Consider the following 256133-nt stretch of genomic DNA (forward strand, 5'->3'; position numbering starts at 1 on the left):
CTCGAACTCTCTCAATCTAACTCTCTCGATCTCGTTTGCCATGGAAGTAGCAGACACCGGCAGAGGACTCGATTGAGTTTGTTGTAACAGACGCCGCTGAGTTTGGGGGAGCCGAGGAGGGGAAGAGAGGGGCGAGGGGCGGACAGATGGAGGTCCACTCTCACACCCTGTGCAACGGACGGGGTACCCCGCCCTCGCATGGACAGAGGCGGATTACGGAGAAAAAACCTTACGGGTAGCACCCCTACTTGAAGCAACACATTAACTTTTTAACTCAACTTTTGGAAACAAAAGTTAGCCAAAAAATTCGAATCTTACGCTTACGGAATTTTAAGACTTTGTTTGTTTTTACAACTCATCTCATATAATTATTATAATTTTTTTAAATTCTCATATAAATTAAAATAAATAATTTAATTTTTTCAAATTTTTAAAAAAATAATATTAAAAAAATATATTCTAACGATATTTATTCAAATTTTAACTTTTAACTAAAAGAAAAACTTCAGGATGAGTGTGAAGAAGATATTTACACCCTCCAATAATATTGTGACAAGTATGCTATTTTTATAAAAGACAAGTAGAACTGATTGTATGCAAGTTTCTCCCTTTCTCTCCCCTCTCTCTGTGCTTAGCACGGTGTATTTTGGTCCCTCTCCTATTCTACCACAGGAATTCTTCATTCATGAAACTTTTAATCTTATGAAAGTTGCGTTTTTATTTATTTTTATAAATAAGACAAAAAATCTAATCAATACAGATCAATTCACAACAAAAATTACAAAAAATAAAAATAAAATAATGTCAAAATGAAAACTTTTTGTGTAAATAGAAAAGGATGGAAAAGATATACCAGCCAGGGACAAACCCAGATTAGTTGTAAAAAGGAACTAGTGCAAGAAGGAAGAGAAGCTGCAATCGCCATGGGGGACTAGTGCAAGAAGGAAGATTTTTCTACTTCTTCGAAGATAAAGAGAGAGGAGGTTTGCGGAAATTGTTGAGTCTCTCGGGCGACGACGGAGAGCAGTCTTAAGATTAGCCAAATGCCAAAAGAATAGATGTTGAGAGTTATGGGAATAAAATTCAACCTAGATTAGTTGCTACAGTAACTTTCAAATTTATTTCTAAACTTAAAAGTGACTGTAGATACATTACATCTATATTTTTTTTCTTTTTTTTCTTTCTCACAACTGCCACTTACATCTCAATAAACTAGAAAAAAAATGTGGAGCTGCAACATTACCATAGGTTTTATTAATATCAGAAAATAAACTATGATAAAATAAAATAAATTAATAATTAAAATAAATAAATATTTTTGTAATTATTAATTACTCATTACTATATAATAAATAAATAGATAATCTAATGTAGATATTTGATGTAAATAGTCAAAACTAAATTTATCTTATATTATTTTATTATTATATAATAAAAAATAGTTATTTCAATGTGAAAACTTATTTGAATGAAATAGTTAAAATTTAAATTCATCTTACATTCATCAAAAGTGTCATTTAGACTTGACTAATCTATTGAGAATGCTTTATATAACTGTTTACAATCGAAAAATAATATTTATAATCTTACAGCAAGACTAACACACATTTTTTTTTAAGAATATGGTAGATATATCTAGAATCTACATGCTAAAAAAAATTATATTTTTCATAATGGATAATATTTTTTTCAAAATAAATGCGTAAAAATTATACAACTTAATACTATATCTAACATTACTTAGAGTAATTATGGCGGGATTAGAAATATCCTAATTCACTCGCTCATCTCGTTGGCGTGGCCTAGATTTTTTCCACGAATATTTTCAATCCCATGTATATCATGTAGCATCAACCTAAATTCAGAAGCTGCACATTCAGAAAATACCAAGCTACACAATCCACATCAGCTCTAGAAGATTCCTTATTTTTGTCTTTTACTAGATCAGTTGTAACAAAATTTTATTCCTTTTTTATGCATTTCTTCATTACACACTTACGGTATTTGTGCCTATATAAGCTGTGCAAAGGTTGTGTGTAAAATACAATGAAATACAATTGAATTCATGAATATTTAGGAAACATTATTTCTCTTTTTATCATGGTATCAGAGCTGTTAGACTAGCAATCTCTCTGATCCTTCTCTTCTTTTCTTTTTTTCTACATTATTTTTTCAAAAACCTCACAGGAACTAAGTTTCTCTAGATTCCATGTTCAACTCTCATTCACAGGCCAAAGAATTTCAAATCCACTTCCAGCTTACAAATCTGAGCCGTAGTGATCAATCCATCTCTGACTATTTTAGCAAAGTTAAATTGCTAATTGATACTCTTACTGCCACAGGAACTCCTCTCTCAGACAAAAAGTTTGTCACATATTTCCTAAATGGCTTAGGTCCCAACTATGATAGTTATGTAACCTCGATCACCACCAGAACAGATCCCATTACCTCCCATCAACTATACCATCTTTTGCTTATTCATGAAAGTCATTTAAACCATCCATCCTGTAGCCCAAGTCTTCAACACTCTTTTGAACCAACTGTTAATTTTAGCTCTAGCAACCAAAGAGGTCGGGGTGCCTATCATGGAGGTCGAACACGAGGCAGGTTCCCGTCAAACAGAGGAAGATCCTATCCAAATAACCTGTTCAATTTCTCTTCACCCAACCAATCAAATCGCCCTATCTGGCAGGTTTGCAATAAACCAGGCCATGTAGCTCTTCAATGCCATTTCAAATTCAACCATGCATACCAATATGACCTTCCCCAATCCTTCTCTGCCAACTACTCCTCTCCTTCTGCCATTCATGATTGCACATGGTACCTAGACAATGCAGCCACACACCACATAACACATGACCTATCCCATCTCAACCTTTCATCTGAACCAAACACAAGTAATGAGCAAATGCGAGTTGGAAATGGAATTGGCCTCCAAATTGAAAACATCGGTGACTCCTCCCTCTCAATTAATTATTCTTCTTTTTCTCTACATAATCTACTTCATGTACCTTCAATAACCAAAAATCTTGTTTCGATCATACAATTTTGTATTGACAATTCTTTTTTTTTTTGAATTCCATGCAACCCATTTTTTGGTGAAGGACAATCGGACAAAGCAGCTCCTCATCAACGGTCCAAAACATAATGGCCTCTACTGTTTTTCGTCACCTCCATAACCTTCCTCTCCGTCTGCCCATCTTAGTGAAAAGGCCTCTATGCACTGTTGGCATCAAAGGCTTGGACACCCGTCTCTCCAAATCGTCTCCAGAGCTCTGCGTTCCACCTGTTTGCCGTATTCCCCCAATACTTATTTCGTTTGTCCTCACTTCCCTTTAGCTAAAGCCCATCAACTTCCCTTTCCGCCGGGCTCCACACAATTTGTTAAGCCTTTAAACATGTTATGGGCTGATGTTTGGGGTCCGACCCCTTTTGTTTTCAGAAGAGGATTTAATTATTATCTTTCTATTATTGATCACTTCACCATATTTACTTGGCTCTTTCGCATAAAAAATAAATCAGATGTGCTAGCTGTTTTTACGTCTTTTATAACATTTGCTGAACGTTTCTTCAATACCAAAATCATCACTATACAAACAGATGCCGGAGGTGAATTTTGACCTCTCACAAATCTTTGCAAAACTCTTGGCATCACACACCGTTTTTCTTGTCCTCACACACATCAACAAAATGGCCTTGTTGAAAGAAAACATCGTCATATTGTTGAAACCGGTCTCACCCTTCTAGCTCAAGCCTCTCTTCCTTTTTCTTTTTGGGATGATACTTTTGAAACCACTACATATCTTATAAATTTGCTTCCCATACCTATCTTGCAAAATTGTTCTCCTTACTTCATGGTGTATCATAAACCTCCCAATTATTCTTTTTTAAAGTTTTTTTGTTGTGAATGTTGGCCCAACCTACGTCCTTATAATCATCATAAACTAAGTTTTCGTTCCACGTCATGTATTTTTTTAGGGTATAGTCCCCCTCACAAAGGTTACAAATGCCTTGATCAAAGCACAAATAGAATGTATATTTCTCGAGATGTGATTTTTAATGCAATTTTCCCTACAAAAAAACCACCACTGTTCATAGTCCCATTTCACAAAATGTCTCCCTACCTTGCTTTCGAGCCTCTATTCTTGGTCTGCACCCTTTAATTCCCGTGGGCCTTCTCAACCCACTCCTTCTTCTAAATCCTCTCAGCCCATTCCCTCCTCTCAAATCACTCCTATTCACTCACAAACCCAGCCCATTCACTCCCCACTCTTCCCTCAGGCTCCCTCGACTTCTTCCCCTAATTTCATTCTAGAAAACCTTAATTCCATTCTTCCTTCTCCCATTGAATCAGAGTCTCTACAACCTTCTCATCTTACGCAGTTAACTACCCCTCGATCACCCATCATCACCAGGTCAAAAACGAACTCTTCCAAACCTCGTATCCCTATAGACGGCCCAGTTTCATACCCAACTTGTCACTGCTTCATGTCCATTGTCATGGTACTAGATGAACCCTCATCTTTTTTTCATTTGCATCCAAATTCCCTGAATGGCAAGCTACCATGTCCAAAGAGTTCGAAGCCCTAGTCAAAACAAAAACCTGGACTCTTGTTCCTTTTTCCTCTGTTTCTAATGTCGTTGGATGCAGGTGGGTGTTTTGGACTAAGCTGGGACCAGATGGATCCATTGAACGTCAAAAAGCCAGGCTCATGGCTAAAGGCTTTCACTTGCAACTCGATATTGACTATACCGAGTCTTTCATTCCTGTGGTAAAATCCTCAACTATTATATTATTTTTGTCTATTGTTGTTGCTAGAGGTTGGTGTCTTAGGCAAATTGACATACAAAATGCCTTTCTTCATGGCAATCTTACTGAGACAGTATTCATGTAACATCTGCAAGGATTCATTGATCCTCTGCGACCTGATTTTGTGTGTAAATTGCATAAGGCCATTTATGGCCTTAAACAAACTCCAAGAGCTTGGTTCTCAGAGTTAGTCACATGGCTCATTGACTATGGTTTTTCGGCTTCAAAAGGGGATCCTTCTCTGTTTGTTTCACACAAACATGATCTCTGCATTTATATTCTAGTATATATTGATGACATGATCATCACATCCTCATCCTCAAGTATTGTTAAAGAATTAATTGTCTCTCTAGATCAAGCCTTTCCTGTGACTGATTTGGGACCCTCATCATATTTTCTTGGAATAGAACTTGACTATCTTTCTAATGGTCTCTTTATATCACAAAGAAAATACATCTCTGACTTGTTAAAGAAAGCCAATATGCTTGGTTCTAAACCAATTTCCTTTCCAATGTCTGCCTCTACCAAGCTTTCTAATTTAATGCACCCTCCTTTGAAAATGTCACTTTGCTCTGCAACATAGTTGGCAATTTACAATATCTATCTTTAACTCGACCTGATGTGTCATTTTCTGTCAACAAGGTCTGCCAATTCATGCATGACCCAAAAAATTCCCACTGGATATCAGTCAAAAGAATATTTCGAAATCTGAAATCCAAAATTATTCATAGGTTATTTTTATCAAAAAAATATGGTTTCACTCTTCATGCATATTTAGATGCTGATTGGGCAAGGTGCCCTAATGATAGGAGGTCTACAGGAAGATGGATGTGGATTTTCACTTTGTCAGAGATAGAGTAGAAGCTAAGACTCTACAAGTTCAATTCTGTAGCAGCAAAGATCAACTTGCTGATGTCTTCACAAAACCTTTAGTTGCTAATCGATTCTCCTTTCTTCGATCGAGTCTTAATGTGATTGACACCTCATTAGACTCGAGGGGGCGTATCAACCTAAATTCAGAAGCTGCACATTCAGAAAATACCAAGCTACACAATCCACATCAGCAGCTCTAGAAGATTCTTTATTTTTGTCTTTTACTAAATCACTAATTATAACAAACTTTTATTCCTTTTTATGCATTTCTTCATTACACACTCACGGCACTTGTGCCTATATAAGCTGTGCAAAGGCTGTGTAAAATACAATGAAATATAATGGAATTCGTGAATATTCAAGAAACATTCTTTTTCCTTTTATCATGAAGTATAGAGCACGTTAAGTATTTACGTGATATAATCTATATAACTATAATATTTTGAAAAAACTCATGATGGATCAAATTATGATGTAAAATCTAATTTATTGACATGGTATCTATATTTTTAATAATAATGCTTATTTTTCTGTTTATTAAAAAATACAGATGAGAATTGCGATTACTTGGTTTTAGAATTGGAGAATTTCACATCGTTAAAAAAATGGATTGGAGAATTGCTGGTTTGACACCTAGTAATATCTTTATTACGACATTCTCACCCAAATGAAGATATGTAAATAAATAAATTTAGAATATTATCCTCTCTGCATGACAATTATCTTTTCCATTAATTCGTAATACAAGTCAAGCCACACAAATCTAATCCCTTTTTTTTTTTTTTACTTTTGAAAGGGATAGAAATGGGTTCCCCACACAGCTGGATGCCATTCCCTCATGCCAACGTACTACCACTAGGGGTGTAATCGGTCCGGTCCGATCCGGTTTTGGATAAAATCTAGGACCGAACTGGTATGTACCGATTTTGTATTTTTCAAAACCGATTACGCACCGGTTACCCTCCTAAACCGATATTTCCGGTTTTACCGGTTTTCGGTCCGGTCCGGTCCGGTTTTTCGATTTTTTTAAAATGTAAATTTCACAATTTGTCATTAAAAATTTGTTTATAAAAAAAAATGATTTAAAAAAAACTGTTTTATACTTTTATTAATATATTAGACTATATAATAGTATTAATATTAGACTATTGGTATAGTTATAAGTTATATATTAGTATTAGTTATAAACTTTTAGTGATTTAGTATTAACATTTTATGTAATAATTTATAAATTAATAAGAAATTATTTCATATATGAATATATATATATGTTATATATAAAATTTCGCATAAAAATTTATAATTATACATTATATATAAAACTTATATATATTAATATTTAATATATAAAAAATATTTTGTATAAAACTTATATATAAAAATATTATTTTTTATTATTTTTAATCAACCGGTCCGGTCCGGTCCAAAAAATCCCGAAACCGGAACCGGCTGGTTTTTACATTTTAAAAACTGGTTCCGGACAGGACCGGTTCAAAACCGGTAAAACCGGTCCGGTTTTCTGGTTTGAATTTACACCCCTAACTACCACTATCACGAGACGGAAGCTGGATGTATCATTAGAGAACTCTTATTGGATTAATCAAAATTAAAAGATAGTTTTGATAAATATAAGAAAATTTTAATTTTTAATTATTCTATTTACATAAATTTCTATATTATAATAGCTATTTTTTTATTATATAATAATAAAATAATATAAGATGAATTTAGTTTTAATTATTCATATTAAATCTCCACATTAGATTATACATTTATTCATTATCATATAATGAATAACTATTAATTTAAAAAATATTTAATTTTTTTAATTATTAATTTATTTAATTTTATCATATTTTACTATTCTACTTATTATATGTTAATTAATAATCATATTCTTATTAAATTGATATATTACTAAGTGAAATTAATATATTAATTGTGATAAAATATGTAATAGAAAGAAAGAGAAAGAAATTATAATTAATAAAATATGTATTTGATGTATGTACAGTAACTTTCAAATTTGAAAAAACTTTTGAAAGTTACTGTAGCTAAATTCTAAATATTTGGAATTTGACTAATCCAATGTGAGCATATTTTACTCTTTAATAGCTAAATACTCATTGGATTTAACTTTTAACTAATCCAATGAAAGTGCTAAGAACATCCTCGTTGACTTGATCCAAAAATCACCACATTAAATTGAACATTTTTATAAAATTTTAAACTTCTACTACAGTGATTCTCTAAATTTATAGATAAACAATAGGTTAGCCAAATATTAAAATATTTAATTCTCACTTATCTCACAAAATATGTAGGTATTTTTTGTAATTACAAAGTTTGGTTCGATTTATTATTATTAAATATAAAATGTGATGAAAATAAATTAATTAATTAATATTAATTAGAATATTAATTATTAAGTTAATTATAATGATAAGTTATTTATAATATAATTATTATTAATATTAATATTAATTTAATATTTAATAAATTTGATAAATACTAATATTAAATTAGAATATAGTAATAATTATTATTAATATTTAATGTTAATTTAATATTTAATAAATGTAATAAATATTAATTTAATTTAATTAGAATATAATTATTATTAATATTAAATTGGTAGAATTTTAAAATGTGATACAAATAAATTAAATAAAAAATTATTAAATTAATAATATTTTATTATTATATAAAAAATAAATAGTTAATCCAATGTAGAGATTGAATTTAAATAGAATAGACAAATGTAAAAAAGTATGATATTGGTTAAATTTTGAAGATGGACTTGACCAAGCCAATGAGAATGCTCTTAGAGCATCTTGGCTGGCCAAGTTTAAAGGAGGAATAAAATTTAGATAATTTAAATTAAAAAGACTTCATATTGGATTGGGTATTTCTAAAATAATTTAAATTTTAGCTACACTACTTCATTAAATATAGCTAATTATAGATACTTTATCAAATATTAAAATATTAATTTCTCACTTTAAGCAAATAAATTAAATTAAATTAATTAGAATATAATTAACATTTAACATTTAGAATATAATTATTATTATCGTATAATTGGTAGAACTACAAAATGTGATAAAAATAAATAAATTAATAATATTTTATTATTATATAGATAGTAAATGGATAATCAAATGTGATGATTGAATTTAAATAGAATAGGTAAATATAAATTCATATGATATTAGTTAAAGTTTGAAAAAGCATTTATTCAATCAAATGAGAATGCTCTAAAACAACACTTGAATCTTATATTTAAAGTTAAGTTCGAACAAACTATATTTTATTTAATATAAAATTAATATGTTCAAACGTAAACTACCACAAATGAAGATACATAAATAAATAAAATTAGAATATTAGGCTTTCCAACGCAAGAATCTTTCCCATTAATTCATAATCAGCCACAAATCTTATCTTTTTTATTCCTATGTAGTTTTGAAAGGGACAAAAATGGTCCCCACACTTCCTATTCACTGCAAACGTGTGTATTTATATATATAATGTCTTGGAGAGTAGGTTCGATCCACAAGGCCCGCGGACAAGGGATGGGCTGGGTCAGGCCAAGTCGACCCAAGGGGTCCTCGAAGAGGAGCAATCAAGCAATACGTGCAGACTATAGCACGAAGAGTAGGACTGTCTAACACTAGCTGACATTACTGGACACCCCTTGTCCTTGAACCCTAATGTCCGGACAGGTCGGAGGGATGGACATATTTGACAGAGAACTAAGATGCATTTAATGGGATGGAGACGGACACACCATGACAGGGAGTCACATTGCATTTAATGCATCACAGGGCTCGGCACGCCATGATGTGTCTCATGGGGTGTCAGTGACAGCCGCAATCTGGTCTGGCAAGTCTATAGCACAACATGGAGTTGGCAGGGACACCCGACTCTAATATGGAGTTGCTCATCCAGCACCTCTACCTCTAGGATCCTCCAGTCAGGTATAAATACTCCCTCCTCTAGCCAGGAGATCAGAGGTTCAGACTCTTTCTTATTTCAGCTCACATTCTCTCTGATTGAATACGTCTCTCTTTCACTCTATCTCAACAATTGACTTAGACATCGGAGATACCACGGCACTCCGAGCCCCCATTCTCTATCTCAATAAGATCTAGACCGAATTCAACAGCATAGAATTGACCAGATTGTGAAACATGATATTAACAAAATATATATATATATTATATCACATTCACATTCATCGACCATTCTAATTTTCTACAGTTGGTAGGGTCACGTATTGTACTACGTTGGCAGTGAATAGGAAGTGTGGGGAACATTTATTTCCCTTTCAAAAAGGGTTTCGCTAAATACAAGCAAGTTCGTGTATTATATCACATACCAATAAATTTTTTTATTTAAAAAAAATGAAAAAAAAGATTTGAAAGAAGAAGAAAATCTCCTATATCATAAAAAAAATTTTATCTTTAATTCACATCGTTTCGTTAAACATATGTATTACATATTAATATTGGTACATGAATTGGTGTACAAACTTTCGTTAAACATATGTATTACATATTAATATTGGTACATGAATTGGTGTACAAACTTACTTGCAATAAGATTTTTTCTAATTGTAAAATACGTAAATATTATAAATATTATAAGAGTAAAATTTATTATTAAAAAATTATTAATATCATCGACCGTTCATCAAAATATATATATATATATATATATTATATCACATACAGATTCATCGACCGTTCATCAATTAATTTCTGTAATTGGTAGGGTCACGTACTGGTACTACGTTGGCAGTGAAAATGAAGTGTGGGGATTATTTCTGTCCCCACACTTCTGAATATACAATACTGTCCACACAAATCTATTATATATTTGTGTGGCTTGACATGTATATATTCTGAATTATTGGGAAAGATTCTTGCGTTGGATAGCCAACAAATTATTGCCGATATGAGGGGCAGATGAGTTTTCATTACACTCCACGTGAAAAAACAGTCCCAGCTTCCGTCACGTGGTAGTACGTTGGCATGAGTGAATGGGAAAGCTGTGTGGGGACTGGGAGTCCATTTCTGTCCCTTTCAAAAGTAGAAAAAATAAATTAGATTTATGTGGCAAGCTTGACTTGTATTGACTTGAATTAATGGAAAAGAATCTTGTCATGCAGAAAGGATAATCTGCTAATTTTATTTATATATCTTCGTTTGTTGGGTGAGGATATTCAAATAATTAAGATATTAGTAGGTGTCAAACCAGCAATTCTCAAATCCTAAAACTCAGTAATCCCAACCCTGATCATTTGTATTTTTTAATAAACAGACAAATAAGCATTAATATTAAAAATATAAATATTATATATCGTTCTGAAAAATAATAACCTTATAATTATATATTTTATAATTCTATATGAAATCGAGAATAGTATTAAAATATTAACATTTATTTTTAATAGAGTAGCATGATTTTATTAATTACTTGAAAATGATCGTAAAATAGGTGTAAATCGAATTATAGGTCATAATTTGATCCATTACAATGATTACATGAGTTGTTTGAAATACTACATTTTACATAAATTATAATGATTTATTATATTTTCAAATTAGTATGCAAACACAATTACTTAAATGTTAGATAAAATTTAATTTGTATGTAAGAAGATTAGGTGTGGTTGACGTACGGAGGAGTGATACACAACACAACTTTGTTATATATAGGAGTTCATGCTAGGCGTTTGATTGCACTACTCGAAAACCTATATACCCGTTTGTCTCAACCCATTGCTTGTGAGTCGAGACAATATGGGCGGTGACGCACAACCTGAACCTAATTCCGGTACTAAGAGTTGGAAAATCTTCCTCAAAAACTTTATTATACCAACCTCCCTGCCATGGCGCAGGGATGAGAGCAATAAGGAGCTGACAAATGACGCAAATACCCGAAATATTATCTTGGTGGCGGCTGCTTTGATTGCTGCGGTGACCTTTCAAGCTGGAGTCACTCCACCTGGTGGAGTTTGGCAAGATGCAGATGACAAAGATCCAGGACACGTCCCGGGAGTTTCTATATTCTCTTCTCGAAGGTTACCCTATTATTTTTTCTTGATATGTAATACCCTGGCCTTTTCCTCCTCAACCTTTCTCTTACTATCCCTTACTTTTGGGTACCCTTTCTTCTTAGAAGTTTTAGTTGCCACTTTTGCAATGGCTGGGACTTATGCAGCTGCTATTTTTTGCGTTACACCTTATGAACCCAAGTGGTTTCGTCTCATCTCTATGGTAGCAGCTGTGCCTTACATTCTAAGGGGGCTAGTCTATTACTTCTACTTCGGGACCAGCGCCGAGGCCGAGGCCGAAGCTGAGGCCAGGAGGGAGCAACGAGGGGCCTAGGACCCCAAATTGGCTCTGAACAAATAATAATAATAATAATAATTTTTATATTTCTCTTAGTTTTTTTATACTTTTATTCTTATTCTTGTCCACAATTCATAGTTGGCTGCCCATGCAACCCGTTTAACCTTTCTAAGTAGAACCAGTTTTATTTTCGTTCATTTTTTTCTTTTACTGCTTTGTTGTAGTATATATATAGATTTTGTTGGTGTCCTCGCCCTCCTCATTTACCGTTGATTAATATTAATATCTAGTTTGTTTATAAAGAAGATGGAAGAAAAAAAACCTCAGCCTCTACGTACTTCGATTCATATACACTATATTGCGCCTGTTATTCGTGCAGGTTCATGTACTGAGTAAGATGTTTGATTGACAACTCCGGCCAATCGATCGACATGGTGATCATGCATAGACATGATAATTAGTTTAATAACGTTGAGAGAACCTGGAAGTAGATCTAATTTATTTTCCTAACCTTAATTTATTTTCCATGCACGATGATGATATATTTATCTTCGAAAAATTATATTTATCATTTTCATACAATATATTCTATTTTTTTCTTTTTTTCTTTTTATTTTTTTCTCTTATCAAATGTGTGATAGATGGATGATGAGTAGAAGAATTCAATAAATTTAAGAAGAATAAAATTAAAAAAATGTGATGTATAGTGTGGGAAGATGATAAGTAGCAAAGCTGACACACGAGCTTTATCCATATCACTATTTCACGAGCTTATCCAACTAATTAACTAGGACGAAATGTCCCCAAGTTAGTATTCCTGCAAGCAGCCTAAGTCTTGGTTAAAAAAAAACAAAAGAAAAACACAACTCAAACTGACCATCAGCAGGAACTGGTAAAAAAAAAAAAGGTTCATACGATGCCACACCGATTGCTTTCATCTAACCTAGTTTCAACAATATTGGCGTAAGTCAAATTTTTTGAGGGAGGGCTCTGGTGATTGTGTGCTCTTCAGTACGTATCCTTCTCCTTTTTTAATTTTTGGATTATTAGTTTTCGACTGATTGCTTCACTAATCAATTGTGAACACCCGGCCAGTACATTTGGCATATATATTAACCCGATACATCACTAATCAATTGATATCATCATTGTAGATTGACCCTGCATATGCGTAGCCAGTCAATCAGAAACACTAGTTATCAGTATCAGTTATTTGCATGGTCTTAATGATTTTAATTTTGGTTGATTAAGGTAATGACATGAATTACGTTGGTTGACATGCACACAACTGACCTATTTATTAGTTAGATCAACATGGTTTGACACGATTATTAGTTTTCTATAGAATTCAGACAAACTTTAAGAAAAAAACTGGGCTGAGAAGGAAAGCCTTCAGATTTCTTTTCTCGTCCCTTTCCACCATGTTCATTTGGCTAGACTTTGTTGCTCCGATTTATGCATGTTGGCTTTTCTCCCACCACCTCCACTAGCCTGCCTGCTACAACCTCCAGCCACCACCCATTCTGCCTAGCATGCGAGCTGACCCCCCCTCCTCGCAGCCCCACGGATGGCTGCAGTGCAGTCACCCACGATGGTAGGGAAATCGCTGGTCTCCCCGGCCCTTTCTGTAAAGCTTCTTTTTTTTTTTAACCTTTTTCAGCTAATTTTCGAATTATTCAATTTTTTTGACATTTTAAAATCTATTTAAAGTTTATTACATAATTTTTTTAAAAAAAAAATTGCTAACATGTCAGGTTTTTGTTGACCCCAACCAACTCAACCGGTAGAGTAGACAATAATGAATGAAAGTAGTTAATTGCAAGATTTTAAAATATCAAATATAAATGTTGAGTACTAAAAACTTAGATGGCCTTTTGCAAACTAGGGTAAACCGAAACAGTGAGTTTGCAATTAACCCTTAAATTAATATATAACCATTTCCGAAGAAAATAAAAGATATTGGGCTGAGGGTTGTCGTTGTAATATTCTTTGGATGTACATGGGGATTTCGAGTAATGATTTTCAGCCTAAATTATTTTATATGGAAGAAACTTTTAGCTCATGTTTTATCTGAAAATAGCCTTTTCTTCATCATCTTAACATTTTGTACTAGGATCCAAAGATACATGAGAAATGAAACCAAAGTTCATTGGACAACTACTCATTCAGAGCACCATATAATTAGGTACAACACATTCAGATGTCTTATAAACAGAAACTGGTGTGTAAAAAGAAGGGGCTTCCATTCCTAGCATCTCACAGTTTGGCCTTTAGAACAGATCAGGTGCACACTTTTTTTTATTAGTACAACAGATCAGATTCACACTTAATTTAATTAAGACTTCAGCCAAAACATTAAAAATTTGATTGACCATCAAGAAATAAATCTAAATTTCCGTTTATATTTCATGGATAATCATTTCAGCCAAGCCTGTTATTGATATTACACGGTTATAGGATAACTTGCATGTCACTGTTGATAGCAGGTTTACCACTCCATTGAATGAACAAAGAAATACTAAACTCCTAGAACATGATGATGATAATGCCAAAATCCATGATATGATAAAAGTTACCATCCACAAATTGATTGTTGAAAGCAATGATATTACATGCTATAGAATATCCTCACAAATACCTTGAACTCGGGTCATGGCCCCCATCTATGGAGTGCAATAATCACCCAGTCTCTACTTTCACCGTTGGACTGATTCTATATCTCTGAAAATCTACTAGGAAATGCAGATTGGTTGTCCCGAGATTGGAGAATCACGAAGAAAGGTCACCTCCCTTTTCAGAAAGGATGGCAAGGCAAATGCGGCTGAATGCATCTGTTACAAAAACAATGCCATTTAGTCCCGGGTACTTGGGTTCTTAGCTATCCTCATGATCAATAAAGTCTAGTTTACCGATCAAAAAACAAAAATAGTGCCATTTAGTTTCAAGCCATAATGTGGCATGTGTTCAATTGAGCAAATAGGGTTTCATTCTTCTTCTTTCCCTTAGCTTTCAGTGACTGCAAATAAGGATTTCAATCACAAGAAAATGTACAACTTTGTGATTCTAGTATGAAGCGATTTTGTTCCATTTATAATGATTATAGATTAGAATGCAGAAAATTTAGAATGATTCACCAAAGACCTATCAGAATCGGTTTTTATGTACTCCGGTTAAGTGCAGTTTACCCCCAAAACTTGATCGCAGTCGCAACCTTCCTATGTCTAAGGTTAAAAATAAATATAGCTCTAACTAGCGATATGGGGTCAACATTTTTCTATGAAAGGAAAGAATAAGTTGCAGAGTAGGCTGTACAAGAGATGTCAATTGAAGCAGAGTTATCTTACCTCTGAGTTGTAGAACCTTAGTTCTCTTTTATGCTTGAGAGCTCCTTCTAACTTCTCAATAGGATTGATAGGATTTATAAAATCAACAGGTGGCCCATCAGTTGAGCATATAAGAAATCCTATCACGCCACTGCATGACACAGAAGCAGTTCACAAGAATATGGTGATGAGATGTAACCATAGCAATTCAAAATAGGAATACTGAGTTGGAAGAATACAGTTGTGCAAACGGTGCAAACCTATTTGTAGTTGATTGTTTACTAAAATGCCAAAATGTCCAACTGAATGACAATAAAAGATTTTCCATACTATGAAAAATATTCATTAGGAGAAGCAACAAACACAAAAGTTCAGAATAGTGCCAGGCCAACAAGGAGACAAGCTAACCTTCAGCAACCCCCTACCAGTTTGACCACATACAAAGCAGAAAAAGGCAATACGCTGGCAGTAAAATGCAAAATGATAATCAAGAATGTTGGAATGCCAAGTATGAAATTAAGACAAAAAAAAGTACATCAATACCTTGGATATGTTGGAACGCTAGCCCAGGCATAATGGACAGAACCCTTGAATGTTTGACGGCAAGTGTAGATCATATCTTGAATAAGATGAGTATGGAGCCACATGCTTTCTGCCATGTTACAGAGGACACCGCCAGGCCTTAATGCTCTAGCTACTGTCTCAAAAAAAGGCTTCCCTACAAGCTCCTGAGCAGGACCTATATCAGAAAAAAGAACCCCATGAGCAAGGTTTTGGGTGGTTAAGAGTAATGTTAGATACAGTCATGGATTGTGCAAGCGCAAGGAATGTGCGACGATTGCATAACCCATGACTGTATCTAGCATTACTCTAGTAGTAAGATGGTTTGTGAATACTAGTGAGATAATTTGAGTTAAGTGTTTATTGGGTTTTGGGAAATGAGAGAAAAAGTTGAATAAAAAATATTATAAAGTTAAAATATTGTTAAAATATTATTTTTTAATATTATTTTGTTTTAGGTTCCTTTTGATATATATATATATATATAATATTTTTACTTATAAAAAAAATGTTTTAGGATTTGAAAAAGTTGAATTGTTTTTTGTTTGAAAGTTTAGGAAAGTTGTAATGATTAGTCTGAAAGTGTTTGTGTTTGAATGATATTTGGGAAGGAAATGAGATGAGATGAAATGAGATAAGAATATATGGAAGTTGTTCCCAAATATCCCCTAAGAGAAAGGACACGGAGTATGGGGGAAAGAAAATCACAGCTTTTAGCATCTCCTAAACAATCAGACCGCATATTTCAGATTTCAAGAAAACCAACATTTATTGGCAAATTTGAAAAATTTTAAAAAAAAAAATAGAAATCAACTTCAGAAAATAATCTGCAGCAGTAATCCATTATGAATATTATTTATTTATACGTATATCCATTATGAATATTTTAAATGGATCATAACAGAGAAAGAAACTACAACATACCCACAGGGTCCGATGAATCAACAATGACAGCATCATACTTCCCCTTGGGTGCACACCGGAGAAAATCGACAGCTGTCAGGGTAACAAAGTAGGATCAACTAGAGGCATATAGCCTTTTATACTCACAAATTCAAAAGGAACCAATTAAAATGGAAACGAACCAATGACACTATTTTAAGCATACCATCAGCAATATAAAGGTGGACACGAGGGTCCTCAAATCCAACAGCCAACTCAGGAAAAAACCTTTTAGAGACCTAAAAGAAAAGAAAACAACCCAATAAGTTGATTAACTAGAAGCAATCTCAACTAGCAATAACGAAGAATGCACGGTACATCATCCACTTACATCAATGACCATCTTATCTATCTCGCATATGTCAATTTGCTCCACAGAGCTATGTCGAGAAATCTCTCTTAGAACACCACCATCACCACCGCCAACAACCAGAACCTGTAAATTTGACTTTAGTAACACAGAGCAAAATACCAATACAGAGAGGAAAAACCAAAATGCAAATCAAGCAGAAGTAAAAGGTGCCTGATGCTCCTTAGAGCTCTTTCAGTTTATATCAAGTAATATTCAATCAACCAAAAACCTTTCCTTGAACATATTTTAAGAACACAAAAAGCACCAAGAATTACCTCAAAGAACCAGTTTTCCAAATGAAAGAAGCAAAACTAATTATGAAAAAAATAACCCACAAAACTACTCATTGCAGATGTAGCGCCCAAGCAATTTTTTTTTTTTTTTAAATGTCGGGGAACCTCTCCAAGGCAGCTTCAGGCTCACCCCTGCAGAGTAAACCCCGGTCCCTTGCACCGCACTCTCGGAAGTTTCCCTACACGGAACTGGTTAAATCGCTAGTTTTTCACCAGAGGGTGTAGCCCCAAAGGATTGTTTGCACCCATGACTCATAAGGTGTTGAACCTTGACCTTGAAGGGAATGATACCCCAAGACCAAGGCCTTCACCACTTGGGCCAACCCCTTGGGGTTCCCAAGCAATATTTATACCGTACTGTATTGAACTAAATGTTCTTGGTGTCTACTATAGTTGAATAATCCCATACAAGGCTCTTCATATACAGTCTCTTCTCCATATGACTAGAAACTGCACTTTGTAACCAAACTAGTTTATGACCAACGGAATGGCCACAATAATTCAGTGAAATGCACCCCAACCAAATTTATTACTGGGGCAAAGTAAAACTACCATTCTACAGCAACACATGCTCCTAGAACACTGGCAACTATAAGCATTCCACCACAGCAACCACTGTAACAGAAAATACATCACCATGCCAAACTTATCATGCAACGACCAAATCACCATTACAACTACCACAGTCAATGCATTTCAGCACCAACTAGCATCACCCACATTGCTAACACCACAGTTGTGACAACATAAAGGATTTGCACTACGTTGTCAAGAATAGACAGAACAGAACTTAGAGATTTTCCTCTTATTTCCCGCTTCAGAGAGAAACTCTCTCCTGCACGCAAACAGGGTACCAATATCTTTTTAAAAAAAAATTAAAAGGCTACCAATATCTGTTGTTTTTCTTAAAAAAGAAAGGGGTACCAATATCATTTCTTAAAAGAAAAACAGGCTACCAATATCATCTGGTCAAAATGGAAGAATTATCAGATTGAAAAAAATAAATTCAAAGCTGTGTATTTCGAAGCAAAGCAAAATGAAAAGATGAAAAGATCACTTAGCAGCATGGCAAATGAAATGTCTACCCATTCCTGCCTAATACAGATTGACGGAACAACCTTTCCCACCTGTCTAAAGGGTTTCAAAGTTCCATTCCACTCTTCCTATCACCACTGTTTGCTGTTCTAATTTCAAAAAGAGAATGATGATCAATTGGCTTAAGTAGAAGGAAAAAAATCATATTTATTATCAATACTTTCTCTTAAAGTGTCCGGAGGCGGTACAGTTTTATAGTAATATATTTCTAAATGATACAGGCGCATGAAAGTATAAACTTCAATAATCACAATGCATTGATGCTGTAGTTTTTTGTTCTAATAATTTACTTCTCTTTGATATAAAAGGGAGTTAAAGATTAACAGCATCATCTAATAGTATCAAATACCCTACATCTAGGAACTTTGTACACCCAATACTAAATAAAAAATCAAAAACAAAGAATATGAAAGAGAAAATAGTGCACAGAAAATGCATACTATCATCAGAAAAGACAACAAACCAAGATTTTCAGATAGAAATTACAGTTTTGGGCGATGGAATAGAACAAAGAGGAAGATGAGCAATCATCTCCTGGTAGGCGCATTCATCTTTCTCTGTCAGTTGAACAATGCCATCAAGTACAAGTACTTTCCCATATGTTGAGGACTGCAAACAAAAGAAATGATCTGTAGCAACTCAAATGAAAGAATTATAAGAATCCCATGTAAGAATGCCAAACCTCAAAAACCAGGACCTCTTGAAACTCTGAATTTCCCTTGTACAAAACCTTTTCCACTGCTAGTGAATGGGCTTCTCCTAAATATGATCAAAGAAATATCAGCTTGGTTATTTGTATGACTGGATGATGCATATCCCCTAAATTAAGTTAAACATTAACGAATTACATATAAATTAATAGAGAGAAACAATAAAGATGAAAGCTTCCTAGGATAAGGAGAGTGCGACTGGCTAGTCTACCACAAAACATCCCACATTTGTGCTCAAAGAGAAAAAGGCAATCTAAATATATCAGAACAATAACATAGGTCACATAACTCAAGATATCAAAATCATGTAATAAAACCCTGTCATTTAAAAATGCACACATTCACATAAGAAAAAATGCTTTAATCCTTCTGCAAGAATACAATCTCAAAATGTATGAAATGGATACAATAATGAGTAACATGCAGTGCATGACATATATGAAGGCAATGCCTACCAGGCCACATCGGGTTGTTAAAATAAACTTTTTTTCCAGCTTTCCCTATACAAGGAAGAGAAGAATAGGTTTATATCATTTAGCCCAGTCAATGAGCATAGGCGTATGAGCAAACATAAATGAAATGTTTAAAAACCCATAGATAATGACCAGAGCAAGAGTGAGTTTCCGAAAACCACCCAGAAACAACAGTTGAATGGCATTTTGCCTCAAGCTCAGGGTCTGAAGAGCTAGCCTTCAAACAACAAGAAGGGAGAACCTTCTCTGAGCCATTCCGGTTATTCACCTTCCCATCCATAGTCTTCCGGCATTCCAAACCTCTTCCTGCGCCGCCCTCCATATATTATCTTTTTCTTTTCCAGCTCCAGTCTCTAAATACCAAAATATATCCATAAAATATAAATTTTAAAACAAGAACTTATAATGGGATTAATCCTTCATACGCACAGACAAAAACAAAGAGAAGCATGTACCTTGAAGTTCAAGAATTCATCTCCATTAAAACAGTTCATAAATTAAAGCATCAAAAGAAAATCTATATAATATACATTATGTATGTATATATGTATAAAAAGAATATGGCATTCCAGAGAATAGCACCAGGCAAAATATCAAATATACAATTCCAAGCTAAAGCGTGCAAGCTATAAAGAATCCATTAGCAAAAATGGAAATACATCTTGCAATCATAAATTAAATGAGTAGCAAATGCATATGATTTACAAATACATAAGATTAACAACAAAATCAATCACAACACTTCCCAAAGTACATTTTATGTAGCAAAAAAAGAACCAACAATCATCATGAAATCATGCAATCGTATATCCCAAACTTAAGAAAATATCACAAGCTCCATTCCCAAAATGAAAATCTCCTACACCTCTTAAAAAATTCTCAGGTAATTTTGCTCGGTTTCAACTTTCTTGGTTTCTGTTTTGACTCTTGTAATTTTATACTGTAAGCAAACGTGGGAATAAATTATGGAATGGAAAGAAATATGGAACCCGTGCGGGAGGAGATGAAATGCTAAGGTAATTTCATAAATTGGATTTTCGAGGGACCCAAAACCTCCAAGATCAGAGATCTGACAATTTTCCAGGTTCAGAATTAATCCCCTCGTCTTCTTCCTCAAGACTTAGCATGCATGACGCTAACAGAATTTCAAGTAAAATGACTAAACAACCCCACTAATGACTGCTGTTAAACACAGCGTTTTAATGGAAAGCAATAAACTAAGGCCCCGTTTGGATAGTGAAAGTGTTTCATCTCATCTCATTATTACAACTTTTCCAAATTTCCACACTAAATATAATAAACAATTCAACTTTTTCAAATCCCAAAATAAAATAATATTCTAACAACATTTTATTCAACTTTCATCTCAACTCATCTCATCTCAACTTACCATCTAAACCACACCTAAAACTACACTGTTTACATCAATGAACCCTGCCTTATAGGCTTACAATGACACCATATGCCCCTTTTCCAAACCGCACCGTTTTATACCCAACAAGCCATCCTCACTCTCGTAGACTTCCATTTGCCCTAGTCTCCATCCTTTTCGTATTCTCTTTCTTCAGAGCCAAGATCTCAGCTTTAGCTGCTTCCTTGCACACGATCTTCTCACTGGAACCCATAACAATCTCCCCTCTTATAAAACCTTGCCCAAAGGTGTGGGTACAAAGTCCTGAGCTTCCCCAAGTTTTCCCTAGTGCTATCCACCAAGGGGGCTCCAACCCATTTAATCAGAGCTTCAGTCACAGCACGGTGGCCTTGCTACCTCATGCGGCTTTCCAAAATAGCCTCAGCCTCAGGTATGATCTCTCCCATGTCATCTGTGGGCAGAAGAGTAGGAAGGGGCTGAACTCGTTCTCCAACTTTCATCTTTTAAGCAAAACACGTGAAAAATAGGGTAGATCTTGGAAGTGGATGGAAGATCAAGGCAGTAGGCCACCGATCCGAGACGTTGGACCACCTTGAAGGGGCCATAGAAGCGGGGAGCGAGCTTCAAGTTGTCGCGCACGGCCACTGACGTTTGTTGGTACGGTTGAAGCCATAGGTAAACCCAGCCTCCTTCCTTCTATTCCCTTTCTATTCTCTTCATATCTACATACAATATCATTCAGTCCTGAGCTGCCTTGATGTTGTTCTTCAAAAGTTTCAAAATTTGACTCCTGTTTCTCATCAACTGGTTGACTGAATCATTATTTGAAGTTCCTGGAATGCAAGTCATTAATTTTGGGGGTGGGTACTCGTATAGAGCCTCGAAAGGCAACAGCTTGGTGGAACTGTGAAAAAGTTTTGAACACCGTTTCGGTTAAGGCACTAAAATGAAATATTTCGATACCGGTACCATTTCGGGATAGTCTATATATAATAAATTAATTATATATGTATAAATTATATTTCAAAATAACATAAATGCAAGCCTTAAAAAATTAAAACATATATTTATAAAACTCAATAATACTTCTAAGTTCTCAATCCAACTATTTAAAAAAATAATTACTCATCTTCATCGTGAAAAGAGAAGTAGGGATTTGATGTTAAGTCCTCGAGAAAAAGAAATTAAAAAAAGTTAAGAAAATAGTTTTCAGATGTAAGAATTGGAATGAAAATTATGAAAAAGTCAGAATTTTTACATTAATTACAAAAAAAAAAATTCAGCTAGTACACCGAAAATCAGCCGGTATTGACCGAAACACATTGGTACAGCCAATATTTGACCCGGTACAAAACATATACATTTCATGTACTGGTCACTACTCCGATACGCTAAATACTGGCCATACCAACCGGTACAGTACAAAATTCAAAACTTTGATTATACCACCACTCTACTAGTGGTAGTCATTGTCCCTAAGTCTTAGGCATCGTTCACTTTCACAAAATTTTTTATCTCATCTCATCTAATTATTACAATTTTTTCAAATTTGCACACAAAATATAAAAAACAATTCAACTTATTCAAATCTCAAAACAAAAATAATATTAAAAATATATATTCTAATAATATTTTATTCAACTTTCAACTTTTACCTCAATTTATCTCATCTCATCTGCGAAAACAAACAAAGCCTTAGGTTTTTGACCCACGTAACACCTTAGGTACCCCTCCAAGCTTTTATTCAAAGCTTATGTATGTCCTTCACTCTGGGGGTGATAGGCAAAACTAAAATTTAGGGTAGTGCCTTGGAGAGCAAACAGATTTTTCCAAAAAGAGCTAAGAAACACAGAATCATGGTCTGACACAATGGTCCTTGGAAACCGATGTAACTTAAACACTAAAGTCAAGAACACCTGAGCCACATCCTGGGCTGCTAGGGATGGGAAAGTGCCATAAAATAGCCATATTTAGTAAATTTGTCCACAACCACATAGATAACAGTAGCTCCTTTGGAACTGGGCGGACCCTCTATGAAATCCATAGAGATGTCGGTCCATGCTTGTTGTAGTATGGCCAGGGGTTGGAGTAGATCAGTTGGAGGATTGCTTCATATTTAACAGCCTAACACACCACATTCCTGCACCCACTTCTTTATGTCCTTTTTCATGTCGGCCCAGTAAAAATTCATTTTTGCTCTATGGTATGTTTTAAGATATCCAAATGCCCAATCATAGGATCAGTATGAACGTAATGAAGCACCTTTTCAATAAAAGGGGACCCGGCACTAACATCAGCCTTTCTTTAAAATGAGCCTTGCACTATAAAGATTCCTTTAGGAATCTCATGTTGTTCCCTTGCCTTATCAATCAGATCTGTGAAATCCTTAGACAGCTAGTAGCTCCGCTTCAACTCTTCCACCCAATCTGGGTTTTGGAAACGTTATCTGAGCCAAAACCCCTTCTGTGGAGTAGCCATCCTCCCTTTTTAGAGAAAGAAGGTCGACAACTCTATTCTCCTGGCCCCTCTTATATTCGATCTTAAACTCATACCCCATCAGTTTAGTGAGCCACTTTTACTATGCTTCCATGCCAATCCTTTGTTCTAATAAAAACTTCAAGGCTTGCTGGTCTGTTTCCACTATGAAGGACTATCCCAATAGGTAGGGGGTGCCATTTTTGAACAGCCGTCACCAAGGCCAGTAGCTTCCTCTCATACGTGGAGAGGGGAAGAGCCTTTCCCTTCAACATCTTGCTTAGAAAAGATATAGGTTGTCCGGACTGCATTAGTAGAGCTCTAATTCCTTTCCCACTAGCATCGCATTCGATAGTGAATGGATGCGTAAATCAGGGAGTTTCAATATAGGGGGCTGGGTAACTACTTCTTTCGATTTAATAAAAGCTTGCTCGGCTTCTGTGTTCCATATAAAGCCATTTTTTTTCAAGAGGACTGTTAGGGGGGGCTGCCAGCATTCCATACCCTTTAATGAATTTCCTATAGTAGCCTGTTAGGCTTAGGAACCCTCTCAAGGCCTTAGGGTTCTTGGAAGTGGGCCACTCAAACATAGAAATTACCTTGGCAGGGTCTGCCCTTCCAACTTAGGCAGAAAAAATGTGACCGAGATAATCAACTTTCTCCACCCCGAACCTGCACTTGGACAGCTTTGCATAAAGCTTGTAGTATTGCAGTAATTCCAGCACCTATCTTAGGTGATCTAAGTGCTCCTTCCAGCTTCAGCTGTACACTAAAATAAAATATCATCGAAAAAACACCAAAACAAACGTCACAATAGCAGCTTAAAATACATGGTTCATTAGCCCCTGAATAGTGGAAGGGGCATTAGTGAGCCTAAAGAGCATCACTAAGAACTCCTAATGTCTTTCATGAGTTCTAAACATGGTCTTAGCAATATCCTCAAGTACCCCTCTTATCTGATGGTACCCCGATCTTGGATCCAGTTTTGAAAACACTGTCGCCCCACTCAGCTCATCCAGTAACTCATCTATTACTGAAATGGGAAACTTATCTTTTACTATTTGTTAGTTCAGCACGCGGTAATCAACACACATTTGCCAACACCCATCCGCCTTGTGCACTAGCAGCATCGAGGAGGAAAAGGGGCTGGAACAGGGTCTGATCACAGTAAATCAGCCACTATTTTTTCAATCTCCGATTTCTGGTAGTAGGGGTAACTATAGGGTTGGTTAGAGATGGGTGGTGAACCCTCTTTTAGCACTATTCTGTGGTCATGGCTTCTTGGAGGGGGTAACCCCTGAGGCTCCTCAAAAACCCTTTTGAACTACTAAAATAATTCCCTAATTTCTGCACTATCCACAACATTGTTCTCCTCCTTTTCTTCCGTCTAAATTTGTAACAAGAACCCCTTCCCTTTGGTTATAAAAGCTATCATTATCTTACTACTCCCCTCAAGGGACAGTGGCTAGAGTCCCAGCCCTCTAAGCTCAATATTCCTGCCATCTTTCATAATCTGCTTTGATAGTTTGGAGAAGTCCCAAACAATGGGGCCAAGAGTCTCTAACCAATTCACCCCCAATACAACATCACACCTGCCCAACTCAAGAATATAAAGAGAAGGGAAAAACTGAGTACCTTGCATTTTAAGGACTGAGTCACAATAACCTTCACTCTAAATTATTGCCCCATTCGCCACCCTTATAGCTAATTTTGTGGACTAGTTTACATTCAGTCTAGCCCTTCTTGCTACAACAGGGTCTAGGAAGCTATGGGTGCTTCCTGAGTCCACTAGAATCACCACTTGTTCCACACTAATCCTTCCCATCAACCTTATAATACTCAGGCTAGGAGTTCCCGTTATCGCATTCAAAGAAATTCCAGGTGCCACCTCCACCATTGGGCCCATTACTATGTCATCCTTCAACTGATTTTCCTCCCTTTCATTTCTAGTTGGCTCATCTTTAGCCTCATCATACCTTTGCGACAAGTAGATTTTTGGAGATTTACACACATGCAATGGGTGCCACTTTTCATCACAATGGTAACATAACCCTTTTCTTCGTTTTTCATCCATCTGAGTTGATAATATTTTCTTTGCAGGTGCAAATGGTTTGGACCACTTACTGCCCCCTTCAGTGGACTGTCCCCCGTATGATGTATTACTGGCAGTAGGTAAGATACCCTTCTCACTCCCTGTTTTAAGGCTTTTTTGTGTGCTCATAAGATATTCTTCCTGTATTTTGGTCAACCCAAAGGCCGCATTTAAGCTCACTGGGTTTAGCATTCTTGATGGTGGGCGAATTTCGTCTTTCAACACGCTAAGAAAACAGCTAAGTTTGTGCACATCTAAAAGGCCTTTAAGCCTGTTAGATAGTGCTTCAAACTGTATTTTGTAAGCTGCCACAATAGAGGTTTGTTTCAACCTCGTGAAGGCCTCCATAGGGTCATCGTAAGCAGTGGGACCAAATCTAATTTGGAGAGCTTGGGTAAAGTCTCCCAATTGAAAAAATGGCCACTATCCCATGCATCCTGACACCAAATAAGTGCCTCCCCATGCATTTGTTTGTGATATGAAGCCATTAATAAACAATGTGATGGATGAATTTGATGAAATTCAAAATAATGGTTTGCTTTAAATACCCAACCTGCTGGGTTGTCCCCATCAAATTGTGGAAAATCTAATTTAACACCCCTTGTTAATGCTCTTTTAGGGTCATTTACCTCATGGTCTTGGTCTGGTTTGTGTTCTAGAGTTGGTACCTGGTTTTGGTTTTCAAACAGCGTGCGTAGCATGTCAGTGAGCTGATCTACACACTCCCTAAGATCCTGGATGGCGTTCTCCTAATCCTCCGATTTGCGTTGCCTGGCCTCTTTTTTTTTTTTTCTTTATGTTGGGGAACCTCTTTTTTTTTTCTTTATTCTACATGGGTGGGTTCGAAACCCACCCATGCAGAATAAACTCCGGTCTTATGCACCGCACCCTCAGAAGTTTCCATACACAGAACTGGTTAAATCAATGGCTTTTCACCAGGAGATATGGCCCCAAATGATTGTTTGCACCCATGAGGTATTGAACCTTGGACCTTGAAGGAAGTAATACCCCAAGACCAAGGCATTCACCACTTGGGCCAACCCGTTGGAGTTTGGCCTCTTGTTTAGATCTGGCGCTTTCTGCCATTTGGATCAATAGGCTCTAAGATACCACATGTTATGACTCTTGTAATTTTATATTGTAAGCAAACGTGAGAATAAATGATGGAATGGAAGGAAAATATGGAACCCGTGGGGGAGAAGATGAAATGCTATGGTAATTTCATAAATTGGATTTTCGAGGAATCCAAACCCTCTAAGATTAGAGATCTGACAACTTTCCAGGTTCATAATTAATTCCCTCGTCTTCTTCCTCAAGACTCAACCAGCATGACCCTAACAGAATTTCAAGTAAAATGACTAAACAACCCCACTAGTGACTGCTGTTAAACACAACGTTTTAATGGAAAGCAATAAACTAAAACTACACCCTTTACATCAATGAACCCTGCCTTAATAGCCTTACAACGACACCGTATGCCCCCTTTCCAAACCGCACCGTTTTATACCCAATAAGCCATCCTCACTCTCACGGACTTCCATTTGCCCTAGCCTCCATCCCTTTCGTATTCTCTTTCTTCAAAGCCAACATCCCAGCTTTACCTCCTTCCTTGCACACGATCTTCTCACTGAAATCCGTAACAGTTTCAAATAATGTTAAAAAGATTCAGAATAAAATCATAGCTCGTCTTATTTCATTTCCAACGTTTTCTTATCAACCAAGGAAATCCACTGTCGCGAAGAAAACAACGAAACCATCCTCCTTTACAGTCAAAGCCATATCAAACCACGTACGAACCAAGAAAAAAATTCATCACGGAAAGCATCAGATTTTCCAGCTCAGATTCCACATGCCTATCGCATTAAATTAGCACAAGCCCTAAGAACCCGTTTGGGTTGGAACAAACTTTCGGTTGAGAAAAATAAGAAGGGCATCAACTGGCATCGACGATAATTCAAACGAACATCGTATACCATTTCCAAACGGCAACAACTTCAAAAAATTCTCTCGATATTTTCCCAGGAGCCAAACAGAGGCACTAGGGTTTAACACAAGATGATCCAATTAACAAAACCCGAAGCGCCACACTATAACCTCTGCTTCTATAATTAGAAGGTTAAATAAAATAGATCAAAATACAAAAGAAAATAAAGGAAAAGAATTCATTTTTCAGTCAGAACCTGAAACAGAGTAAGGGAGATTATATTATTTAAAAAAAAGAGAGATATTATACTGCAAACCTTCAGATATGGAGACAGAGAGAAGGAACCTCGATATATACATATATATGTATATATATATATAGAGAGAGAGAGAGAGAGAGAGAGAGAGAGATCTTGCCTGGCGTTAATGGTAGTGATCTCTTTTCTTCTTCCTTTTGTCTCCCTACTTCTCTCTCCTGGGGGCAAAGGGTGAGCGGGAAAGAGATCACAGAAGGTCTGCTTGTTTCTCTGTCTCTCTCTCAAGCCCTTCGTTTGGATGGAAATGGAGGTAGCCAATATTATAAGATTGGTGCTAGAGTCACCGAGGATGCGGCGATGCCCACCGAAGTTTTCTACCCGAGTAGTGTAAATTGTTTTTTAAAATAATATTTTTAAATTCTTTTAAATATTTTAAAAATTAAAAAAAAATATATTTTCTTAACCAAGTAAAAATAAAAAACAAAAACAAAAATCAATTTCATGCAAAAATTCGGTGAGTATTGGGAGCAGAGTTTTCCATATTATAAACAGAGATTGATAGTGAATTTTGTTTATAAAATTTAAAACATACGTTGTATTGCGATATTTTTTAATTTTAAATTTTTTTCGTAAATCAAGTTTTATTGGCCTCGTTTATTTTTGTAGATGAGATGAGATTAGTTGATATTAAAATTAAAAAATTAAATAAAATATTATTAAAATATATTTTTTAATATTATTTTTATTTTAAAATTTAAAAAAATTAAATTATTTATTTTATTTTGTATTGAAAATTGAAAAAATTATAATGATTAAATGAGATATTTTTTAAAAATAAACGAAATAAAATGTGTAAATGAATTTTCAAATAGAATTTTTCATTTCGACGTGACAACCAAACTAATGCATATATGAATACACAATCCATTCCAAATACCTCCATTTTTAGTAATTACTATTCCTTTTCTAAGGTGTCAATTATAATATTCAAACCTTAGGTTGATCTGGTCCAAGCAAATTAAATAAATAAATAAAATGCATGAGTTATGTTTGATGTTGAAGACAGATCGAGGAAAGAAAAAAAGAAAATGATCATCGATCTTTTGCTTTCAAATTGCGCAAAAATGTCAAAGAAAATACGGCTAAGTGTCTATGATTAAGGGGATAATGTATGTCTGTTCCACTTTAGACCATTCTATTCAAAGACTACTTTTGTTTTCGTTTTTTTTTCTTCATGCTTATTTAGAAGATTTTAGTGTAATTATGTCTTAGGTCTTCAAAGATGATCTTTTTTCTCATATGGTTGGTAAGAAAATCAACCACTAGCATTGATTTAATAAAAGAAAAATATTAGTTGACTGATTGAATTTTTAATTTTTAATTATTTTAACTTAACGATTAAAAAAGTGAATATTAATAAATTAATATTTTTTATTTTTAAAAATATTTAAAACTATGTACGAAAATAATTAAAAGAAAAGAGGAAAAAAATAATAAAAAAAAAAAAAGTATTTACACTTATCGATCTACTTCTTCGATTAAATCATCGGTCCTAATAACACCGTCCTTAATAAAATGATGACAACTTAGTCATTCATGTGTATTTCAACTACCAATTACTAGATGGGTAATGCTGAGCATCAGCCGGAAGCCGCAGCACACCTTTTAGAGATTTTTTTTTTTTCTTCAACTCAACACGGTGTGTTGAGGATGTAGGCTGATGTTTTTCATTTCTCTTACTAGATATTCAACACTTGAGTGGTTTTTGTTAGCCATAGTAGATGCGAGGTTTTCACGCAGTCTTTTCCATGTCAACAGATGAATGCTCTACTCTTTATTCACATCTACACATTATAGAAAGAAAAATTCTATTCCTAAGACTCATACACCACACACCAACCTTTTTATGATTTCATTAATTTTATTTTCTTATTAAATGTGTAGTATATGGATTATGAGTAGAATAATTTAATTATTTTAAGAATAATAAAAAAAAAAAAAAACTTTAAAAAAATTTTGATGTGTGGTATATGGTCTTATGAATAGCAATGCTCTTATAGAAATGGTACATCATCTTATTCTTGGACAATGCTAGGGAATCGATAATGGTGCTCTGCATTTTAGTGTAAATTTATTTTTTTATTCTTTTTCCAACTATTTTTTATACATGTTAAAATATTTTTTTTTAAAAAAAAAAATCAATTCACTAATAATCAAATCATTAATTATTAACTTAAAAAAACCAAACAAACAATCGGTCATATTTCTCGATCCATTAAGCATTTTCTTTTACTTTGGCTATCCATTTAACTTCTTGTCTGCCGCACCAACAACTCCAAGACAATAGGGATGCGAGTCATGCGACAAGGCTTTTATCTAATATAGATCTTTTGATTGGGCTTTTTAGTGTTGGGCTTCGAGCCCATTATATCCTGCCATGGTGATGAACGATTCGAGCCCACCTTGTGCAATCATTGTTTGATGGAGCAATGAACAATGAGCATTGCTTTAATCGTTAAATTAATGAGCCTTCTTAGGTACAAGGTGTTTGGCACACTAAATCACGTATTAATTTTTATATAATTTTTTTTTTTAGAGAAGTAAAAGGTCTATATCTCACAAAAAATATTCGATGCTCAAGCACCTTACGAGCTCACAGCAGCCCTTCGGCTCAAGTAACATCGAGGTGCAGAGCACCCTTAGCTATGGTACGCACTCAAGCGTGCAACACTTCAAAGTACACGGGCCTCCATGTCGCTTTACATGTTGCCACAACTGCTACATGTGTAGCAGTCCACTAGCTGCATTAATGATGGTTGACAGCCACTAGGTGGTAAACACTACATCAACCACCTCTTTAGCATTGGTAGGGATCAAAACTTGTTGCCTTTAGAAGTGCAGGACACCCTCAAGTGGTTGACGCATTAAGCTGGTAGTTGCGCCTGAGGCGCAACACCCACATTTGCGATACTGAGGTGCTTTGTTACATCCACTTGAACTAGGCGCAACGGCAGCACAATGCTAAATCAGTGCTGCACCCTGATGGTTTTTCACGGTGCCATGACAGAATGACGTTGCCCTCATTTCTCAACTGGTGCTACCTTTTATGGCAATGCTTTAGCTTTCGGAGATGAAATGGTAGGAAAATTATTTTCCAACATATACAAAGCATCTAAAAAAAATGGCAAAAATTTACAAATCAATTTCAATCGTGAGCAACCGACTTAAGCTCTGATACCAATATTAGAAAATCTAGATCAGAGTGTACAGTATAAGAGTTTACCTTGAGCGGCGAATTTTGGATCCAATGTTGTTGTTCCATAAAATTTTCCATCATTATTGTCTGTCCAAGTTCATCAGCTTTGATATTGGAGTATGTCACATGATAAAGACTACACAATTCTCATATATTCTATAGCCTAGCCTAAATAACGAAACTGGAGAGACGCATTTGAGAGATAACTATTTTTGTTTAATCCATAACATGGAGAATAGGGCTAATTATATAGCCACCTCCATTTAACCTATAGTTGGACATTTAAGCCCAGCTAGGGGTGGGTAGCGAGGGGCGGGCAACCCCGCCTGCATCTGGCACCCATAGCGGGGGAGAGGGTGGGATGGGGTGCACCCCCGCCTTTTATTATATTCTTAATATATAAATATATATTGGAAATAAATAAATAAACACCCACATATATCAAAACAACGTTATTTTGTCATTATGCAAAATGACATCGTTTTATGTATGGGGGTATTTTTAAACACCCTTCATCAAAAGGTGTCTTTTTGCATTGTGCAAAACAATGTCGTTTGATGAAAGGTGTTTAACCTAAGGGGAATCCCCTTTCGGCCTTCTTCTCTCTTGATCTCTCTCCCAGTCCTTCTGCTCCAAAGCTTGAAAGCTTGAGCCTTACTCCGTGAAGTCTCTGTCTTTGTTGCCGTCGCCCGTCGTGGTTCTTGTCGAAGGTAAGTTTCCCGATTGGGTTTTTCCAAAATCTTTTGCATTTTTTTTTATGCAATAGAGAATGAGATTAAAATTTAAATGGAGGATGAGATTGTAAATTGTGTGTTGTGGAGGATGAATGTGCATGTGAATTATTTGAACTTTGAAATTTTTAGAGTTTCTATTCAGTATGCATAGAGACCATTTATATACGAGTTGTGTGTTAATGTCATGAAACATCCTATTTTTCCTTGGGGGCCAGGGGCAAACAAATGGAGATCTACCCCAGCATCTTGTGCAATGGACAGGATACCCCGCCTCCGCATGGACAGAGGTGGATTGTGGGGAAAAAATCCCCACCCCCGCCCATGCAGGGCAGGGGGCAAGTAGCACCCCTAAGCCCAGCCCTAAGTGGTCATTATGCCACTTTTATTGATAAGGCATTACATTTGACATGAAGAGCTTGTTTGGGAACACAACTGCTCTCATATATTCTCAAACTACTTTACTACGATTCAAATACTATTAACTATTATTCATAAATTATTTCACTACTATTCACAAATTATTTCATTACTATTCACAAATAAAAACGAGCACAAAGATAGAAGTAACATGCCTAGTTAGCAAGTAAAGGGGAGGGTTGCGGCCACTGTGGGCGCTCCCTTTTATTACATCTGACATGAAGAGCCTGTTTGGGAACACAATTGCTCTCATATATTCTCAAGCTACTTTACTACGATTCAAATACTATTAACTACTATTCATAAATTATTTCATTACTATTGACAAATAAAAACGAGCACAAAGATAGAAGTAACATGCCTAGTTAGCAAGTAAAGGGGAGGGTTGCGGCCACTATGGGCGTTCCCTTTTATTACACCCACAGTTTTGTTACTCACAATTCACTGTATTGAACTCATACAGGTTTATGGCCTTAATTGTTGTAAGTACTATACTCTCTTCGATCTTAATATACATATGTACATATATATATATATATATATATATATTTCTTGCTAGCAGAAAGAAAAAACAGTGATAAGGACCACATGATAATCACGTCAATTTAAGGCGGAGATACGAGAACATGTTAATTTCAACATGGAAGGTACTAGTAATAGTTTCTTCATCGTGATCTATTATACCATTATCGTCATGAATCCGAAGTTCTATTATATATATATATATATGTATATATATACATGTGCGCATGCATGCATGTATGTATAAACAAAGCGTTTGCAAACACTCTTAATTTGTATTTTGTACTATGATAAACTAATGCAAATCCCAAAGGTGTGGAAAATTATTAATTGAATTCAAGCATACCTATCTACTATGTATCAATGCATGGATGACATATTATAACTTGGAATGAAAGGTATAATTTGGTGAAGACAAAGTGAAAAATATGACCACTTGCTTAATACAGAGTAAATTTAAAATATTTAAAAAGAAATCATCCTCATGAAACTTCCTAGCTACTAGTTGCTCTCGACTGGTGGCCTATTCACTCTTCCACAATTCAAGCGTACGTAAGTCAATAATGAATTCTGACCAATATTGGTCTCTCTAAATGGCGCCATGGAATACTGATTTAATCCAATATAGATGCAAAATTCAAGAAGCTGGTAGACAATGACAAGTGTAATTTGAATAATAATACAATGCATGCTTCCTCAAATTGAAGCTCATTTCATATCATTTTTCGTTAGTACTAGCACTTAAGCATTAATATATAGTAAATAGAATTTAGAGGCAAAAAGATGATGGGAATAAAGAAAATTATCACAAACCAAGGAAGTACTTTATCTGTTACATTATTGAAATAAGATGCATGCAGTTTGTGTTGTCAAATATAAGTAGACTTATGGCCCTGCATGAGAAACACTAGCTTTCCGGTGTAAATAGGCATATACTAGCTACCAGCATACCAATTAATTTGCATCTATGATTATGTAGGTTGACTAACTTCACCTGATTGAGTTGATGACCAAGTTTGGTTTGAACTTTATCCGATATCCTCTATTTGTCTCTCCGAAGATGATGATAGGAAAGGTTTGTTGGGATTTGTAAGCATTCAACTTCTCCTTCAAGCATTTCCACAACTTTGTTCATTGAAAGACGATCACTAGGCTTCATCTGTATACACCATAGTGCGACCATGATCATTTTCTTACTTATTTGTTTTTCCTCCACGGTTGCATCCTCTATTTCAAGGTCTTTTCCATTGTGCAGTTGATCATAGACCCAAGTGGGGAAGTAAATTTGGCTTGAATGTTCTGCGGAGGCATTTGTGTTCCTTCTTCTAACTACCATTTCCGTTAATAACATTCCAAAACTATAAACATCGGCTTTGTACGAGATGCCTCCAATGTTTTTGTAAAATAATTCGGAAGCCATGTATCCTAATGTCCAACTTACAGCAGTCAAAGAAACAATGCTATCATCTATCGGATATAGTTTTGCTAGGCCGAAATCAGAAACCTTGCGAGTAAAAGTCTCATCGAGAAGAATGTTATGAGGCTTGATGTCAAAATGTAAAATTTGCATGTCACAACCTCGATGTAAATATTCAATTCCATGAGCAACTCCTAGAGCAATGTTATGCATTGTATCGTAGTTGAGTAGGATACTTTCTTCTTGTGAGAAAATATATTTATTGAGAGAACCTTTGGACATAAATTCGTATACAAGAGCACACTTCGATCCTTCAACGCAAAAGCCAATGAGCTGCACTACATTAACATGGTGAATCCTTCCAATAGATGCAACTTCATTGATAAATTCTTGTCCGTTAGCTCTAAATTTACCTAACATTTTTACTGCTACAAGTCGGCCACTTCGAAGTGTTCCTTTAAAGACAGTGCCGTAGCCGCCTTAACCTAATTTCTCTTTGAAACTTTTGGTCATATGCCTAATTTCTGAGTACGAATACCTTATCAGCATAAGGTTATTGTGACTTTGTAAAAATTCTTCGACACCGTCATACATTGACAAATGCCTCATTTGCCATTTATATATCAAGAACGCAATCACAAATGGAATCCCCAATATAATTGTTCCTCTGTGAAAAGAGCCTACAAAAAGTATTGACTATAAGAAACAAATATGCTGATGCAATAGGGTCAAATGTTTTTTTAAGTAAACATTTCACAACACAATTAATTTCCTTGCTTGATCCTAGTAATTAAGCACAGTTTCTCATCTTTTTTCTTGTAGATGTAATTGATACTTTCTTCTTGTCCGTGCGTCCGCACGTTTAAACTATCTTACATGCTTTACAAACCAAAGGAGAGATATAGGTTCTTACCCGCGTAGATGCCCAGTACCCTCAGTAGTCCGATCGGCGGATCTGCAGGAAATAGGAAAAGATAAATTAATTGAATTGCATAACATTTTCCCCTTTGGCCATACCTAAGAAAGAATTAAATAGAAACAACCGTATAGGCCTCTCTAAACTTTCAATGCCCTCTTAACCAGTAGCTTGGTTAATGAATTGCTTTTTTGAGACTTGTAAATATATGCCCTTGGAGAATACTGATCCATCTCATCACAAAGACAGAGGCAACGGAAAAGAAAATATTTTTATTCAAGAGAGCTTGCTAATTTTGTACGAAATTTGGTTTTTACTTTTCATCCATTTTTCTCAGTATCGACTAGGGAACAAACAAAGCCCAAAGTTTGAGATCAACCATTGCCCAAGCACATGGCTATGTCTCTACTTTGTGTTAACTGCTATAATCAAGTACAACTCATCGAATTCTTGTCATTGTGTGAGTCTACACCCAATTCCCTGCAAACAACCATTTGAGAGTGAAACCTCACCTTTATCATATACCTCAAATCGTTTCTCTGTTGTACAAAAACCATCCAGAAACACACTCAAACACAAGATAGAGACAATATGTAAGTGGTTCGGCAACTTGCCTACATCCACTGTAACGGAAACAATATATTTCGAAATTTCTTCAAAATATACAAACTCTAACAAAACTATCTCTACACTGCATTCTTTGGATTTCCACACACTCATTTCGTTTACAACTGATCTCCTTTTATAGGAGAAATCTCAGGGGACAAACTAATCTACAGCCACCACTATTGACAATTTGAGACACTTGTTGGGAGATATTTCTGATATTTTGGAGACACCATAAATGCTTGAGGACAAGCTTAATTTATGGTGCAGCTTTACAAGACAATTTCACATTCATATTCACACATTGGGTTGATATTTAACAATCACCCCCTCCACCCATGTGTGTCATATTTAAGCTGCTGCAAACTGATGCTTCCTTCAAATGATTTCACCCCCTCGTTGAAATACTCATTATATCTGCCATGAGAGATTTCCGCTATCAAATGCGCCCTAAGGCACCAATGCACCTGAAGGTGCTCAGCAGTGTGAGATATTGATTAATTCCAAACAGTGTTGGAATTTGATCCCTGTGACGACTTTCGTCAACATATCTGCTGGATTGTCTTCAGTGCCAATCTTCTGAAGTAGAATGTCCCCTTCATCTAATATCTCACGTATGAAGTGAAAGCGGACATCTATATGCTTTGTTCGAGAATGATACACTTGGTTCTTGGCCAGATGAATTGCACTCTGACTGTCACAGTAAACGGTAACCTCTTGCTGTTTAAAGCCCAAATCTGTTACCAGTCCTTGTAACCAAATGGCTTCTTTCACGGCTTCTGTTACAGCCATGTATTCAGCCTCTGTTGAGGATAGTGCAATTGTAGACTGCAAGATAGATCGCCAACTAACTGGTCCTCCAGCCATAGTGAACACATATCCAGTTGTCGATCGTCGTTTGTCAAGATCACCAGCATAGTCTGAGTCAACATATCCAGTTACTAGACTATCTTCATTCTTCTCAAACTTTAAACCAAGATCTACGGTCCCTAGAATGTACCGTAGAATCCATTTAGCCGCATGCCAATGTGTCTTTCCAGGATTATGCATATATCGGCTAACTAAACTGACGGCCTGAGAGATATCAGGTCGTGTACACACCATGGCATACATTAAGCTTCCTACAACACTTGCATACGGGACATTCTTCATATAGTCCCGCTCTTCATCACTTTTAGGAGACTGCAATGCACTAAGTTTAAAATATGGGGCCATTGGAGTACTTACAGGTTTCGTCTTCAAGTTCATGTTGAAACGTTGTAGTACTCTCTCAAGATACTGCTTCTGAGTGAGGTGAACTGTGCTTTTCACCCTATCTCTATTAATCTCCATCCCCAATATTCTTCGTGCTTCTCCTAGATCTTTCATTTCAAATTCTTGACTCAATTGAGTTTTCAATCGATCTATCTCCACATTGCTTTTACATGCAATCAACATGTCATCTACATATAAAAGCAAATATATGAAAGATCCATTTGCAAGTTGTTTGAAATACACACAGTGATCGTATTGGCAACGAGTGTATTTCAAGTCAATCATGAAGTGGTCGAAGCGTTTGTACCACTGCCGAGGTGACTGCTTCAACCCATAGAGAGATTTCATCAGTTTGCAAACTCATTTTTCTTTACCAGCTTCTTTAAAACCTTCTGGTTGGGACATATAAATCTCCTCCTCCAGATCACCATGTAAGAAAGCTGTCTTTACGTCAAGCTGGGCTAACTCAAGATCATGTTGTGCAACCAAAGCTAGCAATATCCGAATGGATGAGTGTTTTACAACAGGAGAGAATACTTCACTATAGTCAATTCCCTCTATCTGAGCGTAGCCCTTGGCTACCAATCTAGCTTTGAATCGCACACCACTTTTAGCAGCTTGATCATCTTTCTGATTAAAAACCCACTTGCAACCAATTGACTTCTTTCCATTTGGAAGCGGCACAAGCTCCCATGTCTGGTTCTTATGAAGAGACTGCATCTCCTCGCTCATTGCACTTTTCCATTCAGCCTGTTCACTAGACTGTATGGATTCTTTGTAAGTGGTTGGGATTTGATCTCCTTCAGCTGGCAGTGCATACGTCACAAAGTCTGCAAAACGTGCTGGTAAACGTGTCTCTCTTCTCGGCCTGTTTGTTGCAATCGATTCAGGTTGGCTTGGAGATATAGTGACTGGGCTATCAACTTCAAGTTGTCCATGCTCTCCATTAGCGACTCCTGATTCTTTTGGCGTAATAAACTTCACCTTCTGTGACTCACAAGATACTTCGCTATCATGGCTGCCTTCATGGGAGTCTTTATGCTCATGTGACTTGAGCATCTCAGACTCGTTGAATGTAACATCTCTACTGATTATTACCTTCTTTGACTCTATGCACCAGAGTCTATACCCTTTTACACCAATACTAAAGCCTAAGAATTTTGCTTTCTTAGCTCTAGGATCAAGCTTACTTTCTTTAGCATGATAGTAAGCTGGGCATCCAAAAATATGTAAAGAATCATAATCAGTAGCATGTGTACCTTTCCACATTTCAATGGGTGTCTTCCCGCCATTGGCAGCTGTGGGTAATCAGTTGATGAGGTGGCATGCATACGTCACAGCTTCAGCCCAAAATTGTTTACTGAATCCAGCATCCAGTAACATGCACCGTACTTTCTCTAGTAAAGTACGATTCATTCGTTCTGCCACACCGTTTTGTTGCGGTGTTCCTCGTACAGTGAAGTGTCTTACAATTCCCTCTTTTCGGCATACTTCCATGAAGGGGTCTAGAGTGTATTCACCTCCATTATCAGATCTAAGCCTTTTGATCTTCCTCCCGGTTTGAGTCTCGATCATTTTCTTCCAATCAAGGAAGATCTTCAACACTTCATCTTTATGCTTCATCGTGTACACCCATACACGACGAGAATAATCATCAACAAATGTTACAAACCAATGTTTACCTCCCAAAGATGCATTTTTGGTAGGTCCCCAAACATCGGAGTGCACATAGTCAAGTATCCCCTGTGTACTATGAACTGCGGTTCCGAACTTGATCTGCGTCTGCTTCCCTAATACACAGTTTTCACAGAAAGACAATTTTCCAGTCTTGGCACCTTTGAGTAATCCTTGCTTTACAAGTGTTTGCAAAGCTTTTTTTCCGGCGTGTCCCATACGTATGTGCCAAAGTCTGGTGGTGTCATCATCAGTCTCATCTAGCTTCTCACAGACTGTGGAAGCTCTTCCACTAACAGTACTTCCTTGCAAGAAGTACAGATTTCCTCGCTTTAAGCCCTTCATAGTCACCTGAATTCCCATTACCACCTTGAGAATTCCATCTTCTATGGTGATTCTGAATCCCTTTGAATCCAGAGTTCCAAGTGAGATAAGATTCTTCCGCAAGTCTGGAACGTATCGAACTTCTGTTAATGTCCTGACAGTTCCATCATGCAGCTTCAGGCGGATGCTACCTATTCCCTGAGTCTTACAAGCATTATTGTTGCCCATAAGTACTGCTCCATCACTCTTTGTGAAGTCAGTAAACCAGTCCCGATTGGGACACATGTGATAGGTACACCCAGAATCCATTATCCATTCATCAGAATGACAAATGAATGATAGACCTGTCAAGGCAAGATCTGCATCTTCATCTCTGTTGGCGACATTGGCTGTGGAGGGTTGGATCTTCTGTTGCCCCTTTAGCTTGGGACAATCCTTCTTCCAATGCCCCTTTTTGTGACAGAAGGCACATTCATCTTTGGCGAGTCCTTTTCCGACTGATGAATCACGTGATGTGGCCCGTGTTCTCGATTGAGAATCCTTCTTCTTTCCTGGATACTTCGACTTTGGTCTCCCTCTTGCTATAAAGGCTTCATTTGATGTATTTAGCTGTACCTCCTTATCTTTTCTACGGTACTCATTATTTATCAAAACACTAGATACATCGTTAAAACTAATCTTTTCCTTCCCATACAAAAGTGTTGTAATCAAATGCTCATATGTATCAGGCAAGGAATTTAATAAAAGTAAAGCCTTGTCTTCATCTTGGATTTCTACATCCAAGTTTTGCAAATCAGCAAGTATATGATTGAAACTATTGAAGTGATCTGACATAGACATACCTTCTCGAAATTGGAACCTGAAGAGCTTCTTCTTCAAGTATAAGCGACTCTCAATACTTTTTGTCAAGTATTTTTCTTCCAATTTCCGCCAAAGTTCACTTGCTTTTGTCTCTCTCATGACAAAATACTTTTGATCTTTGGCAAGGCACAAACGGATTGTACCACAAGCTTGTCGGTTAAGCTTGTCCCAATCCCTTTCCGTCATGTCCTCCGATTTATCCTCTAGCGTAATATCCAACTCTTGTTGGATCAAAACGTCCATGACTTCACATTGCCACATACCAAAGTTATTAGTTCCATCGAACTTCTCAACTTCAAATTTGGCATTTGACACCATGGATCTACGTCCAGAGCTACTAGCATTTCCAGAGTTCCTATCACCTGTAATTTCTCCTTCTGATTCCATCTGAAAAATTACTTACTTTTGTAAAATGAATTTCAAAATTTCAACCGTACGGATGAGTCCGGAATGATCCAAATAGTTGGAAACCACTATTGGATCGTTGAAATCGGACTCCGAATGGCTTAAAACAAGCCAAAAACAGATCTGAAATTTTGAACGGTCCAGATCGAACCGGAACAGCAGGTGGAGCGCGTGGAGCGCGTGGCGAGAGTGGGGGCGCGTGTGGAGCGTGTAACTCACGCGTCGTCTTCCTCTGGAGCGCGTGAGAGAGTGTAACTCACGCGTCTTCAACCTCTGGCGCGAGTGGAGGCGCGTGGGCGCGTGTGATTCACTCGTCTTCAACCTCTGGCGCGAGTGGGGGCGCGTGGGCGCGTGTGATGCACTCGTCTTCAACCTCTGGACGACCGTTGGCGCGTGAATCGCACCTTCCGACCTTCTAGGAGCGCGTGTAAGCTTCTCCGGCCTCCGTTTTTTATTCCGTTTGCGGCAGCGTGTTCGTCTTCTCAAGACGAACCTCCTGGTGTAATCAAAAGTTGATTTGGATCAACTTAAATTTTCTGGATAGCACAAAACCGAAGCTCTGATACCAATTGTTGTACAAAAACCATCCAGAAACACACTCAAACACAAGATAGAGACAATATGTAAGTGGTTCGGCAACTTGCCTACATCCACTGTAACGGAAACAATATATTTCAAAATTTCTTCAAAATATACAAACTCTAACAAAACTATCTCTACACTGCATTCTTTGGATTTCCACACACTCATTTCGTTTACAACTGATCTCCTTTTATAGGAGAAATCTCAGGGGACAAACTAATCTACAGCCACCACTATTGACAATTTGAGACACTTGTTGGGAGATATTTCTGATATTTTGGAGACACCATAAATGCTTGAGGACAAGCTTAATTTATGGTGCAGCTTTACAAGACAATTTCACATTCATATTCACACATTGGGTTGATATTTAACATTCTCCCGGAATCTTGGTGCTGCAGTTGCAAAGAAAAGAATAATATCAGTGCCTGGAAACCAGGAACTAAAACTCAGCCGGTTTAAATTATAGTTACAATTTGACATATTTTTCAATGTAAATGTCATTAGTATTCATCTTGCCTACATAGCGAAACTATTTCATACTCCAGTCCATGAAATTATTAATAATCCTGTAAAAAAAATCAAAGTTAGATACAGGTTCTTACTCAAGCGTCTTGGTGCTATTGTATGGGTAATATCTACAAAATAAAAGAAACAGATACATTAATTAATCAATTGAAAAAATGATGGAAACAATAGTGGCAATGGAAAGAAAATTTTTATTCAAGGCTAACTTATTAGGAAATTTTATTTTTTCCCCTTTCATTCCGAGACCCAAACAAAGCCTACAGAAGTTTGAGATCAACCAATGCAGAACAAGGTTATATTCCTTTACTTGTATAAAGAATCATGATCATCAGACTCAGGCACAACTCATCCGTTTCTATTACATTGTGACATTATCTCATATACCCTTCAAACAATATTTTGAGAAAGAATTCTAACCTCTGATTATTCCCTCTAGTCTTGCAAGGAATCCGAATCCCGGTGCTGCTCTGACAAAGAAAATAATAGTATCAAAATTTGGAAACCAAGAACTAAATCAAGTCATTACACTAAGCATTGACATCCTGAGAAAGATCAAATTAAACATTGAAATCCTTACGCACCATTTAATGGTAAGATAAATATTCAAAGTGTAATGTCTCTGCTCTCGCATCGATCTTTACGCACCTTTATTACTTTGGCAACTTGCATTGTTCGCGTCATCGAGGTAGCAATAGTCGTAACGCCTACCACAGCTTCCACAATGAAATATGTGCCATGAAAGCTTAAAACCATACCGCAATACATTGTGGACGTATGTACAGGAAATATTTTTTATTGAGTATTGAGGTTGCCCCGATGTAAGAGACATTTGGTCTACTTGGCACAAATCTTCCAAATAGTCTACCGTAGCTAACTCAAACAAATATTTCTCTGGGGAAATAGACATGTATCTGATATGGGGATGGGATAAAAAGGAGTTGGCAGAATACACTCCATGCTTAAAGCAAGTAGAAATGTCCCAATAATATGAATTTACTGGCTTTTCACAGCTCACGAAAACGACAATATCTGATAACAATCGTGGATGGTCGGTCTCCCCCTCACGAGTTGATTTATATTCAGTGTGTTTAGAATATGTGACATATGGGAGATTGTTTGAACTGAAATTAGCATAGTCTAGAAAATAACGAGGGATGGAAAAATAACGATCCTCTTGAATACCCGAGTCTAAAAGTCGAATCGTGTAGTCACTATAATTGATTTCCTGTACGTAGTATTTTCCATCAAATAAGTATAGCACTGTTTGGTTGTTCTCACAGGACAGGCCATACCTTGGATCACCGCAGTCTTTTGGATCACCTTCCAATCGAAATGGATTGCTTATGTCGCGGATATTGCCGCAGGAAGAAGGAGCACATCCATGGCTGTCCTTAGCACTGCAAGTTTGATGGACTAATAGCATCAGTACAACAAGGACCCTGAGTCCTGCAAGGAAGGGAATTCGGTATCTTTCCATTGAGAGAGAGAGAGAGAGAGCTCTTATGGAGAAACACAATTTAACAAGTGCAGAAGAAGTTCAGTACCCGAAATTGCAATTAGCCGTAGACAGACTTCAATATATATTTCGAGTGTGAAAAGGGTAACATCATCATGTGTTTCCAACCCAGACCACAACCCATCGATGGCTACGAATTATCGTTGAAAAGACATAATATTGACAGTCCTGATCCTTCTTTTGTTTCATTAACACTTTTATTTCAGCAACAGATTTGAGCCTATTTGTCCTGTATCTCTGAATCCCAAATACATTCAACAGGCTGATCAGAAAAACCTTATAGCAAAAGGCATACCTAAATTCTTGCCTAGAAATGCCCATCTTATACCTGTTGTTTGTGGTGTTCATCATAGCCCACGGAGAAGGCCAAGATGAGTGCCCTGAACTACGGTGTAGAGAAGATGGCCCACCCATCCGATTTCCTTTCAAAATTGAAGGCCGCCACCCACACCGCCGTGGCTCTCCTGGGTTTCATATATCCTGCACTCGCACAAACGATACGGTGCTCCAGTTGCCAACTTCCATTAAGCTTTTTGTCAAAAAGATTGACTACATATCTCAGGTAATTAAAGTATTTGACCCAGCTCGTTGCTTTCCAGCATCGCTTCGGGGACTCAATTTATCTTCCTCGCCTATCCAAATCAAAAGAGTTGACAACCGGTTTTTCCTTTATAACTATGCCTTATTCAAATGCTCCCCAACAAAAGGAAAAAAGAAAGGTCGGATCTCTTGTTTAAGTGGCCCTAGCCACCATGTTTTTGCCTTGTTGAGTTCTGAGCCCATCAGAGATTTGCCCTTGTTATCCTGTACAAAGATGTATAGTCTTGAAGACATTCCAGATTTTATAGTGGGCGGTCGTGGCGATATTCTTCACAAGAAGTGAGACAGTCCAGTGTGCAGACACTGTGAAGAGGAAGGCAATAATCGTGGATTGAAAAATAACAATAGCACTCAATCACAACTTCAGTGCTTCCCCAGACCAATTACTGAAAACAGCCAAAGGTATTATTATCTCCAATCCATGTTGCACCATTTGAGACTCAAATAATAGTCTTTTTTGTTCAATGATAAGTACTATAACGAGAAGCTAATAAGTAAAGTTCTAATCTTTTTACAGGACCACCGACTAAAGTTGGGGCTACAGGAAATAAGTTGTTCGTTGGCCTTTTGTACTTTCATGGTTGGGGCTACAGGTAACTGGTTGTTCGTTGGCCGTTTGTGTTAAGTTCTTGACCCAAGATTGTTTACGGCCTTTGCAGTTGCAGGTGCCATCTTTGCGTCATTTCTTTCGCTCGGAGCAATATTTGCACTCTACCGTGCCTATAGCAATGACAAAGTGAGAAAGAATACCGAATGAGGATTGAAAATTTTTTGGAGGATTACAGAAATTGCAAGCCCACAAGATATTCGTACGCTGATATTAAAAGAATTACAAACCAGTTTAGTGAGAAGTTAGGCCAAGGAGCCTTTGGAATAGTATTCAAAGGAAAGCTTTCCGATGAAATCTATGTTGCGGTGAAGATCTTGAATACTACTTCCAATGGAAATGGGGAAGAGTTCATAAATGAAGTGGGAACAATGGGTACAATCCACCATGTTAATCTGGTGCGCTTGGTTGGCTTCTGTGCCGATGGATTTAGACGAGCTCTAGTTTATGAATTCTTGCCAAATGATTCTCTAGATAAGCATATATCTTCAGCAGACAACAAGAGCCGTTTCCTTGGTTGGGATAAGCTGCAAGATATTGTTATTGGCATTGCGAAAGGAATTGAATATCTTCACCAAGGATGTGACCAACGAATCCTTCATTTTGATATCAAACCGCAAAATATTCTACCAGATCATAACTTCAATCCAAAAATTTCTGACTTTGGTCTTGTTAAGTTGTGTTCTAAGGATCAGAGTGCAGTGTCCATGACCACCGCTAGAGGGACCATAGGTTACATTGCACCTGAAGTGTTCTCTAAGAACTATGGGAATGTGTCTTATAAAGCAGATGTTTACAGTTTCGGAATGCTGCTGCTTGAAATAGTCGGAGGGAGGAATAATGTTGACTTTACATTGGAAAAGACTGGTCAAATTTATTTTCCAGAATGGATCTATAATCTCGAGCAAAAAGAAGAGTTAAGAGTTTCTATTGAGGACGATGAGGAAGCTCAAATTGCAAAGAAACTTGCTATTGTGGGACTGTGGTGCATCCAATGGCACCCAATAGATCGGCCTTCCATGAAATTTGTTGTTCAAATGTTGGAAAGAGAAGGAAGTAAATTAACAATGCCTCCTAATCCCTTTGGTCCTACAAGTCTTGCAAGGGCCAATGTCGCAACTGTGCCTGTGAGAGGTCTAGATCAAGAATTAGAAATCATCCCAGAATCAGAATTATTATAAGCATGCATGCATTATTTGGGAGTATACTATACAGGATGATGATATGGGTGACAATCATGTTGTACTCAGAAGACGATTAGCACTATTAATTACTAAATGTGCAGCCAATGCAGATGCCTCTACTTACTTGTATACTGAGTATTGACAATATCCTATTGATTGGTGTCGGTCCTGGTGTAGTTTTTTCTTCAATCAACTTTTAGCGTGTTGGACTTCTCAACTCTCAAGTACATCCATTCATATGCATATGGACATAGGCCTAGAGACAATCCTATATCCCTCCCTTTCTGCCTTTTCTTTTCTCTTCTTTTTTAATTTCTTAGAATGTCAATAAAATGAGAAAATTGTAAAACATAAGATTTTTGTCTTCAAAACCAATATCATTGTTAAAAATAAGACGTACGAATTAGTTGCAGACTAGTTTGAAAGCTCACTGACTTTGAAAAGAAAGCATTTTGCAACTGATTACGTTCACGGAATTATAAATCTTACCATCGGCGACCCCTCTAGAATAAGCCAGCTCAGTTTCTATTCAACAAAGGAAAAGATGAAGAGATGTAGAAATGAAGAATAAAAATTTTATGTATAGTTATTTTTGTGTATTTTTATGTATATTATTAATGTGATTGGTTGTGTAATTTTTTTTAATATAAAATAATTATTTTTATCAATCACATCAGTAGAATATATAAAGAATACGTAAAAGTTACTGCATATTGCAGAAATCATATCCACCTTACACAAATATACATTATCATTAATATAATCACCCACCAATGAAAATTATGTATCATGCTCACGTAATTAATTGGATATCAACAAGTATGAAAGGAATATTTAGCTGTATCATGAAACATCCACCGATATTAATGCAGGTAATGGTTGAGGAGGAGGGTTTCGACAAATGGGGCATGTAGCATTCAACTTAAGCCATTCATCAATACATGCAGCATGGAAGCAATGTTGGCATTTGGGTATGGGCTTTAGCGTCTCCTTGGGCCGGTACTCGGATAAGCATATCGGACACGTGTGGTCATCGGGCTTTGGCAGGCGCCGGCTCTCGCCGAGGACTATTTTTGGGTAGGACTCTATCGTTGGCCCATCAAGGCCTAGAACCAATGTGGATTGTGGAGCAACTGAGGGGTTCAATTCTGGGATTGGGTCGCGTCTCCTAACAAATGACTTGACCCTGCCACAAAGGAAACTTAGTAGCCCTAAGAAGCACAGGCTTGCTGGTACTCCTACACCTATGGTAATCGCATAGCGTGCCCCCCTTGGAAGTCCTGAGAATAATTAAGCAAATTCATCATCATCCCATCATCATGTCTTTAGGATATTTATTATTTCACAAATTAAACTGTTTTAGGTCAGATAAAAAAAAAAAAAATTGATGTACAAACAATTTAAACTCCATTAATAATAATGAAATAGTTTATAAATAATAATAAAATAGTTTGAGAATATCTAAAACAATTATATTCCGACCAAACAAACCTTTAAACTCGTTAAAATCATTGTGAGCATTGTGTCTCAGCTTTATGAGACGCAATGCTTAACACTGACAGTAGATCTTCATTATCTATCTTAAGAGTACTGCCATTAACAAGTACTTAGTGAGTAAACATACCATTTTTTTACACAATATGCAAGTTTGTAAATAGATTTTTTGTTTCCCTAGTGAATCCCAACCTGATACCTCTAGCTAAAATCATTACTTAATATATCTAAATGAATTGGGTTTGTGAAATCACTATTTGTTCTAAAAATTTAAACTAGTGGGAAGAAGTAAATTCTGTTATTTGTTCTATATCATAACAATCTCCTTCACGTGTGGATCGGAGTACTCCTCAATGAATGGGCTTAATTCATGAAAAATTTAATTAAATGTAATAAAATATAAAATCAATGTTCGAATTTAGGACATCTATAAAAACACCACTTATTCTAAAAGATTACTAATGAAAATAGATAAATTTTATTATTTATTTTATATTTTAAAAGTCGAAGAAAATTTAATAGTAATGCTGCTGTCCAAACCAAAATTAGGTTTGAAGGTGAAGGCTGAATCATCCAGCCCCAGCATGAATGGGAATTCATGTACCTGTAAAGCCCATTGCTAATTAATTGATACAAAAACCTACTAATTTCCAAACTAGTTTGAGTGGGCTTGGCTTGATTAAAAAAGAACTCATAGAATTACAATTTTCAAGTGGGACCGATCTACCATAGGCCGGGGTATAAGCTTGGACCCGAGTAATTCTACATACAACCGTGAAGTGCGTAACCGTCGCGTAATCGCTTTGAAAAAGAGTGGGGTCCATTATTAAAAAATTATTTTTTTTTTCATGTAGGTCCCATGTTTTATTCATTTTTTTCAAAGTGATTACGCGGCGGTTACGCAATTCACGGTTATAAGTATCTTTTCTCGCTTGGACCTACCTAAGTGGCCAGTCGTGTGTTTTGTGACTTGGTCTTGATGCAACTTATATTAATTAGTACTTCACTTGGCCAATGGCAGGAGACCAAGTCATGTTGGTTGATTATAAAATATAGGCTGCTACTTATCTATATATATATATATAATACAATCATTATTACTGGCCAACGATCGAGATCAGTAATGGATCAGGAACAACGACTATTGTTAATAATTAGTACATTATCTGGTTTTTTTACTAAATTATTGATGGGAATAATTAATTTGATTATAATTATAAAAAGATGATCATGATTAGTATGGATATAAAAATAATTATATATTTGTATTCCATATATATATATATATTAATATTTTGTAGCCAACCATGCATATATACTGAAAGGTATGGTTGCAGTGTGATAAGAGTGCTGATCATGGCATCTCAAATGATAAAGGGTGGAGCAATTCAAATATCTGATTACTTCAAGACTTTGGAGTGTGATCAGTTATAATAATTAATTCGTCGACACTTATCTTGAAGGTCGTTTCTAATCACAATCAAGCTTAATTTATAATAAAACCAAAATTATTGACCATATGATAATATTAAAATTAATACAAAAAACTTTAGCTCAAAGTCGATGATCATTAATATAGATAAGTCTAATTAATTGCCATCAAACACCAATATTATCTGATGATCACTCTTTCTTCACTTGATCATCATCTTCTTTTAAAGCTAGCTAATGGGTAAGTAATGATTAAAGTATTATTAATTTGGATATTAAAAACTAATTCTGAAGATGTACCGGCTAATTAATTAAACAAAATCAATCACTACAAGAAATCAGGTTTTTTCCAGTGATTTTAAGATCGTCACAAAAAAAAATCGCTCAAATAATACTTATTTGCAGTGATTTCCAAGCCACCGCTGAATTCCAGCATGAAGTTGATTAAATCAATTAAGCTGAATATATCAAAGTCGTATATTTTCTAAGCTGGGAGAAATAATTAGGTAATTAATTAATTAATGAAGTTGGTTGCATCACTAGGGAATGAAGTTGGCAGGCCAGGAAGAAATTCCTCCTATACAGGATATTGATAAGTAATACCTTATGATCAAATCACCTGATCACCATATTATATATTTATCTTGCCTGCTAGCTAGTTTATCATGGCCTATTTGTAAAATGTATTGTAAAAATCTATATAATATAGTTATCCGGGTGAATTTTTGGAGCAGAATTAAATGTTCAGCAGTTCGTATATCTATCTCTTTTCTACTCTAAATTACTCTTTGTATTTCAAATAATAGGCAAGATCATCTAGAGATCATATCAAATTATAGAAACTTACGGCCACTTTGAGGAATGTGTGAACACACAATGTTATGGCTGGAGTTGCTCTTAAATCCGCACTGCCCACCTTGTGACTCACACTTTCCACATCCAGGTTCATCCCATGTTAGCCTCAGATCATCACTCAGGTCCGATGACAATATCTGCTCGTCAAATGGGGATTGAACTGGAACCGACACAGTTTTGAATAACTTGCACGTTGTTGATAAGATTTCAATAACTCTTGCAGAGGAGGTAGCAAAAACTGTGTAGTTAGAATCACTGAGACAAACAATCGGAGTTAATCGACTAACTCCCAAATCAAAACTCTCTGAGCAATTAAAGAACGTAAAATCTTGATAATTTACGCCCTTGAAAGGAGAACCAGCAGAGAGATTATGGAAAAGAATTAGTTTAGGGAGACAACTCTTTGGATCGTTGAGCCATATTTCCTGTTTGTGATACTCTATCCCTTCAACCATGAATTCTCCGGAATAAAGGCCAGGCAACTTCATAAGTGTTTGGCCTGCTTCGTTGCAGAACAAATCAAAACCTGGATAGCCACATGATTCCGGCTGCCGGCTTTTTATTCGAAACGGGAAGTGAATCTTCGGTTCGTTGCGTCGGCAAACGGATTTTAAGCATAACTCCTTGCTTGTTGCTAGGTATGGCATGGAGAAGAAGAAGAGGAGGAAGAAGAAGAAGAAGGAGGTGGTGGTGGTGGTGACGACTTTGAGAATATGCATTACTTGGTGGAAGGTATTGGTCTTTGAGGGGTCATTAAGAAGTATTGCTCCTGCACTAACTAGTAGCTAGCTAGCAATATATATAAATACAATTGTTATAATACTTTTTTAATATTCTAAAGTCTTGGACCTCAAATTTTTAATAGAAAATATATTTGTAACTGTAAATTATGAAATTTTTATTTAATCGTTTTGAAAAAATTGAATAAAATATGAGACATATATAAAAAAAAAAAATAATTTTTTAATAATAGTCCTATTATTTTTTAAAGCGATTATACAACATTTACGTATTTCAAAGATGTATATAGAATTACTCAATTTTTAATATATGAACTCATAAGAGTGATCATAATTTGTAAATCAAAGTCAAACCAAAAACAAAAAACAAAAGGCTATATGGGGGGGGGTGTTCCATTAATTGAGGTCAGGCTAGGTCATGCGCATTCAAACTGATCAAGAAGCTGAAATTAAGTGCATGCGTGTTATTGTCTTTGAAGAATTTAACTTTATCACTTCTGAAAATACCGATCGAGGTACGTGGCACATATGTCATACGACTAAGAAGTGTAAAATAGTTTTATAAGTCCAAAATCCTAGGGAAATTATACGGCCACCGATCATACAATACTCCATCGATAAAGTTTACCAATTCTGTCTTCTTTTTTTTTTTTTAAAAAAAAAACAAATTGTGTTTGTTTATATTTTAATATTGTATTTTTTTTAATATATATATATATAAATGAAAAAAAATTACACTATCGGTACTCAATTTAACTGGTAACGTCTATTGGTGGTGGTCCTAGCATCACCCAAGAACTGAAAACTAGAAATATTTAAAAATATATAACAATGTTAGGGACAAGTCCCAAATGAAGCCTTGCGCAGATCTTTTGTTAAAAAGTAGATTCCATAAAAAAAATTTTGAGTTTTTCATATTTTTATAGATCAGTTTTGCTACTCATAATCATCTCACACACTACACTTATTTTTATTTTTATTTTTTCTTGTATTCCTTCATTTTGAGTTTTTCTACTCGTCAATCTTATACTATATACTTGTTAAGAGAAAATAAAAATAAAAAAATAAAAATTTAAGTGTGATGTGTGGTATAAAAATAATGAATAGAATCTTTCTTTTTCATAATAGGATCTACCTTTTTATAAAAGGTTTGTACGAGTTTTGTATGATTGTATATATCGAAATCATTTAACAAAATAAATAAAAATTAAAGTAAAACCAAATATCCAAGAAAATAAAGTAAAAAAATTAAAAATTAAAACCCAAAACACAAAACACAAAATAATATAAACAAAATTACCATTATAAAGGCATCTGGCCCGGCCTAGTAACTAAGTTCGTATATAGGTTGAGACATCTTTATATTTTCATATATATATTTTTTCTTGTTTATCTTTTCGTATACGTTTTTTTAGAAGTGTAATTATATAGAATTTAATTTTTTCAAATTTTAAAATAATAATAATATTAAAAAATAATATTCTAATAATATTTTATTCAACTTTCATATCATCTCAACTCACTATTCAAACGGCACCTTAATGTTTTGGTGATTTGATTTTTCAATTTTGTGTGTTTTGATTAGTATTTACTCTATACTTCTTCAACTTGATTTTGTTTTAAAAAAATTATTTGATAATGTTTTAAGTTATTTAGAGCTTTTATCTTTATATTTGTATTCTTTTTAGCCATGCGGTATGCCGATTTTCCAGTATTGATGTACAGTACACGACCAGACATGTTAGAATTTTCGTTTATATATTAGTGAAGTCAAGAAGTACTCTACTTGTTCATAATGCTCCATCAAATACCATGTCTTGTCCACTGGGAATTGTTGAGGTCAAAACGTAGATACAACGTTAACGAATTTAAGGTAACAAGCAGATCATGGCTTGAGTCACTGACCTTTCGTGCATATTTTTCCATCTTGGAAGGAAAACGGGTACAGACTTCTTCCTTAATTTACGAGATCAATTGATGATTTGAAAATGAGATCTATCCGAAATATTTGTTGCTTGTCAAGTGACATGACGAAAGGTATACGTTTAGCATAAAGATCGACAGATAAATTAAGTTTTAAATTAGGATAAAAGAGAGTGTCTCACAATGACAAGTCTTGATCAAACATAAAGGAAAGATGAGACATAAAACTAGAGAACAGATATAAAGCTAAAAGGAAGGGACTTGAAGGAGGGGGAGGGAGGAAACATAGAAGAGGATCTGCTTGGAGGGACTACCAGAGAGAATGAGAGAATCAAGAGTTTTGAGGCTACTTTTCTAGAGTTGTGTGATTGTAGAATGGAGAACTTGTATTCTACTATATTTATGGTGGATTTTACACCAAAAACTGGTGGATGTAACCTTGAGGAACCACATAAATACTTGCATCATTTACTTTTTAATCGAATCATATCATCAACATGATTATAATCTACCACATGAGAAAGAAAGAAACATCAGATCATACTATTAAAGTCGAGAAATGCATCAACAACCGTAATTATATCATCAAGTATTTAATATTGTTTAAAAAATATATCTTCACAAAAATAAATATTATAAAATTATAATCTTTCAAACGATAATTCAAGGCGTCTAGTAGGTCAAAATCGAGTTCTAGAACACCCATAATTGCAATTTGCACCTTGCAACACATTGTAAGGGGATTGAGCCATATACTGGCTGCTACAGATACGTGACATGTCACATTTAATATTGGCTCGATCCACTGCTAATTTTAAAATAAAAAGCAGGCTATTCAAACTCCCATGATCGACATGGAAAAAGAACCATATCTTTTGATCTGATTTGTTTGGTCTCAAAACTTATTTCGTGTACCACGGCTATAATGCTCCCCACTATTTACAGTATCTTCTTCAAATTCGCATGACCGACATCTGAAAAGAACGCTATCTTTTGACTTATTTGGTCTCCAACTTTCTCATGTACCACACAAGGAAGAAAATGTTCAATAAGAAATGTGTGCGCTTCATGCACCACGCACATCATTTTTTTTTTTTTGGTAAGAATTGTGTACGCTTCATGCACTACGATCATATCATTTTTTTTTAATAAGGATATTTACTGATGTGATACGTTAAATTATAAATCTACTTTTATTGTAAAGTTAATCTTTTCTAAAAAAATAAAAAATAAAACCTCTGTGTTCTCTGAAAATGCTTGAACTCTTCAAGAACTTCCTTTGTTATTTTTAATAAACTTCTTGGGCAAGTGAATCTCTTTTCAAACACATCATTCCTTCTAAGCCAAACTTTTCTAAATAGCACTGTCATCTCCTCAAACTGGTTCTTGTTCAATCTTTCCGTAAGCTTCTCCCACAAATGCATGAAGTCAGCATCTGTACTACTCCATTTCTAGACAATACTTTGAACATCTTCCCATATATCATTAGTTGTTGAGCATTTCCAAAGAACATGCATAACTGACTCCTATTCTGAATGACAGATTGGGCAACTTTGATCTTTAAAATTTTTTCTCTTGAACAGGTTCTGTTTTGTAGGTAGCAATTCATTTCCAGCCTTCCACATGAAAAGCTTTACCACACCTCGCACTTCAAGATCTCATATGTTTCTCCACCTTTTATCTTCCTTCTCCTCCTTTGAACATACAGCTCTACTATTTTTTAATCTTTCAAGTTGTAGATAATAAGCACTACTTACAGTGAACACACATTTCTTCGATGGACCCCAAATAATCCTATCTTGTGCATTACCTTTACTCAAAGGTATACTTAGAACCTATTCAGCCTATTCACTTAAAAAATGGCTTTAATCATTTCCTCATCTCATTTCCTTTTATGCTTTACAATAAGCTCTTCCACCTTGGAATCTTCCCCTAAGATAGAGATAGGTGATTACACAAAAAAGGATATTGGAGTTGGCAGCCATTTGGAACCTCAAATCTGAATCTTGTTTCCATCTTCCACTCTCCACCTTAAACCCTCTTTCCACAGCTCTCTAGCTAACCATATACTCCTCCATATTAATGATGGTTGTGAGCTAAGCTTTGCCTCCATTAGACTAGAATGCCTAAAGTACTTTTCTTTGAAAACCATAGCTGCTAAGGATTCAGGATTCTTGATAAACCTCCACCCTTGTTTTGCTAGGAGTTCTAGGTTAAAGCTCTCCAAGTCCCTAAACCCCAATCCCCTCTTCCATTTTTGCATTCACATCTTCTCCCATTTTTTCCACTATATTTCCCCTCTTCCTGCTGCTTACTCCACCAAAATTTCGAAAACATACCATTTATGTCATTACACAGTTTTTTGAGACGTTAGAATACACTCATGGTGTATGTAGGAATAGCCTATAAAACTGCCTTTATCAACTCTTCTTTGCCAACTTGTGATAAAAAAAATTGTTCTTCCAACCGGTGATCTTTTGCCACACTCTTATCTTTTAAAACTCTAAAACTCTTATACTTGGATCTTTCTACAATAACAGGAAGATCTAAGTATTTCTCATAGCTTCCACATGCAATTGAATCTCCAACTTCCATGATCCTCCTCGTCCTGTGATATCCCATATGATATGGATAAGAGTGGATGGTGTATGGGATCCCACATTGTTTGGGAATGAGAAGTTCTTGCTCTTTATAAGGTTCCAATGGGACTCCAATTGTATCAACCTTAATATTGCTATTGAAAAATACAGAGGTCTTTTCCTTATTAAGAAACTGACCTGAAGCCTTTTCATATTTTTTCAGTAGCTCTTGAAGCCTGTCTTACTCTTCTATGTTATCTCTTCCAAACAAGATGCAATCATCTACAAAAAAATGATGATTGATACTTTTTCCCCTTAAATCACTTGCACACCTTTTGTAATTTGTTGCTTCTCATAGGTATTTTAACAGTGAACTAAGCCCTTCAGCACAAAGAATGAAAAGATAGGGTGACAATGGGTCACCCTGTCTTAATCCCCTTGAAGGACAGAATTTATAGCCTGTCTTCTCATTTATCAACACTGAATAGGTCACAAATTTAACACAAATCATAATAAGATTCACCCACTTCTAACAGAAACCCAATCTTATCATCACTGCATCCAAATACACCCACTCAACACGATCATATGCCTTAGACATGTCAAGTTTTATGGTCATACTCCCCACCTTCCCCCTCTTTCTTGTTTTCATAGAATGTAACATTTCATAAGCAACCATGATATTGTCATTGATTATTCTCCCTAGTAGAAAGGCACTTTGGGTAGGGGCAATAATTTTATAGAGCACTTTTTTAAATCTATTTGTGATTATTTTTTAGACTATTTTGTAAAAAACATTACACAGATTGATAGGTCTGTAGTCACTAACCATTTTAGGGTCTTTTATTTTAAGAATCAAAGCTAGATAAGTGTAATTGAGAGAATGATCCATAGAATTACCATTAAGAACAAATAAGATAGCTTGGCAAACTTCATCTAAAACAACACTCCAGTAGTTCTGATAAAAACACGCTTCAAACCCATCTGAACCAAGAGATTTTAAAGGTGTCATTTGCTTCAAAGCCTCTTCCACCTCCACTCTAGCGAAGCTCCTCGAGATTCTTTCATTCATATCTGTTGTGACCCTTGTTTAAGTCCCATAACACACTCCTCAATATCTTATCTACTTGGGTTTGTTGTCAAAAACAGCTTTTCAATATAACTTCTAAAAGTTTTCTCAATTTCTTTATGCCCACTGACCATTCTATTGCTTTCATTTTTCACTTCTTTTATTAGGTTCCTTCTTCTCCTTTGATTAGCACAAGCATGGATAGAACCATCTTGCCCCCTGTAACTTCAAAGTGGATAGAACCATCTTGCCCCTCTTTTTGATTTTTCCCCTCCCCCTCACACATAATCACTTCCACACTATTTTTTTGTAAATTGTTTTCCTCTACTCTTCCATTTATTGACAACTCACTTTTTGAACATCCCCCTTCCCTTTCTTCCCCACCCCTATTGTTTTTAACCTCACCCACGTCTCTCCCTCTCACCCCGACTCCTCCTTTTTCTTCATTACTCCCCCCACTGTGTGGCAATTTTACCCCCTCCTTCTTCCACCTACTTCCCTCCTCTTCCCTTCTAGGACTGTTGCTATAGTTCTTAGCCATTTGAACCTAAGTTGCCCTCAACCATATTCCATATTGATCTTCCTTACCCCCTGAGTTTCCCAACAAACTACAGTAGCCATTAACTCCATGGACAATGCACTCACAGTAGCCAACTTCTCATAACTAAATGGAATCCAGAGGCTATTACCCTTCACCTTTAGTGTTCTTCCTCTTGCTAAGGGCTGCGTCAAGTCCAGATAAATTTGAACTCTCAAGAAGCTACCCCATCCACTCTCATCCTTCTGCACATCCACCTCCTCTACCTTCCCCATCGTTCCTCCAATTTGTTTCCCTCTTTCTTTTATCATGCAAGATAAGGGCAAATTGAACATCCTCACCCAGAATCTCTCGTAATCAAAATTCACCTGTTGTGATGGAGTATACCTCTCAAATTCCTTTAAAACTAGCAACTGATTATTAAAAAGTCAGGGTCTCCTTGCCCGTACCCTTTGCTTATCAACTTGATTCTCGAATATTATAACAAAAACATTCAGACTTACCTCCGTAAATTTAGCTGCCTTGCTTATCCTACATATTTTTGCCGTTGGTGACCCCAGAACCTCCCTGCTTATAGTTTCTTGTCAAGCACACATTCCCCACCAAGCTTCTTTGTCCTTTGTTCTTTGTTCTTTGTTCTTCAGAGGCATTATTTTTGATAAAAATATCTAATATCTCCTCTTCCAGCAGCATGAACCTCTTCCATTTTTCTTCCAGGTCATCCATTCTTCCTCTTAACTTCACTGTACTCTGGCTCTCTTCCGCTACAGCTACATCACTAGAACCTTCTACAACCCCCTGACGTCGAGCCCTACCCCGAAATCTACCTCTCACTTGACGCCTTGGACCACCACGAAATTCTCCTCAACGCCTTAGACCACCCTTTTTCTGTTATAACTCTCACCACGTGCCCCTACTCACACTCCCACTCCACCCCTTTTTCCGGAGAGAAAAAGAGAGGAGACTAAGATTTTTAGAGAATTATATTATAAAGTAAATCTAAGATATCATATGAACCACTTAAATACATCATATGATATGGTATGATTGAAAATGATAAAACACTAAGACTGAAAAATATAATTTTCCATTGTATAATTATTGCATCTTAAGAAACTGAGGGGGCCAAGAGGATTGATATTAAGCAAGTAGGATCACAAATTCTTGGTCTATTGAAAAAGCTGATCACAGGGCACTGCTCTTGTGATAAAAAGCAGTCAATATGAATTGCAGCAGAGTATGTGAACTTGGCTTTACCTGCATTCACATGCACATCTTGAAGAAGCAAAAGACCATAAAGGTCCATTCCTCCACAGAGTCGTACAAAGCTTGTTTGAATGTTCATTCCCTTGTCATTGGCTTAGTTTCCCTCTATGTTTTCATGGCTACCAAGCCAACGTCTTGTTCATGCGGTTTAATTTCATCCATTTATTCAGAATTTTTGTTTACAACCAAAACAAAAATACAACCAAATAACTAAGCAAAAGCAGAATGCAAAGTACAAGGAAATTTGATTTTATTTCGCTATCAAAACGGCACGAACTGATCTCATATATATGAAAATTTAGTTAGAAATCAGAGCACCGACCATTTCGCTCCCAATCGCCGAATCGGGTGGGCTCGGGCCCGCGAGGCCCACCGACTTCACCGGTAGCTTTGTTCACAAAATCGTCATCGTCTTCGTCTTCTTCCTCTTCTTGATGATCGTCTTCGCTTTCCTTCTGGATATCATTTTTGGTGGTCTCATCTGCTTGTTGCTTATTGGTGTTTTCGTTGAGTGGTTGCGGCTGCTGAGTAGCTGAGCAGATGAGTCTACTCGCCGAATCGGACACGGACCAAGCCAACGGGTAGGATTTACTGTTGGATAGGCTCAGTTTGGGAGCGGAGAGAGTAGATATGGATGAGAACAGACGGCCCAGCTTGCTCGCCATTCTTCCTTCTTTGGTCCTCCGCTTTGTACAGAAAGAAAAAGCCCGCTGACGGCTGAACCTAAGGAGGGGAGAGAGAGAGAGCCGCGTCAGGGTTTAAGCTTTCGAAATAAACGGTGCCGTTTAATGCATCGTGGTGCTATATCCACCTGCAACGTGGACGACCGAGACTTTTTTTAGGTGGGAGAAGAATAATATCCCCTAAAATTTCTTCTCTCTAAAGAAGAAAACTTCTACAGATAAACAGAGCACACAAAATCCTACATATTACGTTACTCAGCACCACGTCATTGATTTTTTTTCCCAATCTCTCCCCCCAGCCCCACGTTCCCCCTGTTCCCAACAGATCCCCCTGCTCCCCGCGTCACCCTGCATTCCGGAATCCCAAACCCCAACCCCCATCGGCGCTGTACCATCTCGCCGCCAGTTCGCAACAATGACGCTGTCGCCAGTTGCCATAATATATTGAGATTCTTTGATCCGCTGTTTGGCTATTCAGAAAGCTGTGGGTAAGTAAGACAAATAAGCTAAAAGAGTTGATTGGGTTTTGCCAAGCTGAGGACTTTTTTTGCTTTCTTGGGTCCTCAATCAATCAAATATCGTAGGTTTGGAATAGTAAACAATTTTCCTGCTTTGTCTCTGCAACCATATGTTTCTAATTCAATATTACTGATTGTGGAGCTACCATTATCAAAGCCAGTTTTCCAACAACGAAGCTCGTAATTTTACTCGATACATTCTGGATCCGAAGCAAATTCACCCACCCTCCAAAAATCACTTTCTTTTTCATTAAAAAAACAAACAAAACAAAAATCTGGTAAAGAAAAAGACTCACCTTTTAGGAACTGGTGATGAGCTCAGAGGCAAGTAGATCAGATGGGTTTGGGAATTAGGAGTGGTGGAATCGGGAGAGAGAGAGTTGAGGAAGAGATGAAAGGGAAGAAGAGATGGGTATGTATCAATACAATACCTGGCGGTGCGGATGTGGGTTGGCAGCGACGTCGGTGTAGACGCCGTCGACGGGAACTGGCGGCGACGATGCCGTGAGCTCAGATCTGGGGGGTTGGGAAAGGAGGGGGGGAGGGGACTCGGGGGGCCGGGGCACGGTGGAATGCCAGGGGTATAAATGAAAAACAACCCTCAAAATACCTTGGATTTAAGTTATAAGCTTTTATGGGAGAGATATCGACATGGGTCTGGGCTAATGCTGGGCCTAACACTTGGAGCATTAGTATTGATATAATATATATATATATATCTATATGCATATATAAAATTATTTTTTTTATTATTATTTTGTTATTCAAGTAAAATTTTTACATTAATTTATGCATATTTGATATAAAATAATAATATTTTTTTATTATTAATTTTTTGCTAAAATCAATTTTTTTATATATATTTTACAATTAACATCTACTACATACATTTAACATTAATAATACAAATACAATAATAAAAAATATAGTTTTTTTTATATATTATATTAAAAATATAATAAAATGAAAAAAATATATATAATATATTATACTAATAAAATGAATGTGTATGTGAAGATTTGTTGTGCTGTTGAAAGAGGGAGAAAAAGAAGATATTGTGAGAGAGAGAGTGGGAGGAGAGATAAATAATGATTAAAATATGTTTTGTGGAGCGAATAGGAGTTATCCAAATTTAGATAAACATTGTTCATAGATAGCTAAATATTTGGATATATACATAAGTCAATGTAGAAAATTTTATGATTATATTATGAAAATATGACTTTGCATATACATTTTTTTTTTAATAAATGACTTTGCATATACATATGCATAGACTAGTAGGGGTGTAGAACCGGGCTAGATTTTTTTCCAATCTGGGCCCGGTTATCTAGGCGGGTAGAAAAAATATTTTATCCGCTCGAATCCAGTTACGGATCCGGTTTTTAAACCGGATATCCATAACCGGTTTCTCTTTTGAAAACATTGTTAATATTTTAAAACGCCAACGTTTTGCTAGCACCAATGACCTTTCAATTTGGTCTTCTGCTCCTCTCTTTCATTTCAACTTTTGATATTTCACTCGACACTCGACAGACAACTCTATCTCTCAAGTTCCAACTTCTGAAAATCAGAAACCCTAGTCGTCATCGCGAGGATTGTCGTTCACCCATCTCTCTCTCAACATCATTTGCCTACGGTATATTCTTCTCTCTCTCAACCTGAGCTCTCCATTTTTATCCATATGTGTAGCTTTGTTCCTTCCTGAAAAACACTACGAAAATCCTACTTCCCCTAAGCCCAAAAACCTAACTTTGCCTCTCTCTATCTTCTCTTTCTTTCTCTCAATCTCTCCCCGAAAATCCTAGCATCCCTCAACAAAACCCATCACTCACTCTCTCACAGTGCAGTTTCTCTCAGATCTGAGTTTATATTTTTGTTTGAGTTCATATCCATATAAGTATCTCTCGCTTTTTAAAGGTAGATATGGATAGATTAGATCTAGGTTTTTGCTTTTTTTTTTTAGTCCATATCCATTTGATTTGTGAATCTTGGTTGCCATTCCATATTTGAACGTTTTATGGGATTTTTGAAATTTCGTAGTATAGATTTGGTTTAGATTAGATCTAGGTTTACATTTTTGTTTGAGTCCATATCCATGTGAGCATCTCTCGCTTTTTAAAGGTAGATATGGATAGATTAGATCTGGGTTTTTGTTTTTGTTTAAGTTCATATCCATTTGGTTTGTGTGGGACTTGAAAAAACTACCATACCTGCAATTAAAAAACATCCAAAAAAAAGAATTGTAATAATCATTAGTGATGAAGTCAAAAAGGATTAGAACACCTTACTCGACTATTAATCACTAAAATCTTTGAGAAGGTTCCTTTAGTCATGTAGGTATGCTTGTAGTTTCTCACAGGGAAACACTAGTATGGATTGATTGTTATACAAGCTCTTTAGACCATCTTTTAGGCAAAAGAAAGCAAGGAATCCCTTGTGTTTCTTAATGATATTTGCAAGGCTATTCTACAAAAATAACTTCAAACCAAAAGCTCAATTCTACAAATAAATAAGGAGGGCATGCAGATGTCCAGAGGATAAACCAAACAACTTAAATCTTAAAACCACTTGAATAGAAGCAGCAGTAACCGTCCAAAAAAACAACCCAAGATAGAAAGTACAGAAATAAAGTAAACTAAAAGCTTCCTATCCACTAATGCAATATGAAACAGAGATACCTAGTAACAACCACCAAAGAAAAAAACCCCAATTGAAGAAGAAGAATCACCTTGCTTGCTAGTTTTTCATGAAGTTCAGACCTTGTTTAAGAAAATCTGTAGTCTCTCCGAATATCGGCCAGCCCATTATACCTGGAGGCAATCATTTCTTCCTGTACCTCACCTTATTCCATCTCAGAAAGCAAAGCAGATACAGAGCACCAACACCACCCTAAGAACTACCATACTAATAGATTTGGTTTGTGCTAAATGTTTATGTCTTGGTTTTGAAGTTCTTGTAGATCTCTTGCATATCGGACTCGTTCAGATAGCGAATGATTTGAATCTCTTCTTGGTTGTTTGTTATGTCTTTTTTATTTCTCGATAATCTTCTGGTTTGGATCTGGGTTTGGGATTTTTTCTCATTTTTTCTCTATATAATATGCATATCAGTTGGGATATGATTTTTGTACTAATTTCTTGATTTCCAGTTCTTTGTTTCCCATAGCTCACAATGAAAATGATAGGGGGCTAGACTTCAAATGTTCTCCCACAGTTCTTTGCTGCTGTTTTGAATTTTTCACTATTTGTTCCTTGTAAAGTTGATGTTTTGTAGTACGATGCAAACAACAATATACAGTATAAAGTATGCAGTGAATAGGCAATAAAAAAGTTTAAAAAATGCCTATAAAAATATTCATTATATAAAAAAATGACTATAAAAAATAATAAACATAAAAGCTTTTTAAAAAGTGTTAGAAAATTTTTCTTAAAATAGGCATTTTAAAATTTGTAAAAACATATATTTTTTGGTATAAATCTGAATATTGTCGATAAAAAAAAAAGCCTTTTAAAAAGAGTTGAAAAGTTTTTTTTTTTTTAAAAACATTTTAAAAATGGTAAAAACTTATTTAAAAAAAAAAACAAAAACAATATAAGAGTAAAAAATCCAGATATCTGGGTTGAAATCTAGATATCCGCCTGCTTTTAAAAAGTCGGATCCGGATCTTGATCCGGATGCATAGCCCTATAGACTAATCTGGATGCTTATCATGTATAAGTAAGATCTGTAAGTTAGGCAAGGCCCACTACTTATATTAGCTTAAAAAGTGTCTTTGAAAAAAATAGTAATTAGCGGAATTTTTAGTTTTTCTCACTTCTGTATAGAAAAACAATAGAGATCTCTAATTTTTTTTTTTTTTTAGTTTGGTAGTTTTATTATGGCAACAAGAAACAAGAAGAATTAATTAATCATAATGCTATATAGAGTCTTAGAGTATACAAGTTTCGCATTCCCTTTAAAAAAAATTAGAATTCACTATTAAAAAAATTTATTTTTTCACATAGATCTTATATTTACCAAATTTTTTTAAAAGAGCGTGCAAGATTTATACAGCATAAAACTATAAATATCATTTCTTATCATAAAATGAAAGGCGATAAGAAGATTCTAATTCAAACTCATATAAGGCAATGAGTTTAGATTACTAATTAATTAAATAAAAGTAGAGTTATCGAGTTTGCTTATATCAAATTAATTTGATAAATGTAGAGTTACTAATTAAATTTTTAAATTCATACTTTTCTAATATATTTTATCTAGAAGTGAAAAGAATACTATCTATAATGTAAAACTTTGTTATACCTATGAATATCATAAATAAAATAAATATTAGCAAAGAGCAATAGAACCTGAATTTGCAAAGCAAGTTGCCGCCGGACATGCTTTACTTTATAATTAGTTGATATAAAACTTTTAACTTGCAAAGAAAAAAAGTGTCTCAATATTAATATTTGGCATCAGGAAATAAGTTATAAAGCATAGTAATTGAAAGAAAACAAGCAAAGTAACAACAAAGAGTAATGCTATGGCTCCCGAAGTTTTGTCCCGAAAAAATGTCCCAAACGGTATATTTTACTTTTTTTTATTTTTTTCATGTATTTTTTTAATCATCATAAATATTTTTTTAAAAATAAAAATTTACAACATCATTAAAAAACACTTCTTTAATCACTAAGAAAAAAAAAATCATTCGGGACACTTGTTCGGGACCCAAATTCAGGTCCCAAAGTATTTCTGAACAACAAACAATTCAAAGAAATTGTAAGGATATAGAAAATGAAGAGTGCCAAAAGTGGATTGCACAAATGGAAAATTGGATATGATATGTATTTAATTTGGTTGTGTGACGCTTAAATCAGTGATTTGAAACGTTTATATCAATCTTAAGTACAGATCATTTTGTTTATTGCTTTGATAATTTGCTTCTTAGTTTGTGTTTACAAATATATCTATTGAAGAGTGCCATAATTTTCCATGAACAGATCCTACGACTCAGGCTCAACGTGCATCCAACAGCAGGGACACTCGAAACATTACCGTTTCAGGATTAGATGTTCCAGCAGCTAGCACCCACAAACGCTGCCATGGATGGAAAAGCTTCTCTTCAGCCAAAACGGACACCGGTCTCAGTCAAGGAGATAAGAGGCTATTCTTTTGAGCGAAATATCGACTGCAATTTGTCAAAACTCAAACAGTTGGATTTGGGATAGATCAGAAATGAACCTGACCTCTAAGCTATAGAATTTTTCTAAAGGTGTTTCCCACATACACAGAGAGAGAGAGAGAGAGAGAGAGAGAGAGAGAGAGAGAGAGAGAGAGAGAGAGAGAGAGAGAGAGAGAGAGAGAGGGGCTGAAGATTTCAATCATTTTTTGTTGAAAAACATCATGCCTAGTAATTGACCCTTAGATATAATACTTTTTTTTTTTTAATAAGAGAACGATATCTCAATTTTATTGAAAGCCCTCACTTGTGACGAAAGAAAACCGTGGTTACAACCAGACATTTGGGAGATACAAATAAACATAAAATCCAAAATCCAGACATAAAAAATAACCAAACACAATGTACAAAACTAAAAGACGTACAAGGTAAAAACAGTACAAGACAGAGAGAACCAACCCTAAACAATATATAAAAACCTGCAAAAAAGACATGCAAATGAGAATAACAAAACAAATAAATTACAAACAACTTACCAGGAACGACATTAAGAGATCCGCAAATAAAAAAGAACAATTATGTCCATGCGAAGAAGACATCTTAAATTGGTAGATAACATGCAACTATCACCAAACCAATCCGAATTTAAGCCCCCAGCTACCTGTTTGGATATAATACATTTGCCGGAAATCATATGAATGAAACAATCTGTTATGACAACCTGATTTTACGCAATTCATCAAAAGGAGGTACAGACAATTGTATTTCAACTAGATAGATCCTTACATTGATTTTGTTATCTTCCTATCACCTTTCACAGTTGGGTGAATGCTTCTGATGAATTAGCACCATGGAGGTGCAATTGATCAACATTTTGGATCTAATGCATATCAATTACTCTCAAGTATTCTGTTATGGTATTACTTAAAAAAGTTGGAATGTAAAAGAGTTTCGAGGGAAGGATGACAGGAGCAAGTGACTTGGAAGGGATGACTTCCGATCATTTGGGAATGGAAGAACAGTCCTAGTAATGGTTGTAATGGAGCGTTGGAGTCCCTACTTCTATTTGTACAAGTCGAACACTTGGTCTATAAACATATTCTATAAAATTAAACTCACAAATTAATATAACTTGACGTGATACGTTAAATTGTAAGTTTAATTTTATAAAATCCTTTTATAGATGTAATAATTATACATTGTTTCCATTGTAAAAGGTAATTGTCAATTTGAACAAACCAAAACACGTGATAACTTGACACATCAATTAAAATTGAATTTTGACTTTTTATAAAACCATATATGATGGATCCAGTTCCACAATTCGCAAAAATCTCTCAAAAAAAAAAATATATTATAATTTATTCAACTCAAAAAAAGGTCGGAGCTAGAATACAGATTCAAGCATGCTGAAATTGAACATAAACAAACTGTACATTATTTCTTAGTAACAACCACATGAACTTAACTTCTAAACAACTATAAATAAAGAAATTGAACATAATATATGAAAACCTATCCCGGGCCCCTACTACTATTGAAGCTACTTCCTGCTTTCTGCAAAACCTTGCCACCTCAAGCAAACGTACTTCTTCTTCCTGCTCAAAAGTCCCTGGCCTTGTGTCTAGAACTGGGAGTTGAGCATCACTTGTGGGCAACCATGAGAAAGATCAATTTACAAATAATTTCTCTCTACACATCGTCTTTCAAATGGTGAGGTGGAAAATTTGAGGTCAGCTATTTCATTACAGTGTATTTGCTGCTGTCTTGCTGCCTCCTGGGAAGATCATGATGCCTCTTAGTAAGATCATCCCGGATCAAAGGGCTAGCAGCAGGGCCTTTTTCTTCTCTTACAAGATATTTGTCAACCTGTGCAGCGGCTTGCCGGCCTTCAGATATTGCCCATACCACCAAGGACTGGCCACGCCGGCAATCCCCTGCTGCAAACACCCCATCCACACTGGTTGAGAAACGGCCATACTCAGCCTTGAAGTTTGATCGAATGTCTGTCTCCAATCCCAACTTTTCTGCTATTATCTGGAAAAGCAAAGAGCAGAATACCACTGAGCAACTGTGTTTAAAAAACATCCAAATCCAGTTCTAAATATCAGCCCAAGATAACTTGGATCAACATTTCCTTGATTCTTATCTAATATTACTAGCCAAAAGTTGCTTGTCCTCGAAGACTTTTACTCCAGGAAAGGAACTCAACTTGGTCACTTGTTTCATTCTACAGAGGAATTTTAGGGCATAGCAAAGTAAAGAAACTAACCGACTCAGGGCCAAGGAATCCCATGGCTAGCAGGACAAGGTCAGCCTCGATAGTCTCCTTAGAGCCCTCAACTTCCTTGAATTGAAACTTTCCACTAGCATCCTTCTCCCAGTGGACACGTACAACTTCAACTCCTTTAACTGCACCATTCTCATCTCCCACAAACCGCTTGGTCAATACCTCATAAGATCTTGGGTCTTTTCCAAACTTGGAAGCAGCTTCCTGATGACCATAGTCTACACGGAATATACGAGGCCACTGCAATCACAAAATGAAAGGACTAATTACACGAGCATCAACAAGTATAACTACCTCATTTTCTGCCTTCTTTGTATTTACACTAAAAACAGAATATCTCAACATATATGATAATACTTTCAAATAGTCATTATCTCATTTGATAATCATACTTAGGTATCGCTCTTGTATATGTCCCAAATTGGGTTATGCCTACTATCATCAATAAAATTCTTATTTATTGATAAAAAAAAGTTAGGTCATTATCTCATTCAAAATTCATTGACGTTGATGTAAACAATATGCACATAACTGAGATGGTTGAGCAAATATTAATGATGAGAGGACCATCAACAAAATTCGATTTCTAGAAGCAAAGCAAGAAATAAGCATACCACAGTTAATGGTTGCAATCAGTATTAATAGAAACTCAAAGAAAAAATTATCTGCTTTGACACTGGCCATAAACTAAACATTGGGAAAAATTAAGTCAAAACCTGTGGCCAAGGGTTGCCTGGCGCCCTGGTTTGTGGTGGTTCAGGGAGAAGCTCTAAGTTTATGATGCTACTACAGCCATGCCGAATAGATGTCCCTATGCAATCTGTGCCAGTGTCACCTCCACCAATGACCACTACCTTCTTTCCCATGGCAGAAATGTAATTGCCATCCTGTAAATTGCTGTCAAGCAAGCTTTTGGTGTTTGCATGAAGAAACTCCATAGCAAAATGGACTCCTGATAGCTCCAATCCTGGTACGGGAAGGTCCCTGCATAAAAAATAACTAGAAACTCTGAAAAGGTTCTACAAGTATCAGTTTAGCTAAACAAAACTTAACGATTATGCACGACAAGAATACAAATCAATAATCTCTATCTTTCCACCTACTATTAATTACCTTGGTTTTGTGGCTCCAACAGCCAAAACAACAGCATCATTTTCCTTTCGAAAACGTTCAAGAGAGTACAATGGATCAGTTCCAACATTAGCATTAACCAAAAAATTGACACCTTCTTCAGCCATAAGGTTCACTCGCCGTTGAATTATATCCACTTTGTCAGCCTTCATATTCGGAACACCATACATCATAAGCCCGCCAATTCTGTCGGCACGTTCATACACCTTCACTGTGTGACCCATTCTGTTTAGCTGATCTGCAGCAGCTAAGCCAGCTGGTCCACTTCCAACAACAGCCACTCTTTTCCTGCAGTCATACACATTTAATTATTTTCATGCGGTGGAAGTAAGGCACTTATCCATACAGAATCTCTATACAAAAAGTTGACTATTCTAACTGGCTAATACAACAAAAACTATCTGTCAGCATACGATTTAATCAAGGAGAAATCATTTCAAAGAGCACCACCAGTCAAGGAAAAAGAATCTCCTCATTTAACAAGATAGAAAACTTGAAAGAAAATACCACTTCTTGTCAATAGATTTTGAAAAGGCACACCTAGTTCTCTTGAGGGGAGGCCGTGGTACCATCCATCCCTCCTCAAATGCCTTGTCTATAATCGCACACTCAATACTCTTGATAGATACGGGATTCTCAATAATGCCCAGTACACAAGAACCTTCACAAGGTGCTGGACACACTCTGCCAGTAAACTCAGGGAAATTATTTGTCTCAAGGAGCCGGTCTAATGCTTCACGCCACCGATTTTGGTACACTAACTCATTGAACTCAGGTATTTTGTTTCCAAGAGGACATCCGGAATTCTCCTGCAAATGAAAAGGGAGTTTAAAGTGATCAATAAGTATATGTGAAAATTTTTTTTTTATTGGCACCTTGTGTCCGGGAACAGAGTCCCGACAAATCCCGAGGGTGCATAGGCCCTCGGCAAGGAGTTTCCCACAAGTGCACCTCGGGTAATTCAAGGGAAAAATCTCCCAATCCGATAGCCCCTAGAGATTGTTTGCACCCAAGGGGATTTGAACCTTAGACCTGGGGGGAGCATACCCCAAACCCAGGGCTTTTACCACTTGAGCCAACCCCTAGGGGTTATACGTGAAACTTTAAATAGATGAACACAAATAGTTGCATATAGTTTCCAAACTGGGAAAATTACCTGATGGCAGAAAGGAGTACCGCAATCCATGCAACGTGCAGACTGAGTTTTGAGAAGTGCGCCAGGTTTTGATTCCTCCATAACTTCCTTCCAGTCATTCATCCGGATCTTGGGATCCCTGTATTGAACGCCCTTACGATTATAAGTAATAAAACCTTTATCTTTAGTAGCATCAGTATCGCATGTAGGCCTCTTCAATGGTTCAACCTCTTCTGCCTTCTACATAATATATACACAAAACTCGCATCAAACAAATGAATTAAAGATCGAATAAAACAATTACCAGTAAACAGCAAAGCAGTATCCCAGTGAACTCCAGACCCCACCCCCTACTTCCCACCACCCCACAAAATAGTAGGACAAAGAAGTATGAAGGCTTAAAAATTCACAAATTCCAAAAAGGTTCTAGCAGGTTCAAGAAATATCATTTTTTTGAGGTGAACCAGAAAACTAAACCAACCAATAAAAAATGGCTGAAATGCTGAAGTACAAGAGAAGACTCATTTAAAGTTAGTTCATTTTGGGGACTAAAACTATCACTTATTTAAGGTTAGTTCCTTTTGACCTCATCAAAATCATGAATAAAAAAAACCAAACCTTTATATGTTCTGAATAACATTATTAAATCAACAGTACGAAAGACAATTTATGGTCCAGCTAAGTATAAATTTCTTATGTGCATGTTACTACGTAAAAAATTCCTTACATCCATGCACGTATGAGAGCAAGGGGAGAAGGGAGCAGGTAAAAATCCTAGTAAAAGTTAATGCTAATTACAATCAAAAGAGCATTACCTGATTAGAATTCCCATTTAAAGATGCAGCTGCTAACTTTTTTAGCTCTTCAAAAGCATCTTTTTCGATTAGTTCAGCCTCATATTTTTCCTCAGCTTCTTTACCAGCACCTTCCACAGCCTCCTTCGAGGCTTCCTCTGCTTTCATGTTTGCAAGAGCCTGTTTATACTCCCTTGGGAAAACTTTAATGAATTTAGGGAGAAGATTCTCAAAGTTAGCAAGTACTTCTTTCGCTAGCTGGCTGTTTGTGTGACGTTGATGTTGCTGAACCATCATTCTAACAGTCATGATATCCTCCTCTTCAAGTTTATCAAGATCCACAAGCTCAAGATTGCATCGAGAATGGAATTTTCCATCCACATCAAGAACATAAGCAATACCACCACTCATACCAGCAGCAAAGTTCCTGCCAGTTCTTCCAAGCACAACAACGGTACCACCAGTCATATACTCGCATCCATGATCACCTATACCTTCCACAACTGCCTTGGCCCCTGAATTACGTACACAGAATCTTTCTGCTGCCATCCCATTGAAATATGCCTCTCCACTCGTTGCCCCATAGAGAGCCACGTTACCTATTACAATGTTTTCTTTGGGATCAAACATGCTTTCCTTTGGAGGATAAACTACAATCTTGCCACCCGATAATCCTTTACCAACATAGTCATTGCTGTCACCTTCAAGCTCAAGCGTGATTCCAGGGCAGAGGAATGCTCCAAGGCTCTGACCTGCACTTCCAGTGAATTTGAAATGGATGGTATCTGCAGGAAGCCCTGCCATTTGATAGCGTTTAGTCACTTCATGGCTAAGCATCGTTCCAACAGCACGGTTCACATTGTAGATTGGATTTTCAATGTAAACAGGAAGACCCTTTTCTAATGCAGCTTTGGACATCGGAATAAGTTTTTGGTCCAAAGCCATGTCCAAGCCATGATCCTGTTTCTGGATACAGTACTGTGCCGCTTCAGGCCGAAGCTCAGCTGCAGGTCTAAGTAATAGAGATAGATCAATATTCTCCAGCTTCTCATTGTTCTTAGTCACTTCTTTATCAACTTCAAGCATATCTGAACGGCCAACCATCTCATTTACAGTTCGAAATCCTACCTGTGACATAATTTCCCTCATTTCTTCTGCTACCATGAAGAAAAAGTTAATAAGATGTTCTGGTTCTCCAGCAAACTTCTCTCTAAGTACTGGATCCTGAGTAGCAATGCCAACAGGGCAGGTATTTTTGTGGCACTTCCGCATCATGATGCAACCAAGCGTAATGAGAGGTGCTGTGCTGAAGCCAAATTCTTCTGCACCAAGAAGAGCGGCTATGGCCACATCTCTTCCCGTTTTGAGCTGCCCATCTGTCTGGAGAACTGTTCGGCCACGAAGGTCATTAGCAACCAATGTCTGGTGAGTCTCAGCCAAACCAAGTTCCCACGGGAGCCCAGCATTCTTGATTCCCGTCCATCTAGAGGCCCCTGTACCTCCATCATGACCTGAGATCAAGACATGGTCGGCATGCCCCTTCACTACTCCACTAGCAACTACTCCCACACCAGCTTCAGATACCAACTTCACACTAATTCGAGCAGTTGGGTTGGAGTTCTATAAATCAAAAGGTAAGGTATCAGATTGCCCACAAGTCAATTATTGAACAAAGAGTACTCAAATTTCAAACCCCATTTGCCTTCTAGAAAGCATAGCCAAGCATTACTCAGACAAAATGAAGGGGAAAGGCAAGAAAATTTCTACAAAGAAGCAACTTATAAGTCCTTCCAGGAGAGCAGGGGGAGGGGATACACCTGATATAGCCTGTACATACCTTAAGATCATGAAGTTTGGCTCATTACAAACCAATCTAGTGAGTGCAAAAACAGCTGTACATACCTTAAGATCATGAATCAATTGGGCAAGGTCTTCAATTGAATATATATCATGATGGGGTGGTGGACTAATCAGTCCCACCCCAGCAGTAGAATTCCTAGTGACCGCAATTTCTCCTACGACCTTGTAACCTGGAAGTTCGCCTCCTTCGCCAGGCTTCGCACCCTGCAAATTGATTTGGACAAAGTTCAAGCAATATTAATTACAGAGACTTAACAAAATCAGCCTATACTTAACTTCAACAAATGCCAAAAAGTTGGTATCATTTAAAGATGTGAAGGCATCCACAGGTGCTTTACAGACACAGCAGCATCTGCCATGAATGTTGAACCATAAACAAGAGGAACCTCTGTTCCAATTGAAATATAGAGCTGAACATAATTATATCAGATTAAAACAATAGTAGATCCGATGGAAGTGTGCCAGGGAAAGGACCAAATTTGGACCGTCCCAGTGCTGGCCACTTGTTCATATAAACAATGGAATTCCAATTGTAAAATATCAAACAGGTACCTGAGCCATTTTTATTTGTAATTCATCAGCATTGGTAAGATAATAACTTGAAACTCCGAATCTTCCACTCGCAACCTGCTTAATTGCACTCCTTTTTGGGTTCGTGGAACCATCTGAAAGAGGTTCCATACGAGATGGCTGCTCACCTCCCTCGCCTGCAGCAAAAATCAAAGCAAGAATTAGTCGGTTGAATATATCATTAGGATAGGCAATAGACAACCTTTCATCTTTAGCTAATTGAATTTTAAAAAAGTAAATCCCCATCATAAGCTAGAATTTAGTTTTTTTTTTTTTTCAGAAAATAAGAAAATTCATGCGTAAGATATTCTGAAAGTTAAATAAAGAAAATTCTTAATGAGACTCTTAACATGTAAGCAATGCAAAATTAAACCATTCCACAATCTGATTCAATCATCACAAAAATTTATGGTATTTAGCAAACCTTGACAGACTCATCAACAAAAGTGCCTTAGTTTCAAATAAAACCATGTGGAAGTTATACAGGGTGAAGAAACAAACCTGTATTCGACTTTCCTCCAATTCTATTCATGCCAATAGCCAGGGTTGTGTGAGCCTCCAATGATATGGATCCATAACTCATGGCCCCAGTACAGAACCGTTTGACAATCTCACTGGCAGGTTCCACTTCATTCAAAGGGACTTTCACCTTTGCCTCTTTAAATTTTAATAGCCCCCGCAAATTGCAGGCTTTATTCAATTTATGGATAAGCTTGGAGTACTCTTTGTAGGCAGCAGCACTGTTGGTTCGGGCAGCCTCTTGTAGCTTTGCTATTGCAAGAGGATCATTGAGGTGAATCTCACCACCTTTCCTCCAATGATAATCACCTGGGTTAGGCAGTGCTACAGCTTCAGCACTTTTGGGAGGAAAACCCCGAGAGGGAAATGCCAACTCATGCAGATGAAGTGCATCACAAGCAAGCATCTCAAATGTTGCACCCTCAACTCTACTTGGAGTGCCTGCAAAGCACCTCTCTATCACTTCTGACGAAAGACCGAGAGCTTCAAATATCTGAGCACCCTTGTAAGAGGCCAAAGTTGATATCCCCATCTTAGCAAGAACCTTCATCATTCCATAGTTGCTTGCTTTGAAGTACTTCCTGACCAGCTCTTCCTTTGAGTGGAATTCACCACTTGATTTTGTTGGGATCTTTCCATCAACTTGCAATCTCCAAATGGCTTCGATAGCCAAGTATGGGCATATAGCATCTGCACCAAACCCAACAAGCGTACAGAAGTGGTGCACTTCACGTGGCTCAGCACTTTCGACTATCAACCCAACTTGAGTGCGCTCAAGCTTATTAACAAGATGTTGATGGACGGCACCAACAGCCAAGAGGGAGCTTACCGCAACGCAATTAGGTGAGAAAGCTATTCAGTCAGGAAAAATAAATAAATCAGAACAAGGTTTTCTATTAAGTATCTGTTGAATGCATCCAGTTAACTTGAGCAATCAAATGAACAAATAAAAAATAGAAATGTGATACCTCTATCAGAAAGCACAAGTAAGGTATAACCCTCTTTAATTGCATCATGTGCTTCAGCACAAATCCTATCCAAGGTCTCCTCCAGTCCATTCCTACCTCGGTCCTTAGAATAAGTTATGTCCAGAACCTTGCTTTGCCAACCTCTATAATTCATCTTTTTTATTGCTTCCATTTCGTCAACGGATAAGAGAGGATCTTTTAGTGTGAGTCGATGACACTGTTCTTCAGTGGTTTCCGTCAGGTCTCCTTCTGGACCAATCATGCATACCATTGAGGTGACTATCTTCTCCCGAATGGGATCGATTGGAGGGTTTGTCACCTGAGCAAACATTTGCTTGAAGTATTCAAAAGTGAGCTTTTCTCTGTTAGACATTACAGCTAAGGGAGTATCATTTCCCATTGATCCAAGGGCTTCTACACCATCTTTTGCCATGGGAAGCAACAACATTTCCAAGGCTTCAACAGTGTAACTGCATATGGAAGCCAGAAATTGAAAAAATTAACTCCTTTTGAAGTGCAAAAAATGAAAATAAAAGATGCAGCAGCATATGCAGGACAGATTTACGCACCCAAAAGCTTTTAATGGAGCCAATATACCATGAATTCCCATGTTTTCCAAGCCATCATCATCTCCAGATGCCTAAAGTTACAAAGTACACGAACCCAAATGAGAATTATCCACAAAGGAAACTCAAGGAGAACAGTCATAAAGTACTTACCGGAATCACTCCCACAACTGGATTGACCTTTTGAGATTCCTGAACAGATTCAACTATGTCTTTGAGTTCAATTTTTTGCCTTCTAAGCCACTCGCTATAAGGCCTTTCCAGTGAGTATTGCTGCTTCAAGGCTTCATCATCAACAACAATATGGTTTTCAAAATCCACCAAAAGCATCATGCCAGGGTTTAGTCTCCCTTTCCTACACACGTCTTCAGGTGGAATGTCTACTACACCAACTTCACTGGCCATTATAACTCGTCCACTGTGGGTGACGTAGAAACGACCAGGTCGCAGCCCATTGCGATCCAATGTTGCTCCCAGATAGCGGCCATCAGTAACTGCAAATGATTTACACAAATAAGAAGCTAGAAAATTAGATGATATATGAAGCAAACTTTTGAGTTGGTGTAAAAACTTTAAAAACTATTTACATGTTATAAGAGCTGGTCCATCCCATGGCTCCATCAGAGCAGAGAAGTATTCATATAATGCCTTTCGATGAGGATCCATATTCTTGTCGTTTTGCCATGCTTCAGGAATCATCATCATGATAGCTTCAGGGAGACTTCTGCCAGCTCGAACTAGAAGCTCAAGGACACCATCCAAAGCTCCTAATAGAGGAAAAATCATAAAAAGCACGTCAGTATATGATAAGATGATCTGTGTAACCTTATAATGCCTGTCACCATTTAAATTTATATAACTCCATATTTATACATGATGCAAGATACAAGCTAATACTTCACCTGAATCAGATGAACTGGCATCTACAATAGGTAGAAGCTTCTTTAACTCATTCTTTGAGAGACCAAGCTCCTCACACTTTAACAAACCCTCACGTGCCTTCATCCTAAGTACAATGTAAAATTGGGTCAGCATTACATTTTCATCATTCTTTTCAACAAAAAAAAATGAAGAAAATCAGCTTTGACCATAAACTTTCAACAGCCAGCAATACAACTTTTTAATTCTTTCATACGTTTTAGAAATTTTTTGAATTGATAGCAGGTGGTTGGAAAGTAGGACAGTGGAGACACGTTTAGACCAAGGTTATGGGGTCATAAACAAACTTGACTTCAATAGCAAGTGGATTCTCAAAGAGATCTTATTTATTACTTGCACCGACACTGATACAATGCAACAATATAAATAACTTTTAGGACCAGAAGTCTTGCCTATTCTCCAGATGCCGCATGCCTGAACAAGAAGTCATTAATTGAGCAGCATGAATAGCTATTATATCCTAAAAATTCACTTAACATTTGCATTTCTCAACAAGCAAGCAGATTCACATAAAAAAGATGGCCTTTCTTAAAGATTATTTCTTAATTTACTTCAAGAACAAATATATTGCATCAAATCAATGCAAACATTCAATGACATCACCAACCTTTACCAGGCTACCTGGCGACAAGCATGGCAAAAATGGATAAGAAAATGAGCTTTCTGAGAGATGACATTATCATTAATAACTTAAGCCATAAACAAGCATTCTTGACAAGAAATTAAGAAATAGTATCTAAATCAACGGCTGCTAGTACTTTTTTCTTATAAGTATGGTGCCCATGGTATATCAATCACATCAAACTGATTGAACAAGGCTCGCACTTAAGAACATAAAGAACTCTTTCTCCAAAACATACCAGTTTACGTTGCCCCTAAGTGTGTTGATTTCTCCATTGTGGCCCAAGATACGCATAGGTTGAGCACGATCCCAACTGGGAAATGTATTTGTTGAGAACCGAGAGTGTATCTGCACCATAAATCAAAAGAAAACAGATTTTCAGGGGCAATCCCATCTACTATATCCACAAAAGAAATTGATTTGGAAACAGCACATGATATTCTATTCAGGCACTTAGATTGCATGACACTAAAATGCTTGGATACCCTAAGCTAATTTACCAACACAATTTCCATCCTACAATTCAATTGAAATTTTCATCCCCAACAACCGATCACAAGGAACGCTGCACCGTGTTTCTGCAAGCATGAATATCTCGACAATGAAGCTTTCTTACCAACTCACCCAATGTGTCTAATCCAGCATCCAAATTCAAACAGTAACCAAGGGAGTGGAAGAACTTAAGAGATCATTCAAATCTCAATACCTCAGAATTCATTCCTCAACCTTGCACCTCTTCAGTTACCGGTTGTTCCCATGCTGTTCGTTGGAGTGTATAGTTAGTAGAGGGAGAAAAGAAGTGGATGGATAATATATTTACCAGGGCCATGTAGCTTGTAAACCTTTCATTGCCAATGTCCGCATAATAATAATCCTTCAACTGATCTGGCCTTAACTGACCTTTGTAAACAATGGTCCTGCAAAAAAGGGGGAAAGATATAACAATCTGGTTGCAAAAAGCAAAGAACCTAGATTATATGCTACCTAGATTCTATGGAAAATCATGGAGCTTTCAAAAAGTTCACCTTGAGGAAAGAGAACAGATATAGAAATCCTTAGCACCACCATGTTCAAGGTTTAGTGCAGCTCGTATAGCAACCATTGAAAGCCTCCTCAATATGTACATCTGTGAAGAAAGCAATGGGAGAATGCTATTTTAGGGTACGTTTGGTTATGGTAAGAGCAGATAGGACATTTTGAATAATTTTTTTTAATACATTCTATATTGGGGTTTGTGAAAGCGGATACGTAGAGTGTTGTTTAAATATAGTTTTTTTAAAATAGTTTTTGTTTTGGTTATTGTAAAAGTTAGTTTTGATTTTGGTGTTTTACTTTCATTGAAATCTAGGCAAATGTTCAGATGAAATGCTGAAATAGAAATTTTTTGAGATTGATGTTGTTTGAATTGAAGTTGGAAATTTTTTTGAAAAACGTTTTGATAAGTGTAAACCAAAAATGGGCTTAATGTTCCAACATTAACAAGAAGGAAAAATAAATAAACTAAACAACAAATAATCAAATCCCTGCTTCTTCCATTTATTAAGATATTTTACTAGTTTGACTGTTGGAATCATTGAATCATACAAATCGTTTTTAACATATTAATTTCTCCAAGTTTTCTACTTGGAGACATGCTTCGTTAGAAAAAGTGATTGGCAAGCAAGACTATGATTTGATTTAGAAAACCTCATCCTAGCAATACTGCAAAATAAGCATGCTTTCCCACTTTATTAAACATAACCGACTTGAAGAATATAAGAGAGGGCACCCGACCTGCTGCTCCAAATCAACATGTGACCCATGAATGGGGTTAAGGAACACTTGCTCAACCACAGGTTCTGTCTGCAATGCAGACTTCCCCAATCCTCTGTTATCTGTTGGCACAGGTCGCCACCCAAGTACAGTATGCCCAAGAGACTCCGCAACCTTCAACACAAGCAAAGGTTTTCACATCAATAATTTCCGTCAAAAGAGAAGAACGTAGAAGAAACACGCATGAGAAGAAGAGAAGTAGGAAATGAAACTCAATCCAAACAAAGCAAAATTTCCGAACTCAAAAATCACCTTTGTAAATACAATTTTGCTTTCTTCTCTTCGACTCTCGGATTTGGGCAAAAAGAACATGCCAACTGCATATTCCTTCCGTGGTGGAAGCTCAAATCCATGATTCTTGGCAACCTGAAAAAATGCACCCCAAGAACAATTGATACAGAATTTTCTATCCCTAATACGAACGTAAGAATAATATTAGGAAAAAAACCGAACTCAACTAAGGTAGAACAATTTCTTTAATTACGAATCACAGATATACTAAAAAGACAGAACCACAGATATCTGAGGTACTTCGATTTGATCGTCCAGAAATATGAGAAATATTCCTCGAGGCTAATTTGTCCCCCAGGATCCATTTGAGGGATTATAATTTATGTTCCCTCATAAGAAATATAAAATTTTGGGGGGGAAATTACTCTCGTAGATAAGATAGTATTTCCAGGATTTTAACAAAAAGAAAAAGACTCCTTTATTGGTGGAAAATACTTCCACTGCCATTTAAAATTTTAAAGCAAAGAGCGAAGGCCCGAGGCAGAGAAAAAGTTTTGTGCATTATTATTATCGCTACCATGAAAAGACATTTATCTGAACAGAAAAACCTGTCGAAGTAAACAGAAACCAACAAGGGGAAAACGAAAAAGAAAATAACTTTAAAAAAACAGAAAACCTCATTATAGAACTCGTGAGGAAGAGCGACAAGAATTCCGGCCCCATCACCGGTGTTGGTTTCACAGCCACAAGCACCTCTGTGTGACATTCGTACTAACATCTCCACAGCATCCGTAACCTACGAAAAAAAAAAACACAACAATAACACAAACCTCAGAACACACAAATTCACCGTCACCCACAAATCCGGAATATTCAACCTTAATACCGATACCCACTAAATCTCACACATACACGCAAAGAAGGATGACAAAAACAACCGCAAAATCTCCAAAAAGCACAATTCATAGAAATCACATGCAAAAAATCTAAATACAAAGAGAGACCACAGAGAAACCTAATTACATGCAAATATACAGACATAAAATTCATTGCTAAAAGCACAGTAACTATACAGTTTCGCATCCCCCGCCATCAAAACGTGCATACATGCATAATACAAATTATATTCTTACTGTTTTGCGGCTACTTTCGCCTGATAACTCCGCGACGAAACCGACCCCACACGCGTCCTTATCGAAAGACGGGTCATACAGCCCGAGCGGCTTCTCCGGAACAGCGGATAACGCCGAGCGGACGACGACCCTGAGCTTTGGCGACCTTCCGGGCCCGTCCGACCGCCAAAGTTGAACCCTTTCCAACCCGGACGCCCGCAATCGCGTCCCGAAGAACCTCTTGTCTGTCACATTCACCGACTTCTTCGCCGCAATGCATCGCGTATTAAACCGGGTAGTCGGAACTCTCGGAGCTACATTGAGTTTCGGTTGTTGGTTTGAGGGCTTGTTAAGTGAGGGCAGAGCACAGGAAGAACCGGCTCGGAGCTGGAGAAAGGAGCTCGAGCTCGTCGACATTTACGAAAATTCACCGAGAATTCAATAACGGTTGGTTCCCGAATCTACGGTAAGAGTATAAAATTAAATGACTCCTATAGAGATTTGAGTTCTTTATGTCTATAACTCGATATAGTATTAGTGGATAGGAAATGAAATTTAAAATTCAAACAAAAAGGTCTGATTTGGATAACTACAAATCCGACGAGAGACATAAGGAATTAGAAAGTTGAAGATTTTCACATCATTATATTCAATTTTTTCGTAACAAGAATTCACAGATCTTCTTGTTCTAGCTCCGTGAATGATTTCAGTAAAAAGTAAATAAAAATTCGACTCATTCAAAGAAATAACAGAAGTGTTTATGGTTTAAAACATAAAAGAAATCAAAACAAAATCTTTATATGTTGTTCCTTTTTACAAGTTGGCAAACGAGAATCTCCCTGTCACGTGCAGAGATTTTCGAGGTTGAAGGAAGAGCCAAACCCAACCAACCGCCGGCTTCTGCGGAAAATAAACAAAAAAAAACCAAATGCAAGAGAAAGAGGGGGAAAAAAAAAGTACAGAACGAGAGAGAGAGAGAGGGGGAACGAGAGCGAGAGGAGACGTGGATTTTATAGAGACTTCGAAGACAGAAGGGTAGGGACCAGTCCTCACGTCTATTGATGTGTAATTACAGTATTAGCCCGGTCCGACCTCAGCATTCTTTATCTTATTTTATTTTATACAAACATATATATATATATATTAAATATATTTGTGATGAGGTGACAGATTGGAATTTACGGGATAGCCACGTGTTAGTAGCCATACGCGGCATGCAACAGCCGCTCATGGTGGGTCCAATCCCTGGGAAATTTTATTTTTTATTTTTTGGAGAAACTGAGGACTTAGAACATAGTGTGCTATTTATTTATTTTATTTAGATGAAAAGGCAAGAACTTCAAGATGAAACAGTAGATTTTTGAAAAATTAAAAGAAATTAAAAAAGCTTGATTTATTATGGGAAAATTGGCATTTTACGAGGGAGGGTATTTTGGGTGAAGAGAAAAAGGCTGACGCTATGAATGACGAAAACGTGGCAATAATTAAAAAGGAAAAAGAAATAGGATAATTACGGTATTTTTATTGATGATTACAACATTACAGGCATACGCGGCCAATAGTTTACAAGTGATTATTAATCTTTGCCTGCCTGCCAGTCTGCCGCCTGTTTTATGCGGCCAACAGTAAATGAAAAGAAAATTGATAAAATAACGGCTCATTTACAATTTTTTTACAACTTATCAATGAAAATAAATATTTTCATTTTTAATTATTATATAAAATTTATCTATTTAAAATTTATATAAATTATTTTTTTAATATTAATTATATCAGGAGTATTAATCTGATTAGGATAATTAATGCTAATTTATGACTTCCAGCTCAAGCTAAGTCGTTTTTATCACCTTACTCAATAAATCCAAACCTCTGGCCAACAAGTTTACTAAATTTTATGTAACTTTTATAATGAATTTTATTACAAACTAGGTAAGTAAGATGTATCCCATCATGTCATTTCAAAGTAAGTCTAACGTATTATCAAGTTATTAATATTACAGTTGGTATTATTAATTGAATTGTTTTAGTATTATTATATCGTTATTTACATTATTGCTCACTCCTTTATACGTTGAAAGATTAAATTTAAATATTGGGTTTAATTTTTTATTAATAATAATAAATTAAGATGGTAGAATGAGTTTTATAAGACTCACCTAAGATAAGTTTAGATATATTTAAATGTTAACACGAATTTAAATATATTTATAGAAAATTAAAAAGATTATGGGTTCCGTATATAAAGTAATGTTTAGTTGAAGAAAATTATGAGTTTCACGTGTAAATAAGTTTTGAGTTGAGATAAATTTGTTGATTTAAAAATTATGTATTTAAATGTTATATTCAATTTAAAATTAAACTGAATTAAACTAAATATAGAGGTATTTTTTCAACCCTTCTTCTCCTATTTTTTGTTCACTAATTTGTACCTAGAAGAAATTGAATCACACGTGTACTACTTTTGTTACCTAATTCCATGTCCCAATCGACCACCAACCAATGGTCAGGAATTCACAGAACAACCAAACCCACGATCGGATGTAGTGTAGTCCATGAGAATGATAATTTAGAAGAATTATTTAGGGCACTTTTTGGAAACGAAGTTATTATTATTATTATTATAAGGACTCCTGATTATCAATTTCGCGAGATGTACGGATGCCTATTTTCTGAGCAGCCTTCAGAATTCAGAGACTATTTTTTGCCTTTTGAAAGAATTTATATTTCCCTCGATTCACGGCTGTCCCCTCTCTTTTAGTTTTTTTTTTTTTTTTTCATTTTATTTTAGTTTAAATTTGAATGAAGCATATAATTAGAACGTAAAAGACGTGACGAGGCTGTGGCTGCAGTTACCAATTTCCCATGATCCGAAAATGGAAATAAAAATGATAAAAATAGAAAAATGACTCTGTGGCCTGTGTGCGCGCTCTGCTCTCTCTCCGGTGCAAACAAAATGTCATTTTAGGTTTACACGTAGGTACCGACCTTGTTAGAAGGACCCCATGCATCCATGCATTAATGTCTTCTACGTACTGTACATGAAAATTAAGTTTGAGCTACGGGTGAAGATGGTCGGTCATCGATCAGGACCCAAGCTAGCTAGCTAGTTGTTACATCCATTGACTTTTCGTTTCCCTAGATCCAATAATTCAAGTTTATCTTTCAAGGATTAGACAGTGACATGATGTACGTTTACTGCATTTTGATTGGTACATTGCTGGCCACTAGTTTCATGGTTTATCATGTTGTTTAATTAGATTAAAATAATATTAAAAAATATATTTTAATAATATTTTATTTAATTCTCAATTTTTATCTTAATTAATTTCATTTTATCTATAAAAATAAATAGAAAAAACTCTCATACAAAATATAATAAATAATTTAATTTTTTTAAATTTTAAAATAATAATAATATTAAAATATTATATTATCATTAAATGATTATTTATTATATATTTTATTATTATTTAATAGTGATGAATGTGTTACATATTATTAAATATGATCAAAATAAATGATCAATATTATTCATACACTATATTCGCATTATATTTTAATTATACTAAATAATATGTAGATACTAAATAGATATTATCTGAGATACTTCGATTTGATCGTCCATTATGTATACTATTCCTATGTATATATTTATATTGTGATTAATGCTTTGGCATATGGTAACTAACATTAGTCACTAATTATTGGTCTGACCCACGGCTGATCAGGTTTCCGCGCGCGGCTTTTCAAGTACTTTATTAATTCATTGATAAACAAAATTAATTCCTCACATATCTTTCATCGACGAATTAATAAAGATCAAAATTTAGTAAAAGAGAGATCGAAGAAGTAGTCGTACTTTCTCTCTCATATATAATTTCTTGTAAACTCCGCTTGATTCCTTTGATCAATTTATATAGAAAAATTTTATACATCATACTACTATCTTATTTTTATCTCATTAAATATAACGTGTCACATTTATCACAATTAAATGAATATTTATTGCATACTTCTATATCATTCACTAATGAAGAATATGCAATCATATACTATTTAGTATAATCAAAATAGAATAAGAATATAATGTATATCATTACTCATTTGTATTATATATATTAATAATCGGCCAAGTGGTGCAATCAAAACAATGTAAATGCTGGATCTGTCATATAACAATGCAATAATTCATGACCACCTTTGCTCATATCGATTTATATATATATATATATATATATTATAAAGCCAATATAATATTAGTCGTCGACATGACTTTGCTCAAGAAATCGATCATAGTTATAATTCGATGTTTAATTATTTAAATGCATGGGACCATGATGATCATCAGGCCGACTTTGTAGTTTGGCTTATAGTCTGAATTTTTTCTTTGTATTAATAAGTCACAATTGTAACTTTGGTTTATTAATAAAATGAGTATGTTTCCATAAAATATATATATATATATATATATATAATTTTGGCTGCTAGCTAGCTTCATGACATGCATGATGATGGTAGTTGCTAACTAATTCTTTAAATATGCCACAATGCAATCAAATATAAATTATGCATGGCCGGGACACTTAATATCTAAAAGCTTATTATTAATTTATAAGCGTATGTTGCTGTTGCAATTAATTAATTGCCCACTAGTACTACTGAATCGTGAGGAGATCAAAGCAAACAAACACAATATTATTATTCACGCCGTTGGTCTTCATGTATATATCGATCTCTGATATTTTAATTTTAATATATTTTTTAATAAAAATAAATAGTTAGAAGGATCTCATTCTGATCATCTAATTAATTTGAGTGGGTCCTAATTATTAATTAAGGACGAAAATGGGGAAAGGTCGATACTGCTAATTACTCTTAATAATTTTTTTTTTGTTGGTCTTTGGAAGTATGTGACAATGTGACGTTTGCATCTTTGTATCATAAGCATTTTTATTAACAAAATGACAATTAAATTTCCTTAGTTGGCTTTATATATACCTTAATTATCTATATAGCTGTTTTTGTTTTCTACATAGTGATAAGATTGCATTGTTTTTTTTTTCTTTTTTTGGTTGTATACTATGTAGAGATCACTGACTATATATAAAATTAATTAGGACTGTGAACAATGCAGCCTCGAATGTTCATCTTGCTTAGCTCGCTCTCTCTCTCTCTCTCTCTCTCTCTCTCTCTCTCTCTCTCTCTCTCTGTATATATATATGTATATATATAAAATATATCGTTGTATTTCACTTTCTGATGAGCATAATTTCTGTCGAAAAAAAGGACAGAGAATCGTCAGCTCAGCAACATGCATGCATGCACATAAAATATAACGAAAACAAGAAGAAAACTGGCTACGCGCGCATATACAACAAATGGACGCGGCTTCTCGAAGCATGCATGAGTATATATACATGATTAATTTGGAGGAGACATGAAACGTGACAATTCAAGACGTATTACCGTCTGGGTGGTGCTTGTCATGATCTCATGGGCATTGCGCGGGGCGTCGTATTCCAAACAGGCCGCTTGCCGCTGCTCATGCTTAATTAGATCATGTACATCGAAGCTGCTGCTGCTTAATTAGATCTGCAAACATGTACATGATTATAATCTCAAACTTTTCCTTTTTTTTTTTTTAATTGAAAATCACAATTGTTTTTGGGAATTATGGAGGCGATTGGTCAAATCTAACATATATATAATATATATTATATATAAAATGAGGAGATCAGGAGCCTTCGAAGATTGTAAGGGTCATCAGATGCAAAAATAGATCACACTGATCTCATGCATGCAATTAGTCTGTTAATATATAATTCATGTATATATCATCTAAAATTAATAACCTAGTTCATATCATCCTCAATATATTTTATCCTATATATACAATTAGTCTGTTAATATATAATTCATGTATCATATTCCTAATAATCTTTTTATTTAAATGATTAATTAGCTAGTATATGTTACATGATCAATTGGTGTTACTAAAGATGATACAATCAAGAATGAAAAGTAATATTAGCTTTATTTTTTAAAACATTTTTTTTTTGTATTTATTTAAAGAAATTTGAAAGAATTCCAATTTCAAAAGAATTTTGGGCATGAATTTTTATAAATGCTTCGCTCATTTGGGTGCAGAGTTAAAAGAGGATATATAATTGAAATAAATATTCCATAGCAACTTTTATTATTTCATCGTGAAAGAATTTCATATTCATATAATTATCAAGGATATTTAAAAGTACATCCATATAATTATTAAATGAAGATATTAATATTTAAGTTCATTTCAATAAATTACAATATTTAAATTAAAGAATAAATAAGAAAAGGTCATAATAGTGAACATTCATTTAATTCATTTTTATTATTAACTTCTAAATAAGGTTATTTATTTTCGGATCTTTTCCATTACATTCTATTGTCATTTCCATTCAGTATACTCATTCCATCAATTAATTCAATTCCATTCCCCCCGACGGCGGTAAAAAATTAAAAAATCTAGGGTTCTAAATCTAATTTTTCGCAGGAGGAGGAGGTCTTGGCTTCCTCATTCTCCCTCTCCTTCCTCCATCTACCCAGTTTGTCTATTAATGTAGTTCTTTTTACTTAGTTTTATTTTACTTCTTTCAAGATCGAAAAAGATAGATTTACAACTTTCCGACAACTCCCAAGAGACATGTGCGGCATAAGTAGACCCCCAAGTAGCAAATTGTTCAGATGAAAGTGGCGGTTTTGTGAAAATCACCGAGAGTGATCCTCATGCGCCACCATTTCCAGCAACTCTTCTCGCCATACGCATCAGATAACCGGACTCGCCACTACCAGATCTTTCAGATCTGACCTTTGTGGTTGAAAAGAAACAAGCGTGTAGCCTTCACGCACCGTCACAGATTATGAAATCTACCGGAGTTGGTCCAAATTGTAATCCATCTTTTTTTACATCTATCTTACTATTTTTCTTTTTGGTTTTCTTTTTGATTTTCTTATTGTTAATTAAAATAAAAAATAGTTCGTCTCTCGGACTTTTGTCTGTAGAGGTTGAGTCATCGCCTTCTATGAATGGTGATGTTGAGCTATCTTTTGGATATTTGTTTATAGAGAGTATCAGCAGTAATGAAGATTAAACTATTCACAAAATGAAATAGTATACTGGTAGAGCTCTAAATGTATTATTTTGATTTATGATGTCATGTTTGATATGAGGACATTTCAAAATATATCCGCTTATGGATGTAAGTTTCTTGATGAATGAAAGATAACATTTTTCCCTTAAAAAAAAAAAAATCCATTCCCTTCATTTCCTTTTAATTTTTTAATTCTATTCCATTCATTTTCTAAGTACAAACTCCCAAACGTAAGCCTGTAGTGCAAGTGGGTCTTGCATTCTTCCTCAAGACGAATTACGTCAATTGGGGTAGTGCTTATCCAATAAGGTTGGGCTTAGTTTGGACTGTAGAAAGCGAGAGGCCATTTTACATTTCTTTATCCCAACTCCAAGCCTGCGAGCTCACAGAATTTCGTAGTATTATATAAACGAAAGATTTATATATCGAAACTGTGATATTTGAAAGTTTTTATACTACACATTATTTATATTGTATGATTTAATTTGGAAAATTTAAAATTTAAAATTTAAAATATATTTTTCAAATTAAATTATGTGATGTAGAAGCTTTCAAATATATTTATTCTTATATATCAACTCATCACACATTTTGAATATGACCAAAAGTAATAAAATTACTAATACACTTAAAAAGTTGAATTATTTATTTTATTTTATATTAAAAGTTAAAAAAGTTATAATGATTAAATGATATGAGATGTTTTCTAAAAACAAACGAGATCTTAGATACAATCTTAAGGTATGTAAGTTTCATGCACTCTTTTTAAAAAAAGTAAGATTCATCATAAATTATTATTATTATTATTATTATTATTTATAAGAGTTTCATATTTACTTATTTTTTATAAAATAAATGTACAGAACTTACACGCTCTACGGACACGTTGTTAATTATCTTTTAAAAATAAAAAATTATAGGGATACAAAAACATCCCACACACCCATAATTTTTTTTCCCAGAAATCCCGCTGCCCACCCTCTGGCTCTCTCTCCTCAATCCTCCCTTTCGATTCCCAGACCCGCACGTCGCAAGTGAGAAGCAGCAGACCCCTCGCTGACAGCCCGAACCCACACCCTCGTCGACAGCCCTCTCTATCGCCAACAATCCCAACCCAACCCACCACCCAGCACTCATGTTTTGGCATAAACCTTCAATATTTGCTTCAGTGGTATAGAACTTCACCCATGTTTTAGTTCCGGATCAATATTGGCTTTATTAGTATAAACCTTCACCCATGTTTTGACATATCAGTAACGCCGGACATAATTTAGATTAATTTTGATAGTTAGTTCCAACAGATAATCAATATAGAGAAGACAAAATATTCACCTAAAAATACAAAAAAAACGACTATGATGTTCAATTGAAAATTATCAAAATTCAAGAATGTCGAAATTAACCCACAAGCTGGGTTGTAATAGATCTAATTCGAAAATATCATATTTTTATAAAAAAATCCTAATAAACATACCAAAAATAAATACGTAAATAAAGAAATAATATGCCAAAAATTAGGTTCAAAATCACGTTCTAAACGAAAAATGAAATATTGCCAGAAAATTAAAAAATATATTAAAATGGACATTCGAATGAGAAAACAGTTGATTTTGGCCTAAAAAATGATGCACATTGAGCACAGCTGGGTGACTAAGACGTGTGCGTCAAAAAAATCTTTTCGAATTGAGGTCATATGTGCAATTCTGATACTAGTAGCTAAAATTATGGCCAAAATACCGACATGTGCTCAAAATTGCCCCAAATCAAGGAAAGATCATTGTTCCTACTGTACTTGCACTAATTTGCCGTCTCAAGATAGTTCAGTGACATTAACGTGTAATCTGACAGCTCAACATCATTTGACTCAGATCTTCTTGCATCAATCAAAATGTATTATGGCACTTGCTTTAGGGAAAAGTAAACAAATCCTTATTAGACATGACCAGGATGGCTATATCAACTAGAATATATACAAATGAAATGTAATCAGGTTCAATCCCCTTCCCAAGCATTTCCTCAAACAACTCAATTGCTTAGTTTGCACAGTCATGTTGTTGGCAAGCAGCAATCATTGCTGTACAACAAACCACATTTCGTTCTTGAATCTCTTTGAACACGCGATTGGCATCAACCAAGCTCCCAATTTTTGCATACATCGTAATCAATGAGCTTGCAATGCATGCATTGTTCATAAAACCTGTTTTTATGGTTTGATAATGGATCAAAGTACCTTGATTTAGTGCTGAAAGACTAGCAATAGCATGAAGGATAGAAGAGTATGTAACCTCATCAGGTGCTATACCTAACCAGAGGACGGAAGTGGAAAAATCGAAAAAAAAAAACCATTGAAACAGGACGCAGGGGCTAGGAAACTAGAGAGAGTGACTTGCCAGCAGCCGAGGAAGCTTTAAATGCACGGGCGGGAAAGAAAATCACTGAAACAGAACGCAGGGACTGGGAAAGTTGCTGAATGGGACAATTGGCTGGGACTGACGGGATGAGACAAGAAACTCATGGAGATAAGATAGCTCTGGCAAATCTCTTAAAAAAAAAAACGACAGAAAAGCTGACATGGCATTCAGTGTGTGTGATTTCAAAGGGATTTCCTGTGCATGCCTCTTTAAAAAGAAAAATCTATTTATTATTTCGTACATCACACATTATATATATATTTTTAATAAATATATAGTATATGAATGATAAATAAAGAATTCAATAAATTTAAAAAGAATAAAATAAAAAGTACGGTGTGTGATGTGTGAAGAATCGAAATGATGAGTAGCAAAATTTAAATAGCACAAATCATTTTCCATTAAGCTTTCTTATGCAATTAATCCCTTACATAACACCAATTCACACCCAAGAAAACAAAAAGGAAAACAGATGCAGATATAGTTACTATATTCCATCATCAGCATACTAGTAAGATTCATGGCATAATTTATAAAAATTGCAAATTATCTACTTAACAATTCACCATATTATTAGACAATTGAGACTTTAGGACCCAGAAAAAAATAAAGTATTTCTCTGATGATCAAGTTGTAACACCCCGACCCTAAGGAGCCGGAGAGTTAACTCATATAACTTGATAACCAACTCCAACAATTCTGATGTATTTCCAAATCCAATAATTTATACTTCCAAAACTTCAAATCAAACGTAAAATACTTCAAATTAATAACAATCTCACATATCAAATCCTCAATCCAATGACTCAAATAAAATATCAACTCTTCTTCAAGTTCCAAATAACAAACTAGAATAAAATAAAATTTACATAAGTCTTCATAAACCGTCTAAATCCATAGAATTCAACTTAATAAGTAAATAACATCCAATAGTAGTACTAATACCACGAGGTCCCCAATATCTATTTACAGATAATCTTGTCCACAACCTCTAATACTGATCCTCAACTGTACCATCAATGTCATCTAAAAATATTATGAAGATTAAGGGGTGAGTTATCAACAACTCAGCAAGCAGAGAGCATATACTATCATGTAAACATCAGCATTTATAACATTCAGTATGCAGAACAAATAATTTACTTTCATAATGCATAATCAAAGCTTGGTACAAAAACGTTAGAGCGAAATTTCTAGAAAGGCAAACTTATTCCAAAAAAAAAAAAAAACCATTGGCATATCCAATCTGAAACATTAAAGTCATATCATTTCTTAGCATCATATTGGGACAAATACCATGTTTAACCCTCATGGTAGGATTATAAACTACTATTATACCCGTGGCTAGGCCATATACCATGTTTCACTCCTGTGGTAGAGTTATAAACCACCATTATACTCGTGGCTGGGCCATATACCATGTTTCACCTCCGTGGTAGGGTTATAAACTACCATTATACCAGTGGCTAGGCCGTATACCATGTTTCACCCCCATAGTAAGGTTATAAACCATCATTATACCCGTGGCTGGACCATAACAGAAAACAGAACATATATCATCGGAATCAGATCACAATCATATACCGAATCAGAACTTCATGCCAAGGTTTTCAGATGACACATCATATCAAAACAAAATACTTAATAGCTTTAGATCACTTCACATGTTCGAAATAAACAGAATCAAAATATTTTCATTTATTCATAACAAAACTTTTAAATTTTCATATTCGCTCTTTTGCATAGTTCAGAAAACAAAATACACAAAATTAGCTCGTATCTACACTAGTTATGACAGAAAAATATTTTCTCCTATGTAGAATTTTTGCATATGCAGAATAAACATCTGAGGTCATTTTCAGATTTCTTTAAAAAATAAACATGCTTATTTCAAAGTCAACCTTATTTCATTTCTTTTATGCAAAACTAGTATATGAACCCCGCTTACCTGACTTCCTTGTATTATCAATACCTTGAGTCAGAACTCTAGTAGTGACACCACCTAAACAAAATATATACCCAACATTTAATAAACCAAACTAGTAAGCTACTATTTATTGAGTAATAAACCAAAACAGTCCCTTCTTAACTTAATAACTATCATTACAATTAAATCCGAACAGTACACTCCTCAAACCATTCGCATTTAAAACCCAAAACAACCACCTTTTATTAACACCAAACCATCCATAATCATTTCCAAAACCAACAATAGCAACTCCAATGATTAAAACATAACCAAAACCATACTTCACCTCCAACCTTCAAATAAAATTTTCAGTGCAAGGATCAATATTCTAGTCATTCAACAATTCAAGACTCGCATAAAAATATCCAATACAACTAACTCAAAATACCCATAAATTTACACCAAATAGTCTCAATTAATAGCCCAAAACAGTCTCACAAAGCCATCCAAAAATCATACTCCTCAACTTCAAGAATTTCATCACACTCCACCACAATCCAACATATAAAACACCAATACAATATAAATTTATAACTGTAACAGATTGCCAAAAGTCATTGCAGTAGTGCAAAAAAAATCTTACCCACGCCACACTCAATTCAGTAACATTATTACATTTCACAACCAACCACAATATCCAAACCCTACCAAATGCTTCGGGAGTGACTTACCTAACAGAGTCACGAAAACTTCAAACCACTTCGAACCAACGCAACCCATTGTAGTCTACGTCCAGAAAAATTCACAGCAATCTCTAGTGAAAGAGAAAGTGACCTGCGCAAGGAAGGCTTGAGAAGTTTGAGTGTGTGCGTACGGCAAGCAAAACAGAGTGGTTTGTGTGTGTAAACAAAACAGAGCAAACCCAAATAGAAGAGAGGCCTGCGCGAGTAAAACCAGAAGAAAAGGAAGAAGAAGAAATAAATAAAAAAAATAAAATGAAAGAGAGAAATGCCGGATTGAGAGGAGGAATTACCAACGGTTGTTCAAGAACTAAAACTGCAGTGGAGTCAAAAGTTGAAGCTCTAACACTCAGGTTGAACGGAGGTGAAGGGATAGAGAAATAGAGAGGAACCGATTGAAAAAGTCTGCAGAAATGTGCGAGTTCGTTTCTTGAGCGTGGTAAGAGGTAAAATCAACTGCAAGGGTTATGGGTTGGTGCGTACGGTCTGAGCGATATGCAGAAATGTAGTGCAGTGGGAAGAAACCGTGGGGAAGAAAAACAGTGCAGCAGAAAAGGGGAATTAAACACTCACCAAAACGACTTCGTTCGAGCCTCTCATCAAGTGCTCGTGGGCTGGGCTTCGTGCAACCGGGCTGACTTCAAAAGAACTGGGCTTAGAGCCCGAATGTTACACAAGTTCCTGGTTTCAACCATTCTCAGTACGAATTCATCCGTTAATTGCTCTCATTTTGGTGTATTGAAGATTGTTCTCCTGATCCATTATCTGACAAGATAAGCAACTAGGCATTCATAGAGACTGTTAGAGAAGTGTTGAAGGAAAGTATGAGAAGACAGAGAATATATGTATATAATTGGAAGTCTTGATGATGCGTCTAATCGACAAAGCCAGGAGAAGGACTCGATCCTCGTTATTTCCCATCTTCTTATACTTTCCTTAACACTTCTCTGACTCCATGAATGCATCAGAAACTGGGTCAGGGCCACAAACAGATGCTTCGTACACCAAATTGAGAGTCAAAACATGAAGAGCAAGACATAACCAGAACCTCCAATCTACCATTGTATTATCTCAGGTCTGGAATTGTATATATAGGGACATGTCCTCCTTTAGTATTAGTATTGTTTTCTTGATATAAAAATTGAAAAAGGAGTTTCATCCACTTTGGTGAATGGTTAATATGATGGTTTTACATTCAATGCATACAGAAGTAAAGTAGCCAGTGGACACTTTAGGCCAACTTTTTTTCTTTTCTGCCTCTTTCTACCAGTTTTCGGTTCATATTTGACCAGGGCAAGATTTAGTATTAGTACGAGTCCTGTTGAATAGTGTTTGTCGTTTGAATCATGTATGGTCAAAAGGTAGATATGGTAGGTTGATAATTAGTGGTTGATGGACCAATATAACTCATGCTTACCCTTTACACTTGAGAGTATTCATTTAGATTAACAAAGAATAAGGTCTTAATCATCATGGGGTAATAAAACCATTTCCACCAACCCAATAATAATAGCTTTTGAAGAGTTTGATTAGTCAAAGATCTACATTTCCTTGATTCTGTCTGTTTCCCTGGAAAGAATCTTGGAAAGGGAGAATGGGAGTACTCCTTCTGCTCAAGTTGCAGGTTATGGGCTAATTTCATTTCACCTTCATCAACTCTCACTCCGAAACCGTCTTTAACTTCCCTTTTGAATTGGAAATTTCATTTCTGCAACATTACTGGCCCATCAAAAGCCACGCATTCTCATAGTCAAAGCATCATAAGATGTTGCATACTGAAAACATGTTAATAGTAACGGATTCAAGCATGTAATTCTTTTCTTACTATTTGTTAGTTTAGGGGTAAGAATGATGTCATGTTACCAGCAGCATATTTGTCCATATGAAATGTCAAATAGAGACAGAGATTCGATTGGTCTCAATGAGTACAATAAATAGATGGTTTTCATGAAGTTCGATCAACTTGGTGTTTATGTTTTGGTAGTTAAAGACACATTTTTGTGTAGCTGAGTACGGATTTCGCATTGCTTTTTTTTTTTTGGGTGTCAGTTTATACCATTAACAGATCATTATTCGGTATTCATCGATCTTAAAATCGATGTGCGTACTCAATGGTGCAATGGGCATCAACCAATCTCGCTTTTAGATGCCTGCCCCTAGATAAGTTCGTTAGATGTTTTTTGTTTATTGACAGTGGAAAAGATCTACCAAAAACTCTTGTAATTCTGTCTTTTATTCTATAATATTGAAAAAAAAAAAATATCATTATTCGGTGGTTGGAAAGGACAAAAAGATGTGCAGTCCTTTTAAATGGCTAATCAGCAACTAGAAAGAAGGCCTAGTTTAAAGCTTGAACTTTTATGAATCGGATGGCTAGTTGGGTTAGAAAATGTTAAGAGAGTCCAATCTGGTTTGTTTTTTGTTTTGTTTTTAAATATGCAAGGAATTGGCTTGGGCTAGTCCCTTAGATTATCCAAGATACTAATGGTTAGCCTCTAAGCATGTTTATCAATTGCCTCCAACTCCAACTGTTCTATTCTAAAAGCTTGTCACTAAAACAGATGGTTTGCTTGTTAACACTCGTTCTCTTGGAAAATACCTGTCCAAGAGCTCTCTTCCTTTTTGTCACTCTCTCTGTCTCTGTATCATGTATATCAATTCCATGAAAGGAACAGACACCAGAAAGAAAGGCTAGTTGATAAACTCTACCACTTCTTCACTCAAAAGAGTTAAGTAGAACAGAAGATGTCAATGATCATGTGAATAACTAGCCAAGAAGCCCGCTCCCCGCTCTTCATTGCCTCCTAAAATAGACTCTGGAGCTTCCACATCGTCCAAAAATCAAGTTGAACTCTAGCTCTTTAATGGCCTTGAAGAGAGACCATTAAGTAATAGTTTAATGGTTCTTGAATTACTTATATATGCTTTTGCATTTATCAAGTCTAGATTTTGAAGCCGAGTATAAATTACTACGATCACACCCAAACAGATAACTCATCTGGCTATTATCTTTTTTTTTTTTCGCCCAATAAAAAGAAAAATTGGTATCCTGTGACATACCAACTTTGGTTTTAGGGTATATTAGTAATTTTTCATAGTAAACTTTTTATTTTAGAATTTATATTTATTTGAATATAGTTTTATCAGAATTTATATTTAATTTATCTCTATATTTTCTATTATAGTTGCTATTTATGATTTGTTAGAGTTTTATTTTAATAAGGATTTCTAAAGTGTATCAGATTACGTTCACTACGATTTTTGTTTTGAAATTTAAAGTTTAAATTTTTATTCTAGTCTCCGAACCTCATCTCTTTGTTAGCCGCTGTTTGAAAACTTCAAATCACCAATCCGTAGGTTTCATCCCATTCCTCTGTCAATTTGAAATTCTAAACTTACTTTCAGCCTTATCACTAGCTTAGTCAATTTAAATTCTAGTGGAAACCGACTCTGTAGTGAGTAACGATTTCCACTCCGCATGTCTACACTCTCAGTCTCATGCACGTCTCTACCCTTCCAGAATTTTCCTATTTTTTTCCTCTATCAGCTACTATTATAAATCTGGCTTACCTCGTGTACGAGAAGAGAACCGTGAGCCACCCACTCCTTCTCGCATTAACTCCACGCCGCTCAGAGACGCGGGACTCCATTCCGGCGTCGCAGACGGTGCCGACCAGCCCAGCCCTAGCTCAGCCACCTATTTTCGGTAAGCCGACCACCAACCTCACCTCCTTCTCTCTCTTTTGTTTCGGACCCACTGTTTCTCTCTCTTAACTCACGCTCTCTCTCTTCCTTCGGTGTCGCACCACCATAGAGACCCCCCTTGTCGCGTCGCCGATCACTCCCTGCAACCCAGCGCCGCCGTCGCCCTCAGCCCTCTCGGTAAGCTCCATCGTAGAACCCTCTCTCTCGAACTCTCTATTTCCTTGTGATGTTAGCCGTGGGTTTCTTTTGATGGGCCTTGGGCCTTAGGCCCGTATGAGGATGGGTTTGGGCTTATTTTCCTGTTTGGGCTCATCTAGTATAGTACTATATTTATGGGCCAGAGTTTTTAACTTTTTTACAGATTATAATGATGTTTAATTGAACTTATATTTTAAGTTAGACTTGATCTCATTTTATTTCAATAATTGTTTTAGTGATTTATATTGAGTTTAATATTATTAGTTGAGTTTATTAAATAAATATATTTAGTTAAAGGTTCTTTTTAATAAATGTTTAAAGAATTGGAAATATGTTTTAAAGTATAATTTTAAGTCTAATATTTGAGTTAATATTTCTTTTGTAAGATTTTAATAAAATTTCTATGTTAAGAATTTAATGGAATTTATTAAGTTTCTTATAAGATTTAATAATTACGTTAAGAAATGAAACTTAGTTTAAGAATTTAAGTTTTTGTGAATTATTTAAAATATAGCTCGAGTATTTCTACTAAATTATAAATTAGTATTTTAAGTAATTTAAATACTATAAATTATTGATTTTAGTGTTAAACAAATATTGGTTTGACTATGTTTTAGAATTCCGAATTTAGTTAAGTAATAGAATTCCGAATTTAGTTAAGTAAGATATTAGCATTTATTTTAGTTCCAAACAATTTAGTGATAGTTATTTATTGAATATAGGTCTCAAGTTACGAAGTATTATTCAAGGAGAAACGCATCGAGGTAAGTAAATTTGATCATAAATTAGGATCATCACAGTTAGCTTATATGTATGTATTATTCAAGCCAGTTCTTTGATAGCCATTATTTATGAACCGCTCATGTCATATGCAAGCATGTCATCCAGCATAGATACGATCATGTCATTCCGCATCATGTTTAAATTCAGAAATTATGATTTATGTATGTAATATGTCATGCATCTCATGTGTATAAGACACGTAAGCCATCTTAACTTCAAGTGTAAGATAAGTTCAGATCAGTTAATAAGATGGCCATTCAGATGCATGGTACCAATGCAGTTCAGTTTCAGGGTGGTGTGCAAGCCACGAACTCAGTCGTGGTCCACCATAGTATGCTAGAATACTATCAGCAGTTCCCCTTGCTGCAGCGGGATGTGGGGCTGGTGCACAACCTTACACACAGGGTTAAGTGTGTTGGCCAGTCAGATAAGTAAGATAAATCAGTCAGTTAGTTCAGATAATTCAGTCATACATAGCATAAGCATTAGCATGAACAGTCATGAATTTTAAGTTCAGCATGAAAGTTCTTATGAAAATTTTATGTTTATTATGTTTTCGTTATGATAGATTTCTTACTGAGTCATCGACTCATTTTAGTTTATTTTCATGTTTTTAATTACCCAGGTGAAGATGATGATTACGAGCAGGCAGGCCAGGAGTAGAAGGAACATTTTAGTTTTGTTCAGACTTTTTAAAATAAAATGTGTCTCTTATGACGAATTTATTCAGTTATTTCTTTAATGTTTTTGGAAAGACATTTTTTATTAGACCTTTTATTTCATAATAAATTATTTCAGTTTATTTTTCAATTATGAAATTAGAGAATCGCTTGCCGGGTTTATTTTTCATGAAAAATACGTGACACACCTAGCCTACGGAAAGGGGGTGTTACATACCCACTCGTGGGTAGCCTAAGTGGTAAGAGCGTACTTGTATACATGAAACCCATGTCACAGGATCGATTCCTCTTTATGTTTAAAGATTTCAAGTAAAAAAACAATATTTTACTTGCTCGATCAAATAATAAAAGTCAATACTGATCTATAAATATATTATAAGAGCATGACTAAGTTTAATTTCTTTCTTAAATTTAAGATTGAATGTCGTAAAGTTTTTATAATATAGATATAAATAGTCACGTGAGATTTGGTGCCTTCACTCATAATTGTTAATTGAATGGTAGCATATATGTTATTAATAAAACCAATTCAAATAAGCTAGTTAGTGGAAAATTTAAAAGAAAAAATATAAATAAATAAAAAAAATAAGATTGTAAGTTTATCAAATAGCTTGTAAAAAGAGAACAATATATTTTCTTACCTCTTATGAGATTTGGAAAACATTAAAAAAAAATCAATATTAGAATGTGAGATCTTATTAATGACAAAAAAGAAAAAGTAAAAAAGGAAATATGCAAGTATGAATAGATTTTTGAAAAACGAAAAAGAAACCAAGACTAAAACAGATTTTTGAAAATCTTTGAGGGATAAATTTTCTTTATTATGAGGTCATCTTTAAAAAAAACCATATACTAAAACAGATTTTTGAAAATCTTTGGGGGAGCCACGGCCATCCCAGCCCTCAATGTAAATCCATCCCTAGTTGCTGGACGAGTGGTAAGGGCTTATTTGAAGGGTGAGATGATATAAAAATTTTATAAATAATAATAAGATAATTTGTAAATAGTATCAAGATAATTTGAATTGAGTATTTTTTAAATTTTGAAAAATGAGAGAGAAAAAATTGAATAAAAATTATTATAAATTTAAAATATTTAAATTATATTATTTTATAATATAATTTTTGTTTAAGAATTTAAAAAGGTTGAAATTATTTTTAATTTTTTATTTAAAAATTTGAAAAAATTATAATAATTAATTTAAAAAAATTATAATGGTTAGTTTAAAAATTTTGTATTTAAATTATATTTAAAAATAAAATAAAATAAAATGAGATTAGACTAGAATTTTATATCTCACTCAAAATCTGTCTTGTCATACAAAATAAAAATAAGAAGAAAAATTTTGCAAACGCCAATATGCGATAGACACGTCATCAAAAGTATCGCATGATTTCCACGTGAAGCTTTCAGCCTCCGATTCGGTATGTGGCGAATCGCGATTGACTATTTGCTCCTGTGGAATCACTGCGAAATCATTCTTCCTGAGCCCTAACTGCAGTTTTTACTTTTTAGTGAGAGAGAGAGGAGGAGGAGAAGATGTCGTCGACGTTGCTGGAGGTGACGAGGGCGGCTCACGAGGACGTGGAACGGCTGGAGAGGCTGATAGTGAAGGACCTGCTGAACGAGCCTACTACCAGCAAGGACCGCCTCTTTCAGAGCCACCGCGTTCGGAACATGATCGACACTATCATTTCCACCACCAATAAACTCGTATCAGTCTTCTCTATCTTCATCTTTAGTTCCTTTCTTCTTTCTTTGTTCCTTTTTGCCGAGAAAGGCATACGAAATAAAAATGAAGAAATTTCCTCGAATCCGTTCTTATATATGGGAACGGTGTCTATATATATATATAATTTTTTTTTTGTTTCAATACACACGAAACACAAAACCAAACGTAAGTCAGCATTTTGGAAGCAAATCTTTCTGTGATTCTACGAAGTAGTTGGGTACTGGGAAAAAAGGTGGAGAAGATTGGAAGTTTGAATCTTCTTTTGACATTTGCACTTCCAAGGATTAGTCTAGGTGAAAATATTTTTTGATTAATTTTTATAGTTTTGGAAGCAAATTTATATTTGTTTATTTTTCTGAATTGGAATAGCAGTACCTTCCTAAATGATAACAGACATTAACCGAGTGATTAATATCAGAATTAAATCTGACTGACTCGAAATATCGACACGGTTTTGTGGAAGAGAAGTTTTTTTTAGGTGAAACCTCACTAAAGTAGGGCGCTTTGGACCTACTTATACCAAATTCTAGATACTATTAGGTAATTTAGGAGTACTCCTAGCAAGAAATAGAACCTACGACGTCTACTTCTACCTTCATCGAAATTGACCACTAGGTTGCATTTTGGCGTGTGTGGTGGCAAAGTAAGTTTCATTAAATGAGAAATAAGAAGTAAAAAAAGAAGAAGACAACTTTGAATCATGTTTAATTGTAATTTTATATTTAGAATTATTGGGGAAATCACGTCATTGAGGAAGAATAGTTGTATTCGTCCAAGTGATTGGAAATTTGTTCTCATCTTAAGTTTAAAGCAATCTGGAAAATGGTCCCCATATGTATGTGTTGGTGTATTTGGCAGGAGTGAAATGATAGAAGCTTCGAAAACCAATGTTTTGAATACCGTACCGGATGGCATACCGGTCAAGGCACTGAATGAAATATTTCGGTATCGGTACCTTTTTGTGTACTATTTCAGAATAGTCGATATATGAATAAATTATATATATAAATATATAAAAATTATATTCCAAAATAATAGTCTATATACGAATAAATTATATATAAATACATATATATATAAATTATAAATAGTCTAATCTGAATTGGGGGTAAAAAAATAAGCTTGCAGTTTGAAAAAATAAAAAATAAAATAAAGACCGAAATATAGGCTGGTATTTGGGCTGGTACGAAACACCTAGGATACCTGTACCGGCCATTGGGCCGATACTAAAAATTTTGGCCGTACCGGCCGGTACGGTATGAAATTAAAAACACTGTCGAAAACCACGAGAGAACAATGGATGTGCTGAAAGTTTTTTTCTTTAAAACATTATTTTCTTGGGTGGGGGCCATTTTTTGTAACAAACTAAATGCCCATGACTTTCTACTTTCAGTTGTAAACTCTAGTTAGGCTCTTCTCATACTCCTTGTGTACTTGGGGCTTTGCCTATTATTATGAATAAAATTTATTGATTACCAATAGAAAAAAAGTTTAAATTTTGAAAGATGCTTGAAATTAGTTGTTTGTTTAGTTGACAACATTTTCTCAGTGATTGCTTGTAGCATCAATCAATTAATCTTATATTTTTTTTTATAAGTAATACGAATTTTATTGAAGGCACAAAGGGGCACAACCCAAGTAAATTAATCTCATAATTGTTGGAGAGAGTTTGTTATGCTTTCAGAGTAAGTCTTGTCATGTATTGTCTTTGCAAGGATTGAGGTTACCTTACTGTTTTTAATTATAATTATAATTATAATTACTTTACTGTTTTTAAGGCCTAGATGTTGCTCTTGTATATGTCCCATGTACTTGGGTTATGCCTAGTTCTAATTAATAAGATTCTTATGTACTGATCAAAAGAAAATAAAAATTTTCAGGTAGAGATTTATGATGATAAGGATAATGCCAGGAAGGATGAGATTGCAGCTCTTGGAGGCCAAACTGCGACAGGAACAAATGTGTTTAGTGCATTTTATGATAGATTGAAAGAGGTATCTGCAGAAGTACCTCTTTTTACTGAGCGTAAACATCTCACACATTATTCAGATATAGCCATCCTAGTGTACCATATTGCTATATTCTATTAATATGTAACCAGGAGGAATGCTCTTTATTTTGTCATTGAGCATTCCAATGTTGTGCTTGAGTTACTCTGTAGGGACCGGTGGAAGCATTGAGAAGAATATGTTTCAAGTGGATATTTTTCCTTTAGTTAATAGTTTGGAAAATTTAGTTTTCATTTTTACATCTCTATCCGTTCAAAGAAAAGTATGGCTTATTCTGGTCCTTTTCCTACTTTATTATCATATATGTAAGAAAGCATATATTATAAAAAAAATATGTAAGAAAACATATGTGAAAATATCACAGGATGTGCAGTTAGTGTTGTGAAACTGTGCTCTACAATTGATTCGTTGGACTTCTTATTGGTTAAGATTGTTACTATTTGCCGTATATGCAGATTCGAGAATACCATAGAAGGCATCCGGCTGCACGTGTTGTTGATGCTACTGAGGAGTACGAGGCCCTACTTAAAGAAGAACCTATAATCGAGTTTAGTGGAGAGGTCTCTGCACAACATATTTAATGAAATGCTTAATTTTAGTTGAGCTCATTTTTGCCCCCATGAAAATTATTGCAATCAATGCTAATACACTTTTGTTATTGCCTATAAACTTTATGGTGCAATTTAACCATGAGATGAAAGTCATGTGATTAGATTTAGTACTATCCAAATAAGTGTTTCTATTAGGTATGCAACTTAAGCAAGCTAGTTGAGTCCAAATCCAATGTTAATTTGGGCTTTAAGCAATCTTGGCCTTGGGTTTTTCATGCCTTGACTAGGTCTAAAATTACTGCAAGATTAAGGCTCAGTTTGGATACCAAAACCCTCTAAACCCGTCTCATCTCATCATTACAATTTTCACAAATTCTCACATAAAATACAATAAACAATTCAACTTTTTCAAATCCCAAAATAATAATAATATTAAAAAAATATTTTAACAATATTTTATTCAACTTTCAACTTTTATCTAAAACCATTTCATCTCATCTCGCTATCCAAACACCACCTAAAATTCTGGCTGGCCTAGGGTTAAAGTCTCTAGAGCCAACCTGTTTGCCAAGAGCAACCCATGGCCCATAATTCGATTATTTGACAGTGTATATTTGCATTTCATGTTTTTGTTATTAAATTTAGTTTTTTGTGTAGTGAGGCATGTCAATGTTAATTTTATGGCTTTTTGGGCTTTGATATTGTTGAACTTTTGGATTCCTAATGATGATTTAAGGTAACTTCATGGTAACAAATTATGGGTTAGTTTGTAGCTTTGAAGTCACCTGATTCTACTGGCTAGCGGAAAATCCCAAAGGTTAGACCAGTCCAACCAGCAATTATAAGCCAGCCCAAGCTCACAAGATTTTCTATAAGCTTAAGCTATTCAAAAAAATCAAATCAAATCCAACCTTTTCTTTTATCTTTTGTTTTTTGTATTTTTGTGGAATGGCAGTTTAATCACATGTATATAATTTGAATAAGCACATCTTATATTTTCTGTTTTGTGCCATTTGCTTGAATCTGATTTTTATTCTAGTGTAATTTACAGGCTTTCACTTGTCGTTTTTAATAGATCTTGTTTTCAATTTCAGGAAGCTTTGGGGCGATACCTAGACATGCATGAATTATTCAACCAGTACATTAATTCCAAATTTGGGGACCCTTCTACCGAGTACTCTGCTTACCTTGATGTTTTTTCACAACCACGTAAGATTCCTCGCAAACTGAAATTAACGAGGTAAACTACTTTCGGATTATATCCACATTTATATATTGGTTTGCAGTCCTCCCCACAAACATCAGGAAAAAGTCTGGTTGGCCTTGTCTACACTTACGGAATTAAAGTTAATTGAGAGGCATCCTTGGGTGATCAGGTCATAGCGTCTGAATAATATAAATGAAATACCTTGATTCAATCTTTGCTAGTGTATTGATTAAGAGAGTAGGCCTTGTTGAAATGGATCAAACGATGTTGGTGATGGCTATAGGTGGAAGTGCTGAGGGATATGGTCGGACCCATTGTGAGAGAGAGCCGCAAATGAGGGGCAAAAGGGGGACATGGTCACTCCCAATTAGACATGGTGGGACTTGGAGTGGGGCTTTGTGAGGGTGTTTTTTTACAGTCTTGGACAAAATTGGTTTTGACAGTAATGGACTAGTTTTTACATGGTATCGAGAAGATGGGGGGGGGGGGGGTATTTGTCTCAATATAAATCAGATAGTTGCTATCCTTCGCTTGAATGTGGAAACGATGGTAGACCCCCATATGTAAATTTGTATGAATATGTGTGTATGTGTATGTAAAGGTTTTGCAACAATGATTGTTCATATTTATTGATGTGCATCTCGTGAAAATTTTATTTTCTGCAGACAATACAGGGAATATATGGAGAATCTATTGGAATACCTAATATATTTTTTTCAGCGAACAGAACCCTTGCAAGATCTTGATAGAATATTCTCAAAGGTACTCGCACACTTCATATGACGTTTTTCATTCAAGAGTGGGTTGTAGTTTTAAAGTATAATTTTGGCCACTGTACTAAGTTAATGATCTATAGTGTGTGCACTAGTATGAAAGTGAATTATTTGCATTAAAAGGTCCATTAAAATGGCATTGCCTGGCCCTGTAAACAAGTGGTGGATGGCGGGTTCGTAGATTCAATCCCATTCCGGTGCATGATTTACTTGCCTATAACAAGCCTTTTTATACAATTATTAAGCTGTGGCAATTGGAGGTTGAAAGGCCTATGACTTAATTGGCTATATTAGAAATTAATAATGTAGAAGGCTTTTTAACTGCTATGTAAAATGAGTTGGGAGGCATTTTCTTGCAAAAGCCAATTTATCATGGTCCACTTTAGTGTTTTTTTCCTTGCTTCATCTTTTGAGTTCTATTTCTTGTTGGTTGATGGACTGTTGTATATTCATGCATACATGGAACGTGAACAAGATTTCATCAGAATGGTCATGGACCCTTTTCTTAGATATGGAAGCCCTTCTAATTGTGTTTTCTTTTTCCTTAAAAAATAATCTGTGAAAGGCTTGTGGTAGGTTGTGACTGAATTTGAAGAGCAATGGGCAAATAGAAAGGTACAAGGATGGGAGAATGACGGTCAAGAAAATGGACATGTTCCTGCTCAGCATACTATAATTGATCTTGATTATTACAGCACAGTTGAAGAGCTGGTGGAAGTTGGTCCTGAAAAGTTAAAGGAGGTAGGGGTCTGTGGATATATTGGTATTCTTGGCCTTTTTTTGTTGTTTAAATGTGTTTTTTTGTTCTTCATTTACAAACCTGTAGTTGCAGAGTCCTAATTCTAGAACATATGTTTAAGTTGCTTTGAAGATCCAAACTTTAGAATTTATCACCCCTTTTCTTGATATTATCTTTCTTCTTTTTCCTGTAATTGATAATGAAACATACAAAATGAAAGGACCCTCAGCCATGGTGCTGGAGGAGGGAGGGATTAATCATGATTACATGGGAAGTGGGAAATATACAGGGGAGACAACTTAAAGAAAATGGAACCAAACGGAAAAGCAAAATCTAAATTTCCGAGTTTTGACTCTTTTTTGACAAGTAGGTCCGTTTTTGTTAACTGACCACTGCCTTGTTGCCTGGCAGACATTGGCTGCGTTTGGACTAAAGACAGGTGGTACTGTTCAGCAGTGTGCTGAAAGGCTTTTCCTAACAAAGGTAATTGATCAGCTTTGGTACCTAAGATGTAAGGTGTAAGTCAGAAAATTTTTTGAAATGTGAATGAATGTTGTCTGTACTCCACTTTCCAAATTATTTCTTTAGTCAAATAAATATGTCATTTGTGTTATTGTTTAGTGATACTATTTTTTTCTGATGATAAGGAACCCTGGAGACCATGCAAACACATGTCCTATATCTTGTTTAGTGGTACTAATTAATTAATTAATTAAAGGTGATACTTTTTATTTTTTAATTTGGATCTGCTGGATAGGGAGAAAACTTGTTTTTTTTTTTTCTTTGGATTATTGTGAATGATAAACATGCTTTAAATTGGATTAGCAACAGTTGGATCTACTTGAGATCCTGTAATTATATGCTCTTTCTGTTTACTAATTTTTATTTAATATTATAGTCCTTTGGTTTCCAAACGCGTACCTTTTTTGTTCTCTCAACTATTGCCTTTTTAGTTCTGTAACCAATGGATTCAGAAATATTATTGAATTTAAAAGAAGTTAAGTTGTTAAGGAGTCTTTCTGTTATGAGACTTGATGATCAGGTTTGGCACATGATATAAATATCTCTTGGTCATTTTCTTCGTTAAAGCAAAAGTAGTGAGATTTCTCACCATTAACAGAAAAAGGGGGAGTAAGGGGTAGAAGATTGAATTACTCAAATAAATTCTGGAGGTCAAAATGTTAACATTGACACACTTTTAAAAGTTCTTTTTATTGTATAATGTGTCAAGGATTGTATAATGTTTCAAGGTATGCTAACTTACTTACAAAGTACTTTTCGTTTAAGAAATTTAGCTATTTCTACACATTGCATATGTTCTATGACTAGCTTTATGTACTGTTCAGCTCACATTTGTCTTGAAATTTTTATCTTTACCGCAGCACTTTAAGATGACATAGTTTCTCAATTACCTCATTTCTTTTGTGTAGCACACACCTCTTGAGCAGTTGGAAAGGAAACATTTTGCCAAAGGAACTCGTGCGTCCGAACAAAACCGGGCTGGTGCTGCTCCAGAACAAGATGACAATGCAAAAGAAATAGCCCTAATTGAGGCCAAAATGAAAAAACTGTGTATCTTATTGGACGAGGTTAGCCAATGTTTCATCCTTAGTTTCACCTTATGTATATATCCGTTGTATGCATTTGATGTTTTTAGAAAAGAAAATTTTTGGATGGGACATTTGAATATCGGTGCACAATTGCATATGTAAAAATGTTTTCAGCGACTGCTACATTTTTGAATTTTCTGTGACCTTGCACAGACGATTGCACGGACAAAAGACAATATCGTGAAGAAGCAGGCTTTGACATATGAGGAAATTGAAGCAGAACGTGAGGAGGTGAGTAAATAGACCTTTATTACAATCTTTCAAGTGTTTGCAGTATAAGTTGACATCCTTATTATTATGGGACTTTGTTAAAACCTTAAAGTTTCTCTTCTATATAATTTTCTTTTTTAAAGTGTCTGTTCTGTGGCATATTATTTCAACCATTCAACACATTTAACTTACCACGAGTATGTTGAGCAATTGTTAAACGCCCATTATGGGTGGCAAGTTTGAGGGTGCAGATGGTTAACCTGTCCATACCCTATACAATGTCAATTTTGAACTGCCACAAGGTGGTCCCAGCCTGTCACGCATCTCTTAGCTTTGTCTCTTGACTAGAAGTACCTAGTTAATGAAGACTAGTGAAATTGCTCAACGGCTGTTCTCTTGCATACGGCCCATATACTTGGGATATGCCTTGCATTTTTCGCAAAACTATTTATTAGTTATAAAAAAAAAAAAAAAAGAAGAGAAAGTGCTTAATGAGTGGTCCTCGCAAAATATTTAATTGGGGCATGCCTCAAGTAACATGAAAACTTGGAGTTTCAAATTCATCACAATTTGAGTGGCTCTCTCTTCAACACGTAATTTGGCGCTCAACTGGCCAGCCAGGCAAACACATAACCAACTATCACTTTGGAAGCTATGCATAATATAATTTGTTTTCTATTCCTCAAACCCACCCCCACTAACCTCAGGTAAACAAATAGGAGCGTTATATATTTTCATGGGGATTTTTTCCTGCACGATTATTTGTACCTACTTGTTGATTATACATGCAGTTTTTTTGTCTAATGCATGCGTTATTGCTTGATGTTTAATAGTCTTGCTCCCTATCTAAATTGGGGATTTATACCCCCATGCTTCATGCTGAAATATGCTTGGAGTTGGTTAGAGAATATTTTTGTTATAGCGTGGATCTTCTGGTTTGTGTTGGTTCTCACAATAGATAGTCACTTGGATTTGATTATTTGTGCAGGAGGAAACACAAGCTGATACTGAAAGTGATGATGAAGAACAGCAGATTTATAATCCCCTCAAGTTGCCAATGGGTTGGGATGGGAAGCCTATACCATATTGGCTGTATAAGCTTCATGGTCTTGGTCAGGTAGTTTCCCCATTTAATTTTAAGAGCCTTATCAGGCATTGGTGTCTGTTATGGGGACATCTTTTATGAGGTTCTTTGTGGCTCTCATGATTGTATTTTTTTTTCAATGCATCTCAGGAATTCAAGTGTGAGATATGTGGGAACTATAGTTACTGGGGCCGTAGGGCTTTTGAACGGCATTTCAAGGAATGGCGTCATCAGCATGGGATGCGCTGCCTTGGTATTCCAAACACCAAGAACTTCAATGAGATCACATCAATCGAGGCATGCTTTTGCATAAATTCTTTGTCCAATGGATTTCTCTCTGTATCACTTATTAGCATGAGTTGATGAGGTCAACAGTGTCAACTGTTTTTCTCTCACACTGGCATCCGTGTTACTCTGGTTGGGTTCTTGAACAATTGGACTAACAACACCCAGCTTAGACAAGGATAGCCAAAGTGATAGTGGGTTGTAAATTTGTTAATAATAATCCAAGTATAGTATATCATTGGCATCTCTGTGGAATTTTGGTTCATTTATTCTTGTTGTCCTGCCATAGATTAAAAAATCCTGAAAATGCCTGCGTCTTTGTGAACTGTTCTGGGTTTTTGAAATTGGTTTTAAATTTCACATCATAAAATTGGTTTTAAAACTAACTGAGCCCAACTTCAAAACACATATAGAAGTCTTACATGACTACTTGCTTATTGGTTCGTTATTATGCTGCATTCTGGCCAAAGAAAACAAGGACTACATACATACTGATATGTACGCTATCTGTCTTGTGGTAGATCAGGAACACGTGCTTATAATTCATGATGAACTGATGAGAGCATGTGAAAAGTCTTTTCTCTGTTTAGCGCTAATAATATTCTCTGTTTTTATCTTGATAATTCACCAGTATGTTCCAACATTTTAACGCAGGAAGCGAAAGATCTGTGGAAGAAAATACAAGAACGACAAGGAGTGAACAAGTGGCGCCCGGATCTTGAAGAGGAATACGAAGACAGAGAGGGTAATATCTACAATAAGAAGACATACAGTGATCTGCAGCGGCAGGGATTGATTTGAGAAGGGCAGTTATTTCGGAAAATTTTCATGCGTTTGGTGCTTTTGAAGGCGAAAGTGCTCTTCCCTTGGGATTTTACTGTATTTTTGAACTTCATGAAGGCGCCCCTTTCTCAGGGGTGAAAGCATTTGTTGGTATCAAAGCCTTTAGCGTTTAGACGAAACACATGAGCTCTTTATCCCTGCAATCTCCAGACCATTCAAAATGCTGGAGTATTATCATAACGTGTCCCGTGTTCACTCGTCAATGAGACAGGCCAGCCGGCAGGTTCTCTCCTTTCTGTGGAAGAGAAAGCGAGTCCAAGGTGAAGCAAGATGGCATAAGTGTGGAATTCCTCCCATCCAACCATTTACCGTACCCATAACTTATACAGTAATTTGTAATGTTTCAAATTTTAAATTTGAAGCAAGAGTGTTGTTTTATAGTATTGCTAATTGGAATTGCTACGTAAATTAAACAATCGCTGTGCTAACTAAATAATGCTTCTATTACAGTACTTTTTCTCCAAATAGATGTAATAGATAATTTTGGTTCTTTCTTTCCAAAGACATCCCTGCATGAGAAGGTGGGGAAAACAAAAGGTGGGCACTTAAGATTTGATAACGTTGTTGTACGTGAAAAACAGGAACTGGATTCTTGTCCCAATGAAGACATAGTGATATGAGAGCCAGTGAACAGAGATTAATGGGCATGGTGTAGTCGTCTTTGTTTCTTTCAAAATGCTGTTGATTTTATAGAAGTTTGAAGTTTGGATCTATACTGCAAGTTTTCTTGGTAGAGTTGAAGAGAGGTCCACACTCGGTGGCAATAAGCGAGTTGAAGACTAATAATGGTCGAGAACGAGAAGGACGCTTGCTGCCGACTGGCAACAGCAGCCAGCAGGAGAGAAGTTGGTATGAGCTTATCGCTGAAGGGGGGTCTTGATTTTGGTGTTTTATCAATTCAAAGACACTGTGGATTGGATGGTTGGGGTGCTTTTACTTTTCTTTTATGCTAGCCCACCCAACACAAAAATGTAGCTACCTTTCTTACCTACTACGGCTTACGAACAATATAATAATAATAATAATATTTATGGCATGTACGAATAATTTTAGTTTTTAAAAATTAATTTTATTAAACAGGAAAGTGATACGTAAGGAAGAGTGTGATTCCTCAACAATCGCCATAAAGTAATAAAAAACAATACAAAAGGGTGATACATGAGAAATGGATGAAGTTTATTTGAGACCATCATTACTTCTATTCTATTCTAGAATAGGATGTCGTCTTATAGAAAGACTGGAAATCTATTCTGAAAAAAAGGAAAAATAGAACTACCGCTGTCCAACGAATAACGTTTTTCGCTTATATTATAATTGGATTATATGATTTCTCTTGTGGAGGCTGTTCATCATACAATTTGTCATTATTTTTTGTCATTTGTCAAAGATATAAAAGAAATTAGAATACATCAGTGCACTTGGATTTAATGAGTTTATGTGGAACCCAGCAAGCACGTCAGGTCGAACAGATAAAGGGGGTATCCTGATCGCTTAGTTCCGCATTGCCTCTGTCGGGACTCGGGAGCACCCGATTACTCAGCGTTGCACCTTCATATTTCTTACTAGCGCGTCACCTTTTTATTGGACAGTCACTGAGACGTGGTCACTTCCAAGACTACAGTGAATCAACACCAAAACCCCCAAGGAATCTTCCGTCAAAATACCAAGGGTAATATAGTCATACACCCACCAAGTCCGCTCGGAATCTGGGCCTGAGACTCCCTTGGCCCTTAACTTCATATACAGTTCCACATTTATGCCCCTCCTCTCTCGGTGGCTCTCTCGTTCTTTACATTTGATTTCGATCCCAATCTCTTAACACCCCGGCGATCCCTTCGTACCGATGAATGGCCGTCCTGTTGCCCTACTTCCGTCCACTTGTTAGGGTTTTTGTTTTCTTATAGTGGCCGGGCGGTTCAACGTCAGAATGTTTCGAAATTAGGGTTCGGGTTTCTGATTGGAGTGCTCGATTTTGTTGAGAGGCTTCACGGCTGGGGTTCTGATGCCTAGTCTCATCGGCGAACAACCGTTCGGGTTCTCGAGACTAGGGTTTTGAATTTCGATCTGAGTGCCAAATTTTGCTGAAGAATTTGAAAATAGCTTTTCCGTTTTGGTTCGGGAGGCTCCTGTTCGGTTTTCTAGTTTGTTTGAAAGATGCCGAAGAGTTCGCGGCACAAATCGAGCAAACACAGTTCGAGGGAAGTGAGGGAGTACTCGGACTCGGAGAAAGATTCGAGCTTGAAGGATCGGAAGGGCAAAGAAGAGATTGGCGGTGGCTCTAGGGGTTCGAAGGAATCAGGCTCGAGTGAGAAGCGGAAAGTAGATTCTCTGAAGGATGCCAAGGACCTGTACGGGTCTGGGAATGGGGATTATTCTGAAGATCATGGCCCTTCAAAGCGAAGGAGGGAGCGGGCTGCCGACCGAGTTAGCGATCGGTGGAATGGCGGCGATGATGATCGGACTGAGGTTTCAAAGAAGTCCAAGGAGTCGAAGGCTATGGGTGAATCGAAGAGTAGTAGTAGCAGTAAGAGGAGAGAGGAGGGTGTGGGAGTGAATGGTGAGAGTGAGGAGGCAAGGAAGAGTAGTGGGAAGCACCGGGATTCGGGTCGAAAGGAGAGTAGGGAAGTTGGCTTTGAAAAAGAGAAGAAGAGTAAAGATGGGAAAAGTGAGAGGTCGGCCATTGATAACGAGGAACAGCGGGAGGCAAAGAAGGGGGTAGAAAAAACTGGTAAGGTAACTGGTTAGATTGTTGGTTAATATGATTTTCTGTGATTTGTAATCGCATTGTAACCTTACCCTTCTCTTGTTATGACTAAGGATGGATGTTAAAGTTTTAGAACATTAGGTCGTATCCAGCATACGAACTAGATACCGTTAGAACTTGAGGTTTTGTGAGTTATTAGGGAGGACCTTGAGGTTTTTGAGTGCTGATCTCAAGCATCATAAGTGGAAGAATATTTTCTTTTTGATCTAGTTTTACATCCCCAATTCCCCATTACTTTTTGAATTAACTTTGTGCCATTTCAGTGGCCGAGGGGCCTAAATACATTAGATTGCTTACTTATGTTTATATCTTAGTTATATCTCTAGATCTTCTAAAAAAATATTTTAGATATTTCTCATGTTTTCTTCTGATTGGAAAAAATGATACTAGTACATTGTGATGCGATAGTCTTACATATCCAGCAATTGTTATCATGTTTATTACAAGAAAACACTGCCAAGTGTGTTTCTGCTCCTTAACCTGAAGCAATTATTAGAATTAGAAGCATCATGATTACTAATTAGGAGCACCATTTTACGTAGTGCCTAAGATGCACTGTAGCTATGCTAAAGAAGGTAGCTATTGAACTTCAAAATCTAAATTGTTAGTTTATTTATTATGCTAGTCCAATTCATGGGATTGTGTAATGAACACCACAAGTTATTATGCTAGTCCAGTTCTCGAGCCTATCAGAGTTTTCTCTGCAGAATGTGTGGGATTTGGAGAGAATGGGAGTTAGATTAACCAAACCAAGTGAAGTGTTATGCCTTTTTTTTTTTCCTGGATTTTCTCAAGATAATCATGGGTTTCAGCTTATTTTACACGAGTTCTGATTAATTTTGTGGAATAATGTTTCAGGATTAGTAGTTAAAGGTGGTTTATTAGTAGTCAAGAGAATTAAATATTGGGAACAAGGTATCTTTCCTGAGATACAGATGATACATGCATGTTTTTACACTTGAATTAAAAAAAAAAAAGAATGTTAAAACTTATTGCATACAAATTAATGTTATACCATTTGTATGTCCACAATTATGTCCAGATCCTATGAGAAGATATTCATTTTTCTGAACTTAGTTTTAATGCCAACTTAATTGGATTGACTATTTGAATAATTTTTTCCATCTTTTACTTTCTAGGTCAACATACTTTGTTAAGTCTTTTGTAATGATGTCTTTTTGTGTCGCCACCCGCACCGTTTTGGGCATTCCTCTGCATTCTTTGGTACCTCGGATTTTACCACAGTAACACTAGAACTAGCAACTGTGTTGTAATACCATTTTGGGTGTTCCCTGGGAGATAGTTATAACAATCATAGATGGATCTTCCCTTTTTTTTTTTTTTTTTTTTGTTTCTAGTGTGATGTAGGTATTTCCTTTGTATATGTATAGTGTCATAGGTATTCTTGGGGATTTTGCATATGTCTCAGAAATAAATTCTTAGCTCCTAGCCTTTTCTATTCCTAGTTTGTATTTAGGTGTTTTTTCTTGTATACTTCCTGTGTACTTAGGCTATGCCTATTTACTTGTTAATATAATTCTCTTATTACTTATATAAAAAAAAAAAATCTTAGCAACCCCTAAGGGTTGGCTCAAGTGGTAAAGGCCTTGGGCTTGGGGGTATACTCCCCCTAGGTCTAAGGTTCAAATCCCCTTGGGTGCAAACAATCTCTAGGGGCCATCAGACTAGATGATTTTTCTCTTGAATTACCCAATGTGCACTTGTGAGAAACTCCTTGCCGAGGGCCTGTGTACCCTCAAGATTAGTCAGGACGCTGCTCCCGGACACTCGGTGCCAATCAGAAATAAAAATAAAAAATTCTTAGCTTTTTGTTAATTGTGATTTGTTGAGTCAGGTTTTATTTTTCCAGATATTATTATGAAGTAATGTGCTTGGTTTGAGTTTGGGGTGTGATTGCTCGCATGATATGACTTCAATGTTCAGCATTCTGTTTGTATATTCCTGATTTTTAATGCACTGCCCACCTAACTTATCTTTTCTGTAATTATACCGATAAAAAAATTATCTTTCCTGTAATTATCTTTCCTGTAATTATGATAATGTCTCCTGTGTTCACTAATAACATTTCTCTATTTTAGTATTAATCTATTTTCTAGAACATCCTTCTTTTCATGTGTTTGGTGCCCATCTAATGTGGACATACTGAAAGCAGGCTGATGATTTCTTTTTTTTTTTTTAGATGAATAAAATTTTTATTGAGACAAGTAACAAGGCAAAGCCAAGTACCCATGAAGTATACAAAAACTGAACCTATTACATGTCAGGAACTAGAAAAAGAAACAAGAAAATCATGGACACTAGTTCTATTAAATACAATAGCTGAAGCCCACTGAAATAAGGAATTAAAGAAAAAACATCTATTCCAAACAGCGGCTATTTGCACATTACCCCTTAAACCTCTCCAGCAAGTAAAAAGGTCTACCACCCACCTTGGCATCACCCAGGCCATACCACACCTATTGAACACTTCATAACATTACAAACTGGTCACATCACAGTGATTGCATAGCTTTTCTTGGATTAACTATTGCCAAATCATGCCTTGAGGAGAACACAAAAATAATTGCATATACATCTGCTTGGTATGATTACTCTTTATGTTTTTTTTTTAAATCACAAACTCCTTGATTACCCTTACATCCTAAGTAGTATTCAGGGTGAAATTCATGCTTGATCATAGTTTGCGGTTGCTTGTTAAAAAGCTTCGTCTTACTCATAAAAAAATAATCTGTGGTTGCTCATCATGGCATGACAACTCCTTTTCCAGTTTTTTGAAGATATAATGGTGGTTGAGCCATTATATAATATTTTAGTAATAGTCCTCTCAATAAAATAAAAAAAGAAGAAACATTCACTATTGTAACTTTTCAACTGCCTAGGAGTCTCAGATAAGTATTAAGCTTGAGTGAGCCATACGAGGAAATAGCATTTTATAATTGTATGCACTGCAATTATACCTTATGAAAGACATGTATCGCATAGGAGTGTGGAGAACTGATGTATCCGTAATCTTTGGTAAATTTTCTATCGGTTTTTGCTCTTGATTTTTCTTGATAAGAAAGGAAAGTTGACGTGGAGTACAATATATTATTTTTGAACGACCTTGAATATGGTGTTAGTCAGTTTTCACAAGTAATTGTGCTATTGAACTTTTTTTTTTTTAATTAGGTGCTTCTCTTGTATACAGCCTGTGTGCAGGGGCTTTGCCTTTTATGTCATTTAATAAAAAATTTTATTAACCATACAAAAGTTGTGCTAATGAAGAGCTGAGTCGTCGATATTACATAATTAAACTTTGTTTTGGGAAGAAAGTGTTTTATTAATAAAATTAGTATGTAAATGTGTTATATAACAAATGCTGTAAACTCATAGTGGCTTAATTCATGAATTGAGTCAACTGGGTGCTTTTATGCATTCATTTTTCTTATGATAACTTGATTGATCAACAAAGAATCTTCTTAATTTCAAGTTCAACTTAAACAAGTATTAGTCTGACTTGTGACCTAGTACCCTGCCTCTTTTATTGTTATTTCCCTTATTTTTTCAGTGGACTTCACACGTTTTATTAATGAGATATGACTTATTTAAGAAAACCATAAATGAGATATGAAGACTGTGTTATGAACTTTTATATGAAAACCATGTAGATGATCCAAACTTCTCTGGTTGGAACTCCAATTAACATCTTCAGTTCTACCTGCTTGTAGATTTGAATGCCCAGGATGAGCTGCGAAGTACTGATGAAAACCAGCTTGAGAGACGAATGAGGAAAAGAAGAGATGGTTCTGGTGATTGGGAAAGGCATCAAGATGACATTCGAGAGATTAATGATAGACGATTATCATCTAGGGATGATATTGGCAAGGATGGACGACAGAAGGATGAAAAGCGCAAGGATGAGAGGTGTAAAGACAAGTATCGGAATGACATGGATAGGGATAACAAGCACCGTGATGAGAAGAAAAGTGATGAGCACCCTGCCAAAGATCATACTAGCATCAAATCTGATGATAAGCATGCAAAGGTTGAAAAGGATGCTGCAGAAATACGACATAAGAGAATCAAGGACAGTGACCGTGATCGAGAGCGTGATAAGGATTGTGTCCGGGAGCGAGACCGGGATCGTGAGCTAGAGGTTAGCCGAGATCGTGATCGTTGCCATGACCATGAACGTGATGGAGACCGTGGGCGTGATCGCAACTGTGATCGTGACCGTGATAGTGAGCGTGACCATGACCTAGATTGGGAACGTGATCGGGATCGTGACCGTGGTAGGGATCGTAGTCGTGATTGTGGGCGTGAGCATAACCATGACTATGATCGCGACCGAGAGCGAGACCAGGACCGTGACCGAGATCGGCATCGTGACCGTGATGGTTCCCATCTTGATGACCAGAGTGCTAGATACAAAGATGGCAGGGGTAAGAAAAGATCACCGGATGATCGTGATGATTCTAATGATAATAAGACCAGACTTGTCAAAGCTCACTATCCTGACATGGAAAATAAATCTTTCATTGGTGGTAAAGTTGAATCAGATGCTGATAGGGGGAGATCTCAATCACGCCAACCTCATGTTGACACTACTATTAGTAGCAACAGACTGAGAACTTCGCCCAGCTCCAGTGTTGGTGCAGACGAGTACAGGTAGTTGTCTTACTTCCACTCCATTTGGTTGGGAATCTGGTTGGAGTTAGCATATTTGTTTATGTAAATTATCTTTTGAATTGTCTTTGCTCTGTTAATTTTTATGGTGATTTTCTAGGTATGCTTGTGTTAGTATTTATCACTATGAGGCTATTCGGGTTTATTATATTTGAAACAGGTTCTTGTACTATGTTAAAACTGTCTCAGGCAAGCCTGCTTAGAATTGCACTGTGGCAAACTCTTTGGTGACATAAGTTTTGTGTCACATGAAATATACTTGTTGGTCCATGTTTATGGTTGTTCATTTGTTGCCCTAGGAAACCATCTTTAGTTGTATACTAGTTAAAATTATTTTGATTGTGGGTCCATGGTTAAGAATGGTGATATTATGTGTACATTGCTGTGTTGATCTTGTTGAGAAAATAGTACTATGAGTGATTGTTTTGTAACCAACATTTATGTCTCATTTGAGATGAAATATATGGAACTTGAAATCACATGAAATTTTTTTAAAGGTCAATAGAATTTTATTGGTTTGTGATTTGACCCATATATATTCTTTTGAAGCATGTTGAATTCATAGTAAATTTGAATTACTTTTATTTCTTTGTGTTTCAGGCATTTAAACCCAGAAGATATTAAGTACAGGGATAATAAGTCTGAACAGAGGCCCAGAGCAATTTCTTTGAGAGAGGTAAGTGTTTTATCTGGAGTGCCAGAAAAAGGTACCAAGTACAGATCCACGGAGAATTCCATCAAAATGGATGACATCCATTTAGGGGATATGTCTACTGAAAGGTCTTCAAGTTCCAAGGCATCACCTAAGGGCTTTGTTGAAAGATCTCCTTCATCTACAAGTATTGACCGAAAATATATGAATAGAACTGGTGTTAGACGAAGTCTTGATATTGAAGAAACAGGGCGGAGGAGCGTTGCTTCTATTGATGCAAGAGATTTCTCTACTACTGAGGACAGACTGTATCGTGACCTTCCATCAGAAAAGCCTCTTTTGGATGATTCCCCTCGGGCAGATTCACCTTATTACAACAGAACTGGTCAGAGCAATGTGTCTTCTTTGATTCCCCTACCATCTGCATTTAGAGCTGGAGGTGACAGCCCTTCTTTTGTGGGTTCATTTGAAGAAGATGGTAGACTGAACTCCACTGCTCGTTATAAGAGGGGTAGTGATTCCAGTTTGGCAAGAGGACATGGAAACGTGTGGAGAGGTGTCCCAGGTTGGTCTTCACCTGTACCAAATGGCTTCATTCCTTTCCAACATGGACCTCCTCATGGAGGTTTTCAGGCAATGATCCCACAGTTTCCGTCACAACCTTTGTTTGGAGTTAGACCTGCTGTGGAAATTAACCACTCTGGGATTCATTATCATATCCCTGAAGCTGACAGGTTTTCCAGTCACTTGCGCCCAGTTGGCTGGCAGACTATGATGGATGGTTCAGGCCCTCCTCCTCACTTGCATGCATGGGATGGAAGTAATGGTTCAGGCCCTCCTCACATATATGGGGGTGCTGAATGGGACCAGAAAAGGAATTCGATGAATGGTAGGGGGTGGGAATCTAATATGGACTCGTGGAAAGGACATGATGGTGATATGAAAAGGGACTTGTCTTCCCCATCCCATAAAGGGGATCATCCAGTGCAGGTCCCTGTAGATGATACTCTGGCTGTGAGGGCAGGTCAGAGGTATCATAATGAAGAGAACCATCAGGAGGTTTTGGCAAAAACCACTGAAATAAGTTTCACAGGCACTTCTCCACCACAAGAGACTTCTGAGGTTCTGCCTAAACCTGGCCATGGGAATGCAGCTGATCATTCTAAATTTTTAAGCGATGATCTTTCTCATTTCAGCCGCTTTTATCTTTCTAAGCTTGATATCTCAGCAGAATTTGCACATCCTGAGTTATATAGTCGGTGTATAAGCTTACTGGATATTGAACAAAGCACAGCTATGGATGAGGACACCACTATGGATGTATATGTGGAGGTAGAGAATCTTGACAGAAGTCTGTTACTTGCTTTGCTTTGGAAAATTTCTAGACTTATTGATAACTGTTGCATCAATTCTTTTATGATGTGACAGGATGGAGGAAGAGCAGGTCTTAAATACTTTAATAACTTATCGAGTCATTCGCTTTTTCCTGCCATAAAAGATTCTGTTCTTCAGGTAAATTTTATGATGGATGTACATAGTAAAAAGTTGCTACTCCTGGATATTTATTTTTAGGTTGTTTTAGTCGTCACTTGTAATGGTTTGCATAGTAGCGTGTCTGTGGGCTACAACTGGTGGTGGTCAGGATGCACGCTTCTAATTAGAGGCTATTAAAGTCTTCTATTACTGGAACAGAAATCTTTACTTTAAAGCTAAATAATACCTTTAGTTGCCTAGTATTTACGTATGATAGTTGCAAACTAATCATATCTGTTTTCTCTTGTTGGACAAAGAATATTTGCCCAAATTTTATATACAAGACTAAATGTATGTATGGGTATTGATTATAGATTCTAGTTAGTTGACATGCTTTCTGACTTGCAGAGAGCCATGAACCTCTACAAGAAGCAGAGGGTGGAAGTAGTGGGATTACTGTCAATTAGAAGGGGAACATTAGGCATTATTTCGGCATCAAACCAGGAGACAGTAGAAGAGCAAGCCCTTGTCTGTGAGGTGGTGGAAGCAGAGGAGCCAGTCCCTACTATGGACGTTAAAGTGCCAAGTGCGCACATATCAACTGTAGATCAGAATAAAGTGGAAGCTGTTTCAACTAATGTCTTGCAGGAAACTGTGGAGTCAGTTTCATCCCCCGCTCCGGGGGTGCAGAATTGCATTGGTACCCCTCAGATGGAAGCACGAGGCCAGGCTAGTGGTGGTGAGAACCCAGGAGAACCACTGCCAGTTTCCAGCAGTGAGAACAAGGTCAGCATGCCTCCCAAAGAGATGAATTTGGACGTTGCAGATGGGGCTTGTCTTCTGACACGGGAAAATGATACACAGTCGACCACCAATTTCCCCATGGATGGTGAGAACATCAACTGGGTTGGCAAGACCACCAATGGCAGTAGCTCTTCCTATTGTGCAGAGGAAGGGCTTTTGAGTGATGCCATAAATGGGCCTAAATGTTTTCCGGTTGGTTCTCCAAGGGCTTGTGAGGCTTTGATGCCTGGGTCAAATGAGTCTGAGTCGGTAATTTTAAGTCGGATACATCGTTCTCCTGAAAGTACACATTGAGACAATTTCTATAACTCTGCTTTCTTTATTGCATTTTTGGTTTAAGGTATTTTTGTCGCTTCTCTTCAGTAAGGAAATTAGAACAAAATGAAAAAAGAAAAAAAGAAAAGAAAAAAGAAAAAAGGGAAATCTCCTCTTTTGGTCCCGTGACAGGGGGGTGGTCAAGCTCCACATCATTTTGTGCGTTTATGCCAGATTGTTGTGTGCTGTGGTCCTCCTCCATTGAAGCCCATTCTTGAGAAGGTCAGGTATCTGTGTTCTCCTTTCTTTGCTTTTTTAAGTTTTAGGTCGAAAGGGTTAGTGGTATACACGAACACTCTCACAACATGCCTGCATTTAGGTTGGACAACAACTACCATTTATATTTTCTTATTGTTTTTTTTTAGAATGCGCACACTCACGCAAGCGTGCATGCTCGATGCACGTACCTGCACTTTGAACAATGACCAAAGTAAATACATTCCCCCATTTGTGGCTGGTCCATCGTTGGTTTCTAAATTTCAATATGATATGCATTAAAAAAAAAAAAAACTGGATGGTACATTGGGCAAGCTCCTTTTTATGCCAATTGGTCTATAAAAGGGGCATACAGTCCATTTTCTTTATCACAATAGACGGATGAGTCAATATCAGACATTTAAAATGTTCCATTCTCTAGAGCCACATATTTATCTCCCTCTTTTATTCGAGAGAGAAACGGCAAGTCTTTTGGACAAAAGAAAAATCCGAAAATAAAAAACATATCAGAGTATTTTTGTAGAAAAAAAATTATGAGATAGATTACTGCAACTCTGATATTCACATATATCCTAGTAAAGAAAACTCTGTACTTCACCTTAAAAATGAAAAATGTGTTATATGTATAGTTAAAATTATTAAATGGGAAATATGCTCCCGTTATTGCTACCCGTTTTCTTTTTTTTCGTTTTTTTTCTTTTCTTCCCTCCCCCGTGCTGCTGACCCCTAAAGGAAATGAAATTGAGGTTTGAAATATGGTTTCTTTCTAATAATGAACGGCCATCGACGATGTCTAATACAATTAATGGAAATTATCTTTTGGGAGGGGTAGAGGAGGGTGGGTTCCTATTTTAGTCTCCGCTGTATTCCAACCTTTCCCATCATCCAAAACTGACCATTGGGGGAGAAACTGAAGGTATTTAGTATTACAAATAGAAAGAACTACAGCAAACCCAGAAATTCGATATCCGACGCACTAGCACTACAAATAGAAAGAACTACAGCAAAAAAGAAGCTGCATTACGGTCACCAGTTCCAGCCCTTGATTTGAACCGGAAGGAAAGGATATACAATGTGACAGAAGCCCATTTGCAGAGACCAGCTCTGGTCTCTGACTTGAATCAGAAAGCTAGAACTTTCAATGGAAAGGGAGCTGCTTTGCAAACTTCTGCACCAATATTTGATATGAACCAGAAGGAAAGGATCTTTAGCGGAAAAGATGCCACCAAGCGACAGATGACTCAGGTTTTTTACTTGAACCAGATTTCGGTATTATTTTCTAACCTGTGTGAAGCATGAGCTTTTCAGTTCTTCCATTTGCTCTTTTCGTTTTTCAATGAGCCAATGTTCTCATTGATTTTTCTGTTTGCAGACAGAGGATGAACTACCGATTGATTCTGAGCCATCAAGGAAAAGCTTACTTAGAGCACTCTCATTGGAATAGCTAAATTAAAGTATATTTTTGATGAATATAAGATGAATTTAACTTTTAACTATTCCATTTATATAAATCTCTACATTGGAATAGCTATTTTTTCATTATATGATAATAAAATAATATAAGATGAATTTAATTTTGACTATTAACATCAAATCTCCAAATTGAATTATCTATTTATTCATTATATAGTAACGAGTAATTAATAATTTTAAAAATTTTTTATAGTAATTAGGGGTGGAAGTGATGAGCAGCACAATGATATGAAGCTATCAATTTGTAGGAAGTGGCAGCACGGGTGAGAGAGAGAGAGAAAAAAAGAAGTAAAGGCCATTTACATGTCAAGCGGGTAGCAATAACGGGAGCCCAAAACGGGCTCCCTAGCATTTTTCTTATTAAATTACAGTACGTTTCTTTATTGAGTTATAATTGCCCTCAATAGATTTCACGTCTCTTTCTTATCGGTTAGAACTATCATTTGAGGAAGATTATTGTCGAGAGGTGTCTCGTGTTAATGGGTCATGTCGACTTATATATTATATTATATAGATTAATCCGAACACAATTAAGTTTATTGTATCAAAATCTTAAATCCTAACATGATCCATTAACATAACGGATTGACACAATACGACCTGTTAGTGAATACTATGAAATATGTTAACACGACTCGACCCGTTTATGTAAATTTGTGGAATAGATCTGAAATTAACTCGTTTGACCTAATTAAGTTTAGCATAATATTATATAAATGTTAAAATTAAAATATCTGTAAAAAATATAAAACTAACTACAAGTCTAAAATTACATTCCAAACAATAAAAATATCAAAATTAAAATTCCAACAATTTTACTTTTAGGTATAAAGGTATAATTGTAACTTTAACTTTCTTAAAGAGTCATAACGGGTCAAAATGAAGTGACTTGTTCTCAACCCATTAAGTAATAGTCTTAAAGGTTCAACCTGTTTTGACCCAAACTTGTTGAGAAAGATTTTCTTAAATGATGAAGAAAATTTACACAACTTGGCCTTGATTGTTTTTGTAGATGAGATGAAATGAATTGAGATTAAAATTAAAAGTTGAATAAAATATTATTAAAATATATTTTTTTAATATTATTTTTATTTTAAAATTTGAAAAAATTAAATTATTTATTTTATTTTATATGAAAATTTTAAAAATTGTAATGATTAGATGATATGAGATGAGTTGAGAGGAGTTGTAAAAACAAATTAGCCTAAATCCAAATCCACTATTATCGTATCGTCTTCATATTGAATTAATGAATTATGTCACATATTGCCATCCCAAAATTTATTTACATAAAAGACTTCGTGAGATGGAGATGGCATTTGAGGGAAGAAGCCATTACCAAAAAAACAAGTAAATGAATTTACACAAAAGCCGAAGGGAATTAAAGCTTTTTATTAAGCTTTAAAGATTGTCAAGAGAAAATAAAATTAAAGAAAAATACATAAATGGCATTTTTCTCTTTTCTTTCCTCAACAAAAATGAAAATTTCAAATTTTGTATGAGTGTGAGATCCCACTAGAGAGGGAATGGGTTAGCGTTCCTTGCGGAGAAACAATGGGGCATGCAGTGTGTATCATCCTAATTCATGAATTTCCGGCAGTTTGGAGCTTTACATAAACAAGGGACTTTAAATTCATCAGGCTCATCAGGATCAAACAAGTAGTCATACCTGCAATATGCAAAATCAATGATAGCAAAGTAAGCCCGAGTAGAGAAACAGAGGGAGTAAAAAAAAGCAAGTGAGTTGGTAGAGTGTTTACGTCAGCTCGTCACCAGCAGATACGTTAGTCTTAGCAATAAGTACAATCCGGCTTTCATCATCACCCACACTCATGATTCTCGCATAGCAATTGGGCATACACTGGATGATTAACAAAATTAATGACATCAATAACTGTATCATTAGGTGAAGAAATGAAAACAAACATGAATTCATATCCCTTCTATATTCCATCACATGATGGAAGGCTGCCTACACGATGAAGATCAGGGTGTCAAGCAATTTATTTCAGGTTGATGAGGAAATGAGAAAGAACTGCAAGAGAAAGCAGCAGCATCTTAGAGCGATAAATTATTTCCTTCAATCACAACTCACCGAATGGTTGATAAGGCGTGCAATGTTTCCTTTCTCCGTGGCATCCACCACAACCTCTTCGCTGATCTTAAAGAGCTGCAAGATTATGTATCAGAAAAGTTTATGCATGAAGCAATATATATCTATATATATATATATATGTGAATATATATGTATAACAGAAGCAATATATTCTTTAACCACTCACATAGCAGTCCTTGCCTTCAAATCTGTAGCGTGCCTCCCTTAGATCTGCAACACTACGCCTAACTTGTTCACCACGATATTCAAGAACCTACAGCACGCACATGTTACTCCCTCAGTATTAATAAAATATTTTTTACTTGTAAAAAAAAAAAATAATAACTTGCAGACAAACACGTACAAGTTACTCCATATGAAACATTGATTGAATTTCAATACACGAGAGCCAAAGAAACTGTAGAATCCTCAAGCATGGAGTAACAACAGGGAAGAAATAAAAGGAAAAGTCAAAAGTTCAGGCTTTTTTTACATACAGAAATCACACATTAAAAACCCTGAGAGGTATGCACAGGATAGACACAGAGACATAAGATATTTCGAATGTGTACTTGAATGCACATATCCTTCAAGAATCAATGTTCATTAGAACGTTCCATTGTGTTTTAATTTTTATTGGAAATAAACAGAGGAAAATTGCATTTAGAATAAGTTAATAACGTTTATCAGCCTTTTAAACGGCTGTGATTCGATATGAGCAAGGTCATCGTATAATTTCACATTATGAGAATGTGGTTGAAAATATCTTAGTAATAAGTGAACAGTTTCAGCAGTGGCCTGTTTTTCGGGCCATCCATTTCTTATAATAAGGAAAACACAAGGGAGCCATTTCAGTATCACAAGAATTATTTTTTATAGGTATTCAGTATCACATTCAGATACCCTCAAAAGTAATCGGTCAAAAATCATGCTCAACTACATAATTTCTGTATACGCAAAATCTTAAAGAGGAAGAATAAAAAACATGCTTTTGCTATCTTATATATATATATATATTCTAGCTTTAACCAACATACCATTTCTCCTTCTTGAATGTGTCTACGTGCAAAGAGGCCCCATCCATGTATACCAGATCTACCAAAGCAAACCCTATCATTTTCGGTTCTCTGCTATCATACATGTACCCCAAAAATAGTCAGGAAGCCAACACAGAAAGTAGATTAGTATACAATTGGAAGGATGGAAATTTGCCTGTAAGTGGTTGAGTCGTTCCCTGAAAGAAGAAAAGGTTTTAGGCTCGTCTAGTACCTGCTAAGGGGAAAAAAGAAGCATCATGTCACCTCTAGATTGATTTCTAGTAAATCCAAGAAAATCACGAAGGACAAAACTATAAAGTTGCATTTAATCTAGAAAAGATAAGAAAATTACTCTGAAGGTGTTCAAACTTTGTATCGCTCGTGAAGGATGATGACAGGGACCCATCGCTTTGTGGGCAATGGCTTCATCCTCTACTCTCTAGCGAGGATTGGAAAAAAAAAAGTGAGAAAATAGCAAGGTTAATGTTGTCTCCAGAAATTGGAAAACTTATAAAATCCCAAACATGTATAAACAACAGGAAAACTGGAACCAACCAGGTGTTTATGTTTAAAGCATGCCAAAAATTCAATTAACTTAGCCAGAAGATATTAACAAGTCTAGCACTTAACCACTTTCCGCTATATAAATTTGCAACCCATTTTAGTGACTGCAAGTCCGTTTAGCCCAACACTGCATTTAGGACTATTTCTGACACAGGCAGCACCTCTCCAAGAAACCCCAAGGAAAAAACTCTACGGAAAATTATATAGGATATGAAGATAAATAAATAATTATAGGACAAAGCACCTTCTTGTTATTGTTCAATCTTTTAAAGATCCGGCACCTAGCAGCTGAGAAAGGCTCTAGTTCAGCAGTTTCTTCTGTGGGTATCTCTTCGATCTTTTTTCTGTTAGATGAAATTAACCTTGACCCAGCCTTCTTCTTATTTTGGAGAAGGCTTTTGGCAGAAAATACCCCAAGAGGAGTTTGGATAATCAAAACAGTATCCGGATTTGGAGCCCTGCAATGAAGTTGAAACAATAAAGACAAGGCTAAAACTGTTGACAGCACAGGTGTAATTGCTTGTAAAGGATGATAACAGCGTAATCCAAATCCACGTATTAAGCAGAAGTGAGGGAGAAAGAAGAAAGAGAAAAAGACAAATATAGAAATGAAGATCCTATACCTGTGGTAAGCACAATAAGAAACCATCTTCGTGATCTGTCTACCATTCTTCTCCAAGCTATGCAACTGAAATTTACAAGGGAGAAATGCAATCTTATATCAGCAGAATAATCATAAATCTAATCCAAAGAAAAGCAAGTTATCAAGAGCCATTTAAAAAACTATATGAAAGAATGCAAAAGGCCAAAAACACAAGTTGGTTTTGATAGAGTTGGATGAAGTATCTTGTAGCCAGATGGTTTGAGGACTGGAGGCAGTATATTATTTCCTTGGCAGGGGCTCATCAGCATATCAATGCAAGCTATTTTTTTTTTATCGGTAAACAAAATCTTATCGATTATAAGAATAGGCAAGAGCTGAAGTATACGTGACATATATCAAGGCAAACTATTTTACAGGCACATCAGCATTTTAGACATCTCACAATCAATCTCACATTTTAGACATCTCGCAATCAATCTGAGCTCCTTTGTGTAGTTATCATGTGAAGTTGACTAAATTTCGAATATTCACATGCAATTGCCCCAAACTATGCCATTACAACTCAACTGAGAAGCTTTTAAGAAGTAAGCATAGAATTTATCCTAGAAGACAATGCACAAGAATAATAATTACAAGCAGCAGATGAGAATCATGATGCAAATATCCTTCAATTTCCATAAATTTAATTTGAAACAAGGTTCCCAGCACATAACACTACTAAACTTCAGGAACTTTTTTTTTCACTTTTTATATAAATGATGTATGCCCTCTAAGATACAGATTGTTTTTAGAAATACTTATTCAAACATACCTCCATGCGATACCCTGCTCTTGATGCACACATGGCATGGAAATAAGTGGAACACTTGCAACATTGTGTGCACGAACCATGAATTTGCTTGCAAATTACACAAATCTGAATTTCAAGAAAACGGGATGCAATCAGATTGATATGCTTAATATTTTCAATACCAGAACCAACCGACTCATTAAAATCAGAACGCATTCATTAAGACCAAATGAGATAACTAAACAGGACTCAAATCACTCAACAATTTACCCAAGTCACAGAAAACACTCTTCACCTTGATGATATTGAATGAATCATTTATCATTATTTTCAATGTACCAAAAAAAAAAAAAAAAGAAAGAAAAAACTATGGATCAGGACATTAATGGGCCACATTAAAATATCATTACAAGATTCAAGCAACAAATATTCAGACTTTTCAATATGACTTTCATCCTAAACAATGAGATATAAAATTAAATAGAGGAATTAAGCTGGTAATGAAGAAGCCGCAAGTAGATCGTATTTTCCACCTTCACAAATGAATTAGATGGTATGCTCAAGATCCCAAGAGCTGGCTCCATCGTTTCATCACTGGCAAAAGAAACTTCAGGTCGAAACCAAGCACATGTGACATGAACCCACAATGTGTCGACATCAGTTGGCTTTAGAGCACCTCCTGAGGGGCCCAAAAAACATAATCAGAATAAAATTAAGATATCAATACAGGTCGAAACCAACTTCACAAATGCTTGATGAATAATGGCAAGAGAAATCAGGACAGGACTCGGGAGTTAAAAAACCATCTTTAGGTGAGAAAAACCTGCCATCATAAATGTGACTACATTTCTTAAGTAACGTAAACATTAATAACTGGGTAAACACAAAAAAGCATGAAAGGCAGGTTCTGCATATAGAAAATGGAAGAATTTGGCTCAATATTTTGCAGAACATACCAAAACGAAAAAGAAAAATAAGAATATAATAATTATGATAATAATAATAACAAAAATAATAATAACAATAATAATAATAAACAGAAATTTTCTAGCTTGATATCAAGATAATGCAAAGAACTTTAAATAGCCAAAATGACCAACTCAAAACTCATGAAAGTTAATCCTATGCAAATGAACATGCCTTTTACAGGGCAAAGGCAGCACTCCCTCTTGACTTCAGGTGTTTCACATGCTTTGCAAACCCATGAAGTCAAATCCCTAACATTTCTGGCTCCATAGCACTCTTGATGAACAGCTATTTGACATCTGAAACAAACAATGAATCAACAATGAGATTCATGTAACAGCAGGACATACATCTGCAGTAAAATCTCGAATAAAGAGTGTCTTGCTTTATGATTCCTTTTGAAGAAAAACGAGAAAACAATTCTCATCTTTGGTTAGCAGGCATAATTGGACTGACCGATAATGAAAGGGAGAAAACAGACTAACTTGCATAAATGTGACTGAGAGCAGAATTTCAGTGCATATGAAATATTTCATGGGTTCAACCAAAAAGATATACCTCTTCTACTCAGGGCAAGGGCAAAAAAAGGGAGATATAATGTTATAGAAGGTCCTAGGCAAATATGGTCATTCTGTGGGTAGTTAAATTTGGAAGTAAATCCATCCGGTCTTGTGTGGACCTCCATCATAGAAAGTGTTCATTCCTTCTCTTTTCCTTTTTTGATAGAATTGTTTTTATATTCTAGATTATGGATCGAAAGTCTTAAGGAGTTGCCTTTAGTGCATTTCCTTTGTAGTGCAGCATTATCCTCTTGTTAACAGAATGACTTCTAATGAATGAGCCCGACACAAAAAAGTCTCAGTTCACGAATTAAATATAAAGAGTCACCATCCGGTGCTAGTGCCCCCACTTTTTTTCTTTTGGGAGGAGCTCTCTTGGATAAAATCCAACTCCTCGGCATTTTTTTGTATTACACAGCTACTCTCAAGACTCAAAAATATACACTAGTTCTTGGTATTCTGAAACTTTATTGCTCTCCAGATAATGGTCTCTCTATTTACAAATTAAGAATTCTTTAACGAACTTCATAAAAAACAAGACAGAATAGGAGTTTTGGTTAAATAGAAAAACAAGAAAATGTCCAAATAAAGGATCCAAAGTCGCTTGATGTAATATACCGTGCATTTCTCTGGTGTATTTAAGTGCCTGTTTAGAATTATTACGATTTAATGATTAATTATAATGCACATAAAATAAGACATATTGACTTCACCGGTTGCAGATGATAATTTTGTTGTAGTCCCAATCTTCTACCCATCTACATACAGCACATCGCTCTGATGTCCACTTAGCATAAACAGGTTCATACTTCTCTGCAAAGAAAATTTGAGAATGCCATTAGTACAATTATCAGTGGAAGAAATTCAGTTGGTGCAACTCTTTGAAGTGTGAAATTCTGTTGGAGGAACGTAAATACCTTGCAAAAATGTAAGCAACTTCTGCTTTCGTTCTTTTATGGAAGGTTTTTTAGGAGGTCTTACAGAGACAAGGGCATTTTCATGATAATCTGCTAACTGCAGCATCTGCAGAGTATAACAAGAAGGTATTAGAAATTAGAATACATATGAATATATTGAGGTCCATAAATTTATAAGGGAAGTGTACACAAGCATTGTTCTTATCATAGAAGATGGCTCAGTAGAATAAAGTGAATAAAAGAAATGGATGATATGTTCTACGCAAAGGTTCCAAAATCCATAACATATATTAAACTACAAAACTGAAAAGTGCAGCATGAAGCCCCTTGAAACTCACTACGGAACACCAAATTAGCAACACTACAGGAGGGGAGAGAGAGAGAGAGAGAGAGAGAGAGAGAGAGAGTAGATAATATATTACAATAATGGGTTATAAACTTTCCAGAAGATGATTGAGGGCCCGTATGGATACTATATCTCAGTATATTTGTGAATAGTAGTGAAATTGTTTGAATTAAGATGTTTTATTGGGTTTTGGGAAAAGAGAGAAAAAGTTGAATAAAAATATTATAAAGCTAAAAAATTGTTTGAATATAATTGTTTGAATATTATTTTTGTTTTGAAATTTGAAAAGGTAGTATTATTTTTTGTGTTCTGTTCGAGAGTTGGGGAAAGTTGTAATGATTAGGTAGTGATTAGATAAAAAAATTGAAGATTTGAAATTGAAAGTGTTTTGTATTCGAGTGATGTTTGGAAAGGCAATATCTGAAAATATCTAAGAATACTTGAGAGCAGTTGTGTTGCCAAACAGACCCGGAGAAACTTATTTTGTAATCACTACTTGGTGTTTTCCCTATGCAGATAACACCCTAATATCAATCCAACAACAAACACACTCTTCACATAAAAAGAATCTATCTGAAAATGTCAAGATAGACATGAATGACAAGAAATGCAATATGAACAAGTGAAAAACTGAAGCAAAATACAAACCCATTGTTCCAGTGACAGCATGGAACCTTTCACCCTAACACTAGTCCTCCAATTTTTCAATTTGGAACCTGTATGTTTTACCCAGTCGGTAAGCGCTTGCTTTTCTGTCCCACAGAACCTACACTTGCAGATGACTCTGAAACAGAAGGAAGAAAGAACTTAAAGAAAGCATTTTGAGATGTTAAAAAACACTTATATTGATTATCCCAAGTATGATTTTTTTTTTATAAATAATAAGAATTTTTTTTATCAATAAATAAGAATTTTATTAAAATAGGTGAAGCCAAGTACACAGGACATATACATAAATAATAAGGATTTTATCATAAAATGAAAAAGGCATAGCCCGAGCACAGAGGAAGTGTATCAAGTAAATTGAACAGAACTTAAAACTAATGTCCCATTTTCCACAAATAAAGTGTTGGTAATCTAAATAAAATTCTAGAACCCTCCTAGGTCTTTCTTTTTATAGACACATAAGATAATTATCAACTAAGAATATCCAATTATGTATCGATATACTTGCCATTAGGGGAGGAAATAATTGTAGAAAAGCCAAGTATAATGTAACCATTGTTCATCCTTTGATCTGAGAACATCACAGCTCATCAACACAAATTAGTTATTAGAGTGCCCTGAGAGTTTTAAACTTCATGCTTCCTTTATTTACTCTCAACATAAATTCAGCACACAAGTTAAGCACATAAACAGTACACCACAAAGTGTAGCATTATGCTAATGATCTCCAACCACAATATTGAAATGGATTAGCAACTAACTTCTTTTTACAAAGTAAAGGGAAGAGATAATAAGACTAACGTGAATATATGTGGTGACTGATTGATTCGAGAGCTTTACTGACTACTAGATTGAAGACCTACCATAATGATTACTAGTAATATATTCTTGTGGGGAGAAAATCTTTACCATGTCCGAATCCATACTTATCATTTATAAAAAATGGTTGAATCCACTGTCTCTACTCGAGTTTTGTTGGAGGAAGACTTATAGGATTATGGTATGAAAAACTTATGCACTCATGAAGCTATTTACTCTTACAAGTGAAGACTTGGAAAATATATGCCTTCCATGTCGTTGCAGAACACAGAAACCTTCTTAGGCAGAACCAATTGACCATTATTTTTGTTCCATCTGCAACAAAAACTCCAATAATTAGAGATACATAGGTGAAGAAAAATCTAATATCAATCAGAATGCCACACCAGAAATGGCTTGCAAATAAGAATAAGCTATAACTATTAAAATAATAACAAAAAGGAGCAAATAACAAGAATAATACAACTGCAACTGCTGCTGCTGCTACTCATTGCCATTGCCACTACCTCTATCATCCTCATTCCGTTTGCAACCATGAACGTTACCATTGCAATATTTGAAAAAACAACCATGAAGAAATGTAGAATAGAATTAACTCATCAAACTTTAAAAAAAATGACTTACTTGAGTTTTATCTCCGACTTTTCCGACTTTCCGGAATCTGATAATTCAAAATCAAACTTTGCTTTGCAAGTCGGGCAATAATAATCAGTTCCACCCAGATTCTACCAAACACAAAGAACTTTTTACCATCTCATCATGCGGACAGAACAGAGCAGTAATGTCAGATATCAAGTGAGGGATAAACCTTAAAATGGTTACTGGAAATTTTGCCGCACTCAGCATGCACCCAGACTTTACAACCATCACAGCGTACCTAGTTCAGAGAGGACATCCAAACAGATTTTTTTTATGTGATACAGTTCTAATCTTCCAGCAGGAAAAAAATCATCACGACTCTGGAATAACTTGTAGGGTGGACTCACCCAACTTCCACTGTCTGGATGATTCCAAATCTTCTTGCATATGCCACAATGATGATTTGATTTTGTTAACTGGAATAAGAATTTGAATAAGTGGAAGATAAACACAATGTAGTACAGATGAAAACTTAATTAGTTGGTTTACAAAACTTATATAAGAAGCACCATATGACAAGACAGGACATACGAACCCTGGCACATGTTTTACATAAGAATTGGCCTCCAGGAATAGCATTCTTGTTTTTCTTTGTCATTTTGAAAGGAAGACCCATACCACAGCCTTCACAAGGACGTGTGGCTTTCTTCTTCCCAAATACATTCTGCAATGAAACACCTTGATTATGGAGATTTTAAGGACAATATATTGTTTCAGAATAAAGAGAAATCCTCTAATCTCCAATTGGTTGCATAGAAAACAGAGACAAGGAAAAGAAAATGTAATTTGCACCTAAGTCTTATCTTATGTAGGCTTCCTTAGAAAACGCAAGCTACCAGAGTTTTGTCCCCTTGGGTCACAAAAAATTAAAATCATATCTATAAGACTTGAATCTTGTTTTATTTCCTTGTCGTACCTTTGCAGACAAGAAGAGCAATATGCATAACCCACACAATTATGGAGAATGCAATCAATAACTCATGCACAAATTGCAATTGCAAACCAGATTCTGCTGATATTTTAGTTTTGATTATATACTCATCCAGATGATTTTTGAGCAACTCTATTCAGTTACACAGTAATGAAAAGAAGAAAGTGGTACCGGGAAGCAGCTTGCCTGGTTGGCATAGTGACAGTCCAGATCCTGGGTTGAACAAGTAGCTTCTTCAACCCCCCTAAGCTGAAGAGATTCATCAAAAGTTGTGTTCCCAGCTGCAATATTTATATCTGCTATCAACTTCTCCGTAAACCCATTTTCTGCCAAAAGCGCCTCTTCCATAGCCATCTGAAATTCACATGGCTTGCAGCCAATCAATTCAGACTGCTCCTGGAACCTAGACCAAGCATATTCCCCAGTGTGCACAACGGTCAACTTAGATGACACAATTCAAAAGCAAAATTCAAAAGCAATTTACATACCTGTATACATAATCCATAAAGGGAAAAATCATCCCACGCTTGACCCATGCATAATCCTGCTCAAGATTATTCAAAGCATCCCATTAAATGCCAAAAGTATTCAGGCACAATAATCACAAATTTCATAAATATAATGAACAAGCTCTACATAAAACTAATAACATACCCTTTGATTTTCATTTCCAGAGTACCCAAAAAACATCACACAGGCTGCATCCGCGATACAAGACCTCAAAACCAATTCGGGCGCTTGTGTCATTGGATCAATCACAATGGCAGGCCAATACGGCTCCTTCTTCCCCGGCTTTGCCCACACTATGTCACTTGAATAGAAGTCCTCCGGCCCATACAACCCGTCTTTCCTCCTATCATTCTCCAAAAACTCAACATCTTCCTCAACTTCCTCGATCAGGCATCTTCTATCTTCCCCCAACTGCTCGTTTGCCAATGTCATTGTACACCGCAAACTCGAATACTTCCTAATATCATTGAAATTCTTAAACCCCACATACCCTTTTTCCTCTTCCTCCTCCTCTTCGTCACACAATGTCGCATTTTTCCTACAATTGAGCCTGGGTTTCTCATCGTATATAGCTCTTTTCACATCCTGACTACCCATTTTTGTCCTGCTAAAGCTAAATTTATCTTTTTTGCATTCAGTATCTTCATCAAAACCATAATCACGCCCACTAGTCTTACTGTCTTTCCTCCAATCCTCGATAACCGAATCATTAAAGCGTGAAGGAAGTACCTGAACTCGGCCCCGGGATGTTTTCACCAGTGGCGGCCGTGGAACCTCAGCCGCAACTGTACGATTACTTTTCACCTTCGCTCTTGTCAAATTCCGGACCTGCTTTTCCGACTCGACTTCCCCATGGGAGAACGACAATTCGGTGCACCACGTAGCAGAAAACCCCTTCTCCGAGCTGATTATCCCTTGGAAGCCCATGGGGATTATGCCGGCGGCGATTTCTCCGAGAAGATTGAGAGGGTAATACCCGTTTTTCTTGGAGTTGTTCTTAGTCTTCCTCTTTTTACGAGTCACGGCCAAGTTCTCTTCGTCCTCACCCGACGAGTTACCGAGTTTGCTTCTTTTCAGACTTGGCATTTGAGATTTCAAATTCCGTTTGATTATCATTGTCTCTAACAAAGAAATAATCAAATGCCCACGACTTGGAATTGGAATTGGGAGACTCCAAAACCCTTGAAATTCACATCAGAACTCCAGTCACATAAACACCCATAAACCCTAATTTTGCTAGAAACAGAGCAATCGCAACAATAGGGTCTGAACACCTCTATTTTCCCGATAGGCAGACAACGAAACTAGAATGAGAGAGAGAGAGAATGTCGTAGAAATCAATCAAGAAGATCGAATAGATGGAGCCTGTTAGAATAGGGATCTGCTCGCACTCTCAAAACTGCTTCAGAGCAGAGAGAGAGAGAGAGAGAGGGAGAGAGAGAGAGTATAATATAAAACAATTTAATACAAAATTGTAATCTTTGATTACGGAAAGCAAGAACATGAAATAATAAAAAAGAATGTTTTCTTTTCAAATTTATGGGAAAATTTCCAAAAGAGAGAGGGTGACAGAGTCTGGGAGAACTCTACAAGTAAATCAATTGTACCGAGAAAAAATCGTAATCTCTGAGATTATGCAAAGACATATAAGAACTAATAAAAAGATTTAAAAAAAAAAAATTGATGGGAAATTTTGCAACAGAGAGAGAGAGAGAGTCTCGGCGTTATCTAGTGAAAGTGTTTAAATGCGTGAGAAGGAAGGGGTGGATTGGGGTGAAGGCTAACGTGCGCCTCGCGTGTTTGGAGAGCAATTTCTTCTTCTAAGGTTGTCAGACTGAAAGAAAGAGTGTTTTGATGGCTTGGGCTGGGTTTCTATTGATATTGCTTTATGCAACAAGTGAAACTCTAATGTAACATGAAAAACGTCACAGATCCTTTTTTTTCTTCTTCTTCTTCTTCTTTTTGTTCGCTGTCCTATGAGAATTCTGTGTATTGGAGTCCCTTTAGTTTGTAGGAACTCCATGGCGTTTATAGCCATAGATTCATATAGTTTTTAGTTAAATTTGTCATGGGCTTGTTTGGTTTGTAGCGCTGCCACTTTGAATCCCATGATCAATAACATTTCGTTCTACAAATGTTGTTGTCGACAATGACTTAGAAATCTTTGCAACCCAATTTTTTTTCGTGGGATTGTGTTTTTGGTTTGAAGCGATTTGTCAATGTAATGGATCGGAGGTGTTCAATGTTTTTGTGTTTAAACTATAAGCTTCACCAATGGAGGTCGTGGATTTTCCCACCAAATTTTGGAGGGGTATTTTGGGCAGCTTTTTGACAAATAAGTTTGTCAACGGTTTGAAAGTCAGTGACACACTATTAGTACGTCGATTTTCATTTTTTACTTTTTTATTTTTTTTTTAAATTTAATCTCTCCTATTTTTGTTATGGTTGTGGACCGCTGCAGATTTGCTTTTCAGGAAGTATCCCATCTAGATCTGTAAAATAAATGCCTTAATTTTTTTTTTGGGTTGGTGATGTCTTTGATAATTTTTACAGAGGAAGTTGTTGATGGGTTCGATTCATTCTTTCCAACAATTTTCTGCAAATCTAAGGTTCAGAAAAAAGGATGCGTCATTTCATTTAATGCGTAAATCGTAAGCTTTTATTACTCTTTTTTTTTTTTTTTTGCTCTTTTCGAGTTTTTGTTTTGGAATGTTAGGATGTGATGATCGTTTCGGGTACCTTAATTGTAGCTTATCAGATTTCTTGGGGGTCGGTCGGATTTCAGAGCCACCATTGAACGGATTTCTAATGGTTTTGGTCCTTTTTATCTTCCGTTTTCAACTGTTATGTACTGTAGAGCTTTGATTATCATCCAACATTAGGTATGTTGGTACAAATTTTTATGAATAATTTTACATTCAGGTTTTCTGGGCAGTCTAGTGTTGCTGAAGTCGGGACTGAAGAGAGGCCGATCTGATCACTTCAGTTTGCAAGGAATTTGGCAGAAGGGTTTGTTAATTCATTTCTGATGATGTCGTCGAGAAGATGCACCATGCTGTACCATGAAATCCCATGAATTTCTGAACCATTTCCCAGGATCAGCTGATTTTTGTAGGTTTTTAGAATATAGATTTCTAAGTTGATGGCTTTTTTTTTTTTATGGTTGTTTGACAAAGAAAACATGCCCATGCTCCTCGTGGTTCTGCAGATTTTTATCTTTCCTAAATAATGACTTGGGTCATGTTGCTGCGAAGAAGAATAGGATGAAGAAGGAGAAGCCTTTACATAACTAAACTGGCATTGAAGTTTGAATTATTGTGGTATGGCCTTGACTTTTAGTACAAGAAACAGAGGCATATTTCTGAAATCTTGAGAATTCTTATTTCCTTGTCTTGTTTGTGGCATGTTCTGGAATTCGTGTAGTGGGGTGGATTTCAATCATGGTGTTTGAAATAGAGTTCTGAAATTCCACACAACGTTTTTCCTGAAATGGTATATGCGGTAGCTCCAAGGCAATGGCCAGAAAATGCGACCGATTTGGGGTTGTTTCAAAGCTACGGTTGCTGACTTGCTGTAAGAGATAAGAGTTCCCATGTAGTAAAAGATGGTAAAGTTCTCTCTTTTTGTTAGTAATTTCAAACAGGTTTTTCAATGGATTTATGTTTTGAAGGAGCAAGGGATAAAAAGATCAGCAAAAATAAAGAGAAATAATTTATACAAATCTTAATAAACAAATCCTACACAATCTTTTTTGTAAAAAAGTAGACTTTATATTGAATGATGTAAAAAAAATCTATTCTTTTTCAGTAAGACTCATTTTTTTTAAAATTATCTATACGAAACTTATCTTTTAGAAATTTTTATATAGCATTATTCCAAAACTCAGTTATGGATGAAAAGGAGTTGGGTGGCGATGGTCGAGTCAAATAAAAAACATAATATATTTGATTGAATTATTTTGTTTTATTTAAAATTAGAAAGTCTTTTAATTTTCCTAACATGTTCTTTTTATAATTTCTCAACAAATGTTCTTATACTCTAGCACACTACAAAATATAAATACCTTTTGGTCTATATTTTAACTCGAGCAAAGTTTGCGAGGTTTTTCATTACTAATATGGAAACAAGAGGAATAAAGGATAGAAGATCAAGTTGCTTAAACTAAAATTTTGAAGATCAAAATACTAATATTGATACCGTTCCGCTTATGATCGGTTGGGCTCATATTGGGTGTTTAACAGCCTCCAATCCAAACAATACACATAGGAAGTATTATAATAGATACAGTACATTTGATCTCATCTAATTAAACCAATGAAAGTAAATTTTGAGAACATGGAGAACTGAAAACATTCGAACAAGTCTTGTGAAGAACCAGTCTACCACCATACGAAACCTAGACCACCGCCGTATCAAACCAGGTCCGTCGTCTCCACAACCGGAAAAGCCATCGCACCACCAAGCTTCGTCGCCCCCATGAAGCTCTTTCTCCACCAGCTTGTTTCGTCGCCCATCACAGCCTTCACCCACCACAGCCGTAGCCACCATCATCTGATTTTCTCACAATAATAAAGTTGATAGTTTTTTTGTTCTTCAAAAGTTATTGTGGAGAGAGAGAGAGAGAGAGAGAGAGAGAGAGTTCTTCTAACTACTGTCACACAGTGGTGGTTACTTCCCACAGAAGGTTATGTGTGTTTGTGTATTGAAAAGATAAAAAAGAAATAGAGAAATAATAGATAAAAATTAGTGAAGAAGAGGAAGAGGAAAAGAATCTCATAGTTTACAGTAAATAACAATCACCACAAAAGAGAGACTTTGAGAAAACTTTGAGTGGAGCAAAAAACAAGCAAAAAATCTAGAAGATTGGTATTTCTGTAAAAATTGGGGTTTTGTAAGTTTGTGCTATTTAATGATGGGTCAGTGATAATTTTTGTGTGAACTGGTTGCTTCGTTGACAAGTGATGGTTAATTTGAAGATTTTTGCAGTGCGTTTGGGTCGATTACTGTTTTGGGAACAATTTACGATTAAGGTTGGGATTCCTTTTGTGGGAAAGTCTCTGAGGGATAACTTGTATCAACCAGCTTCAATGCTGGGTCAATGAAAGTCTTTCTTTTTCATAAAATCCTTGGTAGATTTGTTGTAAGTGGGGTTCTTTTGCTGAATTTGGTGGTGGGTTTGAGTTAATCAGGCGTTTTATCGACTCTTAAGGTATAAAAATCTAGAATCTCTCCATTTGAGTGTTGATTATTTGTCAAATGAATCGAATTGTATAGTTTTTGAGTATTTGTGCTCTAATTGAGAGCTCGTTTCGACCATTTTTGCGATTTGGGTGTTTCTAGTTCTGGAAGAGAGATGGGGGCTTCGAGGTGGAAGAGAGGGAGGGAAAGGGGAAGGGGAAGGGTTATGGGAGTGCGGGGTCACGGCTCAAGGTTGAGGGACGTCGTCGACGTTGGTTCTAGGAGAGGAGAAGGGTCAATAAGAGAGGAAGCAAGACAGGGGCTTCAGTGGAAGATGGAGAGGGTTTTCACGAGGAAGGAAAAGGTTTTTTTTTTTTTCTCTATTATCAGCTGTAGGCAATCATATGAGATGTGTAATGGAAAAGCTACATGGCAAACACTCATTGGGGGGCTATTATTTGAGGGATAATAGATGGACCAGTGAGAAGATTTTCTCATATTGATATTCTTTTAAAAGTTTTATTTATGGTATAATGTATCAATATATATTAAGACTAACTTGAATCAATTTTACCATACAAAGTGGACTAACATGTTTGAAAAACTCAAGGCCACATAATACAACTCTATTCACTTGTCTTTAAGGTATAAAGGTTTTTCATATAAGGTGAAGCTAACACAAGTTAGCTTTGAGTTCTATGCTCTACTATGATACTATGTAAAATCACCATTTGTTTCAAAAACTAAAATTGGTTGGACCACTACAAAGAGAGGTCTAGGAATGTCAAAGTCCAACATCCCAGGGTTCGACTCCGGTAGTATAAACGCAGGTAGGTTTCGGTAGTGAGAAGTGTTGAGAAGAGTTGTAAATAGTAGTGAAAAAGTAATAAAAAATTAATAATAGAATATTGAATAGTAGTGAAAAGTAATTAATAATAATAAAAAATAGGTGAAAAGTAATAATAAAGTAATGAATAGTAGTTGAGTATTCTGAGAATACCTAAGGTATTCTTGGTACCCAAACTTACTTGCTTTTCTTGACATGTTTTGCCTGCAATAAACAAGCTCTGATGTCCCGAGTGTGCAGTAAAACAACGACTCCATGAAAAAATACAAAATAAGCCAAGTTATAATCTAAACAACGTTGTGCTAACTTGTGTATAAAAAAGATTCGGCATGATTGTTTGTTGTGTCTTTGACAAAGAATGCAAAACTATTGGATACCCATAAACTAACTGAAGCCGCTTCACTGGGACCAAAACTGGATAATGACCTTAAAACTAAGTAGGATTCCGTATAGAAACAGTGACGATTTCTAACTAAACATCATAACAAATCATAACCCTTCAAAGTTCAACCTTGAAAAATAGAATAGAATATTAGACTTTTGGTTTCCCTAGAAAACCATTTGTCTTTTCTAAGGTGATTCACTTTATCTATCAAGCATAGATAATTGCCCTTAATAAATAAAGTGGATAACCCGTGCTATTTTTTTATGGATGAAATAATGAGGGTAGCCCAAAGGTTGTAAGAGTAATAAGTAAGGGTCCCTAGTCTTGTCTATATAAATGGGCTTGTATTTTCCATTAAACTCACCCATAAAGTTCCAAGACAAAAGATTAGAAGTTCATTCTCTATAGAAAATCTCTACTCTTTTTTATAGGTTTTTCAGTTCTCAAATCCAAATGGCTGGAAGTAAAAGATCCTATAGATCTCTTTATTTTTTCAAGAAGTTTTACAATTGGTATTAGAGCTAAACCTTTCATCTTTATATTTAAATTATTAGCATTTCAATTTTGTTCATATAATGAGTCTTTAATGATTTCGAAGATAGGCTTGACTTTCGACTTTTAAGTTTTTGTCTTTGAATTTCTATCCGGATGGTTATGTGCTCGTAACTATATTAATGGATTTCAAAGGCATATTTTGACTTTGGGCTTAATTTCAAGCTTTATACATATTGATTGGCCTTTGGGCTAATTTACAGCTAATAGGTTTTTACCTATTTTAGTATATGTTCAGTTGTATTTCTTTTGAATAATGAAGGTAATGCTACAACATCCTTATTATTTAAAAGAATACATAAACCATAAACCAATTCAAGAACAACATGCTCCTATAAATGAGGTTCAATCTGAAGTTATTCCGCCTTTACAGTTTGGGCCAATTGAGTCATCTCCAAATGATGAAGTAGTGGCTCTAAGAAGGTCCTCAAGAATACGTAGGCTTGCTATTTCAAATAATTACATTGTATACCTAACTGAGTCTAATTTTGACGTTGGACTTTTAGAAGACCTAATTACGTTTTTACAAGCCATGAGTGGAGAGAAATCTACATTTTGAATGGATGCCAAGATGAATGAGTTAGAGTCCATTTATAAGAACCAAGTCTGGGATCTCGTTGAATTATTAGAAGGGGTGGCAATGGTTGGCTGCAAATGGGTTTATAAAACCAAATGAGATTCTTCTGGTAATGTCGAACGATATAAGGCTAGACTTGTCGTTAAAGGATTCACTCAAAAGGAAGACATAGATTATCATGAAACCTTCTCTCCAGTCTCTAAGAAGGATTCGTTGAGGATAATCATGGCCTTAGTAGCTCATTTTGATCTAGAGTTACATCAAATGGATGTGAAAACAATTTTTCTTAATGGAGATCTTGATGAAATGGTATACATGAAACTACTTGAGGGTTTCAGTGATGACAGTCAGAAAGTATGCAAGTTGAAAAAGTCTCTTTATGGACAAGTTTCCTGTTAATGGTATTTAAAATTTCACAAGATTGTTATCTTATACAGTTTTATCAAGAATCTTGTTGATCAATGTATATATCTTAAGGTTAGTGGGAACAAATACATTTTCCTAGTCCTATATGTAGAATATATTCTTTTTGCAAGCAGTGATTTGGACTTATTACATGAGACTAAACAATTTCTCCCGAAATGTTAAAATGAAGGATATGGGTGAAGCCTCTTATGTCATTGGCATAGAGATTCACAGAGACAAGAAATAAAGAGTCTTAGGACTGTCTCAAAAGGCCTACATTGAAAAAGTTTTACAGAGATTCGCTATGAAAGATTGTAAAGTCTCTGTAGCTCCTATAATCAAATGTGATAAATTTCATAAAGGTCAATTACCTGAAAATTCATTGGAACAAAAGCGGATGAAAAGTGTGCCTTATGCATCTGCAGTGGGTAACTTGATGTATGCTCAAGTTTGCACCCGTCCAAACATATGTCTAACAATTGGATTATTGGGTCACTATCAAAATAACACAGATCTTCAACATTGGATAGCTGCAAAGAAGGTGATGCAGTATTTGCAAGGAATCAAGGAATACATGCTAACCTACAGGCATACAGAAAATTTGCAAATAGTTGGTTATTCAGATTCAATTTTTTTTCAGGTGTGTAGACACTATAAAGTCTACTTCTGGATATATCTTTGTTCTTGCTGAAAGAGCTATATTTTGGAAAAGTACGAAACAATCTATAGTTACTACATTTACTATGGAGGCAGAACTTATTGCGTGCTATGAAGCAATGACACAAGCCATGTGGTTGAAGAATTTTATTTATGGTCTTAAAGTTGTCGATTCTATTCAAAGACCAATAAAAATTCTTTGTGATAACCGTTGTAGTGTTCTTCTCAAAGAACAATAAGAGCGGAAGCAGAAGCAAGCATATTGACATAAAGTATTTGAGTGCGAGAGAAAGCATAAGAAATAATGTGGTGTATATTGAGCACACTAGTAAAAATTTGATGTTAGCCAATCCAATGACCAAATGTTTACCGGTAAAACAGCTTCAGGGTCAAGTAGATCGTATGGGCCTATTTAAAGTGTAATCTCTCTCATGTTTCTATATATTCCACAAAGAATAAAGTTGAATTCAGTTTCAGTTTCAATTTTGCACATAAAGTAACAAATTTGTTATATCCATTTGGTGATTAAGTTGGACTCGAATGACTTTTATTAGTTGTTCATAAAGTATTTTAAGGAATACTATGTATTGTGACGTATGTGACGTATGGAAGGGAAATGCTCATTAAAGAGAGCAATACCGTCATGGTTCGTGCATAGGAAACCTTGACAAAATTAAGGGTATTATTTTTTTGTCATTTCAATTTTATCTATTAAGTGAACCAAGTAAGAGAATGTTAGACTTTTGATTTCCTTAGAAAACCATTTGTCTTCTCTAAGGTGATTCACTTCATCTATCAAGCGTGTAATTGCCCTTAATAAATAAAGTGGTTAACTCTTGTTTTTTTTTTTTTTTTATGTATGAAATAATGAGAGTAGCCCAAAGGTTGTAGAGTAATAAGTAAGGGCCCTAGTCTTGCCTATATAAAGGGGCTTGTGTGCATATTGAAATATATTTTCTAGGAGTTTTTGTGGATGATGATGGCGCGAGAGCAACATCGTGACGGATCATATCATTTGTAAAGTGGAAGCAAGAATAGAGAAATGATAACATTGCCATTACATAGCATATATATATATATATATATATATATATATGAATAACTACAGACTTTTGCTTCCTCGTTTATTTAGCAAACTCATGTACAACAACACTACTTGAGTATTTCAATCTACATAGGTGCTTATTACTACAAATCAAGAGATCAAGGGAGGCTACAAGAGTTGGGGTCTCTGGTTTATTGAGAAATACCTATTTAAACTCTTCATCGAGTCTGAGTCTATTTTCCATGCGTCGGCTCTCTCTTTCATTACTTCACGATTCCTCGTACTGAACTAGTGAACAATTACTCCCTCTTGGCATCTGGTTCCTCAGTCTTTGCAAACCTTCCACGAATCCTTGGTTGACTGTCAGCAAGAGCCTTCCTGCAAGCATACTGAAACAAAGCCAAATCATAAGCGCAAGGAATCAATTCAGGGGCTGCTTTGTATTCAGTGAATGGCAAACAAGTGGAAAAGATTGCAAGTGAAAGATATATATTCAAAGTGAGAGCATAATATGGGAGTTAAGCATTGGTTGTTCTGTGGGTTCTCATTTCTTTTGGTGTTATACGCAAAGCAATGTGCAGCTAAATTTGGGGACAGTGGGTGGCTTTTAGCTTTTATATTTGAAGGATAAGTTGCCTACTCTCCTATGTAGGACAACATATGAGTAAGACCAAACAATGAATTAGCTTTTAAACTTAATTATAATGTGAATGACAATCATCAAACATGTAGATCAACCAATTAAAAAGAACTTCCTGAGGCCCCTGAAAGTAACGACAAAGGTCATTAATTAAGGCCAAATACAGCAATATTTCCAAGGGATTAATTAACAAGAGTGGCTTTCAAGAGATCGCCAGTAGCAAACTTGAAAAAGACTATGTAAGTGGACGTTGATAAGTCCATGCAATCTGATGTGATCCACTCATTTTTTGCATTTCCAAGGGATGGCAACATTTGGACACAGCATGGTTATATAGCTGTGAATTCAGATGCTATGAACACAACTTTAACTCTGATAATTCTGAAGAAATAGCAGTGGACAAAATGTTGTTTCTGATAAGTAAAGACAATCAATCATCGATTAATATTTCTTCAAAATTGTTAAGAGTTAATTAAAGGACACACATTGACTATTGATTACCTTGATTTTCCGACCGAAGTTCCTCTTTGTCTTCTTATTCCTATATCTGGAAAGCTTTTCCTGGCGCTCTTCAGTAGTGCAGTTGCTGTTAATTAATTGGCGCTCACAAGGAGAACGGATGAGGTTCATGCCATTACCGAGAGTCTGTCACAAAAACTCAGTATCAATGACCCATCCCCATTCTGTTGGAATGGCCAGAAACATCTAAACGTTTCTCAGTCCATGACTTGTTACAAAGCCGATGAATGCTTGGTGTTCAATTATGGGCATGTTTGGACAGGCAAAAAATTCTCATAATTTTATTGTCAAACATCATTCAAACACAAAACACTTTTCAATTTCAATTTTTCAAATTTTTGATCTAATCATTACCTAATCATTATCCAAACACAAAAATCAATACAAGTTTTACAAAATTGAAAACAAAAATAATATTAAAAAATTATATTCAACATTTTTTAATTGGTAAAAGGACATAAAAAATACAGCAAACTCAACTCAACTAAGCTTTAATCCCAAATATATGAGTCTTAAAACCACATAGAAGAGTATCCTGTTAACTCCACAGCAAAGTACTAAAAGTGTTTCCTATATTTTTAGCATCCTGTAACATATATTCTTCTTTTCTTCTTTGCATCAAATTATCTTATCACTTTTCTTAAAGCCATGCATAGCCTCTTGTTGAACCTAATCTTTGCAAATAAATTAAATGTCGTTTCATTGTTGGGAGCGAACAATAAACTGTATAACAACGTCAACCTCAAATTATAAACATTTCAGAAAAATTGGTGAATTAATTAGGGCTAACCTTTATGTCTCCTTCACTAAATGCCCTCCGCATTCCATAAACTGCACCAAAATCCATGCCATGAAAATCCAGGAAACTTGGCTTGGCGGCAGCTCCATGCATCCAATCCATTGAGCTTAAACATTCTGAGCTGACACTTTTCTGGAATGGCACAACAGGAAGTTTGTTCTCTTGAATTTGATTTTCATCTGTCCTTGAAAGAGGAATCTTGATATCCAGGACCTCAGAGAGTGGTGCTTCTATTGCGGCTTTTTCCAATAAATCCTTCCTGCACTCATAGAAAACCTCACTCAAAAGCTGCTCATTTTGAAGTGATTCAATGTCTGCAACCTTGAGTCCTTGGGTCGACATAACATCTTCCCCACAAGATATGATTGAAATGGCGGCCGTCATTGGATCAAGGGTCACAACCGGTTCTTCAATGATGGGTTCAGGAGCTTTGAACAGATCCCCTTCTCCTCCCAAGTCATATTCCGATATAGAGGTCTGGACCAGGTTGCCCTGCATTACAACAAGGGGAGAAAATTAACAAGTAGCCAGTAATAACAAAGAAGACACTTTTATTGACCCTAATCTAAGACACAGAGATGCAGTGGTATAGCAGGTGATTGCAATCGAATGGGAAAGTATGTTCAGTGAGTTTCCCACAATTCCACTCCAGATATAGAATTCAGGAAAAAAGAGACAGACAAAAGGTCACAGATATCCAGCAAATCTACCCATACCAGCAAAAGAGTCAAAAGAAAAGAGAAAAACCGGGGGCCAGGGGTGTAATCTAGAAAAGCTGGCTATCTTTGTATTCCACGTTAAATTTTGCAGAAGTTGGCTTGATATTACCAAAATTTAACTCATAAATGAGCATTTATATAGAAACCAAAACCACAAGCACTTTCCTGCTTAAAACTAAAGTTCGCACTTTCCAAGCACCCGATTCCCTATTTATAACTAAAGTTCGCAGCTTTCCAAGCACTGCACTTAGTAAGAAGCACTGTAAAATATAAAGTTGCCTTTGAATCTTCTTTAAATGGCTTAACTTCGAAGCCCCTCATATTTTGCCGTGTAAATCACCCATTTTTAGCCAAAGCATAGATCTTATACCAAATTTAACTGGAGCCTTTTCTTTTCCTCCATTTTCCCTAATTTTCTTTTCAGAAAAAATAGACACCTTTGAGGAAAACGAAGATAAAGATTAACTTTTCCATTTCCCCTACTCGTTTTTCTTAACAACCTTCCCCATCAACAAACCCAGCAAAGAGTTCACATGAAAAATTCAAAGAGAATGGAAGGAAGAGTATGGTACACGGAACTATGACCGAAATTTTTTCCCATTTATACCTTTTCTTTCCATTTCATATCCTTTTCCAGATCCAGCACGTAAAGGAAACTCATAGCTGTTTCCATTTATGTTCTAAAAAGTATTGCTAAAAATAAAAGCAAAGAATTGTTTGCCGTCACTTTTGTTGAAAACCCAACAGCACAAAACACAAGGACACCACACTTTCATTACTGATATTACCTTTTTTCCATTTCCCTCTATTTTTCTCAGCGACCAAACATTGGAGTAAACAAAGTAGAAAACTAAAAAATTAAAATAAAATCCTGAATTATGAACTGTGAATGTTAGATTGAATTTTCCGAGATCCAAATTCAACGAAACACAATTGTTCCATTGGCTTTTGCCTCATTTTCTTACCAAGCAAACCAAACAGTGGATAATTCAGAGTACAGAAAAAAACAGATGTAAAAGTACACATTGAAAGATTTTTTTTTTTTAAGAAAAATAAATCCTTTACAGCAAATTAGCTCATACGTAGTTTAAAACCAAATCAACGAATGCAATCAATTAAAAATCCAGAAAGAGTAAGCAGCCAAATTAGAGAGAAGTAGAAGAGGCAGCACCATTGAAGCACCGGACCTCTGGGTTTTACAGTATTCATCAAGTTGTTGAGCTTCCTGAGTGAAATTCTGAAAATAAGGAAACAAAAACCCGGTGTCTGCATACATTTCTTTCCCCAACAACTTGAAGCTTCAGAGAGAAACAGAGCCTTTATATAAGAAATAAGAGAAGTTATTACTTGCCCCAATAAAAATCAGAGCATAAATAGAGTAACAGAGCAGGGAGAGCAGCCAATTTGTTATTTGTTGAGTACTCACTTTTTTTTCAATGGGTGGCTTTCAATTAGGCCTAAGGGGAGAGAACTCGTATATATAATACTGGGACCGACGTTTCTAATCGAGAAAGTTGACCGTATAAATGTATTTTTTATTTATTTTTTATTTTTATTTCAATTATTTTTTATTTATTTAAAAAAATAATAATTTATTAATAATCACTTCTTTAATTATTAAATTAGAAAATAAAAATAAAAATTATAATTGATCAATTTTATCTCTCTAAATAATATTTTTCATATTATAAAATTAAAAAATCTTCATAACTTCTTAATATTTCACACTCTATATTATTTTAAATTTTTATTTTTTTATTAAATATTTATTATATAAATAAAAAATTTAAAATTTAAAATAATTTTAAAAAAATAAACTCAATAAATAAATAGAGTCCGGACAAACTTGGGAAAAGGACATCATCATCTTCATAATGCACTGTCCCACTCCTGTATCTCTTATCTTGCTGCTGCTCCTTTTCTTTTTGAAGATGTTATTTATGAAATTTTTTAATTTCAAAGATGTATTTTTTGTAATATTATATTGCAATTTGTAACAGAGGAATTGCACCAGCCACCAAGCCAAGATTCGTGGGCTTGTTCGTGGGCGGACGCTCATCATCAGTCATCAGTCATCAGTGCACAGTAAGATGCTCTTTGGAGTTTGGACACTCTTGGGGCGTCTTTGTTTTATTTAAGAGTGTCTGTCGTCAAATAATTTTATAAATTGTTGTAATTTTATATAATTTATTAGATTTATTTTATAATAAAAATAAATTTATAATCTGATAAATTATATTAAACTATATCAATTTATAAAATTATTTTTGTATAATTATTTTATGACTAGGATATTTCTTTTTATTTAAATTTATTCATTCTCAAAAACCAATACATACATACATACAAATACACACACACATATATATATATATATATATATATATATATAAACACCTATATATACGTGTTACTCGGACTAGAGGTAACATGCATGCTCCAATCTTTTTGGAGAAAACAAATGCAAGTCGATTATCATCGTCCACTACTGCATGCTGCCATAGGTTAGATTAGCATCCTACCAAAAGAAACAAGATTTGGGGAATTGCTAGATTAACATGTCAGTGCTCACGATCCAAGTACTTCTTGAAAAGAGGAGAGAACAGATCGACGGGAACGAAGTAACTATGCTTCGAAGTAATTGAATCAAATTAGATTGAGGGTACGTATGTGAGGAATGGGTCCGATTGCATGCATCATAGGCAAGAGAGAGGCACAAGTCACCTCTTTGGTTGGTCCGGCACCCCTCCGAGAGGGGTCCATTCAGTATATTAAAAGGCGTGTGAGAAGTGATCAGTGAGGGTGATCGAGGGCATACGGAAAGTTCTTGAAGATCTCAAGTTACTCATAAAATATTTGGTTCATCAAAACTTTACCAAACTAAATAGCTAGCTAAAATGTGAAATAAGAGTGTTCTATAACAAATTAAAATGCTTAAACAAATTATCCTTGTCCCATAAACTCGAGATCGAAAGCATTAGCGTGGTTAATTAAGAGAAAAAGAATGTAAAAAAACTTTTCTAAGAATCTTTAAAACCTATTAGCATGAAAAAAAGGGCCAAGGTTGTGTTTAGATAGGAGAATTTGAACTTAGATTTAAGTTTGGATGCCAAATCAACCATATATGATTTCAAATATTATGCATGTCTTTAGATTCTCAACCTTTTATTTAGGCTCATGAATGGATGCTAAATGAATTTTAAAAGTTCTTTATCCAACCATATATAGGCTCAATGATTCTCGATCGTATAAAACTCTCGTGATTTTTTTTTATATATTTTTGGAGGGGGGTTTCGATTCTTTGAATTCAAGATCTCCATTTTGGAAGCCGGAAGTTTATGTCAATCAAGTTACAGACTTTTAGCGTGGAACGCTCTTGAATTAGATGACGAAATGATCAATTAATTCAGCCATATCATGCCAATAATAGTTCTAGGAACAAGTACTTGTGGAATATTAATTAATGGGCACTACGGGCGGGGGGCAGTCTTGACTCTTTCTCTCATATGTGCTTAGTGGAAATTAAACTGTACGTACATGATCATATTAAACTCAATTATCATGTTACATTAATCAAGGATGATATAATAACTCGTTGAAAGATAACAAATACTGACAAAATATATCCTAATCTTTGCAGACTAAAAAGAGAAGCAAAAGTAGAACGATACTTTCCTTCTTAATTTATTTTGCCTAATAAGTTAAATACAGAGCTTTCACGAGTTGATTCTTGCCTTTTCTTTTTTTATTATTTTTAATTAATAATATTATTGTCGTTGCTGTACAGTTGTAGTAATGGTTATTTTTCCCATATCTTTCCTCTCTAATGAAAGTTCTTCTATAACTATTTTTGTTTTTACTTTTAGCTCTAGTTCACTTTTATAAAATTTCTCTTATTATTTTATTTAATAATTATAATTTTTTTAAATTTTTATATAAAATAAAATAATTAATTTAATTTTTTTAATTTTTAAAATAAATTTTAATAATATTTTATTTAACTTTTACCTTTTATCTCAACTTATCTATAAAAACAAACGATACTTATGTAATCAAATAATGCCATAGCATTCATAAAAACGTCACAGTCATGTCATCGACATAATTAAAAGTCAACAACTTTTTGGAGCATTAATTCTACAGAATGCTACAGCTATATAAAGAAACTTTTGATTTGTTTTATAATAAAAATAATTTAATAATTTAATATACGATATCAAATCATATAAATTTATAGATTTACTTTTATAAATATTTTTTTGATGTCCAAAACATTTATTTAATTGCAAGTGTGAACAACTAGTTACTAGCATTATTATAGGATACTGCATGATGTTTTGTATTCTGGCATCCTGCCCATACACGAAATTGTCAGCATGCATGCAATTTGGTAGGTATTTGTCCTGGTTTTGCAATAAAATAATACAAGTTGATCAAAAGAATCTCCAAAGTGTGTACAAAAATCTCACTTCGTGAGCATTGCCTAAACCATCATAAATTAGACCTAATCAGATAATAATTTGCTGGTGTCTGCTCAGAAAGCAAGCAAGCATGTTGATATTAATTAATGAATTAGCTGGTTTGTGATTCAAAAGAAGAATATATATATATATATATATATATATTATACGAGGAGTGCTACAGTCACAAATTAATTACACAAAAGTAATCTTACAAACTGACGTGATTTCATGGGATCCGTCGGATTTGTTTTATAATAAAAATAACTTTACAATCTAACAAATCACATGAAATTACGTCAATTTGTAAAATTACTTTTGTGTAATTTCTTTATGACTAGAGCATTTCTCTCTCTCTTTCTATATATATATATATATATATATATATATATCCAAAAACCATGTTAAAGAATGAATTAACTACCTGATTACTTTACCATATAATATATATAGCTTTATGATACAACTTTTATCTGCTCCACTTTAACCATGTCGGATTGTAATCGATTTGTTCATCTTCTTACAAAAGAAGAAAAAATAATTAGTATATCTAGATATACTAATTTATTTTTTTCTGTGAAAGGAAGAGATAAAAGATAAGATTCTGTCCATCAATTTGATCAACTTATTCAAATTCTCTGTCAATTTGAATTTAAGAAGCAAATAATCTAAAGCTTCTACCAAACTTTTGTCCCCTTTACAAACTCAAGGACTTCATGACGAGTAGAGGATTGTTTTATTCCATAAAATAAAATTCATATATATACATTTCTCCAAAATTCATATATTTTTTAGGTGAAAATTAAAAAATAACATATATATAAGTTTATATAGCCCCGTTTGAATAGTAAAAATATTTTATTTTATTTCATCTCATCTCATCATTACAATTTTTTTAAATTTTTATATAAAATATAATACACAATTCAATCTTTTCATATCCCAAAACAATAATAATATTAAAAAATAATAATATTCTAATAATATTTTATTCAATTTTTAACTTTTCTCTAAAACTATTTCATTTCATTTCATCTCACTATCCATACCGCACCTAAATTATTATTCTCACACATGTTCAAACAATGTAGAGATCATAACTTTTATTTTTTTAGAAAAGATCTATATATTTCTTGTTTTCTCTCTTCTACCAATGAAAAATACTTTAGTAATTTGCTTTACAAATTTCTTAGCGCATACCATGACTTTATGTAGTATTACTCATAATTTAATTACTATTATAAGTCAAATAGCTTTCAAGTTTGAAAAGAAATTTGTGGACTTGACATGGAATTTGAGGTTGTAAAGTAGAGTAATAATATTCACGCAACATATTTCATAACATATGTTATAAAATAAAAGTATTTTGATAAAATGATGTTATTTTTACAAGTTAGTTTATAAAAATAACATTTTTAAAAAAATATTATTGTGCAAAATATTATGAAAAACAATACGTATTTATCATTTTTATGTAAAATAAAGGAAAAAAAAGGATGAATGAATTTCAACCAAAAAGAAAGTGTGGAGCGGGGCATATGCCCCTAGCTAGCTCCTTTCTTTTGAGCAATGAGTACGGGGGGTATGGGTAGATATATATATATATATATATATATATATATATATTTATATAAAAGTAGAGTTACTATATCGCTCCACTTTTATCATTTTCTTAATCATTAAATAAAAATAAAAAATAATTTTTTTTTTACCAGCGATCAAATGAGAGAGACAAAGTAACTTTTCTCATATATATATATATATATATATGCTTAGGGACCTAGTGTTTCCTCATGAGAGCTACACAACCTTAAATTCCCACATTAGGGCAAAAAAGAAAAAAAAAAAAAAATTGTAAAAGTAAAGCACCCTAGAACCTCAATAAAAAAGATGATATCCATGTTACTCAAATGAGAAATCATGGATTGACGCCCGGCCACCTTGTCGGCCGAATTTTTGTAAGAGAATATAGCAGACAAAAGAATGAAAAGGAATATCTTTTTGTTTTATAAAATTATCATGTGAAATTATTGAGGCTGCATGCCACGTACCTGGGTCAATCCGCATAATATTATTGCTTCATCCTGTTTGGCCCACCCAGTATTGAATTGATTGCAATCATATTATATTATAATTTGTAATCACTCGAAAGGAAAACGGCGGACTCGCTTACTAATTATGTTATAATTAATGAGTATATATATATATATGGTCATATGAGTTATTAATATTAAAAATAATTATTTATAATAAAAAATTAATAACGTACTGAAATTTGAGATCGAACCCATGTTTGCAATTAATTACATAGTTGAATTAAAAAGAGTAAATAAATTGTTAATGGAGGGAGATGAAGTGAATTTAGTCATTCCTTTGTAAGCTTTCTATGAGGTATGAATGACTCTTTTTGTCCCCATTCCTTTTCTTACAATTTACAAAGAAATTAAACAAAAAAAAGCTGCTGCGTGCCCTTCCCACTCCACTTTGTCCATTAATATAGATTCTAATTTAAATGATTAATATCAGCCGTCATAACACTCAGATAACATGTCTTACAGTTTCTCCACCATCTCTTATATTAATATGAGTAATATGATCTCTCTCTCTCTCGTCTGTCTGGCGTCTACGCCAGTCACTCTCAACTCACTCAACGAAACGTACTGTTTGATGGATACATCAGGTGTGCGCTCAGATGCAACGAAACAATGACTGCTAAAATTTATTCTATTAATATATCCTACTTTCTACCATGGTATAATTCATTTAGTTTTAAAGTGATGACTTGAAAATCATGATAGGTTATTAATATTGAAGATATATATTATCCTTATGAAGATGTTGAGTTATGTTGACATGATTTGTGACATATATAGAAATTCGGAAAAAAGATCTTTCAACTTTTTGGTTGAAGCAAAGTAAATAATCTGGACAATGTTAAACTAATGATAAATATTATATAATTATCTTTATTGATCTATGTCTCTCCGACGTCGTTTGGTAATCCAATCCAATCAAAATTTATTATGGGTTTTATTTTTTTTTATAGATTTTTAATAAGCCTTGGACCATAAAACATATCAGCGAATATAGAAAGCCGCTCTTGAGCCTACTAGTTTGGATTTTGCAATGACCATATTGCCGCACTATATATTTGATTTATATTTTAATAAAGAATAAATATAGATAAGAAGTTATTATTAGGAGTATTTATTTTATATACATGATGTGACATTATCTAGACTACACATCTCTCCAAATAAGTGTTGGAAACAATTAAGTAGAAGTAACTATGCAGTAAGTATAAAGTGTGTACTGTTATAGTGATTTTTTTCTGACATTACTCTTTAATAAAATTGTTTGCATTTTTATAAAAATAGACACGTTATTAAATCAGGTAAATTTTATATTTTTGTGTGGGATTGGTTTTGTTTTGACTTTATTTTTTCTCTTTAATGTTATTAATATTCCGTATGAATTAATATTGAATTAAAAATGGGACAACTAAAAATTATAATAAGTTTTAATTATTTTTACATAGAGGAGAAAATATCAACATCAACATCACATCTGAATATGAATGCACGGAAAAGTCGTAAAATCGACAGTGATAGAATCATTGTCCAATAGATCAGTACCCATGTACTGTATGGCCTGATGGGAGAGAAACCAGGTAAAACTGATCGATCCGACTTATCGTATATGCAGCTTCCACAATGTTCTATGCTTCATTTCATGCATGAATATGTGAAAGGAAACTGCTACACCCATAGAAGATTTTGGTAGAAATCTTCTGCCAAAGGCATATGTTTTATTTTTTATTTTTTTAATCATTTTTTAAAATATTTTTAAAAAATATAAAAAAATCACAAATTCATTTAAAAACACTCTCTTAATCGTTAAATAAAAAAAAAATTAAAAAAAAAAATAAAATAAAATTTGGTATAAAATTTCGGTAACAATTTTATGTGGAAATAATATTTTCCTATATGAAATAGACGCGTTACATATATATATAATATATGTATATATATATATATATATTTTTTTTTTTTCAACCGAAAATAATAATTCGTCTTTCAATTTGCTGCTAAGTTAGACTTAAGGAGCGTAGTCTTATGCTGATCTGTGCTCCGCTTTCATCAAAACTCCCTGCATCATATATAAATGGTTTTATCTTATCTTATATTATCTTATCTCATTATTATAATTTTTTTAAATTTTTATATAAAATATAATAAATAATTTAATTTTTTTAAATTTTAAAATAAGAATATTTTTTTAAAATGCGTTGGTAAATTACTAGTTACAGGGCACCGAATTAGAATTTAGTTTATTTTTAAAAAATATCTCATATCATCTTATTTTATTTTATTTAATTATTATAATTTTCTTAATTTTTAATATAAAATAAAATAAAAAAATTTAATTTTTTAAAATTTAAAATAAAAATAATATTAAAAAATACATTTTAATAATATATTTTTTTAATTTTTTAACTTTAATTTCGTCTCTTCGTTTTCTCCGTAAAAACAAACGCTGCGTTAGTTTGTCAAATCTCAAGTACTTTTTTCCACGATACAGCTAGCCTTCACCAGTACTACTACTACTGCCATATAGCCAAAACGAAAATATATATATATAAAAAAAAATTTATTACCGTATTGTCATTATCAATTTATTTATGGGGCTGTACGTGTTCGTCAGGCATGCATGCATGATGCACAGAAGTACAGTCTCCAAATGGACCGACCCTGAAACATTATATACCATATAATATACAGCAACTTAAAGTAAGTAATTATCATCGTTTCATCAAGTTTTCAAAAGGATAAATGCTTGGGATTCGAAGATTTTTTTCGGAACTTTTATTTTTATTTTTATTTAATGATTAAAGAAGTGTTTATTAATGATATTATGACTTTTTTATTTTTTTTAAATATTATAATGATTAAAAAATACATAAAAAATAAAATAAAAGAATAAAATGCACCATTGGAGATATCTTTCGGAATAAATTTTCGGTGACTGTAGCCACTCTTTCAAAAGTATTAATACTGTTTTGATATATATATATATTAAATATGTTTTGATTCTTTGCAGTACAAAAAAGAAAGAAAAAGTACAAGAAGAAAACGATGACATGACTTGACACATGACTCCATTAGATATATATATGCCAAAGGATCTGCAAGTTTATGCTGAACACCCACCCGGGAGCTGATAGGGTCCCAGAGCCCAGAGGCTTTAAATTGGGATAGGGACATATCCAGGGTCGGTCCAACGTAGGTGGACGTCCACTTATACGTATTTAATTAAAATATTAGATATTAACAAAGAAAAAAAACAGTAGTAAAATTGAGGGACATGTGGGATGCCACATCACATTCTAATGTCCAACTTGGCATGCATGCATGTTGATGTTGTTTTCAATTATTTGGAGTACTTGATAATTTGGAATTTTCACTAGAAAATAATACGACCCACCCAGATGAATTGAATATATTAACATCTATGAATGCTCTTTAAGACTTTGTTTTGTACATCATGTCATTAGCAAAAATGTTATAGTGACATGATGTTTGTACTATATATTAATATCGGACCATGCGTGAGATAAGATAGATATCATGTCACAATAATTTTTCATTTTTGGAGTATTTGAATGCAACAACAAATTCATGCCTTTGTGTTTCACTTGTCGTAGCCTGTAATAAAAAAAATAATAATAATAAGGTGTATTTTTATCGATTATTTTAGATCATGTTTAAATAGTAAAATGAGATGAGATGAAAATTAAAAATTAAATAAAATATTATTTATTATTATTATTATTATTTTAAAATTTGAAAAAGTTTGATTTAAGTTTATTATATTTTGTATGAAAATTTAAAAAATTTTTAATAATAAAATGAGATAAAATCAACTCAATAGGTTTTCTTGCTTAATATTACACTTACAGCTGTTATTTTTATATTCACGTTTTTAATCCAGAAGACGCCACCACCGAAAAAAAAAAACAAAGTCCCAGAATATGCGAAGCATGTTCGTTCCTAACCTAGCAGAACAATGATGTCAGGTCATGATCAATATCATGAAGATATCAGGCCACCTTATAATTTTTTTCATTCAATTATCTGTTAAATAATAAAGAACAAATAGAAATAGAATTTTGATACTATGGTGACATTTTTGTGAAGATATTTATCGTACAAATTAGTGATAAATAAAGGGAATTGATTGTGTTCATTTGTGTATTAATGACTCCTATTTATAGGTTATCATGCATTGGTTGGTAAATAACACAATTATTAGTAATTTAATGATAACTCAAAAGTCATAATCTTAAGAAGTGATACAACTTTAAGAAGTGACACAACTTTTTGACTAAATACTTCACTAGTCGCACACAATTTTTTGACTAAATCAAAAGGTTGTCTCTTGATACTTTCTTAAGTATCACCCCTCGTGAAAACCATCACCATGTTAGAGAGTGTCATTCCAAAAGGTACACCGTTTGATGATCACATCTTTTAAAATTACATTATCAACTTTTGAATGTTAGAAATAACATTTGAAATTCTCAAAACGACTATATATATATATGAAATATGAGGGTAAAAAAGTAAAATCATGTGTATAGAGTGTGAGACTTATATCTAGAATTATATACATATATATAAGAGTTAGTTATGAATTTTTATTTTTCTATTGATCTTGAGCCCTTTCTTTCATTAAAAAAATTACTGGAAACTCTCAAAGCGATTATAATATTACGAGCAATAATAATATATAGACACGTTATGTTATAATTTTTATAAAATAAATAAATTCAAAAAATAATAATATTTTATTGAAAAATTGTATGAAAAATGTAAAACTATATATAGTTGTCTAATTTATTTAGTAATCGAAAACTCACTTTAGATGTGTTAACGTTGTGTTTCGTATACCTTTGAGCCAAAATTGAAGGAAAGGAGTACGGACTGAGCCGACCGACGAAGAAGGGGACCGAGCCGACCGACGAAGAAGGGAAGAACATGATTAGCACAAAAACATGTCATCATCGATCGATCCACATCTCTCGTTTGAATAGTTTAGTTAAATGACCTACTCTTCTTGTAATTATAAACACTAGATTTGTGGCAAGTGAAAGAGAAATAATATTATTCATAATTCTCTTGGTCATCATTACATGACGATTCGTTATTAAATAATATATATTTTGTTATTTTTCTACGTCAATCACATGGTATCGAATCAGAGATTATTTTTAACAACTTGCAAATATAATTTTTTTTTTCCATGATATGAACCTAAAAGTACTATAGTTATAGATATATATACAAAATCTGTAATTCAGACTGATTTTCTGATCATCATCTATATATCAATGTAAAAAATCTTAATCTTTTAGGCCATGGTGTCCTGTACATAAACTCCAAAATTCAAAATCAATTCTGTCAAATTTCAATGGAATGCGGGGTGAAAGTATGAAAACACAAGAAATGGACAATACAACCCATTCAAATATTGCTATAGAACCTTTATGGTTTCTTAGGCTGCGTTTGGATGTTGAACTGAGTTGAGATGAATTAAATTCTTTATAAATAGTAATTAGTTGAGATGGTGGAAGTTTTGTGAGGCCTACTTAAAATGAGTTTAAATATGATTTTATGATGTGTTGAATTGAAAAAAATTGTGAATCCCACGTGTAAAGAGATTTTGAGTTGAGATGAGTTTAATAATTTAAGAGTTGAATATTTAGATGTTAGACTCAATTTAAAATTAAATTGAACTGAGTTGATTTCAATAGAATCCAACAATCAAACGAGGCCTCTGAGGGGTAAAAAATAATAATTGTAATCTAGAAAAAGCAGATGAAAACAGAAGCCATTTCTTGGATTTGGGCTAAAATCTGTAGGGGTCAATGAACCTGCCTCAGAACAAGACAACTGGGGTGGTGCCCCCAACTGAGTCCATAACCTTTTTATGGAAAGAGTGTGTGAGAGTGACCCCCAAGAATCATGTACAGTACAGGCAAGTGTCACAAAGTGGTTGCATTATGCACAGATTGGAATTGAAAGGTGTCAGGTTTTTGTCCAAACTAGGAGACACTCAGCTACAGTGACATCCAAGAGTAAAGACCATTTTAAGAGCATCTTCAACTATAAGAGAAATGATACTTGCAGTCGTGAGCGTGTAGTCGCCGTGCAGTCGCTTTGAAAAAAGTGAATAAATAAGGGACTCACCTGAAAAGAAATTAATTTTTTAATAGTGGACCCTACTCTTTTTCAAAACGACTGCACGGCATTTGCGCATTCCACGACTGTATGTAGCATTACTCCAACTATAAATATCCTTATTAGAATTTGCAGCAAATGAACAAGAGGTACACAATGGCAGGCCTGAGCTTGCCCAAAGTTGTGAAGGGGTCCAAAGAAGGAACCCTACCCAATCTTACGGTTCTAATCTTCAAGCCCAAAGCATGGGCTGAGCCAACTTTATGGATCCCATCTTTGTGGCTAGCAAGTCTTCTTGGTGGTTTGGATAAATACATCAGAGCTATACTACTCCCAACAAAAGTGTCGAGTAATATATATATATAAAAAAAAAATATTTGTAATCGTGAATTATGTAACTGTCGTATAATCATTTTAAAAAAAGTGAATAAAATATAAGACCTACATTAAAAAAATTATTTTTTTAATAGTGGACCCCACTCTTTTTCAAAGTGATTACGCGACGGTTGCACACTTCACAATTATATGTAGAATTACTCTATAAAAAATCAACTTCTTAATACGTTCAGATTGATAAAATTAAAAGACTTAATTTTAGAATTGAATTTAAATGATAGGTGTTTATTAATAAGCCATATAAGAGTATTCCTTATCTAAACTTCTATCCAAAATGGTTAATCAAAAGTTATTTTATTTATTTTAATTATTTACCTTAACAAAATCTCTGCAAAAACTCAATTAAGGTCCTGTTTGGATACATAACCGGTTTCATCTTATCTTTTCTTTCAAATTCTTACACAAAATATAATAAACAATTCAAAATTTTCAAATTCTAAAACAATAATAATATTAAAAAATAATATTTTAATAATATTTTATTCAACTCATTTAAAACCATCTTATCTTATCTTACTTACTAAACAAGGTCTATTCTTCCTCTAAATCATTTAGATATTCTATATATATATATATATGTTTTTTTTTTAAAAGGTCAATATAGAACTTATTTTGACAAAATGAATAGCTCTGAATATCACTTCACCCCACTATAAAAGAACCATTATAGTCTTTCAACCGTAACATTCAAATTCTAAAACAATAATAATATTAAAAAATAATATTTTAACAATATTTTATTTAACTCATTTAAAACCATCTTATCTTATCTTACTAACTAAACAAGGTCTATTCTTCCTAAATCATTTAGATATTCTATATATATATATATATATGTTTTTTTTTTAAAAGGTCAATATAGAACTTATTTTGACAAAATGAATAGCGCTCTGAATATCACTTCACCCCACTATAAAAGAACCATTATAGTCTTTCAACCGTAACATTAGCGTCGCCCTTGACGAAAAATTCATCATCAATAGCTAACACTGAATTTGTTAAAAATAGGCCATATTTTTATTACAAAAAATGGATGATACCATCAATATTAATAAAAGAAAAATACTTTTAGTGAATTTTATAAATTAATTTGACTTGATATTATACGTTAGATTATAATACTGCATTTCAGATGAAACTACATTATCAACAATTTATATCGTAAAGTAGATTTACTTTTATTACAAAATAAATCTGGCATAATTTTATATTGTAGCCTTTCTCTAGATCGCTGCCATCGGTAATTTCACCCATTTGTTTTCTCAAATTAAGCTCCAATATAAAGCTGAGTACTTAATTGATAGTTGTCTAATTTGATTCAATACATATTTCCCACCCAAATTATCATTTACCAACATTGTTAAGACAATTGTTTTACCTTGATTTTTTAAAAGTGATGCTAGAGACAAAAAAATTTTACAAAGGGATTTCACTCACTGATATGGCCCATGTCTTTTTCTTTTTCCCCTCCCCATGCCTCTCCCCTCCTCTCCTTTCCCTCCCTTTCCCACCAGGCGACCACCCCTCTCCCCGCACCGGTGTTGTCTGTTGCCAGTGTGCTGGCATTGTCTGCGCCCCTCGGGGTGGTTGCACCCTGGCCAACTGACGACAGCCATTGACCATGACACATTGCATGGCAAGCTCACGGCACTGCCATGAGCTCCATGTCCCAGCCGGCGGTGCCACTTGGATTGTCGGAAACTTCTGTTCACTTTGAGATGGTCCCCAACTACTATGGTGGGCACGAGAAGGGGGGGAGAAAGAAAGGAAAAGGGAAAGGGAAAGGAGGAGGGAAGGGGCACGAGGAGAGAAAAAAAAAGAGAGGGACGTGACATACTGATAATGTACCACATCAATGTAGGATCTTCTTTGTGAGATTCCTTTGTGTCTCTAATGTTTTTCCTTTTTTAAATGGTAATTCCACTTGTCAAGTTTTACCATTTTTTTGTCCAAGTATGCTTGACATTTAGACCGCATTTGGATGTTTAGGTAATCTCAAGTAATTTAAGTTAAACTGTGAATAATAATATTTTTTAGATCACATTGAGTTGTGTTTAAATATACGAAATAGATTGAGATATATTTTTGAATGTATAAAGTAAGTTGATATATGTTTTAACTTTTTTATGAAAATTTGAAAAAGTAGCAGATCCATCTATGATTAGTTTAAGATAGATCGAGATGGATTGACAAACATATCTAGTTTCCTTTTGCCCAGTCTGCTTGAGCATGATCCTCTACTACAGGTCCTCATTGTAAGGCAAGAAACATGAAGAAAACTACATTCATTTCCATCTTGTAAAATATTATCCAGAGTCCATAACTTGTCCTCCAAGAAAAGGGGGGAAAAAATAAAGAAAAAGAAGTCCAAAAGTTCCACCAACATATAAATGGGAAAGCTGGAGTACATTACAGGTCGCGCAAAGAGTATCACCAACCAAAACAGTCCCATTTAAGCCATCTTTGCTCTAGAAAAGTCCATCTCCGGATGCTGCAGCAAATCAAACATTTATTACCATAGCATTTTACAGATTCCATTAGTGGGGAATTTAGCAATCAAAAGCTTATATTTACCTCAGCCATAAATTTCTTCAGAATCTCCTGTTTCTGCATCTCATCACTGGTTGGGAGGCCCATAGTCTTCTGCCTCTGATCAAACTGGAAAAAAGCACATAAAACTCCAGAATCACAAACCAATTACAAAGATCAAAACACAGAGACCAACCAAAATTTCGCAAAAGGGTAGAACATAAGACGAGGGTCAATGTGCAAATAAGGCGCTCAACTTCTGTGGCAACAGAACACGAGCTATATCTTTAGATGCCAGATAGAATAAGCAGACCCCATGAGTGAGTGAGGGAGGGAGGGAGGGAGGACTTGGCTAGAAACTCTACTACTGTAAGGGCAGCTAGAGCTAGACTTACATACTACCTATTATTTGTCCTCCTAAAGAACAATTCCAGAAACTCTTATGTAAAGGGCCAAAAGCTACAACTGTGACCACCTAAGGCTCGACTGGAACATGCCTTATAAGATATATTGGATTCCTCAACTCAACGTACGGCCAATAATTTGGTACACTCAATAACAATTTTGGGAACTTTACATGAAAAACACAGATGCTTGGTCAGAACATGCTCTTACGGACAAATTAGATTCCCCTACCTAATGTACCACGAATTAATTTGGTACCTAAATAATTACATGGTCCAAGCAAAATTCTACAAATACAAAACATAGAAACCCAAATGTTTATATAAATCAGCAGAATTCAACAACAAGAAATACAAATGGCTTTTAAAATAACATAACTTCGTTTAACACTCAATTAGTAAAAATTATTTGGGAGCCTGACTCACAAGCACTCGTGGAATAATTAAACATGGCCACAATGCTAACAAGTCTAACTAGAAAGGAAAGATAAGGAATGCTCACCAGAGGATTTTCATGAGCTAAAGCTATTGACTTGAATGGGCTAGATTTTCATGATTTTCTTGTTTCTATTTCTTCCTCTTAACTAGGTGTTCTCTATTGTATACGTACTTGGGCCTATTCCTATTGATAATCCTTTTACTTATCAAACAAAAGAAATATAAGAAAGAGGATCAGTGAAACAACCAAACATGCACATGGAGATAGTAGCCAAAGGCCAAATTTAGCAATAAAGCATCAATTATTTACCATCATCTTTTCGACAGTCTGCCGTGTTTCTGGATCCAGGTCAGATAGTTTGCTGGACTCAGGCTCAACTTTCTGGGTATCGATTTCAGGATCACCTTTGACAACCGCTTTCCACCACTCCATTTGGTTGTGCTTGGTCAAAAGAATAGATATGGCATTCTGATCCTCTGGAACAATGGGATTTATTGAGCAACTAAGAGACTTCATTCATGGCTGTTGATAAAAACAACAGCAAAAACAATGGAGTACCAAACTCTGCCCAAACACACAAATATGTACAGAATTTATATGATTGATTTAACCATATATTTGGCATTTTTGTGTGGTAATAGTAAGAACTTCCCACTAATGTCTTCCATTCACGAATTTAATCAACTTGCAATTTGTCTTGAGTAGACTAATCAAATTTTAAGCTTCAACTAGTTCATGCAGGTATTTAATGATAACATACCTATGCTCCAATAACAATCATCAGGCTTTATAGGCTGATAAAGCTCCCCCTGCAAGCATTCAAAGTGCATGATGAGCCAAGGTAAAAACAAGCAGAATGCAGCATTTTACATAGAAGGAAACAACAAATCCAGCATAAGGTTTAGCACACTACAGAAAAGCCTGCAAGCAGACTTACATCAATTATTGGAGGAAGACCCTTGAGTCCAACTTTCAGATGGTTCTTCTTAATATCACAAACAACAAACCTTGCTTTAGTTCCAGTTGGCACTGGGACATTAACAGTGACCTCCTGCAGGGACTGCGTCCAAGAATACTTCTCCAGATCAAGGCCGTTACCTCTATTTGGAGCTGCGCAGACATTCCAAATAATAATAATAATAATAATAATAAATAAAATGAAAAGTTGAAGGGCACGCCTACGCAGAAGAGATCTTTCAGACAACCAGACTCAACCTAAAGTACATTACTGCAACATTCAAGCCACGAGACTCATCCTGAATTATCAATTTAAAAATGTAAAGAGGTCGCAGGATGCAGACTCACGTAGGTGCCAATTAGAAGCGTTAGGAGTGTATGGCTCAGAAATGAAAAAAAAAAAAGAACCCATCAAATAAATCAACATATCATTGATTAAGTTTCAATTTTGTTTTTGTTTCTATACATGTTTCCAGCTATGCGCAACGATTAACTAAGACCTAGTTGTGGACATGGCCCTATCAGTTTGCCACATGGGGACTCTTATTGTCTTCCTCAATTTCTCAGTAACCCAGCACAAAAGAGTCGGTCAAGTGATCAACATTACCATCAAACCCAGAAAATGGGATAGGCAATAAAAAGTTCAAAACTTTAAAAGTTAAGCCCTTTCACTCCCTCTTTATTCTCTACAGTCTATCCCTTTACCTCATTTTTATAAGCAGCCAAATAAAAAGAAAAAAAGAAAAAAGAAGCATAGAAAGATGATTAAATTCTTGAATTTCAAATTCCGGTATACCTCTCTACATCAACCTCCATACGACCCTCAGTTGTCTCATCAAACACAACACAGAACAAGAAATTCCAGGGAGAAAGAAAAACAGAATAATCCGTACCTCTAACGCCGCTCTTCTCTTCCAACTTCTCCACCTCCATCGCCTCCTCCTTCTCTTCGTTCACTACCTTCTTCTCTTCCTCCCTCTCCACCTCGATCGCCGCCTTCTCTGCCTTCCTCCTCTTCTCCTGTGCCGCAGCCTCCGCCTTCTTCTTCCTACTCCTCTTTTCCTTCGCCGCCTTCCCCGCCGCCTCTATCTCTGCCGCCGCCGTGTCCTTCTCGAGAAAGTCGCTTTCGTCAGCGAGAAACTCGAAAACATTCTCGAGAAACCCTAGCGGGCTCGACGGATCGAAGGCCGCGCTAAACGGCACCGTCGTTGGTGACGACGAGGAAGTTTTCTTGGTGTCTTCCTCTTCTTGGAAATCGGAGATTTTTGCCATACGTGACCGTACGAGTGAAACTAGCGAGTGTACTCGGTGTCAAGTCAAATGAGTTGAATCGCGACGAGGGTTTAACGTTAAGACCCTCAGGAACGCGTATAATATAGACGTGCTTCATTTGCTGAAAACTCCCCCATGCTCATGTAATTTCAATAGAAAATTTCTTCTTGCAAATTTGTGTACCAAATATACTAATATATAAGATATTTATTTAATAAAATAGTTCAAAATAAAAATAAAAATAAAAATAATTTTTATGAGACAGTGTTCTTCTCGTAAGTTTTTTTTCTTTTTAACAAAAAATATCACGTCAATATTGATATACGATTTAATACATCAAACCGCTTTTATCTAATAAAGCTCATTTCAATAACCTCCTGAAAACTTGTTTATAGATGAAAAGCATCTATTTATATTTTGGATAATGGAAGGTTACGTCTTATCTTATTATTATAAATTTTTATATTAAATATAATAAATAATTTAATTTTTTTAAAATTTAAAATAATAATTAAATTTAAAATCATCTTATTTTATTTCACTGTCTAAATCGCAACTAAATCTATCTTTAATTTTATATTTTGTACACTCCTATAAGAAAATCCAAAAAAAAAAAAAATTGTTTTTGTAAAATTTAAAGCCATAGTAACTTTTTCTTTTTTCAAAGCAAAAGAAAAAGTCAGGATTCTCAATTTTACAGCTAATGAAAGTTCAAATATATCTATTTAACTTTAACTTTAGAACTCAAATCAGCAGAAAATAAAAAATGAATTATGTAAACTACAGTCATACTGTTGTGTATGTTGTTTCATTCTCCAAGTACAATACTAGATTAAATATAGAATTTTGTAACTCATTATCATTACATATCACATTTATTATTATTATTTTATTATTTTTAATGTATTTAGATTTATTTTTTCTAAATTAATTAAAATTTCTTCTCATTATCTATACATCACACATTTTATAAGAAAAAAATTAAAAATTAAAAAATTATGTGTAATGTATTGTATAAAGATGATGAATAAAATTTTTCTTGAAAATATAAAGCCTTTTACAGTTTTTATTCAAACTTTAGGACTTAAAAGTGAGAGAGATAAACGTCGTAAATTGGGCTTTAAAATATTTATTGGTATCTTATTAATCTATCGGAAATTATTCGGAATATAATTTTCTTCCTTTTAAATAATATATGAATAGTATCGATTTAATATAAAATAATAAATATTTTTATCATTTCATTTTTGAAGTGAAATAATTAAAGTATTATATATATATATATATTATATACATATATATTATATAAAATAGATACCATCCATTTCGTATGAGACGGAGATGTTCATCTTTAATCTAAACATGTGAGACCCATTTTTATGTTTACGAAAGAAAGTTCAAATCATCGCATGACCATTACTTTGAAAATGGACAACCAATGACTGCAATACAACAAATAGGAGAAATACAATAAGTAATTAATTAATACGTACCGAAATTTATAAGGAAGATGACTCAAATAATGATTGGATAACTTACACTTGGGCCCCCATAAACGGTGGGAGCAAGGTAAGCCATTGGATGACCATAAAAGCTAATTTCTTCTTGCGGACCAATCATTCCGGAAATAGCCATTGTTATATTGGAGAGTGCTCGGCATATTATAGTAGCAGTAACCTGTTATATATCCATGATATATGCATGTAAACATAATTTATGACATTATTTAGCAGCTTGTCATGCTCTCTCATTATAAACATTTTTTTTAAACAATGATTTATACAAATCTCAATATACAAGCCTGATCATGGAGTCCGTCTATTTCTAAAAAAGTGAACCTGATCATGAAAACATATAAAAAAAATTTACTTTTTTTCAACGAGTTCGGCCGGTCTGCGCAAGGCTTCCACAATTATTTATGTACGTGATGAATTACTTATATCGGATTATATAATGCTTCACTTGAATTTGGATATACATGATTAATTAATCCTTTGACAATAATTAGCTAGCTTGAGATATAAAACTGCAGTGTTAGGTCCAAGGAGATCGATCGTATGTACGTACTTACCTTGGTTCCAAATGTTCTGAATACTAACCCAAGACACGTACTTGTGAATATAGGTTCAAGTGAGAGCTTTTTTCTATCAATGATGGCCTTTGCTTTCCGAACATAATCCAATGGGTCGTCTTGCAAAGCAATGGTGAATGGGAGGAACAAATATCCGATCACATTGCCCCACCTAATTTTCGACCCCTTAGCCATCATATCAGCCATATCCTGTTTAATTAAAATTAATTTTTTTTTTTCTATTAGAGGCATGATGATTTGATGCTTAGTCATGTAATTTAGAGTTTGTACTGTTTTTTAGAGTTTGGATTTAATGTTGTAGCATTAATTAAGGCATATTGGGATGATGAAGCTATATTTTCCAAACTATTACATAAAGATAATTTACCTGTATTCCTGCAGATTTTCTGAGATTGACGAGAATGTCGACTGTCCTAAAGCGGATACCTTTAGGGATATTGCTATTGCTTTGCTTCACTCGTCCATCTTTCTGCTCCTCACCACCTGTACATGATGAGTGAACTATATTATATGCATTAGGGATAAGCATTAATGCTGGTCGGTAGCTTATACATGATGATATATACGCATATTGAAAAATACTATTAATCATCATTGTGAGTGTCATTGTGATCTTATTATTTTCTCATATGGAATCAATGATTGACAACTTATCAGTTAAGCATTTAATTAATATCATATAATTAGAAGACGTACGATAAATATCATTACCAGGAAACTGCTTTTATTTTCCTAGAAGATAAGAGCTACTTCCTTTGGGAATTACTGCAACAACTAAACATGATATTATAGAGTACCCATGCATAATTGCTTGAGCAGAAGTGCAAATGGGGACTTTTCAATTAAAAATGCCATGATCAGCATGAATGAGGTTAAACAATATATTAAGACATCACAAAATGATCGTCTTTGGAATTGTTGGAAACTTACTATATCTATGATTCATATATCTCAATAGGCCAGCTTGAGTTATTCCAATAACAACTTCGTTTACAGTCTGTAAAATTCATTCACATGATCAAAATTATGAAAAAAACAAAAGCTTTATTTATTTGGTAGGATTGTATCAAGAAAGTGCATAAAGAAATGCCTATCAATTGACAATTAAGCATCATTCGCTGCTTGAAACAATATTCTTACAATAAAACAACTTATAATAGTCATCCTAGTGTGGTTTTGGAGAGAGATCAGGTGGTGTTTACTTTGGAATTTATTACAAATATATTTAAACTTTTTTACATATGTTTATATTATATAACTAACTTAAAGTTTTAGTAATCATAAATTGGTGCAATTCCAAGTTTGTTTCGCATCGCTATTGGTAAGTCACTTCGTCCCTCTCTCTCTCTCTCTCTCTCTCTCTCACTCCTTTCTTTGTCTCTGCCCAATGGTCGCATCTCCCTGCCTCTCTTCCTGACCACCACATGCCATAAGAAGGCCTCTCTTTCTCTCTTCGTATGAAGCCAGCCACTGTGACTAGTAGAGGCCGCCACACCTTGTGTTAAGAGGTGGCTTGAATTCAGTTGAAACAGTGCTGTGTCGTATGTTCGCTCTAACAGAGGTTCATTCAGCTCGAGTGAAATCAGAGAGAGAGCTTTGCTCGATACTCGCTCGAGATTTAGCTCGAGCGAAATCAGACAGAGAGCTTCGCTCGACATTCAGCTCGAGCGAAATCAAGCAGAGAGCTTCGCTCAAGCATCGCTCGACATTCAGCATGAGCGATATGAAGACAGAGAGCTTCGCTCGACATTCAGCTCGAGCGATATTCAGCTTGAGCGTTTCGCTCGACATCGCTCATCTATTGGCTTGAGCGAAATGTACAAAACCTACGCTTGCTCGACACTCGCTCGAGTGTTCACTCGAGCCAATGTTCACTTTTGTGAACATTCATTGTTTCTATAAATATCAAACGGCGCCTCCCTTTCCAATAGACTTCAGAAATCATATTTTTGTCTTGTTTTAGTGATTTCTTGAGAGAAGTTAGAGAGCTAGAGAGATAACTTCTTTGTGAAAGAAGTTTTGTATTATTCTTCTGTACTCCATCTTTGTTGATAGTGGAATCTCCGATACCTACCCCACCAGTGGACGTAGGCTCACTTTGAGCCGAACCACTTAAATCTTGGTGTTGTTTCTGTGTGATTGTCCGTATTTTCTTTTGCTTATTTTCGCTACTATACTTTGAGTTAGTCTTAGATATACAGTTATTCCCAACAAACTGGTATCAGAGCTTGGCTCAGGGTGATCTGGTAGGATGGCTATGGCTAAGTTTGAAGTGGAGAAATTTGACGGTCAGAACAGTTTCAGTTTATGGCGCATCAAGATAAAGGCTTTACTGCGACAACAGAGCTTGTTAAAAGTATTAGAAGAGAAGGTATCTGACGATTCTCCGGCTCCTTCAAAAGAAGAAGAAGAAAAGGTACATAGTACTATTCTTTTGTCACTATCTGATGGAGTTTTAAGGGAGGTTGCTGACGAGGAGACTGCAACTGGTCTTTGGTTTGCACTTGAGAATCTGTACATGAAGAGATCTCTCACCAACCGTTTGTATTTGAAACAATGGTTATACATTCTCAAAATGAAGGAAGGTACTCTTATTTCTGAACACTTAGATGAATTTAATAAAATCATTGTAAATCGGACTTTAAAATATTTATTGGTATCTTATTAATCTATTGGAATATAATTTTTTTCCTTTTAAATGATATATGAATAGTATCGATTTAATATAAAATAATAAATATTTTTATCATTTCATTCTTGAAGTGAAATAATTAAAGTATTATATATATATATATATATATATACACTACAACAGAGTGTGTCTTTTGTGACATAGGAAACTGTCACAAAAAAAGGGCAAACCGTCACCACGACCGTCACCTAAAGTGCGTCACAGAAAACATTTGGTGACGGTTTACTGTTCAACCGTCACAAAAAATATTTTTAGTGACGGTTGGAAGTGTTCCGTTCGGTACAACGTTCGAACATTAATATTTTTGTGACGGTTATAAACTGTCATAGAAAATAATGTTCGGACGTAAAATAAAACGTTCGGAAGTTATACCCAACCGATTGGTGTTCGAATGAGAGAATTTGACGTTCGTTGAATATCGTTCGAACGTATAATATTTACATTTGGACGTTATCCCAACCGATTGGCTTTCGAATGAGAGAATTTTACGTTTGTTGATTATCGTTCGAACGTAATATATTTACGTTCGAATATTTGTTCGAACGTAAATGTAAATGTTCAAACGTAGCGCGTATAATGTTCGGACGTTATTTCGAATGTAAACGAAGGAGCGTTCGAATGCAAGTTCTTTGTTCGAACGTTAATCGCTTTACCGTTCGAACGGTTTGTTCGTTTTAGCGTGAATACGTTCAAACGTTTGTTAGAGTGTGAACCAACGTTCGAACGATTTTTATTTACATTCGAACGTACAGATCAGAAATACTAATTTCATAAAATTTAAAAACATAATACCAATGTTATCATATTACATACCCAATTAACAATAACAATGTCTTATAAAAGCACAAAATTAGATATTAAAACTAGTTAGAAATATTGATAAAATTTATTTCTTCTTTTTCCCTCACCCACGGGGATTCTGTTGCAACGACATAACACGCTCCATTTGCACCATCATCTCTCGTTGCACTTGCTCTTGCACTTCATTGCGTATTCTTTTCTCCTGGTCTCTCTGTTGGACCTGCAAACGCGTCTCTAAATGAGATTGTCGTTCTAAGAGAGACTCTAACTCTTGCTGTCTCGACCTCATATACTCATTCTCACGTCGTGCAGCTTCTAAATCTGCGTAACAAAAATGTGTAATACAGATAATATAATCTCAAACTGTCCACACTGGACAATTCAGGAATCAGTGGACACATAAATGTACACTGATTCCCAAACGGGTCTAAGGGTGCAATGTTACATGCATCTAGCAAAAAATCATACTAACAATATCTCCATGTTGTTTACATTAACAATGTCACATTCAAGTAGTGTTATATTGTTAAATTAAAGAGAGATGAAAGATTATGTGACTCTAAGTTTCGTGTCTTGTTCACAACAATGGAGAATTATCTTGAAGAAATGTTTAAATTTTAGTCTAATTAATTAACCGTCACAAACTGTTCGAGCTTGACAACTCTCAAGGCCGGAGAGACTATGACAATCAAGCAATTAAATTGAAATTTCAACATTTCTTCAAGATAATATTCCCTCGTTGTGTACAAGATCATCATTCTTAAAGTATAATTTTAATTGTTATACTTAATTTCAAAAGTTATACTATAATTTTAATTTTTATAATTCGTAAGTAGTTATTTTAATTGTTATACTTAATTTCAAATATTATTATCACATTTTAGTTATGATAGTCAAGCAAATAGACTAAAATTTAGATATTATAATTGATATATATAATTTTAAAGGTTATTATATAATTTTAATTATTATTCACAAAACATGTATTAACAAAGCTTAAGGACAATATATTTGTAACAATGTAAACATATTCAAACGTAATTCACAAAATATTATGTGACCCTAAGTTTCGTGTCTTGTACACAACGAGGGAGAAGATCTTGAAGAAATGTTTAAATTTTAGTCTAATTACTTAACCGTCACAAACTGTCCGACCTTGACAACTCTCAAGGCCAAAGAGACTATGACAGTCAAGCAATTAAATTAATATTCCAACATTTCTTCAAGATCATATTCCCTCGTTGTGTACAAGATCATCATTCTTAAAGTAGAGTGTCATTTTAATTGTTATACTTAATTTCAAAGGTTATACTATAATTGTTATATATAATTTCTGAGATTATTATATAATTTTAATTATTATCATTCCACAATTATAATCTTAATTGTTATACTTAATTGAGTGAGTTATTTATTTATTATAGACAATAAGTATATAATTTTTATATAAGCATCTATTTGATCCTTATTTTCTTTCTCTTTAGTTTATAATAAATAAGTATATTTACATATTCCAACTCTACTTATTTAGTAGGTTCAAGACTTTTTTATTGAAGAGTATTTTAAAGGTTATATTAAAATTTTAATCATTATCATTATTAAAGTATAATTTTAATTGTTATACTTAAATTTCAAAAGTTATAATATAATTTTAAATATTATAATTCTTAAAGAGTTACTTTTATTTGTTATTACTTAATTTCAAATTATATTATCAATATTTAATTATTACTATTCTTAAAATTTCTTATTTTAATTATCATACTTAAATTTCAAAGATTATAATATAATTTTAATTATTATAATTCTTAAAGAGTTATTTTTATTTGTTATTACTTAATTTGAAATATTATTATCACAATATTTCAAATTCATATCACAACATATTCACAATAACTCACAAACTATTTACAAACTATACAAACAATAATCACAATATATTCACAATAACCCACAATATATTCACAAAACATGTATTAACAAAGTTTAAGGACAATATATTTGTAACAATGTAAACATATTCAAACTTAACTTCACAAATAATAATTTAAATTGCTCAAGTTCATATCACAATATATTCACAATAACACACAATATATTCACAAAATAATATGCCACATGTATTAACATATTCCTAAACTTGAGTAAGCAATAAACATGTATTAACAAAGCCTAATGACAATATATTTCTAATAATGTTTCTTTAAAACGTCATTTAAAAATAATAAACACAATATTTCAAATTCATATCACAATATATTTACAATAATTCACAAACTATTTATAAACTATACAAACAATAATCACATTATTTCAAGAATAAGCATAAAATCACATGCAACAACATATTGATAAAGTTTAGAAATATACCTAGCACTCACAATGTCCTAGCCTCTTACAAATCAAAATCTTCCAACTTCCCAAAACAACCAATCATTCAAAAAAATACAATACTAATTTATTAGAAATATTCTATAACAAAAACACAATATAAATATCATAAAAAGACAATAAATTAGAATTTTTTCTTACCAAGACTCAACTCTCTCTCACTCTCTAACTCAACTCTCTCTCACTCTAACCCTCTCTCTCTCTCTCTCTCTCTCTCTCTCTCTCTCTCTCTCTCCTACAGAGCCTCATGCCGTAAGCAACTTCTAACTCTCTCACTCTCTGTTGCGCGCACGGGAGAAGAAGAAATGATATGTTTCTCCCGTGCACGTACTGATTAAGTTCTAAAATTATTAGTTCACACGTTTGAACGTTTAAGTTGTACGTCCGGACGTTATATTCTAAAATTTTCCTGCCCAGAACGTTCGGACGTTTACAATACACGTTCGAACGTAACCTTCTTCTGATGTAACATAAAATCTAGCGGGAAAGTTCCCGCACTTTCCTCATATATGTTCGAATGTATCACAATTTTCCGTTCGAACGCTCGTAGATTTTCAGATGAACGTTCCAACATCTAATTAAGACGTCCGAACGTACATTTCATCAAAGTGTTACCATATTTGAGCGGGAAATTTCCCGCACTAATTTAACTAATGTTCGGACGTTAACAGATTTGGCGTTCGGATGTACATAATTTTTTGGTGATTTTCATCAAATAACGTTCGAACGTATAGTATAAACGTCCGAACGTCTGAATAATCACACAGATACCTTAATCGAGTGGGAAATTTCTCGCCTCTTAGTTTAACGTTCGAACGTTAACTTGAAAGGTTCAAACGTACTATTCTTACTATACTTATTAAATGAGAACATAAATCATGTATATAATATATAAACTATACTATATATATATAAATCTTAAGGATATATATTAAATTCTAACTTATATACTAACTTATAACATAATATATATACTACATTGTATATATCTAACACTATATACTACATTGTATAGTATGATAACATAATACTTTAAATGAGAACATAAATATATATAATATATAAACTATACCATATATATAAATCTTAAGGATATATATTAAATTGTTACTTATTAAATTCTAACTTATATACTAACTTATAATATAATATATATACTACATTATATATATCTATAACTCTATACTACATTGTATAATATGATAGCATAATACTTTAAATGAGAACATAAATGTATATAATATATAAACTATACCATATATATAAATCTTAAGGAGACATATATTAAATTGTTACTTATTAATTTCTTTATTATACACTAACTTATAATATAATATATATACTACATTGTATATATCTAACACTATATACTACATTATATAGTATGATAGCATAATACTTTAAATGAGAACATAAATATATATAATATATAAACTATACCATATATATAAATCTTAAGGATATATATTAAATTGTTACTTATTAAATTCTAACTTATATACTAACTTATAATATAATATATATACTACATTGTATAGTATGATAGCATAATACTTTAAATAAGAACATAAGTGTATATAATATATAAACTATACCATATATATATAAATCAAATGGTCCATATATTAAATTGTTACTTATTAAATTCTTTATTATATACTAACTTATAATATAATATATATACTACATTGTATATATCTATAACTCTATGATAGCATAATACTTTAAATGAGGACATAAATATATATAATATATAAACTATACCATATATATAAATCTTAAGGATATATATTAAATTGTTACTTATTAATTTCTTTATTATACACTAACTTATAATATAATATATATACTACATTATATATATCTATAACTATATACTACATTGTATAGTATGATAGCATAATACTTTAAATGAGAACATAAGTGTATATAATATATAAACTATACCACATATATATAAATCAAATTGTCCATATATTAAATTGTTACTTATTAAATTATTTATTATATACTAACTTATAATATAATATATATACTACATTGTATATATCTATAACTCTATACTACATTGTATAGTATGATAGAATAATACTTTAAATGAGAACATAAATGTATATAATATATAAACTATACCATATATATAAATCTTAAGGATATATATTAAATTGTTACTTATTAATTTCTTTATTACACACTAACTTATAATATAATATATATACTACATTGTATATATCTATAACTATATACTGCATTGTATAGTATGATAGCATAATACTTTAAATGAGAACATAAATGTATATAATAAAGAATATTTATGTATTAAATGTATTAAATCCATATCACAGAATATTCACAATATTCTTACAACAATATTTATACACATATTAATTCATCAATAAACATCATAAACTCATAAACTATTCACAAAATTTACAAACAATAATCACAATTATTTCAAGAGTAAGCATAAAATCACAACAACATGTATAAACATATTGCTAAACTTCAAAAATATAACAAGTACTCACAAACATCAAACCAATTTGGCTTAATTGTCAATAATATTATATAACATCTTAATATATAACATAAACATTTATAATATAATATATTATAGATATTATTTTTGAAATTAAATTGACAAACGTTCGGACGTAATTATTATTACGTTCGAACGTTCTGTGTATATAAGGCCAAACCGAACGTCGAAACGACATTTCCAAAACGTAATTATCATCCGTTACGTTGCACGCCGCCACGCCTCCGTCACCGCCGCCGTCAACTCCGCCAAAACCGTCACAAAAAGGTAGGCATTCATCTTTTATTCAAATAACATATATTTTATTGAGATTTGGATTGACTTTTTTTTAAAATCGGATAAGTGGTGGCTGAATATTCAACTCCATTTTCCGGCCACCGTGGCCAACTATTGGCCGAATAGTCATCGTAGAAATGTTTCTTGAAGTGTATACTTTATTTCTACGGTGACATTTCGGCATTTAGAACCTTGTAGAGAAATTTTCGAGATTTCAATAATGGCTGAGTCGACTTAGCTCTGCGTCGTAACGTTCGAATGTTTCACCAAGACGTTCGAACGTACGACGTTTAAATTACAGAGCCGTTACGACTTCTACGTTCGAACGTAACCTTCTTACATTCGGACGTCATATTCATCAATTTTCATAAACGTTTAATGTATACGTCAGGACGTACTACTTTTTAAATATTATTAAACGACATACGTTCGAACGTGAATATTTTACTTTCGAACGTAAATCACATACAGTCGGACGTTTAATTATAACGTCCGAACGTAGTGATTTTCTACGTTATTCATGCTTCGACGTTCGGATGTTAGTATTTACGTTCACACGTAAAACAAATACGTTTGAACGTAAAACATAAACGTCCGAACGTACGTCAGCCAATATTTATTTACTGTTTATGTTCGAACGTATATGTTTTACATTCGAATGTATATGTTTTACATTCGAAAATCAATTTATTTACATTATTTTATGTGCGAACGTATAAATTAACGTTCGAACGTGAAAGACGAAATGTTCGAACGTTAATGCAGAGCAGCTTCAAATTAATACAAAAAAATGCATTAATGTAAATAATTTTTTTTCCTTTTCTATTTTCAAGATATGGCTCTTCCACTGCATACTAGGAAATGAGGGAGGGAAGGAGCCACGTCGAACACTGCCCGTATCGGAGCTCGTACTGTTATGGTAGAGTAAGAGGTCCTGATTAATGAGTTCGACGAACTCTGTTGGGAGCAGATGAACCTGAGAGATGTTTTCCTCAGTAGAGGCTGGGGAAATATTTGCACATTAAGGGGGAAGGTGTACCTCTCAGTGGTTCAAGAATTTTATATGAGGATGTGTGACATGCCTCAAGATGCATCCTCTCACACTGTGACTGTACGTGGTGTTTCCATTGAGGTATCACCAGATGTCATCGGCGAGCACCTTGGGATTCATCGAGGAGTTGAGACATTTGCACACTCAACACACCGTGAGGATGTAGGCACTTCTACATCATCTACTGGCCAGGCATTTGAGCCAGCATCAGCCAGAGATGCAGGCCAGTCAGAGGTTGAGGATATTGGCGTCGAGGCTCGGGATGATGACCGAGACGAGGATTTCTACATCCTCACCGGGAGGGACCGCATGCAGATCGAGCGGAAGAACGCCTTCAACCAGAACCATCTGCTGCATTTCTTCCGCATGTTGCACCTTATTGTTGCAACAAAAGTCGATCTCGTGGCCCATAAAACCACATTTAGTCAGCTTCGGGCATAATTTTTGATACAAGTGGCACGTGGAGATCCAATAGATTTGCCATTGCACATCTTTGAGAGGATCCGTTACGAGGCGAGCATCGTCTCCACGGATAATCTCCCATACGGTGTCCTAATCAACCGACTATTATTTGCACGGGGAGTGCCGACCCAGCCAGAGGAGCGGGTCAAAAATCAGATGAGCCCCCTCGACATGACCACGCATCGACGTAGCATTGGACAGGCGAGGGGACGTCAGCCACCCCTGAAGAGGATCTAGTTCCTCCGATGCAGCCTGAGCCAGGTCATGTCTGGAGTAGTAGTCAGCATACGTCGAGCACATCTGCAGGAGATGTGCGGCCTGCTTGGGTTGATGTAGTCACCTCACAATTGACTGCGCATATCGATCATAAGATCGATCGATCGCTCTAGGCTATATCGGCGTCTGTTGCCGAACTCACCCATCGTGTAACTATCCTCAACGACAAGGTTGATACCTTGACTGAGGAGGTACGGAGTTCGACTTTTGCAGATACGTTATCATTTGACTGTTGTTTACTACATTTTATTAAATCTTGTCTTTTATTTTTAATATTTGTAATGAAAAATATTATTGAATATTTCTATCGTTTGTTAATTTCAATTTTTAATCTTCTTTGATGTTATATTTTTCAACTTTAATACTAAATCACTGCATTTCAAATATATATAAACATAAATATATATTTATATATTACAAATTGTGTATATATAAATATATACAATTCAATTTTTTAGACTTGTTCACAAATTATGCACAATAAAAATCACATAATTTTTAAATTAAAGTCATTTAATTTAAATTTACAATGAACGTTCGAACGTTATTACTTAACGTTCGAATATTGGCGCAAACTTTTTACGTTTGAACGTTAATTAATAACGTGCGAACGGTTGCGCCAAAACATTTTACGTTCAAACGTAAACAGACATAACGTTCGAACATATATGTGACGTTCGAACGTATATTTCCCATGTGTTGGAACGTAAAAAAATCTCATTCTATCCTTAGTGACGGTTTCCAGAAACTGTCATAGAAAATGCCTTTTAGTGACGGTCTATGGACTGTCACAATTTTCCAACCGTCACTAAAAAGCAATTGTGTTGTAGTGATATATATATATATACATATATATTATATAAAATAGATACCATCCATTTCGTATGAGACGGAGATGTTCATCTTTAATCTAAACATGTGAGACCCATTTTTATGTTTACGAAAGAAAGTTCTAATCATCGCATGACCATTAAACGACCTGGAGCGCATCACATAATAATAATAATAATAAAAATAAGACATATTAAGTAAATCTTACAGTATTTATTCCTGCCCATATAGATATTTCATACAACATTAAACGACAAAAAAAATGTCTAGGTCCACTTTATTTAGAGAAAATCTATTTAACACATTTTTTTTAACACACCTAGCACACATTTATTTATCTTTCCCACTAAAGTGGATTTTTTTTTTTTTTTTCTTTTGAACTAATAGATCATATCATATCATATTAAAAAGTCGTCCTAATTTTGAATATATTCTGAAATGGTAAGATCAATTAATTTTAGACAACATCCTGCAGCTTGATGAGTCCTTTATTGAGTGCAGCATCTCGAACGAGTTTAAGTGATTCTTCAATGTTGTTACAGAGCTCGTGAGGATCAGGAATCACACTTGGGTCAGCTGACAAAGAAATAGTCATCTTGTTTACGTAACTTTGAAAATGGACAACCAGTGACTGCAATACAACAAATAGGAGAAATACAATAAGTAATTAGTTAATACGTACCGAAATTATAAGGAAGACGATTCAAATAATGATTGGATAACTTACACTTGGGCCCCCATAAACAGTGGGAGCAAGGTAAGCAATTGGATGACCATAAAAGCTAATTTCTTCTTGCGGACCAATCATTCCGGAAATAGCCATTGTTATATTGGAGAGTGCTCGGCGCATTATAGCAGTAGTAACCTGTTATATATCCATGATATATGCATGTAAACATAATTTATGACATTATTCAACAGCTTGTCATGCTCTCTCATATAAACATTTTTTTTTAAATAATGATTTAGACAAATCTCAATATACAAGCCTGATCATGGAGTTAATCTATTTCTAAAAAAGTGAATATGATCATGAAAACATATAAAAAAATTCACTTGAATTTGGATATGATTAATTAATCCCTTGGTAATAATTTATAATTTGACAATAACTAGCTTGAGCTATAAAACTGAAGTGTTTGGTCTAAGGAGATCGATCGTATGTACGTACTTACCTTGGTTCCAAATGTTCTGAATACTAACCCAAGACTCGTACTTGTGAATATAGGTTCAAGTGAGAGCTTTTTTCTATCAATGATGGCCTTTGCTTTCCGAACATAATCCAATGGGTCGTCTTGCAAAGCAATGGTGAATGGGAGGAACAAATATCCGATCACATTGCCCCCCCTAATTTTCGACCCCTTAGCCATCATATCAGCCATATCCTGCACGTTTAAATTCTGTTAGAGGTATGATGATTTGATGCTTAGTCATTTAATTTAGAATTTGTAGCATTAAGGCATATTGGGATGATGATGCTATATTTTTCAAACTATGACATAAAGATAATTTACCTGTATTCCTGCAGACTTTCTGAGATTGACGAGAATGGCTGTCCTAAGACGGATACCTTTGGGGATATTGCTATTGCTTTGCTTCACTCGCCCATCTTTCTGCTCCTCACCACCTGTACATGATGAGTGAACTATATTATATGCATTAGGGATATTAGGCATTAATGCTGGTGTCGGTAGCTTATACATCATGATATATATGCATATTGAAAAATACTATATATTAATCATCATTGTGAGTATCATTCATGTGATTTTATTATTTTTTGATACGGAACCAATGATTGATTGACAACTTATTAGTTTAACATTGAATTATACCATATAATTAGAAGACGTACGATAAATATCATTACCAGGAAGCTGCTTTTATTTTCCTAAAAGATAAGAGCTACTTCATTTGGGAATTACTGCAACAACTAAACACGATATTATAGAGTACCCATACATAATTGCTTGAGCAGAAGTGCAAATGGGGACTTTTCACTTAAAAATGCCATGATCAGCATGAATGAGGTTAGACAATACATTAATACATCACAAAATGATCGTCTATGGAATTGTTGGAAACTTACTATATCTACGATTCAGATATCTCGATAGGCCAGCTTGAGTTATTCCAACAACAACATCGTTTACAGTCTGTAAAATTCATCCACATCAAAATTACGAAAAAAAACAAATGCTTTATTAATTATTAGAGAGGATCGTATAAAGAAAGTGCATAAACAAATACCTATCAATCGACAATTAAGCATCATGTGCAGCTTGAAACAATCTTATGATAAAACCACGTAATGTGAACAATCTCCCAATGTGGTTTTGGAGAGAGATCAGGTGGTGTTTACTTTGGGATTTATTACAAATATATTCAAACTTTTTTACGTATGTTTATATTATATAACTAACTTAAAGTTTTAGTAATCATAAATTGGTGCAATCCCAAGTTTGTGCCGCACCGCCATTGTAAGTCACTCTATTGCAGCCTACTAAAGCTGCATGTCGTATGGTCTCTAAAGAGTCAACTACAAGTTGCTCTCAAGTTGATGTAGCTACAAGTCGTTGATACTAGAATATTTTTAGCATACTGTTTTGCTATTTTGTTTTATTAGTGAGCTGTATAATTGGTTATTTTTAGGAAGTGTCAGTTAGGCTATGCACGACAAGCTGAATATATGAGCCTTTCTTGATGATTCAATTGTACAATTTTTACAGACTATTCTCTACACATTAATGGCGTGAACCTTTCTCTTCTCTTTTGTTCTTTTTCTTTCCTTTTACTTTCTTACACACTCTGCCCCCCCTCTCCTATGATCTCTCTCTCTCTCTCTCTCTCTCTCTCAGTGCTAAGCCAATCACCGTGACTAGTGGAGGCTGCCACACCTTGTCTAGCCATGCCGCCTTGCTTCGTTGAACCCTCCTTGCAACGCCACCATGCCTTGACCCCAAAATCTAGTTGCTCTACCTCACTTTGCTATGGTAAGTTTTTGGATCCCTCTCAATCGTGTAATTGTCGGTTCATCTATGGCTAACTTGGGTTGTTAAATTTTTTGGACGGTTGAGAAATTTTGTGCATTAAGACTGTGTTTGTGAAATTTGTGTAATGGTATTGGTTTGAGTGGAGGTTGGTTTTGAGATATCATGGACATAGGAGGAAGTGGTTTGCGACCTTGACTTCGGTATACAAATATGTTCAGGTTGAGAATGTGTTTGTTATGTGGGGCTTCTAATGGATATTATAAGTACTGCAATTCAAGGAGGGTGGGTTGATTATCGGTGGAGTTGTATTTTTGGGACATATCTTCCTTGGGCCATTATAAACTTGAGACACCAGGTGCAGTAGATGTTGAATGGCTCGTTTATGGGCTCAAACTTGGTTCTAATTGAGCTGTAGTTCGGACTATAGAATTTCGTTATTTATGTTGGTTTAATGATGCTATGAGTTATTAATATACCGGTAGTGATTTGGATTAGGTTATGATATTGCTACTATTATTCGGACTCAAGGCTTAGATAGTATATTTCAAAAGTTAGGTAAGCGGGACTTTTATACTAGATTTTGTATAAAATAGTAGTAGAAGAGGTATAAGGGTATGATTACCCTAACTGATAAAGGTATATGGTAATACTTAGTACTTAACAACTTCTGTACAGCTTATTAATAGATTTAAAAATTTTCGGACTTGTTATTTTTATTTAAATGTGCTTGATTTTTTTTAAAAAATATTTTTATTATATACTAGTAAAATAATTAATATAGTTTGGTTGTCATTGTATCATTGCTCTTGACAACACTATTAAAGTCTTCGGCCGTGTCCCACATCATTCAAAGATGTTGGAAATCGAAATGCATCCAAATCAAAGTATAATTAATGGCATATATGAAATTGTGCATGTCCAACTTCATGGGACCATTAGTTTGCAAGCTTGAATGAAAAAGAAAGTTGTGAACCAACGCAAGTACATACCGTGTTCATTGCATTCTTCACGAGCTTTATGTCGTCCAAGCTGACTGTCCGATGCACGAATTTTTTGACGTTCAGCTCAACCCCGGGTGCACCTTTGATCGGAGTTTTCGTGTCATTCAGAAATAGAATGGTCGCCACAAACAGCAAGACATCCACGAAAGTGTTCCAAATCAACCTTAAAAACAGCCAAATTGCTAAAAAGAACCACCAAAATCCATCCCACGAATTAAACGTCGAACCTGCCCGTTTTCTCACTGGAACACTCGGCAATGCTTCTGGGTCAGAGGTTTTCCGTGTACAGGCTAGGAGAAGGGATACGAGGGATGCACCATCGCCCATCGAGTGGTGAATCCTAAAGACCCCAACAGCCTCTGCATCTGAGGTTTTGATGTTGAGAATGTGGAGTTCCCATAATGGTTTGGAGAGGTCTAAGGGAGTTCTTGTGACATTTGACACGTAGTCTTCAACAAATCTGTCTGGAAAATCTATGTTGGGATCCAATTCGGGAACAATAATATGATCCTCCAGATTTACTTTCGTCCGAGTCCATTTTTGATTTTTGCAGTACTTGTTGCCATCAACGACCTTTAATTAATTTGTTTCATGAAATAGAAAGAAACAAATTAAATACGTTAAGAAGATTGAATTGTACAAGCTGTGGCCAGCAACTGATCAAAATGCCACTTCGCTCGCCTCATGGTTTACTTTATGGCATTGATCAAGCTAAGTAAGCCATGATTTTCGATCGACCCCATGCGTACAGAAAATTAAGAAGCGGAGAAGAAATTATAGGGCAGGTATGATACATTTCTTACCATCTTGCTGGAGAATCTAGGATGCTTGACCAAAGTTTGCTCCAAACCAGCCTTAACAACGTCAGGATTGATTCTTGTCTTGCACCCCATGATGGCAATGATATAAACGTTAAAGCGTGGCGCATGAAAGAACCGAGCAGCTGGACTTAGTGGCTCCTCATCATGATGACTGTTTCTTGTTGCCTTGACATGATCACCCATCATCATTTTGTTTCTGCAATTCCCTACTAGTCTTCTAGCTTTGTGGATGATTTTGTTTCACGAAGCTTTCAAAAAACTGTTTGTCTTCTCCTGCTGGGACTTCAGTACTATTAATATTGGAATAGAGATAGGGTTACTATCCTCTTATCATCCATTTATTATTTATTATGGATATGAAGTTTTTTTATTTGTTTATGATTTTTTTAATTATTTTTTTAATATTCTTAATCATTAAAAGATAAATAAAAAAATATATAATTTTATTAATAGTCATTTCTTTAACTATTAAGTAAACTAAAAAAATTAAATATAAAAAAAATAATAAATTCGTAATTGGAGATCCTAACCCTATCTTTTATCCTTGATTACTGTGGGCTTGTATTCCTTTGAATGGGATTAGATTGTGAGTTTGGTCAAAGTATTACGCACGGCTCTTTTAATGGCTAACTGCTTGCAATGGAATTAAAGAAATGTTTGTGACAATCACTTAACTTCCTTGAAAAAATAGGAGGCTTAACTACAGTACTCCCTCAATAATATCGTTTCTTTTTATATTAATCCATCCATCCAACTGCCTACCTCCGCACACAAACATTAATAAGAATATTCCTAGTAATTAATGTTACGTGGGTCTTTCCCCACCGCTAAATAATAGTTTTAATTATTATTATTTTTACATATATTTCTTAATACTTTTAAATATTTTTTAAAAAATTACAATATTATTAAAAAATAATTCTTTTATTATTAAATAAAAATAAAAAATTAAAATTAAAATAAAAAATTCAAACGGCAACACTGAGCAATAAATTTGAGTGGTGAGAATAGTATTTTTAATCTTAATGTTAACCCACCCCATTCACCTCGTAATCCGAAAGCAAGATCTAGCTAGCTAGCTAGGAACTTCTGAAAGAAAAATTTTCTAACCAAAATTGACTGCCCAATATTGCAAGAGTACTTCGTAATAACTTCAATTTCAAAAGCATAAAATGAAAATGTGAAGTCTAAGCAAATATACATTTCCTTTAATTACTTGAAGATGATGCCTGTTGGCCGGCTAAGTCAACGGCAAAAAATGCAATGATAAATGGCGAGAGATCAGGTGTGAGAGAGGAGAGATAAGGGCAGATTTGAAGAGTTATAAGATGAGAATTTTTAATTTTAAATCAAAGTTTAAAATATTATTTTTTAATATTATTATTGTTTTGAGATTTGAAAAAGTTGAATTGAAATTTGAAAAAGTTGAATTATTTACTATATTTTGTGTGAGAACTCGAAAAATTTATAATGATGAGATGAGATGAAAATTTAGTTAATAGTATTATATATGCTAATTACAAAAAAATTGTCTTTTTTCAGGTTATAATCTAAATTACATCATTTTCTTGATTTGTTGAAAGCCTTTTTTGTAAGAATAGGCTGAAGTGGGAAAATGAGTTATCTTAATCTCACAATCGTGGGTTCGGACCTCGATTAGTGTAGTTTGGGGTCGACGATGGTGGTTTGGAGCTGCGGTATGGTATTTGTATGTACGTTCATTGTAGTAAATAAAAGCTAAATACAACAAATATAAGTAGAGAACAAGACACACATATTTACGTGGTTTGACACCAAGCTTACGTCCATGAGTCATTTGGGGTGCAAATGATAAAACAAGAGCTTCCCATCTGGAGATTGAAGAAGCTCTATCCCTAGTCATCCCGAAGTCTGGAGTTGAGGTAGGGAATGAAATCTGTTGACGGTTACACTGAGGAGGAAAGACATGAAAACCTAGTTTTAAGAGTTGACATACCAAAATCTCTTAGCACTCTGCAGATTGAAGGTTTCGTTGATTTGTTACTTGAGGTCGAGTGGGATTATGACTTTGAGGAAGATTACTATGAAGAGGAATGTTCTTCCATAGGATGAAACCCTACACCAATTTATGATACCCATTCCGATGAAGATGAAGCCGTGGAAGAGATAACTGTTTTTCCTGAAATATAGAAAATCTTAAAGAGGAAGATTGTGGTGAAAGTTTGAAGATTGAAGACGAAATAACTTTTGAGCTAGTTACTTATGTATTAAATAAGTAGTACAATATTTATTTATATCCATATAAATATTTCAAGCAACATTAAACGAAAAAAAAATGTCAAGGCCCACTTTATTTAGAGAAAATCTATTTAATACAGTTTTTTTAACACACACACCTAGCACACTACTGATGTTGAAAATTCAACATCAGTTATTAAAATCCTTTATTTATCTCTCCCCCTTGAGTGGATCTTTTTCATTTGAACTAATAGATCATATCATATCATATTAAAAAATGGCCCAAATTTTGAATATCTTTTGGATTGGCAAGATCAATTTTTAGACAACATCCAGCTTGATGAGTCTTTTATTAACTGCATCATCTCGAACGAGTTTGAGTGATTCTTCTATATCGTTACAGAGCTTGTGAGGATCATGAATCACACTTGGGTCAACTGACAAATAAATAGTCATCTTGTTCACATAACTTTGAAAATGGACAACCAGTGACTGTAATACAAATAGGAGAAATACAATAAGTAGTCAATTGGGGCCCCATAAACAGCAAGAGCAAGGTAAGCAATTGGATGTCCATAAAAGCCAATTGCTTCTTGTAGACCAATCACTCCGGAAATAACTATTGTTATATTGGAGAGTACTCGACGTATTATAGCAGCAGGAACCTGTTATATATCCATGATGCATGCATGTAAACATAATTTATGACATTATTTAGCAGCTTGTCATGCTGATCTCTAGTGATGATAAACATTTTTTTTTTCTGCAATGATATACTCATTTGTTTTTATTAATGATTTGTAAAAATCTCAATATACAAGCCTCATGCAGTCTATTTGTAAAAAAGTGAACCCTATAATGAAAAAGTATAAAAAAATTTACTTGTATTTAACGAGATCGGCCTACTTTTTATAAAGGGTCTGTGCAAGCTTCCACAATTATGTATGTAAGTGATGAATTACTTATAAAAGATTATATAATGCTTCACTAGAATTTAGATATGATTAATTAATTCCTTCACTACAAGAAAAATGTCATTTACCGGCGATTTATAAATCGCTGCAAAAAAAAAATCGCTACAAATGGATGCTATTTGCAGCGATTTTCAACTCGCTGCACGTTTTTAAAACCAAACTAGTGTTTCTGTCCAGGACTTCAGTTAAAAAGTTTTTTGTAGCGATTGTTTTGGTTTTGGCTGTGAATGTGTGCGCTGGAAAAGGTTTTAACTTGTTGCGACGCTGTAATTTACGTTGGGATTGATTCTGGGGCGCCAAAACACGAAAATAGATAAATTTCCACCCAAGCATTTTCCCCCCCACGGCCTGTTCTTCTCCATGTCAATGAAACCCAAGAAATGCGAAAACCCACTTCGCCAAATATGTTCCCGGCACTTCCAACTCCTGTTTATGCCGACAGTCACTCCTGTTTGCGACGGACGGAATGCCACTTGAAGGCCTCACTGCCGAAACTCCTTTGTTCACCTTCGGAGTCCCATTTTCCCACGCCCTTCTCTAGCTCCCCTTATACTTTGATGTTCCTCCATGGATAACCCACCTGCAACTTAAAGTTCCTCCTACCCCAATTTACACGCGGATTTCTGACTTCTCCACAGGTATCGCTCCAATATTTCTAGTTGTTTCCCGCCATTTGAATTAGATTGGGAAATAGTGCCTCCATATTCGGTTGGGAACTAAGTTTATGGGCTCTATTTTGCGAACAACTGAGGCTGATTTCGAGGGAATAAATTCCCTTTCAGGTATATTTTTGGGGTCTAATTTTTCTTCCAGAGAAACCTTCCTGCATTTCTTGTAGTGCTTCGTAGGTTTTTTGTTTGTTTGTACAATAATTTTTTGTCACTGTCAATTTGATTCCCATGTTCTTCCTTGAGGCTTAATTTTTGTATATCTACCTTTTGTATATGTGGTGGTCTAAGCTGTGGATATTACCATAATGCAGCGATTCGTGGGTGATATTCTTGCAAAAACAGAGCCTTTTCTGTTGCAGCATTTATGGCCCTTTTTGGTACCTTCTAATATGTAATTAGAAGATTTCTGTGAAGAATGTTGCTTTGTTTGAATGTGCATTTGTGTATATATATGTATATATATATATACACAACTATATATATATATATATATATATATATACACGTAGGCTATATATGGAAATGGTGAAAACTTAATGGAAAGCATGCAGATTTGAATAATAACCTCATTTATCTTTTACCATCGACTGGATAGCTATCCCGTCGATATTAGTTTATCCAGTCGTTACTGGCCATGGGTTGGGCTCCTCGGTTATGCTATGGGTTTTAATTATTGGCAAGGGCCCATGCCCATCTTAGGGGCTAACCGGTTGGGATATCCTCTCCAGTTACCCCACGAAGTCTCATTGCGCATGGCGTGATGAGACATAATTATTAGGTGTTGTTTCTTTCTTCAAGGCTTGTCAGTACGCCGCTTCATTTTCTCTTCTCGAGCATGTCAACCGTCACCTCATTTCAACCCCTATTTATTGCCCATTTTTCCTCTTCTTTTGATCTTCTGTCATGCTACTTGTTTTCCACTTCTTCTCTGAGTTCTTGCACTTCCTTTTCCCTCTCCAAGGTCTTTGCCTTTTTGCAATTTCTTTCACTCCTTCCATGGCTTCCTCTTCTTCCAAGGGAAATGCAGTTGCTGCTCCAGACTCTTCTCCACCCCGCGACTCTCCTCCCCGACTCGTCGTTGCTCCGTCGGCTTCCATTTTTGTGGGTTCTCGGTAGTCTTCCATCGTCACTGCGCATGAGTTGGAGAACGCTCGGAATAATTTCAACATCCCTGATTTTGTCTAGTTGACATCTCCAGCCCCCAACCAGAAACCTATCGACGCCAAAGGTATGACTATCTCTGTTGCCCTTTATCTCACTATGTTCGCCATGGGGCTTCGTCTACCTTTTGTGCTCCCTGTTCGTGATGTGATGAATGTCTTAGGGCTTGCACCCACTCAGTTGGTGCCCAACACCTATGGAATCTAAATGGCCTGCTGCGTTTTGTGGCGACGGATGCTGGAGCCCTTGGGCAATGAGTACCGAGACCTAACAACCTGTGAGTTTCTGTCTCTTCATAGGTTTAGGCATCTAGATGGCAATTTATGCAGTTTTAGAGCTTGTCGGGCTTTGGTTGATTTAGAGCGCAAGTACTCTCATGTGAAGAAATGGACCAATAAAATTTTCTTTATTGCTGGCTTTGGCTGGGAGTTTCCCGCCAATGAAGTTTCTAATCGGGAATTTCCCATTAGGACCAGTTGGTCTCCTGTCCTTGAAGGGGATGACTACGAAATGATTCTTTCCCCTCGTGAGGAGGCCCGTGTTAGGTTGGTGGAGTCCTGAGCTCAAGATCACCCCAAGTTGTGCCTCTCGGATGCGCTTTTAACCCCCAGTAACATTGAGAGGTTCGTGATGGTTCCTAGTCAGGTCCATATTTTAGGGCGTGAATTTTGGGTGCTCCCCCGCTGGCGGGAGATTTGAAAAAGAAGAAACGTCCTGGTGAATGTGGTAAGAAACAAAGAAAGGTTAAAAAAGTAAGTGTCTCGTCTCGCTTCGATGAGTCCATCTCATCCAAAGGTGGTGATCCACTTCCCTCGGTGGCGGGCGGAGATACAAAAATTGGTACCTCCCAGAGAATAGAGTGGGACCAAGTTGAGTTCTTCTTAGGAATTGCCGAGTAAAACTGCCCCCCAAGAAGGTGGGAGCACCAAGGTGGCCACTTCCCAAGAAGAACTAAGTGTTATGGATCTACTACCCCTTTCTTTGGATGACGTTATATTGCAGGCCGAGAAAGACCTTGATAGTATACTTGCCGCAGAGGCGGCAACTGAAGTTGCTGCTTAGTCTTTGACAGCTCTGACTAATCGTTCCTGGCATCAATGTGAGGATACTCCTGTGGAATAAGACATTCTTGTTTTGAACCCTGTCCTCGTCACAATGCCACCATCTGTTCCTACGAGCTTCCTGCCTTTTAAAGCTTCTACGCCTCTACTGACCTTGCCCCTACCAATTATTTTTGTGCCTTCTTACGCTCCTTAAGATTTACCTAGATTGGAGGGAGGCGAATAGGGGAGTGCTCAAGAGTTAGTTGCGGCACTTAGTTCTTCCCTTGCCTCAATGACATTCGGTGGGGTTACTCTGGATTTACCTTTTGTTTTTCCAGCCCTTTCCCTCGCTAGTGTCAGTAGGATTTCCATTCTTTCGCCACCTTTTAGTGTGTCAACTCGAGGGAGCGCCGAAGAATCTTTGACAACTCTTGAGGAGGGTCTTGGGACCGATCAGGCTGTACCTCGCCAGGAAGAAACTGGTGAGATGGGAAAGGTAAAAAACTGCTTGGTCCCTCCCGTTGAACCATCTGTTTGCCGCCCATTATTCATTGCTGCTAAAGCCAATTCTCCTAGGGAGATTTTGCTAACGTCTCCTCACCGACTGTCAATCCGATAGACTCTTCTAGCTCCCATCCAGTGGCTTCCCCAGCCTCCCTACATACTCATTGAGCAGAGGCTATCAATGCCTTTGTTCAATAGCTTCGTAGTGTTTTTGCGTCGGTATTGTTACGTTCTCCTTAACACTCTGGTCAATAATTTCTGAAAAATATATTTTTAATCCTTTTTTTTTCTTTCTTTCTTTTAGAGGATTCATCATCTTGCTGTCGACCTGGCGATTGGATGCATTTGGAGGGCGAGAAAAACCAACTGGCCGACGAGTTGGCTCTTTTTGAAGCTCACTCACATTCTTTTGATGACAAGTTGGCTACTCTTCGCGCCCAAGTTGCTTCACTCCAAGAAGAGCTGGCGACTACTTCTGCAGATGCTGACCACTACCGTCAGGAGGTGACATCAATTGGGAAAGAACATGATGACCTTGCTACTCACTTGAATGAAGCAGAGGGAGCTGTGCGTGAGAGGGACAACTTGGTTGCCCAGCGAGAAGCTTTTAAGAAAGAACGCAATGAGTTGGCTGCTTGAGCGGAGCGTGTTTTGAAAGAGCAGGATGGATTTGCCACCTGCTTTGATCGCGCGAACTTAGAAATCGAATGATTGGCTATGTCCAAATCTGAATGTGTCACCTGGCTTCTCTTGCAGATGAAAGGAGGGAGTTACTTATAAAGCTGGGGGCGGCTAATGGGATAAAAGCTGAAGCTGAGAAAAACTTGGCTGAGGTGAGGGGCCTTTTTAAAAACAGCGATCGCCAATACTTTCAGCTTGTTGAGGTTGTTAAGTCTGCGAAGAAAAATATTTCTATCCTGGAATGCCGATTGGCTGAGATGGGATCCACTTTGGATAACTCTCAGAATGACCTTAATCGGTTTCTTCCCCAATTGGCTGCTGCTCCCAATATTAAATTACGAGTCTGTGGTATTGGCTTTAAGTTGGGGGTAAAACAATTTCGTGAGCTTCTTCTCGGGAACCCACAACGAACTTGTAGACCTTGGAATGGAAGTCTATTCGGGCTAGCGAGGTTGCCCTTCATTTTTGTGACTCCCTCGGTTGGGCCGAGATGCCTGACGCTTTTTGCTTCCCGTCCTTATGCTTTCTAAGTTTGGAATTTTCTCTTTTGATTAGAGATTTTTCTTTTCTCTCTCTCTTTTTTTTTAGAGCCTTGTAAATGACTGAATTTCGGAACCCTTTCTCTTTTACATATTGGACTTTTGTAAGCTCTTTTTGAGGCTTTTGAATCTTGTTTGTTGGCTGTGAAATATTCATTGCTGCTTCAGTATCATGATATCAATACATGCTATTCGCTCCTTATGTATTGGCTTTATGTCATTCTTGACTGCAAGCGTTACGTCATCTATCGATACGAGCTTCTATTGAACTCCTTTAACCCTTTAGGGCTAGTGAGAAAGTTCCTCGATCACGTCATCTTCTGGCGAGAATGTATTAATGGGAGGTTTCCTCTATCATTTTAACCTTTAAGTGTTTAGGCTCGTGGGAGAGTTCCTTGACCACATCGCCTTATGACGAGAAGGTGTTAACGGGAGGTTTCCTCTACCGTTTTAACCTTTAAGTCTTTAGGCTCGTGGGAGAATTTCTTGATCACGTCACCTTATGGCGAGAAGGTGTTAACAGAAGGTTTCCTCTACCGTTTTAACCTTTAAATTTTTAGGCTCGTGGGAGAGTTCGTCGACCACGTCGCCTTATGGCAAGAAGGTGTTAACGGGAGGTTTCCTCTACCATTTTAACTTTAAAGTTTTTAGGCCCATGGGAGAGTTCATTGACCACGTCGCCTTATGGTGAGAAGGTGTTAACAGGAGGTTTCCTCTACCGTTTTAACCTTTAAGTTTTTAGGCTCTTGGGAGAATTCCTCGACCACGTCGCCTTATGGAGAGAAGGTGTTAACAGGAGGTTTCCTCTACCGTTTTAACCTTTAAGTTTTTAGGCTTGTGGGAGGATTCCTCGACCACGTCGCCTTATGGCGAGAAGGTATTAACGAGAGGTTTCCTCTACCGTTTTAGCCTTTAAGTTTTTAGGCTCGTGGGAGAATCCTCGACCACGTCGCCTTCTCCTTTGATACTTATTTTTTTTTAAATCTTGGATACTTATTGAAAAGCCAAAAAAGGAGCAAAACAAGGGAAAAGGTGGACAAAGTGTGTTGGCATTTATTGAAAGCGATATTCATATGTAAATCAGCAAATGAAATAAAAGAAAACTACATATCTTTCCTTTAAACGTAGGTGCTCTACGTTCCATGGGTGAGGAAGCTGGCGTCCTGTGGCATCCTTGAGGTGGTAAGTCCCGAGCCTATGGCTTGCCACTACAATGTTAGGTCCCTCCCATTAATGGCCTAATTTTCCTTCTTCTCCTGAGGTCACGCCAGTTTCCTTCAACACTAAGTCGCCTACTTTGAATGACCTGGGCCTCAATCGTTTGTTGAAGTACTGCTCCGCCTTCCTAGAAGCTGCAACTCTACCTTCAGCTTCTGCCCTTATTTCCTCTAACAAGTCTAGGTTTTCTTCTAACCCTGCTATGTTTGCCTCTGGATCAAAATATCTTCTTCTATAGCTTGGTAACTCGACCTCTACTAGTGCCATCGCCTCACTTCCATAGGCTAGGGCGAAAGGTGTTTGGCCTGTTGAGGTTTTTGCCGTCATTCTGTAAGCCCACAAAATTTATGGAAGCTCGTCGGCCCATAGCCCTTTTCTGTCGCCTATATTCTTTTTCAGTATTCCCATGATGGTTTTATTAGTTGCTTCCATCTGCTTGTTTGCCTGGGGATGCTCTGGGGAGGAGTACTTGACCTTGATTCCTAGCCCTGCACACCATTGACGATAATGTTCGGAGTCGAATTATCTCCTGTTATTAGAAATGATACACTGGGGTATCCCAAACATGCATATTACCGCCTTCCATAGGAACTTTGTTATGTTTTGAGTAGTTATTGTAGCCATCGCCTTAGCTTCCTCCCACTTTGTAAAGTAGTTGACAGCTACAATGATGAATTTCGTTCCTCCTTTGCTAAGGGGCATTGGGCCTACTAAGTCTACTCCCCATTGGGCGAACGACCATGGGGATGTTATGGACCTTAACTCTTCAGGGGGTGCACTTGGGATTGGTCAATGAATTTGGCATTGAACACATTTTCTCGTAAACTCCTTCGCATCCTTGAGTGCATTTTGCCAATAGTACCTTACCCTTAAAATCTTTGCAGTGAGAGATCGTCCCCATAGTGACTCCCCCAAATCCCTTCATGTACTTCCCTCATCACGTACTCAGCTTTTTCTTCTGTCACGCATCGAAATAATGGGTTTGAGAAACCTCGCTTGTAGAGTACCCCGCCAATGATGGTAAACCTGGTTGCCTTGTTTTTTACACTTCTCGCCTCTTCCTGAGATGAGGGAAATTCATCTGTCTCCAAATACTTTTTTATATCCGTAGCTCATACTGGCGTGTTCCCATCGATATATAAACTTTCTTCTCCTATCGCTGGTCTAGCCATTGCTTGTAAATCAACATTCCATTGTAGTGTTTCTTCTTGCTTTCTTGAAGCAGCGCATGCCAATCGGTCAGTTTTGGAATTGTCTCCTTGATCTACCTTCTCGATTCGAAAGTACTTGAGATCTTTGCTTTGTTCCTGTACTTGGTGAAGGTATTTTATCAGCTTGGATCCCCTTGCCAAATACTCCCAGTGATTTGCCCGACTACCACTTGTGAATCTGCTTTCATCTCAACTTCTTCGCCTCCTAATACCCTCCTGATTGCCAAACCGGCGAGTACTGCTTCATACTCAGGTTCGTTGTTTGTCACCTTAAACTGCAATCGTACTGTGTGGTACAATTGTTTCCCCTCACTTGTTACTATGTACACCCCGACTCCTCCACCTGCTTGGCTGGCTGACCCATGTACATACACTTGTCATGGATTCTTTTCGGGTGGTTTGTGGACCTCTTCTTTGAAATTGGAGAACTCTGCTACAAAATCGGCTAGTATCCGCCCTTTCACAGCGCTTTTTGGTATGTAGTTGATGTCGTAATCACTTAGTTCAATTGATCGTTTGACTAACTGTCCTGAGGTGTTTGGTTTCTGCAACACCTTTTGTAAAGGCGACAAAGTGATTACCCTTATTGGGTGGGCTTTGAAATAAAGCCATAATCGCCTTGCTGTTACTACCACGACGAAGGCGACCAACTCAACCTTTGGATACCTTGTCTCTGCTCCTCTCAATGCCCTGCTTACATAATACACCGGCCTTTGCTCCTTCACTTCCTCTAGTACAAACGCAGCAGATATTGCGTTTGGAGTTACTGCTAAGTACAATGACAGTGGCTCTCCCGGTTTGGTGTGACTGACAATGGTGGCTTAACTAGATACTCTTTCAACTGAGAAAATGCTTCTATGCACTTAGCATCCTACTCTCGTGCTTTTTTAAACACCAGAAAGAAATGAATACATTTATCTGTTGATCGGGATACAAACATGTTTAGAGTTGCAATCTTGCCTGCCAATTTTTGTACTTCGTTCAAGATCGTGGGCGACTTCATCTCTATTATTGCTTTGTGTTTTTGGGATTTGCTTCGATTCCTCTTTTTGACACCATAAAACCAAGGAACCTTCCCGACTGTACTCCGAATGCGCACTTTGTTGGGTTAAGCTTCATTTGGTATTGTTGTAAAACTTGAAATGCCTCTCTAAGGTCTTCTACGTGTTGGTCAAACTCCCTACTTTTTACTAGTAGATCATCAACATACACCTCCATGCTTCTTCCGATCTAGTTTTTAAACATTTTGTTTACCAACCTCTAGTAAGTTTCTCCAGCGTTCTTCAAGCCGAAAGGCATCACTTTATAGTAATATAGTTCTCGGTCAGCTATAACGACGATTTTCTCCTGATCAGCTTTCTTCATTTTTATTTGATTGTATCCCGAGTAGGTATCCATAAAACTTAACATTTTATGCCCTGCTGTTGTGTTTACTATCAGATCTATCCTTGGTAATGGGAAGCTGTCTTTCGAGCAAGGCTTGTTGAGGATGGTAAAATCCACACACATTCGCCACTTTTCATTTGATTTTTTTACTAATACAACATTAGACAACTACTCTGGGTAATGTACTTCTTTGATGAATCCAGCTGCCAGTAACCGATCCAACTCCTCTGCGATTGTTTCGTTCTTCTCGATACTAAAGTTTCTTTTCTTTTCCTTTACTAGGCGTACATTTGGGTCTACGTTCAGTTCATGTTCGATGACTTCCTCACCTATCTCGGGCATATCTTTATGACTCAATGCGAATACATCTTTATGGTCTAGAAGGAAATCTATTAGTTGCTGTCTTTCCTTTTTCGACAATTTTGTCCCGATCTTCACATGGCTCTCGGGATGGTTCTGTTCAAGACTAACCAGCTCTAGAGGCTCATCTGCCTCCCCATGCTTCAGGGTATCTTCGTCCCTAGTTTCTAACTCCGTCGCCAATACCTGCGGTCCCAACGGGAGGATCGTATGCTTTTTAGAATCCACCATACTGACCTCCCTTTGCCTTTGTCTGAGCTCTTGCACATAACACTCTCTGGCCAAGACCTGCTCGCCTCGTACTTCACCTATTCCTCTTGGTCCGTGTACCTCGCCTGTTGAAAACTTCATCTTTAGATGATAGGTCGAGGTAATGGCCTTTAATGCATTCAACGTGGGCTGCCCAATGATCGCATTATATGCCGACCAAGTTTTTATTACTAAAAACTCAGTCATCGCTGTGGTGACATAAGGGTCTGTGCCCCCAGATACTGGAAATGTGATGGACCCTATTGGTTGTACTGCATCTCATGTGAACCCTTTCAGTGTAGTTGGTGTTGGATTCAACTACTCTTCACCGATTCCTATTTTGCTGAAAGCGTTCGAGAACAAGATATCCGCCAAACTTCCATTGTCAATCATCAGTATTCTCCTGGTGGTAAAATTTGCCACCAACATTGTTACTACCAAAACAACATCGTGGAGGTGCACAACCCCTCATCAATCTTCTTTGTCAAAAGATATCGTGGGGATTCCTTGTACTCGGGGCTGTTTGATGGGCCTCTCTACGTTACAGATTTCTTCATACCTTGCCCACCTTGCATAGGTCTTTCTCCCTGAGGAAGTTGGGCCACCTCCTGCATATCCACCGGTGATAGTGTATATCTCGCCCAAAGGTTGATTTCTTCGGGTTTCATCTGCTCTTGCTCTTTGGTCCCTAGGTTCATTTGACCTCCTCTCCCTTTTCGATGATTCTCGTCGCCTTTACTTATTCTCTTCTTGTGCTCATTTTTCCTTTCGTTTGTTCGCCGTGGGGGGGTCATGTTTTGGGCGATCAATCGTTGTAACTCGCCATTTTCCTCATCTCTTCTACTTTTGGTTTGAGGTTGTAACAGTCCTCGGTTCTGTGTTCCCTTGTTTTATGAAAAGTGCAGTACTTCTCAGTTTGTCTATCGTTCTCAACCGGTTCTTCTTCCTTTGTTTTTTCTGAATAGTGTACATAACCGCCATTATGCATTCTTACATTATTATCCCGCCTTAATTCTTGTTGGTCCCTCTTCGCCTTTTGTCCTCCATCTTGATCTTTCCTCTGTCCTCCTTTCGTTTCCCGTTCGCTTCCCGTTCGCTCATTCTTTATGGTTGGGTGGTCAGGGCGATCAAGGTGTCTTCAGTATTAACAAAATCATCAGCCCTGTCCATGAACTCTCGTAAAGTGGATGGGGTTTTTAGGGCCAGTTCGGCTGTAAAAGGGCTCCTTGGCCAAACACCTCCTAACAGTGCTGCTAGCATGATTTTCTTGTCTTGGTCATCAGGCGTCATCTTTTCTTTATCGATGGGTGTTAAATATGCTTTCATACTTTCATCCTCCCATTGTTTGACAATCAACAGGTATGCGACGGGTCTTTTGCGCTTTCTACTTGCCATGAACTGGATCAAAAACTGTCGACCCAGCTCTTCGAAACTCTCTATCGAGTTTGGCTGTAGTGCGCCAAACCTTCCTTTCGCCAACCCCTTTAGAGTTAAGGGGAAACCTCTACACACTATTTCCCCCAGGAAACCGTGAAGCGCCATATGAGCTTTGAAAGTCTCAAGGTGCTCCACGGGATCCTTCCAGCCGTCGTATAGCTCCATTGAGGATAATAATGGTAATAACAATAATCCGATCCCTTTACTTACCTAGATTTTTCCTTTATATAGAGCTCTTGTGAGCAATCTTTGTTCCCTTACGGATAGTGGTCATCCTTTATTTAAATTCAAATTTAGAGGTGAGAATTATCTCTTAGCAGATTCAAATAATAACCTCATTTATCTCTTACCATTGACTAGATAACTATCCCGTCGGTATTAGCTTATCGAGTCGTTACTGGCCATTGGTTGGTTTCCTTTGCACCGGGCTAGGCTTCTCGGTTATGATAACAACTTTAATCATTGGGAAGGGCCTAGGCCCATCTTAGGGGCTAACCGATTGAGATATCCTCTCCACTATGAGTTATTAATACATCGGTGGTGATTTGGATTAGGTAATGATTCTGCTACTGCTCGGACTCAAGGCTTAGATAGTATATTTCAAAAGTTAGGTAAGCAGTGCTCCAATACTAGACTTTGTTAAAAAAAAAAAATGTCTAAGACTGAATTTGTGAAAAACTTGCATATATTGTTATGAAAACAATCTCAGTCATTTTCTGCCCTACTCTCGATATTTAAGAAATAAAATGAAATATTTCTATCATAACGTGTAGACATGAATATTTTTAATACTATGTTTCTCTACTGCATAAAAATGCGAATATAAAGTCTAAAACTTTTATATGATATTTATCTGTTCAGTAGTCTATTATTATATGATATTGTATCTAAAAACCCTTTAGCATGAAATTCTGCTTCAGCTTTGTAGCAAGGGTGTAAAATTGTTGCCTTTGTTATTATATAGGCACCGACATTTTTGTTTTTGGGTGCACTTACTTTGGAGACAAAGTAGTTTTTTGCGTGGGTCTTTCTTGTACGCACACTAGGTGCACCGATGGGGTTTGCACAACCCTGCCACAAGGATTACACATGGTATCTATTATGTTATGTCGATGTTGCAATTATACTTATGCCAAAGGTCATTTGTATATATTATTATTGTAATGAAATGTTTAGAAAATATTATTGCTATTTTTTTAGACTATTTGTTTTAGCATTCTGTAACAATATTTTTTTAAGATGATATTCTAATAATATTTTAAGTTTACAATATTTTTTATTCAATTTTTTCTCTCTCATTTCTCAAAATTTCAAAAATACTCAATTCAAACTATCTCCTCACTATTATTTATAAATTATTTTATTATTATTTATAAATTTTTCATCTCATCTCATTCTTTAAATTAACCATAGGGGCAAAGTTTTGTTGGAATTCTAAATAGATGCAAAGTTTGATAACACTGAGATCAGCACTCTCAGCTGGATGCCAAAAAATTGTATAAGGTATCATTATCCATCATGTAAACGGCTGGCGGCTGAAGAAATGGCCAGCGGATACAATATAATATATATACTAGTAGTCCAATCTAGAATTTATAGATAAAATAAAATAAGTCTCTTAAATTAAAAATATTTAGAGTGTAAAATATCTAATATTTAATCATAATTTACTATTCTTCCTATTTTACTAAAATCATATTTAACTAGGAATGCTAAATATATTTTTAATAAAATGATATAAAACAAGTATTTTAGTTAAACATGATTCGAGTAAACAATATTTTAAAGAAATGTTTGTGATAACCACTTAACTTCCTTTGAAAAAAATAAGAGGCTTAGTTACAGTAATCTCTCAATAATAACGTTTCTCATTTCATCTTATTTCATCATTACATATTTTTTAAATTTTTACATAAAATATAATAAATAATTCAACTTTTTCAAATCTCAATACACATTTTTCAAATCACAAAACAATAATAATATTAAAACATAATATTTTAAACACAAAATAAAATATAAAATTCTCATCTTACCCCCCAAACTTGACGCGGTCTACGCCCACCTTTCCCAACTCCCGTTGGAGCTACCGGTAGTACTAATTAGATTTTTTTTTCCTCACATGTATTTTTTAATATTTTTTAATATTTAAAAAATAAATAAAAAATGACAAAAGCAAGATCTAGCTAGGAACTTCTGAAAGAAAAATGTTCTAACCAAAATTGACCACCCAATATTGCAAGAGTAATAACTTCAATTTCAAAAGCAAAAAATGAAAATGTGAAATCTAAGCATATATACATTAATTTCCTTTAATTACTTGAAGGTGATTCCTGTTGGAGGAGATTCTGGATAAGTCAACCGGCAAATAATGCAATCATAAACGGCGAGCGATCAGGTGTGAGAGAGGAGAGATGTTAAGTTAATAGTATTATGTATGCTAATTTCAAAAAATTGTCTTTTTCATGTTATAATCTAAATTACATCATTTTCTTAGTTTGTTGAAGTCTTTTTTGCAAGAACAGGTTGAAGTGGAAAAATAAGTCATCTTTGGCCAACAATCGTGGGTTCGGACTTCGATTATTGTAGTTTGGGGCTGACGATGGCAGTTCAGAACTGCGGTACGGTGTCCGTACGTATGTCCATTGCAGTAAATAGAAGCTAAATACAACAAATATAGGTAGAGAACAAGACATACAGATTTACGTAGTTTGACATCGAGCTTACATCCATGGGTCATTTCGGGTACAAATTCACAATAAATGGAAGTATTTTATAGTCTCTCATGGCCTCTCATAGCTCATTGTACAAATGATAAAACAAAAGCTTCTCATCTGGAGATTGAATAAGCTCTATCCCTAGTCGTCCTGAAGTCTGGAGTTGAGGTAGGGAATGAAATCCGTTGATGGTTACATTGTGGAGGAAATACATGAAGACCTAGTTTTAAGAGTTGACATACCAGAATCTCTTAGCACTTTGCAGACTGAAGGTTTCGTTGATTTGTTGTCTAACGTCCAGTGGGGTTACTACTTTGAGGAAGATTACTTTGAAGAGGAACATTCTTCCATAGGATGAAACCCTACACCGATTTACGATACCTATCCCAATGAAGTGAAACCGTGGAAGAGATAACTGTTTTTTTTTTTTAAATATATAAAATTTTGAAGAGGGAAATTGTAGTGAAAGTTTGAATATTGAAGATGAAATAACTTTTGAGCCAGTTACTTATGTATTAAATAAGTCTTACAATATTTATTTATATCCATATAAATATTTCATGCAACAATAATGACCAAAAAAATGTCTAGGCCCACTTTATTTAGAGAAAATCTATTTAACCCACATTTTTTTAACACACTTAGCACACTACCAGTTATTAAAATCCTTTATTTATCGCTCCCACTTGAGCGGATTTTTTCATTTGAACTATTAATTATAGATCATATCATATCATATTAAAAAGTTGTCAGGCCAAATTTTGAATATCTTCTGGAATGGCAAGATCAATTTTTAAACAACATCCAGCTTGACGAGTCCTTTGTTGATTGCAGCATCTCGAACGAGTTTGAGTGATTCTTCTATATCGTTGCAGAGCTCGTGAGGATCAGGAATCACACTTGGGTCAACTGATAAAGAAATAGTCATCTTGTTCACATAACTTTGAAAATGGACAACCAGTGACTGCAAATCAAAAAGGAGAAAAACGTATAAGAACAAAGACTTAGGATCGATTAATTGTAAGCCACGGGTTTGGACTTCAAAGACTTTTGCTTCAATTCATCATGTGCACTCACTCAGCACATTGGCTTTCACGTATTATTTGGATAACTTACAATTGGGGGCCCATAAACAGTAGGAGCAAGGTAAGCAATTGGATGGCCATAAAAGCTAATTTCTTCTTGCGGACCAATCACTCCGGAAGTAGCCATTGTTATATTGGAGAATGCTCGGCGTATTATAGCAGCAGGAACCTGTTATATATCCATGATGCATGCATTTAAAAATAATTTATGACATTATTCAGCAGCTTGTCATGTTGATCTCAAGTGATGATAAACATTTTTTTTTTCTTGCAATATTGATATACTCATTTTTTTTTTAATAATGATTTGTACAAATCTCAATATACAAGCCTCATGCAATCTATTTGTAAAAATGTGAACCCTATAATAAAAAAGTATAAAAAAAATTACTTTTCTTTAATGAGATTGGCCTACTTTTTACAAAGGGTCCGCACAAGCTTCCAAAATTATGTATGTAAGTGATGAATTACTTATATGGGATTATATAATGCTTCACTTGAATTTGGATATGATTAATTAATCCCTTGGTAATAATTTATAATTTGACAATAACTAGCTTGAGTTATAAAACTGAAGTGTTTGGTCTAAGGAGATCGATCGTATATATAATGTACGTACTTACCTTGGTTCCAAATGTTCTGAATACTAACCCAAGACACGTACTTGTGAATATAGGTTCAAGTGAGAGCTTTTTTCTATCAATGATGGCCTTTGCTTTCCGAACATAATCCAATGGGTCGTCTTGCAAAGCAATGGTGAATGGGAGGAACAAATATCCGATCACATTGCCCCACCTAATTTTCGACCCCTTAGCCATCATATCAGCCATATCCTGTTTAATTAAAATTAATTTTTTTTTTCTATTAGAGGCATGATGATTTGATGCTTAGTCATGTAATTTAGAGTTTGTACTTTTTTTTAGAGTTTGGATTGAATGTTGTAGCATTAATTAAGGCATATTGGGATGATGAAGCTATATTTTCCAAACTATTACATAAAGATAATTTACCTGTATTCCTGCAGATTTTCTGAGATTGACGAGAATGACTGTCCTAAGGCGGATACCTTTGGGGATATTGCTATTGCTTTCCTTCACTCGTCCATCTTTCTGCTCCTCACCACCTGTACATGATGAGTGAACTATATTATATGCATTAGGGATAAGCATTAATGCTGGTCGGTAGCTTATACATGATGATATATATGCATATTGAAAAATACTATTAATCATCATTGTGAGTGTCATTGTGATCTTATTATTTTCTCTTACGGAATCAATGATTGACAACTTATCAGTTAAGCATTTAATTAATATCATATAATTAGAAGACATACGATAAATATCATTACTAGGAAACTGCTTTTATTTTCCTAGAAGATAAGAGCTACTTCCTTTGGGAATTATAGCAACAACTAAACATGATATTTTTGAGTACCCATGCATAATTGCTTGAGCAGAAGTGCAAATGGGGACTTTTCAATTAAAAATGCCATGATCAGCATGAATGAGGTTAAACAATATATTAAGATATCACAAAATGATCGTCTATGGAATTGTTGGAAACTTACTATATCTATGATTCAGATATCTCGATAGGCCAGCTTGAGTTAGTCCAACAACAACATCGTTTACAGTCTGTAAAATTCATCCACATGATCAAAATTATGAAAAAAACAAAAGCTTTATTTATTTGGTAGGATTGTATCAAGAAAGTGCATAAAGAAATGCCTATCAATTGACAATTAAGCATCATTCGCAGCTTGAAACAATATTCTTACAATAAAACAACTTATAATAGTCATCCTAGTGTGGTTTTGGAGAGAGATCAGGTGGTGTTTACTTTGGAATTTATTGCAAATATATTTAAACTTTTTTACATATGTTTATATTATATAACTAACTTAAAGTTTTAGTAATCATAAATTTGAGCAATTCGAAGTTTGTGTCGCACCGCTATTGGTAAGTCACTTCGTCCCTCTCTCTCTCTCTCTCTCTCTCTCACTCCTCTCTTTGTCTCTGCCCAATGGTCGCATCTCCCTGCCTCTCTTCCTGACCACCACATGCCATAAGAAGGCCTCTCTTTCTCTCTTCATACGAAGCTAGCCATTGTGACTAGTAGAGGTCGCCACACCTTGTCCAGCCATGCCGCCTTGCTTCGTTGAACCCTCCTTTTGAACGCCACCACCTTGCCCTCAAAATCCTGTTGCTCTACCTCACTTCCTTGTGGTAAGTGTTTTCAGATCTCTCGCTATCGTGTAATTGTTGGTCCATTTAAGGCTAACTTGGGTTGTTAAATTTTTCGGACGGTTGAGAAATTTTGTGGATTAAGACTTTGTTTGTGAAATTTGTGTAATCGTATTGGTTTGAGTGGAGGTTGGATTTGAGATATCATGGACATAGGAGTAAGCGGTTTGCGACCTTGAATTCGGTATACAAATATGTTCGGGTAGTGAATTTGTATTGTCATGTGGGGCTTTTGATGGATTATAAGAACTGAAATTCAAGGAGGGTGGGTTGATTATCGGTGGAGTTGTATTTTTTGGGACATATCCTCCTTGGGCCATTATAAACCTGAGGCACCAAGTGGATTAGATGTTGAATGGCTTGTTTATAGGCTCAAGAGTTGGTTCTAATTGAGCTGTAGTCCAGACTAAATTTCGTTATTTATGTGGGTTTAAATGTGTTATGAGTTATTAATATACTGGTGGTGATTTGGTTAGGTTATGATACTGCTACTGTTCGGACTCAAGGCTTAGATGGTATATTTCAAAAGTTAGGTCAGCGGTGCTCCTATATTAGACTTTGTAAAAACAAAAAAATGTCTAAGATTGTTATTGTGAAAAACTTGCATATTTTGTTATGAAAACAATCTCGATAATTTTCTACCATGACGTGTAGGCATATAATGAAATATTTATGAAATATAATGAAATATTTCTGTCATGACGTGTAGACATGAATATTTTTGGTACTATGTTTCTCTATTGCATAAAAATGTGAATATTAAGTCTAAAACTGTTATATGATATTTATCTACTCAGTACTCTGTTTGTATATGATATTGTATCTAAAAATCCTCTGACATGACATTATGTTTCTAGTTTGTACCACGGGTGTAAAATTATTGTCTTTGTTATTACGTTGGCACCAACATCTTTGTTTCTGAGTGCACCTATTTTGGAGACAAATTGGTTTTTTGAGTGGATCTTTGTTGTACACACACTCGGTGCATCGAGTTTGAAAATAGGAGATTTCACTTCTGTTTTTACTCGGTTTACCGATGGGGCCGGTTTGCACAACCCTAACACAAGGATTAAATGTGGCTTCTGTTATGTTATGTCATGTTTCAATTATACTTATGCCAAAGGTCTTTTATATATGTTATTATTGTAATGAAATGTTTAGAAAATATCATTGCTATTTTTTTAGACTTTTTGTTTCTGCATTTTGTAACAATATTTTTTAAAACTATATTCTAATAATATTTTAATTTTATAATATTTTTATTCAATTTTTTTCTCTTATTTTCTAAAATTAAAAAAATATTCAATTTAAACTATCTCACTACTATTTACAAATTATCTTATTACTATTCACAAAATTTTTTATCGCATTTCAGTCCAAAACGAGCCCGGGCAAAGTTTTGTTGGAATTCCAAATAGATGCAAAGTTTGAGAACCCTGAGGTCGGCACTCTCATCCGGATGCCAAAAAATTGTAGAAGGTATCATTATCCATCATGTAAATTAACGGCTGGCGGCTGAAGAAATGGCCAGCGGATCCAATATATATAATATATATACTAGTCCAATCTAAAATTTATATAAAATAAAATAAGTCTCTTAAATTAAAAATATTTAAAATGTAAAATATCTAATATTTAATCATAATATACTATTCCTCTTATTTTTCTAAAATCATATTTAAATAGGAATGCTAAATATTTTAATAAAATGATGTAAAACAAGTATTTTAGTTAAACATGATTAGAGTAAACAATATTTCAATTGGAAACTATCTGTTCTTAAATGTTTAAATGGAAGAAAATATTTTAATACAAATTTGAAAGAATATATTATATATTACTGTCCGAAAATTGTAGATTTTAAGAAAATATATGATTATTATAAAAAGAGAATAAAGAAAGATATTATAATATTTAAAAGGTAACGATACATTATACCTCCTTTACTACTGTTTTAAATTTTTAATATCTAGCTATATTTTTTTCTTTTATTCTTTGAATCTGAATTAAAAATTTCTAGATATGACATTCTTGCATAATCTTGAAGAAAATAAATTCAATCAACTATTATGTAAATTAATTAAATATAAATTTAATTTTATAAAAATTCACTTTCTTTTGCTCTTTGAGTCAATTTTTATAAAATTGAATTAATTTTTAATTAATTTACATGATTACGTTAATTAATTAAATTTATTTTCTTTTAGATTATGCAAGAAATTCATGTTTTGAGATTTTTATCCTAGATTCAAAGAGTAAAAAGATATAAAAGAAAAAAAAAACTGAATAATATATAAAGCAGTAGTAAATGATGGTGTATGAGATATCATTACCCTAACTAATAAAGGTATATACTACTACTTAACAACTTTTGTACCACTTATTAAAAGATTTTAAAACTTTCTGACTTGTTATTTTATTTAAACGTGCTTGATTTTTTTTTAAATATTTTTATTATATACTGGTAAAATAATTAATATAGTTTCGTTGTCATTGTATCATGGCTAGCTCTTGACAACATTATTAAAAAGTGCTCCGTGTCCCACAATATCATTCAAAGAAGTTGGAAATCGGAATGCATCCAAATCAAAGTATAATAAATGGCATATATGAAATTGTGCATGTCCAACTTCATGGGACCATTTTGCAAGCTTGAATGAAAAAGAAATGTTATAGAAGTAAATAAATCAACTAATTAATTAAGACGAACATGCATAAAATGGGTTCATGTTGTGAACCAACGTATGTACGTACATACCGTGTTCATTGCATTCTTCACGAGCTTTATGTCGTCCAAGCTGACTATCCGATGCACGAACTTTTTTACGTTCAGCTCAACCCCGGGTGCACCTTTGATCGGAGTTTTCGTGTCATTCAGAAATAGAATGGTCGCCACAAACAGCAAGACATCCTCGAAAGTGTTCCAAATCAACCTTAAAAACAGCCAAATTGCTAAAAAGAACCACCAAAACCCATCCCGCGAATTAAACGTTGAACCTGCTCGTTTTTTCACTGGAACACTAGGCAATGCTTCTGGGTCAGAGGTTTTCCGTGTACAGGCTAGGAGAAGGGATATGAGGGATGCACCATCGCCCATCGAGTGGTGAATCCTGAAGACCCCAACAGCCTCTGCATCTGAGGTTTTGATGTTGAGAATGTGGAGTTCCCATAATGGTTTGGAGAGGTCTAAGGGAGTTCTTGTGACATTTGACACGTAGTCTTCAACAAAACTGTCAGGAAACTCTATGTTCGGATCCAATTCGGGAACAATAATATGATCCTCCAGATTTACTTTCGTCTGAGTCCATTTTTTATTTTTGCAGTACTTGTTGCCATCAACGACCTTTAATTAATTGGTTTCATGAAATAAGAAGAAACACATTAAATACGTTAAGAATATTGAATTGTAGAAGTCAAAATGCCACTTCGCTCGCCTCATGGTTTACTTAATGGCATTGATCAAAGTAAACGATGGTTTTCGACTAAGCTGCAGATCAGAAACCCCATGCATACAGCGAATTAAGAAGCATAGAAAGAAATTATAGGGCAGGCCGTATGATACATTTCTTACCATCTTGCTGGAGAATCTAGGATGCTTGACCAAAGTTTGCTCCAAACCAGCCTTAACAACGTCAGGATTGATTCTTGTCTTGAACCCCATGATGGCAATGATATAAACGTTAAAGCGTGGCGCATGAAAGAACCGAGCAGCTGGACTTAGTGGCTCCCCGTGATCATGACTGCTTCTTGATGCCTTGACATGATCACCCAGCATCATCTTGCTTCTGCAATTCCCTCTTCTAGCTTTGTGGATGGTTTTGTTTAATTTTGTTTCACAAAGCTTTCAAAAAACTGTTTGCCGTCTTGATCTCCTGCTGGGACTTCAGTACTTACTATATATTATTGTGGGCTTGTATTCCTTTAAATGGGATTAGATTGTGAGTTTGGTTGAAGTATTACGTACGACTCTTTTGTCGAAGGCCATAATAAATGGCTAGCTAACTGCTTCCTTTAATTTGGAATTGAAGAATTAATGTTAATTTGTGACTGATAAGATACCAACCCGACTTCACGGCACCAGATATTGCCTCCAGCACAACTCCTAACTTCACGGCAACAAATATTACCTCAAACAACGATTGATTCAATCAAGATATACCTATTTAAAATTCTACAGCTATAGCCAATTAACCCTACCTTACCTATATATCACTAACGGGTGTTTTATTTCCTTTTTTACTCTTGTACAAATCTGGCTATTTAGAAACAAATGAGCACATCCTTGCCTTATTTTCTTTAGAAATAAGCTACTTGCACCCGATAAGGGGACACGCCGCTTACCCGGGTTCCAAGTCAGCTTTATTTAAACAGTGCGTTTGCACCCTATGTTAAACGCACCATTCTCTGCTTAGTGTTATTAACACTTGTGAAATGAAACTGACCCCACGAAGACGAGACTATCTTTAGACGATTAGGACTGAACTCAACACAGAAACACCCATGGAAGACTGCTACGAACCCCAATCTTCGTCCGTTCACACCTCCAAGCTTCCCAAGCTTGCTACGAAGACGATTCCCCCACAGAGGTACGATGGGTGGCCACAAGCTGCTCCTCAAACAACCTTGGATGAAATCCCCCCAATGTTGTAATTTTCTTCGCTTAATTTTCTTTTGTAAAATTTGAACCAACGTTGAAGTAATCTCGAGATACAAATTCCACTTCTAATTTGTGGAATCTAGTCTCAATATAAAAGACCACTTACTTGGATTAAATTGTTGAGAAAGCAAGAGGGCACGGCCTTGTAATTGGGCTTAACAAACGTGAGGTGCATCAACTCCCTCATCTTCTCGGGACTCCGCGGCAGCAGGGCCTCATCCAAGCTCCTCACCAGGAACATACCCTCCTCCAAGTCCTTATCCTCCATGCTCACCCCAGCGCAGCAAAGCACCACCTGCTCCACCCTCTCCCTAAACTGAGCCACCATACTGTACGCCACAAACCAGCCGTAGCTGATACCAGCGATGCTCGTCGTCTTTACCACCCCCTGTGCTTCCATGAGGGCCATTAAGCAGCGTGCCTGGAAGGCCCTGGAGCGGTCGGGGCGGGTCGTGTAGGAATCCCCGAAGAAGACTAGGTCAGGGACGTAGACGTTGAAATGAGGGATGAGAGAGGAGATGAAATCACCCCAATGCCACATTGCGTTGGCACCGAGGCCATGGATGAGGAGGAGATTGGGCTTGGAGTGAGTGTGGGCCTTGGGGAGCCAGCAGTGGATGACGGTGCCGTCGCCGAGGTTGGTGGTGGTGGACTTGAGGCCGGCGTGGGAGAAGGCATAACGGAACCACCAATTCCAGGTGGCTACGAAGTAGAAGTACTTGGGCATTGTTTTAAGAAAAAGTTGACACGAGTCCACAATAGGTACCCGAAGGCGGGTACCTGTAGCAAAATTGTTTTCTTTATGGTACTAGAGTTACGGGTCACGCCTCTCCCAAACACGATCCAATATTATATAGCTTCTCCCAGAAACACAATTTTTCTTCTTCTTCTCTCACGCGTCATGGCAAGCCCTTCCACGACAAGGAATTTGGCTTCTTGCGGGGAGTGAGCTCACTGCAATTCCTTTGGTTTCCTGCAGCAACCGAGTACCAGCTGTGATATTCATCCATCGCTAATTAGTCGCAAGTAAAACGTTTGGTCAAACCAATTTCGGTGATAACTGCAAGGGGCCACAATTGCTGCAGATGTTGCTGCCGATCTGTCCCGTAGCAAAAGTCGATGAATAGGTAAGGTTTGAAGGGCAATTATGGCTGGGACGTCATCGACAATTCACGAAATTTACGGTAAAATATAGGTCACTGCAAATGCAAGCTTTGGCAAGTTTGGGTCATTGCAATTGCAAATTATGTAGCCGTCGACATATCCCGCAACAATATGTCGATGCCCAATTTAGGACTGAAGGGTTATTATGGCGAATGTTGGGGTGTCGCCATCATCAACCTACGACGATACTTGGGGCACTGCAAAAGCCATCTCTTGCTGCGTGATTGGGGCATGTTAGAAATAAAACTCATACTTTACGACCATATATTTCTTATGCCGAAATTCGTAAGGATTGGTTCGGGGAGGGGTGAATCACTCAGGAAATAAATTGTTTACAACCTTTCTGATTCTGGCCATTACAATTCATGGGTATTTGCTCTACAAGAATTTCCAGAATCGGCTCCAAACAAACTCAGCAAATCAATGGGTTTACCAAGTGGTAGAAATAGATCCATGGATTTATTTCTAGTTTTTTCAAAAGCATAGCTAATCGTTATTATGGCTGGAACTCATGATGATGAATCCAAATAATTGATCCACAATCTCAACCCATTTCCACCAATCGTAGAATTATTATTGGAAATATTGAAGTACTGCAAATTAATCCTCTGTATGTATCACTTGAACAAAAACTTATGAACAAATTTCATTATATCTCAAATTGCAATTTAATTATTCATTGATCATATTCCTCTCCATCTAATTGGTACTCTGCGAAGATTGTATTTGAGGCCTTTTAATTTATTGTAGATTTTAAAATAGCAAATAGACATCCATGTATAAATAAAAGCTTGAGTGTCAAGCTTGAATACAACCTTAAATAAAACACTGTATATTTGACTTGCATTTTCATGTACATTGCCATCCAGTTTTCATACAAGCTTGAATGAACATCATATTTATTTTCACATCATATATTATAGCAGGTAGAAAGACTTAATGTCATGCAAAATCAAGTTTAAATTCCTAAATACATACTGCCATTAAACACATAAATATGGAGATCAAGCTTAATTTTCCTAAACACATAAAGCTTAATTTTCATCTAGATGAAAATTGGAATTGTTGTTAACATGGCTATACATTTTAACCTGGGAGTGAAGTATAGTTTTTGCATCCTGCATTGCAGGCTCATTGGTGCATAAAAAAATGTCAAGTCTCTTTAATCAACCTCAAACAACTTATGTCTACCTGCAAGTTAGATAAATTCAAACAATTAAAATCAAAACATTTCAGCACCCCATATCATGTCTTTCAACAAAAAACCAACAATCTGTTAAATCTCCCATATCATAGAAAACTAGCAAGCATGACAAGTAAAATTATTCTCAATATATAAAGAAAGAATGGATAAATATTTGGCAGCCTTGTTGAATTGAGCAGATTATTTATAAGTCTAGCGATCGATATATATATATATATACACACACACATGGAGGCCCCAGATCTATGGTGCTCTATATATGATGCTTTTCAAATTATAATATGTGAATGAATAAGAAAGATGCCATTATTTAGCTAGTTTTGGAACAGATAAATTTAACCTTCAAATCCATTATTTATTACTTCCTAGCTAGCTCCTAATTCAAATATTTGTTCTCGTGATGATCACTTTACATGCATATTCTATGGAACATCTATACCTATACTTATTAATTAAAACAAATCTAGATAATACTCTTTTACAGAAAAACTTACCAAAAACTTTCTTTGTACCTAGTATACATCCCCCAAGTTCCAGGTTTTAATATCACCAACCTAATACACCCAAACTCTTAACAATTGCTAACAAGACATGCAATTGGAAGGGGCTTTAAAACATACTTACAAAGTTTCAAATAACCTTTAACAAAATATTTCACCAAGCTGTATACCAACAAATCTTTCATTTTTTACTGAAAAGGAAAGAAAAATGTATAAAAGAAAGGAAATGTTTAGCTGCAAGAACAAAAAATCTTAGAGCTGACATAAACTTGTTTAAAATGGAACGACGAAAAAAGGAAGCATGGGACAATGTAGCATGCTTGAATCAAGTTAATAACATAATGTTAATCAACTATTCATCCACTAACTGGGTAAGGGTAATTCTAAGGGGTTTTGATTCAAAACATGGATCAATGTAGCATGTTTTCCATTGTTAAAACATGCAATTCATGTGATTTCAACAATCAATGATTCCTGGCCAGATTAATTGCACAAGGTTTTCAACAAAACTGAAGGTCATGTACACAATAGTTATCAACACATAAAGTCATTTACACAACCCAATTTCTTTGAGCCTATTTAATATTAAAGGCATCCAACATAATAATGCCAAACCATAATGCATGGGTTGCTCAAACCCATATTAACCAAAATCAAATAAAATTTCATACATGAACTCTAAGATGTATATCACCCAAAACAACATTTGCCAAACCTCCGAAAAACCAAAATTAATTATAAATCAACATCTAAAAATTGATCAAAACCAATCCTTCGACATCAAAGAATTCGTAATGTAGATAAAGCATGTACTATAATTTTGGATTATTTACTGCAATAGAACAAAAAATCCTAGCTAAATACAAATACCCAAAACAGAGAGAGATAGACACAGATCAAGGTGGCGCGCGTTGGTGGGGCCAAATGGGGCAACCTTAATCGAGGAGGAAGAGATCAGAGGGATTGAGTGAAAGTTATCGAGAGAGAGAGAGAGAGAGAGAAATATATGAACAGTGAAAGATAAAGAGAGAGACAGAGGAGACTTATTGGCCAAGCGAGGAGGCGTGGAGTGACGACGTGCAGGAGGTGGACGATGTTCACCTATGGTTTGCGGGAGGAGACAGGGAGCTTTGTTTGAGGGAGGAATCTTATTTCATTTGCGGAGAGACCCACAGTGGTTTTCGTCAATTTAGATGTTATTGATGTCGAAGGCGATAATAATGTTGCTGCAACAAGACAAACATATGTGATTGTTGTACTATTCACGATAATATCTATTACGACGGCCTTATGTCGCCACAATAGGCACTTTTTTATGGTGAGTTTTGAAGTCGCCACGTTAAAAATTCGGCTACAGTGATTGGTCTCTGTTACGGCCAAAAATCGCTCGCATCAATTTTCTTTGGCAGCAAAAACTGGAATTTCTTGTAATGTTCCTTCAATGTTGCTAATTATGTCACCTGTTGACCCACACAAACCAATTTTCTTTTTACGGAGGGAACAGGTACTGCTCTTGGCCGAGAGCCATTAGAATTCCTTGATGATGCTCAAAAGACTCAGAATCTTGAGTACAGTAAATGGAAGAAAGCTGATATTAAGCTGCGAGGTTGGATAAATGCCACCAGCCTCTCTGATGAAGCCATGGGCCTTATTATTGGCCTTGAATCTTTTGCCCAGGTTTGGCATGCTCTCAAAGAAGCGTATGCCTAGTGCTTAAAAGAACAAGATTTTCATCTTCAGCAACAACTTACTCATATGAAACAAGAGGATGTTGGTAATCTTTAGGAGTACCTTTGTAAATTAAAGAGTGTTTGCGACAGTCTTGTTGCCATCAACAAACCTATTAGTGACAGATCCAAAGTATTCTCTCTTCTCAATGGCCTTAGTGACAAATATAATACTTTTGTCACCTCAATGTTGAAGGCCCCTACTCGCTCTTACAATGAGATTGTTCCTCTGTTTCAATCTGATGAAACTCGTGGTGCTGCTCACAATATAGATAGAAAAATACTTCTCATGTTGCCTTTTATGGTTAGAAAAATCTTGGCCAACAAAACAATAAAGGAGGATACAATGGCCACCAGAATTTTAATTCTCAAGGTAAAGGTTTTAGCATGCCCAGAAAAATAATTCTAACAATTTTACAGGTTCCACTAGCCAGACACCAACTACAACTACCCCTCTGAGATGCCAACTATGTGATCGTGTTGGTCATGATATATGGTCATGCTGGTACCGTTTCAATCTAAATTTTCAATGACGTGATATCAATCAAGCTCTTGTGCCCTTACTCTTGACAATGGTGTTGAGGAACATGATTGGACAATAGATACTGTAGCTTCTACTCACATGACCTTGAATGAAGGTTTGCTTCATAATCTCAAACCTTACTCTGATAATGATAGGGTCATGGTTGGCAATGGCCATTAAATGAAACATCACACACAGAGGCACACCTATAGTTGGTAGTGGTCCAAATAAATTAGAACTCCATTATGTTCTTTTTGTTCCAGACCTTGCACGAAATTTGCTCCCTATAGGATAGTTAACTAACGATTATCCTATTACTTGTGAATTTACTGACGTGGGATTTTGTGTTAAGGATCTGAACACAAACAAGATAACCCTCCAGGGTAGTAAACGGGCCAACCTATATATTGTTGGCACATCCAAATCAGCATTATTTTCAGTTCGCTTTCAATCAGCAGCCAATAATGTGTGGCAGAACCATTTAGGCCATCCTCATCATGATGCGTTCCAAAAACTTCATTCTCTTGTTTTTATTTTTGTTTCAAACTATTTAAGGGACCATTCTTTGTGCAATAGCTGTCAAATGGGAAAGCTTAGTCGCTTCCCATTTATTGCCACTTCAACCAAAAACTGTGGTTTATTTGATAAAATTAGTTGTGATTAGAGGTGTAACCTATCCGATTTGGTCCGGTTTTGGACAAATTTTGGGACCAGATATCGCACCGGTTATTCTCTTAAACCGGTACTTCCGGTTTTATAGTTTTCGATCCGGTTCAGTCTGATTTTTGGGTTCTTAATGTATATTAAATCTCTAATCTTTTATACTTATATATATATATATTAATATATATAGATATTAGTAATACACTAAGCCCCTGTTTGGATAGTGAGATGAGATGAGATGGTTTTAGATAAAAGTTAAAAGTTGAATAAAATAATATTTTTTAAAATTATTATTCTTTTGAGATTTGAAAAAGTTGAATTCTTTATTATATTTTGTGTGAAAATTTGAAAAAATTGTAATGATAAGATGAGATAAGATAAGATGAGTTGAGATTAGTATATAGTAATACTATTGGTATAGTACTATTACTATATGTTAGTGATAATATAGTAATTAATATACTAATGTATATTAGTATTACTAATATATTTATCAAAAGGAATATGTTGAAAATTTATTAAGCCATAAAATGTAATTAATATATATTTTATATTTAAAACATAAGAACAAATAAATGTTCATGTTTAAGATTAAAATTTTATGTTATAAATTATAATATAACATTATTTCATATATAATTATAATTTATAAAAATTATATATAATATTAAAAATTAATTAAAAATATATAAGTATACAAACCGGTCTGGTCATAGAAAACATAAAATTGAGACTGGACCGGTTTTTAAAATGAAGGAATCAGTCCAAAATCGGACCGAACCAACCGGTCCAGGCCGATTTTTTGATTTATTTTTACAACACTAGTTGTGATCTTTGGGGCCCTGCCCCAGTAAACTCTACCAATGGCTTTGCCTATTATGCATGTCTTTAAACGAAAGTCAAATTTCTTTTGTACCTTCTATCTATTTGTAAAGTATGTTACTACCCAGTTTAATCGCAAAATCAATATGTTGCAAACTGATGGAGGTGGTGAATTTGCCAACTCAGAATTAACTCACTTTCTTCAAGAATAGGGTATTAAACATAAGATTTTGTGCCCCCATACGCCACAGCAGAATGGCGTGGCTGAAAGAAGATACCAAAATATTCGTGAGATTGGTTTAACTATGCTCTTTCATACAGGAGTTCTCCAGCGATTTTGGGTTGATGCCTTCCAAACAACAATGTTTCTCATCAATAGGATGCCTTCCCCTACATTAAATTATGATTCTCCATTCTTTTGATTATACAATGCTTATCCTGATTATGCTTCCTTACGTGTTTTTTGGTCTAAATGTTTCCCTTTGTGTGGAATAATTCTACAACTAAGTTTGATTGCAAATTATTACCATGTGTCTTCTTAGGTTATAGTGAAAAATATAAGGGATATTGTTGTGTATACCCTCCTACATGTAAAGGCAATATTTCTAGGAGTGTTTCCTTTGATGAAAACTATTATCCCTTGAAGAATATAGGTTCCTTGCATGCTTCGTCCTCACCACCCTTGGTCTCGGACTATCGCCAATGGCTCAACACTGACCCATCTACTATCACTCCTATTCACTATGGTTCCATTGATTCATGCCATATGCAGTTGCCAATCCTAGTTCTACAAGATACTTTTCCAAGATGTCCTCAGGATTTAGAGAACACATTTCTTCCAGCATCTGTAAATACTCATGACCCCTCTTTACCTCCAGCCCCCACAAGCTTAGATGAGGACTCATTTTTACCCAACCATCAATCTGCACAAAGTGAGTCTCACTCTCATACAATGACTACTAGGTCTCAAGTAGGTATACATAAACCAAATCCAAAGTATGCAAATTTACATGAGCTTTCTGCCATTCCTAAGGAACTTAAAACTATTAAAACAACCCTTAAACATTTTGGTTGGAAGCAAGTCATGATTGATGAAATTGCTGCTCTTGAAAAGAAATGACACTTGGACCTTAGTTCCAAAGACTCCCTCCATGCATGTCATAGATTGCAAATGGGTTTTTAAACCAAAACTTATCTCAGATGGTACTTTAGATCGATTGAAAGCACATCTAGTCGCAAAAGGGTTCCACCAAATTGATGGTGTCGACTTCTCTGAGACCTTCTCTCTAGTTATCAAATCTGGAACCATCTGTATAGTTCTTACGATTACTTTATCTAAGAACTGGCCGATTCACCAACTCGATGTGAAAAATGCCTTTTTACATGATATTTTGCATGAAACTGTTTTTATGGAACAACCACCTAGTTTTGTCAATGAAAATCTCCCAAATCATGTTTGTAAATTGTCCAAAGCTTTATGCAGCTTAAAACAAGCTCCTCGAGATTGGTCTAATAAGTTCAATCAATTTCTTCTTGCCAATGGCTTTTTCTGTAGCCTCTTTGATCCCTCTTTATTCATTCTTCATGAAAATAATGAAACACTTGCTTTACTCCTTTATGTTGATGACATTATCTTTATTGGTTCCAACATTTCTCTCGTAAACCATTACATTTCCTTGTTTCATTCTACATTTTTCATGAAGGACCTCGGTCCTTTGCATTATTTTTTGGGGATTCAAGTGACCCCTACTACTAATGATTTGTTATTGTCTTATGAGGAGTATGCAGCTGACATTAACTTATGCGACTATGATAGATTGTAAGCCAGCTATCACACCAATGAGCACAAAACATGAAGCTCCCCATCTGACCCGGCCCCTTTGGACGACCCTTCCAATTACAGAAGTCTAGTGGGTGCACTTCAGTATATCACGCTTACTAGACCTGACATATCCTATAGTGTTAATTTTGTGTCGCAATTCATGCAAAATCCAATCGTCTCCAACTTTTAGATGGTGAAACGAATTCTACTCTATGTCCATGGTACATTGCCACATGGTTTACATCTCCAAGGATATACCAAATTCAACCTCTATGCCTTCTCCGATGCTGATTGGGCTGGCTGCAAACAGACCGTCGCTCAACCACAAGCTATTGCACTTTTATTGGACCAAATTGCATTAGTTGGTGTGCTAAGAAACAATCAACTATTGCCCATTCCAGGACAGAAGCCGCATACAGGGCCATGGCCCACACTGCAGCTGAGCTCACATGCTTGACACTTATCCTGAATGATTTTCGCATCCCGCTTGAGCAACCTCCAGCGATCTTCCATGACAATCTGAGCTCCCTTTACATGACCATCAACCCAGTTTTCCATAATCGTAGCAAACATATTGCTATCGACTACCATTATGTACGAGAGCAGGTGGCTAGTGGAAAACTTAGAACCATTCATGTTCTAGCAGACAAGCAAATCGCCGACATGTTTACCAAGCCTCTTCCTCAGGATCATCTTCAGCGCTTACTAACCAAACTTAACCTCACAAGTCGGCAAAGTTTGAGGGAACATGATAAGATACCAACCCCTGACTTCACGTTACCAGATATTGCCTCCAACACAACTCCTAAGTTCATGGCAACAAATATTGCCTCCAGCAACGATTGATTCAATAAAGATCAGTATCTACTTCTATTTAGAATTCTACAACTATAGCCAATCCTACCTTACATATCTATCACCAACGGGTGTTTTATTTCCTTTTTTACTCTTGTACAAATCTGAGTATATAAAGTCAATAGCTTAAGTTGAATAACAAGTTATGAGAGAAACAATTCATCACATCATTGCCTTATTTTCTTTAATGACAACCACTTAACTTCCCTTAATATAGAAGAAAAAGGAATCTCGCATCTTCTAAAAAGCAAAACTCTCTATTCTCTCTAGAAAGTTCTCATCCTCTCCGATAAATGTTTCCACCAAAGAGGATTCCTTTTTCAATTCTTATTTGTGTACAAGTTTTTCAACTAGTGTTTTTAGTCCCTCCTTTCCACCGGCTCGGTTTTGATTAGGTCTATTGCATTCTGGCGACCGATGGCCAGCATGTGCCACACCACGCAACTCCCCATTCGCCGATCTACCGAGATGAAACAAAACCACGGTGAAAATCCCTGCGTGCGAGGCTCATGTGCGGCTTGTTTTGCGCGTGGTCACCATGCGCCGCAGTGAAAAAAATGCGTCCGGCGGTTAGACGCGCCGCACCGGTAGATTCTCCACATCAAGATCTTCCACATTTGACCCACCCCACCTCACAATCACCAGCACATGGTCCCCATGTGCCGCCACCAGCAAGCGTGAAGAAACTCGATCTGCCGCACTCATCCCATTCAATGGTGGTCTTCCTATTATGTTTCCGCTTTCCCTAACCGATGACGAAATGGAATATGAGTTTCTTCAGGAAACATCTTAGGACCTCCACTTTGTATTTTTTTCTTTTGTTTAATGAAAGCTTATTCATAAAAGAAAAAAAAAAAAAAAAAAGAGTACAGATTGACATTAGGGGTATCATAAATGTTGTGAAAGGAACTAACCGTATCTTAAAAGTTAGGGCTGGCCTCCATCTCCAACGGAGTCGGAAAGCCCAACTCTGACCTTTCGACTCTAACCCAAGTTGGGCTCCAACTCCGACTTCGAATTGAAGCAGATTTCAATTCCAATCAAGATTGCTGGAGTTGAAGTTAGAGGTTAGGACTTCGATCGAAGTTGAACGAAAGAACAAAAGGAAAAAAAAAAAGAACAGAAAAGAAAATAAGGCGATCCCCTGACAAAGAACATTTCACAACTTGTTTTCTCTCTCTTGCAACATAATCTCCCAACAAAGAACAGCTTGACAACGATCAGAATTATAACTAAGGATTTTCCAACAAATAGAACACAACAGTAGCCGATCGGACTTGCCAACGATGTTCTTTGAACCGACAATGTCCAACTTGGGCGGCCCAAGCTCCCTGCTTCCTTATTCTTGTAACTATCTTGCTAGCTACTAATAAGGATTTTCGCATTCTAGAGTTTTGGATTCCAACAGAGGAAGAGAGAAAATTGTCGGCTGAGGACAAGAGAGAAAATAGAGTTTATGAGAAAACAAAAGAGAAACAACGTAGAGTTTTGGTTGAAATGAAGAGGTGAATATATATGAGGTGTAAACGACATTGTTTTAAGAGTTTCTTAAAAAAAAGTTTGCAAAATACTCTGTCTCGTATGCGGGGGAGCTCGAAGGCAGGTCAGTTGTTTGCAAAACGCCGTTTTGCCTACACCGTTAGGCCACTCAACCTACTTATTACTTAGATTACAATATTAAATATATTAAACCTAAATGTCAGAGTCGAAGTTCGGATCCGGAGCTTACATCGACTCTGACTCCACTCCGACTCGGACCAAAATTCTTAGAGTAACTTTGAATCTGAACTCTGAATTTTTTGGCTCCATCGAATTCGAAGTCAGAGTGAACGTCGGCCGGAGTTGAATCGCCGAAAGTTTTGTACAGCCCTATTAAATCTTTTACTTTGAAGGTGTGCTGCATGAAAAATAAAAAATGTTGTATCTATCCATGCATGCCTTTTTGGGTGTCCACAAGTAATGTTATTTACTTTCATGGGCTTGCATAAGAGAGAATAGGCATATTTTAAATATGGTGAAGATTGTCTACCTAGAGCCCGAATTTTAGGACACCCAAAACTTGGCATTTTCTTCCACTTTAGCAAAACACAAAACAACACCCTAGCCTAAATTGACAATGTTGTTAGCCGTTCAACTTCATTAAGACACGCCTAGTTCCTCTCAAAGCATTTAAGATGCTTAAGGATCATGGAATCCATATATGGTTGGAGTTCGAACTTCCACCCCCAACTACAAGGGTTATTGACTTTTAAAAAAATGTTTAGAGGAAAAATGCATCTAAGATATAGGCTATATATAGCTACTTAGTTTGGTTTCTATTAAGGAGTTTCAAGGCTCTTGGTCACTTAATTACAAGCCTAATTGAAAATTTTGGCATCTTTTTTTCCCTGAGAAAAACCTGAATTACAAATAAATCTTATCAAAGTATATTTACAAATTAACGTAGTTTGATGGAGTCTTTCAAATTATATTTTTTTAAAATTATAAAGTGAATATGACATCTCATATAAAGTCATGTTAATTTATATATTTTATTTTGTACTTACAATCTATTTTGTTTATCGATCATCTAACACTTCTCCTTTTTCCTTGCATTTTTTATGCTACCTTCTGCGACTGATCGAGTGCCCATATATCTTTAGATCCATTTGTCAATAAAGAGCTTTTAAAATTTTCTTAAAACTGTTTCTAGCTAGGTTGGATAAAATATATCATATCTGAATGTGTTTGGGCGATTATCAGACAGTTTTGTGTCTGCAGGTAACTTTCATATATATTTTTTGTGTCTGGTAAATTTCACACTTTTCTGTAAAAAAACTACCCTTTAGTCATGGCAATTTTATCAATCAACCAGAGAAAATATGGGCCAAATCCAATTCTTTATTTGGTTCCATTGTCCTTATTTGTTTTACTAATTACATGCGCTAGATTAGTCGTAACATGATGTTTTGTTGGGCTTGAAAGCTTATTCATAAAATAAAAATTAGTACAGATTGTCGAGGGATACTATCATAAATGTTGTGAGAGGTACTAAGCATATCTTAAATGTTATGAATTTACTTTCAAGGCCGTGTGCTAGCTGCATGAAAAATAGAAAATGTTGTACGTATCTGCCAATATTGTTGCATGTGAGCCCTTCAACTCTCTTTCACAATATTTAAGATACGCCTAGTAGTTCCTCTCAAAAGATTTATGATTCTTAATAAGGATCATGGAATTCATAGTTGGATCGTTCCAACTTCCAACTTCCAGCCCTCCAACTACTAAGGTTGTTATCTTTTAAAAAAAGGCATCTAAGATATAGCTACTTAATTAGTTGGGTGTCCATTACGAGAATTTAAAGGCTCTTGATCTCAAAACTACTCGCCTAGTTGGACAATTTGGCATCCATTTTCTTTTCTTTTTTCCTGATAAATGCATGAACTAAAAATAAGTCTTATTAGATTTTACTTATAGATTAACATGGTTTTATGGAGTCTGTCAGATTATAAATATGTTTTTATTATAATTAAGTACTGAATATGACATCTATTAATATGAAGTCCTGCTAATTTGTAAATTTAATTTTGTAAAATCTTTTTGTAGGTGATCACAGTCTAACACTTCGATCTCTTTTTTTCCTAGTATTTTTTATGCTACTTTCTGTGATTTAATGCCCAGTTTTGGATATGTTTGACAAATAAAGAGGTTTTAAAAATCTTATTACTCTCGATTAAAACTGTTCATCTAGGTTGGATAAATTGCATATTTGGATGTTTGCATTCAGTTATCAGACAATCTGCATTTATGTGATAACTTTGACAGTTTTGTGTAAAAAACTACCCTTTGGTGGTAGTTTTATCAATATTCAACTAGATAAAATATGGGTCGATCAATCGAATATATCCAATTGATCTTTGGCTTCATTAATGCCCTTTATTTATTAATTTTTAGTTATACGTACTGCTATATTAGTTGTAACATGCATGCAGGTGTTTAATTTGTTGGGCTCCCCAATATCCCTTCATTTATATTCTACCTTTTAGTTTAGTGAAAGCTTATTCATAAAAAAAAGGGGTAAAACGCATAAATGTTGTTAAAGGTATTAATTAAGCGTATTTTGAATGTTATGAATTTACTTTGAAGGTGTGCTCGCTAGCTAGCTCATGCATGAAAAAAAAATAAAAAAATAAAAATGTATTGTTTTTCCATGCCTTTTTTGGTCATGTCTCAATTAGTAATTTTGTTTTGTTTACATGATCCATATATATATAGATTTACTTGAGAAGCCGGAGTATGCATATTTTAAATGTGGTGAAGAAAATGCATGTCTACCTGGAGCCCCAATTTTACGACACCCAAAACCTGGCACTTTTCTCCATGCATGCGCGTTGTGAGCCCCCTGATCAATTCTCTTTCACAACATTTATGATACGCGCGTCTAGTCCATCTCAAAACATTCAAGATGTTTAAATTAAGGATCAACGTAATGATGGGGAGTCCATATATAGTTGGCCAGAGTTCCAACTTCCAACCCCCAACTGTTGTTGTCTTTCAATGAAACGCTTAGCTGAAAAGAGCATCTAAGATATACCAACTCAGTTTGGTATCCATTAAAGAGAGTTTAAAGCTGGCTCTTGATCACATAACTAGCTACTTGCCTAACTGGACATGAATTCGGCATCATTTTTTTTTTTTTTCCAAGAAAATAAATTTTATACAAATTTACAGCTTACGGATTAAAGTGGTTTTGTGGAGTCTGTCAAATTATAAAATTGTTTATTTATTATAAAGTAAATATGAAATATCATATCAAATCATGCTGGTTTGTATTTTTATTTTTGTAAAACTTTTTGTGTCATCTAACGTCCACTTCTCCTTTTCCCTTGCATTTTTTTATGCTACCTACCTTCTGCCACTAAGTGGCTTTCTGTGGATATGTTTGGCAATAAAGAGATTTTGAAAATTTTATTGCTCTCAATTGAAACTGTTCATCTAGGTCGGTTAAATTGCATATATGGATGTGTGCCGACAGTTGGAAAAAGATCAGAGGGAAATTGCATATATGGAAAAGAGTGGAAGTGACGGAAAAATAAGAAAAAAGAGAATGAAGGAGGATTAAGCACACAAATGAAGAATGGTCCCTTTTATTCATCAAGGAGTGGATAAAAGGGATTAGAGAATAAAAGGGATCAAAGATCAAAGACTTGGACAACAAGGAGCCGGCTACTTATTTTTTTGAGGCTTCAGAACGACTAGGGAAGCTCTTGTTTTATCATTTGTACAGTAAATTAAGAGAGATTATGAGAGACTATAAAATGCTCTTATTTATAGTGGACTTGCATCCCAAATGATCCTTAGACATAGGCTTGGTATCGAACTACGTAAATCTGTGTGTCTTGTTTTCTATTTATATTTATTGTATTTAGCTTCTATTTACTATAATGGACGTATGTACAGATACCGTATCACAGCTCTGGATTGCAGTCGTCGGCCCCAAACTATACTAATCAAGGTCCGAATCCACGACTGTGAGTCGGAGATGACTCAATATTTTCCCACTTCAGCCTGTTCTTATAAAACAGACTTCAAGAAATTAAGAAAATGATGTGATTTAGATTATAACAGGAAAAAATACTTTTTTTTTTTTTATAAATTAGCATATATAATACTATTAACTTAATTTCTCTCCTCTCTCACACCTGATCTCTCGCCGTTTATCAATCCATTATTTGCCGGTTGACTTAGCCGGAATCTCCTCCAACAGGCATCATCTTCAAGTAATTAAAGGAAATCTATATTTGCTTTGATTTCACATCTTCATTTTATGCTTTTGAAATTGAAGTTATTACTCTTGCAATATTGGTCGGTCAATTTTGGTTAGAACATTCTTCTTTCAGAAGTTCCTAGCTAGATCTTTCTTTTGAATTACGAGGTGGATAGGTGGGTTAACATTAATTGCTAGGAATCTTATTAATGTTTGTGTACATAACTAGGTAGGTAGTGGATGGATGGATTAATTAGTCAATTGGGAACAATTTTGGGTAGCGTTGATCAGTTCATATAATTAATTAATTCCTTCGTCTCATTGTGCTCCCCATTAATGTGGCTTATATATAAGGATAGTGATAGGGTTATTATCATATTATTACATATCTATTATTCAAATACATTTTAAGTTTTTTTATTTTTTTATTATTCTTTTAAAGTATTTGTTTAGCATCCTTAATTACTAAGAAAAAATTAAAAAAATATATATAATTTTACTAATATACACTTTCTTAATCATTAAGTAAAATTAAAAATTTTAAAAAAAATCAACTACAAAAAAACTAGGAGATGTGTTAAGGACGTGTTTCATTGTCACCACCTCACAATTACCTGCAACTAGAGAGTAGAGAGTTTGGGGGTTCGAGGGAATGCCTCCAATACCTAAGTCAATGACTGAAGATAATAACAATAATACTAATGAATTCGATCCCTTTTACATACCTGGATTCTTTTCTTATATAGAGTCTCTGAATCATTCTGTTGCTTAAGTAATAATAGATATATTTATTATTCAAATTTAAACTTGGAGATGAAGGTTTTTGCTCTAATAGATTGTTATAATAGATGTTCTTCCTTTATCGCCGCTGGGTGGTTACTTAGTCGGTGATGGGAAGTGGCTTGGGCTCTTCTTGGCTTTAACGGGCCCCTTTGGTATTGAGACTTAATTCATGAATAAGGTGAAGGCCCAGGCCTGTACTGTATGGGCAAGAGGAATGTCATTTCCAGTTATCCCACAAAATCTCATTACCTCTGGTGTGATGGGACTTGAATCTAAGCATCGTTTCAATTTTCGAGGTGTGTCATAGCACCATTTCACCTTCATTCTTTGGACACATCAACCATCACCTCACGCACATTCCTATTTAATGCCCATTTTCTATTCATTTTCCCTCCTCTTTCAAACTTCTGCCTCTTTTGCATGCCTGGATTTCAATAAGCCCTTGGCCCCTTATATACGATGAGCTTGGCGTAGGAAAAGCGAAATTGGATAGCTATAATGGCGGTCAAGGAAGCAAGAGGCCATCGTACCAATTTGAAATGATGGACATATCATGTAGAAAAAAAGATAGACATATTTTATAATATTTATTCCTGTTTATATAAATATTTCAAACAATATTAAATGACCAAAAAAATATTGTAGGCCTTATTTATTTAGAGAAAATTTATTTAACACACATTTATTTAACACACCTAGCACACTGAAAACTTTCCACATCAGTAATTAAAATATTTTATTTATTACTCTCACTTGAGTGGATCTTTTTGGTTTGAATTAATAAATTATATCATATCATATTAAGAAATTGCCCTAATTTTGAATATCTTCTGGACTAGCAAGATCTGGCTGTTTGGATATAGATCTCACATCATTTCAGTTTATTTCATCTAATTTTAACTAATAATCTCACTATTATTCATAAATCTTCTCAACTCATCTTATCTCACTATCTAAACAGCACCTCAATCTTTAAACAACATCCTTGATAAGGGCCTTTATTGACTGCAGCATGTCAGACGAGTTTGAGCGATTCCTCTATACCATTACAGAGCTTGTGAGGATCAGAAATCACACTTGGGTCAACAAACAAAAAAAAAAAAAAAAAAAATCTTGTTCACATAACTTTAAAAATGGAGAACCAGTGACTGCAATAGAAACAGGAGAAAAACGTAGAACAAAGCATTAGAATTAGTAAGCCACGGGATTGGACTTCAAAGACTTTTGATTCAATTCATGTGCGCTCAACACATTGACTTTCTGCATTACATATTATTTCGTATTTAAAAAGTTTTCAAGTTTGTTAAATTTGATAGTTTTAAGTGAAAGAGAAAAGAAATAAATATATGAAGCGAGTCCTATATATAATATTTATTATTATTTGTGTGAGTTTTATTGACAGAATTAAGTGCTTAGTAAATGTTATATTGCTGATCACTTGGTGAGTTTATGTCTCACTCACTCACTAACATTAACGACCCTCGTAAAACTTAAAAGAGGATTTCGATCGATCCCACCATGCATAGTGTATTAAACTCTTAGCTCCGGCTCACGATAAAATCAGGTCTAAATTATATATGAGTCAAGCGAAAGTAATGGGATAGATATATTTGCACATTCTATAATATTGCATGCCCATAAAAGAGGAGTGGGATTGAGTAAAATGATAATGAATGTACGTCCAACATATATATTATTTTGTTTTATTTTTAGCAAACGTACATACTCTGTTGTAATACAATAAGTAGTCAGTTAATACGTACCGAAATTATAAGGGAGATGATTCAAATAATAATTGGATGACTTATAGCTAATTTCTTCTTGCAGACCAATCACTTCGGAAATAGCCATATATTCTTATATTGGAGAGTGCTTGGTGTAATATTATAGCAGCAACAACCTGTTATATATCCATGATGTAAACATAATTTATGACATTATTCAGCAGCTTGTCATGCTGATCTCTCTGATGATATACTCATTTTTTTTAATTATAATTTGTACAGGTCTCATGCAGCCCATTTGTAAAAACAGTGAATCCTATCATGAAAAAGTATAAAAAAAATTACTTTTTTTTTAACAAGATCAACCTACTTTTTTACAAAGGGTTTGTGCAAGATTTCCACAATTATGTATGTAAGTGATGATATAATAACTTAGTTACTTATATGGGATTGATGCTTCACTTTTTTTTGGTCCAAAGTATGAATTTGGATATGATTAATTAATCCTTGGTAATAATTTATTTGACAATAACGAGCTTGAGTTATAAAAATGAAGTGTTAGGTATAAGTAGATTGATCGTATGTACGTACATACCTTGGTTTCAAATGTTCTAAATACTAACCCAACACACGTATATGTGTGTGAGGGAGGGCCCAGGCTCGAGGATGTCAAGTTACGGAACCCCAGGCCTAAAGATGAAATCATGTCGGGGGCTAAGAGCCCGAGCCAAAGGACCACGCGCCAAGCCTGTGACCGCAAACCAACTCGGGAAGGACTTTCGGCACCGGGCTCATATATGCCAAGGAGACTATCTCGGGACTCGACAATCTACTAAGCCCTACCATATTGTGCCGAGCAGGACGCCCTACTTCAGCGGACAGCTAGACAAGCCCGATCGTGGTCTCGTTAGGCTCAAGGCACGCCGCATTCAATGTATATGTCAGAAGGCCCAACACGCAATGGCGTACTCGAGAGCACGTAGGACAGCTCAGCCACGACCTAACACCCAACCCTGGCAGAAAGGTGGCAGCAGGTCTGACCTAGCACGACCTGACACAACATAATCTCCCTCGGCCGCCTAAGCCACTGACTGACACACTGTTGCAGCAAGGAATGAATGGTAGCAAGTCTGACTCAAGTACAACCTGACATGCCACAATCACACTCGGTAGTGAAGCCCGAATCAGGTATAAATAGCAGCCATCCCTTCTAAGGGAGGGCTCTCTCTTGAATCCCTTTACTATTCTTTCTAATATTTTGAGTTATTCTCATCATTAGAGGATTATTCACTGACTTTAGTATCGGAGTGACCCTGGACGTCAGCGGAGCCCTTTCTTCCTCTTAGTTGCAAGTGGCATGAGCTTGGTTATTGTGGAAGTGCTCGAGCTGCAAAACACGACATCAACATTGGCACCGTCTGTGAAATTTTTTTTCCATAAAAGCATGTACTATGCATGCCGGCAATGACATGGTCCCAAACTACACAAAGGGGAGACAACGAGGAGGGAACGATGGAAGCAAGACTCACAAGCATGGAGGAAACAGTAAGGAAACTGGCGGAAGAAGCTGGGATGCTACGCCAAGAGAATGCAGCCCTCGGGCGCACCAACGAAGAGCTAGTTTGGGGGGGGGGGAGAACCGAGTGGCAATGAACATGAGGATTCGTGGCGGGTCCCTACGGACGCCTTGGCGGAGGAGGAGAGATGCAAGATGCCCATCCAAATCTGAGAGCTTGGGGATAAATGCGCGGAAATGGCTAAGAAGATAGACACGCCATCCACTGTCGACCAGCTGCTCGTCAGTACCAACATCCCATACAGTGCAGGAGTCATGGCAGTGCCACTTCCCCCCAAGTTCAAGGTCCCCCAGATGGAAATGTACAACTGGTCCAAAGTCCCTAGAGCACCTGGAGGTGTTCAAAGCCCACATGACCCTACATGGTTTTCTAGGAGAAATCGCTTGCCGAGCCTTTCCACTAACATTGAAAGGGGCCGCCTGGACCTGGTTTGGGTCACTGTCATCAACAACAGTAAATATCTTCGAGGAGCTCGTCTCCCTCTTCATGACGCAATTCCTGGCAAGTCGTAAGAGGAGACACCCAACAGCTTATCTCCTAACTGTCAAACAGCGAGATGATGAAAATCTGAAGTCGTATCTCTTGCGGTTCAATCGGGAGCATATAACCACCGACAACCAAGACGAGAAGATCACATTAGCAGCCCTCTTGGGGGGAATCTGACCTCGGAATCCGTTCATGATAGAAATAGCACAAAAGACCCCTACTACGCTAAGGAAGTTCATGGACCAAGCAGATGGGTTCATCAATGCTGAAGATACAATCGAAGCCCTGACTACACCACGACACTTCCAGGTAGAGCAAGCGGATCTGAAGGCGTCAGGCCAATGAGGAGGCAGCTACTTCAGAGGGGGGAAGAGGGGAGCACCAGATACAAAGAGAAAGGGAGAAGCGCTGGCTCTGCCCCAAGGGGGTGCCACGCTCACACAAACATGGTCATGGAAGGGAATCAACGCCCGACCCCCGAAGAGAATACTCGACATAGCACATGAATTACGAGTACCACATGAATAATCAACATAGCACTCGAGACTGCTATGCCCTAAAGAGAATAAGAGAGGAAGACCAGCGTAATCAGACATGCTGGTCAGAGGACTGCGTGGAGGGAGGCGCACGGGTCCCTGGAGGGGTGCGAGCTCAAAAAGGCAGGGAGCAAAGGATGAGACGCGGAGGAGCCCCCAATGGAGAACATACCACTCGGAGAGATCAACATAATCATCAGTGGATATGCCGGAGGCGGAGCCATTTCGTCGGCCCGGAAGGCACATGCCCAAAGGGCACGCTATAAGGAAGTGTTCGCCGTTGAAAGAGATGCAAGCAGGCCACTCCGGCACACTAGAGGCACCACAATAACCTTCGACGAAAGGGATGAAGAAGGCATCCTCCACCTGCATGACGATGCATTGGTGGAAACGATGCAAGTGGCAAACTTTAAAACCCGGATGATCCTAGTCGACAACGGCAGTTCGACCGACATCATGTTCTAAAAAGCCTTTGTCAAGATGGGAATCAATTTGGACCGACTACATCTGGCTCCAATGTCGCTCAAGGGCTTCACGGGAGACCTCGTTCAACCAATGTGAGCCATCACTCTTTCAGTACTGGCAGGGAAGGCGCCCAGGATCGCGGCCACCATGACAGACTTCTTAGTCGTCAAAGCCCCACCTCGTACAATCACATAATAGGGCGCCCCACCCTGAACAGCTTGAAGGCAGTGACGTCCACTTACCACCTCGAAATGAAGTTTCCCACCGACTAGGGGGTGGGCGAAGTCTGCAGCGAGCGGGTCATGGCTTGGGAATGCTACGACCGAGAGTTGAGGCACAAGGTCAAGGTAGTCGCGACAGTAGAAAGGACAGAAGAAGCGCCCAAGCCCGGTTCACCTTCATCCCTGACCGAATGGGATGAAGAAATCCGTGATGAACAGGCCCTTCGGCAAGTAGAACCCAATGAGCCCATGGAGTTGGTTACAGTTGATCAGCAAAGACCAGAACTAAAGGTTTGAGTCAGGACTAAGCTGGACCCGGGGATGAGAACGGCACTGATATCTCTCCTTATCGAACATCGGGACGTGTTCACCTGGAGCCATGAGGATATGTTTGGGATCGACAACTCCATCATTAAGCACTAGCTTTGCATCAATCCAGCGGCTCGGAAAGTCAAGTAGAAACAACGAAGCTTCAGCGTCGAAAAGTATTGGGCGATAGCTGAGGAGGTAGATCGTCTCCAAACGACAGGGTTCATTAGGGAGGTCCATTACTTGGAATGGCCATCTAATTTAGTTTTGGTGAAGAAGGCTAACAAGAAGTGGCGGATATGTGTCAACTTCATCGGCCTGAATAAAACTTGCCCAAAAGACGGCTTCCCCTTACCATTTGTCGACCTAATCGTGGATTCGACGGCGGAGCATCCCCTCCTTAGCTTTATGGATGCCTATTATGGGTATAATTATGGGTATAATCAAATCAGGATGAACCCGGATGACAAAGAGAAGACAGCGTTCGTAACAGACCGAGGCCTCTACTGCTACAAAGCGATGTCGTTTGGCCTCAAGAATGCTGGGGCTACCTACCAAAGACTAATTAACTGAATGTTCAAATAGAAGATCAACCAAAATATGGACGTGTATGTAGACGACCTATTGGTAAAGAGCAAAAAGCCCAGACAACATTTGGCAGATTTACGAGAAGCATTTTCCATCCTTCGGCAATATCAGATGAAGCTGAACCCGTTGAAGTGCCCATTTGGAATGGAGACAGGTAAGTTTCTGGGGTTCATGGTCTCCGAGAGAGGGATTGAGGTTAACCCCAAAAAGGTGGAAACAGTGATAGGAATGCCTTCCCCCCGTAACCTTCATAAAGTCCAGAGGCTGGCCGGGTGAGTAGCAGCCTTGAACCGCTTCATCGCTCGATCAACCGACTGTTGCCTACCCTTCTTCAAAGTCATGAGGAAGGCCCAGAAGTGGAATGAGACCTGTGAAAAAGCCTTTGCCGATTTGAAATTGTACCTAAGTCGCCCCCACTACTAAGCCAGACAAGGCTCGGGGAGACCTTGACGGTGTACCTAGCGGTGTCATTGCATGTTGTATCAGCTGTACTTGTTTGAGAAACGGAAGAAGGGCAGCGGCCCGTCTACTACATGAGCTGGGCCTTCTGCGGAGCAGGGGCAAGGTACCCCAAGACGGAAATGTTAGTATTCACCCTAGTCATCGCAACCAAGAGATTAAGGTTGTATTTCCAGGCCCACACGATGAAAGTGCTCACCAATCTCCCCTTCAAGAAAGTGTTGCAGAAGCTAGACACCTCGGGAAGGCTCGCAAAATAGGTGATTGAGCTAAGTGAATTCGATATGGAGTACCAGCCCCGAGCCGCAATCAAATGACAAGTGTTGGCAGATTTCGTTGCCGAATTCACCAACTTCCCAGAAGAAGTTTCGAGCTATGAGTTATTAATATACTTGTGGTGATTTGGATTAGGTTATGATACTTCTACCATTCGGGTTCAAGGCTTAGATAGTATACTTCAAAAGTTAGATAAGTGGTGCTCCTATGTTAGACTTTGTCAAAAACAAATTATCTGAAATTGAGTTTGTGAAAAACTTGCATATTTTGTTATGAAAATAATCTCGATCATTTTCTACACTACTTTCGAAATTTAAGAAATAAAATGAAATATTTCTTTCATGACTGTTGTATACATGAATATTTTTGATACTCTGTTTCAGTACTGCATAAAAATGTGAATATAAAGTTTGAAACTTTAATATGATTATATGATATTAATCTACTCAGTACTCTATTCTTATATGATATTGCATCTAAAAATCATCTCGTATGACATTCTGTTTTTGTTTCGTACCACCAGTGTAAAATTATGGCCTTTGTTATTATGTTGGTACCATAATCTTTGTTTCTAAGTGCACCTACTTGGGAGACAAAGTGATTTTTTGAGTGGGTCTTTCTTGTATGCACACTCGGCACGCTGAGTTTGAAAATGAGAGATTTCACTTCTGTTTCTGCTCAATCTGTCAAGGGGGTTTACAAACCTTACCATAGGGGTTAAATATGGCATTTGTTATGTTACGATGTTGTTTCAATTAAGCTTATGTCAAACATCTTTTTATATTATTATTATTGTAATGAAATGTTTAGAAAAATATTATTTCTATTTTTTTAGACTGTTTGTTTCTGCATCCTCTAACTGGCTCAAGTTTACACACTAAAACAGGTTCATTGCATATTGCATCGGTGGACTCACCTATTTATCTCTACCATTTTCTTTTTAGATGGTTTGGATGGTTATGACAGTTGGAATAGATGGCACATGACAACATTATAAGAGAAATGTAATATAAGTGCCAGATGGCATAGGTCATGGATTGGTGAAATTTTTGAGACTATGTAGAACTAGCGTTGAGTTTACTTTTATGAGAATGGTTTTTGAGGTATTGATTTAAGAAGATTATTGTATCTAAGTTTTATATTTTATGGATTTCAATTTAGAAGGGACGTCCACCACAGGGTCCAAGGCGTGACAACAGCTTAGTGACTAATTTAAATAATAAAATTAAACAGAAAACAACTTGAAATGATAATTGCTCGATTTGGTTATGCTAGAATCCTAAATTGAAGCTATGTTCCTATTACTGCCGAAACCTTTGAAAATAAGACATAATGATTGCCCACACATTAGCCACAACATGCCAAAAAATTTTGCTTTTTTTTTTTTTTTTAGAAACAAATATTGCTTCATTCAATATCAATATCAATAAGGAGATACAATGAAAATCTTATCCACACAAACACATACAACCCTTAATATTATATAGCAGAACATCCCTCTACATCCATTGCTAGACAATTTAAAATAAAGTCAAGTGGATTGTACCACCATTGAAGTGTATTATTCACAAAGCGTGCATTTCAGGCCATCATGAAGAACATCAAAAGACTAGAAATCAGATGACAAGGTTTGAATCTCCTGAATCATAAGGTTGTAGCTAGACTCTTGTTCTCGGGTTGACCATATAGCTTCCACAATAACAAGTGAATCCCCCACTTGATCCCCCTTGAGGATCAATTGGGAGATCCTCATATGATGAATTATCTGTAAAGCCCCTGAAGGCAGCAAGCGCCTCAGTATCCTCCACCATATAAATGCCTTCTTCCTTTCCTGACATGGCCATAATCATACTACCATTTTCATCTCACAAGACTGCACCCATCCCAGACTGATGCAATTGACTAAAAACAGCCCCATCAAAGTTCAATTTCCACTTTCCACATGGTGGAGGCTTCCAACACAGTGTAGATAAACAATGAGCTCCCTAGCTAATCTTGAATGATATCTTTGATGATCTTGCTGATTCTCAAGGATAATATTATATGAGAATAACTTCTAAGTGGTCAATCCATTAAAGGGTTGAAAACAGCCTACGATGTGCTTCTGACACGTAGCCCACCCATTAGACCCAGAATGGGACCTCACCACACTGAACCCAACTCCCTTAGCCCCTCGAAACCCAGATCATTAGTTGAACCTTGTCTCTCTCTCATTGACGACTTAGAAAATCCCTCGACCCTCAACGTCGTGAACGTCTCTCCCATCGACGTCGTGAACATCTTCCCCATCGACGCCGCGTTCTATGATCATTGACGCCGGATTCCCAAATCCCATTGATGCCACCCTCATGAGCTCCTATCTCCCATCGATTTGGCCCATGCGAAACGTAGCCTTGCCCCTCTCCTTTGGCGTCTCTTTACAAATTACTCCGGTTTTTGTTTTATTGTTATCTCTAAATAACCTGAGCGTTAGACTACCTGCCTAGTGCCTACCTCTGGTCCATGGATTTGTCGGCAGTTCTAACTTTTACCACACCCATATTTCAGAACAATCCCTATAAATTTAAATGTTGCCTAAACCTATTATGCCCATTTCTATAGAAAGTGATCAGAAAATTCAAGAATATATGGCATGTTCTAGATTGTCTTTTAAATTCAAGAAAATTCAAGGTAAAATGCATCTTCAAAACAAACCATGGAGGACAACAGGTGGCTGCGATTGGTGTCGAACTGCATGGTGGTTGTAGGTGGCTGCGTCGAACTGGTTGGCATCGAATTAGGTGGCTCCATCGGGCTGCCTGGCGTTGAACTAGCTGGTGGCGGCGACTAGTGAAGAGCACAACGAGTAACAACAAAGAGGAAGGGAAGGAAAATACGTTTTAGGGTATTTTAGGTAACAATCTAGAATAATGCTACAGAAATGTGCAAACGTCATGTAGTCGTTTTGAAAAAAAATAGATTCCACTCATAAAAAATTAATTTTTTTTTCATGTGAACTCCATATTTATTTATTTTTTTCAAAGCGACTGCACGGTACTTACATACTCACGATTGCAAGTATAATTTATCAACAATCTAATGAAGTCATCGGCCTCGTGGTTTTATTTTGTATAATGTTGAGATGTCAGTTTGTTATCGGGTGCTACTATAAGGCTCAAAACGGTCATAACCACTCTAAAGCGGAACTGATATTATACTACTCATTGAAAAATCGTATAAATCCACGATATTAGGTCTCGTTTGTTTTTAGAAAATATCTCATATCATCTAATCATTACAATTTTTTCAACTTCCAATACAATATAAAATAAACGATTCAACTTTTTAAATTTTAAAATAAAAATAATATTAAAAGATATATTTTAACAATATTTTATTCAACTTTTTAACTTTAATCTTATCTCATCTCATCTCTGAAAACAAACGAGTCCTAATATCAATGTCTTGCGCAATCTCTGCATATTGGCCGTTTTCAATATATAGTATATTATTGAAAGCAAGTCCACATTCAGCTGATTCCCATCCAATATTTCCAACCATGCATGGCTTTATCCATGATCCCTCCCGTTGATCTCAACGTGATTAGCATACATCTCTTTTTATTACCAATAAAAATTAATACATCTTGTCATTATTAAAAAAATAATTTCGTTATAAATAACAAAACATTTATATTAAATCAATTAGCTTGTATGATGTGTTCCATTTTCATTTCTCCTCTTCACAAACTCCAGTAATTAATTAATTCTTTTTTTTTTCGTCCACTATATATAGAAAGTCAATTACGAGGCAGTAAATAATATTGCTACGCGCGCATGAGACGACATGAATTGTAGCTTTTGACAAAAAGAAAATCCCTTTGTACGTACCAATTAATCCTCCTCCTGATCTTAGACAATATGCTTGATAAGTCCTTTTCTCACTACTGCATCTCGAATGAGTTTGAGCGATTCCTCCAAATCGTCGCAGAGCAGGTGAGGATCAGGAATCACACTTGGATCAACTGACAAAGCAATGGTCATCTTATTCATGTAACTTTGGAAATGGAAAGTCAGTGCCTGCAATAGCATATTCTTTTGTTCGATTAGTTTTCTTTTGAGGAAACGTGATATTGATCTGTTGTTGTCAGTTTATACAGAAGTAAGGGACACGATTCTATTAGAATTGGATCATGACTTACATGTGGATGCCCATAAACATAAGGAGCAAGGTAAGCCATTGGATGGCCATAAAAGCTAATTTCTTCCTGCGGGCCAACCAAGCCGGAAATGGCCATTGTTGTGTTGAAGATTGCTCTGTGCGTTATGGCAGCAGCAACCTGTTAAATATCCATGTAAACATAATCTATGAAATTATTCAGCAGCTCTGATGATAAACATTTTCTGCATTAATGTTACATTCCCTATCCACAATTATAAGACAATGGCTTTGCTTCATTTTGTTTATCTGCGTATAAATTTTAATGTGATTAATTCCTTGGTAATAATTTCTTTCAGTACACTAGCGATCAGCTGGAGTTATGTGAAGTTAGAAACTAAGTACTAGTTCTAATTAAGGAGATAAAGTGCATGCATACGTACCTTGGCTCCAAATGTTCTGAGTACTAACTCAGCACACGAATATGTGCATATAGCTTCACGTGAGAGCTTTTTTCTGTCAATGGCGGCCTTAGCTTGTCGAACATACTCCAATGGGTCATCTTGCAAAGCAATGCTCAAGGGAAGGAGCAAGTATCCGATCAAATTGCCCCACCTGGTCTTCGACCCCTTGGCCATCATATCAGCCAGATCCTGTTTAATTGACAGCATTACTACACGAGAAACATTGGCGTGGAATATTTCGATCAAAACTCGTCAAATTTATATCTGAGATAATATACAGTTAAATTATCTGATAAAATATAAACTAAATAATTCAATGCATATCTTTCTATGATCAGCTTCCACTTTTGGAATGATCGATGATTTAGATTTTTGGGTTTATCAATCATTGTAGTGAGGCATATTGGGATGTGATATTCTTCAAACAATAATGAAAGATAATTTACCTGGATTCCTACAGTTTTTCGTAGATTGACAAGAATGGTTGCCCTAAAGTGGGTACCTTTTGGAATATTGGTTTTCCTCTGCTTCACTTGCCCATCTTTCTGCTCCTCACCTGCTGAGTGAATCTATACATGAATCAGGGAAGATTATAAAGCATTGTAGTTGGTTTACTATATATAAAATGTTGAGGCAGTCATGTACATGCATTTGGTTTATGATAATATAATACTCATCATTGGACCAACTAAAGTGTATTAGTACTGAATTGGGGGATTACTATGATCAAATCCCACATCTAGACCTGATATGTGTTGATTGGGAAAAACAAGATTCAAGAGATTCTTCTTGGGCTTGGATAACCAGAAACAATGAGAAGAGAATTTACAGGATCGATGTTATTGCTGACTAAGAACTGAAAAAAACAATGATCCAAGACATGCAATACCAAATAAATTTCTGCCTATCAATCACAAAATGACATTTGCTTTTTCACTATTCTCAATGGACTATATAAGTTTTGAGTAATGCTAAATACAGTCATATGTTATGCAAGCGCTGCGCACTCATTTTGAAAAAGAGTAAGGTCCACTCCTAAAAAAATTAATTTTTTCATGTGAGTTTCATATTTACTCATTTTTTTTCAAAATGAGTATACGGCGACGCTTACATACTCTATGACTGTATATATCATTTCTCAAAAATAAATATGACATTAAATAATTAGCAAATAAGTAAAAACAATAAAAAAGAAACTTTCAAAATATTTGATGCCACATCAGAAGATCTATAATGAAAGGATGATGATGACTAAGAGCATAATAAACAACATTACTCAATTGTCAATCTTAAACATGATATCACAGTATAATCATCTATATATGGAAGTGATGGAAATTAACTTACCGTATCTACGGTTCAGATATCTGGAAAGGCCAGCTTGAGTTACTCCAACAACTACATCATTGACAGTCTACAAAATACATCCACACCAAAATTAAAAGGAAAAAAGCTTCATATATGATTGTATAAAGAAGGTGCATAAACAAATGCCTATCAACTATATATATAAGCATCATGTGCTTGAAGCAATCTTACAACAGAATGACTTATAATATAGCCTTTGCATGGTTTTGGAGAGACAATATTGCATGGGTTGTCCTTACTTTGTGATAAAAGGATTCAAAGTAGATTCTAACTCTTATAGGTTTATATACGTGTGTGTGTGTATATTATGAAAATATTATTGAAATTAGTAATGTTACATACAATCGTAGAATGCGCAAGCACCATGCAATTGCTTTAAAAAAGAGTGGGATATACTATTAAAAAATTCATTTCTTTTAACGTGAATTTTGTATTTATTCACTTTTTTTAAAGTGATTATACGATATTTTTGTATTCACGACTGCAACTATCATTTTTCTATCTAAATTTAAGTAATAGAAGTTATTTAATTTAAGTAAATAAAAAGTAGATTCTAACTTGGTCAGCGACGACGAGCAATCATTTATGACTAAACTGTTCCTATATATTGGATGGTGCCGAAAGATTTGGAATTTAAGACATAAGAGTTGCCCACACGTTAGCCAGAAGGTGCCAAATTTTTTGTTGAAATTCCAAGTAGATGAGCCAAATTTTGGACGAAAAAAATGACGAATCATGTAACGGCTTAGCTATTATGGCCAAGGAAACGTCTGGACGCTACATATGTGGCCAGTCAACTTTGGCTAACAGTACTATAAATTTTTAAAGATACAAAAGTCGATCTTTTCTAATAAAAGTTATTTAAATGGAAAAATATCTTATATTTAAATCAGAAAAGAGTACCATTCTTCCTTATTTTACCAAAATACTATTTTACATAATTTAATAAAATAATATTTATTAATACAAACAAAAATAATTTCATCTAGACATTTAAGTAAAAAACACTTAAAATGGGAAACTATCACATCTTAATTAATGGGTAAATGAAAATAATACTGTCATAAAAATTAAAAACTATAATTCTCTGAAAAATACGGATTTGAAAATATAAAATTATAGGAAAATGTTTTCGAGTCCACGTTCCAAAGATGAAAAGTCATATTAGACCCGTTTGACTACATAAACACTTTTAACTTATTTCATATCATCTCATTTTATCATTATAATTTTTTTAAATTTTTATATAAAATATAATAAATAATTGAATTTTTTAAATCTTAAAATAATAATAATATAAAAAATAATATTTTAAAAATATTTTATTTAATTTATCCAAAATTATCTCATTTTATCTCGTCTCATTGTCGAAACCAACTCTTAATCTCTTCTATTTACCGGTAGGCCCCAAAAAAGGGAGGACTTAATTTGAAAAATTAAAAAAAGATTTCCATGGTCCCACTGCTACATTCCAAAGCAAACTAAAATTGAAATGAAAATCTGTCCCATTCAGGTGACAATCGATCGAGCTTTTGTTGGCTTGAATAAAGAAAGAAAATATATTTCGCCACTAATTAAATAAAAATAATAATTTTAACCTGAATAAATAAATAAAAATGGGTTGTTGTGAATCGACATACATACCGTGTTCATTGCATTCTTCACGAGCTTTATGTCGTCCAAACTGACCGTCCGATGTACGAATTTCTTGATGTTCAGCTCAACCCCAGGTGCACCTTTGATTGGAGTTTTCATGTCTTTTAGAAATAAAATGGTCGCCGCAATCAATAAGATATCCACCACAGTGTTCCAAATCAACCTTAAAAACAACCAAAATGCTAAAAGGAACCACCAAAACCCGTTCGAATTAGTTGAACTTGCACGGTTTTTGGCTGGAATAGTAGGCAATGCTTCAGGGTCAGAGGTTTTTCTCGTACAAGCTAGGAGAAGAGATATTAGAGATGCACCGTCCCCCATTGAGTGGTGGATCCGAAAAATCCCAACAGCCTCTGCATCTGAGGTTTTGATGTTGAGAAGGTGAATTTCCCATAATGGTTTGGAGAGGTCTAAGGGAGTTCTTGTGAGATTTGACACATAGTCTTCCACAAATCTGTCTGGAAAATCTATGTTGGAATCCAATTCAGGAACAATAACATGATCCTCCATATTTACTTTCGTTTGACTCCATTTTTGCTTTCTGCAGTACTTGCTGCCATCAACGACCTTTTGTTTTACAAGAAATGGAAAACGTATGTTAAAATCTTTAAATAAAAATTAATGCAAATGGCACACCTTGCTGACTATCAGGGACAGAAAGAATTCTTTTTGTTGTTATACTTGAAAAGGGGAGTGTTTCTCGGTTTCAGTATCAGTAAAGTTTTTGTGAGAATCAAAATAAGGAACTGTTGGTGGTCATGCCAATCTCATGGTGCGATGTGAAGGGGGTGGGTACCCAGAATGCCACTTCCCATGAAAGTACCTACCTTTATTTTTTGTGGCCCAATTACCTTATTATTAATTTGGCTTTCTTTTTTGTTTCCTTTATACTCCAGAAATTAAAAAGCTTTTGATTTGGTTGCAACCAAAGTGGACTGTTCAAAACCGATTTGAGATTAGTCATTTGTGGAGGATTTCCAGCTCAATGGGAGTGGGAGGTATCAAAGTTTTTATTGGATTGTGGAAACTTTGGTGATGTTCTTTCTGAATGCAAGTTCATGTTCAATTGGGCCAAATGGCCTCAAAGTATTTGAGGGGAAAAATAAAAGAAAAGGTATTGGTTTTATGGTATTCAAGAAAACTAAACCATGGTTTTTGACCAAGACCCACAAGAGAGAGAGACAAAGATAATTTTAAAAAAAATAATAATAAATAAAATTAAAAAAAAAAAAAAAAACAGAGGAACCCAGCAAAGAAGAAGATCATGAGAATAGAGAAGAAATACGATAATTTTCTTACCAACTTGCTGGAGAATCTAGGATGCTTGAGCAAAGTAAGTTCCAAACCAGCTTTAACAACGGTAGGATTGATTGGCGTCTTGCAACCGATGATGGCGATGATATAACAGTTGAAGCGTGGCGCATGAAACAACCGAGCTGCTGGACTTAACGCCACCTCACGATTGCTTGATGATGCCTTACCATCGCCCATCAGCATCATCTTGCTTCTCCAATCCCCTCCCTCTCTCTTCTTTGCGGAGGATTTTGTTTTTGTTTTCGTTTCAAAAAGCCCTCAAAAACTGTTCGTCTTCTCCTGCTCAGACCTCAGTTGTGGGTATTAATACATGTGGGCTTGAATTCGTCTAAAATGGGGGTAAGATAGTGAGTATAGTCAAACATAAAAGGGCTCTTTGACAGAGGGTAAATGATCTGCCTGCTTTAGAATAAAGAAATGTCTGGAACGACACTTAACTTTCCTAGAAAATATAAGAGGGTTAAATGTATGCAAGCTAGCCTTCCCTCATTTTTTTAACACACCGCAACTTGGCCTAATTTGACAGTTTGGTATCCCCAACTTTTTTTTTTTTTCCTTCACGATACCATCTGCCACTGAGTGCTTTTCCCATCGTTGCCATATAAAATAACAAAAGTAATAGAGATACATTTCTTTTTATAATCTTTTATTTAACTATATTTTAAATGATGAACATTTTTATAAAATAATTTATAAAAGTAACATTAGTAGACTCAATAAAGTTTGGCTAAAATTTTGTTAGATAATTCACTTCTATAAATTTAGCAAGCCACTTTTCAATAACATCAAATAACAGACTCTCCAAATCTATCACTATTATATTAAAATATTGATTTTAACTTTTTCATTTATTTTAATTCTAATTGTAATTTAAATATTTATTCATTATTAAAAAGTACATATTAATTTTCTAACGTTCATATTATTTCTAACGAATATAATTTTGGAACAATTTTTTTTTTTTACATCAGTTATATTCTTTCAACGGATATATATTTTTCAACAGTTATATTCTTTCTATAGTATTTTTGCAAGGGAGGAACAGCAGACAGCGGAAAATGAATTATTTATGGTGAAAATAATATTTAGCCAACCCAAGGAGCTGACCAGATTTGGCCAATAAGTAAATCTTGGACTAAAATTATTGTTTATTTATTGAGTCCATTATAGTGAACTTTTGTGCAACCTAACAAAACTTTAGCCAAAATTTAGCTAAATTGAGTCCATTACTAGTGCTTTAAATAGTAATAAAAAAATATTGTACATGTATCATTACTCTATAATTAATGGTGACAAAGTTCCCTAGATATAAATTAAATAATGGTGCTTTTTACTTATTTAATCTTCTATGATAGAAAAAAAAAAAATGGCAGATTAGCTGCTTTTCTATGCATTACATTTACTTAACTTCAACTTTATATTTTATATGCAAAGATGATAAAATTTTGTTTGTAAGATTCAAATTTTAAGATTTTTTTTTTAAATTAAATTATGTCATGTAAATATTTTACTATTTATGTTATTTAGATTGATTTATAAATATATTTTTTTCAACTAAATTAGATTATTTGGCAATGATAAGAAAAAAAAAATTAAAAAACTCCTGTATAGAATTAAGGAAGGGTAGTGATAGGGTTACTACCCATCTACTACTTATAATGTATTTATTTTTTTAACATTTTTTTTAAGTATTTTTTTAATATCTTTAATCATTAAGAAAAAAAATTTTAAATATATATATAATTTCATTAATAGTCACTTCTTTAATTATTAAGTAAAATTAAAAATTAAAAAAAATTAAATATAAAAAAAATAATAAATGAATAGTAACCTATCATTTTCCATTAAGAAAAGGATCGGGGTTGGGTTCACCTAGATTTTGTTTACGATCCACACCCTTTTCGCTGTACAATATTAATATTTCGCTGTACAATACAAGCTTTGTTTAGTATAAACTATGATAGATTAATTATGTGAACGTGTGTGGGTGCACACGTAGGTACACATGGCCATGTGAGACGCAACTTGCATACCAAATTCAATAATAATTATATTCTTATTCCAAAATATCAAACTAGCTAGTTAGTTATAGACAGATATTTGAAAGTTGCATCTTTCCTCCTCCTTTTTTATGATTTTTATCCATATTTTTTTTACAAGCAGTAGTGTTGTACTTACAGTTTTATTTATAAAAAATTTACAAGACTTATTTTATTAATTTTATTTTTAAATTTCAAATTTTATAATTTTCAACAGTTTTTATAAATATTTTTTAATGATAGATTTGGATAGACAGTTCAATTGAGATGAGATATTTTGAATAATAATGAGTTTTTTGAGTTAATATGAGATGAGATAATTTATAAAAAAAAAAATGTATGTTTAGATAATGAGATGAGATGAGATAGTTTTGACTTTTTGGAATTTGAAAAAAGTGTGAGTCCCACTATTTTATAGAGTATCTGAATTGTGCACTGTTTATATACTGTCTATGCACTATTCATGTCAATTTTTATTATTTTATACTGTTTATTTAAGTAGATGTTTTTAAAATTTAAGAAATGAAATATTATATTTAGATAGCCAAAATTATTGTACAATACAACTCTAGATAAGATATTTTCATCTGAACTGACTATATAATTAGTATTTCTCTTTATCTTTTTACAATGTATATCTGTAGATAAGATAAAGCCCATAAGCTTTGCTTGCTTCAATGTGAAGGGTCACTACCCAGCACTTACAACCTTTTGCTGGACATTTGTCGATACTGTGGGCTTGCAAGATACCTGGGCTCTTTTTTCAAACTCAAAACTCATGCACCTAGTACGTACTTTATGTAAAATCTAATTTCTGAAATTTTTGCTTTGGTTTTTCTGAAAAATAAAATTAACAATTTTAAACTTTAAAATAAGATAAATCCGGATACCAGAGCTTTTATAAAATTCTCTATAAGGAAACATGAACTGTTAGGTTGCGTTTGAATAGTAAAGTAATTTATGTGAATAGTAACAAAAAGTAATTTAAAATAAATAAAAAGTAATAATAAAATAATAAATAATAATAAAATATTGAAAACCAAATAAAAAGAGCACAACAACTCAAAATACATCCAAGTAGTCTGTTTTTGGTTAGTAAAAGTAAAACAATATTTTACGACAAGTAGCCAATCTGTTTATATGATTAGTTTTGAGAGTTGCAATTAATAACATAATAATGAGTCAAATTTTAACGCAATAAGTTCGGTAAAGACATTTCTACCCTAACCCACAACTAGTAATTTTAGGGTGATTCCATGCATATACATGTCACATTAATGTACCTAGCTAGTTAGTAAATGATAAATATTATTTTATATTTTATCGTTCAAAAATATGACACATTAATAAATGTCATGATTGTAAATAATAAAATGAAAAATAAAAAATTAAATTAAATATAGACATAAAAATAGAAAGTAGAGGCGGTTTCTATTAAGAATATAGTATTAATAAGTAATGATGCTAAGAAGAAAGATGGAATTATGTCCAATCAAATTACGGATAAGAGGTACTTTATATCTTCAAGTAATTATCACAAGAATGTATTGATTACGCAAACTTATAGCACAGAAATAAAATATTACAAACAAAGCTGGATCTTAGTTACAAGATATTTCCGAAAACCCAAAAAAGAGAGATAAGCATACTTCCTGGCCAGCTGTTCCAATTTTGGCAAGGCCATCTGTAGGGAAGTTTCCTTCCCTGTAGATGTGCTTTATTTCAAGAGATAAAAGTTAAAATAAAATTATATTGAATTAGTTAAAGAGATAAATTGACAGTTTTAAGTAATAATAAATGGAAGAATTTTTTTAAATTTAAAGGGTTACTATTTATCAATTAAATCTATTTTTTATTCAATTTTAATCTCTAACTTTCTTTTTTATTCACTTTTAATATCTAACCATTTTGTAATAATAATGTAAGAATCAAATTAAATTACTAATTAACATATGATCAGTATAATTATAAAATATAAAAAAATATATATTATTATTAAAAAAATAATATTATATTATTATTTTGATGAATTTAATGGCTAATTCAATGTGAGGTTATGGCTAGAGAGGTTTTGGATTTATAGAAAACATGTACTTTTTATTAAATTTTAGATATGACTTTGATGAATTCAATGACAATGCTTTTAGTGCAAAAAACTTTATATCCGTACCGAAGTAAAAAGGAAAAAAAGTTAAATATATTAGATTTTGCAAGTTCTTTGCGCACGAATCCCATCTAGCGTGTACAAAAAATAAAACAGGGTATCTTATTCAAAACTTAGGAGTGGCATTTTGGGGGCACTTCAAAACTGAGAAACAATTCGAAATTGAGAAGGGTGCTTTGTGGGATTTAGAAAAAACAAACGATCACTCATCTGCCAGCAATCAGGAATTGTTAAGGATTTCTCCATATTACATGTGGGTGATCCAATTGGTCTGTTCTTGCTCTGTTCAAATGGAACATTGAAGTGACTTTCATACTCATGAGACTCCATGAAATAAATAAATTCACCATCCTGGGGCTGATAAATTGTGGTGTCTTTGTAGTATGGCTTCTAAAACTGTTTGACAACTTTCTCTCAAAGCAATGTCCTGATAAATTATGTGAATCTTGGCTTATATGAGGGACCATATGATGATGGCATTGGTAGAACTCATTTTGAATATTTACAGGAGAGACTTCAAAAAGTTTTGGAAACCTTGGAGTTAGAGGGTTGAGTTGGCCAAGATGTGATTGTATAGGCTCTATTAGTACTTATGCATCTTCATCTTTGTTGACCACCATCAAATTCTTCCCCATCATCTTGGGTGAGCATTAACAAGGCTACTTAGAGAGAGAGAGGAAAAATAGTTGATGGGCATCTAACATCATTCTTTCCCGGATCTCATGTGAGTGGCGGTGAAGAGAGAGTAGCCGAATGCTTAACACAAAATGGAAAAAAAATAGAGAAAATAGGATTCAAGCAAAGAAGTAAATGAGAAGAAACTTTTGTTCTCGTGTATTGAATTGAATGAATCAAATCTGTACATATTAAGGAAATTAAATATAGCCTTCTACCTCTACCTTAACTATAAAAAACTAAAATAACTAACTATACAGCTCAATAATAAAGACAAAATAGCAAAACAGAAATAGAAGAAAAATAATATTGTAGAATCTACTAGTATCTTAGCCTTTATCTCGTGTGTATGCTGTAGTGGATGCACGACTTGTAGCATGACTTGCAGCTTGAGCTGTAGGCTACAATACCCTCCCACAAGATGGAGAATGGAGGTTGAAAATTCTCATCTTGAGCAAATGAGAATGAAAAAGTGATGATGTCAGAGCTTGAGTAAGCAGATCACCTCGTTGGAGGTGGCTAGGAACATGAGTTGTGGAAATGGAGCCTTCAAGGATTTTGTATCTAATCACATGGTAGTCCAATTCAATGTGTTTGGTGCATTTGGGGAAGACAGAGTTTGCTGCAATATGCAAATCAGCAAGAATGAATCGAATCCAGGTGAGTTCAGAAAATGTGGCAACCATTACTCTATACTCAGCTTTAGATGAGGAACAAGACACAACAATCTGCTTTTTGGACTTCTAACAGATTAAAGAGTGACCCAAAAACACACAATATCCAGTAACTGACTTGTGGGTGTCAGGGCATGATGCGCAATCAGAATCACAATATACAATCAATTGTAATTCAGAGGAAAGAGACAATAAGAGGCCTTGACTAGGTGCAGCCTTGATGTATTTTAAGACTTTATAAGCAGCAGCTAAATGAATTGTAGTAGGCTTATCCACAAACTGACTAAGAGTTTGAATTGGATAGCTAATGTCTGGATGAGTGATGGTCAAGTATAATAACTTGCCAATGAGTCTACAATACATAGAGGGATTAGTGAGAGGCATACCATCATCCTTGTTGAATTTTAGATTTTGTTCCATGAGAATCTTTGTAGGTTTTGACCCTAAAACACCAGAATCAACAAGAATATCTAGTGCATATTTTCGTTGGCAGATATGAATCCCTTTTTGGTGATTGAGCCACTTCAATCCCAAAGAAGTATCTCAAAGTCCCAAGATCTTTGATTTTAAACTTGTCATATAAACAATTCTTGATGGCAGTTATAGAATCCATTGAATCACTAGTAACTAAAATGTCATCAACATAAACAAATAAAGCTATGAAACAAGTGCCACTAGTCATAGTAAAAAGACCGTAATCAGCCTTTGATTGGGTGAAACTAAAATCTAGAAGGCATGAAGTAAGTTTGGCATAACAATGTCGTGAAGCTTATTTCAAACCATATAAACTTTTAAGAAGTTTGCAAACCTGTTGAGGACCTCCTTTTGTGTAGCCTGGTGGCTTGGGCATGTATATATCCTCTTCTAAGTCACTATGAAGGAATGCATTATTTACATCAAATTGATACAAATGCCAACCTTGAACAGCAGCAATGGAAAGGAGACATCTCACAATAACCATCTTGGCTATTGGTGAGAATGTCTCATGATAATCAACTCCCTCCTATTGGGTATACCTCTTTACAACTAGTCTGTCTTTTAGCCTTTCTATACTCCCATCTGAATTTTTCTTAATTTCGTAAACATACTTCCAGCCTATGGCTTCCTTCTCATGAGATAGGTCAGTAAGAATCCAAGTCTCATTCTCTTTCATGGCTAACAATTCAACATCCATGGCCTCACACCAACCAGGATTTTTAGCAGCTTGAGAATATGAGATTGGTTCAAAATCTGGAAATGGCTTGTAAAGTGGGTGAGAATAAATTATAAGAAAGATAATTTTGCAAAGGAAAAGAGGAATTAGTGTGAGAGGGAGATACCTGAACCAATTCTTGAGAGTCTAAAGTAATGGCAACCTATTGACAGTGGAAATCTTGGAGGTAACTAGGGGTTGTTCTAGTCCTAGATGACCTACGGAAAGGTGGTTGAGCTGCAAGTGATGGGCTATTATCATTAGGTGAGTTAAAAGATTAGGTAATTTCAGGTTCAAGATTGGTAGGAAGAGGATCAATATGCATAGACTCAGAAGATGATGGTGAAATGTCATGAGTCGATTTTGAAAATGGAGATGGATGGGTCACTGGTTCTAGTGAGGTAAAAAGAAAATCATGTTGAGTGTATTTAGCAGATTCAATAGAGGAAGGTGATTGAAAAGAAAAAAATGTTTCATGGAAGATGACATCTCTAGAAATGAAAGTTGGGTGAATGTCAAAGTCCAACAACTTATAACCCTTTACCCCAAAAGGGTAACCCTAGAAAGCACACTTCTTGCCCCTTGGATCAAATTTCTTTCTCCCATGTGAGAGTGTTGATGCAAAACAAAGGCACCCAAAGACCTTAAGATGTGAATAATTCGGTTTGGTGGCAACGAGGATTTCATAAGGTGTTTGATTCTCTAGTAAGGGAGTAGATGTTCTATTTATGAGATAAACTACAGTTAAAATGCTGTCATTCCAAAAAGACAAGGGTAGACAAGATTGAAAAAATAAGGCACAGGCCACATTTAATAGATGTTGGTATTTTCTCTCAGCAATGTCATTTTGTTGAGGTGTCTCTACACAAGACCTTTGGCGGATAATCTCTTTTTTAGTAAAGAAATTAGTCATTTTAAACTCTCTCTCATTATCGCTACGAAGAGTTTTAACTTTGGTGTCAAACTGAATTTCCACCATGTTACAAAAAGACTCAATGCACTTTCTTGTTTCTGACTTGGTTTGGAGTAGATAAATCCAAGTTGTCCTAGAGAAGTCATCAACTATAGTTAAAAAATATCTTGAACCATTATAAGCTGCAGTAGAGCAAGGGCACCAGATATCACAATGAATCAACTCAAAAATAGTAGAGAATTTATGAGAACTGACAAGAAAGGAAACCTTATGCTATTTAGCAAGAGGACAAATGTAACAAGGAGCATCTTTATTGAAAATGTAGCTATCCTTTACAGGAGGATCTTTGATTAAACTGAGTCTAGAATCAGAAATGTGACCTATGCGACAATGCCAAAAGTTACTAACATCAACACTATTTTTAAAAGACATAAAAGCAAAAGAAGAAACACAAGATGACAACTGAGACAAAGTGTCAACCAGGACTGTGGGAGAAACAATAGTAGGCAGGAGTTGAAATAGACTGCATTTCACTTCACCCATCCCAATCGTGGTTCAAGTGGAAAGGTCCTGTATAAAACATGTATTAGACAGAAAAATCTAGCAATGAGTCAGATTTTCAATAAGTCTTTTGACTTAAACAAGATTAAAAGAGAAATAAGGCACACACAAAACATTGGTAAGGGTAATATTGTCAGTAAGATTAACAATGCCCGAGTGAGTGACTGGCATACTAGTGCCATTAGGCAATTTGATACTATATGATACTTCTGCAGCAACAGAAGTGAAAAATGAGGGATTACAGATCATGTGATCTGTAGCTCCAAAATCAATAATCCAATGAACACTATTTGAATTAAAAGAATTGTAAGCAAAAGAACTACATCAAATGGAGTTTATACCAGACATTTTGGAAGTTTTTGGTGCTGTTGGATTTGGTTTGAGAAGAGTTTGTGCCTGGTTTACAGAGGAAAGAAAATTAGAAAAATCCTTATGGTGGTGCTGACTCATGAGTTGCTGATATTGTTCTTTGATGAAACTGAGCTTGTCCTTATGCACCTCCTCTTGAGAAGAATCTGTGGACAAACTGATTTAATTTGCTAAAAGGTCTACTCCCTTGTTCTTGTATAGCTTGTGTCCTGAGGGATATCCATGAAGTTTGTAACATTTTTCAACAACATGATCTGTCATGGTACAGTGAATAGACATAGGGGCTTGAGCATTACCACTTTAAAATAATTTTTCAGAGTGTGTCCTTAAACACGACAATGTTTACAATAGGGTCTGTCCCTTTTTGAGCAGTGGAGGTTTTCAAATTGTTTTCTAAAGATGGTTGAAAAGTTTTGGTAGCTAGTGCCATGGTGTTGTTCTTGCTGCTGTATTAGAGAAAAAACTTTGTTGACAGTAGGGAGTGGTTCAATAAGCATGATTTGGTAGTAGGTTTTGAAATGCTTCCATTAATAAACACCAAGTTGTTCTTTGCTCTAAGTGCTCAACGCATAACTTGAGACCAGGTAGCATAGTTATCAGTGGCGAGGAGATCGGTAACAAGAACAAGAGCTGTACTGTCACCATTCTCAACTCAATAAGGGTTGTTTGGGTCTGTGAAATTGAGGTAAGGAGAGATCTAGTTTGGTTCTTTCATGGCTAGACAAAAGAAAAATGAATCAACAACAAAAGTTTAGTAGAAAACCTTCTGCTCTGATACCATAACACAAAATAGAAAAAAAAAAAAATAGAGAGAATAGGATTCAAGCCAAGAAGGAAATGATAAGAAACTTTTGTTCTCATGTATTGAATTGAATAAATGAAATATGTACATATTGAGGAAATTAAATATAGCCTGCTACCTCTACCTTAACTGTAAAAAACTGAAATAACTAACTATACAGCTCACTAATAAAGACAAAATAGCAAAACAGAAAGAGAAGAAAAATAATATTGTAGAATCTTTTGGTATCTCAACCTTTCTCTCGTGTGTATGTTGTAGTGGACGCATGACTTGTAGCTTGTGTTGTAGGCTGCAATACTAGGGGAGGAACGAGAGAGACAGAGAGCAACCAGCAATCACCGACAATGGGGAGTATGTAAATCTGGAGACGTAGGGCAAAATCTGACTTGCTGTGAGTGTTGTCCATCGTCTTCTACTTTTCTTCGTGTTTTTCAAATTTTTTTAAATAAAACAAGCCGCCACGTCAGTTGAGGTGTGCGAATTCGTGCGCGAATTCGACTGTATGTAGCGGGATTGAAGTAAAAAACTAGAGAGAAAGTAATTAGAAATTATAATGAAAATAAAAGAATTACGAAGTTAGAAAATAAAATTTTAGATTTCAAAGCTTGGAGGAGGATTCAATATAAAGTATTTGTCTGTAATTTATTTGATCAATTTGGGAGTTACATTTTTTTTCTTTATATACTTTAAAGAGTTGTCATTCTCTATCAATATACAAGATAATATATATATATATATATATATACAAGTTAGAAATATCCAAAATATATTTTATTTAAAGTAATAAAATCTAACAGAGTAAGCCATATTGTGAATCATGTATTACAGTACCACCACATCTAGCTGAGCTAAGATTCCCTTTGGCGGCTCCATCTAGACTTGACTTCATTATACCTCTCAGAATGGGCTTCGAAGAAACTAGAACTGGTTTCTTAGTAGTTACGTACCTTACGTGTATTGGAATTTTAAGTAGTTGCAATGTATGTATACAGAGTTGTGCTACACAGAAACCTCACACCCCTACAGACTACTTAAAAATATATGATTTTACTTTTTTACCCTCATATTTCATATTGCCCTCATATTTCATATTGCAATTCAATATGAAATATGAGAGTAAAAAAGTAAAATCATATATTTTTAAGTGGTGTGCAGAGTGTGGGGTTTATGTTTAGAATTTTTTATGTATACAATGTTTTGCAGTGATTTTTCATGGCTTAAACCTACCCTTCAAGTACTCTTGTAAGAAAAATTCTAGATATAAGCCTCACACCCTGCACACCTACTTAAAAATATGTCATTTTACTCTTTTACTCACGTAATGAAAATGATTCCAGACATGTTTGTAAGTAAAATATGATACAAACATAAAATAACATATTTTTAAGTGGGTGTGTAGAGTGTGAGGCTTATGAGTAGCACGGCTCCTCTTGTAAACATCTTTTCACTTTCCAGATTATCATGGAGGCAGGCTTGGCTTAACAATCAAAACTTGCAGTATTTCGATTAAGCCACAGTTTCCAAACAATTAAAATTGGGATCACTTACAATGTCTATAGATAACACTGATTTGAATTACCAAAAGGAGTCCACGGGCAAGATATCAACTTTTCCTTCCATCCATCAGTTGCAACGATTAGCGACCGAGACTCCAAAACAAGATACACATATTGCATGCGGATTCATACTTCGAGTTTCTTCGTGAAAAGTGAGAAGTGCTTTTAGATACCATACTCCAGAGGATTTTATAGGGAGGGAGTCTATACCTTAAGAACATGTTGAAGAAATATATATGCATTGGTTAGTTCTAGAGCAAAGTTAGTTTTGAGGCATATAATTAATGAACATAACAAGGGGTAGCATTCATATGATCCATATATAAGATCGGAGTTGAGAATAATCTGGTGAACTTCAAAATTAAAGTTTTACCATAATCAGGGAGAATCATTGTTTAACATATTGAGGATAGGAAATCTACTAATTGGAAAAACAACAATTAAGTTTAATGCATCAACCTAGAAAAAAGATGGAAGAATGGAGTGAACAATAAGAGATAAGGCAATTTCCATAGCACATCAATACTTTCTCTCAAAAATTTTATTTTGGTAGGGTATAATATACCACAACCTATGATATTGAATACCATTGAATTAGTTGAGAAATATTGAGGCAATTTTTTGGGTAGACAATAACTATTTATATACAACTTTGCAAAATAGGTAAAAATGGGGACACCCAATTGGTGCCATCTATCTTATATTAACAGTACTGAGAGGAGCTGAGTAATGTTTTGTAATTGAAATGTTAGAATATTTTCAAAATATGGGCTTCATTTAATTGTTTATTTTGTGTTTTATAAAAAACGGGTTAAATATATAGCTCATAATGGTACTTTGGCTAAACCTAATATGTTGAGTGATCATTTGGAGTTTTTTGCACCTTAGTAATATATATAGGGATTATATCGGCCTACTTAATGTGGTAAATTACGTATGTAGGCTAGGAAGCTTAAAAGTTTTATTCTGAAAATTTCCTAAACCTTATTGGACAGCTTAAGGGTTTTATTCTGGAAATTTCTTAAATCTTATTGGGATTTAAGTCTTTAATGGGAGGACTCCATAAGTTTTCAATATATATAGCTAGGTCCTCTCTCCTCTCCATGTGCGTCTATTGGCTTATTGAAGGCTAATACTTTTGTGAGGAGTAAGGAATGGAAGATTTGGCTGCTAATATTTGCAGAGTATTAAGATTTGCTTTCAAGATGTCTTCCACAAGTATATTTTTTAAACTATGATTTGATGATTGTGATTCATGTTCTTAGTATGATTTATATTATATACAACAACTACTATCAGAGCCTACATACTAGGATTAGAATTCTTCATAAAGTAGTGTTCATATGCTTTTCACACGTATCATGTTAATTGAGTTCTCAGTATATATACATCTATTGATTCCTCCGTATTTCTGCATGTTTTCCACAGTACGAGAATCTGAATAAAAGGACATGATTTAGGTAGCATAATTATCACGAGAGAATGATATATACGTCATAGGATCTATATTGCATGCATAATCATTGAACAGTTTATCCATCACATTATCGATTTTATGCACGGCGCCATCTTGGCAAGGCCGAATTAGATTTTTTTTTTTTAAGCATACATTTGAATAATGAATCTTCCAACGCACGCTTAACTCTCTCCAAATATAGATATATATATATATATATATATATATCTTCCTTAGTGCAAATATAAAGAAATATAGTCGATATTTTTATGACAACATGACATGTACATAGGGGTTAAGTTATGTGTTTTAACGTTCAAGCTAAGATTTTCTAAGAAAATATGAGTTTATATTATATCTAAGTTCTTTGGGACTAAAACTAATATTTTGGATATTTATTTTTGGATATTTTGGATATTATATATGATTGAACTTTTCTTACTGATTTTTGTCTCTCAATCACATTTGAACTCTGACTTGGATTGTGAAAAGTTGATGATTATGATTTTATTGTATATTACTATTTTGTGATTGAATTTTCATGGGCATTATTCTACTATCCTTATTTTTCCATTAAGAAAAATCTGTTGAAATATTATTAGGTGGTAGTTGCCAAAGTGACACACTCATTGACATTTAATCATTTTAAAAAAATGCATATCATTGCATTTTTAAATTATTTCACATAATATCTTGCCCGAAGTGTTATTGTGTGATATTTTTTTTTTGAAAATGGCATAAGGTAGTTAATGAGAATGCATTAGTCTAGCAATTCCCTTCTGCCTAAAAGTGATGATATTTCGAAAACTAATATATTTTATTGATTAGCTTCCTGATATGTTTTAAAAGTACCTTATAGCGTGTTGTTTAGTCGGCCCAAAGGTAACTTTACAATGATGCATCTAGGCTCTTACCATGATGAAGCTCATATGGTTTCGAGCTTAATTACGAATTGTCTAATTAATAGTCCATGTTAAATAGACAGATTTGTTATCATATATTGACTGCCTGCATTATGTTTGGATGATGATTAAATAAAAATGTATTGTTTCACGTTTCTACAATTTTGAGTGCCTCATCTCTTTCAAGTCAATTATCTATTATTGAAATTTTGACTAGAAATAATTATGTGAGATGGAAACGAGACATAGAAATAGCACTTGGTCTTTTGGATTTGGATTTTGCCCTAGAGAAGCAGCCTTCAAAACCTACTGATAACAGCACTGCTGAATATGTGGCTGAGTATTAAAAGTGGGAAAGGGCTAATAGGCTTTGTTTAAAGATTATCAAACGTTCTATATCTGATTCCACTATGGAAGCTATTCCAGACAATGACAATGCTAAAAATTTTGTGGATGCCATAGGACAAAGGTTTGTTGAGTCTGATAAAGCAGAAACTGGAGACCAGATGGATAAATTAATGAGTATGAAATATGATGTTATAAGTGGAGTTATGAAGTACATTATGAAAATAATACTGATATCCTCCTTAAAGTTCCAATTCAAGAGCCTTTTCTGGCATACCATGTTCTCAATAGTCTTCCTATCCAATTTAATCAGCTAAAGGTTGCATATAATGCTCAGCCGGATAAATGAGAGTTAAATGCTTTAATAGCAGTATGTGCTCAAGAGGAGTATAGGATGCGTCGTGAGACTGCTGAAACTGTGCAATTGGCTTTTAAGCCACAACAAAATAAAGGGTCTTCTCATAATCATAAGTCTAAGTTCCATAAAGGCGATAAGTTACATCGCAATTTGCACAATAAAAGGTTTCGAGGTAAGACTTCTGGTGGTCCTAAAGGAACTATAAAGAACAATGATCAATGTAAGTTCTGTAAAAAGAATGGTCATTGGCAAAATGATTGTTTTAAGTTTAAGGCTTGGTTGGAGAAGAAAAAGAACTCAGTTGGTATCTACTTGGCTTTAGTTTGTTTTGAGTCTTCTTTAGTAGATGTGCCTTTAAATTCTTGGTGAATAAACTTAGGTGCAAGTATTCATATTGCAAATTCCTTGCAATGGTAAACGAAGACCAATTGAGAATGAAGTGAGCTTGTGTGTTGGGAATAGAGATCAAGTGAAAGTTTAGTTTATAGGAGTAGTAAAATTATCTTTGGAGTATGTTTTTCTCTTGTTTTGGAGAACTCAATGTTTGTACCGTCAATGAGACAGAATCTAATTTTTATATCAAAACTTGATGATTCTGGTTTTTCTTTTAAGTTTAGTAATGGAAAAGTTGAGTTGTTTTATGATTATCGTTTGGTTGGAAATAGTATTTTATGTGATGGTTTATATAGAATGTCTTTGGCTTCTTTTGGTGAAGTTTCTTGTGTTACTAATGTAGCAAAGAAAATGTCTTTAATCTATGAATCATCTTGTATGTTGTGACACAAGAGATTAGGGCATATTTCAAAAGAATGAATGGAGAGATTGGTAAAAGTTGAGATACTTTCCTCACTAGATTTCTCAGATTTTGACACCTATGTGGACTGTATAAGAGGAAAGCTGACTAAATCCACAAGAAAAGATTCTCTCAGAGGGATGGTCTTTTAAACTTGATACATACCGACATTAATGGACATTTACCTTCTACCATATGTGGAAATAAGTACTTCATAACTTTTATTGATGATTTCTCTCGCTATGAATATGTTTACCTGATTATTGATAAATCCATTGCTTACGAGAAATTTAAAATAGTTAAAATGGAAATAGAGAAATAATGTAAGAAAAGCATTAAAGTTGTAACATTTGACCGTGGTAGTGAATATTATGGGAAGTATGACGAGTTTGGTCAAAATATGGGTGATTTTGCAAAATTTTTACAAGGGTCTGGGATAGTGCCTCAATACACTATGCTAGGGACATCTGAGTAGAATGACGTTTTTGAAAGAAGAAATCGGACTCTGAAGGATACAGTTAAAAGTATGATGAGCAGAAAAAATTTTCCAGAATACATATGGGGTGAAGTTTTCAAAATTTCATGTACATTTTGAATAAGGTTCCTTTGAGGATGTCCAGCTAAAATTAGGATTTATAATCCTCTTGCATAGAAGTTAGACCCAAAATCCACTCCTAGTTATTTGATTAGGTATCCAGACAGATCAAAAGGATATAAGTTCTATTGTCCTAATCGTGACATAAGAATTGTTGAGTCCATTACTTCTAAATTTTTGGAGAATGATGTTGGTGATAGTGGAAGTTCTATATTGAAGGAACCTTTTATTGAACCTAATCAAGTTGTGGTTTCAGTTCCTATTATACAAGAAAAAGTTGTTTCTCAGCCGAGTGAAATTGTTAATGAAGAACTTAGGCATCAAGAAGAACTTCATTTTCCTCCTTCAACAACTATTGAGTCAGTTTCTGAACTACAAGTCAGAAGATCACAAAGGGAAAGAACGTCTGCATTGCCTAATGATTATATTGTCTATTTGTTGGAGAGCAATTTTAATATTGGGCATATTGTTGATTCTATTGCTTTTAATCAAGCCTTGACAAGTCATGAGTCAGATAAATGGCAAAGTGCTATGGAAGATGAAATGCATTCTATGGAACAGAATAGAGTTTGAGAACTTGTTGAACTTCCTCCAGATGCTAAGGCCATAAACAATAAGTGGATTTTCAAAAACAAATTGGACTCAAAAGGAAATGTTGAACGAAAGAATGCAAGATTGATTGCAAAATGCTTCAGTCAACGAGAGTGCTTTGACTATAATGAAACATTTTCACCAGTTTCAACCAATGATTCTTTTAGAATTATCATGACACTTGTGGCACACTATGATTTGGAGATCATCATATAGATGTAAAGATAACATTTTTTAATGAAGATCTTTATAAAAAAAGTTTACATGAGAGAACCTGAAGGTTTTGTTGTAAAGGAAAAAGAAAACTTTGTATGTAAGTTAAATAAATCCTTATATGGCCTGAAACAAGCATCTCAACATTAGTACTTGAAGTTTGATGATGTTGTAACTTCTTTTGGTTTTAATGAAAATACAGTTGACCAGTGCATATATCGCAAGACCAGTGGGAGAAATTTTATTTTTCTTATTCTATATGTTGATGACATTTTACTTGCTAGCAGTGATTTGTGATTACTTCATGAGGCAAAGAAAATGTTATATGCAAATTTTGAGATGAAATCTTGGAGAAGCTTCTTTTGTGTTTGTCATTGAAATATGTCGTGATAGAACTCGTGGTTTGTTAAGACTTTCTCAGAAGGCTTATATATAGCGTGTGCTACAAATGTTTGAAATTCAAAATTGTGCACCTGGTGATGTACCCATCATAAAAGAAGATAAGTTCAACAAAACTCAATATCTTAGGAATGAGCTAGAAAGGGAATCTGTGAATAATATACCATATGCTAGTGCTGTGGGGAGTTTGATATATGCTTAAGTTTGCACTAGACCTGATATAGCCTATGCAGTCAATGTTTTTAGTAGGTTTTAGTTGAATCCAGGGCAAGAGCATTGGAAAGCAGTTAAGAAAGTTATGAGATACTTAAAGAAGACTAAAAGTTACATGTTCACATTCTAACATTCAAATCACCTTGAGTTGGTAGGCTACTCAGATTTTGATTTTGCTGGATGTCAAGATGATTTGAAATCAACCTCAGGGTATGTTTTTATACTGGTTGGGGGTGTTGCTTCTTGGAAAAGTGCTAAGCAAACTCTGGTGGCATATTCTACTATGCAAGCTGAATTTGTGGCATGTTATGGAGCTACGATCCAACCTGTTTGGTTAAGGAATTTTATTTCTGGACTGAAAGTTGTTGATTCTATCTCAAAGCCAATTACTATTTATTGTGATAATAGCGCAGTAGTGTTCTTCAAAGAATAATAAAAGTTCTAGTGGGTCAAAGCACATTGACATCAAGTATTTAGTGGTAGAGATAGAGTTAATGAAGGGCAGATAAAGATAGAGCATAACAATACAAAGGTGATGATTGCAGATCCTTTGACTAAGAGACTCGCTCCTAAAGTCTTTAAAACACATGTTACTAATATGGGTATTGTGGAAACTTTTGATGTTTTTTATTAGTGGAAGTTACTTTTGTAAAAAAATAAAAAAAAATAAAAAACTAAGTTTTGGCTTGATCTTTTTTTACGGGGTACGTAGGCAACCCATATGTTTTTGGGTACAACTCCTTTCAATAATAATATATATATCTCCCCTATTTATAAACTATGTTTTGAGCATGCATTTAGCTTATGTCTTTTATTATGATATCATTAAGATCTCGAGACATAAGATGAGTCTCTTTTAGAGACATGTGGCTTCATTTTGAAGCATTATGAGGATTGATATTAATTAGCACAACTTTTGATCATGTTGGTGCTAAGTTCATTCTAGATACTACCACATTGGTCGAAGAATGGGGATCCATGTCGATGAAGATATTAGCATTTGTAGTAGTGGAATGGTCTTACATCATTTAAGTGGTTTAATGACTTACATGTTCGATGTTAATATTCTTGTTGGACCTAGTCGTGTTATCTAAGGTGTTATCATTAGAGTTGTGTGTGTGTGTGTGTGGCCACCTATATAGTCTAACACGAAGGTCATTTTCAAAACAAATTTTTATTTTATTATTTAATTACAATCAATGCTCGCCCAAGTGAGAAAATGTTGGAATATTTTCAAAATATGGACTTCATTTTATTGCATATTTTGTGTTTTATAAAAACGGAATGGATATATAGTTCATAATGGTACTTTGGTTAAACCCAATATGTTGAGTGATCATTTGAATCTTTTTGCACCTTAGTAATATAGGATTATATCATTTTTAATGTTGTAAATTACGTAGTAGGCCAGGAAGCTGAAAGGTTTTATTATAGAAATTTCCTAAACCTTATTGAAAAGCTTAAGGGTTTTATTCTGGAAATTTCTTAAATCTTATTAGGATTTGAGTCTTTAATGGGAGGACTCCATAAGTTTTCAATATATATGGCTAGGTCCCCTCTCCTCTCCATGTGTGTCTATTGACTTATCTTATTGAAGGTTAATACTCTTGTGAGGAGTAAATTGTGGAAGATTCGACTCCTAATATTTGTAGAGTATCAAGATTTGCTTTCAAAATATTTTTCACAGGAATATATTTAAATTGTAATTTGATGGTTGTGATTCTTATTTTTAGTATGATTTATATTATATACAACATGAAAACCATTGAACAACTTAAGGAAGTGGAATTGAATTAGCATGAGCCAAGAGCTCTTATATCAAGATGAATGTGTTTGAGGGAAAAAAAAAATGTTCTGATCCGATTTGTCAATAATTGATTAGTACTGATTGGGAACTCGGTTTGACTGCAGCTCAGGCGAATTCAGTACTAGCTAGATTGTGGAATTTTCCAGTTTAGACCCAATATCAATTATCATCTCAATTATCTAATTTAATTCATGGAAAGGACTATCAATATCCAAAACTCGTTTGATGTGACAACTAGCTAGCTAGCTAGCATATAATTACTTTATTTAATTAATTGCTCTTATGATGATCAAGCTGCATATAATAACAAGAAGCTAGCTGGGATTACTTGCAGTTGGAGCATCGTTTTAGAAAGGGACATGACTCGCTACAGGTCTTGAAAATGAGTTAGCTTAGCTGGTCCAACTAAAACAAGTTGCAACGCCATTAGTTGCACCAGTATATATGTATATGATTGAAACACGGTTTTTGATAGCAACTCACGATCAACTAGCAACAAATTTTGATTGATTATGATCGCCGACCACAGCTAGCTAGCTGCGATCGTGATTGTAATGTTTGCTTTAGTACATACAATATCTAGCATTGATCATGCATTTTAGACCAATTACATGAACAACAGTAGTTTGGATGGCTCTCTCTTTCGAGAACCAGAAAAGATAGATTTAACTTTACTTAATTCTCTCTTTTTGAACTTTTTTAATTTTCCCTTTTAACTATAGAAGTTTACAAAGACAAAATGAGTGCTTTTGGGGTAAATCAGTACAGTGTAATTTGCCGACCAATTTAATTACATGGATATCGCACAGTACAAAAAGTGAAAGATTAAAAAAAAAAAAAAAAAAAAGGGGTCAGCAATCCATCATCATTGAGCAGCTTCGAACCAAGGAACGTATTTACTTTCTCTTATAAAAGATCCGCACGTACGTCCTTTTGCATGCACACTCCTAAATTGACCAATCAATTATTTTATTGTTCGAAACTTCGGATAGAATTAATTTTCTTTAAGTTTAGACAATAAATTTAAAACTTTAAATAATAAATTTATTATTATACGTAAAAATATTTTAATTCCGAGAATAATAAATAATGTAGATCGAACCCATCAATCATGTGCCTATCTGATCTCTTCAGGCCATTTGAGACACTTCATACAAAGATATACACCAAAAGGACACGCCAAAATGCTGAAAATAAATTACCATAACTTGAAGAGCTAGCTAGTCATATGACTTTTGAAGAACAGTGCCGCTTGCTTAAAAAAAAAAAGTTGGAAAAAAGTGGCAGAAGAAAACATGGGAGACAGGACGTCATGACCAGAGAGCCATTTGATAAATAGAAAGAAACATAAACCCTGTGTAAGGATATCATGTTACTCGTCCAATGCTTTCCTGTTCTCGATCAGGATGGACATTATTTAATTAATCAAAGTCAATTTAACACTCATAATTGCTAGCACTACTTCATCATGATCATCTTATATATGTGTTAAATATATAAAACGAGATTTCAGATATGCGCCTCTGCATCTTTTGAAACTATATAAAGGCAGTACGTACTGACGTTATGAAAGGACAATCATCATGCAGAAGAAAACATGATCCAGATTAATAAAAAGAAATGCAGCAAATATTTAAATTAAATGTTGACATATGATCCCCAGTTTCGTGACATGGGTGCATCGAGTTCGTTGGTCTGGTACTACTGAAAATGAATAATTTAAACGACCAAAATAAATCCACTGATCAGGCGCTTATAAATTAGTATTTAAAAAATTCTTTAAATATATAGATAATCATGTATTAATCTAGCATATGATCAGGTCCAGATCAAGTGGCAACTTTTTACAGCATTTTGTCCCAGTACTGCATGTATGCAACCTTCATATAAATTATATTAAAACCAAATAATCCTCAAAAATAACAAATGCTAATGTCTTATATATATATATATATATATATACAGATAATT

The 256133-nt window shown here is 35.3% G+C and overlaps 16 protein-coding genes, 3 long non-coding RNA genes and 1 pseudogene across 39 annotated transcripts in view; 4 read left to right on the forward strand and 16 right to left on the reverse strand.

The window, feature by feature from the left end:
- Positions 1-977, reverse strand: part of LOC118344841 (spermine synthase-like) — a 3125-nt gene extending 2148 nt beyond the window's left edge. Inside the window, exon 1 of the transcript XR_004798533.1 lies at positions 854-977. The gene's annotated coding sequence lies outside the window, so the exon portion shown is untranslated. The remainder of the gene's footprint in view (positions 1-853) is intronic.
- Positions 978-14424: 13447 nt separating this feature from the next.
- LOC109004579 (spermine synthase-like) lies at positions 14425-28284 on the reverse strand. Of its 5 annotated transcripts, none has more exons than XM_018983161.2 (11): positions 28071-28284; positions 19924-20144; positions 19774-19818; positions 19291-19367; positions 19095-19217; positions 17200-17304; positions 17035-17107; positions 16851-16922; positions 15909-16104; positions 15387-15516; positions 14425-14873 (listed from the first exon to the last, which is right to left on the reverse strand). In XM_018983161.2, exons 2-11 carry the CDS (start codon positions 20111-20113, stop codon positions 14775-14777), a joined length of 1110 nt encoding a protein of 369 aa, XP_018838706.1. In that variant the 5' UTR covers positions 20114-20144; positions 28071-28284; the 3' UTR covers positions 14425-14774. The 5 variants fall into 5 exon arrangements, with proteins under 5 accessions (XP_018838706.1, XP_018838709.1, XP_018838710.1 ...); XM_018983164.2 differs by having other exon boundaries at positions 19306-19367; positions 28071-28262; XM_018983165.2 differs by having other exon boundaries at positions 20060-20144; positions 28071-28259.
- A 5597-nt stretch (positions 28285-33881) lies between these two features.
- On the reverse strand, positions 33882-34469 carry LOC118343763 (rust resistance kinase Lr10-like). Its single transcript, XM_035686596.1, has one exon. The coding sequence runs from the start codon at positions 34467-34469 to the stop codon at positions 33882-33884; it is 588 nt and encodes a 195-aa protein (XP_035542489.1).
- Positions 34470-41093: 6624 nt separating this feature from the next.
- Positions 41094-42674, reverse strand: LOC109004572. The gene is made up of 3 exons (XR_004798605.1): positions 41824-42674; positions 41484-41516; positions 41094-41273 (listed from the first exon to the last, which is right to left on the reverse strand). It is a non-coding gene; the product is annotated as an uncharacterized LOC109004572 (long non-coding RNA).
- Positions 42675-43235: 561 nt separating this feature from the next.
- Positions 43236-45310, forward strand: LOC109004573 (annotated as a pseudogene).
- Positions 45311-46054: 744 nt separating this feature from the next.
- On the reverse strand, positions 46055-49845 carry LOC109004574 (putative RING-H2 finger protein ATL21A). The gene is made up of 2 exons (XM_035686762.1): positions 49086-49845; positions 46055-46593 (listed from the first exon to the last, which is right to left on the reverse strand). Exons 1-2 carry the CDS (start codon positions 49810-49812, stop codon positions 46157-46159), a joined length of 1164 nt encoding a protein of 387 aa, XP_035542655.1. The 5' UTR covers positions 49813-49845; the 3' UTR covers positions 46055-46156.
- Positions 49846-57510: 7665 nt separating this feature from the next.
- LOC109004581 (succinate dehydrogenase assembly factor 4, mitochondrial) lies at positions 57511-57873 on the reverse strand. The gene has a single exon (XM_018983168.2). The coding sequence runs from the start codon at positions 57871-57873 to the stop codon at positions 57511-57513; it is 363 nt and encodes a 120-aa protein (XP_018838713.1).
- Positions 57874-64956: 7083 nt separating this feature from the next.
- On the reverse strand, positions 64957-79070 carry LOC109004582 (glutamate synthase [NADH], amyloplastic-like). Of its 3 annotated transcripts, none has more exons than XM_018983172.2 (22): positions 78144-79070; positions 77687-77806; positions 77032-77145; positions 76741-76893; positions 75993-76093; positions 75788-75884; positions 75206-75315; positions 74309-74412; positions 73994-74173; positions 73560-73900; positions 73410-73480; positions 72841-73310; positions 71855-72724; positions 71336-71490; positions 70826-70987; positions 68945-70543; positions 68151-68366; positions 67535-67803; positions 66977-67282; positions 66580-66847; positions 65846-66103; positions 64957-65610 (listed from the first exon to the last, which is right to left on the reverse strand). In XM_018983172.2, exons 1-22 carry the CDS (start codon positions 78537-78539, stop codon positions 65311-65313), a joined length of 6660 nt encoding a protein of 2219 aa, XP_018838717.1. In that variant the 5' UTR covers positions 78540-79070; the 3' UTR covers positions 64957-65310. The 3 variants fall into 3 exon arrangements, with proteins under 3 accessions (XP_018838717.1, XP_018838716.1, XP_035542758.1); XM_018983171.2 differs by having other exon boundaries at positions 68151-68369; positions 78144-79069; XM_035686865.1 differs by lacking the exons at positions 75788-75884; positions 75993-76093; positions 76741-76893; ... (1 more) ...; positions 77687-77806; positions 78144-79070 and adding an exon at positions 75674-75716 and having other exon boundaries at positions 68151-68369.
- A 10322-nt stretch (positions 79071-89392) lies between these two features.
- LOC109004584 lies at positions 89393-94217 on the reverse strand. Of its 4 annotated transcripts, XR_004798531.1 has the most exons (5): positions 93889-93995; positions 90892-91099; positions 90612-90723; positions 90310-90412; positions 89393-89671 (listed from the first exon to the last, which is right to left on the reverse strand). It is a non-coding gene; the product is annotated as an uncharacterized LOC109004584 (long non-coding RNA). The 4 variants fall into 4 exon arrangements; XR_004798529.1 differs by lacking the exon at positions 90612-90723 and having other exon boundaries at positions 90892-90999; positions 93889-94217; XR_004798530.1 differs by lacking the exon at positions 90612-90723 and having other exon boundaries at positions 90892-91083; positions 93889-94217.
- A 2918-nt stretch (positions 94218-97135) lies between these two features.
- On the forward strand, positions 97136-107215 carry LOC109004585 (splicing factor SF3a60 homolog). Its single transcript, XM_018983177.2, has 12 exons — positions 97136-97397; positions 99297-99410; positions 99881-99985; positions 101071-101216; positions 101849-101945; positions 102533-102697; positions 103107-103178; positions 104126-104284; positions 104459-104536; positions 105504-105632; positions 105750-105896; positions 106539-107215. The coding sequence occupies exons 1-12, from the start codon at positions 97224-97226 to the stop codon at positions 106683-106685; spliced, it is 1533 nt and encodes a 510-aa protein (XP_018838722.2). The 5' UTR covers positions 97136-97223; the 3' UTR covers positions 106686-107215.
- A 1214-nt stretch (positions 107216-108429) lies between these two features.
- LOC109004586 (zinc finger CCCH domain-containing protein 13-like) lies at positions 108430-117449 on the forward strand. 2 transcript variants are annotated; one of them, XM_018983178.2, is made up of 5 exons: positions 108430-109455; positions 113220-114159; positions 114778-116161; positions 116258-116341; positions 116711-117449. In XM_018983178.2, the coding sequence occupies exons 1-5, from the start codon at positions 108882-108884 to the stop codon at positions 117398-117400; spliced, it is 3672 nt and encodes a 1223-aa protein (XP_018838723.2). In that variant the 5' UTR covers positions 108430-108881; the 3' UTR covers positions 117401-117449. The 2 variants fall into 2 exon arrangements, with proteins under 2 accessions (XP_018838723.2, XP_018838726.2); XM_018983181.2 differs by having other exon boundaries at positions 109373-109460.
- A 3038-nt stretch (positions 117450-120487) lies between these two features.
- On the reverse strand, positions 120488-132484 carry LOC109004588 (histone-lysine N-methyltransferase ATX5-like). 4 transcript variants are annotated; one of them, XM_018983185.2, is made up of 23 exons: positions 130699-132484; positions 130533-130588; positions 130231-130447; positions 129649-129777; positions 129461-129529; positions 129283-129351; positions 129099-129199; positions 128697-128789; positions 127638-127773; positions 126644-126749; positions 126440-126539; positions 125341-125465; positions 124734-124879; positions 124222-124326; positions 123430-123494; positions 123051-123264; positions 122595-122681; positions 122418-122477; positions 122243-122332; positions 121393-121479; positions 121206-121280; positions 120871-120971; positions 120488-120779 (listed from the first exon to the last, which is right to left on the reverse strand). In XM_018983185.2, the coding sequence occupies exons 1-23, from the start codon at positions 131668-131670 to the stop codon at positions 120689-120691; spliced, it is 3294 nt and encodes a 1097-aa protein (XP_018838730.1). In that variant the 5' UTR covers positions 131671-132484; the 3' UTR covers positions 120488-120688. The 4 variants fall into 4 exon arrangements, with proteins under 4 accessions (XP_018838730.1, XP_018838727.1, XP_018838728.1 ...); XM_018983182.2 differs by having other exon boundaries at positions 130216-130447; XM_018983183.2 differs by having other exon boundaries at positions 122418-122474; positions 130216-130447; positions 130699-132483.
- Positions 132485-133027: 543 nt separating this feature from the next.
- LOC109004577 lies at positions 133028-134210 on the forward strand. Of its 2 annotated transcripts, XR_004798604.1 has the most exons (4): positions 133028-133205; positions 133305-133665; positions 133763-133874; positions 133978-134210. It is a non-coding gene; the product is annotated as an uncharacterized LOC109004577 (long non-coding RNA). The 2 variants fall into 2 exon arrangements; XR_004798603.1 differs by having other exon boundaries at positions 133763-134210.
- Positions 134211-140250: 6040 nt separating this feature from the next.
- Positions 140251-144321, reverse strand: LOC109004589. The gene is made up of 4 exons (XM_018983187.2): positions 144049-144321; positions 142150-142650; positions 141342-141485; positions 140251-140589 (listed from the first exon to the last, which is right to left on the reverse strand). The coding sequence occupies exons 1-4, from the start codon at positions 144151-144153 to the stop codon at positions 140500-140502; spliced, it is 840 nt and encodes a 279-aa protein (XP_018838732.1). The 5' UTR covers positions 144154-144321; the 3' UTR covers positions 140251-140499.
- A 13922-nt stretch (positions 144322-158243) lies between these two features.
- On the reverse strand, positions 158244-161743 carry LOC108982868 (protein BOBBER 1-like). The gene is made up of 6 exons (XM_018954336.2): positions 161196-161743; positions 160283-160455; positions 160106-160154; positions 159655-159821; positions 158548-158631; positions 158244-158464 (listed from the first exon to the last, which is right to left on the reverse strand). Exons 1-6 carry the CDS (start codon positions 161572-161574, stop codon positions 158426-158428), a joined length of 891 nt encoding a protein of 296 aa, XP_018809881.2. The 5' UTR covers positions 161575-161743; the 3' UTR covers positions 158244-158425.
- A 1228-nt stretch (positions 161744-162971) lies between these two features.
- On the reverse strand, positions 162972-164064 carry LOC109004576 (O-acyltransferase WSD1-like). The gene is made up of 4 exons (XM_035686597.1): positions 164034-164064; positions 163646-163855; positions 163114-163251; positions 162972-163016 (listed from the first exon to the last, which is right to left on the reverse strand). The coding sequence occupies exons 2-4, from the start codon at positions 163850-163852 to the stop codon at positions 162972-162974; spliced, it is 390 nt and encodes a 129-aa protein (XP_035542490.1). The 5' UTR covers positions 163853-163855; positions 164034-164064.
- An 11112-nt stretch (positions 164065-175176) lies between these two features.
- Positions 175177-180118, reverse strand: LOC109019631 (O-acyltransferase WSD1-like). Its single transcript, XM_035686837.1, has 7 exons — positions 179783-180118; positions 178968-179552; positions 177075-177141; positions 176500-176612; positions 176161-176370; positions 175713-175850; positions 175177-175616 (listed from the first exon to the last, which is right to left on the reverse strand). The coding sequence occupies exons 1-7, from the start codon at positions 179987-179989 to the stop codon at positions 175443-175445; spliced, it is 1494 nt and encodes a 497-aa protein (XP_035542730.1). The 5' UTR covers positions 179990-180118; the 3' UTR covers positions 175177-175442.
- Positions 180119-196740: 16622 nt separating this feature from the next.
- Positions 196741-203448, reverse strand: LOC109021285 (O-acyltransferase WSD1-like). Of its 5 annotated transcripts, XM_035686840.1 has the most exons (8): positions 203071-203383; positions 202587-202842; positions 202258-202511; positions 198824-198890; positions 198264-198394; positions 197877-198086; positions 197285-197422; positions 196741-197132 (listed from the first exon to the last, which is right to left on the reverse strand). In XM_035686840.1, the coding sequence occupies exons 1-8, from the start codon at positions 203275-203277 to the stop codon at positions 196962-196964; spliced, it is 1434 nt and encodes a 477-aa protein (XP_035542733.1). In that variant the 5' UTR covers positions 203278-203383; the 3' UTR covers positions 196741-196961. The 5 variants fall into 5 exon arrangements, with proteins under 5 accessions (XP_035542733.1, XP_035542732.1, XP_035542731.1 ...); XM_035686839.1 differs by having other exon boundaries at positions 198264-198376; positions 202258-202842; positions 203071-203448; XM_035686838.1 differs by having other exon boundaries at positions 202258-202842.
- Positions 203449-204241: 793 nt separating this feature from the next.
- LOC109021286 lies at positions 204242-204883 on the reverse strand. Its single transcript, XM_019003894.1, has one exon. It carries the CDS (start codon positions 204881-204883, stop codon positions 204242-204244), a length of 642 nt encoding a protein of 213 aa, XP_018859439.1.
- Positions 204884-229276: 24393 nt separating this feature from the next.
- Positions 229277-235868, reverse strand: LOC108981465 (O-acyltransferase WSD1-like). Of its 3 annotated transcripts, XM_018952649.2 has the most exons (8): positions 235531-235868; positions 234220-234798; positions 232555-232621; positions 231654-231766; positions 231187-231396; positions 230787-230924; positions 230476-230664; positions 229277-229432 (listed from the first exon to the last, which is right to left on the reverse strand). In XM_018952649.2, the coding sequence occupies exons 1-7, from the start codon at positions 235729-235731 to the stop codon at positions 230497-230499; spliced, it is 1476 nt and encodes a 491-aa protein (XP_018808194.1). In that variant the 5' UTR covers positions 235732-235868; the 3' UTR covers positions 229277-229432; positions 230476-230496. The 3 variants fall into 3 exon arrangements, with proteins under 3 accessions (XP_018808194.1, XP_035542212.1, XP_018808195.1); XM_035686319.1 differs by lacking the exon at positions 229277-229432 and having other exon boundaries at positions 230300-230664; positions 231654-231763; XM_018952650.2 differs by lacking the exon at positions 229277-229432 and having other exon boundaries at positions 230300-230664.
- Positions 235869-256133: the final 20265 nt, after the last annotated feature.

Source organism: Juglans regia, chromosome 16, assembly GCF_001411555.2.
Source record: "Juglans regia cultivar Chandler chromosome 16, Walnut 2.0, whole genome shotgun sequence".
NCBI lineage: Eukaryota > Viridiplantae > Streptophyta > Magnoliopsida > Fagales > Juglandaceae > Juglans > Juglans regia.

Coding starts and splice junctions, on each gene's coding strand:
- LOC109004579 (XM_018983161.2), bottom strand. CDS start 20,113: ATGGAGGGCGGCGCAGGAAGAGGTTTGGAATGCCGGAAGACTATGGAT. Junction 19,368..19,773: donor TAACAACCCGATGTGGCCTG/GTAGGCATTGCC, acceptor GATCATATTTAG/GAGAAGCCCATTCACTAGCA. Junction 17,305..19,094: donor CTATTCCATCGCCCAAAACT/GTAATTTCTATC, acceptor TCAAATTTACAG/GTTCTGGTTGTTGGCGGTGG.
- LOC118343763 (XM_035686596.1), bottom strand. CDS start 34,469: ATGCATAACATTGCTCTAGGAGTTGCTCATGGAATTGAATATTTACAT.
- LOC109004574 (XM_035686762.1), bottom strand. CDS start 49,812: ATGCATATTCTCAAAGTCGTCACCACCACCACCACCTCCTTCTTCTTC. Junction 46,594..49,085: donor ACACATTCCTCAAAGTGGCC/GTAAGTTTCTAT, acceptor AATTATTCTCAG/GACTTCCAAGGGGGGCACGC.
- LOC109004581 (XM_018983168.2), bottom strand. CDS start 57,873: ATGGCGAGCAAGCTGGGCCGTCTGTTCTCATCCATATCTACTCTCTCC.
- LOC109004582 (XM_018983171.2), bottom strand. CDS start 78,539: ATGTCGACGAGCTCGAGCTCCTTTCTCCAGCTCCGAGCCGGTTCTTCC. Junction 76,894..77,031: donor GCAAAATTGTATTTACAAAG/GTGATTTTTGAG, acceptor CTTGTGTTGAAG/GTTGCGGAGTCTCTTGGGCA. Junction 76,094..76,740: donor ATGTTGATTTGGAGCAGCAG/GTCGGGTGCCCT, acceptor CTTTCTTCACAG/ATGTACATATTGAGGAGGCT.
- LOC109004585 (XM_018983177.2), top strand. CDS start 97,224: ATGTCGTCGACGTTGCTGGAGGTGACGAGGGCGGCTCACGAGGACGTG. Junction 101,217..101,848: donor CGCAAACTGAAATTAACGAG/GTAAACTACTTT, acceptor TATTTTCTGCAG/ACAATACAGGGAATATATGG. Junction 103,179..104,125: donor AAAGGCTTTTCCTAACAAAG/GTAATTGATCAG, acceptor TCTTTTGTGTAG/CACACACCTCTTGAGCAGTT.
- LOC109004586 (XM_018983178.2), top strand. CDS start 108,882: ATGCCGAAGAGTTCGCGGCACAAATCGAGCAAACACAGTTCGAGGGAA. Junction 114,160..114,777: donor GTTGGTGCAGACGAGTACAG/GTAGTTGTCTTA, acceptor TTTGTGTTTCAG/GCATTTAAACCCAGAAGATA. Junction 116,162..116,257: donor CTATGGATGTATATGTGGAG/GTAGAGAATCTT, acceptor ATGATGTGACAG/GATGGAGGAAGAGCAGGTCT.
- LOC109004588 (XM_018983182.2), bottom strand. CDS start 131,670: ATGATAATCAAACGGAATTTGAAATCTCAAATGCCAAGTCTGAAAAGA. Junction 128,790..129,098: donor AAGTCGGAGATAAAACTCAA/GTAAGTCATTTT, acceptor TTTTTGTTGCAG/ATGGAACAAAAATAATGGTC. Junction 120,972..121,205: donor CACGCCTTATCAACCATTCG/GTGAGTTGTGAT, acceptor TTAATCATCCAG/TGTATGCCCAATTGCTATGC.
- LOC109004589 (XM_018983187.2), bottom strand. CDS start 144,153: ATGTATGCAGACACCGGGTTTTTGTTTCCTTATTTTCAGAATTTCACT. Junction 141,486..142,149: donor TTAGTGAAGGAGACATAAAG/GTTAGCCCTAAT, acceptor TTTTTGTGACAG/ACTCTCGGTAATGGCATGAA. Junction 140,590..141,341: donor ACTTCGGTCGGAAAATCAAG/GTAATCAATAGT, acceptor GCTTTGTTTCAG/TATGCTTGCAGGAAGGCTCT.
- LOC108982868 (XM_018954336.2), bottom strand. CDS start 161,574: ATGGCAAAAATCTCCGATTTCCAAGAAGAGGAAGACACCAAGAAAACT. Junction 159,822..160,105: donor TGATTGTTATTGGAGCATAG/GTATGTTATCAT, acceptor CCATTGTTCCAG/AGGATCAGAATGCCATATCT. Junction 158,465..158,547: donor TGAAGAAATTTATGGCTGAG/GTAAATATAAGC, acceptor GATTTGCTGCAG/CATCCGGAGATGGACTTTTC.
- LOC109004576 (XM_035686597.1), bottom strand. CDS start 163,852: ATGGCTGATATGATGGCTAAGGGGTCGAAAATTAGGTGGGGCAATGTG. Junction 163,252..163,645: donor TCAGAACATTTGGAACCAAG/GTAAGTACGTAC, acceptor GATATATAACAG/GTTACTGCTACTATAATATG. Junction 163,017..163,113: donor CCGTTTATGGGGGCCCAAGT/GTAAGTTATCCA, acceptor GTTGTATTGCAG/TCATTGGTTGTCCATTTTCA.
- LOC109019631 (XM_035686837.1), bottom strand. CDS start 179,989: ATGATGATGGGTGATCATGTCAAGGCAACAAGAAACAGTCATCATGAT. Junction 176,613..177,074: donor ATATCTGAATCGTAGATATA/GTAAGTTTCCAA, acceptor CATCATGTACAG/GTGGTGAGGAGCAGAAAGAT. Junction 175,617..175,712: donor CTGTTTATGGGGGCCCAAGT/GTAAGTTATCCA, acceptor GTTGTATTGCAG/TCACTGGTTGTCCATTTTCA.
- LOC109021285 (XM_035686838.1), bottom strand. CDS start 203,277: ATGATGCTGGGTGATCATGTCAAGGCATCAAGAAGCAGTCATGATCAC. Junction 202,843..203,070: donor CTAGATTCTCCAGCAAGATG/GTAAGAAATGTA, acceptor AATTAATTAAAG/GTCGTTGATGGCAACAAGTA. Junction 197,133..197,284: donor CTGTTTATGGGCCCCCAATT/GTAAGTTATCCA, acceptor TTTGATTTGCAG/TCACTGGTTGTCCATTTTCA.
- LOC109021286 (XM_019003894.1), bottom strand. CDS start 204,883: ATGCCCAAGTACTTCTACTTCGTAGCCACCTGGAATTGGTGGTTCCGT.
- LOC108981465 (XM_018952649.2), bottom strand. CDS start 235,731: ATGATGCTGATGGGCGATGGTAAGGCATCATCAAGCAATCGTGAGGTG. Junction 232,622..234,219: donor TGAAGAATGCAATGAACACG/GTATGTATGTCG, acceptor TGTATTTTGTAG/ACTGTCAATGATGTAGTTGT. Junction 231,397..231,653: donor GAAAAACTGTAGGAATCCAG/GTAAATTATCTT, acceptor TCAATTAAACAG/GATCTGGCTGATATGATGGC.